This window comes from Coregonus clupeaformis, chromosome 1 (assembly GCF_020615455.1).
Source record: "Coregonus clupeaformis isolate EN_2021a chromosome 1, ASM2061545v1, whole genome shotgun sequence".
Taxonomy (NCBI): Eukaryota; Metazoa; Chordata; class Actinopteri; order Salmoniformes; family Salmonidae; genus Coregonus; species Coregonus clupeaformis.
The window spans coordinates 21,289,364-21,534,795 of record NC_059192.1 but is presented as its reverse complement, the minus strand read 5'-3'; the positions used below and the strand labels follow the sequence as shown (position 1 = coordinate 21,534,795).

The window sequence follows — 245,432 nt, the reverse complement described above, 5'->3', positions numbered from 1 at the left end:
ACATTGATGCAGTGGGAAGGAGACTAAGGACTTTTGTCATTGCTTCACGATATGGCATATCTTTAGTTCAATAAGCGGCCGCATATTCGAACCTGTCATCACCCTCTTCAATCTCACACAGCTCATATCTGTCAAACGTCTAGAATTCCCTCACACATGGAAATATTTTCTTCTTCTTCAAAACATGTCATAACACAGATCTGTCTGTGTATGTCAGCATGTCATACACCAAGCTGTCCCTCTTTCATCACAAAAGTTTTAACACACACAATTTTTTTTTTTTTAAACCAAGCCATATCTAACTATTTGCTGAACAAAATGCTTTCAGTTAAGCAACACCTGCTGTCAAACTATCAGAAGTTTCCCACCATGTTACTCTGAGAAGCTGCATAGAAAGAAAGAGGACAATGAACTCAAGAGGAAGAGGGTAGCTAAGAGTGACAGATTGGAGTTAGGACTTGCCTTATGCTAACAGTAGGAGAAAGAGTGTGCATGTGTGGGGCTCAAATAGGACTTGACAGAATGAAGGGAATGTGTTTAAGACTTGGCATGTCACACACACAAACGCACGCACAAGAACGCAGAAATGCAAGCACGTAGGTGCACACACACACACACACACACACACACACACACACACACACACACACACACACACACACATAATTTTCCAAAGACTACTCTTCTATCCCTCTAACTGCTTATCCCCCTTCTCTGACCCCTACCTCTCTCCACATGCCTTTTGGGTAGTGTAATTTTGGCATAAAAAACTATTTTTTTCACCTACTTTTAACATTATGTCATAAAGAGCACATGTTCAACTTCATAACAAACATATTTTCCTAACAGGGTTGACAATAAGATGGTTGATAATTTCAACTTAAATCAGCCATAACTCCCCTTGTGACAGGAGGAATGGAAGCTTGTTGTGCGCAACAAGGAGGGACAATTTAATACAATCCTAACAAAACATTTCAACTTGTCAAAACATTTCTAGCCTATCTATCTATAGGTAACAGCATTGATGTGTTATGCTCGACCCACTCAGTTTTCAACCACAAAACACCAGGAAATGTCCAAAAAGAGTAGAAGCAGCTCACCTGCTTTTACACTATGATTTGACAAGCCTATTAGTTTTTCAATGTTTCTTTTGAAAAAATAATTTTAAAAGGAATAGTTTTACCATATTAAAACGAGAGTCCAGTTCATGTAACAGGGTTGACCTTAAACCTTGGGTACAAATGTAAATGAATCACTAATCACATTAAGTAAATCATCATCTTCAGAAATGACTTTGTCAAAGCCACAAAATGACTAAGGCTTCACAATAATGGTTAAAACTTCACAATAATGGTTAAAACCCACTTAACCAATAATGGTTAAGTGGGTCGGACAGACATGACGTGGGACAAGCCAAAACTTGGATTTTCAGAGAAAACAACTAAATTATTTTAATGAAAACACACTACTTTTGGAATTTTAGTTTAGTTAGTTAGTTTCGTTAGAGTGTAGATGTATGTGATCCAACTGTTAAATTTAGTGTTTTATCTCATAATAAAATTTGACTCACATAATGTCTCAAGAACATAAAATGCACTCTATTCGTGGAATGACCCATCACACCTTCCTTCAGTGGAGCTAGCGCCAACTCACAGGCAACATAGACACCTTAATGAGGCTTTTATACCATTTGTTACAGTAGTTTTACACTAGTGGGCCCCGTGGGGTCTCCCGAGTGGCGCAGCGGTCTAAGGAACTGCATCTCAGTGCTAGAGGCATCACTACAGTCCCTGATTCGATTCCAGGCTGTATCACAATCCGGCAGTGATTGGGAGTCCCATAGGGCGGCGCACAATTAGCCCAGTGTCATCCGGGTTTGACCAGGGTAGGCCGTCATTGTAAATAAGAATTTGTTCTTAACTGACTTGCCAAGTTAAATAAAGGTTAAATAAAAACATAAAAATGGGGTCTCATTGTCTAAATGGTGTCAAGAGGAAGATAATCTCCTTAACCAGTGTCATAAAAGTGACAGCCACTCCTGTTCCTGGCAGCAATTATCTCACCTCAGAGAGCTACTGGCTGATAAACCACAACTATCAGTTATGTTTGTAGCTATCAGGCCATCAGCTGAAAGACGACACCGGGCCGTATTCATTTTGGAAAGAGGCTGATGAGCCTCAACTATCCATCACAACGTCGGCCCAGACAGGAGTGAGGGAGAAAAAGAAAGAAAGAGACAGAGGAAGAGAAGATGAAAAATCTGTCTAAACGAGAGGGAGAGAGAAAGTGGCAGAAAGAAAGACTGAAAGTAGCCTGCGGTAACGGAATTACATAGGGCTTAGGTAAACAAAACTACACGACCAGCACCCAGACGCTGTGGAACAGAGTTAAGGGACATATTGTCCTCCTCCTTGTCTATCCTTAGTACCGGTGGTATACATGCTGCAGTGCCACCCTTGAATGCCCTGCTCACTGAGAGTTGGCCAAGTTGGCATGCAGGCTGGCGGGATATGGGCGCTATCCAGTCACAAACACACGCACACTCGTCTGCCGCGCCAAGAGTCACAATGGAGCGAGATCATTACCACTCGCCACCTGCCATGTGGTTACTGATTTACTGTTGACTTGGACTTCAAGGAAAAGTTGTATTAACTTGAATTACATGGAAAAATTGTAGTAACTTGAATTTCAATTAAGTTATGTTAACTTGAATTTCAAGGAAGTTATATTAACTTGAACTTCTAACACATGTAATTACTGTGACTTATATAATATAATCAGATATAAGATGAGAATGCCATGGTCAAATCAGATGTAAGTCAGAAACTCCTGAATCTTATCAGAGATAGTAATTGTCTGATGTCCTTGCGTTGTATGGATTTCTCCTCTATTTCTGCTCTCCATGACAACCCAAGGAGCCTCTCCATTCATGGCTCTATGAGGCTTGTTATAGAAGGACAGACACAAAGGACAGACACCAGGCGAATTTGACACCCCTCCAGCAATCAGTGCAAGGGGGCTCAGGGTGTGTGTGTGCGTATGTGTGTGTTTGAGTCAAATCACACAGACAATTAAACCCCAGTGAGCACAGAACGCTAATATTAGTCTGCAGGGATACGACGGTGTGAGCATGCTAATATTAGCCACAAGCCTGCTTGCTGACTGTCTTAAGCAGGCAGCTATGATTTCAGCAGCATGACAGCAGGCTTCGCAGTGTTGTGATGCCTCAAAGCCAGGAGAGAAGAAAAGATTTGTAGACACTTGTGTGAGGAATACGTCCATAGCAAAGACATGACTCTGTCAACTCTATCTATACCCTCCTACTCTCATTGACTGAATGTTGACAGTATGGATTCCTTGGGATAGTTTGACTGTCGTCATGGTTCACAGTTACTGTATATCGCACACATTCTGAAGCAGATGCTTAGTAAGGAGCTGTCGTTCCTACAATCCACTACAAACTCAATGAACCTCCAATATGCTGTACTGAATTAATAGTGCTGAGAAGCTTACTAACACGGCTGATGTAATATGAGAGTTGTACCGTACGTAGCTGCCCTTAACATTTAAAAATATGACTCTGGTTGGAACAGATACAAAGCCATCTCACTCTCTCTCTCTCACTCAACTTTCTTCCAAGAGGGAACGAGACAGAGACAAAGATGAAGGTTCTCTGACTCATACAGGCGGCACAAAGAGAGAGAGAGAGAGCGAGAGAGAGAGAGAGAGAGAGAGAGAGAGAGAGAGAGAGAGAGAGAGAGAGAGAGAGAGAGAGAGAGAGGAGAGAGAGAGAGAGGAGAAAATAAGTGTTTTCCATCAGTACTCACTAGTGGAATGGTTTAAAGTTGTACATGACCTTGTGGCAGTTAAAGATCTATTCTTCGCTGCTTTTGTGACTTTTCAAAGATACAATGAAGAATGACATAGCAAAGCATTTCAGGACAAAAACAGCATGATGGGTAAAAATGTGATCAAGACACACCACAGCACAAATACAATATTTTGTTTTCTAGTAAACATCCCTTTAACTCAAGCTCTTTCTGGGCCAGCACCACATTGTTCAGTTTAAAACAAGGAGGATTATGTGTCCATCCATTTATTGATTAATGGAGCATCAGTGTTATTAACAAGAGGGTCACATTTATTTTATGAGTGGCTGTAGGGTGGAGGTAGGAGTGAAAACGTACATTTGAATCTACTTCACAACTATGATCAAATGTGCTCAATTGTTCTCCCTTTCTTTGAACTACAGAGACAGTCTCTAAGTCAGCTCATGCTTGAGAAAGAAAACCCAGTCCTTGGAGACTTACCAACACAGGAGAAAAAACATCTCAGTGCTAAATCCTAAACAGTCCTAAACATAAGCATTTTTCAGGACTCGATAAGAACTAATTAATACGAGGGCTATTTTGTTTTCAATTAGCACTGTTTTCCAGTGAGGTATCTGGTTGGCCCCACTATCTGAGAGAACAGAGTTAACATTTGCTACATTGATGAAGGGACTTCAGCTACTGGCTCTGATAAAGGGAAGGAAACTGTCAGCGTCTGGTCACTATTTTCCTACTGAGAGCCAAAGGGAAAGATTCCAGATGCCTCATTTAGATAAACCACATAGGGCTACAGTTAGTTCTCCAATACTGACCTATATACTTTTAACCATCATGCACGCACTCACACACACTACTATCAGTAGTAGTGGGTTTTCAATTACGATGCACTGATGAAAGAAATACCAAGTGTTTGATGCATTGCACTTTTGCTAATTCCTCCTCAGTTCTTCTGTAAAGTCCATATATGTGGGACGGAAAAACTACTTGAAAGTGCATTGACATGCCCTCATTTTCTAAGTATACACTAACATACACACCCCCATGCATACACATTCACTCACAAATGCTCTCTCTCATGCACGCACGCACACACGCACACCCCTAAGATACACCCCTCACACGCACACCACACACACACACACACACACACACACACACACACACACACACACACACACACACACACACACACACACACACACACACACACACACACACACACACACACACACACACACACACACACACAGGCTTACTTTCCCATGCTCTGACTAATCCTCATCTCTTCAGTTAGTCATTATAATTACACCCAAACATTAGATACAGTACACACCTTCATCCTCTGTCAAAGCTTTCTGTTATCCTGGTAGAGCTTTATCGTGATCGACCACACACACAGTGCAGAAGCAGCAGATGGAGAAGCAGCAACTGCAGCCTCACACATACAGCCAGCCGAATCTCCTCTCCTCCCTCCCTCCCTCCTTCTCTTCTCTTAACCTCCTTCTCTATCACACACTCACCTCTTCTTCTCCTCTCAGCACGCTCACCCACAGTGGATTTACACCTCCCACATGACTTCTTAGCCCGTCTTCTCTCCTTCCTTCTTGCCCTATTTCCTTCCTTCCTTACACGGCTGCAGCATGCAGTAGATCCATGGACCTGCCCAACTACTCCAGGCTTCTGCTACACTGGCCAGCCTCCCCCTGCAGGCAATGCTGCCTCAGACCACACCCACCAGCCACACCACCAACCAATCAGCACACTCAAACCGGCTGGCCCTCCTACTCCGCCTCGCACACGATATGTAGTTTGTGGGAGTGTAAAGGGTCGAAGTGAGCATGGTGGTGGGTACAGTAGTTTTAGGGTTGATTTCTAGGCAAAAAGGGCACCGGGACAGAAGGGAAGTGTGACATGATAGAGTTCAGGAGGGACTTGGCAGATGGGATAGGAACAACAATATATAGCCAGACCATGACCAATGCTGCTACTGTAGTATATAATACTCACTATACACACACACACACACACACACACACACACACGTCTGCACATGTACCTGAATAAACAACTCAGAACTAACCTTCAGCATGATTTGTAGGTTTAGGGTTAATATAGCCATATTTACAATGCATAGGCAACATGAATAATGTAAACGTATTGCGCAATGAATATGGGTGGCTTTAATAATTCAAGGAAATATTCAATCTTGTTCCTCTTATACTTATAACCAGAAATCAACGTGTTATGAAACCTTCTGTGTTTGGCAAAGTGGTACTGATAAACCCCTATGGACCACACGTGCCTATCAAACTATGGCCTATTAGATAACCAGAAATATTCTCATCCATGAGATCCAAGATGAAACTGTAGGAAGATCTGAGTAGTATGAAGGAACTATTATCTAATGCCTTATAATCAGGCAGAGATCAACCAGATGTCCTACAAAAGTTTATGAAAAAGTTAAGCCTTGCCCTGAGCGCCTTTGTGACTCAAAGTTCCATTGAAACTGATATCGTTTGAAATTGAGATGAAGTCCTAAAGATCTTTTAATTATATCCTTATAATTGTGATATTGAGAGAGATATCCCAAAGATGACAAAATCAGGTTTTGAGATCTAAAAGCATTCTCAGATGCTCAGATCATCACAGAAAGAAAGATTATGGCACATTTTTCAGTCTTGTGAAATATTAATGAGCATCGCTGGTAGCTTTAAATAAAAGAGCAAACCTATCTTTTTCTGTACCTTTCCATCCCTGTCCATCCTGTGTGAAGTGTGCCAATACATTTCCTGTCATGTGGTGTGACAAACTCTAATTTACACCACATGACACAACAGAACAGTGACGATCAATGAAAATCCCAATGTATTGCTCTTCTTCTATAAAAGACTGATGCTCAGTGGTGTAGTGGTGCCTGGAGAAGTGGGTATACTCTAATTTAGCCAAATACTTTCCATACGGCACGCCCAGCAAAGGAAAGGTAGCCTGTGTGAAAAATTCTATGAAAAATAGTGACATACACTCTGAATGACCTAAAAAGATAAATCCCATATTGGTCTTTCACAGTCAGGCCAACCCAAGCTGTACTGTGCAAGTAATAGTAGCCCTACTATTGAGACAGATAAATGAGTCTGTCAACTGAGTCAGAAATTCACAGATTTCAGATTTTTCAAAAAAGTTTTCAGGTCTTTGTTCTCAAAGTCAAATGTTTTTATATAGAAAAACAACACAATGTTTTAAGTCCATAACAATGCTTAAAACACCAGGAGACCACTTTTGAGGTCTGGTAAAGACATTTAGATTTTTGAGTGTGGTTACCCTTAATTCACAGGTGCCTAGCACTGTTGTTTGGATAGCAGTGTTTCTGTAGCACATGAGATGGAGTTTGCAAAACAAATGGCCACTGGATTGATACAAATAATCATGATATCATTCTGCCAGGTAGGTATAGGCTACTTTGTAGCTAGTTAACATTTAATTGAGAAGACGGTTAGGCCTACCAGAAGGTTATTTTCATCTCTATATTTTTCCTGTTCTTTAACCTGGACGTTTTCCTTCAGATTATGAGGCATGCACTCTAAAAATGTGCGGTTCAACAAGGGTTCTTCAAAGATCCTCAAAGTTCTTTGAAGAACCTTAGGGATCTTGGCACTGAAAATTGCTCCCCAAAAGGTTATTCCAAGAAGCCCATAGGAGGTGAGGTTAATTGAGGAACCTCCTTAGTTGGTGGGGGTTGCCCAACTGAAACATTTTGATTTTAATTTGAAAGGACAGCAGGTGCAGGCACTTAAAGGACAAATGTAAAGATCTCCTCAATTTAAGGTAAGGTTTGTCCCTTGTATGATCTAAATTGATATTGTTTTATGATGATACCATCTATCTTTTCATATTTGTGCAAATCTTTCTAAAACAGAAAATGGACACAATTCAATGGATATCAATCAACAAAGAGGTAAGAATATGTTGGCTATAAGAATATGTTGAAGGCTAGCTGTATTGGGTGCAGATGACTGAACTGCTCACTTTTGTGTCTGTGTCTGCAGGCATACAGACAAGGAGGCATACAAAGGTATGTCAATTGTTTTTTGTATGTTATGCAGATCACATTTACCATCCTCCTCCCTTGCCTCTTCCATAGGCCTCTACATTATGGACAAGGTATGTGTATGAAAACCATTATCAAAACAGTTTTTTTATTCACATTTACCACAAAAAGGTATGAATACTGTCGTGTGCATGTTTTGTTAATCATCTGTATAATAAAACATTTTTGGATTCACAGACTTCACCCTCCCTACACCTTTGATGAATATAACAGGAAACCTGTTAGATCACCATGCACTGCTAAATCATTCTGGCTATGGATACGGAGAACATCAACACATTAACATCAACACACCAGAGGATATACCTATTATACTTGGGGCTCTGCTGGGAGTTAACCTCATATTTTGATTTTTTAAATCTGCTTTAACACTAAAATCATAATAAACACTGACAACTAAAATATTGTGTTATTGTTGTTATTGTTATGCGTATTATTATTAATAATAATAATAGGGGAGGGGGGGGGTAGTTAAAAAATTTACCCCAAAAGGTTCTTCAAAAGGTTATTTGAGGATCCATTAAAAGGGGTTCTTTGAAGAACCCTTTTAAAGGGTTCTTCGAATAACTTATAGGGGTTCCTCCACAGTTTAAATTTAAAGAACCCCTAAAGGATACTCCAGGAACCTTTTCTTTTTAAAGTAGCCTATAGCCAAAATCCCACCATAGAAACGTGGATGCAATTATTTTATAAAGACTTCCTCATATGTGTTCTCCTGTTCTATTGTTTTTTTTCAACATCCTTTTATTGTCTAGCAGCCAAAGGCATTATACTAGTCATATTAGCACCCTTGATAATTGTTGCATCTTTAGATCTCCCCTCTTTCGAACTTTCTAATGGATATTTTCCATCTCTGTCCATGTGTAGTGCACAGTTTAGAATGGTGTTTTCCCGCAAATTGCATTTTGGAACATTCACACGTAGGCCTGCCGCCGTGTGCACATTGCTGCGCCTAAAATTTTAAGAAATAATAGTTTATCAACATTTTTAAGCTAAACATTCTGATCTGTTCCATCTGCCTTATTAATTGATATGACGTATACCTGCGTATACCCTCCACTACACCACTGCTGATGCTCCTGTCTGCTTGTATGCTGGAGTTCACAGTGTGGGCCAAAGGCAAAGTTAACAAAGACAGACACATTAATTGTCTGGTTAGAGATAAACAGATGGACGGACGGATGGGCAGGTAGGCAGGTAGTAGGCAGACAGACAGACAGGACTGGACAAACAGACATAACATCAGACAGACAGACGTAACAACAACAACAGACAGACAGACAGACAGACACAAAGGACTGTCTAGGAAGGTTGTCTGTCTGACAGGACGAGCCACCAGCAGCAAACACTGTCGAGCCTGATAACACGAGACAGCCCTGATAAACAATAGATGGGTGAAGAGAAGAAGCAGTAACTTTCCTCTCCTCTAACAGCCTTGGACAATCCCAAAACATGGCCTTCCCTTCTGTCAACACAGCCACCCCCTCAGAACACACCTTTAGTGTGATGACACTGGGACTGCCAGGGAAAGCCTTTGCCCGCAGTCAAGTGAAAACTATTACCAGTCACAATAGGGTAGTGCTGCAGGGCAGCTGGCCACCTCTCTACCCATGACCTCCAATGGAACCTTGGAGCTGCCAGCTCATTTATTCCAATGTACCTGTAGTCACATCTGTAGCCCTACTCCTGTGTCACTGTCTGCAGCCATGTGTTCCACTGGACACTGTTGGATATGGGGGATATTTTGCGACAAAAAGTATGATAGTCAACTAATCCTGTCCTCTCAGAAGACAGGAAATGGAACTTGAAAACATAAACCTAAGCTTTCTATTTATGAATAAGCAGCTTGCTGGATTTGAAGACATGTACCTCTGCCTGATTCATGACACTCTGAATGTCAGACGTTTTGCGTCCAGGATTCTCATCTTGCAACAGATTGGTGTCGCCTGTCTTGGCAACAGACAACCGCAAAAGGATAAACATGATGACATTAGTTGCACAATCACACGGCGTCACTCAAAGCAGGGCATCCTCATAACAGACATCAGAATTCATAGGGTCCTATCAACTATCACAACAACAACCCTAGCTATCTCTGCAGACTGCACCAAAACACACCACTGAAGCCAGCTTTTACCTTTGAGCAGTGTCAGCACTCCAGAAGGCAGATGCATGCGGACGGGGTTTAAATACATTGAAGCTTAAGCTGTCTTGCTATAGCCCACTGTAAAAAACAAACCACAGCCACTACCAACCATGTACAGTGTTTCAAACAAATAATGTTAAGGCCATTCAAATTATAGGATTATCTTGATTGCTTCCACCGCTTTGGCAATTTTGCTCGTCTTCCACAGTCCCCTTTACAAAGACAAAAATGTCACTGTTGTTGTGGGGGTACTTAAATAAACTTTGGTGAATGTCATAATGGGACAAGTACGGTTGCAAAGGGAGGGTATATTACTGGAAACTTTCGAAATTGACCAGTAAACTACCATAATTTTGGTATCTTTCAAGGATTTTATGTAATCTATCACGATACATCTAGTGGCCCTTTTCAAGTTTCAAGTTTTAATGTCACATACACAAGTACAGTGATATGCCTTTCTTGGGTACTTCAGATTATCAATGGTGTCTGTAATAATTTCTGGCCCTCTGTGTGGCCTTATCACATGTAAAATATATGAAATAATTACAAAATATGATTTTAAAACAAAAAATAGAATGACAAAGCTGTAAAACATTATCCTAAATATAAACCATCAACTTAGTGAATACCATTGGTGTTTAATATGAGGGTTTCAGCATGAAATATCCTTTATATATTGTTTTTTACAAACTTTTATTTACTTTACTATGTCAATATGTATTTGTTATCAATGTTTTGGCGTCAAAGTGGTGGTAGTTGTGAACAAAGTCAATAGTTGGAAGAGTTGCAGAGTTAATTGAAAATAATGCCATTGTTGATTAGATGCTTTTTTCATTAATTAGGCTATTTTCTCTTGAACCATATGGTCTATCTACTAGAAACTCTTGGACAATATGGACACAGATATACTAAATTAATACTATATATGAATTTTTTAAAACAAAGTTATTCAAGTGTAAATTACCAAAATTACTGAAGATTCCGGTAACTTTGGTAAATTACCGGTAGCTTTGGAACCCTAGGGACAAGTGACAAGTTAGTAATGCCCGAACACTTGTCATTCTTTCAAAAATGTTTTGAAGAAGTATACTATTTGGCTTACCTTGTGTAAGATCCAAGAATGGATTTAATTGATGATGATCAAAGCTGGACAGACTGTGGCTAAAAGGGGATGCTTAAGAGGTAAAAATACTTTTGGACATCAATACCTCAATTGGCATTGGAAGCATGAGCCAACTAGGTGAAAAATCTGTTGATGTGCCCTTGAGCAAGGCACTTATCCTTAATTGCTCCTGTAAGTTGCTCTGGATAAGAGTGTCTGCTAAATGACTAAAATGTAATGTGGGTGACATAAATTTGGCTATTACGCAGGACTCTCCAAAGGACAGTCCTGCGTGACTATCAAAGAACAGATTACAAAATAAATTACTGGCAATGAAATAGCTCTTAGCAAATATCTCACACATACCAAGAATGCAAGCTAAAACCGTTTGACTCTCTCAGGCCAAAACACAGCTCTAAACAAAGCAGCAGAGGCATTTTGGCTCTAACAACAACAGAGTGGCTCTTTAACAGGTTTTAGTTTCATTAATCACACAGGGAAAACAGGCTACTGCAAAGCCCTGCATCTGCAGCAAAGCCAAGACAGCTCCACAGATTGTGCTAATTCTGTCCCTCATGATGGGGAAGCAGCAGGAATGTGAAATGCTAATGCTTGCCATAATCGCAGTCTCCAAATGGTAACCACCCTCTTTAGTTCCAACAGCAACACCCCCATACAATGTGCTATTGCTTGTTTGGTTTAACTATATTGTCCATGGTTTTGATTGTATTTTGATTGTATTTGAATGTATTTTGTATGTATTCTTTAAATGTAACGACTATCTGAAGATTAGCCTGATGATAGGCTAAAAGCAATCCAAATAAACAACAACAACAATACTGACCTGCTCACTAACTCTTATTTCCAACTGTTTAAAATTAGCAGCACCGTCGGGAACCTCTTTGTGGGATGAACATGAATGCACAATCTATGAGCTCCTTAGCCATCCAATGAGTTCAAATGGAAGAACACAATAACACAAAGTGATGAAAAAGACAAAGGGATAAGGGTTAGTGAGAAGGAGTGAGAAACAGTGGGTGTTTCTCAATATGCATACTACCGCGCTGCACACTCTCATGCTCCAAGTACAGTGGGGAAAAAAAGTATTTAGTCAGCCACCAATTGTGCAAGTTCTCCTACTTAAAAAGATGAGAGAGGCCTGTAATTTTCATCATAGGTACACGTCAACTATGACAGACAAATTGAGAATTTCTTTTCCAGAAAATCACATTGTAGGATTTTTTATTAATTTATTTGCAAATTATGGTGGAAAATAAGTATTTGGTCACCTACAAACAAGCAAGATTTCTGGCTCTCACAGACCTGTAACGTTTTCTTTAAGAGGCTCCTCTGTCCTCCACTCGTTACCTGTATTAATGGCACCTGTTTGAACTTGTTATCAGTATAAAAGACACCTGTCCACAACCTCAAACAGTCACACTCCAAACTCCACTATGGCCAAGACCAAAGAGCTGTCAAAGGACACCAGAAACAAAATTGTAGACCTGCACCAGGCTGGGAAGACTGAATCTGCAATAGGTAAGCAGCTTGGTTTGAAGAAATCAACTGTGGGAGCAATTATTAGGAAATGGAAGACATACAAGACCACTGATAATCTCCCCTCGATCTGGGGCTCCACGCAAGATCTCACCCCGTGGGGTCAAAATGATCACAAGAATGGTGAGCAAAAATCCCAGAACCACACGGGGGGACCTAGTGAATGACCTGCAGAGAGCTGGGACCAAAGTAACAAAGCCTACCATCAGTAACACACTACGCCGCCAGGGACTCAAATCCTGCAGTGCGAGACGTGTCCCCCTGCTTAAGCCAGTACATGTCCAGGCCCATCTGAAGTTTGCTAAAATGCATTTGGATGATCCAGAAGAGGATTGGGAGAATGTCAGATGAAACCAAAATATAACTTTTTGGTAAAAACTCAACTCGTCGTGTTTGGAGGACAAAGAATGCTGAGTTGCATCCAAAGAACACCATACCTACTGTGAAGCATGGGGGTGGAAACATCATGCTTTGGAGCTGTTTTTTCTGCAAAGGGACCAGGATGACTGATCCGTGTAAAGGAAAGAATGAATGGGGCCAAGTATCGTGAGATTTTGAGTGAAAACCTCCTTCCATCAGCAAGGGCATTGAAGATGAAACGTGGCTGGGTCTTTCAGCATGACAATGATCCCAAACACACCGCCCGGGCAACGAAGGAGTGGCTTCGTAAGAAGCATTTCAAGGTCCTGGAGTGGCCTAGCCAGTCTCCAGATCTCAACCCCATAGAAAATCTTTGGAGGGAGTTGAAAGTCTGTGTTGCCCAGCGACAGCCCCAAAACATCACTGCTCTAGAGGAGATCTGCATGGAGGAATGGGCCAAAATACCAGCAACAGTGTGTGAAAACCTTGTGAAGACTTACAGAAAACGTTTGACCTGTGTCATTGCCAACAAAGGGTATATAACAAAGTATTGAGAAACTTTTGTTATTGACCAAATACTTATTTTCCACCATAATTTGCAAATAAATTCATTAAAAATCCTACAATGTGATTTTTCAGGATTTTTTTTCTCATTTTGTCTGTCATAGTTGACGTGTACCTATGATGAAAATTACAGGCCTCTCTCATCTTTTTAAGTGGGAGAACTTGCACAATTGGTGGCTGACTAAATACTTTTTTTCCCCACTGTACATTATACGAGGACGGTCTCTTGAGTACGTTCTTGTGAGGATTAGAGTGTGGAGAATGCATAAAATATTACATTTGAGATGCACTTGCACTCCCCCTACTGTATTACCTCACGCTGCATCTCCCCATTCACTGAACCTTCTTCCAGCCAGGACAATGGCAACAATAGAGACGAAACAAGATATACACAAAGCAAACGTTTTACATCACAATTATCAGCTAGATATATGTGAATCGTTGTAACCTAGCTAGCCAGCTAGCAGTTAAACGGGCAAAAATGACCTAAAACAAATATTATGCAAGGTACAGCAGATGTCAATTCTTAATGGGTAGCTAGCTAACAATTCTCCGTGGCTATCTGGCTAGCTAACAGTAGCAGCTAGCCAGCTAGCTCTTTTGACTTACTATGGGCTTCCGACCTATGCACACTACAGTGGGTATGTGCAGGTAACCATGCCAAAATTAACACAGCATGTATTTATTAACTTATCTAGATAAAATATTGTAGTCAGGCAACATATGAGATGTGAATAGGCAACATTTAATTCCAAAGTCGGAGTGTATATTCTCTCGCTTCACCTCAAATAACGGCCGCAATTGATTTCAAGACAATTGGAGTCATTTATTTTACGTGGTTGAGTCATATTTCTTTGCATACTTTCTGTTGAAGCTTGCATCGATGCATGCTTCAAAATATGTACAAACGAAGTGCGCATTCGAGAAGTGCCCTCCGTGCTCCGTTTCACATACTTTGATTTGGACTCATACTCCGACCCTCCCGTGCTCCAAATTGCGTGTTCAGAGCACAGTAGTATGCATTTTGTGTGTGGGAAGAAACAAATTGAAAACGTGGGAGGAAGATGAAATAATCTCTCAAGCTTGATCAGTCACCAATGGTCTGTTTTCTCAGCCTGGCTAACAATGTGAGATAGAGAGGTCAGCAGACAATCACATCCGCTGTTACACCGAGAATCGATTGGGTTCCTGGAGACGGTTAGTGCTGCAAACCACTTCATCCCAGCTCTAGAATACAACATGTTATCAGGGCATGATAGTTGGATGCAATCTGTGGTGGATCATTTTTCACAGCTATTATGTTCCTGCATTGTTTGCAAATCAAACCCCCAATACACAATAGACAAATAATTATAAGATATACATTGCAACCGCCTGGGGCTTACCCTATAGAGATCTTTTCCAATTTGTGTTCAATTTGATTGAAATTGAAATTGATTTTATCCTGTCAGATATTAGTTTGTCTACATAAGAGTGTTAACGCATTCATAATGAGGTATAACCATTCAACTTACGTTTTTGCTGCAGGTTTGCAGGGATAACATGAGAGGACACATGTACATCTGAAATATATGGATACTGGTTAACTGCTGTGGTGTTACTAGAGCAATTTATTCTGTGGGGAAATGCAATGGCAAGCAGAACTGCAAAGGTAACGAAGAAGGTCTTTGTTTGTGTGTGTGTGTGTGTGTGTGTGTGTGTGCGTGTGCGTCTGCGTGTGTGTGTGTGTGTACACGGTACTGTGTCTGTAGGTGGGTCATTCCACGAAATAAGTGCCTTTTTCGTTGTTTTTTTAAAGTAGAATTTGTGAACAAATATTGAATTTTAAAAGCCTGTATTATTAAATGAAGTGCCCTTTAATATAGACCACATGGACATTTCAATACATTTGATTTGTAATATGAATAAAGACTTGCTAAAGTGCCAAAATTCAGCATTTTGACATGTCCCTCTGTGCATCCTCTGTGACTTCTAGGAAGATTTTAACCCACTTAACCCCACATTTCTCCAAGTTTTCACCATAATTGTAAAGCTTTTTTTCTTTGACCATGTCATTTCTGAAGATTATCATTTATTTCATGTTATTAGTGATTAATTTTATCGTCAAAAAACCTTGTCCATAATTTTGAGGTCAACCCTGTTATTCGAACTGAACTCTCATTTTAATATGGTGAAACTATTCCTTTAAAACAAATCAAAAGAGACATTGAACAACTTATAGTCAAAAAAGCTGGTGAGCTGGTTCTACTATCTTTTGCCATTTTATGGTGGAAAACTGAGCTGGTAGAACATAACACATCAACCCTATTACCTATAGATAGACAGGCTAGAAATGTTTTAACAATTTAAATGTTTTAGTGAAGCTTGCATTCAATTGCCCCTCCCTGTTGCACACAACAAGCTTCCATTCCCCCTGTCACGAGGGGATTTATGGCTGATGAAGTCGTTAACCCTGTTACGGTCAACCCTGTTACTTTATTTGGCACTTACTATAGTAAACATTTTATTTAACCTCCTGAGATGGGAAAATGTGTGTTTTAGTTGATTATGAAAGAATGTTAAAATTAGCTTAAATAAAAGAAAATGTTTTGCCAAGTTACACTACTCAAAAGGCACCTAATTGGTGGAACAACCCAGGTATGTCTGTGTGTAGGAGGTGGGGAGGACAGTAGCATTGGGAATACAGTGATACAGTTGTCATCTCATGACAGAGCTTATAGCAAGAGAGAGGAGCCTGGTGGAAGACCTCAGGGAAAGCTACAACCTGGTCTTAGAGCATTTCGTATCATTCTGTACGTAATGCCAAGACACTCCATTTAGTTTGATATGTTATGTTTCGTATGGTATGTATTCATTTGAGGATCTCCATCATCCATTTCGTATGATATGTTATGAATACAATTTGTATGATATGTTACGAATCGCAATTTGTACAATATGTTACAAATAACAATTCATACAATATGTTACGAATTTGCAAAAGTACAATATGTTACGGATTTGCAAAACTTATGATATGTTACAAATTCCAATTTGTTGTTGCTAACGTTAGCTAGGTGCATAGCCGCGGGAAGTAGGGGTGCTGACAGCGCTGCATCCTGAAAAATCTTAATTAAAAATATATATTATATATATATTATTTATTTTTTCAGAAAAGTAGTGCACTGGGCCTTTACTTGTATTAGCGAACCAATATACACATCTGTAGCGCAGGCAAAACAATTTTTTCAACATCTCAGCTTTGGCAAAAAAGGTACTTGTATAATTAAGAACAGTATCTTGCAGAATTCAATAGTTGGAATTGTAAGAGTTGTTGCCCTGTCCCTTTCTCCGCGATTGCCATTATACTGGAATCCAGAAAGAACAAAACCCTGTCCTCAAACATTTACATAAAAAGGTGCAAAGTTATGGGCAAAGACACAAAACATCCACATTAAATAACATGGAAAACAGACACTTTTTGTGCAGTATTAATTTGCTTATCCTTACAACCCACTTAATGTAAATGTACATTACTGTATTGTACATTACTGTATTGTACATAGGCTGTTCATCTAGGTTTGTACCTGTAGACTTTCCATCACCATTAAAAAAGCAATGCACAATACAGTAATTGAGTACATTGAGACATCAAGTGGTTTGTGATGATATGATGTGATGATGTGGCTCAGTTGGTAGAGCATGGTGCTTGCAATACTAGGGTTGTGGGTTTGATTCCCACAGGAGACCAGTACGAAAATGTATGCACTCAATACTGTAAGTTGCTCTTGGTAAGAGTGTCTACTAAAATGGAAAAGGAATGAATAGTCCATTTCAGTTTTCACATAGAAATAAGTTGCATTTGCAAAGTATTTCAAGAAACTGGAAAATATATATCAAGCAAGTATTTTTATATTCCACAAGTATTATCAGATTAACTGTTTTGTACAGATAATTATCAGACTCAAGTTACAAATGCTGGTAAACACTCAAATACATTTAGTTTTTTTTAAATCACAAAAGTATTGCACTGGGCCTTTACTAGTCCTGCATTAACGGACCAATAGAGATGCCTTCAGCGTGGGCAATTTTTTATTCTGCAAAATTGCAGCACCCCCACCCCCAAACTACTTCCTGCGGGATGGCTACGTGGCTAGGTGGCTAACGCTAACGTTAGCTAGGCTAGGGGTTAGGTTAGGGGTTAGGGTTAAGGTTAGGAGTTAGGTTAAAGGGTTAAGGTTAGGGAAAGGGTTAGCTAAAAGGGTTAAGGTTAGCATTAGTGTTAGGGGAAGGGTTAGCTAACATGCTAAATAGTTGCAAAGTAGCTCAAAAGTAGTAAGTAGTTGCAAAGTTGTTCATGATGAGATTCGAACACACAACCTAAGGGTTGCTAGACATTCGCATTATATGCCCACCCATCCCCTCCTTTCGTTTTTGCCTAAAGTAACCTTCTCTCTTATGTAACCATACCAAACCTAACATATCATACTAATTTGAGTGTCCCGGATTTACATTTACTATATTACGTCTAGTCTATGAGACCAGGCTGGGGGAAAGCACTTCATAAAGTGCAACAAATGAAGACAGATACTTTCAGCTGACTGTAGTAGTAGGGGAGATAGCTCTTCCTAGGAGGCATTTGACAGTGGTCCTGGAATGGTCACGTAGCCTTCTCCCCTGAGGAAGCTGCAGTAGTGAGCAGTCTCTGCAGTATATTTCATCATCATTAGCATACATCATATATTATGGGAAATATTGTATCTCTACTAGGCCTCTCTATATGCTAAATTATATCAAGACCTAATCTGATTCAATATTCAATGTAGGCTAGTAATGTTATGTATGTTGACAATGGCAACTTGACAATCTCAGAAACTCACTGCCACTCGCTGTGGCAATTGCTGAAAATGCAGTTGTCAAATGTTACAGAGGCATTACTCACTAAATTAAACAATTATGTGTATTTACACAGATTTAATACAACATATTTTATGTAAATATTTTCTGCTTCAAAACACACTATTATATTGAGTAGATATATACTTTAAATTAGCCTGGCCTGACTGATACAGACATCCTGATGGTCAAGTCTCATTTACATTCATCTCACGTAGCTCACAATCAATATGCCACAGTCGTCAATCACACATAACTTTTCCACTTAAGACCAAAACTTAATACCGATGTGTATGACTAAAATATGCAATGCGGTAAAACAAATATTGGTGAAAGATAGATACAGTTAAATTACAGAAACGTCGACGACACTTCACGACCTTTTTAGAGGTTGCACATTGTACAGGTACACCACGAAAACATGGTGCAATGAATTTCCAGAGCATCAAGTTATTCTTATTGATATTAGTCATTGATATGTCTGAGTAGAAGGCTACTTTTCCCATTTCATATTTCGCCTATTATCTATAACAATGACCTGCACAGGAACGTGACGTCCTGTTGATTAATCACATGCGAAGGTGTAAAACGTGACACTTGCTGGAGACTTACCGGGACATTTGGAAGGCTAAACGTTGCAAAAGGACAGCACGGTATCGTTGAGTCGGTCTAACGGCATGTTACTATAGCATAGCCCACTGATGAGCGATGGGTTAGTCTATTACACCAGCGTACTGCAGGCAACACGCTGTTATTGGCACTGCAGTCCGCATACAGACGAGCTGATCGAGCTTCCCAAGTCAGCTTCGAGTCCCATCAGGTATGGGGTCGTCAAGTTGAAATAGACATTACCTGAAATAGATACGCCAAGGCATGTATGTGGTTCTGAAATGGACAGCTCCTTCAGGGTTTTTTATGGGAAGGAAAGATGCTGGTAGAGCAGGGTTCCCCAACTGGCGGCCCACATGCCGAATTTGGCCCAATGGTGAAAGAAATGTTGGACATAACCCAGCTAGCACATTTGGTTCCTTGGAAGTTTTTGGTGTCCCATTGGTCCTGGGAACGAATACGTTTCCTGACCAGTAAAATGTTATGTTTTTTAAAAGTTCTGAGAATGGATGTGAAAATTCCGCCTCTTCTAGGAAAATACATTTTTAGGTTGCAGGGAGGTTCTGAAAACGTTTTACTATGGTTCCCCGAAAGTTTTCCTTTTATTAAAGATGCAGAAATCGCCTTGCCATTTCCAGGTTGCTAAAATTCTCATAGTTCGCATGATTTCAGTTTGTGATAAAACAAGCAAGTATAGTATAGAGAATCATTGTACCATTCAAACCGCTGTGAAATATATTTTCCATCACCAAAAATATTGTATTTTCAGCTGTTTGAAGCTGGTGTACAAAACCGAAATGACAGATCTATAACATACATTTCTTTGTGGATTTGGTTGGATCGCCCAAAAAGTTACATATTGCAGCTTTAACATTCTGAGAATGGATATTATAGGTTATTTGGAGTTAATTTGATAACTTTCACTGAACGTTTCAATAATACTTTTAATAACACTGCTAGCTTAGTTTGGGTTAACTGTTTTGAACTACAGTTGAAGTCGGAAGTTTACATACACCTTAGCCAACTACATTTAAACTCAGTTTTTCACAATTCCTGACATTTAATCCTAGTAAAAATTACCTGTCTTAGGTCACCACTTTATTTTAAGAATGTGAAATGTCAGAATAATAGTAGAGAGAATGATTTTTCAGCTTTTATTTATTTCATCACATTCCCAGTGGGTCAAAAGTTTACATACACTCAATTAGTATTTGGTAGCATTGCCTTTAAATTGTTTAACTTCGGTCAAACGTTTCGGGTAGCCTTCCACAAGCTTCCCACAATAAGTTGGGTACATTTTGGCCCATTCCTCCTGACAGAGCTGGTATAACTGAGTCAGGTTTGTAGGCCTCCTTGCTCGCACACGCTTTTTCAGTTCTGCCAACAAATGTTCTATAGGATTGAGGTCAGGGTTTTGTGATGGCCCCTCCAATACCTAGACTTTGTTGTCCTTAAGCCATTTTGCCACAACTTTGGAAGTATGCTTGGAGTCATTGTCCATTTGGAAGACCCATTTGCGACCAAGGTTTAACTTCCTGACTGATGTCTTGAGATGTTGCTTCAATATATCCACATAATTTTCCTTCCTCATGATGCCATCTATTTTGTGAAGTCCACCAGTCCCTCCTGCAGCAAAGCACCCCCACAGCATGATGCTGCCACCCCCGTGCTACACGGTTGTGATGGTGTTCTTCGGCTTGCAAGCAACCCCCTTTTTCCTCCAAACATAACGATGGTCATTATGGCCAAACAGTTCTATTTTTGTTTCATCAGACCAGAGGACATTTCTCCAAAAAGTACGATCGTTGTCCCCATGTGCAGTTGCAAACCGTAGTCTGTCTTTTTTGTGGTGGTTTTGGAGCAGTGGCTTCTTCCTTGCTGAGCGGCCTTTCAGGTTATGTCGATATAGGACTCGTTTTACTGTGGATATAGATACTTTTGTACCTGTTTCCTCCAGCATCTTCACAAGGTCCTTTGCTGTTGTTCTGGGATTGATTTGCACTTTTCGCACCGAAGTACGTTCATCTCTAGGAGACAGAACGCGTCTCCTTCCTGAGCGGTATGACGGCTGCGTGGTCCCATGGTGTTTAGACTTGCGTACTATTGTTTGTACAGATGAACGTGGTACCCTCAGGCGTTTGGAAATTGCTCAAAAGGATGAACCAGACTTGTGGAGGTCTACAATTTTTTTTCTGAGGTCTTGGCTGATTTATTTTGATTTTCCCATGATGTCAAGCAAAGAGGCACTGAGTTTGAAGGTAGGCCTTGAAATACATCCACAGGTACACCTCCAATTGACTCAAATGATGTCAATTAGCCTATCAGAAGCTTCTAAAGCCATGACATCATTTTCTGGAATTTTCCAAGCTGTTTAAAGGCACAGTCAACTTAGTGTATGTAAACTTCTGACCCACTGGAATTGTGATACAGTGAATTATAAGTGAAACAATCTGTCTGTAAACAATTGTTGGAAAATTACTTGTGTCATGGACAAAGTATATGTCCTAACCGGCTTGCCAAATCTATAGTTTGTTAACAAGACATTTGTGGAGTGGTTGAAAAACAAGTTTTAATGTATTTGCTTACGCATGAATCATGCAATCACATTTCTTTTTTTATTGTGGCATGGCATCAGTGAGATTTGAAGCTATGATCTTCTTTATCCATGGAATTAGTCCAGTGCACCACCAGGATGGAGCTAGCATACTATGTTGTTTTCTTAAACTCATACAAAGCTGTTCATTTTAGTCTATTCAAACAGATCCCATTTCAAAGGAAACAAACACTAATTAAGATCAGGTGTTGCCAATTAGTGGGTGCGGCCAACACACTTGAACACTTAACAAGATAGAGGATAGAGAAAGTTTTGTTGAAGCTGAGAACGGAATGTATATGTTTTTCAATAACATTCTTAGAATGTTCTTTGAACGTTACTAAAGTTTTCTTGTGGTTTTTATGAAACGTTTTCTTAATGTTCTGAGAGCATGACTTTAAATAGAACCATGAGGAAACATGCAGAAAACATTATGCTGAAGTACTGAATTCCCACAGAAGAACTTTGTTTCTTAACGTTCTCTGAAAATTCTGAGAACATGACTTTAAATAGAACCATAAGGAAACCAGTAGGAAACATTATGCTGAAGTATTGAAATTCCCCACAGAAGAACGTTGTTTCTTAACGTTCTCGGAACTATATGAGAACCTTCCCAATGTCAAACCAGTTGGAGAACGTTCCTAGAACATTACCAAAAATGTAATTAAATGTAACCATGTTTTAACTTTACGAAATGAAATACCAAGAACATAATGTTATTTTGTCAAGTTCCTTAAATGTGCTGAGAATGTTCCAAAGCCAAGCAACTATCCTGCACCATTCCCAGAACGTTGTGGGAAGGTTGTATGCAAAATAACCACAGGACGACAAGGCTCTCACCAAGCTCTAAGAAACATATGATTCTCAGAACATTATGTGCTAGCTGGGAAATGACTGTAATAACACCAGCAAATCAGCTCCAAGTGATTTTAAGTAGTCCCAAGCATAATAAAGAGATATACAGTACCAGTTAAAAGTTTGGACACACCTACTCATTCAAGGGTTTTTCTTAATTTTTTACTTTTTTCTACATTGCAGAATAATAGTGAAGGCATCAAAACTATGAAATAACACATATGGAATCATGTAGTAACCAAAAAAGTGTTAAACAAATCAAAATATATTTGAGATTTTTCAAAGTAGCCACCCTTTGCCTTGATTACAGCTTTGCACACTCTTGGCATTCTCTCAACCAGCTTCACCTGGAATGCTTTTCCAACAGTCTTGAAGGAATTCCCACATATGCTGAGCACTTGTTGGCTGCTTTTCCTTCACTCTGCGGTCCGACTCATCCCAAAACATCTCAATTGGGTTGAGGTCGGGGGATTGTGGATTGTCCTGTTGAAAAACAAATGATAGTCCCACTAAGCGTAAACCAGATGGGATGGCGTATCGCTGCAGAATGCTGTGGTAGCCATGCTGGTTAAGTGTGCCTTTAATTCTAAATAAATCACAGACAGTGTCACCAGCAAAGCACCCCCACACCATCACACCTCCTCCTCCATGCTTTACGGTGGGAACTACACATGCGGAGATCATCCGTTCACCTAATCTGCATCTCACAAGTTTGAACTAATCAGACCAAAGCACAGATTTCCACCGGTCTAATGTCCATTGCTCGTGTTTCTTGGCCAAGCAAGTCTCTTCTTCTTATTGGTGTCCTTTAGTAGTGGTTTCTTTGCAGCAATTCGACCATGAAGGCCTGATTCACGCAGTCTCCTCTGAGCAGTTGATGTTGAGATGTGTCTGTTACTTGAACTCTGTGAAGCATTTATTTGGGCTGCAATTTCTGAGGCTGGTAACTCTAATGAACTTACCCTCTGCAGCAGAGGTAACTCTGGGTCTTGCTTTCCTGTGGTGGTCCTCATGAGAGCTAGTTTCATCATAGCGCTTGATGGTTTTTGCGACTGCACTTTAAGAAACTTTAAAAGTTCTTGAAATGTTCCGTATTGACTGACCTTCATGTCTTAAAGTAATGATGGACTGTCATTTCTCTTTGCTTATTAGAGCTGTTCTTGCCATAATATGGACTTGGTCTTTTACCAAATAGGGCTATCTTCTGTATACCACCCCTACCTTGTCACAACACAACTGATTGGCTCAAATGCATTAAGAAGGAAAGAAATTCCACAAATTAGCTTTTAACAAGGCACACCTGCTAATTGAAATGCATTTCAGCTGACTACTTCATGAAGCTGGTTGAGAGCATGCCAAGAGTGTGCAAAGCTGTCATCAAGGCAAAGGGTGGCTACTTTGAAGAATCTCAAATGTAAAATATATTTTGATTTGTTTAACACTTTTTTGGTTACTACATGATTCCATATGTGTTATTTCATAGTTTTGATGTCTTCACTATTATTCTACAATGTAGGAAATAGTAAAAATAAAGAAAAACCCTGGAATGAGTAGGTGTGTCCAAACTTTTGACTGGTACTGTATGTGATCGTATACAAATGTAAGCAAGGTTTGAAATGATAATGTTTTAGTCAAATATTATATCTGTTTGGGCTTCTTGCGGTCAATTTGCAGTCTTTAATTAAGTTCCGGCTCCCTGACCATCCGCTCAAGAAAAAATGGCCCACTGTTGAATCTAGTTGATGATCTCTGCAGTAGAGCATCTACTGCAACATGACAGTAGGATAATCTATCCTTCCAGACATCACAACACACTAGATCACGCTCACACCATATCACACCCTCCCTACCAGCTCAAGTCTATGCTCAGTCACTGCAGCCCAGACTGTTAATAGTTTTCAGGTATGACAAGTTATTCAGGTGTTGTGGGGAGGGGATCAGTGAGCAATAGGCTCACTAGACTACAGAATGATGTCATTCGATGGCAATGCTGTTGGCAAAGACTTGTCTGACAGTGAGAGACTGGGGATATTCTGAGGATATACTGGAACTCACAGGCTTTATCCAAACCACAGATATGGGGATGACAGATAGATGTACAGATATAGGATCTTAATTTGATTACTCTTTTGTTGCTGAGAATTGTTTTCCTGCACAATAAGAAATGCAAAATTGTAGTGTATTCGAGGTTTAACAAGGCTTGTAATTTCCACTTTAAAATGTCAGACTTGATTTGCCCTAATGAAAAATGTATAAACCACTACAAAAAATTTACATTAATTATAATCCACACAATAATTCACATTTCATGTTGCTGCAGGATTATTTTCCTGCTGTAGCAAACTGGCTCAAATTAAGATCCTACATCTGTATGACATGATTTTGCTTATAGGTAGGTGTTACTCATACAGTGAGGGAAAAAATTATTTGATCCCCTGCTGATGTTGTACGTTTGCCCACTGACAAAGAAATTATCAGTCTATAATTTTAATGGTAGGTTTATTTGAACAGTGAGAGACAGAATAACAACAAAAAAATCCAGAAATACGCATGTCAAAAATGTTATAAATTGATTTGCATTTTAATGAGGGAAATAAATATTTGACCCCTCTGCAAAACATGACTTAGTACTTGGTGGCAAAACCCTTGTTGGCAATCACAGAGGTCAGACATTTCTTGTAGTTGGCCACCAGGTTTGCACACATCTCAGGAGGGATTTTGTCCCACTCCTCTTCTCCAAGTCATTAAGGTTTCGAGGCTGACGTTTGGCAACTCGAACCTTCAGCTCCCTCCAGAGATTTTCTATGGGATTAAGGTCTGGAGACTGGCTAGACCACTCCAGGACCTTAATGTGCTTCTTCTTGAGCCACTCCTTTGTTGCATTGGCCGTGTGTTTTGGGTCATTGTCATGCTGGAATACCCATCCACGACCCATTTTCAATGCCCTGGCTGAGGGAAGGAGGTTCTCACCCAAGATTTGACAGTACATGGCCCTGTCCATCGTCCCTTTGATGCAGTGAAGTTGTCCTGTCCCCTTAGCAGAAAAACATCCCCAAAGCATAATATTTCCACCTCCATGTTTGACGGTGGGGATGGTGTTCTTGGGGTCATAGGCAGCATTCCTCCTCCTCCAAACACGGCGAGTTGAGTTGATGCCAAAGAGCTCGATTTTGGTCTCATCTGACCACAACACTTTCACCCAGTTCTCCTCTGAATCCTTCAGATGTTCATTGGCAAACTTCAGACAGGCATGTATATGTGCTTTCTTGAGCAGGGGGACCTTGCGGGCGCTGCAGGATTTCAGTCCTTCACGGCGTAGTGTGTTACCAATTGTTTTCTTGGTGACTATGGTCCCAGCTGCCTTGAAATCATTGACAAGATCCTCCCGTGTAGTTCTGGGCTGATTCCTCACCGTTCTCATGATCATTGCAACTCCACGAGGTGAGATCTTGCATGGAGCCCCAGGCCGAGGGAGATTGACAGTTATTTTGTGTTTCTTTCATTTGCGAATAAACTTTTGCAACTTCTCCCAACCATCCAAGAACAGCTTGGTGACGACCAATGCCTTTTCCAGCATGATAGAGCACCTTGCCATAAGGCAAAAGTGATAACTAAGTGGCTCGGGGAACATGGCCAGGAAACTCCCCAGACCGTAATCCCATTGAGAACTTGTGGTCGATCCTCAAGAGGCGGGTGGACATACAAAACCCCACAAATTCTGACAAACTCCAAGCATTGATTATGCAAGAATGGGCTGCCATCAGTCAGGATGTGGCCCAGAAGTTAATTGACAGCATGCCAGGGCGGATTGCAGAGGTCTTGAAAAAGAAGGGTCAACACTGCAAATATTGACTCTTTGCATAAACTTCATGTAATTGTCAATAAAAGCCTTTGACACTTATGGAATTCTTGTAATTATACTTCAGTATACCATAGTAACATCTGACAAAAATATCTCATAACACTGAAGCAGCGAACTTTGTGAAGACCAATACTGTCATTCTCAAAACTTTCGACCACGACTGTAGTACAGGCAAGAGGCTATGATTTAAGTCAGGTGCAGAATACATAAGGGTTTCATTGGAAAATTTAACAGAAAGTCAAGATACTGTATTATTTTATTTTAAATACTTAATTTGAACCCCCAAATCACATTACAGTCGAGAAGGACTCCAACATTTCAAAGGACACACCTTCTTCATACAGGTAGGCTGCCCTTGACCGCTGACACTGAGCAGTTCCTTGCTAGCTGCTTTACCTTTGTCCTATGCAGGCCAGCAATCTGAAGGCTACATACTGTCAGCCTATGTACATGGCCGAGACTCCCAAATATCAGCACCACATGTTTGCACTGATAACCAAGGCTATTCATGCGTGACACAAGAGGCTGGTATTTTAGCAACTTGGCAGCAAAGGTCTGCTCCATGTAGGAGTCAAAAGAGCAACCCACTTCCAAAATGAGCACCTCCCTTCGGCCTCCCCCCACAATAACAATATCTGGCATATTTGGTATACAAGAAAACAAATCATCATCAACATAAAACCAGCCTCCTCTGACAACTAAATGTTGGTGAATATGCACTGATGGTGGTACTGCCTGTCTCACCTATCTCTCTTGCACACACACACACACACACACACACACACACACACACACACACACACACACACACACACACACACACACACACACACACACACACACACACACACACACACACACACACACACACACACACACACACACACACACAGACCTCGATACAGGTCTTTTTGAAATTATGGACATGACAGGCAACTGCAAAGAATGGAATGCTGCTTCACTGGTTTCCCTGTTGTAATGAGTGACCGACCCATCTTTGCGAGGCGATGCACTGAACAATGCACTCTTTTATACTGCATACTATAGGCCTACAATAAAAAACGTAAAGTTATTTCAGGGAGCTTGAAGATAAGGCATTGGTAAAACCTTTGTACTTACAGTAATACATTCCACTGAAAAATTAAATAATTGACACCAAGTTGAAACTGGTGTGTTAGTGCTGGGCTAGAAGAAATTGTGCACCTCCTGGGGGGTCTGAGAAACACGGCACTGGTGGATCATCATGTCCCCAGGTAACTGAGCAGTAACTCCCACTGTCTCTGTCAGTGTTGCACTGCTCTCGAGATCTTCTTCTGCTCTCTACCGCCACCTGTTGACTTCAGGGGATGATGTAATAAGTAAACGAAAGGGCAGGGATGTTGGTTGAGAGCAGAGAGACTCATGCCAGCAGCCCTGGCATCATGCCTGGTAAAAGGCACACCATGAGGCCTTGTTCTAACTTTCACAGCCTGTTCTTCACTTTGTCCTCAAATGAACAATATTCTTTCTATTCCATGAGAACTCCTCTGTGGAATGTGCATCTAGGTTACTTCTAGAATGTTTTTAATTAATTTGGGATGACATCTATCTGCTGTTGTCTTATCCCAAGTGCATTTATTATGTATTGTTTTATGTGTTTAAGTCTTGAGTTATTACATACTGTATCTGCAGACACAGTATCCCACACTATGACACCCTAGCACAATGGATCCCAATCAGGGCTACTTGGCCTATCCACAGGGGGTACTTGAGAAGACTCATGAGACCATAGTCTTACTGGTAAAATGCACATGAGGGGATACTTCAGGGGTACTCCGGGCAGAAATAAATTCAGTTGGTGGTACAGTAACCGAAAAAGGTTGGGAACCACTGCTCTAGCACATCTTAGCTTCGTCCAGAAGATGGCATCATTCTCCTACCAGTAGGTTATTAGCCAGGCTTCCAAACATCGGGTGAATGAGACTGTATTGAAATTCCCACAGCATTATCTGATAAACTGTTGGCCACATCTTCTGGCTACATCGTTCTGGGTAAACATGTATTATGCCAAATGTGTGGGAATACTTTAAAGCTTTTACATTTACAATTTTAGTCATTTAGCAGATGCTCTTATCCAGAGCGATTTACAGTTAGTGCATTCATCTTAAGATAGCTAGGTGGGACACCCACATATCACGGTCATAGTTAGTACATTTTTCTTCAATAAAGTAGCTATCAGCAAAGTCAGAGCTAATAAGGGAGAAAAAAGTGTGGGGGTGGGGGGGGAGTTGCTGTGGGATTATTTAAGATACTCTTTGAAGAGGTAGGGTTTCAGATGTTTTCGGGAGATGGGCAGGGACTCTGCTGTCCTAGCTTCAGGTGGAAGCTTGTTCCACCATTGGGGTGCCAGGACAGAGAAGAGCTTGGACTGGGCTGAGTGGGAGCTGGGCCAAGAGACCTGAGGTGGCAGAACGGAGTGCTTGGGTTGGGGTGTTGGGTTTGAGCATAGCCTGATGGTAGGGAGGGGCAGTTCCTCTTGCTGCTCCGTTGTAGTGGATGCAAGCTTCAACTGGAAATAATTATTCAGTAATCCCTATCAGTGGTGAACTGGGACAAGAATTCGGCCCTGCCATTTTATCTTCACCTGCCCACATCACTGCACGCGCCACCAACTCATCCCAAAAAACGAAAATCCTAATATATACTGAACAAAAATATAAACGCAACATGCAACAATTTCAACGATTTACTGAGATACAGTTCATATAAGGAAATCTGTCAATTTAAATAAATTCATTAGGCCCTAATCTATGGATTTCACATGACTGGGCAGGGGTGCAGCCATGGGTGGGCCTGGGAGGGCATAGGCCCACCCACTTGGGAGACTGGCCCACCCACTGGGGAGCAAGACCCAGCCAATCAGAATTAGTTTTTCCCCACAAAAGGCTTTATTAGAAACAGAAAAACTCATCTGTTTCATCAGCTGTCTGGGTGGCTGGTCTCAGACGATCCCACAGGTGAAGAAGCCAGATGTGGAGGTCCTGGGCTGGCGTGGTTACACGTGGTCTGCGTTTGTGAGGCTGGTTGGACATACTGTCAAATTCATGCTGTTTAATCAGCTTCTTGATATGCCACACCTGTCAGGGGGACTAATTATTTTGGCAAAGGAGAAATGCTCACTAACAGGGATGTAAACAAATCTGTGCAAAAAACTTGAGAGAAATAAGCTTTTTGTGCATATGGAACATTTCTGGGATCTTTTGTTTCAGCTCATGAAACATGGGACCAACACTTTGGCATTTGATAAAGTTCGACTGGGGTTTATATATAAATGCCTGGAGCATTTCAATTTTGGAGAATCTCTTATAAAATGGGTCAAAATCATGTATAGTAACCCTAGGTGTAAAATAGTTGTCAAGGGCTGATGTGGATGCGGTGTTGGAGTCAGGCGCAGGACACAGAAGCTTAGTCGAACCGACTTTAATTGTCACAAAGACAAATACACAATAACGGGCCTCAAAACACAGGAGGCGAGCGATTACGCAAACGGTGCGTAAAACACTAAACACTAGAAAACAATCAACATACACCAACGGACAGGCGTTCAACAACACACAACTGCAAACAAAACCAAAGGAAACTTATAGGTGACCTAATCAATACATAATACGAAACAGGTGCACCAACAAGACAAAACCAAACAAACATAGAGAACACCAAGCGGTAGCAGCTAGTACTCCGGGGACGACGAACGCCGAAGCCTGCCCGAACAAGGAGGAGGAGCAGTCTCGGCGGAATTCGTGACAGTACCCCCCCCTTGACGCGCGGCTCCAGCTGTGCGCCGACCCCGGCCTCGGGGACGGCCAGGAGGACGTGGAGCAGGGCGCGTAGGATGACTCCGGTGGAACTCAGTCAGGAGGGATGGATCTAAAATGTCCCTCCTAGGCACCCAGCACCGTTCCTCCGGACCGTACCCCTCCCACTACACGAGATATTGTAGACCCCCATCCGACGTCTCGAATCCACGATGGACCGGACTGAGTACGCCGGAGCCCCTCGATGTCCAGTGGGGCGGAGGGGTCTCTCTTATCTCACTCTCCTGGAGTGGACCAGCTACCACCGGCCTGAGGAGAGACACATGGAACGAGGGGTTAATGTGATAGTCATTAGGCAGTTGCAACTTGTAACACACCTCGTTCAATCTCCTCAGGACTTTAAATGGCCCCACAAACCGCCGGCCAAGCTTCCGGCAGGGCAGGCGAAGGGGCAGGTTTCGAGTCGAGAGCCAGACTCGATCTCCAGGGGCGTATACTGGACCCTCACTGCGGTGGAGATCGGCGCTCGCCTTCTGCCTGCGGATGGCCCGCTGCAGATGTACGTGTGCAGCGTTCCACGTCTCCTCCGAGCGCCGAAACCACTCATCCACCGCAGGAGCCTCGATCTGGCTCTGATGCCATGGTGCCAGAACCGGCTGATACCCTAACACGCACTGAAAAGGGGTCAGGTTAGTAGAGGAGTGGCGAAGAGAGTTCTGAGCCATCTCTGCCCAGGGGATATACCCCGACCACTCCTCCTGCCGGCCCTGGCAATATGATCTCAGAAACCTACCCACATCCTGGTTCACTCTCTCCACCTGCCCATTACTCTCAGGGTGGTAACCCGAGGTAAGGCTAACCGAGACCCCCAAGCGTTCCATGAACGCCCTCCAGACTCTAGAGGTGAATTGGGGACCCCGATATGACACTATATCCTCGGGAACCCCGTAGTGCCGGAAGACGTGGGTGAACAAAGCCTCAGCGGTCTGTAGGGCAGTAGGGAGACCCGGCATTGGAATGAGATGACAGGCCTTAGAGAACCGATCCTCAACGACCAGAGTAGTGGTATTCCCCTGAGAGGGGGGAAGGTCCGTGACAAAGTCCACCGAGAGGTGAGACCACGGCCGTTGTGGAACGGGCAGGGGTTGTAACTTCCCCCTGGGCAGGTGTCTAGGCGCCTTACACTGAGCGCACACCGAGCAGGAGACATAAACCCTCACGTCCCTAGCCAATGTTGGCCACCAGTACTTAACACTAAGGCAGTGCACTGTCCGGCCAATACCTGGATGTCCAGAGGAGGGTGACGTATAAGCCCAATAGATGAGACGATCACGGACCTCGAGCGGCACGTACGTCCGACCCACTGGACACTCTGGGGGAGTAGGGTTGGTGCGTAACGCCCGCTCAATTTCCGCATCGACCTCCCATACCACCGGTGCCACCAGACAAGACTCCGGCAGTATGGGAGTGGGCTCAATGGACCTCTCCTCTGTGTCATACCGCCGGGACAGGGCGTCTGCCTTACCGTTCTGGGACCCTGGGATGTAAGTGATCTTAAAAACGAACCGGGTCAGAAACATGTTCCACCTAGCCTGACGAGGGTTCAATCTCCTAGCTGCCCGGATGTACTCCAGGTTACGATGGTCAGTCAGAATGAGAAAAGGGTGTTGAGCCCCCTCAAGCCAATGCCTCCACACCTTTAGGGCTTGAACCACGGCTAACAGCTCCCTGTCCCCTACGTCATAATTACGTTCCGCCGGGCTGAGCTTTTTAGAATAAAAAGCGCAGGGACGGAGCTTAGGAGGCGTGCCGGAGCGTTGCGACAGTACTGCCCCAATACCGGCATCTGACGCGTCCACCTCTACCTGGAACGCTAAAGCGGGGTCCGGGTGCGTCAGCACCGGAGCCGAAGTGAACAGGTGCTTCAGTTTACAAAACGCCCTGTCCGCTTCAGCCGACCACTGCAAACGCACCGGGCCCCCCTTCAGCAGGGAAGTAATGGGAGCTGCTACCTGTCCAAAACCCCGGATAAACCTCCGGTAGTAATTGGCAAAACCCAAAAACTGCTGCACCTCTTTAACAGTGGTTGGGGTTTTCCAGTTACGCACGGCTGACACACGGTCAATCTCCATCTTCACCCCTGAGGCTGACAACCGATGACCCAAGAAGGAGATGGACTCCTGGAAAAACAGACATTTCTCTGCCTTGACATACAAGTCATGCTCCAACAGCCTCCCCAACACTCGGCGCACCAGGGCTACATGCTCAGCTCGTGTAGCAGAGTACACTAGGATGTCGTCAATGTACACTACCACTCCCTGCCCATGCAGGTCCCGGAAGATCTCATCCACAAATGATTGGAAGACTGAAGGAGCATTCATTAACCCGTATGGCATGACAAGATACTCATAATGACCTGAGGTGGTACTAAATGCCGTCTTCCATTCGTCTCCCTCCCTAATGCGCACCAAGTTATAAGTGCTCCTGAGATCCAGTTTTGTGAAGAAACGCGCTCCGCGTAATGATTCAGTCATACTCGCAATCAGAGGAAGAGGGTAACTGTATTTCACAGTGATCTAATTTAGACTACGGTAATCAATACACGGGCGCAACCCTCCATCCTTCTTCTTCACAAAAAAGAAACTAGAGGACGCAGGGGAAGTGGAGGACCGTATGTATCCCTGTCTCAGGGACTCAGCTATGTATGTCTCCATAGCTGCCGTCTCCTAATTGAGACAGAGGATACACATGGCTCCGCGGGAGTGCCGCACCTGTCTGGAGGTTTATCGCACAATCTCCCTGTCTATGAGGTGGCAATCGCGTCGCCCTCGTCTTGCTGAACACGAGTGCCAAATTCTCATACTCAGGGGGAATGTGCATTGCGGGCACTTGGTTCGGACTCTCCACCGTGGTCGCCCCAACGGAAACACCTAAACATCGCCCAACACACTGGCCAGACCATTCCTTGAGAGCCCTCTGTTGCCACGAAATGGTGGGGTCATGGGTGATTAACCAAGGAAGCCCCAGCACCACGGGATACGCAGGGGAGTCAATTAGGTACAACTGAATAATCTCCTCATGACCCCCCTGCGTCTTCATCTTTAGTGGCGCTCTGACCTCCCTAATCAACCCAGATCCCAACGGGCGGCTATCTAGGGCATGGACAGGAAAGGGTGCATCAACGGGCAGGAGGGGAATCCCTAACTTAGAACAAAATGTCCGATCAATAAAATTCCCAGCTGCGCCTGAATCGACTAGCGCCTTATGCTGGGAATGAGATGCAACCTAAGGAAATACCACAGGTATACACAAGTGAACAACAGAGAGCTCTGGGTGAGTGGGGCACCTACTCACCTGAAATGACTCCCCAGTGCGCGACCTGTTGCCCCGATTCCCTGGAGACCCTCCCCAGCACCTAGCCGCAGTGTGTCCTCCACGGCCACAGCTGGTGCAGGGGACGGCCCCCTCGGGTTCTCTCTCCTTCTCTCTCTAGCGCCAGCACCCCCGAGCTCCATAGGGCTCGGCTCGGAGGTGCTGGGGGATGGAATGGACGGCCCCAACTCGGGACGTCCGCGGGTGGCCAGCAGGGTATCCAGACGAATGGACATGTCCACTAGCTGGTCGAAGGACAGGTTGGTGTCCCTGCAGGCCAGCTCTTGACGAATGTCCTCACGCAGGCTACACCGATAGTGGTCGATGAGGGCCCTCTCATTCCACCCCGCATCCGCCGCTAGAGTCCGGAAATCCAGGGCGAACTCCTGTGCACTCCTCTTCCCCTGTCGGAGGTGGAACAGACGCTCCCCCGCCGCTTTACCCTCAGGAGGGTGATCGAAAACAGCCCTGAAGCGGCGGGAGAACTCCGCGTAGCTGATGGTGGCGGCGTCTATTCCCCTCCATTCGGCGTTGGCCCACTCCAACGCCTTGCCGGAGAGACAGGAGATGAGGGCGGAAACGCTCTCGTATCCCGAGGGTGCCGGGTGTATGGTGGCCAGGTAGAGTTCCACCTGAAGGAGGAACCCCTGACACCCGGCTGCGGTGCCATCATACGCCCTCGGGAGCGAGAGCCGAATCCCACTGGATTCCGGAGCTGGTCTGGTGGGGCTGGCCGATGGTGGTGGTAATGGAGGAGGAGGTGTGGGCACGCCTCCCCTTTCCCATCGGCGCAGGGTGTTCATAACCTCCTGCATGGCAGAGCTGAGTTGCTGGATCCTGGCGTCCTGGCAGCTGACCCGATCCTCCAGCGACTCGGTCGCCGCCACTGCTCCTGCTGACTCCATATTCTGGTGTGTTGTTCTGTCAAGGGATGATGTGGATGCGGTGTTGGAGTCAGGCGCAGGACACAGAAGCTTAGTCGAACCGACTTTAATTGTCACAAAGACAAATACACAATAGCGGGCCTCAAAACACAGGAGGCGAGCGATTACGCAAACGGTGCGTAAAACACTAAACACTAGAAAACAATCAACATACACCAACGGACAGGTGTTCAACAACACACAACTGCAAACAAAACCAAAGGAAACTTATAGGTGACCTAATCAATCCATAATACGAAACAGGTGCACCAACAAGACAAAACCAAACAAACATAGAGAACATCAAGCGGTAGCAGCTAGTACTCCGGGGACGACGAACGCCGAAGCCTGCCCGAACAAGGAGGAGGAGCAGTCTCGGCGGAATTCGTGACAATAGTAAATAATGGCTATTTCTCCGAAAGTTTTAAACTGTCAAGAGGAGTGAAACAAGGTTGTCCACTATCGGCATATCTATTTATTGTGGCCATCGATATGTTAGCTATTAAAATCAGATCCAATAATAATATCAGAGGATTAGAAATACAGGACTTAAAAACAAAGGTGTCATTGTATGCTGATGATTCATGTTTTCTTTTAAATCCACAACTAGAATCCCTCCACAGCCTCATAGAGGATCTAGATACATTTTCTAACCTCTCTGGATTACAACCAAATTATGACAAATGTACTATATTACGTATTGGATCACAAAAAAATACAATTTTTACATTACCATGTAGTTTACCAATAAAATGGTCTGATGGTGATGTGGATATACTCGGAATACATATCCCAAAGGAAATAAATGATCTCACTTCAATACATTTTAATAGAAAGTTAGCAAAAATAGATAAGATCTTACTACCATGGAAAGGAAAATACCTGTCAATTTGTGGAAAAATCACCCTGATTATCTCTTTAGTATTATCCCAGTTTACCTATTTGCTTATGGTCTTGCCGACGCCTAGCGAACAGTTTTTTAAATTATATGAGAAAAAAATATTCAATTTTATTTGGAACGGCAAGCCAGACAAAATTAAAATAGCATATTTATATAATTAATATGAATTCGGAGGACAGAAATTATTAAATATTAAAGCATTAGACCTATCACTAAAAGCTTCAGTCATACAAAAGTTATACTTAAATCCGAACTGGTTCTCAAGCAAATTAGTAAGATTGTCTCACCCAATGTTCAAGAAAGGCCTTTTTCCCTTTATTCAGATTACAACCTCTCACTTTCAGTTATTTGAAAAGGAAATAATCTCCCAAATGTCACTATTTCTAAAACAAGCCATAGAAAGTTGGTTGCAATTTCAATTTAATCCTCCAGAAACGACAGAACAAATAATGCAACAAATATTGTGGTTAAATTCAAATATACTAATTGACAAAAAACCTTTATTTTTTGACAGAATGTTTAAAAAAGGTATAATCTTCATAAATGATATCATCGGTAGGACTGGTGGAGTTATGTCGCACATAATGAATGATCGGGCCCTTTCCACCGCGTCACCCTATCAGCCCGGAGGCTTTCCAACGATTCAGGGAGGAGACGCCTCAGGAGGAGGCTATGCAGCTGGGTGCGATGCGCTTGTCCAGGATGGAGATGCAGAGGCGTCTGCGCCAGGGACGTTGCCTGTGCTGCGGCCAGGCAGAAGAGGCGACTCCGGGATGCTGACCTTCTAGGCAGAGTTGCAAAGAAAAAGCCATATCTCAGACTTCCCATCTTCATCTTTTATTTTTATTGGCCAGTAGGAGATATGGCGTTTTCTTTGCAACTCTGCCTAGAAGGTCAGCATCCCGGAGTCGCCTCTTCACTGTTGACGTTGAGACTGGTGTTTTGCGGGTACTATTTAATGAAGCTGCCAGTTGAGGACCTGTGAGGCGTCTGTTTCTCAAACTAGAGAAATGTATTTGTCCTCTTGCTCAGTTGTGCACCTGGGCCTCCCACTCCTCTTTCTATTCTGGTTAGAGCCAGTTTGCGCTGTTCTGTGAAGGGAGGAGTACACAGCGTTGTATGAGATCTTCAGTTTCTTGGCAATTTCTCACATGGAATAGCCTTCATTTCTCAGAACAAGAATAGACTGACGAGTTTCAGAAGAAAGTTATTTGTTTCTGGCCATTTTGATTCTGTAATCGAACCCACAATTGCTGATGCTCCAGATACTCAACTAGTCTCAAGAATGCCAGTTTTATTGCTTCTTTAATCAGCACAACAGTTTTCAACTGTGCTAACATAATTGTAAAAGGGTTATCTAATGATCAATTAGCCTTTTAAAATGATAGACTTGGATTAGCAAACACAACGTGCCATTGGAACACAGGACTGATGGTTGCTGATAATGGGCCTCTGTACGCCTATGTACAGTTGAAGTCAGAAGTTTACATACACTTAGGTTGGAGTCATTAAAACTCGTTTTTCAACCACTCCACAAATTTCTTTTTAGCTAACTATAGTTTTGGCATGTCGGTTAGGACATCTACTTTGTGCATGACACAAGTAATTTTTCCAACAATTCTTTATAGACAGATTATTTCACTTATAATTCACTGTATCACAATTCCAGTGGGTCAGAAGTTTACATACACTACGTTGACTGTGCCTTTAAACAGCTTGGAAAATTCCAGAAAATGATGTCATGGCTTTAGAAGCTTCTGATAGGCTAATTGACATCATTTGTGTCAATTGGAGGTGTACCTGTGGATGTATTTCAAGGCCTACAATTCAGTGCCTCTTTGCTTGACATCATGGAAAAATCAAAAGAAATCAGCTAAGACCTCAGAAAATAGATTGTAGACCTCCACAAGTCTGGTTCATCCTTGGGAGCAATTTCCAAACGCCTGAAGGTACCACGTTCATCTGTACAAACAATAGTACGCAAGTATAAACACCATGGGACCACGCAGCCGTCATACCGCTCAGGAAGGAGACGCGTTCTGTCTCCTAGAGATGAACGTACTTTGGTGCGAAAAGTGCAAATCAATCCCAGAACAACAGCAAAGGACCTTGTGAAGATGCTGGAGGAAACAGGTACAAAAGTATCTATATCCACAGTAAAACGAGTCATATATCGACATAACCTGAAAGGCCGCTCAGCAAGGAAGAAGCCACTACTCCAAAACCGCCATAAAAAAGCCAGACTACGGTTTGCAACTGCACATGGGGACAAAGATCGTACTTTTTGGAGAAATGTCCTCTGGTCTGATGAAACAAAAATAGAACTGTTTGGCCATAATGACCATCGTTATGTTAGGAGGAAAAAGGGGGACGCTTGCAAGCCGAAGAACACCATCCCAACCGTGAAGCACGGGGTGTCACGCCCTGGCTCTGGGGACACTTGTATGTTGAGCCAGGGTGTGAGTTTCATTTGTATTCTATGTGTTCCATTTCTATGTTGGCCAGTGTGGTTCTCAATCAGAGGCAACGAGTGTCAGCTGTGGCTGGTTGTCTCTGATTGGGAACCACATTTAAACAAGCTGTTTGCCCACAGTGGTTGTGGGATCTTGTTCGAGTTGGTTTGTGTTTGACCGTTGACTGTCACGTTATCGTTTTTTGTTGTTTTGGTCGTGTTTCACAAATAAAGAGTATGTTCGTCTGCAACGCTGTGCCTTGGTCCTCATCTGTTCCCGACGATCGTGACAGAAGATCCCACCAAAACTGGACCAAGCAGCGTGTCCAGGAGCCATCGCCAGGGGAGTCGCTAGCAGATCTCCGTGGCAACCTCGACTGGGTCAAGCCTAATGAAGAGCAGAGAGGGTGGACTTGGGAACAGTGGAGGAAGAGTCTCGACTGGGTCAAGCCAAATGAGGAGCAGAATGGCTGGAGTTGGAAGCAGAAGAGCGAGAGTTGGGCGAGAACTATAGAGGCCTGGCCCACGGGGAAGAGAGACCCCCAGAATTTTTTTAGGGGGGCTCACGACGTGGACGTCGGGGCAGCAGGAGGCCGCGATAGAGCGGTCCAGCGGGTTGGCAGAGGAGGCCGCCAGGTTACGGGGGCCACTGGTCAAAGAAGGGAAGGAAGGTGTAGAGGCACGGCGAGAGGTACTGGGGTGTGTTACCAGTCCGGTCCGGCCCGTTCCAGATCCCGGTGTAGGGCCAGTGGTGTGTGTCCCCAGTACGGTCCGGTCTGTTCCTGCCCCTCGCACCAAGCCTACGGTGCGCGTCGCCAGCCCAGCCCGGCCTGTTCCTGCTCTCCGCACCAAGCCTATGGTGCGCGTCGCCAGCCCAGCCCGGCCTGTTCCTGCCACTCGCACCAAGCCTACGGTGCGCGTTGCCAGCTCGGCCTGGCCTGTTCCTGCTCCCCGCACCAAGCCTATGGTGCGCGTCGCCAGCCCGGTCCGGCCTGTTCCTGCTCCTCGCACCAAGCCAGGGGTGCGAGTCGTCAGCCCGGTCCAGCCCGTTCCTGCTCCACGCACCAAGCCAGGGGTGCGTATTGTCAGCCCGGCCCGCCCGTTGCTGCTCCACGCACTAAGCCAGGGGTGCGCATCGTCAGCCCGGTCCGGTCCGTTCCTGCTCCACGCACCAAGCCAGGGGTGCGCATCGTCAGCCCGGTCCGGCCCGCTCCTGCTTCCCGCACCAAGCCAATGGTGCGCGTCGCCAGCCCGGTTCGGCCCGCTCCTGCTGCTCACACCAAGCCAGTGGTGTGCGTCGCCAGTCCAGCACGGCCCGTGCCTGTTCTCCACACCAAGCCAGTGGTGGGCGTCGTCAGTCCGGCACGGCCCGTGCCTGTTCCACTGGTGCCTGGTCCGGCACCGGTCAGATGCGTTACGCCGGAGCTAGAGCAATCCGCTCCATCAGTGTGCAGTCCAGCTCCGGCCAGCGGGGCCAGACCGGACCAGGGGTACTTTGGGGGGTTGGAGAGGGAGTGGGGATCAGGCCCGTAGCCGGATCCGCCGCCAAGGCGGAGTGCCCACCCGGTCCCTCCCCTGTGGTATTTAGTTGGCGCGGTCGGAGTCCGCGCCTTTAGGGGGGGGGGTACTGTCACGCCCTGGCTCTGGGGACACTTGTATGTTGAGCCAGAGTGTGAGTTTCATTTGTATTCTATGTGTTCCATTTCTATGTTGGCCAGTGTGGTTCTCAATCAGAGGCAACGAGTGTCAGCTGTGGCTGGTTGTCTCTGATTGGGAACCACATTTAAACAAGCTGTTTGCCCACAGTGGTTGTGGGATCTTGTTCGAGTTGGTTTGTGTTTGACCGTTGACTGTCACGTTATCGTTTTTTGTTGTTTTGGTCGTGTTTCACAAATAAAGAGTATGTTCGTCTGCAACGCTGCGCCTTGGTCCTCATCTGTTCCCGACGATCGTGACAGAAGATCCCACCAAAACTGGACCAAGCAGCGTGTCCAGGAGCCATCGCCAGGGGAGTCGCTAGCAGATCTCCGTGGCAACCTCGACTGGGTCAAGCCTAATGAAGAGCAGAGAGGGTGGACTTGGGAACAGTGGAGGAAGAGTCTCGACTGGGTCAAGCCAAATGAGGAGCAGAATGGCTGGAGTTGGAAGCAGAAGAGCGAGAGTTGGGCGAGAACTATAGAGGCCTGGCCCACGGGGAAGAGAGACCCCCAGAATTTTTTTTGGGGGGGGCTCACGACGTGGACGTCGGGGCAGCAGGAGGCCGCGATAGAGCGGTCCAGCGGGTTGGCAGAGGAGGCCGCCAGGTTACGGGGGCCACTGGTCAAAGAAGGGAAGGAAGGTGTAGAGGCACGGCGAGAGGTACTGGGGTGTGTTACCAGTCCGGTCCGGCCCGTTCCAGATCCCGGTGTAGGGCCAGTGGTGTGTGTCCCCAGTACGGTCCGGTCTGTTCCTGCCCCTCGCACCAAGCCTACGGTGCGCGTCGCCAGCCCAGCCCGGCCTGTTCCTGCTCTCCGCACCAAGCCTATGGTGCGCGTCGCCAGCCCAGCCCGGCCTGTTCCTGCCACTCGCACCAAGCCTACGGTGCGCGTTGCCAGCTCGGCCTGGCCTGTTCCTGCTCCCCGCACCAAGCCTATGGTGCGCGTCGCCAGCCCGGTCCGGCCTGTTCCTGCTCCTCGCACCAAGCCAGGGGTGCGAGTCGTCAGCCCGGTCCAGCCCGTTCCTGCTCCACGCACCAAGCCAGGGGTGCGTATTGTCAGCCCGGCCCGCCCGTTGCTGCTCCACGCACTAAGCCAGGGGTGCGCATCGTCAGCCCGGTCCGGTCCGTTCCTGCTCCACGCACCAAGCCAGGGGTGCGCATCGTCAGCCCGGTCCGGCCCGCTCCTGCTTCCCGCACCAAGCCAATGGTGCGCGTCGCCAGCCCGGTTCGGCCCGCTCCTGCTGCTCACACCAAGCCAGTGGTGTGCGTCGCCAGTCCAGCACGGCCCGTGCCTGTTCTCCACACCAAGCCAGTGGTGGGCGTCGTCAGTCCGGCACGGCCCGTGCCTGTTCCACTGGTGCCTGGTCCGGCACCGGTCAGATGCGTTACGCCGGAGCTAGAGCAATCCGCTCCATCAGTGTGCAGTCCAGCTCCGGCCAGCGGGGCCAGACCGGACCAGGGGTACTTTGGGGGGTTGGAGAGGAGTGGGGATCAGGCCCGTAGCCGGATCCGCCGCCAAGGCGGAGTGCCCACCCGGTCCCTCCCCTGTGGTATTTAGTTGGCGCGGTCGGAGTCCGCGCCTTTAGGGGGGGGGGTACTGTCACGCCCTGGCTCTGGGGACACTTGTATGTTGAGCCAGAGTGTGAGTTTCATTTGTATTCTATGTGTTCCATTTCTATGTTGGCCAGTGTGGTTCTCAATCAGAGGCAACGAGTGTCAGCTGTGGCTGGTTGTCTCTGATTGGGAACCACATTTAAACAAGCTGTTTGCCCACAGTGGTTGTGGGATCTTGTTCGAGTTGGTTTGTGTTTGACCGTTGACTGTCACGTTATCGTTTTTTGTTGTTTTGGTCGTGTTTCACAAATAAAGAGTATGTTCGTCTGCAACGCTGCGCCTTGGTCCTCATCTGTTCCCGACGATCGTGACACGGGGGTGGCAGCATCATGCTGTGGGGGTGCTTTGCTGCAGGAGGGACTGGTGCACTTCACAAAATAGATGGCATCATGAGGAAGGAAAATTATGTGGATATATTGAAGCAACATCTCAAGACATCAGTCAGGAAGTTAAAGCTTGGTCGCAAATTGATCTTCCAAATGGACAATGACCTCAAGCATACTTCCAAAGTTGTGGCAAAATGGCTTAAGGACAACAAAGTCAAGGTATTGGAGTGGCCATCACAAAGCCCTGACCTCAATCCTATAGAAAATGTGTGGGTAGAACTGAAAAGGTGTGTGGGAGCAAGGAGGCCTACAAACCTGACTCTGTTACACTAGCTCTGTCAGGAGGAATGGGCCAAAATTCACCCAACTTATTGTGGGAAGCTTGTGGAAGGCTACCCGAAATGTTTGACCCAAGTTAAACAATTTAAAGGCAATGCTACCAAATACTAATTGAGTGTATGTAAACTTCTGACCCACTGGGAATGTGATGAAAGAAATAAAAGCTGAAATAAATCATTCTCTCTACTATTATTCTGACATTTCACATTCTTAAAATAAAGTGGTGATCCTAACTGACCTAAGACAGGGAATTTTTATTAGGATTAAATGTCAAGAATTGTGAAAAACTGAGTTTAAATGTATTTGGCTAAGGTGTATGTAAACTTCCGACTTCAACTGTAGATATTCCATAAAAAATCAGCTGTTTCCAGCTACAATAGCCATTTACAACATTAACAATGTCTACACTGTATTTCTGATCAATTTGATGTTATTTTAATGGCCACATTTTTTTTTTTCTTTCGAAAACAAGGACATTTCTAAGTGACCCCAAACTTTTGAACGGTAGTGTATATCGACGAGGCACTTGCCGAGGGTCACATACGCCTCACCCGCGGCCACAGGCTTCTTCTTCGTGGGGAAAAAGGATGGTGGGCCATGGCCGTGCATTGATTACCGGGCCCTCAACAACATCACGGTTAAGAACCGCATTCGAGTCGTTGCAGGGAGCCTGGATCTTCACCAAGCTGGACTTACAAAATGCCTACAACCTGGTGAGGATTCCGGAGGGGGACGAGTTCATTGACACCCAGGGGGACCTACGGATGGACCCAGCCAAGGTCAGCGCGGTACTGGATTGTCCCCAGCCCTCCTCCCTCAAGCAACTACAATGGTTTTTAGGGATGGCAAATTTTTCTAGGCGTTCGCATTCGATGCGCTTAAGCGGCGCTTTACATCGGCCCCGGTCCTAGGGCATCCTGATCCTTCCCTACCGTTCATTGTGGAGGTGGATGCTTCAGACGTTTTGGTGATGGCAATCCTGTCCCAACGGTTCTTCACGGATGGTAAGACTCACTCCTGCGTGTTTTTTTCTCCCGTCGGACGTGGGGAACCGTGAGCTGCTAGCAGTCAAGCTCGCCCTGGGGGAGTGGAGGCATTGGCTAGAGGGGGCCACCCATCCATTCGTCGTATGAACTGACCATAAGAACTTAGCCTACATTCAGGGGGCCAAGAGGGGGGGTAGGGCGGAAAAGGCGTCGGTCCCGTCGGTCCAGGCCTACCTGTTCACCTGTGTATTTATGCCCTCACTTCCCTGTGTTCTCTTGCTCAGTTTTCTCTGCTAGTTTCTCTATGCTCAGCAGTACTAAGTCCGTTGTTTTGCATCCTGGCTTCGGGACCACCAGTAAAGATCCTTGTTTCACCATCTCTGCCCACTGCCTACTGTCTATACCGCACCGCACCTGGGTCACACCTCACACCAACCCTTACACTAGTCCATGATTTGGTGATTTAGTTGGACCCAAATCATGTGTAATCATCTTATAAAGTCATTCATAGTGCTTTATTAAGAAGTGTAATACATACTCTACTGAGGTATTAAAGAAATAAGTTGTTTCATCTAACACTTCCAAGCAGGAATGCATGACTCAAGATATATTTGGATGTGCAACCTAATCCAGTGCTTGACCTGAATTTTGGGTTGACAATTCAACTATAGTTGCTATATTTTACTGTCAAAATAGGACTGCTGAAATTTTCAATACAGATTACATACATCTTTATATGCACTAACTAATATCAAAGCCTAATTAATTTGGGGTTCAAAACCGGAGGAAGTGGAAACTCAAAACCCATTAACTAGATTGCGAACTCTAAATATAATACCCACCGCTAGTAGCCATGTAGTCAACCAACAATAAATGTAAAACTTTGCAGTTGTAGGCTACTACCCATGAGACCTATAGGCCTATGCCCTCGCAATGGCCGGTTCGCATTTCACTCGTGTTCCGCTCCATATCGCAAAGCCATATCAAATAGCTTGGTTGTAAAATAGTTGCTATTAAGCTGAATATTGAGAGTTGGGAAATAAACATTTTACCAACAGAAAGCTGTGACCCTCCTCTCTTCAACAGGGACAAGGGGACGAAGCTTCCAAAGCTGTGTTTTTCTTCCAAAGCTGTGCAATTGCATTTTGAAATGTTATATGTTCAGAATGCATTTCTGCTCTCTCATCACAGCAGCAGGCCCCCCAAAATAGGACATTTTGAGTGAGGTGACAATGTAGAGGTCTACTTTTATTGTGTCACGGTTTCGGCCGAGGCTGCTCCTCCTCCTTGTTCGGGCAGGTTTCGGCGGTCGTCGTCCCCGGAGTACTAGCTGCCACCGATCTATGTTTCATGTTCGTTTGGTTTTGTCTTGATGTTGTACACCTGTGTCTAGTTAGTCCTCATTAGTGTCCTATTTAGTTCTCGTTGTGTGTGTCAGGTGTTGTGTGTGATTGCTCTTCTGTTTGGTGTTCTGAGCTACGTGTTTCCCTCCGTTGTTTTGGAGAGGTTTTCGCACATGTTAGTGCGCCTATTGTTTGACGCCTGTGTGTGCCTTTATTTCGCCTCCGGGCTTGTTGTGCTCGTGTACTACGTGAATATTTCACTAAAGTCTTTTGGACTTAGTTTCTGCGTCCTGCGCTTGATTCCTGCACCACACCGACCTTCAGCAACCCTGACATATTGGCACCCTTTCAGTTTTTTACGATCCATGATCGTGGCGGTCTAACTGATGACAGCAGTGGAGGCTGCTGAGGGGAGGATGGCTCATAATAATGGCTGGAACGGAGCGAATGGAATGGCCTCAAACCCATGGAAACTATGTGTTTGATGTAATTGATACCATTCCACTCACTCTCTCCAGCCATTACCACGAGCCCATTCTCCCCAATTAAAGGTGCCACCAACCTCCTGTGGATGACGGAGTTGGAGCAGGTCTCTTTGCTAATGCCGCGTTTGACTTTGAATGTGAGTTTACTTGACCTCCGCTCAGCCTATCAGAAAACCGGGCCGGTCCATCTTGGTAGAGGTGCCGGCCGTTGCCCACTGATCAGCCAAAGGCTCTTTATACGTAGATTAGTATAACAAAGAATTTGAACAAAAAAAATGGAAAACAAATTACCGGCCCCAAATATTTTAGGGTGTGTCAATTTCGACCATCCCACCCAACAAAAAAAATTGTACAGCCCATCTGGCATTTGCCAGAATTGCCAGATGGCCAATCTGCCCCTGATCCCTATGCTGATTTTAGTTTTCTACTCATATTTAAAAATGACTCAGCACCCTTTTACTCAAATCAGGGAGTGCATACAGATTGGGATATGTGGGACATGTTTGACTACACAAACCTTGCAGGTGCTCCTGATAAGACACCATTGTATTCAATGGTTTATTTGTCTGCGATTAGGTTTTAACATAATTGTACATGCAATTTTGATATGCAACAGAATTTCAATTAGGTGCATAGGTGCAAATTATCAACAGATGGCATGGCAAACGACCCCACATTTGAATGTGTATTTATGTTATATTAAGCAGTGATAAAATGACAGGCCTGGGCATATTGATTTTGTAATAATTATTCAGCAATCCCTATGCTGATCTTTGTTGCCTACTTATATATATAAAAAAACGACTCAGCACCATTTTACTCAAATCAGGGAGTAAATAGAAACATTGGGATATGTGGGACATAGTTTGATTACACAAACCCTGCAGGTGCCGCTGATAAGACACCATTGTAATGCATTGGTCTCTGTGGGCAATTAGTAGGCAGTGTAATTTCTATAGGACTACCTTTGACCATAGTTGCCAAGTGTATGCAGTTCTTGACAGTTCATTCATTATTTATTAATAGTGCATAACTGATAATATAACTATTCCCTGTCTGACTGGCCAACGCATCCCTAGAGGGGACTCAATATGTTTGGCATAGGGTAGCCTACTCTCAGACAGGTGTTTGCATGTGTTGAATCAGTCAAATTGAATGAAACATGCGAACAATTTGGCCTTTGTTTCAATCATGAGCCAAATCCTAGTCATTGATTGACCATCCAGTTGAGACCACCATGAGAGCACGATTAGACGTCCGATTCAAGCTCTGCCTTCTCTCCCTCCATCACTTTAACTTTGAATCCGTGAGACAGAGGGGACGTGCCATACACATAAACATTAAAACCAGGCTCTACCGTCATTGGGACGTGCTCGCGCTCGGCCACCATGCGTGAGTGACAGCCGGAAAGTGCATCTCTACCGCATCCTCCCATTTGCTCCGAAACACAGAGAATGCAATTGGTATCTGTTGGTTTGATAGATTAATCGTGGGCTTTTTAAGCAGTTTTAAATGTTAAAAGTGTGTAAACATAGACCAGGAGTTTTAACGGGAAGAAACTGAAATTGTTACGAAAATGAACGAGACAGAGAACATCCCTCTTGCAGAATACGATTTCGAAAGAAAATTCGATGAAAAGGGGGCTCTCGAATGGATGCAAGAAAACTGGTAAGTAGACTACCAATTCACCCAAACACATCTGGATAAATAAGTAGCCTAGCCTACGTGGTCTAAAGCCGGCGAATTCTCACCTTGTCGCCGCCAATGTTGGCTGAGCTCTCATCCACACACAATGTCATTATTTAGCCTACACGCCATGCAGGCAAAACATTTTATTGGCCACATTCGTCAATTTGATTCCTAACTGTCGCGCGCTTTTTCCATTTGTACGCTACCGAAGAGTGGATACAATGTGTTGTGTGGGTTTTGATTATGCTACAAAGTAACGTTTAGTCAATAATTGATACATAAGGCTACAACAGATATAATTGTCTTTGAGGCTACTGTACAGGGGAAGACTGGGACAATAATTCGGCCCCGGCATTTTACTAGACCACACCACTGGGTGTGCCACCAACTCACCACCAACCATACACACACAACCCATCACCACAAATACACCTTACTACACCCTGACCCTACAAACCCTACTTAGACATTTACATTTTAGTCATTTAGCAGACGCTCTTATCCAGCGCAACTTACAGTTAGTGAGTGCATACATTATTATTATTATTATAATCTATTTTATTTTTATTAATTTTTCATACTGGCCCCCCACGGGAAAAAAAAAACCACAACCCTGGCGTTGCAAACACCATGCTCTACCAACATCCCTGCCGGCCATTCCCTCCCCTACCCTGGACGACGCTGGGCCAATTGTGCGCCGCCCCATGGGTCTCCCGGTCGCGGCCGGCTACGACAGAGCCTTGATTCGAACCAGGATCTCTAGTGGCACAGCTAGCACTGCGATACAGTGCCTTAGACCACTGCGCCACTCGGGAGTGGACACAGGCAGTAGTGCTAACGCATAACATTGGCAGTGCAGTACAGCGTTGCCCAAATATTTATGTACCAGTGACTGGCGGGACATGGTCCTCCTCCTCTTTTTTAATCAGCTCATGTTTAAAACAAATACAATATGTAAAAATACCTTTGGAGATACAACTCACCGCTATAACTATGCCTCTAGCCATTTTGTTTGCCTCCCTGTTGTGCTGTCAATCTGTCTCAGCATCTTCTCTGCTGTCACTCTGTGCTTCTTCATGTTCTCTGTCTGTCTGTGTCTGTCTGTCTGTCTGTCTGCCTGTCTGCTTAACACTTATACGTTATGAAAGCCAAGCTAGTGACTTAGGCTATAGTTGCTATATTTTACTGTCAAATTAGGACTCCTTTCCTGATTTTTTGGGGGTCAATAGAGATGACCTACATCTTTATGTGCACTAACTAATATCATAGGCTAATTAACTTGGGTTCAACACCTGAGGAAGTTGAAACTCAAAACACATGAATTAGATCGCTAACTCTAAATATGATACCCACTGCTAATAGCCATGTATTCATCCAACAGAAATAACAATGATACTTACAGAATGCTGAGGCCCTCCTCTCTTTGACAGGGACAAGGGGATGAAGCTTCCGAAGCTGTGTTTTTCCCGCAATTGCGTTTTGAAATGTTATACGATCAGAACACATTTTTCTCTCTAGCGCACTGGGAAGAGGAGAGTGGCTCACTCATAACACCAGCAGGCCTTGGCGAAACAGGCACAGGGGCAAGGCAGACACTTTCATTACAGGAAACATGAGGGTAACTTTGCTGTTTGACCAAATCATGGTTTTGCCACACTTTCAAATGACATTTTGAGTGAGGTGACATTGTAGAATGTGCTCTTTTTACATTTATAGGCAGCCTTGCCATTTTTTACAATCCATGAGCTTGGCTATTACATTTACATTTTAGTCATTTAGCAGACGCTCTTATCCAGAGCGACTTACAGTTAGTGAGTACATACATATTTGTATTTATTTTTCATACTGGCCTCCCGCGGGAATCGAAACCACAACCCTGGCGTTGCAAACACCATGCTCTACCAACATCCCTGCCGGCCATTCCCTCCCCTACCCTGGGCCAATTGTGCGCCGCCCCATGGGTCTCCCGGTCACGGCCGGCTACGACAGAGCCTGGATTCGAACCAGGATCTCTAGTGGCACAGCTAGCACTGCGATGCAGTGCCTTAGACCACTGCGCCACTCGGGAGACGGCTATCTAACTGATGAGTTGGAGCAGGTCTCTTTGCTGATGCCACGTTTGACTTTGAATGTGAGTTTGCGTGACCTCAGCTCAGCCTGTCAGAAAAATGGGCTGGCCCATCTGGGTAGGGGGGTGGCCATTGTCCACTGATCAGCCAAAGGCTCATTATAGATTAATATAATAGAGAAATTGCTCAATCTTTTAAAAAATTACAGGCCCATGGGCTGCAGGCCATGACCCCAAAAATTATAATATATGTATGTATTATTTTGTGTGTGTGTGTCAATTTCGACCAGGCCACCCAACAAAAAAATGGTCCAGCCCATCTGGCATTTGCCAGAATTGCCAGATGGCCCTGCTACTGTAAATTGAAATACTTATTATTGTTGTTCTCCCGCCCCTTTTCAGATGTCATTGAGGATGCCACCTTCTGAACTTACCTTCAGTTTTCATGTGCATGGTTTGTTGATAACTGGCTATGTTTTATGAATGTTAAAACAACCTTTGATCCATCACATGATGCAGAAGCCATCCCTTTCACTGCTTACAGTACATTGGACGCATTCCTCTGCCCAGGTGTTGCTGATGCATGCCTAACCTAACGTAGCAGACATAAAATAAACTAGATCCCCTACATACTGGTCTTGACGAGAAGAAGGTTCTCTCCTGCACTGTTCAACCAATCCAGTAAATGTGGAGGAGGAGTTAAGATGGAGTGCCTTGTTAACGTCCAAAAGCGGAAGTCATGTTACAGGCTCTCTTTCCATTTCCCCTGAAAACCGGAACAACCGGTTGTTGGGGACTCGTCAGGGCTAACACATGCCAGATCTTACAATGCCTGGATAGGTATCAGCTAAGCACATCATATGTTATAGCAATCTGGGGCCCGAAAGCAATGGGCGAGTTCCACAGCTAAGGCGAGGTGACGCAACAACCAATGGTTCTGGCCACGTCATCGACTGAGAAATTGCTATAACATATCATGTGGTCAGATGATGCTTTAGAGTAACTGTCCAGGCGTTGTTAGATCTGTCAGGCGTCAGCAAAGTCTAAGCATAGGAACGCAACCATTGTTACTACAATATGACGTGAAACTCAACGTATAGCCTGTCATACTGCTGTTCACTTCAGTTTGTGTAACATGCACATGCAGTCACAAGCAATGAATGATTACTAAATATCTAATGTGATGATTACTGTTAAATACATAGGGGTAGATACATTATAGGATATCAATAGGCCTACATTTTGTAACTGTTTTAATATCAACCCAAAGGCATGTCACTTCTCCCCATCAAATTAGTATTGAGCACACAAACCAAAATGGTCTCAAGTGTTTCTCTTTGTGTCCAATGGAAATGTGTGGGGAAGTAATTTTTGTCCTCTGTTAACATATCACTAAGGAAACGTTGAGACCCAGTAAGACCACATTCTTGCACAGACTTACTTTGGCTCCTTGTTTGCATTTTCTGACTGAGAGACAGTGTTGTGTTTCAGTCTCAGTGGCAAGCAAGCTGTCAAATGTGGATTGTAAAAGTCCAGGGGTATATTCATTCCGCCAACGCTGTTGTTTCTTAAACGGAACGAAACGGGGAGGGACCTACCTGAATTTGTCCAATAGAAACTCTTGTTTTGCTCTGTTTGCTTCCGTTTGGTTCTTAAACGGTAAATGGTTTCCGTAATGAATACACTCCTGTAAATGTGCAGTGCTAGCCAAGTAAATTCACCCTGCCCATGCATTCCTCAGATCGAGCTGATGTGTGTAGGCTACAGCAAAGCATCAAAAGGGGAGGAGCCGGAGTAGCTGAAAACCACATCTAGTGCAGCATGTGACATCCTGGCCTACGACGGTGTAATTAATGGGCTAGACTTGTTTCAGCATGTATTCTGCTGATTAGTCAAACAAGATACTGTAGCTATCTAAAAAGGCAGGTATTTCTGCTTTCTGGGAACATTTGCTCCCACAGGACCCTCCCTTTCTCTCTTTCAAGGAGTAAAAGATGGTGGCCCACACATTGTATTTGTCCTGACTCCTTCACCACACAAGGATACAATGACTGCTTCTTGTCGCTTCATTATCTCTCTCTCCCTCTGTATTGCCCATCACACATTCCCTCTCTGTAATGCATAGACACAGTGATGTTATTGCTCTTAATGCTTCCCTATAGAATCCTTCATCAGTCTAATGAAAGTTTCATCCTCCCTTTCGGACAGACAGAGAATGACCATTGAAGTCCTACTGTATTTAGCCCTGTATATAGCCCTACTAAACTGGGTCAAGCAACAACATCTTCTCAGTTTAATATACTCTGTCAATCTGGATTAGTCATCTGGTCTGTCCTCAAAGTAAACCCCCTCTGCAGCACACACGTCATTGCTTTTTAGTATTCAGCCCTTTTCGCCTCAATTTAACTTTTTGGTAAACATTTGGTCCAGTCCGTGATCTATCTAGTATTCTCACTGCAACCTGCTCCCAGCTGTTTTCACATAGCATCACAGTTGATTTTAGACCGGAGCGATGTTTACTCAATCTAATTGCCTCCTCATTACCCACGGGCTGCAGTAGTAGAAGTTCTGGTCAGTATGTCAACATCTAAACTTGGTTAGTCCTTGGCTCCATGACTATGAATGGGGATGGGGACTGTAAAATAGAGCCTTGACATGGATGGACAGAAGTCGGGGTGGTCTAGAGGCCATGTCACTGCCCTGTGCCCAGTGGACCAGCCCAATCCTGATCTCTGTTGATCTCTGTAATCTGTTTAATAGTAGGAATTTATATAGATGATTGGGTTTAGCTTAGCTCGCCTTGTAGCTTGCTGTGTACATTCAGCGTACTGCCACCAAGCAAAAGGAACTAGAAATGTCAACTGCAGTGCCAATCACAAAAGTCTGCTAAAGACTGGCTCATCCATTCACAGTGATCATTGATCACATACATGCATTGTTGGAGTTTAAACTAGATTAAAGCTTGTTTGCATTTCCACCCTGCTCTCATCTAAATCATGACCTAGGGCACAGGTAATTACAGTAATCACTTAAGAACTGGTTTGGTGACATGTTTTTTTTTTTTTTTTTCTGAATAGGAGCAAGTCGTTTATGTTCTGTGGGCTGTATGCTGCGATCATCTTCGGGGGCCAACACTTCATGAGAGAGAGGCCCAAGCTAAACCTGCGCCGACCCCTCGTCCTCTGGTCACTCAGTCTGGCCATCTTCAGGTGAGTGACACACACTGACCACTGTGTTTCAGTAAAATGGCTTTATGTGTTTTTCTAAGCATCATCAAACCAATCAATCAATCAATCAATCAACCAATCAGTCTGATTGAAGCTCTTACTGAGCGCTGGTGGTGGTTAGCTTCATTATCCTCCCTCATCCTTGCTAACCTCAGCAAGGTAAATGTTGTCCACATAAATGTTTGTATATAGAACTAGATCTCTCTCATAATTAACCAAAACAGTGTTTAAACTGACTTGATTTAGGGGTGACATTTTCCTCTTCTAAACACACATGAACTACGTAAAAATTGGGATTTCTAGAGCGATATCTCAAAACTTCTCCTTTATAATGACTCTTCTTTAAGGACATCCACGAGAAGGAGATTCTTTGTGCAGATTTAAAATAAACGGTGCCAAAACGAGATCTACATTTATGTTCAGAAGATTAGAAACATTTTGTGAGTAATGGAGGGTTAATAATGTACTGTATAAATGTGTCTATGTGAGAGAATGTTCAGGCCAATTCAAGGTCTGTCAACTGTCAACACATTCTTTAGCGGATTTGTTGGCTATGCTATCTGTACACACTTACTACACAAAGTAGAATTAGTGTCTGATAATGCAGTTTTAGGATGATTACAGGTACACTCTTAGAAAAAAGGGTTCCAAAAGGGTTCTGCGGCTGTCCCCATAGGAGAACCCTTTTTAGTCCCAGGTAGAACCCTTTTTGATTCCAGGTAGAACTCTTTTAGGTTCCATGTAGAACCCTCTGTGGAAAGGGTTATACATGGAACCCAAAAGGGTTCTACCTGGAACCAAAAGGGTTTTAACTTTAACCAAAAGGGGTTCTTCAAAAGGTTATTCAATGGGGACAGCAGAAGAACCCTTTTTGGTTCTAGATAGCACCTTTTTTCTAAGAGTGTATACTATTGCAACACTGCTGTGTTGCTAGGAAATCTTTGACTTTAATTTACATATAATTGGTTGCGAACCTATATTAATACCCAACCAACATATGTCATCAAGGTGATGTCCCTTTCCTCCCCAAATCCTTAGAAGACACACAACCATTCTGACTGACACTAGCTGATGTTTGGTGAGCTTTCTTAGAGCAGTGGTTTTCAACCGGTGTGGCGCAGCACACTGGTGTGCCTTGAGGAACTCTCAGGTGTGCCGCAAAACTTTTCCTAATCTTTATTATTTTTTGGAACTCTCACTTATAAATGTGGCCTGTGGAATCCACATGGAATTTTGACATGGGAGCACTAGTCTGCTCAGATAATAAATGGCACATGGTTACATCTGTATCGTTGTTTCAAGACCAGTGCGCACAGGCTGTTGTTACATTGATTATCATTTGAGGGGCGCGCATCACAAGCACATTATCATTTGTATCATTTTACTTTGCCTGTGAGATCCCTTAGCACAGAAACAAACGGAGCAGGGCTTTGTGTCCCTGGTTGCACCTTCCAATGCAGAAAACCGCTCATCTCTAGCCCAAACGGTTTAAAACTAAAGACATATTTTACCGGAGAAAATATCATAATCCAGTTTTGCAGGACACTCTTAAAGGGGCACATACAAATGAATCATCATGAGTAAGGAACTATGAAAATATTCCAATAAATCCTATTTAATCTATAAAAAATGTTTGTCATAGAAAATATATGATTTGCAGTATGCGTCAGATGAGATGGAGGTCATTTGCTACTAAAAAAATATATAGAAAAAAATACAAATGATCTCATCAAGGTGTGCCACGGTAAAACTTTTTTTGGGAACCACAGTTCTAGAGCAAAATGGCTCTTACCCAGGTGAGGTGAGTTTTGGTCAAACAATGTACTGTATAATGCTGTAAAAGTGCTATATTAAATCCAATCTGTTATCCTTATCATTAAAGTGGCAAACAGCATTTGAAACAATAACAGAGTCCCCGCCCCTGTTTTGGTAAAAAGCTGAGGGATGGGGCTGGAGAAATGTAACCACTGAAATTCATAGACAGTGCTATTGATGCTAGGACTGACCATCCATGATATAAAAATGATAGTTTTAACCATTTTTGAGGCTATATAGTGTATGTTTACATTTACTTTGTTTACAAACATTGGAGTAAAACAATATTATATTTGGGGTTCTGATGGGGTATTACAGTCGAACTAAGCTCATGAGGCATTTATAAATTATATTCTTCAAGAATCAATGGGTACATATCATTCATTTATAAGTAAAAAAAATGATGTAGCAATTGCAGATGGCCCCTTTAAGGAGGAGTCAGGGCTGTTTTGGAGTGCCACAGTTTTGGTATGTCACAGCGGTGCATCATCACCGTGCCCATGCCACCTGCTGTGCCAGCTGTTAATCCTAATCACAGAGCCGTGGGCATAACCTGCCCACTCATCCCGCTGCTGCTAGCTGGACAGGATAGCGTGTCCTCGGCATATGAAACACTTGATATACTCATTACTGCACCACCACTGCAACATTCTACCACATGGGGTTTTTAAGAGTAGACTACTGGTCTGTAATAGATAGGTAGTTACCAATGATGATGTTGGTGTTAGGTAGTTACCATAGATAATGTATAGATAGGTAGTTACCATTGATAAAGTTGTTATATGTAGGAAGTTACTATAGATAATGTTGTTACATATAGTTAATGTTGATAATGGTGTTATTGATATGTAGTTACCATTGATAACATAGTTATAGGTAATTAGTTACCAAGTCTGACACCAACTGACTCAAACAGGCACCAACACGCTCTTGAACAGCTTCTATCCCCAAGCAATACAGCTGATAAATAGCTAACAAAATAGCTACACGGACCGAGTTTACCTTGTATCTTTATTGACCTTTTATTTCAGTATTTGCACTCTATGCACACTCACAGGGCCCTACACACTCACACCCACTGTCACTCCAACATACACACAAACACTCACTCCATCATTTTCTCACTCACACATAATATGCACATACATTTATACTGACTCTACACACCCGCACATCCACTCACATGCAAGCTGCTGCTACTCTGTTTATCTTATATCCTGTTGCCTAGTCACCTTACCCCTATACATATCTACCTCCATCACTCCAGTATGCACATGTACTGTAAATATGGTATTGGAGCTGACTTTTTAAATATTTCCTGAATATAGTATGCTTACTTACGTACTTACTTTATTGTGTATTTCATATTTCTTATTATTATTTCTCGTGTAATAAAAAAAAAAAAGTTATACATTGTTATTGATTATTGCATTGCTGGGTTTTGCGTTTGCAAGAAAGGCATTTCACTGTACTTGTGCATGTGAAACTAGATAATTGATAACGTTGATACATTAATCGCCCATGACTGTGCAGTTTTCAGAGCAGCTTCAATAGTTCTGCACCAGTGGAGGCTGCTGAGGGGAGGATGGCTCATACTAATGGCTGGAATGGAGTGAATGGAATGGTATCAAACACGTGTGTTTGATACCATTCCATTCACTCCATTCCAGCCATTCCACTCCAGCAGCCTCCACTGTTCTGCACCCTCAAAATGTCAACTGTGTCTCTTGGGTGTCTCTTCTAGTGTTGTTCCCACTGTTTGACTGAGGTGTTTAGTTACATGGGTTTGGGGATGGCTTCCTGGAATATCACTGGATCATTGTTACATTACAGGCCTTGTGGTCTACAATTGATCTTTAAGGAGAGGTGATATGTTTTCATAGGGTGTCCCAACTGAAATGACCTCACGCTGTAAGTAGCCACAGTGTTCTTTCAGATGAGAAGGAAAGCTACAAATCGATACAGTGTTTACTAAGCATACGCATCCTGTTTACAAAGTAAGAGCATGTGTGTCTAAGTCTTGGTTGGACTTAATGGAGGTCTAAAATAGTTGGAGACGGGGAAGCACAGCCAACTGGAGATGTGACCCACTGATATGTCTTATCTCGTTTATCTTGGTTTCAGGTTTAGAACGCCATGGCAACCGCAACAGTGACAGTTCATATATTTGAGAGGTATTTCACATTGCATCATGGCAACGCATAGCTGACAGTATAAAATATAGTTGAGCGATGTATAGCGCATTACGTTATGACAACCACAAAGCTGACAGTTCAGGTGTATCGAATAGCAGCAAGATAGAAATATGAACTGAATTCGTGTACAAAATACTTACTTACAGTCAACTGTGATCGATCATGGGCATTATACTTGTGTTGACGTTTTTTCCTATACCAAATACTTGTATTTAACTGTGAATTCCCTATAGTTAGACTGGGCAAATCAAATCAAATCAAATGTTATTTGTCACATGCGCCGAATACAACAGGTGTAGACTTTACCGTGAAATGCTTACTTACAAGCCCTTAACCAACAATACAGTTCAAGAAATAAAGTTAAGAAAATATTTACTAAATAAACTAAAGTAAAAAATTAAATAAAAAGTAACACAATAAAAGAACAATACCGAGGCTATATACAGGGGGTACCGGTACCGAGTCAATGTGCGGGGGTACAGGTTAGTCTATGACTTGGGTGACTGGAGTCTTTGAAACATTTTTGGGCCTTCCTCTGACACCGCCTAGTATATAGGTCCTGGATGGCAGGAAGCTTGGCCCCAGTGATGTACTGGGCCTGTCACGCCCTGGCTCTGGGACTCTGTTATGTTGAGCCAGGGTGTGTAGTTTCTATGATTTTGTGTTCTAGGTTCATTATCTAGCTGATGTGTTTTCTATGTTGGCCGGTGTGGTTCTCAATCAGAGGCAACGTGAATCAGCTGTTGATTGTTGTCTCTGATTGGGAACCATACTTAGGCAGCATGTTTTCCACAGTGTTTTGTGGGATCTTGTTCCGTGTATGGTTAGTGTCTGTTACCTAGGACTTCACGTATCGTTTTGTTTCGTGTGGTGAATTAAATAAAGTATGTTCACTCATCACGCTGCGCATTGGTCCACTGGACCAAGCAGTGTGTCCAGGAGCCAACGCCAGAGGTAACTCTAGCGGATATCCACTTCGACTGGGTCAAGCAGCGTGTCCAGGAGCCAACGCCTGAGGTAACTCTAGCGGATATCCACCTCGACTGGGTCAAGCCGCGTGAGGAGGAGAGAGGTTGGACTTGGGAGCAGAGGCTGGAGAGTCTGGCGAGAGCCATGGAGGCCATAGCCACGGGGGAGAGACGAACCCAATACATTTTTAGGGGGGCTCACACCGTGGGACAACGGGACTGCTGGAGGCAGATAAGGGGCGAGTTAGTGGACGAGGAGAGAAGGCCACCGGGTTACGGGAGCCATTGGCGAGTAGAGGGAAGGAGAATGTAGAGGCACGGCGAGAGGTACTGAGGTGTGTTGCCAGTCCGGTCCGGCCCGTTCCTGATCCCCGGGTAAGGCCAGTGGTGTGTGTTCCCAGTGCGGTCCGGCCTGTTCCTGTCCCTCGCACCAAGCCTGTGATGCGCGTCGCCAGCCCGGTCCGGCCTGTTCCTGCCTCTCGCACCAAGCCTATGGTGCGCGTCGCCAGCCCGGCCCGGCCTGTTCCTGCTCCCCGCACCAAGCCAATGGTGCGCGTCGCCAGTCCGGCCCGGCCTGTTCCTGCTCCCCGCACCAAGCCAATGGTGCGCGTCGCCAGCCCGGCCCGGCCTGTTCCTGCTCCCCGCACCAAGCCAATGGTGCGCGTCGCCAGCCCGGCCCGGCCTGTTCCTGCTCCCCGCACCAAGCCTGTAGTGCGCTTCGTCAGCCCGGTTCGGCCCGTCCCTGCTCCCCGCACCAAGCCTGTGGTGTGCGTCGCCAGCCCGGCCCGGCCTGTTCCTGCTCCCCACACCAAGCCAATGGTGCGCGTCGCCAGCCCGGCCCGGCCTGTTCCTGCTCCCCGCACCAAGCCTGTAATGCGCTTCGTCAGCCCGGTTCGGCCCGTCCCTGCTCCCCGCACCAAGCCTGTGGTGTGCGTCGTCAGCCCGGTCCGGCCCGTTCCTGCTCCCCGCACCAAGCCTGTGGTGCGCGTCGTCAGTCCGGCACAGCCCGTGCCTGGGTCAGGTACCGGTCAGCTGCTCCACATCGGAGCCTAAGCAATCCGCTCCACCGATGTCCAGTCCAGCTCCAGCCAGCGGGGCCAGACCAGACCAGGGGCGCTACGGGGGGATTGTTGGAGGGTGGTGGTCAAGCCCGGAGCCGGAACCGCCTCCGAGGAGGAATGCCCACCCGGCCCTCCCCTGTTCAGTTTATGTTTGGCGCGGTCGCAGTCCGCGCCTTTGGGGGGTACTGTCACGCCCTGGCTCTGGGACTCTGTTATGTTGAGCCAGGGTGTGTAGTTTCTATGATTTTGTGTTCTAGGTTCATTATCTAGCTGATGTGTTTTCTATGTTGGCCGGTGTGGTTCTCAATCAGAGGCAACGTGAATCAGCTGTTGATTGTTGTCTCTGATTGGGAACCATACTTAGGCAGCCTGTTTTCCACAGTGTTTTGTGGGATCTTGTTGCGTGTATGGTTAGTGTCTGTTACCTAGGACTTCACGTATCGTTTTGTTTCGTGTGGTGAATTAAATAAAGTATGTTCACTCATCACGCTGCGCATTGGTCCACTTCCTCCAACGATCGTGACAGGGCCGTACGCACTACCCTGTGTAGTGCCTTACTGTCGGAGGCCGAGCAGTTGCCATACCAGGCGGTGATGCAACCGGTCAGGATGCTCTCGATGGTGCAGCTGTAGAACTTTTTGAGGATCTGGGGACCCATGACAAATCTTTTCAGTCTCCTGAGGGGGAAAAGGTCTTGTCGTGCCCTCTTCACGACTGTCTTGGTGTGTTTGGACCATGATAGTTTGTTGGTGATGTGGACACCAAGGAACTTGAAACAGATACACACAACACTTGACACTATCTCTTTAGTAAATCTATGTGTTTCATTCCACAGTATCATCGGAGCGGTCAGAACCGGTTGGTACATGTTCCATGTCCTCAACAAAAGCGGTTTTAAGCAGTCGGTGTGTGACACCAGCTTCTACAGCGCCCCTGTCAGCAAGTTCTGGGCCTACGCCTTCGTCCTGAGCAAGGCCCCTGAGCTAGGTAAGGAATGTCCCAAATAGGGTCCCGTTCTGAATGCTTCAGATAGAAATATGTAATGTAGAACAGACATACTTCTCTGTCATGCAGTGTAGAATAGTCAGCTCGCCTCGAGCTGATCTATACAAGACATTTCTATATACCCAATGTGACCCTGACCAACGAGTGGGAGAGATAGAGGGGGTTGTAATTGGTCAATTACGTCAGAGGGCCAATCAGAGAGAAGGAGGCTGGTGCAGGACAAAAAACCCAACTTGAAACAATTTGTCTATTTATGTGATTCCGGAAGCACTTGGAAGTTTCTAGTGCACTTACATTGATCAGTGGAGGCCTATTACCTCAAGAGCTGTGTGGCTGCAACGTGATGCCATCTCCACTCCCAGAGCAGTAATCTAGTCACTTCTACCTATCTGTCAGTCAGACAGTGAATGCAATAGTGCTGGTAAATGGACAGAGATGCTGATTGACTGTGCTATGTCTCTTCCTGAGCAAGAGACAGTAAGGGCACGCTCGTGTTCTAGAATGGGACAGATGTTCAATATATTAGGCCTGTTTAGTTTGTACTGTACAGGGTGTGCAGTTTGAGTTTATTGGAGTGTGTTAGGATGTTGTTGTATGCTTCCTAATATGGTGTGTGTGTGTGTGTGTGTGTGTGAGAGTGTGTGTGTGTGTGTGTGTGTGTGTGTGTGCAAGTGTGCAAGTGTGTTTGTGTGTAGCGCTTTACATCCCATCTTTCCTGGTTATTTTTGGAAGTGAGGTCCAAATATCCAGTCCTCACAATGTTTTTATTATACTGTGTGTGTTCACTAGTGTTTGAGAGAGAGAGAAAGTGATCAAACATCAGAGTATAACTAAGTGATTTTCGGTTCCCTCCCTCCCTACCTCCCTCCTCAGGCGACACGGTCTTCATCGTGCTCCGTAAGCAGCGCCTCATCTTCCTCCACTGGTACCACCACATCACAGTGCTGGTCTACTCCTGGTACTCCTACAAGGACCAGGTGGCCGGCGGCGGCTGGTTCATGACCATGAACTACCTGGTCCACTCCTTCATGTACACCTACTACGCTGCCCGGGCGGCAGGTTACCGGGTGCCCCGACCCTGTGCCATGGTCATCACGGCCACCCAGATCATGCAGATGATGATGGGGCTTGCTGTCTTAGGCTTGGTCTACCACTGGATGCACGAAGTGCGCTGTCCCTCCTACATGCCCAACATCGCCTGGGGCTCTCTCATGTACCTCAGCTACCTGGTCCTGTTCGCCTCGTTCTTCTACAAGTCCTACCTCAGGGGCGCCGCTGACAAGGTTGGCAAGGAATCCAAGGCCGAGTAGGGTCTGGATTCGTCAGAGGCAAGTTGTACACTGGGAAAGTCATATTAGAGTGTGTGCCTAGTCGAGAAGAATATCGCGTTGTGCCATGATGTGAGTCACAACTGGTTTTAATGGTTGCTGGGTCAGTGCCAGTTGTGACAAGCCATCTCCCCCGAACCCCCCCCCCCCGCCTTTGTATAGCTGTAGCTCATCTAATCAACTAGAACCATGGATTACACAATAATAGAACGGTCGCTGAGAGTGGACCGAGGAACCAGTGCATGGTCAGCACACTTTAATATACTATGGTCAATTAATGAAAAAAAGGGAGTAGACAGAGATTGAAAAAGGCGATAGACAGAGAGCAGGTCAGTTTATTTGACTAATGCACTACTCGCTTCATTTTGATTTCTTGGCTTCGTTAATCAATCTCTTTGACCAGCTGCTTCAGTCAGAGTCCAGTGAAAAACAGCCATATGTGGCCTGAGGCGTCTCCAAGGGCAGTTTACAACTGCATTTGCAGTCTGCACGTTCAATGAATTTGACAGTCACAAGACATCATTCATACAGAAAGACTGACTTCTAGTGAAATCTGGTGCTCTTTAGACCAGCGCTGAAAATTGTCTCACTAACTTATAGTAAGTATATTGAAGTGACGATCAAAAGGCATTAATGAAGGATAGTTTCTTTGTTTTAGTTGTTGGGAATTTTCTGGGAATGGGTGAGAGGAGAGGAGCGCACTGAAGGGAGTGACACTCGGAACAATGTGTCCATTGTAAATAATATATCTTAAGAATGTATTTATTTTCTTAAAATCTCAAGTCTCTGGTGGTACTTAAAGTGTACCAGGAAATAGTGGGACTCACTAAGGTTCTGCCTGTCTTAAATTGTGCAGTTTGAGTTGTGCACTTTTGTATTTTAAACAGTTTTCTTTACATCACAACAATTAGTTTTGTAAGTCTTTCTACATCTGTTCATTAAAGAAAGGGAAGTCCCCTGGCACCACGTTGCTTCTTAAAGGGAAAGGTAATTAAGGTTATCTTTGCTTCTTAAAGTGAAGGTCATGAAGGTTATCTTGGCTTCTTAAAGGGAATGTCATGAAGGTTATCATAATGTCTGTGTGGTAAGAGTTGCATTGTCATATAAGAACTATTTGAGTCTAGGAGGTAAACTTTTTAGATTTTCACATTTGACAGATATTCCTTTTCTACATGGTAGAAGCAAATATCCACATTCTAATATACCAGTATGAAAACCCAGCATAGCAAGATAGATTATGACGTTACACAAAGAGGCACATTCCATTTTATTTCCTCCTATTTTAAATATGACCACCAGTGTACATTGGATACATTGTGTAAGTAGGGGCTTAGGTCAAGACAGCAAAATAGTTTTTGTTGTTGTCTAGAAATCTAGTAGATGCAGAAAGTAGTGTCTTGTAAGCACACTTAACCACTAGTGAGTTTTAACCCTTGGCAGCTTGTGTTTGTCTTCCTTTATGTTTGTAATAGAGCTGTACTGTACTATCTCCCTCCTAACTATCCTTCTAGAGCCATACTGGTGTGAGCACATGTTCTTTAATGTATGTTTGTATCACACTGAGAGTAGTTACCATGGCTTAAAGTACGGGACTCTTTTGAAGGGTAATGGTAACTACTAACACTTGCCTAACACCTGCCTTCATAAGCACTACTTAGAACCCCCATATCACAAGCTGTGACTTCAAGTGTCATAGATCTCATACTCTTATCTGTAGGTTTATTAGCTTCCAACACAAAGTGAGACGGTCTAGCCTGTACAGGACTGGTAGTCGGCAAATGTCTTAAATGGAATTTTCAAAATTGTTCAACTTCTTATTCATCTCCAGCACTACTCCAACATCATGCATCATCTTGGTGTGCATCATGTGATTTTAACCAATTAGTAGGCAATGCCTACTCATCATTGGTTGAAATCACACCAGATGATGCCATTGGTAAAACGTATCTTCCTTCATCTATTTGACTACAAAACATAGAAACTCGCCATTTTCACATAAGTTGATGTTGGGGTAGTGCTGAAGTGCTGAATATGAAGTAGACATTTTTTTTTCTCAATGTCCTTTAAGTCATGCTTATAATCCTATTATAATGTTGTGTTTATGAAGGAGTTACACTGCCCTTATGTAATACCCTTCATATGACTCAGCTGTAACACCTGATGCTGGGGCAGGCACATACTGTATTACCATTATTATAGACTAGTCCAATGAGTTTAGCAGTGTTTAGATATGTGAATATGTTTTAAGGCCATACTAAATGTGTACATCTTCAAAATATATGTATTTCACTTGGCTGTTGTTGTGTCAATAATGCTGATATTATGATCATGATGTGACATTATAAGTGTTGTCCACCCTCTACCTTGAAACCGACGGTTGCATTTTAGTTGTAAAATGTCATAATGATAATACGCAGGTTTTGAACTCAGTTTATAATACATTCATTTGTGTGCCAAATGATGCTTCTGCAGTTTTCTACTCTGTTAGGTAAATGTGAGCAGAGTTATTGTTTGTGTATTACCTTTGCTGATATAGAGTGTAAAAAAACATGCTTATGCATCCCTGTGAGTATGCTGTCTAGTACGTAACTGATATGAAAGGGCAAAAAACTGTCTTAAGGGCTTTAATGTTTAAATGTGCAGATTTTAAATGTCGAAACAATAAATTAATGTCTGTTTTGAAAGACTTATTAATTGTTTCATTCTTGCTGAAATCTGAAATACATCTGTGCCTCTTTGTTAGATGCACATGCACATGTACAGTCAGGTCCAAAATGATTGGCACCCTTGATAAAGATGAGCAAAAAAGACTGTATAAAATTAATTATACAAATACTGAGCTACAGGTAAAAGGAAACACTTGAGTAAATGAGGGATACAAAGTATATTGAAAGCAGGTGCTTCCACATAGGTGTGGTTCCTGAGTTAATTAAGCAATTAACATCCCATCATGCTTAGGGTCATGTATAAAAATGCCCAGTTGCCCATTCTTTTGGCTACCATGAAGGGTCTCTAAGGAGCTAAGGGTTGATTAAAGTGTGTGTGTGTGTGTGTGTGTGTGTGTGTGTGTGTGTGTGTGTGTGTGTGTGTGTGTGTGTGTGTGTGTGTGTGTGTGTGTGTGTGTGTGTGTGTGTGTGTGTGTGTGTGTGTGTGTGTGTGTGTGTGTGTGTGTGTGTGTGTGTGTGAGATCTCAACCCAATTGAAGACTTATGGGAGATTCTGGAGTGTCCCCTGAGACAGCTTTTTCGACCACCATTAAACAAAACACCAAATGCTGGAATTTCATGTGGAAGAATGGTGTTGCATCCATCCAATAGAGTTCCAGACACTTCTATGCCAAGGTGCATTGAAGTAGTTCTGGCTCGTTGTGGCCTAACATCCTATTAAGACACTTTATGTTGGTTGTTTCTTTTATTTTGGCAGTTACCTGTATATTGTATGCTCAAAAACATGGGGAAATTATATTTTATACTAATACAATTTAAAAAAAGAAAGAGATTTTGTTTAACAAGTAACATTTTTTATCTCAAAAAGATAGGTTCAAAAATTGTCTGCACCCCTGTTTTCAATACCTTTCAATACCTCACCTTGCGAGGATAATGGCACTGAGCCTTTTTCTAAAATGTTTTATGAGATTGGAGAACACATGGGGAGAGATCTTAGACCATTCCACCATACAGAATCTTTCCAGATCCTTGATATCCTTTGTCTGAGCTTATGGACTGCCCTCTTCAATTCAAACCACAGGTTTTCAAGTCCGGAGACTACAAAATGTTGATTTTGTGGTCAATTAACCATTTATTTTTGGATTTTAATGTGTGCTTGGAGTTATTGTCTTGCTGGAAGATCTACTTGCGGCTAAGTTTCAGCCTCCTGGCAGAGGCAACCAAGTTTTTGGCTAAAATGTCCTGGTACTGGGTAAAGTTCATGATGCAGTTGACCTTAACAAGGGCCCCAAGACCAGTGGAAGCATCAAAGATCCACCAGCATATTTTACAGTAAGTATGGGATTATTTTCTCCAAAGCTCATGACGCACTCTTGGGAGTAAACAAGATAGTGGCCAAGCTTGCAGATGCTTACATCTGCTGCTACCAAAACAGAAAATGCAAAGTAAGTCGGTCCAAATCCCTGACATAGAGGGAACAGATCACTCAGATACGATTCCTGAGTGAGATTCCTGATTCAGTGGTTTCTTACTGTGGAATTCTCACAATGGCTTACCTAACAACATTCCGTATGACACCCCAAAACTCAACACAATGCACAAAACTGCAAGGGCTGCTGCTCTCAAAAACTTCAGGGAAGCTTGCTACTACCAGATCCTCTGTGTGTGTGTGTGTGTGTGTGTGTGTGTGTGTGTGTGTGTGTGTGTGTGTGTGTGTGTGTGTGTGTGTGTGTGTGTGTGCCTGTGTTTACTGTGACATTTCCTACAGCATTTTCAGTCTGTTGCCTTCTGGCTTCTTCTTCCATGTAATCCAAACCGTCTGTAATTCCTCATCACCCTTGGATTTTAGTTGCTTTACAGGAAGATGGGATTCATGATGCCATTAAAGTCCAGCTGAGTAGTTACTGCCCTCATGTGGAAACAATATGATTAGTCTTCCGTTATAATAGTCTGGTCTATGCCATGGAGGGGGCCAAAAGGTGACTTAGAATGTGGGATGAATCGGATGATACTATATGAAAGGGAGACGATACATTATGTGGATACATAATGCGATTATGAGATTCTATATATGACTTTCAGTACAAATAATAGCAGCTTTCCATTCTAGTCATTTCATTTCAGTCCACACAAGCTTGTTGAGGATTGAAACTGTGTAGAATCCTTACCATACAGTAAGTTTAGCAAGTATGCTAGTAGGCCTATTGCTGCACAGAGTCAGAGTGACATACTCTATTGTAGGCCTACACTATATCAACAATGACATTCATCATGGATTTATTTCAGTTCATTTTAATAATCATTTAGGCCTACATTACTAAGCAGTGCACAAAAAAAGTATTAATAAAAATGAATCAATATTCATTTAAATCAAACATAGATGCCTATGTTGTGTTTTTGCATTGCGGCCGACACTCCTTTGTCTTCCAGTTTGTGGCAGCACTGCGCGTACACCCTTTTTGTGGGGCTCCTTAGCTAACGAAAGACAGGTGTCAACCACAGACAGGTGTGCATGCAAAGTGAGAACACAACATTGGTATCCCAATAAAAAAATGTATATATATTTTATTTTTTTACTATACTGAACAAAAATATAAACGCAACATGTAGAGTGTTGGTCCCATGTTTCATGAGCTGAAATAAAAGATCCCAGAAATGTTCCATACGCACAAAAACGTATTTCTCTCCAATTTTGTGCCAAAATGTGTTTACATTTACATTTACGTCATTTAGCAGACGCTCTTATCCAGAGCGACTTACAGTTAGTGAGTGCATACATTTTCATACTGGCCCCCCGTGGGAAACAAACCCACAACCCTGGCGTTGCAAGCGCCATGCTCTACCAACTGAGCTACAGGGGACTTCCAAAGTTGTGGCAAAATGGCTGAAGGACAACAAAGTCAAGGTATTGGAGTGGCCATCACAAAGCCCTGACCTCAATCCTATAGAAAATGTGTGGGCAGAACTGAAAAAGCATGTGCGAGCAAGGAGGCCTACAAACCTGACTCAGTTACACCAGCTCTGTCAGGAGGAATGGGCCAAAATTCACCCAACTTATTGTGGGAAGCTTGTGGAAGGCTACCCGAAACGTTTGACCCAAGTTAAACAATTTAAAGGCAATGCTACCAAATACTAATTGAGTGTACATAAACTTCTGACCCACTGGGAATGTGATGAAATAAATAAAAGCTGAAATAAATCATTCTCTCTACTATTATTCTGACATTTCACATTCTTAAAATAAAGTGGTGATCCTAACTGACCTAAGACAGGGAATTTTTACTAGGATTAAATGTCAGGAATTTAAAGTTTAAATGTATTTGTTTACATCCCTGTTAGTGAGCATTTCTCCTTTGCCAAAATAATCCATCCACCTGACAGGTGTGGTATATCTAGAAGCTGATTAAACAGCATGATCATTACACAGGTGCACCTTGTGCTGGGGACAAAAGGCCACTCTAAAATGTGCAGTTTTGTCACACAACACAATGCCACAGATGTCTCAAGTTTTGAGGGAGCGTGCAATTGGCATGCTGACTGCAGGAATGTCCACCTGAGCAGTTACCAGATAATTGAATGTTCATTTCTCTACCATAAGCCGCCGCCAATGTCATTTTAGAGAGGTTGGCAGTATGTCCAACCGGCCTCACAAACACAGACCACGAGTAACCACGCCAGCCCAGGACCTCCACATCCGGCTTCTTCACCTGCGGCATCGTCTGAGACCAGCCACCCGGACAGCTGATGAACCTGAGGAGTATTTATGTCTGTAATAAAGCCCTTTTGTGGGGTAAAACTCATTCTGATTTGCTGGGCATGACTCCCCAGTGGATGGGCCTTCCCAGGCCCACCCATGGCTGCACCCCTGCCCAGTCATGTGAAATTCATAGCTTAGGGCCTAATGAATTTATTTCAATTGACTGATTTCCTTATATGAACTGTAACTCAGTAAAATCGTTTAAATTGTTGCATGTTGAGTTTATATTTTTGTTCAGTATGCATTGGCATCCATGTTTGAGTTTGATTTAGGTAGAAGGTTTTAGGCCTAATACATTCTTCTTGTGCACTGTTTGGAACTGTCCACCGATTATGGATAGCCCCCCAGGGCTAGGGCCTAGGCTTCCTTCTGACATGGGAAAGTGTGCTGAACAGGTAGGCCTAGCCAGTAATTTCAGCGTGATTTATCTCTCGAACGGCGACGAGGTCTAAAGTTTGGGTAAGGGATAGCTTCAGGACCGCAACTAAGGGATTCTGTTGGGCATTACATTAATTTGGCCTGATACAGATCATTAAAATGTCCAAACATAATCCCATAGTTGTGGTGGTCCTGATGCTAGGCAATGGGCATATGGACTAAAAGTTACATAAAACATGTCTTAGGCCTACACACCTAGAAAAAAGGGTTCCAAAAGGGTTCTTCGGTGGTCCCCATAGGAGAACCCTTTTTGGTTCCAGGTAGAACCCTTTTGGGGTCCATGTAGAAACCTCTGTAGAAAGTGTTCTAATTGGGCTCTACCTGCAACCAAAAAGGGTTATTCAAAGGGTTCTCCTATGGGGACAGCCGAATAACCTTTTAAGGTTCTATATATCACCTTTTTGTTCTAAGAGTGTAGCTACACCAAACGTTCTGTAAGATTTGTAACCTTCTTCAGACTCTTCAGTCATCTCTCTTTCATGGCTCCATAGCCCTAGGCCAAGGCTAGACTACTCTGAATTTAGTGTTCTGTCTTCTGTTCTTTAATTTCTTTAAAACTAGGACGTTTTTAAAAGCAGCTCTGGGGCCACGCGGCCACATTCAATCAAACGTGTTAGTTAACCACAGGGCACGTGAGTTACCGCGGCTGCCGCGTGAGCCCGCATAGACCCACTGTATTTTATTTTCACGAGAAACACCACTGCACCAAACTCATTCAAGAAAAATAAATAGAAAATAAAACAGCCTAAGCCGCAATTCTCAGGTGGCAGGTCTGTTTTAGTGCTCTGCGGACTAAGTAAATGCCTTGAATGCAGTTGTGACAACGATTTCCAGAACCAGAGGTGATCCAAGAACTTCACCTCATCTCACAGCAGCAACGAGTCATCTGCAGATGTGCTTATAAACAATGCCACATATCAGTGACTTATGAAGAGCATGTACAGAGCTGTTAATGATGAACATACATGTTGCATCTTTACTACACGCAAGTAGGTAGGCTACAACTCTCTGACGTCCGAGAATGATGATAGTCTCACACACACCACACGCACGCATACTCTTGTTTATTTTTCTTATCAAACTTTTTTTGATAAGTTTGAATAACGGCATCTGTTTGAACAATGACATATGGGGAGATTGCATTGGAGAGATATACTTTATTGTAGTGAGTACAGCACATTTCGAAATAAAGAAGAAAACAAACATGATTTCGCAGATCAGTGATAGGCTACTGTGGTGTATTGTCTTGTAATTTTCTTAAACAAAAAGCTCCCCTTGGTGGGAGGAGTTAGGTACAACAGCTGGCTTCCTTTACATACTTTTTTCGCGGCAGAGACTGACACAGATCCTGATGCAAAAAAATAGAGGACGAATGAACATCAGCAACAAACCTGTTCTCGCCTCTCTTTAACACAGGAATTGTATAGAATTTGCTTCAAAACACGTTTAGCTAACGACCAGAGAAGATATCTACATTGCTGGAAAATGTTCAGGGACTTTGCTTTTTCCAAGGATTCCACTTTTTCCGTATTTGGGAAAACTACCTACAGATGTTGAACGATTTCCTAGAAAGGTGCAAAGGTATGATGGAAACCCCGTCTGCCCTTGCTCTCCTACAGTAGGCTACCTTTATCCATACATCTATGTTATTACATTATAATGCAATAACCATAATACACATTTTTAATTATAGATTCTTAATCAGTCCTGATGTTTGCTATGGATGTCATGCATGTTATGGACTGCCTGAATGACTTTAATCACTGAAGTTGAAGAGGGAGAGAGAAGTAGATTTATCCCTTTTTTTCCTCTGGAGGCACAGGTCGCTAGTGGACCACAGAGACCAAAGTGATCAACATGTCTATTTGGGTGATCATACCCATCAGCCTACCTGTCTTCACCATCACTGGAATATGGGTTGTGTAAGTATAGTCTAACTAAGAAGTACAAGTAAAAGTGTTCTGTTTTTTTTCTTCGGATCGCAACAAGACAAGTATTGTATTGTGTATTCTTGAGGAACCCCAGTCAGATTTCCCTATTGTGTTGTGAGTATATATAGAGGGTAGGGTATGCTGTCCCAAGGTCTTCTAAAATGTGCATAATTGCTGATTGTACCTAATTGTCACTTTTGATCAAGTTAGATTCCTATAAGACTGAAATCTTAGTGATCTGTCTGTAAAGACAAAGAAAAAACAGACAAAGAAAAAACATGTAACAACACGCGAGACTGTTTGAAAGACTGTGTTGAAAAATTAGGAACTTCATTGAGTTCAAGATGCCTTAAGTTAAATTAAGTTAAGTTAAGCTTAAAAGTAAGGTGATGGAAAGCCAACATTTCTCTCTATGGCCATGGATTACTTGTAGGCTGACTGATATGCATCAAACATCTAAATTCAAGCAAATTCTGTTGGGCCTCCTCATCCCTCTATTCAGCTAGTGTCTTAATTGCAGTCCTGCCACAAAAGTGTTAATTACCCTTTACATTGAAACAACTGGCAATAAAGGCAGCCTTTATGGATGAAATGAGCTAGAAAAGCTGTTATTATGGGTTGATGTACCCTTTGGCATCTGTCTGTAAGGTTGGATTGAGGTGATCAGATGGTATCAGGTTCCTTTGGCTGTAATTCTAGAGATGGTTATTGCAAAATCTTCATTGTGGATTTAGCAGGTCTCTTGAGATGTTACAAATGTAGTTTGTGAGAAAAGGCAATGGAAAAGCCTAAGGAGATGGCCGAAAAAGGGTGAGAGGAACGGTTGAATGGGAAGTTGAGTTGGAGATTGAGTGAAAGAGTAAGTAAAGGGGTAATAAATTAAAGAAAGGGAGGTGAATAAATAGAAAGGTTGTGTACCGTCTCACGTGTTAGCGCCAGCTGTGTGTGACTGGTGTACAGACGGAGGGGATGCCTGGGCTTGCTGTGATCACTGCTGCAGTGGAATGCACTGCCAGAGGGCCAGAGCAGTACAGACCCATACCTCTTATTTAAACTTTATTTTACCAGGTTAGTGTCATTGAGACTATAAATCTATTTTACAAGAGAGACCTCCTGAACTCTTGAACATAATATTAGTTCCAGAGTAGTCTCAGAACAGTCATGAGTCAAGCACACCAGGGGCAGACTGGCCATCTGGCAAATGCCATTTTTAATCCAGTGGGCCTGTCTGCCCACAATTCTGGTCCCAGTCCGCCCCTGAAGCACACTCTGGTAGAGAGACTAACCTAGTTCTAATCTAGAGGCTCTTTCTTGAATATTCTCTTTTAATTGTACTGTACAGTAGTAACCCCAAATCTCACTTTATCTATCACATTATTGAGCAGAGCTGAAAGGCTTGATGTTATACAATAGTTTTTTTTATCACAAAGATAGTAGTACTCTACCTGTAAGATACAGCACCAGGCCCGCTCTTCAAGCTAAACTGGAACTGATCCTCTGCAGGACTGAGCTTTTCCGCTGCAGCGCCATCCCAGCTATGGTTTGCCTGCTGAACAGTTGACGATGGACATGTATTTATGTTTGTGTTGCCATTTTTTTGATTGAAATGTAAGTTGTACTCACAATTCAGCACGTTGCTGCCATTTGTACAATGTTCTGTTGAAAAAACAGTAAAACATTCTCTCTCTCTTGATGGGGCTTAGCACCTATCAAGAAAGTGGAAGAGATTTAGATTTGTGCTGTGTATCCTCACACACAGGAGTTGTCACACCTCAGTTGTCTACTCAGAGAGCTTCTGGGATAGATAGGATTTATTATGTTTGTCTGCTACCTTATCTTGCACAGCCACCAAGCTTGGGAAGATAATGTGTTTAGACATCTCCTCTCACCTGCCTGTGTTTCTTAAGATAATAATTTGTTCACCTTGAAAAGTGCTGAGTGACTGGTTACACTCGATGGAATCCCCCCAAAAACATACAAACACACACACGAACACACACACACTTGCACAGTAGACACAAATATTTACACTGTAGGCCATAGATAAAATTGTTTTGAACAATTAAATGATCAATCGATACTTTTCAGAATGTCCTAGTTATTTTTCCCAGGGACCCAGTGTAGTATCAGGTTATACTTGTGAGGTGTGTCGCTTGGTCAGCAGTGCTCTAGTGCTCCTTGAAATGAAAGAGTGTTTTTGTTGAGGTCATTAAACTCTGGGAATTTCACAGAAGCGCTATAGACCACAACTCTCTAGCTAACTGTTGACTTCAGGTCATTGCTAATGAGAGAGAGGCTCTACAGTAAACCCCTGGATATGGCCAAGGTCCACAGGCACATTAAATCGAATGGACATTGCAACCCAGCCAAGTCAAGAATGTCACTTCTCAGATCTAGGATCAGATAACCCAAGCCCAAATCCTAACAGTAAGTATTGGAGGACAAATAATATCTGACCCTGTACCAGCAGTTAGGTGCAACTTCCATCAACTCAGAATTGGGGACTGTGTGTTGCACACTCTTAGAAAAAAAAAGGTTCCAAAAGGGTTATTCGGCTGTCACCATAGGATAACTATTTTTTGTTTCAGCTAGAACCGTTTTTGGTTTCAGATTGAACCCTTTTGGGTTCCATGGAGAACCCTCCGTGGAAAGGGTTCTTCATGGAACCCAAAAGGGTTATTCTACCTGGAACCAATGTCACGCCCTGGCTCTGGGGACTCTCGTATGTTGAGCCAGGGTGTTAGGTTCTAGTTTTGTGTTTCTATGTTGGCCAGGGTGGCTCCCAATCAGAGACGGCTGTTGCTCGTTGTCTCTGATTGGGAGCCATACTTAGGTAGCTGTAAGGCATTCGTTTGGTGTGGTTTCTTGTTCCTTTTGATTTGTGTTTGTATCGAAGGACTTCACGTTTCGTTTGTTGTTTTGTTCGCTGTGGTGTACAAGAAAATAAATATGTACGCATCTCACGCTGCGCCTTGGCCCGCTCCTTTTCAAGACGATCGTGACAACCAAAAGGGTTCTACCTGGAACCTTTTAGTTTCTAGATACTGTAGGACATTTATTTCTAAGAGTGCAGCATGAAGGCTTCCTTGTATTCCAAAGGGTGCAGAGAGGTCTCAGGTATGCAGGCTGTAAGGAGTTTCCATGAGAGATGAGGCACACCCCTTTTTTCATATGCACTTTGGATTTGTTACTGTTTATGACCACCCTCAACCCCCGCCTCTCTTTCTCTCTCTCTCTCTCTCTCTCTCTCTCTCTCTCTCTCTCTCTCTCTCTCTCTCTCTCTCTCTCTCTCTCTCTCTCTCTCTCTCGCGCTCTCTGTCCAGTGTGACAAGACACAGTACCTTCTACTGTACTGTACCTTATGGAACCCCTAGATCGTGGGCGCTCGATTTTTCTTCACACCCATTTTCACACAAAAGCTTCCCTGTCTCTCCTGTCTGAGACTGCGATAGTAACCCTGCTTGGCAACCCCTGGCCAGGCTGTTTCCAGACCTGCTGTTTCATAGACACTTAACGCCTGCCTGTCTGTGGGTTTATGGGTCTACTAGTGCCTTATGTAACCCAGAGACATACACTATATTATGTTTAGCTTGGGCACAGCATGAGTCCTTTGTCAAAAATGGTTGTGTATTTACTGTAGGAGAGATGTCTTCAGAGAAGATCTTATTAAAATGGATTTAATCTGAGTAACTAAGTTAAGCACAACAGAAGTATGCTATCCAATTTTATGTAATGTGTGATCATTAGGATCCCAAGTTTTCCTAACCAATTATATAGGGAGTTATTACTGGTTAGGCCACATGGTCTCAGCCAATGAGTTGCATTCATTTTAGATGTATAGAAGATGGTGCCCCTCAGGTCTGACAGGATTTCTGTCAGGATTTCTGCTTTTCCCCAGAAGGTCAAACCCCCCTATATTTATTTGCTCACCTAAGTGAAGGGGAGATCAATAGGCATGACCTAAGCATTGCCACATTATCATCCCCTGCAATCAATAGATATTGAATAGAGGTTCTCAAACCGTATGGTGAAACTTTAAACGTCTCTTCATGTTCTTCTGTCAGCATGTTTTTTGTGTGATCCTCTTCTGATCTTATCAGACCATGCAGAACCCAGTGCCCCATCAGTGTCAGTGTATTATGCAATACTGTTTTGCTTACATAATGATATTGTCACGATCGTCGTAGAGAGTAGACCAAGGCGCAGCGTGATGAACGAACATATTTATTATCTTTAGTGATAATACAAAAACAACAAACAACAAACGATACGTGCAGTCCTAAGGTTAACTCAAACACGGAACAAACCAAACGGAAACAAGATCCCACAAACACTATGGGAAAACAGACTGTTTAAATATGGTTCCCAATCAGAGACAACCAGCCACAGCTGACACTCGTTGCCTCTGATTGAGAACCACACTGGCCAACATAGAAATACAATACTAGAACACGACATAGAAACACAAACCCATAGAAACTACACACCCTGGCTCAAAATATAGAGTCCCCAGAGCCAGGGTGTGACAGTACCCCCCCCCCCAAAGGCGCGGACTGCGACCGCGCCTCAACAAAACCCAAACAGGGGAGGGCTGGTTGGGCATTCCTCCTCGGAGGCGGTTCCGGCTCCGGGCTTGCCCACCACCCTCCAATAATCCCCGTGCACGCCCCTGGTCCGGTCTGGCCCCGCTGGCTGGAGCTGGACTGGACATCGAAGGAGCGGATTGCTTAAGCTCCGGTGTGGAGCAGCTGACCGGTACCTGATCAGGCACCGGTGACCCAGGCACGGGTTGTGCCGGACTGACGACGCGCACCCCTGGCTTGGTGCGTAGAGCAGCAACGGGCCGGACCGGGCTGACGATGCGCACCCCTGGCTTGGTGCGTGGAGCAGGAACGGGCCGGACCGGGCTGACGATGCGCACCCCTGGTTTGGTGCGTGGAGCAGCAACGGACCGGACCGGGCTGACGATACGCACCCCTGGCTTGGTGCGTGGAGCAGGAACGGGCCTTACCAGGCTGACGACTCGCACCCCTGGCTTGGTGCGAGTGGCAGTAACAGGAACGGGCCGGACCGGGCTGACGATGCGCACCCCTGGCTTGGTGCGTGGAGCAGCAACGGGCCGGACCGGGCTGACGATGCGCACCCCTGGCTTGGTGCGTGGAGCAGGAACGGGCCGGACCGGGCTGACGATGCGCACCCCTGGCTTGGTGCGTGGAGCAGGAACGGGCTGGACCGGGCTGACGACTCGCACCCCTGGCTTGGTGCGAGTGGCAGGAACAGGCCGGGCCGGGCTGGCGACGCGCACCGTAGCTTTGGTGCGAGTGGCAGGAACAGGCCGGGCCGGGCTGGCGACGCGCACCGTAGCTTTGGTGCGCAGTGGCAGGAACAGGCCGGGCCGGGCTGGCGACGCGCACCGTAGGCTTGGTGCGAGTGGCAGGAACAGGCCGGGCCGGGCTGGCGACGCGCACCGTAGACTTGGTGCGAGTGGCAGGAACAGGCCGGGCCAGGCTGGCGACGCGCACCGTAGGCTTGGTGCGAGGGGCAGGAACAGGCCGGGCCGGGCTGGCGACGCGCACCGTAGGCTTGGTGCGAGTGGCAGGAACAGGCCGGGCCGGGCTGGCGACGCGCACCGTAGGCTTGGTGCGAGTGGCAGGAACAGGCCGGGCCGGGCTGGCGACGCGCACCGTAGGCTTGGTGCGAGGAGCAGGAACAGGCCGGGCTGGGCTGGCGATGCGCACCGTAGGCTTGGTGCGAGGGGCAGGAACAGGCCGGGCCGGGCTGGCGACGCGCACCGTAGGCTTGGTGCGAGTGGCAGGAACAGGCCGGGCCGGGCTGGCGACGCGCACCGTAGGCTTGGTGCGAGGAGCAGGAACAGGCCGGGCTGGGCTGGCGACGCGCACCGTAGGCTTGGTGCGAGGGGCAGGAACAGGCCGGGCCGGGCTGGCGACGCACACCGTAGGCTTGGTGCGGGGAGCAGGAACAGGCCGGGCTGGGCTGGCGACGCGCACCGTAGGCTTGGTGCGAGGGGCAGGAACAGGCCGGGCCGGGCTGGCGACGCACACCGTAGGCTTGGTGCGAGGAGCAGGAACAGGCCGGGCCGGGCTGGCGACGCGCACCATCCACTTAGTGCGGGGAGCAGGAACGGGCCGGACCGGACTGGTGACGCACACCACTTGCTTGGTGTGAGGAGCGGGACTGGGTTTCGTCATAACCCTCCGCTCCCTCAGCTGCCTACCGAGTTCCTCTCGCCGTGCCTCAATTCTCACCTTCTCCCTTATCGCCTCCAATAGCTCCACCCTCTGCACCACTAACTCCTGCTCCCTCTGCGCCAATAGCCCCCTTAACCTGGTGGCCTCCTTACCTAACATCCTACTACGCCCTGTAGCTGCCTCCTGCTGCCCCGTCGCCCATGCCGTATGCCCCCCCCCCTAAAAATTTTTTGGGGTTGCCTCTCGTCCGTCCGACGACGACACTGTTGACGCCGTTGCTCCTCTCTCCGTCGCGCCTCTACCGTCTCACTCCATGGACGGCGGTCCATCCCGGCCTGGATTTCCTCCCAGGTCCAGGACCCCTGCCCGTCCAATATTTGCTCCCACGTCCAGGCTGCCTGCTCCTGGACACGCTGCTTGGTCCTGGTATGGTGGGATCTTCTGTCACGATCGTCGTAGAGAGTAGACCAAGGCGCAGCGTGATGAACGAACATATTTATTATCTTTAGTGATAATACAAAAACAACAAACAACAAACGATACGTGCAGTCCTAAGGTTAACTCAAACACGGAACAAACCAAACGGAAACAAGATCCCACAAACACTATGGGAAAACAGACTGTTTAAATATGGTTCCCAATCAGAGACAACCAGCCACAGCTGACACTCGTTGCCTCTGATTGAGAACCACACTGGCCAACATAGAAAAACAGTACTAGAACACGACATAGAAACACAAACCCATAGAAACTACACACCCTGGCTCAAAATATAGAGTCCCCAGAGCCAGGGTGTGACAGATATCTAGTGAGTGTGCACATGAACACCTCGTGATCTGATCCTGATATTTAGTGGTTGAAACCCAATGTTCTCTCTTTAGTAGCCTATTTTCAACCGTCAGATAAGAGACTGCTGCCCTGAGAGCTGAACTCTCTGGAGTCGTGGTCATGTTGTGTTTGGAGTCGGTTAGCGGTTGACAGATAGCCTTCAGAGAAAGAGGTACGCATAGTGCAGACCCAGTTTGCTACAGTCAAAGGATGTCCACATGACACGTACAAGAGACCACTGGCTATGGAGGTGACTGTACACTAATTCATGAGGACATCTTTTGACTGCAGCAAACTGGGTCTGGAAACTTGAAACTATGACCCTTATTAATATGTTAAGTGACAAAGGCATCGGAACCACCAACTGATGAGTCAGCAGAACCATTGTGTGGTTCATAACGTTGGGATGTAGCTATTGCATGATCTGTATAGACTATTGCGCTTGTAAAGGGGACACAATCCCATTATATTGTAGGCTAGCAGAAACAAAGATTAAAATCTGGTGATGTATTAAGGATAGTGCAATACACCCCTATAATTTTCCCCAGCTAGTGTATTTTACTCTCTCTGAGCACTCTTAGCTTGTATCTTGTCGTTCTATTGACTATGTAACACTTTGATCAAAACTCTCTATTTTGTTTTCAGATATGCCATGGCCCTCTACAACCAGCATGTATGCCCCGTAGATAACTGGTACAGTACTTTATAATCAATTCTCTAACGTTAATGTTGACTCACCCATAATCACTGTGTCATTATCTATAACGGAATTAACTCACCACATGTCATTATCCATAACAAAGAGAACTGGTACTCTTTCAGTTTATGTCCATTTTTTGGGATCAGAGATAGAGTATCCCAGTGGGCACACCATGTCATTTCAACGTGGAGAATTGGGGAATATTTGGTTGAGACGTTGATCAATGAGATTAAAATCTATTCACCCACTCAAAGAGACAGCTAAAAGTCAGTGGAATTTCCAGTGTGTTATCGCTATGCTTTCAACCATCTAAAAGCACAACCAAATTTCAATAAATAAATAAAAATCTGATTTTTGGTTTAGTTGTCACCCAAATGTCTATCTCTGCGCTTTCAACCATTTAAAAGCACAGCAAAGTTCAAATGGGAATACATTGTCAGATATTTTGTTTATTTGGTTGAATTGGAGACGTGAATCCAACATATCATTTGTTAACTTGTCGACAAGTTAATAGGCTATTTATTGTATTTCAAAAGTGATATTGAATTGTGTTTGGTTGTCAACGCAAACAAATATCAACATTTGAAGGAGATGTATCTTCTGCTTGGATAGTTCCACTGTGCCACTGACTTAGTCTGGCTTTAATTCCAGTTTGTCTAAAAATGTATAATTGATATGTTGGATTCACGTCTCCATTTCAACCAAACATCTAAGTTAAAGAATAGGACTAAATCAAATACAACTTGAAATGCACTTTAAATAAAGTTTGATTTGAATTAGTCCTATTCTTTAACTTGTATTATTTTTGGTTGAGATGGAGACGTGAATACAACATATCAATTATTAATTTGTAGACAAACTGGAATTAAAGCCAGACTCAGTGGCACAGATGGAATTATCCAAGCAGAAGATCCTCCTTCAAATGTTGATATTTGGTTGTGTTGACAACCAAACAGAATTCAATATCACTAAATATCATTACATTTGAAATCAACCAGAGCTTTAAACCCTAGGCCTATGTATTGTCTATTTCCTGGGTTGAATTGAAACAATAGTTGTTGATGACTTTGAAAATGCTATATAGGCCTAAATAGCATAATTTATATGATATGTGATAAAGTATGGTCACATTTCATTTGTTCTGCTAAACCTATCTTTTGTAATCAACAGTGAATCTATTTACTTTTTAAGTGGAGATCTCTCAACAATCAATCTCACGATAGCACAATGGTAATATTCAGTGACAAATATCATACAGTAGCTAAGCAGTGCTTGGTTAAAACCCTGGATGGGAGACCAAAACGTAGCTGTAGATAGATCAATTATCCAGTAGGATGTGCTGCACAGCCTATTTTAATTTTTTCTAATAGTGGAAATGACGTTGAAGATCTGACATTTCTTTTAGGTTTGTCTATGTTGAAATTTGGTTACCATTATGACATAATCCTGTGGTTGAAATTTCACCCTCAAAACAACAGTTGATGACTTTCTTTCAAATTCAATGTATTTCCAAGTAGATTCTAAGTCACAATACGTTGACAAATTACTTTGAAACAATGTTGATTCAAACAGTTTGTGCCCAGTGAGATAACGGTTGCCCGAACCTTCACTGTTGTGTAATCACTGATTTGGTTTGTTATTGAAAATTGATTAATTTCTAAAGGTGATAACCCCAGAAAATGTATTATTGTTATCCTCGTAGGCTCGTAGGGGATGATGTTACGGCATAGTGTGTATCTACGTGGATAAACATCACACTAGGTACTTGTGAAACTGAAATGAGGGGGATTCAGTATTCCAATGTCAGCCGGTCCTAAACACACCATTAATCAAATCAAAATCAAATTGTATTCCTCAAATGCGCCGAATACAACGGGTGTAGACTTTACCTTGAAATGCTAGTTTACGAGCCCTTCCCAACGATGCAGAGTTAAAAATGAATAATTCAATAAAAAGAAAAATAGTAACATGAGGAATAAAATACAAAAGAATGGCAGTATATACAGGGATGCAGGGGTATGAGATATTTGAGGTAGATATGTACATGAAGGCAGGGTAAAGTGACTAGACATATAGATAGATAATAATAAGAGTAAACTAAAAAACAGAGTAGCAGTATATGATGAGTGTAAAAGTGTGTGCGTGCGTGTGTAGGTCTGTTTGGGTTTTGTTGGTATGCGTGTGTGTGTTATATGTGTGCATATGTAGTGAATGTGTGTGGGTTTGTGTGAGAGTGTCAGTGTAGTATGTGTGAGTGAGTGTGTATATAGTGTGTAAATAATCTTGTGAGTGTGCATAGAGTCAGTGAGAGATAAGGTCAGTGGAGATAGTCCGGGTAACCATTTAATTAACTATTTAGCAGTATTATGGCTATTTAGCAGTCTTATGGCTTGGGGGTAGAAGCTATCTCAGAGAGAGAGCCGTCTTGGTCCGAGAGCCGATGCTCCGGTACCATTTTCCGGACGGTAGCAGAGTGAACAGTTTATGGCTTGGGTGGCTGGAGTCTTTGGCAGTTTTTCGGGCCTTCCTCTGACACCGCCTGATATAGAGGTCATGGATGGCAGGGAGCTCGGCCCCAGTGATGTACTGGGCTGTCCTCACCACCCTCTGTAGAATTTTGCGGTCGAGGGCGGTGCATTTGCAATACCAAGCGGTGATGCAGCCAGTCAAGATGCTCTCGATGGTGCAGCTGTAGAACTTTTGAGGATCCGAAGACCCATGACAAATCTTGGTGGAAGAGGCGCTGTCGTGCCCTCTTCATGACTGTGCGTGTGGACAAGATATAATGGCACCGGAAGGGATGGCCACCGTTTTATGGGCTATTTTGTGTGTTTTTTTGTGCTGTTTTGAACTTTTTTTGTAGATAATGTTTCCGCCATTGTTTCCTATGAGCGAAAAGAGCTTCTGGGCATCAGAACAGCGATTACTCACCTCGAACTGGACGAGGATTTTTTATTTAATGAGTCAACAGGAAGGATATACTACTCTTCCCGGACCAGTTCCAAATCCCTGTCATTCGTATGAAGAGGAGACGCCATTACAGAGGTCAAAGAGCTTGATGCCTAGCGAGACTGCGTTGGCGAGTGGATAATCTGCCTTTACCCTCTGTTCTACTGGTGAACGTGCAATCACTGGAGAATAAACTGGATGAGCTCCGTTCAAGACTATCCTATCAAAGGGACATTAAAAACTGTAATATTGTCATGCGTCAGTGTGTAGCGGTAGGACGGAGTCAGGCGCAGGACACAGAACTTAGTAAACGACGTACTTTACTTAACAAAAGTAACAGAGCATATCTTCCACGCAGGGAAGAAAAATACCAGCTCACAAGAAAGACAGCAAAACAATGAACAATCATGCACAACACCATGAGGAAACCAGAGGGTAAAATAGGGAAACAAATTAACGTGATGGGAATCAGGTGTGTGCAATCAAGACAAAACAAGTGGAACACAGAAACATAGATCGGTGGCAGCTAGTACTCCGGTGATGACGAACGCCGAAAGCCTGCCCGAGCAAGGAGGAGGGGCAGCCTCGGCTGAATTCGTGACAGTACCCCCCCCGACACCGGCCTCGGGGACGGCCAGGAGGATGCGGAGCAGGGCGAGTCGGATGACGACGGTGGAAATCCCTCAACAGGGAGGGATCGAGGATGTCCCTCCTAGGAACCCAGCATCGTTCCTCCAGACCGTACCCCTCCCACTCCACGAGATACTGCAGGCCTCCCACCCGACGCCTCGAAACCAGGATGGCCTGGACCGAGTACGCCGGTGCCCCCTCGATGTCCAGTGGGGGCGGAGGAACCTCCCGCACCTCAGACTCCTGGAGCGGACCCGCTACCACCGGTCTGAGGAGATACACATGGTACGAGGGGTTAATACGGTAATCAGGAGGGAGCTGTAACCTATAACATACCTTGTTCAATCTCCTCAGGACTTTAAATGGCCCCACAAACCGCCGACCCAACTTCCGGCAGGGCAGGCGAAGGGGCAGGTTTTGGGTAGAGAGACAGACCCGGTCCCCCGGTGCATACACTGGGGCCTCACTGCAGTGGCGGTCGGCGCTCGCCTTCTGTCGCCTGATAGCCCGTTGCAGGCATAAATGGGCAGCGTTCCAGGTCTCCTCCGAGCGCCGAAACCATTCATCCACCACAGGTGCCTCGATCTGGCTCTGATGCCATGGTGCCAGGACCGGCTGATAACCTAGGATACACTGAAATGGAGACAGGTCAGTAGAGGAGTGGCGGAGGGAGTTTTGGGCCATCTCTGCCCAGGGGATGTACATCGACCAATCCCCCGGCCGGTCCTGGCAATATGACCTAAGACACCTACCCACATCCTGGTTTACTCTCTCCACCTGCCCATTACTCTCGTGGTGAAACCCTGAGGTCAGGCTGATCGAGACCCCCAGATGGTCCATGAACGCCCTCCAGACCCTTGATGTGAACTGACCCCGATCAGACACTATATCCTCAGGTACCCCGTAGTGCCGGAAGACGTGTGTGAACAGGGCCTCAGCAGTCTGTAGGGCCGTAGGGAGACCGGGCAAAGGAATGAGACGGCAGGACTTAGAAAACTGATCCACGGCGACTAAGAACGTGGCATTCCCCTGTGATGGGGGGAGGTCCGTAACAAAATCCACCGATAGGTGTGACCACGGCCGTTGTGGAACGGGTAGAGGTTGTAATTTCCCTCTGGGCAGGTGTCTAGGTGCCTTGCACTGGCCGCACACTGAGCAGGAGGTAACATAAACCCTCACGTCCTTAGCTAAAGTAGGCCACCAGTACTTCCCACTAAGACAGCGCACTGTCCGACCGATGCCAGGATGACCAGAAGAGGGTGACGTATGAGCCCAATAGATAAATCGATCGCGGACATCAGACGGAACGTACACACGACCCACTGGACACTGGGGGGGGGAGTGGGCTCCGTGCGTAACGCCCGCTCGATGTCCGCGTCAACCTCCCATACCACCGGTGCCACCAGACAAGAAGCCGGAAGTATAGGAGTGGGCTCCCTGGACCGCTCCTCTGTGTCATACAGTCCGGACAGAGCATCTGCCTTAGCATTCTAGGAACCTGGTCTGTACGAGAGGGTGAAAACAAAGCGTGTGAAAAACATGGCCCACCTTGCCTGGCGAGGGTTCAGTCTCCTCGCCGGCCGGATGGACTCCAGATTGCGGTGGTCAGTCCAAATGAGAAAAGGGTGTTTAGCCCCCTCAAGCCAATGTCTCCACGCCTTCAGAGCCTTAACAACAGCTAACAGCTCCCGGTCCCCCACATCATAGTTTCGCTCCGCCGGGCTGAGCTTCTTCGGAAATAAAAGCAAAGGGGCGGAGCTTTGGTGGCGTACCCGAGTGCTGAGACAGTACAGCTCCTATCCCAGCCTCGGACGCGTCCACCTCGACTATGGATGCCAAGGAAGGATCCGGATGAGCCAGCACGGAATGTGCATAGTGGAGACCTGGTTTGGACTCTCCAACGTCGTTGCACCTACGGAAACACCTACACACCTCCCCGAGCACTGACGTGACCATCCCTTGAGAGCCCTCTGTTGCCATGAAATATTGGGGTCATGAGAGGCTAACCAGGGAAGCCCCAACACCACGGGAAACGCAGAAGAATCGATCAGGAAGAGACTGATTCTCTCCTCATGACCCTCCTTCGTTTCCATCCAGAGTGGAGCTGTGACCTCCCTAATCAGGCCTGACCCTAAAGGGCGACTATCTAAGGCATGTATAGGGAAGGGCACATCAACAGGACAAATAGGAATCCCTAATCTATGTGCAAATAGACAGTCTATAAAATTCCCAGCTGCGCCTGAATCTACGAGCGCCTTATGCTGGGAAAGCGGGGAAAACTCAGGAAATTCGATGTGAACACACGTGAGCAACAGGGAGCTCTGGATGAGTCGGGTGCCTACTCACCTTGGATGGACCTCCAGTGCCTTGCCTCGATTCCCCGACCAGCAGTGTGTCCTCTGCGGCCACAGTTGGTGCAGGAAACAGCCCCCCTTCCGTTAACCCTTAAATCAGCACCTCCGAGCTCCATTGGTGTAGGGTCGGAAGTGCTGGGAGATGGACTGGACGGACCCTGATCTGAACGTCCGCGGGTGGCCAACAGGTTATCCAGCCGTATAGATAAGTCCACCAGCTGGTCCAGGTTAAGGGTGGTGTCTCTGCAGGCCAGCTCTCGACGAACGTCCTCCCGTAGGCTGAATCTCTAATGGTCGATCAGGGCCCTCTCATTCCATCCCGCGCTGGCTGCCAAGGTCCTGAAATCCAGTGCGAAGTCCTGTGCGCTCCTCCTCCCCTGTCTGAGGTGGAACAACCGTTCCCCCGCCGCTCTCCCCTCTGGTGGATGATCAAATACCGCCCGGAAGCGGCGGGTGAAATCCTCATAGCGCACCGATGCTGCGTCTATACCTCCCCACTCAGTGTTGGCCCACTCGAGCGCTTTCCCCGACAGACAGGAGATGAGGGCGGACACGCTCTCGTATCCCGAGGGAGCCGGGTGGATGGTTGCCAGGTAAAGCTCTACCTGGAGCAGAAACAACGAACAATCACGTACAACACCATGAGGAAACCAGAGGGTAAAATAGGGAAAGAAATTAACGTGATGGGAATCAGGTGTGTGCAATCAAGACAAAACAAGTGGAACACAGAAACATAGATCGGTGGCAGCTAGTACTCCGGTGACGACGAACGCCGAAGCCTGCCCGAGCAAGGAGGAGGGGCAGCCTCGGCTGAATTCGTGACAAATATCCTATGTTTCACCGAGTCGTGGCTGAACAAGGACATAGATAATATACAGTTAGCTGGGTTTCCGTGCCTTCGGCAAGACAGAACAGCAGCCTCCGGTAAGATCAGGGGGGGTGATGTGTGTCTCTTTGTCAACAACACCTGGTGCGCGATCTTTAATATTAAGATTTTGCTCGCCTAAGTTAGTGTACCTCATGATAAGCTATAGACCATACTTTTTACCAAGAGAGTTTTCATCTATATTCTTCGTAGCTGTCTATTTACCACCACAACCCGATGCTGGCACTAAGACCACACTCAACGAGCTGTATAAGGCCATAAGCAAACAAGAAGATGCTCATCCAGTGGCCGGGGACTTTAATGCAGGAAAACTTAAATCCGTTTTTACCCTCCATTTGGCAAATCTGACAATAACTCTATCCTCCTGATTCCTGCTTACAAGCGAAAACTCAAACAGGAAGTACCAATGACGCGCTCAATAAGGAAGGGAGAGCGGATGCTAAGCTACAGGACTGTTTCGCTAGCACAGACTGGAATATGTTGCGGGATTCCTCCAATGGCATTGAGGAGTATACTCCATCAGTCACCGGCTTCATTAATAAGTGCATCGACGACATCGTCCCCACAGTGAACGTAAGTACATATCCCAACCAGAAGCCATGGATTATAGGCAACATCCGCACTGAGCTAAAGGCTAGAGCTGCTGCTTTCAAGGAGCGGGACACTAATCCGGACACTTATAAGAAATCCTGCTACGCCCTACGACGAACTACCAAACAGGCAAAGAGTCAATACAGGACTAAGATCGAATCCTACTACACCGGCAGGGCTTGCAAACTATAGTGTTGAACGCTGAGCTGTAGTCTATGAACAGCATTCTCACATAGTTATTTCCCCTCTTGTCCAGGCGGGAGAGAGCAGTGTAAAGTGCAATTGAGATTTCATCATCTGTGGACCTGTTGGCGCGGTATGCGAATTGGAGTGGTTCCAGGGTGTCTGGGATGATGGTATTTATGTGTGTCATGACCAGCCTTTCAAAGCACTTCATAATTACAGATGTGAGTGCTACAGGGCGATAGTCATTTAGGCAGGTTAGCTTGGAGTTCTTGGGAACAGGGACAATGGTGGTGAGCTTGAAACATGTTGGGATTACAGACGGGGACAAGGAGATACATTTGAGTCTAGACACTTGCCAGTTGATCTGTGCATGCTTTGAGAATGCGCCCTGGTATTCCATCTGGCCCAGCGTCCTTGCGAGTGTGAACCTGTTTAAACGTTTTACTCACATCGGCCATGGAGAGCGAGAACACACAGTCATCCGGACCAACAGGGGCTTTCACGCAAGACTCAGTGTTGTATTCCTTGAATTGGGCATAAAAGGCATTTAGCTCGTTGGGGAGTTTTTCATCACTGGGCATCTCACGTCTGGGTTTCCCTTTGTAATCCATTATCGTCTGCAAGCCCTGCAACATAAGACGAGCGTTGGAGCCGGTGTAATAGGATTCCACCTTTCTCCTATATTGTCCTTTTGCATGTCTGAAGTCTCGTCGGAGGTCGTAGCTGGCTTACTTGTATGTATCCATGTCCGTGTCCCGTTCCTTGTAAACAGAGCGTGGATATTGCCCAGCATGGATATTGCCTGTAATCCATGGTTTTTGGTTTGGATACGTTCGATGAAGCCCGTGACTGATGTGATAAACTCCTCAATGTTATCGGATGAATCCCGGAACATATTTTATTAGCGAAACAGTCTTGTAGCCTCGCATCTGCTTCATCGGAAGCAGGAGTATAGTGTCGTTGTTAGATTTGCCAAAGGGAGGACGAGGGAGGGCCTTGAATGTGTTTCTGTGTGTAGAATAAAAGTAAACTACAGTTTTAGCGCCCCTAGTGGCACAGGAGTTGTGATGATAAAAGGAAGGTAGAACGGTTTTAAGTCTGCCCATGGGGACCCAGGGGACCATTTTGTTATTTTGGCCTCACATTGCTTTTACCTAGAAAATGCCAGACACAGTTGTAGACTTCCACTCAAGAAAATCAGAAGCAATTTCAGTGATTCTATAATCTTTGTCAAAACCCCAAAATTCCTGCTGACGTCCATGCTTTAAATGTCAAACCAGAAAACTGATTATGAACGGTTATTCATCTCCACACTGTGAGCTAGAGTGATAATATGAACTGCAAAAGGGCGAGAGAAACTGTACCTTCTCAACAAGTCTGTTTATTCAACATTCATTCGGGAGAAATGTGTTAATTTATGGCCGACTCTTTTCAGAAGAGGGAATAGTCCATATTTTCTCAGCCTACATCAACAGGGATTAAAAATGCCTGGGTGCTACATTAGTTCCAAGCTTTTCCCACAAGCAGCAGACCTGCCCAAGCAAAAACAAACAACTATTCCAAACCCATTCATTACTGTACCTGCAGGTTTGACTGTACTGACACTCCTTAAACAGGGAATTCAAATCAATCAATAAATCAAATTGTATTTATAAAGCCCTTTTTACATCAGCAGATGTCACAAAGTGCTATACAGAAACCCAGCCTAAAATGGCATGGATCCTCAGATCCTCAAAAAGTTCTACAGCTGCACCATCGAGAGCATCCTGACTGGTTGCATCACTGCCTGGTATGGCAACTGCTCAGCCGCCGACTGCAAGGCACTACAGAGGGTAGTGCGTACGGCCCAGTACATCACTGGGGCCAAGCTTCCTGCCATCCAGGACCTCTATACCAGGCGGTGTCAGAGGAAGGCCCTAAAAATTGTCAAAGACTCCAGCCACCCTAGTCATAGACTGTTCACTCTGCTACGGCACAGCAAGCAGTAGCGGAGCGCCAAGTCTAGGTCCAAAAGGCTTCTTAACAGCTTCTACCCCCAAGCCATAAGAATTCTGAACAGCTAATCATGGCTACCCGAACTATTTGCATTGCTATTTTAATTTTTTACTTACCTATTTTATACTTAACACTTTTTTAAATTTTCTTAAAACTGCATTGTTGGTTAAAGGGCTTGTAAGTAAGCATTTCACTGTAAGGTTGTATTCGGCGCATGTGGCAAATAAAAATTGATTTGATTTGAAACCCCAAACAGCAAGCAATGCAGAGTTTATTGGTCGCGTACACAGTTTAGCGGATGTTATAGCGGGTGCAGTGAAATGCTTAAGTTACTAGTTCTTAACAATGCAGTAAAATGCCAAACAAGTGCACAAATAATCACTTTTTTTATTTTTTTATCATACAAGATAAAGTGGACTCTCTGATCTGTAGACAGACACATGCAATACAACAGTACCTGCCTCAGTACCTGTGTCAATGTTCTGCAAAGCACCCATCAACACATGCAATCAACCATCAAGTGTGTGGTCCTCTGTAGCTCAGCTGGTAGAGCACGGCGCTTGTAACGCCAAGGTAGTGGGTTCAATCCCCGGGACCACCCATACACAAAAATGTATGCATGCGTGACTGTAAGTCGCTTTGGATAAAAGCGTCTGCTAAATGGCTTATTATTATTAAGTGGGAACTTTAACCTATAGGCCTAACTATTTTGAGTTAAAGTTGTGGCATCATTTGGGCATAATAATAGCCCTGATGTGTGGATCGGTTGTGTGGTTTGATGCTGAGACATTACCAGAGTGTTTTGCGAGATGTGTTTACTTTAGTAGTGGTGTGTGTTCGGTGGGGACGCATTCTGATCAAGACTTTGCGTGTGTCGAAGCATTACTAATAGGTGACTTTATGAACTCATCTCACCTCACAAAGTTCACACAGTCCATTCAGGATAGCCACCTGTCTTAGGTGCATTATACAATAATTCCATCTGCAAATATGCCTTAATATACAATTCCATCCGAAAAGTTATCCACTGGGCACAGATGTCAGTTCAACATCTAGTTTTGATAAAAATTTGGTTGAGTTGTCAACTAACGTGAATTCAACGTGAAATCAACAACAAAAAATCACCATGTCATTGGATTTAGGTAAAAGTTGGGTGAAAAAAAGAAAAAATTCCCTTACGTTGATGACTTTTTGCAAATCCAATCAGTTTGCAACGTCATCAAATTGAATTATTTTGTTGAAATGACATGGAAACAACGTTGATTCAACCAGTTTTTGCCCAGTAGGTAAAGTGTGTACAATTTGATAGCAAAATTGTAAAGTAAAGGTCTATGTTGTGTGTTTTCATCCAGGCTGTATAATCAGTCGTGTGAGGAAAAGCTGTCTCTACAGAGGGGTCCTGTGCTGTGCTGTACCCTGGACAATGTCCCACTCATCAGGTCAGTACTGTATTACACTGTCTGTACCATGCTGTACTTTACTGTTTCATTCATATTTACCTCCGCACACTAACAGTAGCCAACAGTGCATATGTACACCATACCAGTAAACAACTACAGTTGAAATCGGAAGTTTACATACACTTAGGTTGGAGTCATTAAAACTTGTTTTTCAACCACTCCACAAATGTCTTGTTAACAAACTATAGTTTTGGCAAGTCGGTTAGGACATCTACTTTGTGCATGACACAAGTAATTTTTCCAACAATTGTTTACAGACAGATTATTTCACTTATAATTCACTGTATCACAATTCCAGTGGGTCAGAAGTTTACATACACTAAGTTGACTGTGCCTTTAAACAGCTTGGAAAATTCCAGAAATGATGTCATGGCTTTAGAAGCTTCTGATAGACTAATTGACATAATTTGAGTCAGTTGGAGGTGTACCTGTGGATTTATTTCAAGGCCTACCTTCAAACTCAGTGCCTCTTTGCTTGACATCATGGGAAAATCAAAAGAAATCAGCCAAAAATTGTAGACCTCCACAAGTCTCGTTCATCCTTGGGAGCAATTTCCAAACGCCTGAAGGTACCATGTTCATCTGTACAAATAATAGTACGCAAGTATAAACACCATGGGACCACGCAGCCGTCATACCATTCAGGAAGGAGACGCGTTCTGTCTCCTAGAGATGAACGTACTTTGGTGCGAAAAGTGCAAATCAATCCCAGAACAACAGCAAAGGACCTTGTGAAGATGCTGGAGGAAACAGGTACAAAAGTATCTATATCCACAGTAAACCGAGTCCTATATTGACATAACCTGAAAGGCTGCTCAGCAAGGAAGAAGCCACTGCTCCAAAACCGCCATAAAAAAGCCAGACTACAGTTTGCAACTGCACATGGGGACAAAGATTGTACTTTTTGGAGAAATGTCCTCTGGTCTGATGAAACAAAAATAGAACTGTTTGGCCATAATGACCATTGTTATGTTTGGAGAAAAAGGGGGTGGCTTGCAAGCCGAAGAACACCATCCCAACCGTGAAGCACGGGGGTGGCACCATCATGCTGTGGGGGTGCTTTGCTGCAGGAGGGACTGGTGCACTTCACAAAATAGATGGCATCACGAGGAAGGAAAATTATGTGGATATATTGAAGCAACATCTCATGACATCAGTCAGGAAGTTAAAGCTTGGTCGCAAATGGGTCTTCCAAATGGACAATGACCCCAAGCATACTTCCAAAGTTGTGGCAAAATGGCTTAAGGACAACAAAGTCAAGGTATTGGAGTGGCCATTACAAATCCCTGACCTCAATCCTATAGAACATTTGTGGGCAGAACTGAAAAAGCGTGTGTGAGCAAGGAGGCCTACAAACCTGACTCAGTTACACCAGCTCTGTCAGGAGGAATGGGCCAAAATGTACCCAACTTATTGTGGGAAGCTTGTGGAAGGCTACCCGAAACGTTTGACCGAAGTTAAACAATTTAAAGGCAATGCTACCAAATACTAATTGAGTGTATGTAAACTTTTGACCCACTGGGAATGTGATGAAAGAAATATAAGCTGAAATAAATCATTCTCTCTACTATTATTCTGACATTTCACATTCTTAAAATAAAGTGGTGATCCTAACTGACCTAAAACAGGGAATTTTTACTAGGATTAAATGTCAGGAATTGTGAAAAACTGAGTTTAAATGTATTTGGCTAAGGTGTATGTAAACTTCCAACTTCAACTGTATGCTACACTATATACAACTTGCCCTGTGAGTTGAGCTGCATGTTGTTTGGTTGAGGTCGAGGTCATCCATTGTGTTAAATAAATTATCAATGCCTCTGCCATTTACCATTACAGAAAGAAAGCACATGGTGTACATGAAGTGAATATACATAACAGGCAGAAAGGAGAGCAAGGTCTTCATGGCCTGTGGTTGCTATCATTAAAGATCTCCTATTGTCTTTTTTTGTCTTTCATTTTTTCAGCTCTCTCTTTTCCTTCTTAAGTAGCCTGGGTTTCACTAGTCTGGCTAACACCTAACTCTCCTGACTTCAGAGTCTGGGATGGCTCTTTGATATTGTCGGCACAATGCATCGATAATGAAGGGGGCTGTGCTTTTACTGGTTGGTTCTCCTCTGTGTCTTTCTCACTCAAACACCCACAGCAAAACACAGCCCCTGAGCGCCGCCCCCTTCCATTACAACTGTTGGATTTTCAAATCCAAACGAGAGGTCTAAACTCCCGAGGAAAAAAAACATTTGAGAAAGCCAATCTAACCTGTCGCACAATTTCTGAGTGAATATTGCATTAACAAATGGCCTCCTTTCCAGACCAGTGTGGTCACAGCTCTCCCTGCTCCGTGAGTCACGTGGGTCTCGTCAGTCAGGCTAAGTTTTCACCCCCTTCAGGTACAGAATAACAGGAATATGTCTACACAAACACAGCTTGTCCTTGGCTGTGGTGTGTGTGTGTGTGTGTGTGTGTGTGTGTGTGTGTGTGTGTGTGTGTGTGTGTGAGAGAGCGAGATATGCCCACACTTGCTGGCCTGGCACAGAAATCCTCTGCTCTCTGGCAGGAAGTGAAACATTTTGTTTTGTTTAGTGGATCCTCTGTGAACCTTTGAAGCGTCACAATGCTGACTTGAAAAATGTCAACAAGAAGTGTTATGCTCGATGTCGACTAGTCACTTTGTATGGGTGACCTTTTACGGAGGCTTTAGTCTGTGGGTGGGTGACTGGGATTCCGTGCACTGGTCACTGTTTTGTGCTGTGAAAAGTTTTTCTAAGTGAGATAGGGTTTTCCCCATGTTTGGATTCTCTCAATGATCTACACATGCTCCTTGATCCATGGATGTTTTCCTCAATAACCTCTTCAAGTCTCCTTCCCCTCATCTGCACTGATCTGAAAACACAGGATAGGTGAATGAAATGCGGTGGAGACCTACGGGGACTTTTACATATGAGTGCAAACTACGGAAAGAAGAGATGGAAAGGAAGCCTCTTGAGAGTTTGATTTTATTTGATTTATTAGGCTCCCCATTCGCCAACGCCAATGGCAACAGCTAGTCTTACTGGTGTCCGACACATAACGAAAAAGACATTACAGACAAAATAATTTACAATTTACATACATTTAAAAACATTAACATGTAGTGTGTGTGTGTGTGTGTATCTATCAGTTACATGTACATGTCAGTACATACACACAACAAGTAGGTCACATGGGGGAGAGGCGTTGTGCCGTGATGTGTTGCTTTATTTATTTTTTTGAAACTAGGTTTGCTGTTCACCTGCGCTATATAAGATGGAAGGGAGCCACACTTACTGCAATGAAAACAGAGGGAGGGAGGAATCAGTTGAGAATACTGAAATGCAGCCAATATTCCCAGCTGTGTGGTCGAGCTTGGCTTCCAAAGAATCTGCTCACCATGTTTCCCATCTACATGAGGCGGTCTGTTGTCTCTGCCAGGGGAAACATGGCCGGGTCTATTTCAGTACCACAGAGTTCAGACACTAACTGATCCCTCCCTCCCTCTGTTTTCATTGCAGTAAGTGTGGCACCCTGCCCCCTGAGAGTTGCTTCTTCAGCCTCATCTGCAGTACCGGATCCTTCCTGGGTATGTACCAGTAAAACTCATGTTTATTTTGAATAGTAACAATGATGCATCATAGGTCCATTATCAGCTTGCAGTGTCATCATTGTTAATGCACTGACTGCTCTGAGGCCAGCTAAAATGATTTGTAGGGCGGCGGCAAATTGTTAGAGTTTGGATTACGATGCAGATCGATGACTACTTCTCTGTTAGCAATCCACTCACTCATATGCATACCCAGTACGCTGTACGTAACTGTCAGAGATGTCTGTAGTTCTGTCATCCTCTTATACTTTCATTGTAAAAGTAAAAGAGTTTGCCTCAATGGGAATCCCTAAATGTAGTAGTTAAAGCTAGATAGTTTGTGTGTATGTATTGATATGTAGGCTATGTGTGCCTTTTTAAAACAAATTGATGTAGTTCTGTCCTTGAGCTGTTCTTGTCTATTAATGTTCTGTATTATGTCATGTTTCATGTTTTGTGTGGACCCCAGGAAGAGTAGCTGCTGCTTTTGCAACAGCTAATGGGGATCCTAATAAAATAACAAAAATACCAAAAGCTCCAGGTCGATGTTTTTAAAGCTGTGACTAACCAGGTCTCTGTTCCACAAACATAAGTCTAAGCCCCCCCCATCATTTGTACTGTAGATCCATACAAAACGAGTTTCTCCCATTCCCAGTTGGAAGTTAGAACAAAGTTAGAATGGGCTGGTTTTGAAGTGATTATTACATTCTTATCAAACAGTTCATTTAATACCCCCCACGGTTCAGTTTGTTTGAACAGGGCTCTCTAATGTCGAGTAGCGGTTAGAGGCACTGCTGGGGGGTTGAATGCAACACAAAGTGCTAGCGATCACGTACTCAAACACATGAACAAAGCACACCACCAAAAGCCACAAAGGGATGGTTTGTTTTTGTTTGAGCACACACACTGTGAGAGCGTTTACTTAACTCTGACACATGGTGTGGCGTTGCAATGAGAAGAACGGTAACGTCTGAAACCCCGGCCACAAAGTAGATCCCTCACTGTGTCCTAACTAGTGAATTTCCCAAAGAATCACTTGCAAATAGGGATTTTTAACGCATTATCCGCTTTATTATCACTGTATTAAAGACAGACGTCTAAACACTCGCTTAGTGGTGAGATGGACACCAGATGTGAACGCTACCTATTTCCATCCAATGGATTTTTGCGAAAACAGTTTGCTGCTCTTGAAAGTGTTGTACGGCTGCAGCGAAGCCTTTACTGGCCAGTTTGGTACAGAGCCATTAGGAATCTGCACACAATGTGATTTCCAGTTCTTAACAACTCAGCAGAGACGGCACATCTTGGCCTAGTGTTGTGCACATTCTATCTGCTTTTCCATCTTGCAACTCAACGTCCAAGAGTGTACTACTCCCTACTCTGCAAGAGGTACATGTAGAGTGTTGTTTGTTGTCGCTTCCATGCTCTAGCAGATTTGTTAGTGAACCGTCACCAGATGAGTGGTTCTCTCTGCTTGATAGATAGGTGAAAATGTAAATGTTTGTTTTGTTTCTCCTCCCTCCCCCAGTGATGTTGATAGGGCTGCTGCGGTATGCCCACGTCATAGAGAAGCACCAGAACTGTGTCCTTAATACGGCCGGCCTGTCCACTTGCTGGATCTGTGCTGCAGGACTCATTATGGTGGGCAACTTCCAGGTAAGAACAGAACTGACGTCAGTCCCACAGTGGAGCATCTCTCTCACTAAATGGCTCTTGTGAAGTGTTTGAGGAAGGTGGAATGTGCTCAACTGTTAGAGGCCTGTGTTCAGGTTTGACCACTGTATAGGCTGTGTAGGCTACTGGTGTGGTCGATAGTAACAAGATGCAACTCCACATTTCTTAACTAAGACAGTATGTCCATTGTTTGTATGATTGCATAAGATTTTACTACAGTATTACATACATTTAAAATAACTGTTCACTGTCTTTAGCCTGTGGGATTTTCACTACATCCGGGCATTGTAAATCACAATGACTTTGAAGCCGTGCAAGGTGTTTGATGTTCCCAGTAAGGTGGAGTTCCCTCAGATGTGGCCTAGTAACTCTGAGGTGGGCATTTGTCATTTAAATTACACTATAGGGGCTTGGGAATAAGATGACATTGCTAAAGTAGGCACATAGTTAGTAGGAAACAACTTTGCCATCATCATCATGTTGTCAAATTCTATTTAGACATGGCAATGTTGTCATTAGCTGGCAAAGTTAATTCAAAATAGCTAGCAATGCTAATGTTAGCTAGCTAAAATCTGGAGGTCTCCCCTCAATCTTAGCAGCTAGCTAACGTTATACTGCATCTAAAGTCAATCTGGCGACATCAAAATGATGACAAAAGTTTTCCCTACTAATTATTTGCCTTTTCTAGAAATGTCATCGTGTTTTCAAGCCACAGTAATACACTTTAGACTAAATCTTCATCAGCCCCCAATGAGGATGCATTAAGTAGAATGCTCAGTTGGGCATCAGTCCTAAAACAAACCTTCAAAAAAATATTGTGACACAACATGCAATCCATGAATAGAGGACTGCTTCTTCTGGGGAGAGCCAATATGGCTGACCAGTGGCTTCAATGCCTCTCATTGGCCAATGCATAGCATCAGTAAACCAGGGTTTGTATACATCATTGGTATCGTCCCTACTGCCTGGAGCTCCAGCTCTGTGAACTCTGGGTGCTCCACAGTCTGGCTTAGGGTGTGGTCTCGTTCAGTAACACATTGTCCTGGTGTGGTCTTTCAGCGTGTCTGATCTCAATCTCCCCCACAGGCACTCATCTCTTTGTAGGACTTCCAAACACATCCCTATTGATATTCTTAGATATTGTCAGTTTTAGGCAGGCTTCTGGAAAGGCCTCTGGTAAGGTCTTGCAAATAGGAGGTTTTGGCAAGCTGCTGTGTTCCTGTACTCAGTAGGATTCTGGAGGTCAATCTCAGGACTTGGGCTCTTTTGACGGGAGGGAGCTGTCCTTATTCTGCCTAGTGCCCTGAAGAAGAGGACCATTCCTTGGAAAATGAGACCCATCCCACGTGGCTATGGCAACCAAACATGGGAGCATATATTGCAGTGAACATAGTCTTCTGGAGTTTTCTTGCTCCTCAAACTACTTGCCAATAGCCAGACAGTGTACACTACTGTACCTTCTTTTAAGCCACAATGTCTGCCTTTTGTAGCCATGAAGTAATACAGACATTCTGAATGCAGATTTAGATAGGAGAGTTTATTTTGATCACAATCACACTCTGTTCCCAGGGTTCTGAGATGTTGTACATGTGCTGAATGTGATGGATAGGAGAGTGACTGGTCGACAGTGTTCGTGATGTACAAATCTCATAGAGCGGTGACTCCAGTCACACACACACACACACACACACACACACACACACACACACACACACACACACACACACACACACACACACACACACACACACACACACACACACATGTGATAAAGATATTTTTACAGCATGTGAGCAGACTTCGGTCTCCTAATTGTGGTAGAGTGAGATGAGCATCTGTGTTTAGTCTATAGTATTGTACAGTGGTTTGTTAACTTTGGCTCCTAGCCAGGAATATTTAAAGACCCTTTGCAGTCAAAAACTTTATTTTCCCGCATTTTATATATATTCCCACAATATGAGGTTGGAATAATACTGTGAAATTGTGAAAATGATGATAATGCCCTTTTAGTGTAAGAGCTGTTTGACAGCACCATGCAGTAAATTAGTTGATAGACCAATAAGAAAGGGAATTCCAAACCGCAACGCCAATAACAGATAGTTTTAAGTTTTCTCCTCCCCACTCAGACCACTCCCAGACAGTAATAGCAAAATTCTTGCTTGAAAAATTGCTCTTTGCAAAGAAGCTATATATTATTTTATTTTTTAAATTGAAAACAATCACAGTAAGGAACTTCATTGTTACCCAGAAATTATTTGATGTTGAGATAAAAACAGCTGCATTGCACCTTTAAGTGACAGTATTTTTGTGTGGGCATGTGCAGAGACAGGTCAGCAACAACAGCTCTCACAAAATCTGGTCGTAAAATCCTCACCTTTTCACCACACTTGGGGTGCACCTGGTCAGTCTATGTCATGGAAAGAGCAGGTGTTCTTAATGTTTTGTGCGTACCCATGAGGGTTGAAATTGTTTGAACACCACTGTTTGTCCCAGTGCAAACAAGGCTAAAGCCATAGTGGATGTGAGGAACTACTTCAGCACTTTGACATATCACCCAGTGTTTGTGGATGGGATACACATACACAGGAAGTTTAAGTATAGCAGGAATCCCTTCACAAGAGTGACTGTTATCCAGTTCAGAAACAACTCCCAGCTCCTTCTGCCCTAGGCACATTTGAGAGGATTAGATACACTTAATGTCATACAGTAGGAGCTAGGAGTCTGTTTGGTACTGGACATAGGCTACTGTAGAATCTATAAAGTAGCTCACGTCACAAAAATGTGGACAACCCTACTGTAGATCTTTTTCCAGGTGGTTAGTGAAGGCAGACTGTTCCCAAGCTAAAGGAAACTCATGAACTCTAGAATGTCATGAACTCTAGACCTGGTGCATGTTCCCCACCCTGTGATTATGGAGTCTGAACATCTCTACCACCTCGGCCTATCATACAGTTGACCTTACTGTGTTTGTGTAATCATAATACTAAAGAGGATTCTCATAGGTCAATACAGGGGAATACTGTACAATGTATTTTGTCCTGATCTTTAGGGGTAACAATGAAGCAGTGAAACTATTACTATTCTCTGTATTCTTATTTAATTTTTTTCCTTGACATGGTCAAATAACAAGCATAGATTGGTCACTTTTTTTCTAATTTAGCACACAGAAACTTTAATTTGGTCAAAAAATAATGGCACCAAGTGGCCTATAGGTGGTGCTGTTATAAGCAGTCTTACTTAAACACTCATATCTGTTACATTTTTACATTTGAGTCATTTAGCAGATGCTCTTATCCAGAGCGACTTACAGTTAGTGAGTGCATACATTTTTTCATACTGGAGCTAGGAGTTACCCCTAGGGACTTGAACTTTGCATGTAGGTGCTTTTCCTCATGCTGAACAAATTTGCCTCAAGGACCCATAAGGTCTGTCAGGATAGATTTTCCTCCATCTTGTAGCCCATGGTACATCTCTTAACTTAGTTTGAGAAAGGCTAAGGGATTGTTTAAGAGATGGCTGAGTTATTGATAAATCAGGAATTCAGATTTTATGTGTCCATTTAAATCCTTCGTAAATCCACTCCACAATGGCCTAACAGGTTCATCAAAGTTATTACCATGATGAACCATGTTAAGTTTGACATTGATATCTTAAAAAATAAGGAAACTAGTAACAATTCACTTTTTTGACTATGTAATGCTAATGCTTAAAATAATAATAATACATCTTCTCATGGACTAAAAGTCAGATTCACTCCAAATTTAGTCTTTGGACACATTACATTTTAATTTTTTTTACATTTTAGTCATTTAGCAGACGCTCTTATCCAGAGCGACTTACAGGAGCAATTAGGGTTAAGTGCCTTGCTCAAGGGTCGCTAAATAGTCGCTAAATAGTTAAATAGTTTAACTAAATAGTTTGAGAAAATAACATTGATGCATTCAAAGATGGCCACACTATACCAGTAAATGCCAAGTAGCACATGGCTGAGTTATTGACACGTAAAAAAAACTGATTTTATGTGTCCATTTAAACCACTGTAAATCCACTCCATATTGGCCTATTAACTTTAAACTTGTCATCGCTATCAGGGACGTCACTAAGATGAACCACACTAAATTTGGTATTGATATAAAAAAAAAAATCAAAGAAACTGTTAACAACTCATTCTTTGCATATGTAACGCTAATGCTCAAGAAAAAAAAATCATCAAAATCATCTGCAATCATCTTCTCCTTATGAACCATACATCAGATTCACTCCATATTTTGTATTTAGACTCATTACATCAGTCTTTAATGGTTTTGAGATTGTTGCTGCATTCAATATATAGAAACTCAATAGATTAAGTAATGACTTTAAGAATGATTACCTGCTGCATTCAAATATAACAACCTACAGCACTTGCGTCATCCTTGTGGTATTGAGAGATAAACATGGTAATGCTTTCACTGATTGCACATAAAGGAAGATAGTTCCTACATGATAGAGTACTTGCTTTGTTATCCAACTGATCTTGTCCTTTCTGTCATCATGTGAACCCCGTTCATTGCTGCTATTTTTGTATGGTTATACTGAAGCTCCTCTGTTTTAGAGTGTTATTCTGATCCTCCATTGTTCTCTTTTCCTGGAAACGAGTCATTTTGTGTTAGGATCTCAGATAGAGTAACACTGTTAACAGTGACTATACTCTCCGCGTAGGAGAACCCTTTGAATAACCCTTTTTGGTTCCAGGTAGAACCCTTGTGATTCCAGGTAGAACCCTTTGGGGTTTCATGTAGAACCTGTTCTACAGCCAAAAGGATTCTCCCTGGAACCAAAAAGGGTTCTCCAATAGGGACAGTCGAAGAACTGTTTTGGAACCCTCTTTTCTAAGAGTGTAGTGTTGTTGGGTCATGCTCACCTATGCGTGTGTCCGTACGTGCGTTGGAAGTACACGTGCGTCCATCTATGTGTCATAAATAAACATTTATGTATTTGTGTTGCAGGTGGATTATGCCAAAGTGCTTCACTACGTGGGTGCAGGGGTGGCTTTTCCCACCAGTATACTGTTTGTGTGTCTGCAGTCAGCCCTGACCTACCGGCTGGCGAAGACCCAGAGGGAGTACAACGTGGGCCACCTTCGACTGGGGATGAGCCTGCTAGCCTTCATCACCCTGGTCCTCAGTATCCTTTACACTGGTCGTCACTGTAAGAGAGAGACAGTCAGAGAGACATGAAGGAAGTACTTATGTGTTACATGGCCCCCTGCTGGATAAAGACATATTTTGCATACATGCTGTTGATATGAGTATGCATGTGTGTGTGTGTGTGTGTGTGTGTGTGTGCGCGTCTGTGTGTTTCCACATGCTATCTCTCAGTACTCCCTCTGTCTAGATAGAAGCTGTTGTTCTCCTTAACCCTCTGTCCCTCCCAGGCGGTGTCTTCTTCATCCAGGAGAGCTTTGCCCTGCAGCACGCCTCCGCCATCTTTGAGTGGCTCTTCTGCATCATCATCATGCTCTTCTTTGGGACCTTTGCCTTTGAGTTTGGGGACATGTCCGGGGACACCCTGGTGGTGCTGGCCAGAGGAGGGGGTGTCCAGGGCTTCTCCAGCAGTGACCACAAGGCTGAGGAGGCAGGAGGGCCCAACCACCACTACCAACCAGATGGCATAGCCATGCTGTAGGCCTATCAAAGGGAGGCTTCTGTGCCCACTGACCAATCACAAACAGGGTGGGAGTGGGAAGAGTGGATGCCTGACCAATTATAGACCACCAAAGGGCATGAGGACGACAGACCCTGCAAATGGACCTGCTCGGTATTGCACATAGCTAAAGCACCGAAAGCTTTTCTAACCAATGACCAAAGACTAATATCATGTTATTGCCATATTTGTACTACGTTGCAGTAGACAGTACAGGGTGGATTGCAAAACATATTATGTTACAAGTGCCATTTGGAAGGAACACAGGCAGGCGCACACACACACACACACCTTCCCTGTCCTTTCATCATTATGTAATCACTCTTGATTACGAGAACGTGTGCGCTTGCCGTGTATCAGATCCATTGTCTTGACTGAGTGCCTGAAAAATCTTTGATGACTAAGCAGAATATGGCTGGGTCAGTGCCTGTGTTATTATGCTTGGCCATTCAGACACTGAACTCTGCATTGCATTGTTTCTACTCAGGAAAATCTGTTACATCACCAGCTGTTGTTCAGTACCTTTTAACAGGACCTTAAAGGGAAGCAGACTTAAAGTCAAACAAAAGAGGTATTGTTGTTTTCTGTGCTCAGAGATATTTGTTTTATATCAGAGGTTTAATTGTTGTATTGTATGAAATAAAAGGCAAATAGGGTGAAGGGAGGTTCTGTCCAGGTGCAGTGTCCCTTGTTGCTTCATTTTGTGAGGGACTATGTGAAAGGTGTCTGATAACCTTTATTTGGTGATGTGTGTTATGCATTGAAACCAGTAGAGGGCACCCTGATCAATGGTTTTGTTGCTGTGTCATCTGATGCAGAGGAGAAAGTGTTACAGTGGAAAAGAAAGTCCTAAGGGAAGCAAACCAGAGAAATTAATCACTTTGCCATATTTGAAAGTGTATCCTTGTACCAAATTGATGACAAGAATAAGAAATATTAATACAAACATGTTATTTTATGTATGCTGTCCAATATTTCATGTATTAATGCAAATATAGACTTATTTTTTACTTGATCTAAAATCTGTCTATTTATCGCCTAGAACCTGTTTTTGTAATTCATAATTTTCCAATTGCTTTTGTATCTTAAAAGGAAAGATTCACCCATTTTGAATGTTATATTGTTTTTGTTAATCTCTGAGCTATGTTCTATTGATTCCCGGGGTCATTTCATGTTTTCATGCGTATCTGAGCAATTGCTGTTCAAGCAGGCAGAAATACAACATGTATCATACCAATCAGTGTTTTGAAAGTTCTATATCTTGAAAACCTGATTTCTGACATGCAAAACATTTTGGGTTTGAGTGGATTATTACTTTAAGGTGAGCATTAGCAATGCACCAGCAAAGAATAAAACCATTTTCTGAGAATTAACTCTTATAGAGACTAATGAAAAGACATATACATTTAATGTTTTATTGTTCAAAACCCTATTTACATTTTCCTGTGTTATCTATTGACAAACTGTATGAAGGATCTGAGTTCACCTGGTTTTAGAGCAGTTACAGTAATGCGAGAGAGATGGTTATGTAGATGACGAGGCAAGCGGCACAAGGTAACAGCACTGACACAACATTCTCAGTAGTTTTTTCTAGATTGAAACTAAATGTGGCTACAAACCATTACTCTAAAGTTTAGAGTCTAAACCCTTCACACTCAGAAAAAGCTAGCCCTGCCTCTGCTAATCTTTCTACAATAAAAGCTTTCTAACATAAAAGCATGTAGAAGTCGTGTATCTTTCAAAGAGATTTGCAGCTTGATTTGAATTAGTTTCACAAAGCAGGGGGTGGAGTTTTGGCTTGCCTGGTGACATCACCAGGCGGTAAAATTAATAGACCAATAACAAAGAGAGTTCCAAATCTCTCTGCCAATAATAGCTATTTTTCAGGTTACATATCCTTCCCATTAGGCGCCTCCAATTAGGTCGCTCACTCACGCTGTTGTTTTTTGCAAAAATGCTATTTGCTAAAAAGCCATGACCATTTTAATGGAAAATTACTACAGTAAGGTGTTTAATTGTTACCCCAATTATTTTGATATTGAGATAAAAAACGGCTGCATTGGGCCTTAAAGAATATAGAACTGCTATGTAAAGTATGGCTATTCTACCTTTAGATTTGGTCAATTTCTTTTTTATCCATCTTAATATTTTAGGCATTACTGAAAACAAACAAAAAAACGAAAACTGCACCAAAAAGGAAGTTATGTTTGTGAGACAAGCCACATGTATGGGGGTGTGTAGTGTATGCTAAAAATACTTTGAAAATACTAAACAGCCATCTCACATATCTAATGACCATTGAGGTCATAGCCACCCCTCATCAAATGACCGAGATGTTTGGGTTTTCAGTTTTCAGCCAAAGAGAGAGCGAGAGAGAGTACACTCCCCCCTACTCCACCCTTGCCCACCCTCCCCTGCACCCCTAACAGCTACCAGCATGGCTGTCGTGCACTGGTCAACAGCAGAACATAGAAAGCTGCCCATGTCACCGCTGCCCGTTTCCTGCTGCTCCACACACTAGAAGTTGAGGTTCTTGGCCACCTCCCAGGGAAACTCCTTCCTGCCAAAGTGGCCATAGCAGGCTGTCTTCTGGTAGATGGGCCTTTTCAAGTCCAGGTCTCTGTGGACAAATATCCAACAAGGTATTCCAGTCAAATCCCATTGCTGCCACTTAGTGTTGACGACAGGGAATATTTACATACACACAAACACACACGTTTTCTTAGCATGTGACCTGATCAGGAAAAACTCTGGGTCCTATTTGGTGCTTATAACTAAGGCCCAGAATTTCTCATGGCCTGGTTGCGTGATCAGGAAAAACTCTATGTATGAAATAGATAAGAATATTGTCCCACCTGACAATGACCCCAGGCCGGAGGTCAAAGTTCTTGTTGACGATATGCAGCAGCTCCTTCTCACTCTTCTGGGAGGAACCATAGGTGAACAGGGAAATAGACAATGGGGCTGCCACTCCGATGGCATAGGACACCTGGATCACAAACACACACAGGATATCAACTCATCAGTTCCAATAGAAATGACTGGCATTGTTTACTTCGGTCTGTTTAACAGTGTCCAAAGGTTAAAGAAGTATACGGTTGAATCTCTCACCTGCACCAGCACCCTCCTGCACAGATTGGACTTGACCAGGGACTTGGCGACCCAGCGTGCGGCGTAAGCGGCAGACCGGTCCACCTTGGTGTAGTCCTTACCAGAGAAGGCCCCGCCACCGTGGGCACCCCAGCCACCATACGTGTCCACAATGATCTTCCTACCGGTTACCCCAGCATCACCCTTTCATAAACAGAGATGTGTGAATGTATGAAAGCGGACAAAGACTACAGGTTGTATCTCACTCATATGAAATGGTGAACTTGTCATCAATCAAATTAATCACCACCCAGACACTACAAAGACTCAGCCATCCTTTGTAACTGAGCTACTGGAGAGGAAGGAACTCTTACTGATAACTTGAAGTGAACTGGAAGTAGATAAAGTAAGGTCAGGAAGATCTCCTCAGTGGAGGGAGGAACAGTCACCTTGCCTTAAAGAGATGAGGGGGTGGCAGGTAACCTAGCGGTTGAGAGCGTTGGGCCAGTAACAGGAAGGTCGTTGGTTCGAATCCCTGAGCTGACTAGGTGAAACATTTGCCGATGTGCCCTTGAGCAAGGCACTAACCCCTAAATTGGATAAGAGCGTCTGCTAAATGACTAAAATGTAAAAAACCTTGTGACAATCCCGGTTGAGCGAACAAATGGGACAATGACAATGGTTACCTGGGGCCCGCCAATGACAAAGCGTCCGCTGGGCTGCAGGTGATAGATGGTGTTGTCGTCCAGGTATCTGGCCGGCACAACGGCCTTGATGACCTTCTCCTTCAGGATCTCCTTCTGCTCCTCCAGGCTCACGTAGTCGTCGTGCTGCACTGAGATGACCACTGTGTGAACTCTACGAGGGATCACCGCCCCGTTCTCCTGGGTGTAGTGAACTGTCACCTGGAGAGAAGGGGAGTGAGGGGGGAGTTCTCCAACACAGCTTTTGTTCCAGCCCAGTACTAACACACTTTTAATAGAATATCTAATCACATTACTAATCTTCATTCTGAACCATGCTTAGTTGCATCAGGTGTTACTGTTGGGCTGGAACAAAAGCCGTCAGACCCTATAGTTCTCCAGGACCCCTGTGTTGTGTATTGTGAAGGTGTCATGGGTTGAGGGGTGTGATCCGGACGCTTAGAAGAAATCCAGCTACAGTGTCTTGCAAAAGTATTCATCCCCCTTGGAGTTTTTCCTATTTTGTTGCATTACAACCTGTAATTTAACTGTATTTTTATTTGGATTTCATGTAATGGACATACACAAAATAGTACAAATTGGTGAAGTGAAATGAAAAAAATTACTTGTTTCAAAAAATGCTAAAAAATAAATAACGGAAAAGTGGTGCATGCATATGTATTCACCCCCTTTGCTATGAAGCCCCTAAATAAGATCTGGTGCAACCAATTACCTTCAGAAGTCACATAATTAGTTAAATAAAGTCCACCTGTGTGCAATCTAAGTGTCACATGATCTGTCACATGATCTCAGTATATATACACACCTGTTCTGAAAGGCCCCTGTGTTAGGCCTACTGCTGCTAGGTAGCTCTCTCTCTGCTCTCCCCCTCCCCTCTGTCTGTCCTTGATTGCAGGAGTGAAGTCTGGTGTGCGGGAGTCAGGGTTCCAGCTGCAGCTCATTCACCATAATCACCTCAGCCTTTAAGACCCGGTCAAACTTTCCACTCATCGTCAGATCATAGTCAAGACAACCATGTTAGTCTCGCTGCCGACTCAACCTGTCTGTTTTCGCTCTTGTGTTTTTTGGACTGTTTATTTACTTTTTCTCCTGTGCCACAGATATTTGGAACCTGACTCCTGCCTCCGCTTCACTCCTGCCACCACCATCCTGCTCTCCACTATCGGGCCTCTCCTTTGGACTCACCACGGACACTAGGACATTACGGTACCACACCTGCCCTGACCTGGATCTGTACCCTCCCTGTAACCTGGACTTGCTCTTCCCCATTTATTGGAAACCTGGACTATTGAACATTATAATAAACCTGTTAAAACTTCTCTGGCTTGGTGTACTTGTCTGCATTTGGGTTCTATCCAGTTAAATCATAACACCCTGAGTCTGCAACACCACTAAGAAAGGGGCACTACCAAGCAAGCGCCACCATGAAGAGCAAGGAGCTCTCCAAACTGGTCAGGGACAAAGTTGTGGAGAAGTACAGATCAGGGTTGGGTTATAAAAAAATATCAGAAACTATGAACATCCCACGGAGCACCATTAAATCCATTATTAAAAAATGGAAAGAATATGGCACCACAACAAACCTGCCAAGAGAGGGCCGCCCACCAAAACTCACGGACCAGGCAAGGAGGGCATTAATCAGAGAGGCAACAAAGAGACCAAGGATAACCCTGAAAGCTCCACAGCGGAGATTGGAGTATCTGTCCATAGGACCACTTTAAGCCGTACACTCCACAGAGTTGGGCTTTACGGAAGAGTGGCCAGAAAAAAGCCATTGCTTAAAGAAAAAAATTACCAAACACATTTGGTGTTCGCCAAAAGGCATGTGGGAGACTCCCCAAACATATGGAAGAAGGTACTCTGGTCAGATGAGACTAAAATCAAGCTTTTTGGCCATCAAGGAAAACGCTATGTCTGGCACAAACCCAACACCTCTCATCCCCCCGAGAACACCATCCCCACAGTGAAGCATGGTGGTGGCAGCATCATGCTGTGGGGTTGTTTTTCATCGGCAGGGACTGGAAAACTGGTCAGAATTGAAGGAATGATGGATGGCGCTAAATACAGGGAAATTCTTGAGGGAAACCTGTTTCAGTCTTCCAGAGAATTGAGACTGGGACGGAGGTTCACCTTCCAGCAGGACAATGACCCTAAGCATACTGCTAAAGCAACACTTGAGTGGTTTAAGGGGAAACATTTAAATGTCTTGGAATGGCCTAGTCAAAGCCCAGACCTCAATCCAATTGAAAATCTGTGGTATGACTTAAAGATTGCTGTACACCAGCGGAACCCATCCAACATGAAGGAGCTGGAGCAGTTTTGCCTTGAAGAATGGGCAAAATCCCAGTGGCTAGATGTGCCAAGCTTATAGAGACATACCCCAAGAGACTTGCAGCTGTAATTGCTTCAAAAGGTGGCTCTACAAAGTATTGACTTTGGGGGGGTGAATAGTTATGCATGCTCAAGTTCAGTTTTTTTGTCTTTATTTCTTGTTTGTTTCACAATAAAAAATATTTTGCATCTTCAAAGTGGTAGGCATGTTGTGTAAATCAAAAAATCCATTTTAATTCCAGGTTGTAAGGCAACAAAATAGTAAAAATGCCAAGGGGGGTGAATACTTTCGCAAGCCACTGTACAACCTCCGACAAGTCATCACACAGGCAAAGTGTCAATACAGGACTAAGATCAAATCCTACTGCGCTCGTCGGATGTGGCAAGGGTTGCAAACTATCACGGATTACAAAGGGAAACCCAGCTGTGAGCTGCCCACTAAATACCTTCTATGCTTGCTTCGAAGCAAGCAACACTGAACCATGCATGAGAGCACCAGATGTTCCAGAGTACTGTGTGATCACGCTCTCCGTAGCCGAAGTGAGTAAGAACTTTAAACAAGTTAACATTCACAAGGCCGCAGGGTCAGGCGGATTACCAGGACATGGACTCAGAGCATGCGCTGACCAGCTGGCAAGTGTCTTCACTGACATTTTCAACCTCTCCTTGACCCAGTCTATAATACCTACATGTTTCAAGCAGATCACGATAGTCCCCGTGCCCAAGAACGCTAAGGTAACCTGTCTAAATGACTATCGCCCCGTACCATTAACATCTGTGGTCATTAAATGTCAGCCACCAGTGCTGGCCATAACATTGTATAGACTACCAAAGCACTGCCCCACTTTCTTTACTGTCCATTGTCTTTGAGAACTGTGATAAAATCATTGTGTAGTGAACTGTCACCTGGAGAGAAGGGGAGTGAGGGGAGAGTTCTCCAACCCAGCTTTTGTTCCAGCCCAGCACTAACACACTTTTAATAGAATATCTAATCAAATTACTAATCTTCATTCTGAACCATGGTTAGTTACATCAGGTGTTACTGTTGGGCTGGAACAAAAGCCATCACACCCTATAGTTCTCCAGGACCGCTGTGTTGTGTATTGTGAAGGTGTCATGGGTTGAGGGGTGTGATCCGGATGCTTAGAACCTTGGATAGACCACCAAAGCACTGCCCCACTTTCTTTACTGATTTATCTGAACTATTGTCTATTGTCTTTGGGAACTGTGATAAAATCATTGTGTTGGGTGATTTTAATATTCATGTTGACAAAGAAACTGACTCCAAGGCCATTGAATTTATGAATCTTTTGAGCTCTATGGACTTTATCCAACATGTTACTGGGCCCGCCCACAACCGCGGCCATACTCTGGACCTGGTTATTACCAAGGGGTTTTCTATTGACATATCCTCTGTTGTTGATGTTGCTTTATCTAATCTCTACGGTGTATTTTTTACTACCTTGTTGCCAATAGCACAGGGTAATACTGAACGCATTATTAAGAAATGCTATCTTACCTCTGAAGTTGCTAGAGATTTTATTGAGTGTATGAACAATACTCAACCACCTATTCTGCCTTCTTCTTGTGATGATTTAGTTGATAACTTTAATAGCAAAGTAAGGGCAACCATTGATGAACAACTTGGCATATATATATAACAAGGTAATTATAAATGCCAGATGGGCTCATTTTTCTAACTTGATCACTATTATTCAGAATCATTTGAGAGTGCTCTTTTCAACCATTGATGGCCTGATAAATCCTACCCTCGCAAACCTATGTGAACTTTCTTCCACACCTAAATGTGATGAGTTTGCGGCATATTTCAGAGATAAGACAACCAACATTAGGCTGGGTATCAGTCAAGCAAGACCTGATGAGAAGTTTGATGATATGTGCCCTAGCCTACCATGCAAAGGCACTATGGATTTATTTTCCCTGGTTGACACAGACATGCTCAGTAAAGTGATATCACAACTTAAGCCTTCTACCTGCCTTCTCGATTCTATCACCACCACCTTCTTCAAAACTGTTTTTAATTGCATATCTGAAGAAGTGCAAGCTATTGTTAATCACTCCCTGTTCACAGGCAAATTCCCCACTGCACTAAAATCTGCTATGGTGAAACACCTTCTGAAGAAAAGTAATCTAGATTCTTTAGCTCTTAGCAATTTTCGGCAAATCTCCAACCTTCCATACTTAAGCAAAATTCTGGGGAAATTGGTGTTCAAACAGCTAAATCATTTGTGGCAACTTTATTTTAGAAAAATTTCAATCTGGTTTTCGTGCCCACCATATATACAGTACCAGTCAAATGTTTGGACACACCTACTCATTCAAGGGTTTTTCTTTATTTTTTACTATTTTCTACATTGTAGAATACTAGTGAAGACATCAAAACTATGAAATAACACATATGGAATCATGTAGTAACCACAAAAGTGTTAAACAAATAAAAATATATTTTATATTTGAGATTCTTCAAATAGCCACCCTTTGCCTTTATGACATTTTTGCATACTCTTGGCATTCTCTCACCTAGCTTCACCTGGAATGCTTTTCCAACAGTCTTGAAGGAGATTCCACAAATGCTGAGCACTTGTTGGCTGCTTTTCCTTCGCTCTGCCGTCCGACTCATCCCAAACCATCTCAATTGGGTTGAGGTCGGGGGATTGTGGAGGCCAGGTCATCTGATGCAGCACTCCATCACTCTCCTTCTTGGTCAAATAGCCCTTACACAGCCTGGAGGTGTGTTGGGTCATTGTCCTGTTGAAAAACAAATGATAGTCCCACTAAGCCCAAACTAGATGGGCTGGCGTATCACTGCAGAATGCTGTGGTAGTCATGCTGGTGTGCCTTGAATTCTAAATAAATCACAGACAGTGTCACCAGCAAATCACCCCCACACCATAACACCTCCTCCTCCATGCTTTACGGTGGGAACTACACATGCAGAGATCATCCATTCAAGCAGGTCTCTTCTTCTTATTGGTGTCCTTTAGTAATGGTTTATTTGCAGCAATTCGACCATGAAGGCCTGATTCACACAGTCCTCTCTGAACAGTTGATGTTGAGATGTGTCTGTGACTTGAACTCTGAAGCATTTATTTGGGCTGCAATTTCTGAGGCTGGTAACTCTAATGAACTTATCCTCTGCAGCAGAGGTAACTCTGGGTCTTCCATTCCTGTGGCGGTCCTCATGAGAGCCAGTTTCATCATAGCGCTTGATGGTTTTTGCGACTGCACTTGAAGAAATGTTCAAAGTTCTTGAAATGTTCTGTATTGACTGACCTTCATGTGTTAAAGTAATGATGGACTGTCGTTTTTCTTTGGTTATTTGAGCTGTTCTTGCCATAATATGGACTTGGTATTTTACCAAATAGGGCTATCTTCTGTACACCCCCCACCTTGCACCTCAAACGCATTAAGAAGGAAAGAAATTCACAAATTAACTTTTAACAATGCACACCTGTTAATTGAAATGCATTCCAGGTGACTACCTCATGAAGCTGGTTGAGAGAATGCCAAGAGTGTGCAAAGCTGTCATCAAGGCAAAGGGTGGCTATTTGAAGAATCTCAAATATATTTTGATTTGTTTAACACTTTTTTGGTGCTACATGATTCCATATGTGTTATTTCATAGTTTTGATGTCTTCACTATTATTCTACAATGTAAGAAATTGTAAAAATAAAGAAAAACCCTTGAATGAGTAGGTATGTCCAAACTTTTGACTGGTAGTGTATATGTACAGTTTCTACCTCAATTACCTCATACCCCTGCATATCGACTCGGTACTTGTACCTCGTGTATATAGTCCAAGTTATTGTTACTCATTGTGTATTTATTATAACTTTTATTATAAAGTTTCTATTATTTCTCTATTTTCTCTCTGTCTAAATTTTTGGGAAGGGCCCGTAAGTAAGCATTTCACTGTTAGTCTACACCTGTTGTTTACGAAGCATGTGACAAATAAAATTAGATTTGATAGATCACCTGCGCCAAGATTAAATGTGGCACACTTCACTTTCATCGCCACTGAACCCCTGGAACTCCAAATAGCACCTTGAGAGAGTTCTCAGATTCCAAAGAGGACCAATCATTTTAGCGCTGGAGCTTTTCCCAAGGGCCCCTAAAGACCAATGAGAGTTGTCCATGGGAAGATGGGGGAGGAGAGTAAAACAGACCATGGGAAGAGTCCAGGCCTTGGAATCCATGTTCTCTATGTCATCATGGTCACGGTGTAAACCAATATCGATGACTGGGTTCAATGTAAAAACCAGAATAGCTTCCAGTCCATCCGACTTTAAAGGCAATCACCTTGACTTGTGAGGATGTTCACGTGAATGTGGACTATGTGTGTATGAGTGGAAGGGCAGAAAGTTCTTATATAAGACTGGATATTGGAAAGCAAGGGACGGTGGGTCTCCAAAAGAGGGGAGCTCCTGTTGCTTTGAGAGGGTTCATGTGCAATGGCCATTTATAAAAACATCTAACTGATGTATAATGGAATGACAACAAGGATGGGCTCCAGGCTCTTCAGTCAGAACATAACCAGGGATGGTCAAAAATTACCATAAAGATAAATGTATCAAATAAACTACAAAATACTTGTATTTTGAAATGTATTTAATGAAATACATGTATTTTGTATTTTAAAATACACAAATACATTTGTAATTAGCCGGCCAGAACAGCAACAACATTCTCAGTAACGGTTACTGAAACTTTTGACTTGCTATGACTGTGATATGTTTATCCGCCTTAGTTGAATGCACTGACTGTAAGTCACTCTGTATAATAGTGTCTGCTAAATAACCTAAATGTATATGTGAAAATGAACATATCAAAATGAACTGCAAAGCACACTGGGTACTATTATTGGCCTTATGGGTCATGTCTAGATGGGATACAGCTTAACATCATTCTCCTAGCCTGCTACGTTAATTCTCCTAACCTGCTGCGTAAGTTCTCCTAACCCTGGTACGAAAAGTCTGTTTTGACAAAAGCGCTCTCTCTCTCTCTCTCTCTCTCTCTCTCTCTCTCTCTCTCTCTCTCTCTCTCTCTCTCTCTCTCTCTCTCTCTCTCTCTCTCTCTCTCTCTCTCTCTCTCTCTCTCTCTCTCTCTCTCTCTCTCTCTCTCTCTCTCTCTCTCTCTCACACACCATAGTGCCATCAGACTTCTGATGAAAGGGGGCCACAAAATGGTGAACCTCTATAAAAAGAAATGTGTAGAAAAGTATTTTGTAAATACAAATTACAGCTCTCGAAAGTATCTTGTTACAAAATACATTGGAGTGTAGTTCAGCCCAGTGTAATACAAATGACAACATACTCAAAAGTTATTGAAATACATATTTCAAATACATGGAACCGAAATAATGCCCATCTCTGAGCGTAACGATATCGATCTTCCATCATCATACCTGTGTCTTGGAGTCAGGGCGGAGCCAGGGGACAGTGCCGTTCCGCCTCAGTTCAGCCATCTTGGCATTGAGTTTGTGGGCGAGGACGATGGTGAGAGGCATGCACTCCTCGGTCTCATCAGTGGCATAGCCAAACATCAGACCCTGCAAACCAAGAACAGGCAGTTTGGAATGACATAATCTCACACACCTGACACCTCAAACCCCAATTGTTGAAGGATCTGTTTAATCACCTGGTCTCCTGCTCCAATGTCACTCTCCATCCGGTCTATGTGAACTCCCTGGGCGATGTCAGGGGACTGCTGCTCCAGAGCCACCAGCAGGTTACAGGTCTTATAGTCAAAACCTCAGAGGAGTGAAACATGTTATAACTGCCATGCGGGCCGGGGGGGGGAAACGTATGCTGTGCACACCTGGGCTATGATAACTCATGCTGAAGAGAAAAGGGTAGTGGGAAAACAATGTCATATATGCTAGGGTAGAGGAAATTATTTATACAAGTCCAACCATACCTTTATCTGAGTTGTCATAGCCGATTTGCCTGATGGTATCCCTCACAATCGTCTGGTAGTCCACGTTGGCCCGAGATGTAATCTCCCCACAGAGCAGCACCATGCCAGTCTTACACACAGTCTCTGTTCACAACACACAATGGTTAGAATGCTGACCATATCCCTGATCATCATACACTGAGTGTACAAAACATTAGGAACGCCTTCCTTATATTGAGTTGCACCCCCTTTTGCCCTCAGAACAGTTTCAGCATGGACTCTACAAGGTGTCGAAAGCGTTCCGCAGGGATGCTGGCCCACGTTGACGCCAATGCTTCCCACAGTTGTGTCAAGTTGGCTGGATGTCCTTTGGGTGGTGGACCATTCTTGATACCACAGGAAGTTGGTGGCACATTAATTGGGGAGGACAGGCTCGTGGTAATGTCTGGAGCAGAATAAGTGGAATGGTATCAAATACATCAAACACATGGTTTCCATGTGTTTGATGCCATTCCATTAGTTCCGTTCCAGACATTATTATGTGCCGTCCTCCCCTCAGCAGCCGCCACTGCTTGATACACACGGGAAACTGTTGAGCGTGAAAAACCCAGCAGCGTTGCAGTTCTTGACACAAACCAGTGCGCCTGGCACCTACTACCATACCCCGTTCAAAGGCACTTAAACCCTTTGTCTTGCCCATTCACCCTCCGAATGGCACACATACACAATCCATGTCTCAACTGTCTCAAGGCTTAAAAATCCTTCTTTAACCTGTCTCCTCCCCTTCATCTACACTGATTTAAGTGGATTTAACATGTGACATCAATAAGAGATCATAGCTTTCACCTGGATTCACCTGGTCAGTCTATGTCATGTTCATAAGGTTTTGTACACTCAGTGTACATTTCACTGAAAAGAGTATAAAATGTTGAGAAAGACGGTATGTCGTTTCCGTAAATAATCTATGCTCAGGCCAAGACTGAAGAACTTCAACAGCATCTGGGGCTGTATGTATCAAGAGTCTCAAAATAGACGTGCTCATATTCATTGTGATAAATAGGGCAAAAGTGATCCTAGATCAGCACTCCTCCTACTCTGAGACGCTTGATACAGGTGTAGGATCTTAATTTGAGCCAGTTTTCTACAGCAGGAAAATTATGTGAATTATTATGTGGATTATATTGAAAAAAGATTGTAGGGGGTTGATACATTTTTCATAATGGAAAATCAAGTCTGACATTTCAAAGTGGGAATTACAAAATTCAGAAACATTTTAAAACCTAAAATACACTACAAGTTTTAAATGTTCTGCATTACAGGAAAGTTATCCTGCAAAAGGGTGATCAAATTCTACATATGTACATCCCTGATCAAAGGCTGAGAAGTTTGTCCTCTGCTGCTATATAGTGGTGAGATGTTCTCCTCCACTCACCACAGGCCACCTTGGCATCTGGGTCCTGCTTCAGGTGAGCATCCAGCACAGCGTCACTGATCTGGTCACATATCTTATCTAGAAAAATAATGTTGTAATGTCATTCATTTGTCAATGTCAACAATGTAGCCTTGACTCTGTTTGCATAATTGTTTGGTAATGCAATGGGATGTAGATTATTAATAAATCCAGTAGTATATTCTGGGGGTTAGCTTGACAGGAACTCAAACCTGGGTCGCTGTGACTGTCAGTCCAACACCTTAACCGTTACATCAAGAGGTGCAAAACTCTTGATCAGGTTGCTAGGTGTTGTACAGAAAGTATTCATACCCCTTGACTTACAGTGCATTCGGAAAGTATTCAGACGCCATCCCTTTTTCCACATTTTGTTAAGTTACAGCCTTATTCTAAAATTGATTACATTATTTTTTTCCCTCATCAATCTACACACAATACCCCATAATGACAAAGCAGAAACAGGTTTCTTGAAATGTTTGCTAATTTATTAAAAAATAAAAAACAGAAATACCTTATTTACATAAGAACTCCCTTTGCTATGAGACTCGAAATTGAGCTCAGGAGCATCCTGTTTCCATTGATCATCCTTGAGATCTACAACTTGATTGGAGTCCACCTGTGGTAACTGCAATTGATTGGACATGATTTGGAAAGGCACACACCTGTCAATATAAGGTCCCACAGTTGACAGTGCATGTCAGAGCAAACCATGAGGTCGAAGGAATTGTCCATCTCTGCAGTACTCCAATCAGGCCTTTATGGTAGAGTGGCCAGACGGAAGCCACTCCTCAGTAACACATTGCTATGACCATCGCTCCCCATCTAACTTAACAGAGCTTGAGAAAACCGTCGCTCCCCATCTAACTTAAGAGAGCTTGAGAAAATCTGCTAGGAAGAATGGGAGAAAATCCCCAAATCCAGATGTGCAAAGCTGATACAGACATACCCAAGACGATTCAAAGCTGTAATCAGCGCCAAAGGTGCTTCTACAAAGTATTGACTCAGGGGTGAGAATACTTATGTAAATTAGATATTTCTGTATTAGATTTTCAGTAAATTTACAAAAAAATCTAAAAACATGTTTTCACTTTGTCATTATGAGGTGTTGTGTGTAGATGGGTGAGAATAAATATATATTTCAGCAATTTTGAATTCGGCTGTAACACAACAAAATGTGGAATAAGTCAAGGGGTATGAATACTTTCTGAAGGCACTGTAACTGACCATAATGGGCCTCCTGAAGTTGATGAGGTGGTTTCCTGGTTTGACCTTTTGCTGCACATGGCAGAAGCCAAGTCAAGACCTAGATTATATTTCACCCCTTCCGTCAGAGTACTACTCTTGGTTGGCTCATATTAGGTGTTCCAACCCTCGGAATAGCTTTAGTTCTGTTGATGCATACCTCTGTAGCGTGCTTTACTCCACACTGGCAGTCAATATACACCACCATATATGTGGATACTCATTGTGTAAACTTCACAAGAAGGTTGAGTGTTCAAACTATTTCATATTCATAATCAGGACTGTGATAATTTCACATTTTTGTTATATTCTTTGATTGATGTTGATATGCCTTCATTTAAAGAGATATGAGATGTTCAGTCTTAACCCATCAATCTAAATAAATAAAAATTGTACTTGTTATGTTTGTAACCATTATGTTTCTGGTCTCTGTAGCTCAGCTGGTAGAGCACGGCGCTTGTAACGCCAAGGTAGTGGGTTCGATCCCCGGGACCACCCATACACAAAAAAATTTATGCACGCATGACTGTAAGTCGCTTTGGATAAAAGCGTCTGCTAAATGGCATATTATTATTATATTATACACTGAACAGAAATATAAACCCCATGTTTCATGAGCTGAAATAAAAGATCCCAGAAATCTTCCATACGCACAAAAAGCTTATTTCTCTCAGTGCACTAATTTGTTTACATCCCTGTTAGTGAGCATTTCTCCTTTGCTAAGATAATCCATCCACCTGACAGGTGTGGCATATCAAGAAGCTGATTAAACAGGATGAATATTACACAGGTGCACCTTGTGCTGGGGACAATAAAAGGCCACTCTAAAATGTGCAGTTTTGTCACACAACATAATGCCACAGATGTCTCAAGTTTTGAGGGAGCATGCAATTGGCATGCTGACTGCAGAAATGTCCACCAGAGCTGTTAGCAGATAATGTAATGTTAATTTCTCTACCAAAAGCCGCCTCCAACATTGTTTTAGAGAATTTGTCAGTATGTCCAACCGGCCTCACAACCGCAGGCCACGTGTATGGCGTCATGTGAGTGGGCAGTTTGCTAACGTTGTGAACAGAGTGCCCCATGATGGCGGTGGGGTTATGGTATGAGCAGGCATAAACTACGGACAACGAACACAATTGCATTTTATCTATGGCAATTTGAATGCACAGAGATACCATGACGAGATCCTGAGGCCCATTGTCGTGCCAATTCTCCGCCACCATCACCTCATGTTTCATTATGATAATGCACTGCCCCATGTCGAAAGGATCTGTACACAATTCCTGGGAGCTGAAAATGTCCCAGTTCTTCCATGGCCTGCACACTCACCAGACATGTCACCCATTGAGCATGTTTGGGACGCTCTGGATTGACGTGTACGACAGCGTGGTCCAGTTCCCGCCAATATCCAGCAACTTCACACAGCCATTGAAGAGGAGTGGGATAACATTCCACAGGCCACAATCAACAGCCTGATCAACTCTATTTGAAGGAGATGTCGCGCTGCATGAGGCAAATGGCAGTCACACCAGATACTGACTGGTTATCTGATCCACGCCCCTACCTTTTTTTTAAGGTATCTGTGACCAACAGATGCATATCTGTATTTCCAGTCATGTGAAATCCATAGATTAGGGCCTAATGAATTTATTTAAATTGACTGATTTTGTAATGATGTACTGAAATTGTTGCATGTTGCGTTTATACTGTTGTTCAGCATAGATGTAATCTGCTAACAGTTTTGTAGCTGTGAGATAAGGTGAGATGAAGGACACACAGTATAAAGTAGACAGAGAGAAACAGAGCGTGTGAGACTCAGAACGTTGAGGGAAAGGGTCAAGCAACACATCAACACAATCAAATCAAATCAAATCAAATGTCATTTGTCACATACACGTGTTTAGCAGATGTTATAGCGGGTGTAGCGAAATGCTTGTGCTTCTAGCTCCGACAGTGCAGTAATATCTAACAAGCAATATCTAACAATTTCACAACATATACCTAATACACACAAAACTAGTAAGGAATGGAATTTAAGAAAATATACATATATGGACAAGCAATGACAGAGCGGCATGGACTAAGATACAGTACAATATTATAGAATAGAATGCAGTATATACTGTACATATGAGATGAGTAGTGCAAGATATGTAAACATTATTAAAGTGACTGTAAACATTATTAAAGTGACTAGTGTTCCATTTCTTAAAGTGGCCAGTGATTTCAATAGGTAGCAGCAGCCTCTAATGTGCTAGTGATGGCTATTTAACAGTCTGATGGCCTTGAGATAGAAGCTGTTTTTCATTCTCTCGGTCCCAGCTTTGATGCACCTGTACTGACCTCGCCTTCTGGATGATAGAGGGGTGAACAGGCAGTGGCTCAGGTGGTTGATGTCCTTGATGATCTTTTTGGCCTTCCTGTGACATCGGGTGCTGTATGTGTCGAGTAGTTTGCCCCCAATAATGCGTTCGGCAGACCGCACCACCCTCTGGAGAGCCCTGCGTTTGCGGGCGGTGCAGTTGCCATACCAGGTGGTGATACAGCCCGACAGGATGCTCTCAATTGTGCATCTGTAAAAGTTTGTGAGGGTTTTAGGTGCCAAGACAAATTTCTTCAGCCTCCTGAGGTTGAAGAGGCTCTGTTGTGCCTTCTTCACCACACTGTCTGTGTGGGTGGACCATTTCAGTTTGTCTGTGATGTGTACGCCAAGGAACTTGAAGCTTTCCACCTTCTCCACTATGGTCCCGTCGATGTGGATAGGGGGGTGCACCCTCTGCTGTTTCCTGAAGTCCACGATCATCTCCCTTGTTTTGTTGACGTTGAGTGAGAGGTTATTTTCCTGGCACCACACTCCCAGAGCCCTCACCTCCTCCCTGTAGACGGTCTCGTCATTGTTGGTAATCAAGCCTACTACTGTTGTGTCGTCTGCAAACTTGATGATTGAGTTGGAGGTGTGCTTGGCCACGCAGTCATGGGTGAACAGGGAGTACAGGAGTGGGCTAAGCATGCACCCTTGTGGGGCCCACTGTTGAGGATCAGCAAAGTGGAGATGTTGTTTCCTACCTTCACCACCTGGGGGCGGCCCGTCACGAAGTCCAGGACCCAGTTGCACAGGGTGGGGTTCAGACCCAGGGCCTCGAGCTTGATGATGAGCTTGGAGGGTACTATGGTGTTGAATGCTGAGCGATAGTCAATGAACAGCATTCTTACATAGGTATTCCTCTTGTCCAGATGGGATAGGGCAGTGTGCAGTGTGATGGTGATTGCATCGTCTGTGGATCTATTGGGGCGGTAAGCAAATTGAGGTGGGTCTAGGGTGACAGGTAAGGTAGAAGTGATATGATCCTTGACTAGTCTCTCAAAGCACTTCATGATGACAGAGGTGAGTGCTACAGGGCGATAGTCATTTAGTTCAGTTAACTTTGCTTTCTTGGGTACCGGAACAATGGTGGCCATCTTGAAGCATGTGGGAACAGCAGACTGGGAAAGGGAGAGATTGAATATGTCCATAAACACACCAGCCAGCTGGTCTGCGCATGCTCTGAGGACGCGGCTAGGGATGCCGTCTGGGCCGGCAGCCTTGCTGGGATTAACATGCTTAAATGTCTTAATCACGTCGGCCACAGAGAAGGAGAGGCCTTGGTAGTGGGCCTCGTCAGTGGCACTGTGTTATCCTCAAAGCAGGCGAAGAAGGTGTTTAGCTTGTCTGGAAGCGAGACGTCGGTGTCGGCGACGTGGCTGGTTTTCCTTTTGTAGTCTGTGATTGTCTGTAGACCCTGCCACATACGTCTCGTGTCTGAGCCGTTGAATTGCGACTCCACTTTGTCTCTATACTGATGTTTTTCCAGTTTAATTGCCTTGCGGAGTGAGTAGCTACACTGTTGGTAGAGCATGGCGCTTGCAACGCCAGGGTTGTGGGTTCGTTTCCCACGTTTCCCACGGGGGGCCAGTATGAAAATGTATGCACTCACTAACTGTAAGTCGCTCTGGATAAGAGCGTCTGCTAAATGACTAAAATGTAATGTAACCTTGCCATGGTTGAATGAGGTGGTTCGCGCTTTCAGATTGGCGCGAATGCTGCCATCTATCCACGGTTTCTGGTTAGGGTAGGTTTTAATAGTCACAGTGGGCACAACATCACCTATACACTTCCTGATAAACTCAGTCACCGTTTCAGTGTGCCCTAACACTGGACATTGGACAGTGACATTTACACACAGTAACATGTCCAGTACAGCCACGCCTCCTCACACCATGTATCTGACCATTCAAAACATTTATTAACCATGCAATGCATGGAGTGTTTTTAACGTGAGACGACATGAGAGCATACCATAATTAGTGAGGGAAAGTGTGGTACAGTAATTGATATATATATTTTGGTAACATCGCTAATAGACCAGACACTAACTGGAGGTAAGAGTCAGAACTAGTCTGTTTGGTAACATCGCTAATAGACCAGACACTAACTAGAGGCATGAGACAGAACTAGTCTGTTTGGTAACATCGCTAACAGACCAGACACTAACTAGAGGCAAGAGACAGAACTAGTCTGTTTGGTAACATCGCTAACAGACCAGACACTAACTGGAGGTAAGAGTCAGAACTAGTCTGTTTGGTAACATCGCTAATAGACCAGACACTAACTAGAGGCATGAGACAGAACTAGTCTGTTTGGTAACATCGCTAACAGACCAGACACTAACTAGAGGTAAGAGACAGAACTAGTCTGTTTCGTAACATCGCTAATAGACTAGACACTAACTAGAGGCAAGAGTCAGAACTAGTCTGTTTGGTAACATCGCTAATAGACCAGACACTAACTAGAGGTAAGAGACAGAACTAGTCTGTTTGGTAACATCGCTAATAGACCAGACACTAACTAGAGGTAAGAGACAGAACTAGCCTGTTTGGTAACATCGCTAATAGACCAGACACTAACTAGAGGTAAGAGACAGAACTAGTCTGTTTGGTAACATCGCTAACAGACCAGACACTAACTAGAGGTAAGAGACAGAACTAGTCTGTTTGGTAACATCGCTAATAGACCAGACACTAACTAGAGGTAAGAGACAGAACTAGCCTGTTTGGTAACATCGCTAATAGACCAGACACTAACTAGAGGTAAGAGACAGAACTAGTCTGTTTGGTAACATCGCTAACAGACCAGACACTAACTAGAGGTAAGAGACAGAACTAGTCTGTTTGGTAACATCGCTAATAGACCAGACGCTAACTAGAGGTAAGAGACAGAACTAGTCTGTTTGGTAACATCGCTAACAGACCAGACACTAACTAAAGTCTATTAATCTAAAGTGGAAGTTGGGAGAGTTATATTTGAGTGTTTCAGTGAAACGTGAGGGAGGCCCCGCTCTCTCGCTTTCCCAGATGCTTAGTTAATTTCATTCCGATCTCCTTTGCATTATTGTAGCCTTTTCTGTAGCCTGTCAACTATGTGTCTGTCTATCCTTGTTCTCTCCTCTCCGCACAGGCCATACAAACGCTTCACACGGCATGGCTGCTGCCACTCTAATCTGGTGGTCCCTGCGTGCACGACCCACGTGGAGTTCCAGGTCTCCGGTAGTCTCTGGAACTGCCGTTCTGCGGCCAACAAGGCAGAGTTCATCTCAGACTATGCCACCCTCCAGTCCCTCGACTTCTTGGCGCTGACGGAAACATGGATTACCCCAAAAAACACTGCTACTCCTACTGCTCTTTCCTCGTCTGATCATGTGTTCTCGCATAACCCGAGAGCATCTGGTCAGCGCGGCGGTGGCACAGGAATCCTCATCTCTCCCAAGTGGACATTCTCTCTTTTCCCCCTGACCCATCTGTCTATCTCCTCATTTGAATTCCATGCTGTCACAGTCACTAGCCCATTCAAGCTTAACATCCTTGTCATTTTTCGCCCTCCAGGTTCCCTTGGAGAGTTCATCAATGAGCTTGACGCCTTGATAAGTTCCTTTCCTGGGTGACTTTAACTTCCCTACGTCTGCCTTTGACTCATTTCTCTCTGCCTTCTTTCCACTCCTTTCCTCTTTTGACCTCACTCTCACACCGTCCCCCCCTACTCACAAGGCAGGCAATACGCTTGACCTCATCTTTACTAGATGCTGTTCTTCTACTAATCTCACTGCAACTCCCCTCCAAGTCTCCAACCACTACATTCGTATCCTTTTCTCTCTCGCACTCCTCCAACACTACTCACTCTGCCCCTACTCAGATGGTAATGTGCCTTCGCAATCTTCGCACTCTCTCTCCCGCTACTCTCTCCTCTTCCATCCTATCATCTCTTCCCTCTGCTAAATCCTTCTCCCTTCAATCTCCTGATTCTGCCTCCTCAACCCTCCTCTCCTCCCTCTCTGAATCTTTTGACTCTCTATGTCCCCAATCCTCCCGGCTGGCTCGGTCCTCCCGTCCTGCTCCGTGGCTTGACGATTCATTGTGAGCTCAGAGAACAGTGCTCCGGGCAGCCGAGCGGAAATGGAGGAAAACTAGACTCCCTGCGGACCTGTCATCTTTCCACTCCCTCCTCTCTACATTCTCTTCCTCCGTTTCTGCTTCTAAAGCCACTTTCTACCGCTCTAAATTTCAAGCCTCTACCTCTAACCCTAGGAAGGTCTTTGCCACTTTCTCCTCCCTGCTGAATCCTCCTCCTCCTCCTCCCCCTCCCTCCTCCCTCTCTGTGGATGACTTCGTCAACCATTTTGAAAAGAAGGTTGACAACATCCGATCCTCATTTATTAAGTCAAATGACAACGCTGGTCCTGCTCACACTGCCCTACTCTATGCTTTGACTTCTTTCTCCCCTCTCTCTCCAGATGAAATCTTGCGACTGGTGATGGCTGGCCGCCCAACAACCTGCCCGCTTGACCCTATCCCCTCCTCTTTTCTCCAGACCATTTCCGGAGACCTTCTCCCTTACCTCACCTCGCTCATCAACTCATCCTTGTCTACTGGCTATGTCCCTTCCATCTTCAAGAAAGCGAGAGTTGCACCCCTCCTTAAAAAACCTACACTCGATCCCTCCGATGTCAACAACTACAGACCAGTATCCCTTCTTTCTTTTCTCTCCAAAACTATAGCCAACTCTCCTGCTATCTCTCTCAGAATGACCTTCTTGATCCAAACCAGTCAGATTTCAAGACTGGTCATTCAACTGAGACTGCTCTTCTCTGTGTCACGGAGGCTCTCCGCACTGCTAAAGCTAACTCTCTCCTCTGCTCTCATCCTTCTAGACCTATTTGCTGCCTTTGATACTGTGAACCATCAGATCCTCCTCTTCACCCTCTCCGAGTTGGGCATCTCCGGCGCGGCTCACTCTTGGATTGCGTCCTACCTGACAGGTTGCTCCTACCAGGTGGTGTGGCGAGAATCTGTCTCCGCACCACCTGCTCTCACCACTGGTGTCCCCCAGGGCTCAGTTCTAGGCCCTCTCCTATTCTCTCTATACACAAAGTCACTTGGCTCTGTCATATCCTCACATGGCCTCTCCTATCACTGCTACGCAGACGACACACAATTAATCTTCTCCTTTCCCCCTTCTGATAACCAGGTGGCGAATCGCATCTCTGCATGTCTGGCAGACATATCAGTGTGGATGTCAGATCACCACCTCAAGCTGAACCTCGGCAAGACGGAGCTGCTCTTCCTCCCGGGGAAGGACTGCCCGCTCCATGATCTCGCCATCACGGTTGACAACTCTGTTGTGTCCTCCTCCCAGAGTGCAAAGAACCTTGGCGTGACCCTGGACAACACCCTGTCGTTCTCCGCTAACATCAAAGCGGTGACCCGATCCTGTAGGTTCATGCTCTACAACATTCGCAGAGTACGGCCCTACCTTACACAGGAAGCGGCACAGGTCCTAATCCAGGCACTTGTCATCTCCCGTCTGGATTACTGCAACTCGCTGTTGGCTGGGCTCCCTGCCTGTGCTATTAAACCCCTACAACTCATCCAGAACGCTGCAGCCCGTCTGGTGTTCAACCTTCCCAAGTTCTCTCACGTCACCCCGCTCCTCCGCACACTCCACTGGCTTCCAGTTGAAGCTTGCATCTTCTACAAGACAATGGTGCTTGCCTACGGAGCTGTGAGGGGAACGGCACGTCCTTACCTTCAGGCTCTGATCAGTCCCTACACCCAAACGAGGGCATTGCGTTCTTCCACCTCTGGCCTGCTGGTCCCCTACCTCTGCGGAAGCACAGTTCCCGCTCAGCCCAGTCAAAACTGTTCGCTGCTCTGGCACCCCAATGGTGGAACAAGCTCCCTCACGACACCAGGACAGCGGTAGGTAGCGGGGCGGCAGGTAGCTTAGTGGTTAAGAGCATTGTGCCAGTAACCGAAAGGTCGCTGGTTCTAATCCCCGAGCCGACTAGGTGAAAAATCTGTCGATGTGTCCTTGAGCAAGGCACTTAACCCTAATTGCTCCTGTAAGTCGCTCTGGATAAGAGCGTCTGCTAAATGGCGTAAATGTGAACAGCGGAGTCACTGACCATCTTCCGGAGACACTTGAAACCCTACCTCTTTAAGGAATACCTGGGATAGTATAAAAGTAATCCCCTACCCCACCCCCACCAAAAAATATATATATACAGTGGGGGAAAAAAGTATTTAGTCAGCCACCAATTGTGCAAGTTCTCCCACTTAAAAAGATGAGAGAGGCCTGTAATTTTCATCATAGGTACATGTCAACTATGACAGACAAATTGAGGGGAAAAAATCCAGAAAATCACATTGTAGGATTTTTTTATGAATTTATTTGCAAATTATGGTGGAAAATAAGTATTTGGTCACCTACAAACAAGCAAGATTTCTGGCTCTCACAGACCTGTAACTTCTTCTTTAAGAGGCTCCTCTGTCCTCCACTTGTTACCTGTATTAATGGCACCTGTTTGAACTTGTTATCAGTATAAAAGACACCTGTCCACAACCTCAAACAGTCATACTCCAAACTCCACTATGGCCAAGACCAAAGAGCTGTCAAAGGACACCAGAAACAAAATTGTAGACGTGCACCAGGCTGGGAAGACTGAATCTGCAATAGGTAAGCAGCTTGGTTTGAAGAAATCAACTGTGGGAGCAATTATTAGGAAATGGAAGACGTTCGATAAAATAATGTATGCGCTAACTGTAAGTCGCTCTGGATAAGAGCGTCTGCTAAATGACTAAAATGTAAATGTAAATGTAAATACAAGACCACTGATAATCTCCCTCGATCTGGGGCTCCACGCAAGATCTCACCCTGTGGGGTCAAAATGATCACAAGAACGGTGAGCAAAAATCCCAGAACCACACGGGGGGACCTAGTGAATGACCTGCAGAGAGCTGGGACCAAAGTAACAAAGCCTACCATCAGTAACACACTACGCCGCCAGGGACTCAAATCCTGCAGTGCGAGACGTGTCCCCTGCTTAAGCCAGTACATGTCCAGGCCCGTCTGAAGTTTGCTAGAGTGCATTTGGATGATCCAGAAGAGGATTGGGAGAATGTCATATGGTCAGATGAAACCAAAATAGAACTTTTTGGTAAAAACTCAACTCGTCGTGTTTGGAGGACAAAGAATTCTGAGTTGCATCCAAAGAACACCATACCTACTGTGAAGCATGGGGGTGGAAACATCATGCTTTGGGGCTGTTTTTCTGCAAAGGGACCAGGACGACTGATCCGTGTAAAGGAAAGAATGAATGGGGCCATGTATCATGAGATTTTGAGTGAAAACCTCCTTCCATCAGCAAGGGCATTGAAGATGAAACGTGGCTGGGTCTTTCAGCATGACAATGATCCCAAACACACCGCCCGGGCAACGAAGGAGTGGCTTCATAAGAAGCATTTCAAGGTCCTGGAGTGGCCTAGCCAGTCTCCAGATCTCAACCCCATAGAAAATCTTTGGAGGGAGTTGAAAGTCCGTGTTGCCCAGCGACAGCCCCAAAACATCACTGCTCTAGAGGAGATCTGCATGGAGGAATGGGCCAAAATACCAGCAACAGTGTGTGAAAACCTTGTGAAGACTTACAGAAAACGTTTGACCTGTGTCATTGCCAACAAAGGGTATATAACAAAGTATTGAGAAACTTTTGTTATTGACCAAATACTTATTTTCCACCATAATTTGCAAATAAATTCATTAAAAATCCTACAATGTGATTTTCTGGAGAAAAAAAATCTCATTTTGTCTGTCATAGTTGACGTGTACCTATGATGAAAATTACAGGCCTCTCTCATCTTTTTAAGTGGGAGAACTTGCACAATTGGTGGCTGACTAAATACTTTTTTCCCCCACTGTATATATATAGATATAAATAAAAAACGATTTGGAAAAAATTATAAATATACTCTAAAAATTAAGAATAAAAAAATATATATATAATAATAATAATAATAATTGTAAAGTGGTTGTCCCACTGGCTATCATAAGGTGAATGCACCAATTTGTAAGTCGCTCTGGATAAGAGTGTCTGCTAAATGACGTAAATGTAAATGTAAATATATCAGCAGATCAAGTTGTCTCTGAAGACCTAGTGACATTAAATGCAGAGAAGGTACTTGGTCATCATGAAGCAGGTGTTAGGGCATATGTTGCCTAAGTTTCATGGCACTGCTCCAGGTGTATGTGTAAGCATGTGTGGAGCACAGGAGGTTGGTGGTTTCTATGTGTTTGATACCATTCCATTCTCTCCGTTCCAGTCATTATTATGAGCCATCCTTCCCTCGGCAGCCTCCACTGGTTTGGAGTATACATCACATATTTAAGGGAGCAAGAAAGAGAGAGGGCGCTTTGGTAAGTATATATCAACATTTATATTCATAATTACACATTCACAGTAGCAGTTACAGCCATGTGTTAATGTGCTACTGATTAGTACTGTACTGTAAGTACTGTCAGGAGTTTAGTAGGCCTACTGTATGTCAATAGAGGTTAAAGTAAATGATACCCCCTTCCCCTGCCATTTGCTTGACCCATCCTACTCGAGTAACTGGGGAGTAACAGCAACACATGCATCCATAAATTGTCAATGGTATGTCTCTACAGCACCTCTGCAGCATGTTTTGATTGAATTGTGCAGGCATCCAACTCTACTACCAATTTCTGTACTCTCTCAATCTGTTTTCTCTCAGTTTACATGGTGCAAACTCTTTGTAAATCATCTCCTTCGTGTCTCCTCCTTACGCTTCTTCCTGCATGGCATAAGCAACTATTCACACACAGTACAACTAATTCATAAAACCCATTGGTGTCAGCGGTGGGATAAAAAAAAAAACACACTTTCTAATGATGCAGTGCATGACATTCTATGGTTTTGTTCTGTTGCATGGGGACCATGCTGTCTACTAGAGCTGTCTACTCACCTGGGTGTCCTTCTCCCACAGACTCAGAGGTAAACATGAATGACCCATAGTGCTCAGCGTCATACAATCCGTCCACTGGCCCGTTCATTGTGGTCTGAGCAGCTCAACGACGCAGAGAAAGTTGGAGTAGGCTAAAAAGCCTAAATAGAGAGATAACTATAGGAAATGACAAGTAGAGCAGAGAGGCTGCTGTACCAGCTACTGCGTCCTTCTACGCAAGAGGCTAAGAGAGAAAGAGGGAGGAGAGAGGGAATGTGAGAGACTTTACTGGAGCCACAACACTCCTCTATATAAGGCAAGGACAACATACACACTCATGCACACACACTCATGTGAACCGGCGGGTTAGACCATTCAGAAGAGAGAAAAGGAAGAGAGGGATTACAATTTCCTGGATAAACTTGTTTTTAACTCCTCGTGTGCTGAACAGTGGACCCTTCCATTCAACCACTGTCTTCCTTGAGGTTTATTCAACAAATGCCCTGTTCATAGAAAGTCACCAGATGGGGTGGTGTATTATATTACCGTGAAAAATGAAAATTAATTTTATGGAGCGGCTTCTCTTGTCTATTCCCCACCTATTCTCTCTCTCTTTGTCACAAGGGGCCCCTCACTTTCCTGGCGGGATCACTGTGCCTGTGTACACAGAGGCAGACCGTTAGAGTTATAAGCCCAGCACTGGCAGTAGCTGCTGGAATCCAGGCTTTCTAATGAAGACATGCCTGATTGAAACGAGAAGGCACTATCCCGCATGATGCAATGCATTCAGTTGAGCATTAAACGATGAACCATCAAATTATTTACAGGTATTTTTTAGAATGGACAAGAAGTGTTATGGATAAAGCATTGCTTGTTTCTTAAAAAATGTAACAAGTCTGAGTTAATTTTCTTGTCATCCTGTCTACTACAAGACATCGCTGACCCTGGCCCCATACTGTAACGACAACACAGAGTGGGGTCAGAGTTCAGACAGAGGTCAAACCAAAGGACAATGACTCTCGCTCTAGGTGTATATAATCAACTTTCCTGCCAAGTTATCCAACAGCCCAATTAAAGTGGGACTTGATTTTACACTATACCGTGGACCTAAATGGTATAGGCCTATATTAATATTTTAGCCTCCAAGGGCTTCCAAAGTGTGAAAAGTAAGACATACTTGAACATGAGCTTCTCAAATATGAACTGTCCCATGGTATCCATCCTGTGTGGACTACACTAGAAATATAATCATGGATGCAACAGTCTTATTGAAGTGGTGTTGCAATATTAATAAAGTGTTCAATAGCCTACAATTTCCTGTTATTAGTGCTAACCTTTCCAATTAAAATGTCCTCATCCAGACGTACTCTTTGGTATGTGGTGGTGCTTGGGGATCTGTGTCAGGTGTTGGTGAGATGATTGCTGGTGTGACCGCTAAGCAGCGGCAGCGTGCGTAGGGCTGAGATCCCCTTTCCTCCCCAGCAATTATGGGGGAATGTGCAGGGTGTGTTGGTGGATCCCGGTATATCTCACCGATGTGTGTGACCCTGACAATCTCTAGTTTCATGAACCCTAAACCCTAAAATATGTCACAACCAAAACAAAAGCATCGGATTATTGATAAACATCACAAACCCTATCTCTGCTGAGTGCAGTGAAAAATGTGTTTGTGTGTGTGTTTCAAACTTAATGACCCCAGACGAGCAACTGAAACATCATAGCAACCCAAATCACTGACTTCCAGATCTTATTAAATTACTAATTATTATTCAATAATTATTCTAATTCCTAATTCTATGGATTCCCTGCCCTAATTTACAGCTGTATGGTCATAGCTGAGTGGGTAAATACTGTAGCATGCGCCCTAACTCCATATAGAACAAAATGTATAAGATACCTAGCAAACCTTTTTCTATTTCAATTAGTTATGGAATTATTTAGTTCACACAGGCCTATAAAAACCATAATGGAAGTGTAAATGGGTTGAAATACAGACGTATTATCTGGTACACATTTTATGTAATTTCAATGAAATTATAGTCTATATTTAAAAAACAGAAATAAAATGCACGTGGTACATCTTTGCATGCTCTACTTCTTAGCACAAAACGGAACCTTCTCAGCAAAAATGGAGGGAAGATTTATGAAGTAGCACCGTTACCATGGAGATAAAAGACATATCCGGACGCTCTGAACGAAAAAGACAGGTGGGTCTGGTTTCAAAATAATTATATTTAGAGTCAGTTTATCCTATTATAAAATAGTAACATTTAAGTAACAATGGTCTTTTCTGTCGACACATTTTGTTTGCAAAGTATTTACAAACAAATAGGAACGTTTTACACTGGAAACCTTGTTTTATTGTTCATAGGTTTGATAGCTAGCGTAACGACGTAACAAGTAACGCTTGAGCTAAATGTAAAAAATAAAGTAGAAAATATGTTGTACCCCTGTTGTCTTAGCTGTAAGACATGTGTAGCTATTGTGTTCATACATTATGGCATTTTCTTGCATACAGGAAAATGGACTCAGAATACTTGAAAAGGGGTATGGGAAAATGTCTTATAGAAGGATTAGCCGAGGTGGCCGAGCTTCGCCCCATGGACCCGATCGAATTTCTTGTACAGTGGATTTACAAGTATAAAGAAAACATGGACAATGAGGAGAGAGTGAGTAATGATGTTCAGCCTATTGCCAATGTGGGGCAGCCTATACCCAAATGTTGTCTAGGCAATCTCATCCAGACGTGATCTTTGGTATGTGGTGGTGCTTTAGTTTATTTAGTAAATATTTTTCTGAACTCTTATTTTTCTTAAAACTGCATTGTTGGTTAAGGGCTTGTAAATAAGCATTTCACGGTAAATCCACAATGTCAATAAACTGGATAAGTGTTGTATTCGCCGCATGTGACAAATACAATTTGATTTGATTAACTATGTCAATGTATACTTTTCTGAGCCTATACTGTCATCCAATGTTGGTAGATAACCGGACTATAAAACACTTGAATATACTATTATTAGGCTAGTATTGTGATATTATTGGAATATCTCCGATCATTTCAGAAAAAGGCCCTCCAGCACCAACTGGAGCAGGAGCAGCAGAAAGCCATAGATGATGCAGTGCACATGAGGCAGATGAAGGAGGAAGAATATAAAATCACAGGGGAAGTCCCAGAAGAACCCAAAGAAACAAAAGTATGTATTGTGTGTGTGTGCACGGCCGGCCCGTTCATTAGACAGGATTGGGCGGATCAAGACGCACCTCCAACAACAACACATAAAACCTCACATAATTCTGCCCAAAGACAATTACAATTTCTCTCAACCAGTGACATATGGGCTTTTTAGGTGAGTGCTGATGCTGCCCTGATAAGCAGTGCCCACTTTGTCAAAGGCAGGGGCGCAAAATATTTTGCTTGTCCATTCCAAGCGCGTCTCTACAGGCTGGAGATAAAATGTATGACAATGTAATGAGATGGACACATTTTACATCATGCAGGTTTCTCCGATCAAATAGCTGAACCTAAATGGCGCTCAATCAAATAAAAAATGACCTGTCATGTTAACAAACAACATATCCTAAAAACAGGACAGGTCAAAGTAAAATGGACAATATTGAATAGACAATCACAACTGTTGTCCAGGAGTTTCACCCCATTGTCATGATCAGTGGTTTCAAGTTTGTATCCATACATTTTTGAAAAGCTGATCATAGCGAAATAGAAAATACTTCTGCATTTTCCGCTGTGTAAACACATTGCAAATAGGCTCACGATAACTCCTGATAAAGTTGGGTAGCTGATATTCAGAGCTTAAATAGCCTAATGTATTAGTCACACGAATCAGGACTAATAAAGCCAATGCTACGGCCTGTTTTACAAACGGTGGGCCTACCACATGGATGGGCATTCATACAATTCCATTGCAGACCGACATGGTAGGCTACACCCCAGTGAGCCGATGTCATTTGGACTTAATTTTTTGGTCCTGTCCGCACCGGATGTCTTTTTTTTGTGTTTTACAAACGGTAGACTTACCACATAGATGGGCATTCATAAAATTAAATTTCAGTCAACACTGTAGGCTACACCTCAGTAAGCACGGACTGACGCTGATGCCTTTTGGACATCTTTTTTTGGTGCAGTCCGGACTGGCCTTGATTTCCACATCCACAGACATTGGTTTTTGGTCCGGTCTGAACCAATCATAAACGTCTATGTTTGGTTCAGATTTGGTGCGATCTGGACCAGCCTTGATTTGGCCCAAACGTAGACGTCTATAAATTACTTATTTTAAACTTTCATTCACAACCAAAAATGTACCTGATTTCAACATCCGGAAAATACATATTTTCAACGTCTGGAAAATATGTATTTTCAACATCCGGAAAATAAGTATTTTCAACTTTCATTCAGAACCGAAAATGAACCTGATTTCAACGTCTGGAAAATACGTATTTTTTAACATCCGGAAAAGATGCCTTTTCAACGTCCTGGAAAATATGTATTTGAAACATATGGAAAATACCTTTTCAACTTTCATTCAGAACCTAAATTGAACCTAACTTCAACATCTGGAAAATACGTATTTTAGACATCTTTTCAATGTCATTTTGCTTACTGGGACACAGGGCTGCATTTTTGGGTCTCGCACAGGGCGGCAGCACGGCAAGGACCAGCCCTGTGTGTGTGTGTGTGTACGATTTAAAGCCCATGAGGATTTAAATTGTGTTGTTATCTTTTCAGAAAGCTGAGGGACTACCTGCAACCCCTCCACCAGCTCCAGTTTCAGAAAGGGCCAAGAAATTAAACCCTCCAACACTTGCTGCAGTGGAGGAGGGCGATGATTGGGTATGGTTTTTGTAGAATTTTAAGACTTCCTCATTTATAACATTTTCATATTTTGTTTTCAAAACAAATTGTATGTTTTTGTGTATGCTTAATATCAGGGAATCTGTGATGTCTTATAAATGTTGGTAGTCTTATATTAGATTTAACATAATAAGCCCAGTGTAATCTCAAAATGGTAAGGAAACAAACCAAATTAGTAATATCTGCTTAGAATATCCATGTTTTGACTAGATGTTCACAAGTGGGAGGAGCCTACTGTAGCACACAGAGAGCTTCAACTGCATTTTGAAATATAGATTATTATCAGCCATCAGTAGAGAGAGTTGAGAATTTTATCGTCCAGGGTTTAATCTCATCAACACATCATCAGATATTTCAAGAGGAGCCTACAGGGTCTGGTCAGAGTCAGACCACCAGGGTCATATCGCAAGGTGTCATGGAGAATGAGCCATTGAAATCAGAAGTACCCACCACCTCCACCTCTGAAAATGAGCAGGCCACTGAAGACATTCAAGACAAAGATAACACCAAACAGGAGGTGACATCAGTCCCAGATCTCAAGAATACTCCGCTAAAATCTGTGTGCCTTTGGTGGTTGCTACACTATCCTCTCTAGGTCACCATTTATTTCGCACCTCTCTGTATCATTGTTACGTGAATTATTTAACAAACTATTTCAGTGTCTCTGTGCATCTCCCAAAAGGTTGTAAGTCTTTTGGGATTTAAGAAACGGACAGAGTCCCGGTCTGCATAGTCAGAGATTTATTCATTGAGAATTCAGCCACCAAATGGTGGTACAATATTTTTATACGCACAGGTCATATGAAGATCCCTCCCCTCTTTAGGCGGGCTGTAGTTTTCCACTTTAAAACTGCTCTCCTGACCATCAGTTCACACACACACATACATACACTCTTCCAAGCCTAACAGTATCTCTCCTCCCTAAATTCCTCAGTTATCTTGGTTTCTCAGTTGCCTGTAGACAGTTCTCCTTGTCCTTTGTTGTCTGGTCTAACTCTTACTCACATTGCTAAATAGTAGCTCAATGTCATAGTCTTTACTGGTCCTATACTCACACATTCTAACACATTTCACACTGTTTCAGGGTGTAATAATTAGTCATTAATAATTAATCTATCAATCATCCGAGGGCTTTTCCAGTTCTGTCCTTTGGCTGATGGTGACTGCTTCTGCACATTCTTTGCATGGCTTGCCCTCTCCCTGAGGTTAATAAATTAGATTCAGAAAGGCTAGACGTGCAGGCTAGAGCTGAAGGACTAGAAATCTACATTTACATTTTAGTCATTTAGCAGACACTCTTATCCAGAGCGACTTACAGTTAGTGAATACATATTTTTTTTATACTGGCCCCCCGTGGGAATCGAACCCACAACCCTGGTGTTGCAAACACCATGCTCTATCAACTGAGCTACATCCCTGCCGGCCATTCCCTCCCCTACCCTGGACGACTTGTGCGCCGCCCATGAGTCTCCCGGTCGCGGCCGGCTGCGACAGAGCCTGGATTCGAGCCAGGATCTCTAGTGGCACAGTTAGCACTGCGATGCAGTGCCTTAGACCACTGCGCCACTCAGGAACTACAGATGTGGATGAATGGCTGCAATGATTCTAATATTGTTTTGTCTCACAAACTGGTCACCAGTTGACTGATCAACCTGAAACCAGTGAACCTGATGAGTGTACACAAATAGAGGCAGAGTCAATCTCAGCACCAGAGAATGATGAGGGGGGACAAACTGAGGATCCACAAGACAAACACAAACCTCTTCATCAAGACCAAGAAAAGTTGATGGCTTATACCAAACAAAGATTGAAACAAGGGACATGAGAAATAACAAACTAGAAAAAGAGATGGTAAAGAACATGGTGAAATATGTGCCAGACAAGAGAGGGAAGAATGTCTAGACAAGACAGAAGGGATACATTGGACAAGTTCACAGTAAAGATGATAGATTATTGAAAATAAGACAAGTCATTGGGACTTGGGAAACAGTCAGTGTTGTTTTCTTGACTGAATGATAGAAAAGATAGTAGGAGCAAGAATAAAAAAAGCAGGAAAGCAGAATAATCAACCCGAAAAAAAGATCTTCCTTTGAGATGCAGTGAGGACATTTTTAACCAGACAGTCACACTAGTATCGCACATTTAGGGGACTGCCATCAGCAAAGAAACACCAGAAGACGAGGGAGAATAAGTACATTGTGAACTGAACCCAGCCATTTTTCTTCCTAAAACATTTTCACCAGGTGACTGATGAACCTGATAAACCTGAAACTAGTGAACCTGCTGATTCTACACAAGTAGAGCCAACCTCAGGACCAGAGAATGATGATGTCAAACCAGACGAGACTCTGTCTGAGGAGGGACAGGAACATCAGGACCAAGAGAAGGTGATGGCTTCATGTGACACACCCAAGACATATTAAAATGATTATGTATTTGTATTTTTAGAGATATGCTGAGGATGTCTATCTTCTGTTTTTACCCAAAGACATAGCAATTGACAAAATATAATTCATTCAGAGAAGGAAAGACAAAAGGAAGGGATGACAAACCAGGAAAGGAGAGAGGAAAGATCATGGTGAAATGAGTGCCAGAGAAGAAAATAAAATATGTCTAGACAAGACAGAATGAGGAGTCAAGTCTGAAGGAGGAAGGTGTTGTGAGGTGTTCAGTCAGCCAAGAGTTAACAGATAGGGATCAGAATATCAGAGGAGAAGGAGGTATTGCATGTGATGTCAGAGGAGGGATACCCACAAAATGAGAGAGGCAGGCTTAAAACATGTTTTATTACTCAACCAGTTTCCCTTTGACAAACTCAACATAGGAGACCGATAACCCTGTCACAAGTGACGCTATTGATCTCACACAAGAAGTGGCAGCCTCAGAGAGTGATGATGTCAGACCCGATGTGACGCAATCTGAGGAGGGAGTGGAGGAGGGAGCGGAGGAGGGAGTGGAGACGTCATGGGGGGCACTTGAACATACAACTCCTGATGACCAAGCCAAGGAGAAGGTTAACACAGAGAAGGCTTTTGTTTCGAGAGACATTTAAACTGTTCAACTACAATGATATCATGCATAATATAAGAAGACATTATACTCAAGAGTGAATGACCAAGGAATACAGGTTTAAACAGGTTTATAGTAATTTAACAAATCTGTAGCCTATCAGTTACATCTAAACCCAGTTCTGTTTTTCAGGAGGAAGAGGAGGAAGAGGAGGACGACTAAGATGTGGAATGATAATTTTCCTACATGACATTATCTGGACAAAGAAGTTTGTTCAAATGCAACAATAGCCTAAAGATATATATGTTATAACATTCTACATCTGAGAAATCAGTAGAGAAGCTTGACTAACGCCTAATTAAATGCATGATGTCTCCAAGAGGGGGATATATCTCAATTTGTGTAATATGTCTATTCAGTTTGCTATGAATACATCTGTGCAATACATTTGTACGTTGTGCTTCCAATTGTATTTTATTATGAATGGCATTTTTTAAGCAGTCAAATGTTTAATTGTTGTGATGATTATTTTTCTGGTTCCTGTAGTTAGAAAAACTATGGCAATAGGCAGGATACTGTAGATATTATCAGCTTCTCATGTGCTCTTTGAACGCTACAGATTGATGTGCAACATGGTTGATAGTGAGGGCGCCACTCTGAGGCTGCATTTAGACAGGCAGCCCAATTCTGAACATTTTCCACTAATTGGTATTTTACCAATCACATCAGATATTTTCACGTCAGCTATTTTTCAGAGCTGATCTGATTGGGCAAAAGACGAATAAGTGAAAAAAATGATCAGTATTGGGCTGCCTGTCGAATTGCAGCTTTAACGCAACATCTGTGCGGCATCAATCCAATCACTTTGCTGGCGAGACAGCGACAGGATAGCTCAAGCTCACATAACATTTATCTAGGTACTTTCGAAATCACTTGTGAAATATCAAAACAATGTTTGGTTAACTATTGGGCTGGATTTAATTCTTCGGGGATTTAAACCCAGCCTGCAACGTGTGAGTCATAAGTGGCCAATCTATGCCAAGGGTTGACCGCGTGCCTCCACAGTTTGTGGCGTACTACCATTGTTGAGCGTGTTCACTTCAATATGGGCCAAGAGTGAATTGTTTTCCTTCCCAATTTCGATACAAAGTTAACTTTTGTGATGGATGTTGTGGTCCAATCATTGGGCGCAGTTGTTGCCTTAATCGCTACCGGTTTGCGCTCTTTCAGCGACTTGTTTTTGACTCAGCCATCGAGGGCCACCCTCAAATATTTAGAGGAGACTGACCTCAAACCATTGAAAGGAGGTAGGTTTGTAAAGTACTTTCTAAACGTATTGTTATCTAATGTATTGGTGTCCAATGGATGGTTATAGACCGTATTGGTGAAAATTGCAGTTTTCCCCCTAGGCCTATCTGGACTGAAGCAGCCTTGACGTTGCCTCGAAACCTGATGTTGAATCGGGCAGTAAATGGCATTTTTTAAATCAGGAAAATGTCCCATCATGGACTCTACAAGCCAGAATATTGAATACAATTATATTTTAACTTACTTTACCGGTTGTCTGTGCAGTTGGTCCTTTTGGCGGTTGATTTAATTATACTTTACTGATTTTAATTATACTCTCCCATTCCTACCGCCAAAAGGACCAACTGCACGGACAACCGGTGAAGTATGTTCAAATATCATTTTATTCAACATTCTGGCTTGTAGAGTTCTTCAGAGGAAACATTCCTGACTCAAATGCTAAATTCTGCCCGGTAACATCAGGTTTCCAGGCAACCCGTGACCTATATTTGCTTAATTTTAACCTTACAACTTTTTTCTTTTCTTGATTTAGAGCGTAAGCCTTTGAAGGCCAAAAGACTATGGGAGAAGTCTGGAGCAGTTATCATGGCTGTAAGGCGGCCTGGATGATTTTTGTGCAGAGAGGTATAGCTTTGAGTCACTATTTACCTTTGCCCTTATAAACATTTTATTTGAGAAGTAACACATGTTGCTGTGTAAAGCCTTATTTGCGTATTTATTTCCCAGGATGTCTTTTGAGTGAATTTGAGGTACCAGTACCACCATAACTGTTTGCTAGTGACAGACATGATTGTTGCGTTTGATGGCTTTCAGTCCTGTAGCCTTCACCAAGTGGGTACATAATTGAATATTTTATCATAAACATTTAATTATTTATGCATTTGTTTAAGTGGTTTGTAGGCCACATTGGCAAATCACATTATGTTGGCTTGCAAAGTGTTATACAATTCCTATTGGAATCCAGCCAGAGTTAGGAGATCCAACAATTTGAACTTTTAATCACCTGCAATATGCAGTTAGTGACTGCCAAGGTAAGGAAGATTGATAAATGAGATTAACCTTAACCATCTAAACTGAAACAACCATCTCAATAACAGGTGAAATTAGTATAACCCCTTACAGATTGGATTAGTTTAGAGAATTGTTTTATATTTAAGATCAATTAATGTGTGCAGAAACATGGATATTAAAACAAACTATTCTAAAAATCAACCTACAACCGAGTATGCTAGGATATGAGACACCTCCCATGTCTTTCACTCTGAGTTAACGGAAATTAACTCAACAGTCGTAAAAACACTGGTGTTGATGCCTCTGACTCAAATAATACTTCATTTGTTTTGTCACATACACCGGATAGCTGCAGTGAAATGTGGTGTTTTACAGGGCCACAGTAGTATGGTGCCCCCTGGTGCAAATTATGGTTAAGTGCCCTAGAATCAACACTCAGCTGTAACTCAAATCTTTTGACCTGTGGTCTGATCTAGGCCCTATGTCTGTCATTTGGCAAACTGCATATGTTGTCATCCTCCAGGAGGCCGCTGAGCTGTCCTCTCTGAAGCCCCAGCTGGAGGAGCTCGGGGTCCCTTTGTACGCCGTGGTGAAGGAGGACATTGGCACAGAGATCCAGAACTTCAGACCCTACTTCAATGGGGCGATCTTCATGGATGCGAAGGTGCATAGGCTGGGTTTCCCAGTCTAATTTATAGGAAATTAATCCTCTTGTTCAATGAGCACCATTGTGGTTCACGTCTCAAAACTAGTAATTTATGCAACACCCTATCTAATCGGTCATGATTATTGCAATATGAATAGAGCAATTTGTTGAAATGCCAAAGCCTTCTGTTCTGTCTTTCAGAGATGTTTCTACGGGCCCCGTGAGCGGAAGATGGGTCTGTTGGCGTTCCTCCGTCTGGGCGTGTGGATGAATGGCCTGCGTGCCTTCAAGAATGGCTTCTTAGGAAATGTGTTTGGAGAGGGCTTAGTGCTAGGTGGGGTGTTCGTCATTGGAGCAGGCCAGCAGGTAGGTCTTTTCAGGAAATACTCACTCCGCCATCTCACTTACTGATAGCATGGATGGTAAAATAAGAGTTTTCGGGGAAATGCTGGCTAAATGAATCAAATGGCACAACCAAAGCGAATATCTATATATATTTTTTTTTGCTGTCATCTGCAGGGTATACTGCTGGAGCACCGGGAGATGGAGTTCGGGGATAAGGTCAACATTATGGATGTCCTGAAAGCTGCCAGAAAAGTACAAACTGAACTTGTGTCTTTGGAGAAGTAATGTGCCTTTGATAGAAACTGAAACCACAAATTCCACCCAATTTTAGGATGTAGAAAGGGTGGGTAGATGACGTCTTGTTCGTAGTTGCAGTGTTCTCTCTGGGATCTCCTGGGTCTCGTCCTGCTGATTTGTTGGGCTGTGTGAGTGTGCTTATGATGGTCTGTGTCTAAACTCTGTGGAGGGACCAGACTTGATGCATTACACTCATCTCCCATTTACAGTCGATAGACAGGCTACCCGAGGACCTGAAAGACCTCTATTTGACAATAAAGAGCTCATTATGCATCAGTACCCCTCTGCTCTCTTTTCTCTGGTGAGGTTAATGATTGACTTGACAGGTTTTCAAATGTCCACTTCATAATTTGTATCTCTAATTCTACCATATTGACTACTCACGAAGTCTGTTTTCATTGTGTGTTGTTAAACCGACACGTTTGGTTTTATTGGCAAACTACAATTAAATAAAGTTAAGTTTCCAGTGTTTGTGTTTCTTAATGTCTTGACTGTTTTAGTAAGACCTTGGATAGCTCTAGGCACCAAAGTCAGTTATATTTTATGTGTGAGGGCTGTGATTGGCTGAATCCTCTATCATTCAAATGACCCCCTCTGGCAACCTCCTGTTTTTAAGTGGTGAGTATAGGGTGTGTGTAACATCCAGACTTTACACTGTTGGACAGACGACGGGAACTGACTCAATGGGAGCAACACTGCATGTCCTATCTATTGTTCTATGTCCTGGGAAAACTACAGCAACAAGTTGGTATTCTTTTGTCTCTTAGGACTTAACAATGTTATACTTAATGCATGTAAACTTATTTTCAATACTATTGAGAGGTAAACAAGTTGACTCAGTGACTGTCCATACAGGGATTTTTATACATTGTAAATGGTGGAATCAATCATCACTCAACTTTTGACCTTGAGTCTGCAACTTGTACATCAGATGCCACACTGAATTGTATATGGTTAGTGAGTAGGGTCTATTACTAGTGGCAAACACATGTAACTGTTTTTGTTTGACTTTGACCCACCTCCCAAAATAACCTTGCTCTGTTTTGCTATTGCCCAAAGAACATCTGTGATAAGCAGAAATGTTAACTGCCTTTATAATAAACTCATCTGGTTTGATCTAAATATTGTTTAACATCCCTGTCCTGAAGCAGGCTGTTTTTAGTATCTATTAAATGTGCAATGTTACACTTAGTCATAAGATTGTTTCTACAGCTTACAAAATGTAGCAGTGAGTGTCCGCCAATATCGAGGGGGATTGTGAAACAGGTCTTATCAGAAATGTTCACATTATCCGTGACCCCGTCTGAGACGACTGAATGTGATGTGATAATACAATTGGAGCCTTATCAGAACTGAGTCATGGCTGGGACACAATGTGCCCTTGAATCAACCACTGCAAAGGCTACACCGTGGCTCCTCATAGTTAGGAATAAAATGTACTGTTGCAGAATGAAGGGGGAGGGGTCTTCAGGAGTTTTACCGGAGCTAGTCAGGCTTTAAGTATCAGAACATTACCTTTGACATGAAACCGCCGTTCATTTCCACACTTGATCTTGTTCCCCAAAAAATGTTTGGTCTATCTACTGAAGATACCCCTTTTTTTGTCACATGCGCCGAATTCAACAGGTGTATTGAAATGCTCACAAAAAAAAGGTTGTATCCCGGCTATGAGAAACCCAGATAAGATACCTGGGATATGCTGATCTTAGACTTCAAAAAGTGATTTGGCTACTTTCACCCCTACATTTCTGCATATAATTTCCAACTTTTGGTAGGCCATTTGTCAACTATAGGTAGATGCATGCATAATTTTTTTGTCATAGCCTAACTTGTTGCCCCAGAATACTAAATACAGTAGGAAGCAACAAGCACGAACTGTTTGGCGGGAGCTTCATGAAATGACCGAGCAGCCACACACAAGCCTAAGATCACCATGCGCAATACCAAGCGTCGGCTGGAGTGGTGTAAAGCTCGCCGCCTTTGGACTCTGGAGCAGTGGAAACGCATTCTCTGGAGGGAAGAATTATGCTTCACCATCTGGTAGTCCGACGGACTAATCTGGGTTTGGCTATCTGCCCCAATGCATAGTGCCAACTGTAAAGTTTGGTGGAGGAGTAATGGTCTGGGGCTGTTTTTCATGGTTCGGGCAAGGCCCCTTAGCTCCAGTGAAGGGAGATCTTAACGCTTCCAACATTGTGGCAACAGTTTGGGGAAGGCCCTTTCCTGTTTCAGCATGACAATGCCCCCGTGCACAAAGCGAGATCCATACATAAATTGTTAGTTGCGATCGGTGTGGAAGAACTTGACTGGCCTGCACAGAGCCCTGACCTCAACCCCATCGAACACCTTTGGGATGAATTGGAACGCCGACTGCGAGCCAGGCCTAATCGCCCAACATCACTGCGAGCCAGGCCTAATCGCCTAACATCATTGCCCAAGCTCACTAATGCTCTTGTGGCTGAATGGAAACAAGTCCCCGCAGCAATGTTCCAACATCTAGTGGAAAGCCTTCCCAGAACAGTGGAGGCTGTTTTAGCAGTAAAGGGGGGGACCAACTCCATATTAATGCCCATGATTTTGGAATGAGATGTTTGACGAGCAGATGTCCACATACTTTTGGTCATGTAGTGTAAGACCTAACTTTGTCTTGGGTGCATATTTTATGTGTATATAGTTGAGAAAAAATATATACAAATTAATAAAAATAAGTGTAAAAGATAACATATTACACACACATTCTCATTTTCTCAAGAGATGCTGAAAGAAAGAAATCATGTTTTTCCAGTTGTATCATTTTACTGCAAGAAATGCATAATACTGCAGGAGTTAATATTATATCACGCTACATGTGCGAGGTTATAGGCCTACAGTCAGTGTCCATATTTCAGTTACTATTCCATTTAACCCCTATGAACTTAAATGAGGAATATTCTGTTTATTCATGGCTACAGGGATACACGTGAGCGGGATATCAAAGTTGCATGTAAACAGCTTATTCCGAATAGGACCTTAAGTGGGATATGAGCTACTATCCGTAATACTATGTGCATGTAAATGTGGTCAATGACAAGGCAGAGAAAATTAATGGGGCTTTGGTGTGTTAAAGGCCCAGTGCAGTCAAAAACATGATTTTCCTGTGTGTTTTATATATCCAGACTGAGGTTTGAATAAACTGTGACATTGTGAAAATTATAATGCTATTTTAGTGTACGAGCTGTTTGAAAAGACTGCCTGAAATTTCAGCCTGTTTTGGTGGGATTGAGTTTTGGCTTTCCATGGTGACATCACCATGCAGTACATTAGTTAATAGACAAATAAGAAAGAGTTCTAATCCTCTCTGCCAATGATAGCTAATTTTCTGTTTTCCACTCAGACCACTCCCAGACAGTCCTAGCAAAAATCTTGTTTGAGAAATTGTCCTTTGCTAAGAAGCTATTTTTGTTTCTTTTTGACCTTTTTCATTGAAAACAATCACAGTAAGGTACTTAAAAGTCACCCAGAAATTATTTGTTGTAGAGATAAAAACGGCTGCATTGGACCTTTTTTAATCAGTTTTGTCTCTCCCTACAGTGCTGCCTTTCCTCCTGGAGGGGGAGCTCCTGTCCCTCAGTGTATGGTCTGTGGGCCTCTGGCTGCTGGTTGCCTGGCTGGCTGGCCTTATCTTGGCCAACACTGACCTGTTCCTGACCAAGTCAGCCCCGTCCACTCTGGAGCACTTGGAGAACATGGAGCTCCAATCAACACCCGCAGCCGGTGAGACCAAAACAAAAACTGTACTGATTCATTTTCATTAGCTGATCTTGCTTTCAATGGAAAAGCACTTCTAGAATAATCACCCAGCAGGATAGTGGTCTTTGATTCAGTGCCGGTGTCAATTTAATTATGTAACGTCTATACACCTGAAATCTTCTTACTATTGTATGCAAAATTGTTGGTTGTGTCTCTGCAGATAAGACTGTTAAAGCCAGGAGTCTGTGGGAAAAGACTGGTGCAGTACTCATGGCTGTGAGGCGCCCCGGATGATCCTTATGCAGAGAGGTACAGTATATTTGTAGGGGTATGAGTGTGTATGCATGCTGTATATGTGGCTGTGTATACTCATGAATTGTGCACATATACTCATCCTCCAGGAGGCCTCTGAGCTGTCCTCTCTGAAGCCCCAGCTGGAGGAGCTTGGGGTCCCTCTGTATGCCGTAGTGAAGGAGGACATCGGCACAGAGATCCAGAACTTCAGACCCTACTTCAATGGGGAGATTTTTGTGGATGAGAAGGTCAGATTTTTTTTTGAAATGTTTTTTTAAAGTTCAGTTATATTCGCTGAACTTTTCTCCAGTCAGGTAATGTGAGAAAGACTAATGATAGGAAGTTGTCTTTTACAGCAATGTTTCTATGGTCCCAAGCCGAGGAGGATGGGACTGGGTCTTGGTCTGGCTCGTCTGGGGGTGTGGCAGAACCTCCTTCAAGCCAGGAAGAAGGGTTACCAGGGTAACAAGAAGGGGGAGGGTTTCATCCTCGGTGGTGTTTATGTGATTGGAGCAGGGAAACAGGTAAGTTCCTCATTTCCCCTACTGGTTTCATCATATGAGTTTACATTTTGTTTTTAGTGAATCATATACATTTTAAATGGCGTGTGTGTTATTCTGAAGGGTATTCTGCTGGAGCACCGGGAGAAGGAGTTTGGGGACAAAGCTGACCTTCCCGCTGTCCTGCAGGCGGCAAAGAAGATCAAGAAGGGGAAATAGATTGGATATTGAAAGATGGTGGTGAAGTGAAGGCCTCAGAAGTGGTGTACATGTACTGTATGTCACAAACTAATTGTATACTGAACAAAAATATAAATGCAACATGCAACAATTTCAAAGATTTAACTGTTCATATGACGAAATCAATCAATTTAAATAAATTCATTAGACACTAATCTAGGGATTTCACATGACTGTGGCATTGTGTTGTGACAAAACTACACATTTTAGTGACCTTTTATTGTCCCCAGCACAAGGTGAACCTGTGTAATGATCATGCTGTTTAATCAGCTTCTTGATATGCCACACCTGTCAGGTGATGGATTATCTTGACAAAGGATAAATGCTCACTAACAGGTATGTAAACAAATTTGTGCACAACATTTGAGAGAAATAAGCTTTTTGTGCAAATCTTTTATTTCAGCTCATGAAACCTGGGACCAACACTTTACATGTTGCGTTAAAAAATGTGTTCAGTGTATGTATGGTAGGCAAAGCAAAGACTTCAACAATACACAGAATCTAAGAAAACCGTCTACTTCTTATACTAAGAAAACATAATTGAAGTATATAGATCTATTTTGACCTCAGTGTTCAGTAAGGGTGTGTGGCACAAGCCCAAGTCATTTCGCTATGTTCAGATATGTCTAGTGCTGATGGTGTTGTGGTTCTGTGAGTGTGTTAATGATGGTCTGTGTCTAAATTGTTGAGGGATCAGACCTGATGCATTACACTCAGTTTCATCACTCCAACCAGCTCATAACAGACAGGCTGATACAATTGTGTTGCATTGTACTGTATACCCTCACAGACAATAAACTGAGCCCTTTGTGTAATGTCTCCACTGGAGTATCATTTAGACAATGTAAAAAAAAGGCACAATGAAGACTGCTGTTATGTCAAGACAGTGGATTTGATCAAATACCTTTATTTGATATCTAAATGGATCATTATGGCTTATATAAAAATATGGCTCATAAAAGTAGGCTATAGTATGCCCATTTGCCATGAGTAGCCTACCTGTATTTTCTACTCAGAGGAACGATGAGCAGGTTCAGCAGCCAATCTGAAAGCAGTTTTGTGTCCCAGTCAAAATAAAGACATCCAATCACATTGCTGTAGAGGGCGGGACTTCGTTAGCTTACTGCATTTCCCAGGTGAGCGAGGTCATTCAACACAACATGAACAAAGGTAATGTTAAAACTTTAAAATACGGTTAAAACAATAGCTTGTTTCTCCTAGAATATCTATATGCAGTCCAATTTTCCTTGCGAATTAATGTTTCACCTTCCAGTAACTTAGTAGTCAGTCATTGTTGTCTTCATACCCGTTGGTGCAATGGTGCTGTAATGTGAATATCTGCACATTATCAAGGCTTTAGTTTTTATAAATGTATTTATTAGCCGTACCATTCAGTTTGTCGGAGCGGTTTATTTATTTAATTTATGTATTTTAATTAGACTATATAGAAATGGCAAGACATGCCACGGTAGGCTATTGTACAGCTCCCAGGCTGTTGCTGTTGTTGACGAACTACGCAGATAAGGTACGCATTAGTTCTAATAAAAAATATAATAATAAGGAAAGTGTGCTTTAAAGCCGGCCTACTTTACATGCCAGTAGTTTGGATGCTTTACTAACATAATGTTGGCAACAGTGCATTCTATTTAGGCAAAGTTAGTTCAACGTCGCTGTCCAAGGTCCTGACAAGCCTTACTAGGCGCATGGGGGAAATCCTCCTTCATGACGACACCGGGCTTATCACGCATTGGGTTAAGTTTAGTCCAAGGTATCCATGGCATCGAAAGCATGTGACATCGTGTCTGTAATTGGGTCAGGCAGGTTGATGAAAGTAAGCTCAAGAAACTGTTATCAAAAAGAACTCAGCCGTTCATCATTGCCCAAAGTGCTATGATTGAGGAAATTGCAGCATGTTTGGAAATAATTGAGTGACATGTATCCTTATCAGTTTGCACATAACATTTGGTTGGTTATTCAATTGGATGAGGTATCTGACCCTGCATGATATCTGACTTACTGCATGCACTGGACAGGTCTGTGTTTCTCATGGTGTTAGGTGGGGGAGTGAGATTCACCATGGCCAGGAATGGACCAGAGTGTGAGTCCAGGGAGGCAGAGGGTCTGCCAACATGTCACAAACCACCCATCTGCACTGGTGAGTTACCATGCTACTCAATCATGCCAAGATATTCTGTTACATCGTTTTTGGGCCAAATTATGGTAGTTTATGCTCTGGCTTCGTGCATGCATTTATGAAAATTCCAAGCCATTGAATTGCACTGCTATCTGGTTTCATCAATCCTGAGCCTACATCTCCTTCTGTTCTAGGCTTCTCCATCCAGCGCTGAGCCCCTGAAGGAGTGTGTGAAAGAGGACCCCGCTCCTGGCCATGGCTCACTCGTCAAACCCCTCCCGCAGGGACGCAACCCCCGGGTCAGGCACGGCTACGCGCCACCTCCTTCGGAAGCAGCAGCAGCGCCGTGGAATCCGATCCTCCTCCCCCATGGGCCGGGTCATCCTCATCAACTCTCCTGTGGACGGTGAGGAGGGCCCTCTGATACACCACACCAGAGATTGGCTCAGATCAGATCAGCGTGCCCTCTAAGGCATGACCGGTGTCTGGCATACAGTGGCTTGCGAAAGTATTCACCCCCCTTGGCATTTTTCCTATTTTGTTGCCTTACAACCTGGAATTAAAATATACTTTTTTTAGGTTTGTATAATTTGATTTACACAACATGCCTACCACTTTGAAGATGCAAAATATTTTTTATTGTGAAACAAATAAGAAATAAGACAAAAAAAATGAAAACTTGAGTGTGCATAGCTATTCACCCCCCAAAGTCAATACTTTGTAGAGCCACTTTTTGCGGGAATTACAGCTGCAAGTCTCTTGGGGTATGTCTCTATAAGCTTGGCACATCTAGCCACTGGGATTTTTGCCCATTCTTCAAGGCAAAACTGCTCCAGCTCCTTCAAGTTGGATGGGTTCCGCTGGTGTACAGCAATCTTTAAGTCATGCCACAGATTCTCAATTGGATTGAGGTCTGAGCTTTGACTAGGCCATTCTAAGACATTCAAATGTTTCCCCTTAAAACACTCCAGTGTTGCTTTAGCAGTATGCTTAGGGTCATTGTCCTGCTGGAAGGTGAACCTCCGTCCCAGTCTCAAATCTCTGGAAGACTGAATTTCCCTGTATTTAGCACCATCCATCATTCCTTCAATTCTGACCAGTTTCCCAGTCCCTGCCGATGAAAAAACATCCCCACAGCATGATGCTGCCACCACCAGAATTCACTGTGGGGATGGTGTTCTCAGGGTGATGAGAGGTGTTGGGTTTGCGCCAGACATAGCGTTTTCCTTGATGGCCTAAAAGCTCAATTTTAGTCTCATCTGACCAGAGTACCTTCTTCCATATGTTTGGGGAGTCTCCCACATGCCTTTTGGCGAACACCAAACGTGTTTGCTTATTTTTTTCTTTAAGCAATGGCTTTTTTCTGGCCACTCTTCCATAAAGCCCAGCTCTGTGGAGTGTACGGCTTAAAGTGGTCCTATGGACAGATACTCCAATCTCCGCTGTGGAGCTTTGCAGCTCCTTCAGGGTTATCTTTGGTCTCTTTGATGCCTCTCTGATTAATACCCTCCTTGCCTGGTCCGTGAGTTTTGGTGGGCGGCCCTCTCTTGGCAGGTTTGTTGTGAAGCCATATTCTTTCCATTTTTTAATAATGGATTTAATGGTGCTCCATGGGATGTTCAAAGTTTCTGATATTTTTTTATAACCCAACCCTGATCTGTACTTCTCTACAACTTTGTCCCTGACCTGTTTGGAGAGCTCTTTGGTCTTCATGGTGCCGCTTGCTTGGTGGTGCCCCTTGCTTTGTGGTGTTGCAGACTCTGGGGCCTTTCAGAACAGGTGTATATATACTGAGATCATGTGACAGATCATGTGACACTTAGATTGCACACAGGTGGACTTTATTTAACTAATTATGTGTGATGAGTGTGATGGAAGGAGTCAGGCGCAGGAGGGTAATCACTGAATACAGAGTTTATTCCTTCGTTACACAAAATACGCTGGAATAGCGACAAACGAAACAGGCACAGGGGAAACTATCTACCCTGGCAATACACTGTAACGGTATCTCCATACAATACATAGGCACAGGGGAAATGTCTACCCTGGCAACAAAATGGTATGAGTAGCTCCACCGAGCTACACTACTCTCACATTCAAACAATCACCCACAAGGACAAGGGGGCAGAGGGAACACTTATACACGGACTAATGAGGGGATTAGAACCAGGTGTGTGTGATTGACAAGACAAGACAAATGTGATGATGATAATTGGGGCGGCAGTGGTTAGTAAGCCGGTGACGACGAACGCCGAAGCCTGCCCGAACAAGGAGGGGAGGCAGCCTCTGCGGAAGTCGTGACATTATGTGACTTCTGAAGGTAATTGGTTGCACCAGATCTTATTTAGGGGCTTTATAGCAAAGGGGGTGAATACATATGCACGCACCACTTTTCCGTTATTTATTTTTTAGAATATTTTGAAACAAGTTATTTTTTTCATTTCACTTCACCAACATGAAATCCAAATAAAAATGTCTTTAAATTACAGGTTGTAATGCAACAAAATAGGAAAAACGCCAAGGGGGATGAATATTTTTGCAAGGCACTGTATAGGCCTCCCCTCATCACAATCCATATACTGCTACACAGCCAAGTTAAGCACAATTCATTTTCTTATTTAATGTGTTCAGCTCTGGAAAAATTACTTTGTTGATGTAATGGATATTCTTTGAAGAACGATTATAAATTGTGGCATAAAATTAACCCCGTATGACTCTGTTATATGACATATAGGCTAAAGGTACCTTTTTGTGATCCCTGATATTATCAAAGTATCACTCATCAAACTTACAACAGAATTTCCACTCTGGGTTTAGCTGGCAGTATTTGTATCGATTATGACGTGTTTCTCAGGTGGAGATGACAGTGAGGACATCCATACGGTCACAGTGGATAAGAGTGTGGACGGCAGGCTGGGCTTCAGCGTGCGTGGAGGCTCAGAGCACGGCCTCAGCATCTTTGTCAGCAAGGTAGAGGACAACAGCTCCGCAGGTAAACAATACATCCAGACAACTATATATCTGTGTTACACATTTAGTCTACACATGACAGTTGTGACATAACATGAGTGACACTGTTCTACCTTGACTGTTTTTTAATTGAGTGACCGACTGTGTGTGTGTGTGTGTGTGTGTGTGAGAGAGAGCGTCTCCATCTGCATGTCTGTGTCCATGCATGTACAGTGCATTCGGAAAGTATTCAGACCCCTTGACTTTGTTACGTTACAGCCTTATTCTAAAATTGATTAAATATTTTTTCCCCTCATCAATCTACACACAATACCCCATAATGACAAAGCGAAAACAGGTTTTTAGAAATGTTTAGAAAGAAAATACAGCAATACCTTATTTACATAAGTATTCAGACCCTTTGCTATGAGACTCGAAATTGAGCTCAGATGCATCCTGTTTCCATTGATCATTCTTGAGATGTCCACCTGTGGTAAATTGAATTGATTGGACATGATTTGGAAAGGCACACACCTGTCTATATAAGGTCCCACAGTTGACAGTGAACGTCAGAGCAAAAACCAAGCCATGAGGTTGAAGGAATTGTCCGTAGAGCTTCGAGACAGGATTGTGTGGAGGCACAGATCTGGGGAATGGTACGAAACATTTCTGCAGCATTAAAGGTCCCGAAGAACACAGTGGCCTCCATCATTCTCAAATGTAAGATGTTTGGAACCACCAAGACTCTTCCTAGAGCTGGCTGCCTGGGCAAACGGAGCAATCAGGGGAGAAGGACCTTGGTCAGGGAGGTGACCCGATGGTCACTCTGACAGAGCTCCAGAGTTCCATTGTGGAGATGGGAGAACCTTCCAGAAGGACAACCATCTCTGCAGCACTCCACCAATCAGGCCTTTATGATAGAGTGGCCAGAAGGAAGCCACTCCTCAGTAAAAGGCATATGACAGCCCGCTTGGAGTTTGCCAAAAGGCACCTAAAGGAATCTCAGACCTTGAGAAACAAGATTCTCTGGTCTGTTGAGACCAAGATTTAACTCTTTGGCCTGAATCCCAAGCGTCACGTCTGGAAGAAACCTGGAACCATCCCTATGGTGAAGCATGGTGGTGGCAGCATCATGCTGTGGGGATGTTTTTCAACGGCAGGGACAGGGAGACTAGTCAGGATCGAGGGAAAGATGAACGGAGCAAAGTACATTGAGATCCTTGATGAAAACCTGCTCCAGAGCGCCCAGGACCTCAGACTGGGGTGAAGGTTCACCTTCCAACAGGACAACAACCCTAAGCACACAGCCAAGACAACGCAAGAGTAGCTTCGGGATAAGTCTCTGAATGTCCTTGAGTGGCCCAGCCAGAGCCGGGACTTGAACCCAATCGAACATCTCTGGAAAGACCTGAAAATAGCTGTGCAGCGACGCTTCCCATCCAACCTGACAGAGCTTGAGAGGATCTGCAGAGAAGATTGGGAGAAACTCCCCAAATACAGATGTGCCAAGCTTGTAGCATCATACCCAAGAAGTCTTGAGGCTGTAATCGCTGCCAAAGGTGCTTCAACAAAGTACTGAGTAAAGGGTCTGAATACTTATGTAAATGTAATATTTCCGTTTTGTATATTTAATAAATTAGCAAACATTTCTACAAACCATTTTTAGCTTTGCCATTATGGGGTATTATGTGTAGATTGATGAGGGAAAATAACTATTTAATCAATTTTGGAATAAGGCTGTAACATAACAAAATGTGGAAAAAGTCAAGGGGTCTGAATACTTTACGAATGCACTGTATATGTCCACAGAGCAGGCAGGCCTGTGTGTGGGGGACAAGCTGGTGGAGGTGAATGGGGTGAGCCTGGAGAGCATCACTATGGGCAGTGCAGTTAAAGTCCTGACAGGGAACAACAGACTGAGGATGGTGGTGAGACGCGTGGGCAAAGTACCCGGCATCCGCTACTCCAAGGAGAAGACAACCTGGTAAGCACAGACCTCCTATTAGAAATGACACATTTTCTCTGTCACTTCATAGGCACGGTTTGGAATTGTGAGTCACTTTTACCACTTGAATTGTCTACCTGATTTGATTGTGTTTAGTTAGAATCCTGTCAATAAAGCTTTATCTAATTAGCAACTTAACTTCCATAGTTTATCTTTAAGTACTTATACAGGTCTGTTCATGTGTCTTTACATGTGTACAGTATATATCAATTGTTCGATTACTCATAGCCTAAATGTAAGTGAGTATAACTCTATTACAGTGTGTATCCTTATGTACCAGTATACACTGTGTGTACAAAACATTAGGAACATCTTCCTAATATTGAGTTCCACCCCCTTTTGCCCTCAGAACAGCCTCAATTCGTTGGGGCATGGACTCTACAAGGTGTCGAAAGCATTCCACAGGGATGCTGGCCCATGTTGACTCCAATACTTCCCACAGATGTCAAGTTAGCTGGTTGTCCATTCTTGATACACACAGGAAATGGTTGAGCGTGAAAAACCCAGCAGCGTTGCAGTTCTTGACACACTCAAACCGGTGTGCCTGGCACCTACTACCATACCCCGCTCAAAGGCACTTGTCTTGCCCATTCACCCTCTGAATGACAAATACACAATCCATGTCTCAGTTGTCTTAAGGCTTAAAAATCCTTCTTTAACATGTCTCCTCACCTTAATCTACACTGACTGAAGTGGATTTAACAAGTGACATAAATAAGGGATCACAGATTTCACCTGGATTCACCTGGTCAGTCTATGTCATGGAAAGAGCATAATGTTCGTAATGTTTTGTACACTCAGTATATATCAATGGTTCGATTACTCAAAATGGAGTATAACTCTATTACAGTGTGTATCCATATGTACCAGTATACTTCACAAAAACGCTCAACCCTATAACATATCTCCATTGCAGGGTGGATCTGATTCAACGTAGGATGGTGGTGGAGGAGAGTGGGCGTACGCCCTCCGCCTCGGTGGCCAGCTCAGATGGGGCACTGCGGAGGATCGTCCACCTCTACACCACCTCAGACGACTACTGCCTGGGCTTCAACATCCGAGGGGGCAAGGAGTTCGGCCTGGGCATCTACGTCTCCAAGTAGGCACATACTGTAACATCTCAGGCTAGAGAAACAAAGAAATCATTAGAAATAAAGTTGAACCGCTTTTTGAATTCATCATTTAAATCTCTGCTTAGTTTGCAGTGTCTGTATTTCCTGTGCTGTGTGCTGTGCCGGACTATATTATATATATGATATATTATATGTATTACCTGTGCTGTATAGTGATATTATTATGCTGTGCTGTGTCAGACTGGATCCTGGAGGTCTGGGTGAACAGAACGGCATTAAGATGGGCGACCAGATCCTTGCGGCCAACGGTGTAAGCTTTGAGGACATCAGCCACAGCAGTGCTGTGGAGGTGCTGAAGAGCCACACACACATCATGCTGACCATCAAGGTGAGTGAGGGGGCCCTCCTTTGACCTTTGTCCTTCTACCACTTCCTGTATACAGTGAGGGAAAAAAGTATTTGATCCCCTGCTGAATTTGTACTTTTGCCCACTGACAAAGAAATTATCAGTCTATAATTTTAATGGTAGGTTTATTTGAATAACAACAACAAAATCCAGAAAAACGCATTTCAAAAATGTTATAAATTGATTTGCATTTTAATTAGGGAAATAAGTATTTGACCCCCTCTCAATCAGAAAGATTTCTGGCTCCCAGGTGTCTTTTATACAGGTAACGAGCTGAGATTAGGAGCACACTCTTAAAGGGAGGGCTCCTAATCTCAGTTTGTTACCTGTATAAAAGACACCTGTCCACAGAAGCATTCAATCAATCAGATTCCAAACTCTCCACCATGGCCAAGACCAAAGAGCTCTCCAAGGATGTCAGGGACAAGATTGTAGACCTACACAAGGCTGGAATGGGCTACAAGACCATCGCCAAGCAGCTTGGTGAGAAGGTGACAACAGTTGGTGCGATTATTCGCAAATGGAAGAAACACAAAATAACTGTCAATCTCCCTCGGCCTGGGGCTCCATGCAAGATCTCACCTAGTGGAGTTGCAATGATCATGAGAACGGTGAGGAATCAGCCCAGAACTACATGGGAGGATCTTGTCAATGATCTCAAGGCAGCTGGGACCATAGTCACCAAGAAAACAATTGGTAACACACTATGCCGTGAAGGACTGAAACCCTGCAGCGCCCGCAAGGTCCCCCTGCTCAAGAAAGCACATATACATGCCCGTCTGAAGTTTGCCAATGAACATCTGAATGATTCAGAGGAGAACTGGGTGAAAGTGTTGTGATCAGATGAGACCAAAATGGAGCTCTTTGGCATCAACTCAACTCGCCGTGTTTGGAGGAGGAGGAATGCTGCCTATGACCCCAAGAACACCATCCCCCACCGTCAAACATGGAGGTGGAAACATTATGCTTTGGGGGTGTTTTTCTGCTAAGGGGACAGGACAACTTCACCGCATCAAAGGGACGATGGACGGGGCCATGTACCGTCAAATCTTGGGTGAGAATCTCCTTCCCTCAGCCAGGGCATTGAAAATGGGTCGTGGATGGGTATTCCAGCATGACAATGACCCAAAACACACGGCCAAGGCAACAAAGGAGTGGCTCAAGAAGAAGCACATTAAGGTCCTGGAGTGACCTAGCCAGTCTCCAGACCTTAATCCCATAGAAAATCTGTGGATGGAGCTGAAGGCTCGAGTTGCCAAACGTCAGCCTCGAAACCTTAATGACTTGGAGAAGATCTGCAAAGAGGAGTGGGACAAAATCCCTCCTGAGATGTGTGCAAACCTGGTGGCCAACTACAAGAAACTTCTGACCTCTGTGATTGCCAACAAGGGTTTTGCCACCAAGTACTAAGTCATGTTTTGCAGAGGGGTCAAATACTTATTTCCCTCATTAAAATGCAAATCAATTTATAACATTTTTGACATGCGTTTTTCTGGATTTCTTTGTTGTTATTCTTTCTCTCACTGTTCAAATAAACCTACCATTAAAATTATAGACTGATCATGTCTTTGTCAGTGGTCTCTCTCTCTCTCTCTCTCTCTCTCTCTCTCTCTCTCTCACTCACTCACTCACTCACTCACTCACTCACTCACTCACTCACTCACTCACTCACTCACTCACTCACTCACTCACTCACTCACAAACACACTGACACTGTTGCTACAGTACACACTCCCAAAAGAGCAGGTTGCGTGGCAGGGCAGACAGCTGGCATGCAGTCGTAATATTGCTTGCTCACTTTACTTGTGGTGGGTTGGGTTTCACCCTGTGAAAAACAGCCAGGCCGTATGCATTATTCACCAGGCAGATCGGCCAGGATCAGGTGGTGATCAAAGCATACAGATGCATTTTGTACGTTTTTGTTCTCTGATTCTTTACCTCGCCTTGCCCCCTCTTTAACAGGGAAACACTATACCAGCACTAGGAAAATAACAGTACAAAGCATGTCAAAGGTAGAATATGTGTTAGGAAGAAAACGATTTCCATTGCTTGTTGTAGACGTGTGGACCTTTACTGCTCTCTCTCTAAGGTATATATGACTCTGTCTTTGTGTTTCTAGAGTTACTCTTTATCAAATATAAGGATCCTGTGAATGTGTCAAGAACTCTACTGTAACCTATTTGCATATCTCTGGCCATATCTTTGCAGGAAGTGGGACGATACCCTGCCTATAAGGAGATGGTGGCAGAATACAGGTGGCTTAACAAGTGTATGTAACCATCTCCTTATCTCATGTAGCCTATATTATGTTTCAGTGGTGTTTTTGAATTATTTAAGAAAGCAACTTGCCACTGGTGACTTTTGCTAACTTGTATTTTTTTTTAAATATATCTTCCACACAAACAATTCAAAACAAACACTATATCTGTAACTTTAATATTTTTTATAGATCTTCCACACAAACAATTCAAAACAAACACTACAGTGGCTTGTGAAAGTATTCACCCCCCTTGGCATTTTTCCTATTTTGTTGCCTTACAACCTGGAATTAAAATGAATTTTTTGGGGGTTTGTATCATTTGATTTACACAACATGCCTACCACTTTGAAGATGCAAAATATTTTTTTTGTGAAACAAACAAGAAATAAGACAAAAAACCTGAAAGCTTGAGCGTGCGTAACTATTCATTCCCCCCAAAGTCAATACTTTGTAGAGCCACCTTTTGCAGCAATTACAGCTGCAAGTCTCTTGGGGTATGTCTCTATAAGCTTGGCACATGTAGCCACTGGGATTTTTGCCCATTCTTCAAGGCAAAACTGCTCCAGCTCCTTCAAGTTGGATGGGTTCCGCTGGTGTACGGCAATTTTTAAGTCATACCACAGATTCTCAATTGGATTGAGGTCTGGGCTTTGACTAGGCCATTCCAAGACATTTAAATGTTTCCTCTTAAACCACTCATGTGTTGCTTTAGCAGTATGTTTAGGGTCATTGTCCTGCTGGAAGGTGAACCTCTGTCCCAGTCTCAAATCTCTGGAAGACTGAAACAGGTTTCCCTCATGAATTTCCCTGTATTTAGCGCCATCCATCATTCCTTCAATTCTGACCAGTTTCCCAGTCCCTGCCAATGAAAAACTTCCCCACAGCATGGTGGTGGGATGGTGTTCTCGGGTTGATGAGAGGTGTTGGGTTTGCGCCAGACATAGCGTTTTCCTTGATGGCCAAAAAGCTCAATTTTCGTCTCATCTGACCAGAATACCTTCTTCCATATGTTTGGGGAGTCTCCCACATGCCTTTTGGCGAACACCAAACGTGTTTGCTTATTTTTTTCTTTAAGCAATGGCTTTTTTCTGGACACTCTTCCGTAAAGCCCAGCTCTGTGGAGTGTACGGCTTAAAGTGGTCCTATGGACAGATACTCCAATCTCCGCTGTGGCGCTTTGCAGCTCCTTCAGGGTTATCTTTGGTCTCTTTGTTGCCTCTCTGATTAATGCCCTCCTTGCCTGGTCCGTGAGTTTTGGTGGGCGGCCCTCTCTTGGCAGGTTTGTTGTGGTGCCATATTCTTTCCATTTTTTAATAATGGATTTAATGGTGCTCTGTGGGATGTTCATAGTTTCTGATATTTTTTTATAACCCAACCCTGATCTGTACTTCTCCACAACTTTGTCCCTGAACTGTTTGGAAAGCTCCTTGGTCTTCATGGTGCCGCTTGCTTGGTGGTGCCCCTTGCTTAGTGGTGTTGCAGACTCTGGGGCCTTTCAGAACAGGTGTATATATGCTGAGATCTTGTGACACTTAGATTGCACACAGGTGGACTTTATTTAACTAATTTTGTGACTTCTGAAGGTAATTGGTTGCACCAGATCTTATTTAGGGGCTTCATAGCAAAGGGGGTGAATACATATGCACGCACCACTGTTCCGTTACTTATTTTTTCGAATTTTTTGAAACAAGTAATTTTTTTCATTTCACTTCACCAATTTGGACTATTTTGTGTATGTCCATTACATGATATCCAAATAAAAATCAATTTAAATTTCAGGTTGTAATGCAACAAAATAGGAAAAATGCCAAGGTGGATGAATACTTTTGCAAGGCACTGTATCTGTAAAGAAAAAATATATATAGATCTTCCACACAAACAATTCAAAACAAACACTATATCTGTAGCTTTTTTTTATATAGATCTTCTACACAAACAATTCAAAACAAACACTATATCTGTACTGATGTGTGTGTCTCCTCTCTCTCAGTGGCCAGTGGCAATGAGACTCGGCAGTCTTCCTCCCAGGGCTCAGACTCCAACTCCTCTGCCTCATCCTTGTCCTCTGGGACTCCTATCTCCTCTCTGAGCGGACTGTCTCAGGTCATGTTCCCCCCCAGCCTGCCCTTCGGCATGGACATGGTGGACGTCTGTATCTCTACTGAGGACCAGAGGTCTGGGTCTGGCCAGTGTACTGACACCGCCATCCAGACCGACCCCTCACCTCACAGGATGGGGGCGGACACTAGCCACAGCCTGGGGGCCACTACCCTCCTACAGGACTCAGCCATCCGGGGGGAGGGAGGGGAGGGAGGTAGGGGGAGAGGAGAGTCCCCCAAAACGGCCGTCCTCATGGCCCTCAGTAGACCCAGCCAGCCCATCCACCGTTCCCAGAGCCAGGTCACTGTAGCAGGTGAGGCCAGAGGGGTGGAGAGGTTTAGATAGAAAGGGAGTTTACTGAAACGATTGGACAACTCAGAAGAACCTATTGTTGTAAAATGACTGAGTATAGTCTTGTTTTGTTGAGACCCCGTCTCCTTCCTGTCCTGCCATAGAGGTGAAGCAGACGAAGCAGAAGAAACAACAGCAGAAAGGAGGGAAGAATCCTGAGAGGAGCACCCTACAGCGCTCCAAGACCTTTGTCAACCTGCTGTTCAGGGGTCGCAGGAGAGACACCTCCAAGGGGCGCTCCAAGTCCCCCCCCAATTCCGAGGCAGGCAGAGGTTAGTAGTACCTTCAATGATCCTGTATACTATAAGAGAATCAATTTAGTCAATGGTGCAACTAGCTGTTATTTCAAAAGAGTTTTACTCTGTAATTGTGAGTCGTCATGTCTGTGAATATACACTACCGTTCAAAAGTTTGGGGTCACTTGAAAACATACATGAAATGAGTTTGAATAGGAAATATAGCAAAATGAATATGAAATGTAGTCATTGACAAGGTTAGAAATAATGATTTTTAATTGAAATAATAATTGTGTCCTTCAAACTTAGCTTTCGTCAAAGAATCCTCCATTTGCAGCAATTACAGTCTTGCATACCTTTGGCATTCTAGTTGTCAATTTGTTGAGGTAATCTGAAGAGATTTCACCCCATGCTTCCTGAAGCACCTCCCACAAGTTGGATTGGCTTGATGGGCACTTCTTACGTACCATATGGTCAAGCTGCTCCCACAACAGCTCAATAGGATTGAGATCCGGTGACTGTGCTGGCCACTCCATTATAGACAGAATACCAGCTGACTGCTTCTTCCCTAAATAGTTATTGCATAGTTTGGAGCTGTGCTTTGGGTCATTGTCCTGTTGTAGGAGGAAATTGGCTCCAATCAAGCGCCGTCCACAGGGTATGGCATGGCGTTGCAAAATGGAGTGATAGCCTTCCTTCTTCAAGATCCCTTTTACCCTGTACAAATCTCTCACTTTACCACCAACAAAGCACCCCCAGACCATAACATTGCCTCCACCATGCTTGACAGATGGCATCAAGCACTCCTCCAGCATCTTTTCATTTGGTCTGCGTCTCACAAATGTTCTTCTTTGTGATCCGAACACCTCAAATTTCGAATCGTCTGTCCATAACACCTTTTTCCAATCTTCCTCTGTCCAGTGTCTGTGTTCTTTTGCCCATCTTAATCTTTTCTTTTTATTGGCCAGTCTGAGATATGGCTTTTTCTTTGCAACTCTGCCTAGAAGGTCAGCATCCCGGAGTAGCCTCTTCACTGTTGACGTTGAGACTGGTGTTTTGCGGGTACTATTTAATGAAGCTGCCAGTTGAGGACCTGTGAGGCGTCTGTTTCTCAAACTAGACACTCTAATGTATTTGTCCTCTTGCTCAGTTGTGCACCGGGGCCTCCCACTCCTCTTTCTATTCTGGTTAGAGCCAGTTTGCACTGTTCTGTGAAGGGAGTAGTACACAGCGTTGTATGAGATCTTCCGTTTCTTGGCAATTTCTCGCATGGAATAGCTAGCCTTCATTTCTCAGAACAAGAACAGACTGACGAGTTTCAGAAGAAAGTTCTTTGTTCTGGCCATTTTGAGCCTGTAATCGAACCCAGATACTCAACTAGTCTCAAGAAGGCCAGTTTTATTGCTTCTTTAATCAGCACAGCAGTTTTCAACTGTGCTAACATAATTGCAAAAGGGTTTTCTAATGATCAATTAGCCTTTTTAAATGATAAACTTGGATTAGCAAACACAACATGCCATTGGAACAGAGGACTGATGGTTGCTGATAATGGGACTCTGTACGCCTATGTAGATATTCCATAAAAAATCAGCCGTTTCCAGCTACAATAGCCATTTACAACATTAACAATGTCTACACTGTATTTCTGATCAATTTTATGTTATTTTAATGGACCAAAAAAATCATTTTCTTTCAAAAACAAGGACATTTCTAAGTGACCCCAAACTTTTGAACGGTAGTGTAAGTATGGCTAAAAGCAGAGTTATTTTGTTATAGAGTTGAGTTGGTATACTACTATCAACTGGGTGTTGGTTATGTCCTTAGATGGGGAGCGCAGGCGCAGACCCAGTGGGCCGGACCCAGAGATGCTGGGGGTGGTGGAGGGCATGGCCCGCAGGCTGCTGAGTGAGGACGACGTGGCCTCTGTCATGAAGACCTGCCGACGGGTATGGAGCCTGGGGCCTGGGCAGGAGAGGCAGCGAAAATATGAACTGTTATCATCCTTATTCCATGGATTTTGCATTGATAGTGTTATAATCACTATTCTCTTGCAGTACATAACAGAGCGTGTGGTGGAGAACCTGGTGCACCACCTGCTGGCCGTGCTGGACCGGCCTGAGAAGCTGCTGCTACTGAGAGAGATCAGGTACATAGAGAGGCAAAACAATAATAACAACATTCACTTTAAGGATTTAGATTGGAGGGGGAGCGACCAGTTGAAGGATTTAGGATTCGGCTCATACTCACAAATCCAATTATTTGATGACTGGACAATGAAAACAACCGTGTTCTTTTATAAGTTAATAACTCTCTCTCTCTTCCGCTTTAGAATGTTGCTGCCTCCAGCTGACCTAGGGCTTTTCAACAATATGGTGGTCCCGTTCGAAGTGGAGGCCTATGATATCTTGAAGTACCGTTCTGGTGAGGAAAGACGAATATACATAGAGTAATGTACACTACACATACATTCAATAATACATTTGAAGGAAAGAGTTTCCATTCTTTAAATTACCCCTTTTCTCCTCTCCTTTATTATGTAGTCAGATCCCCACTTCTGCGCTCCCCCCAGTCTGGACGAGCCCCCAGACGACACCTCATCACCCCCATCCCAGGTCAGTACGGTCCCATCTACAGTACAGCAGTGTTTCTTTCATTCATTCATGGGGGAGGAAGTGCAGGCTTTTGTTCCAGCCCGGCACTATCACACCTGATTCAACTAATTGTGGTTCAGGTTGAACACCATGATTATTGGAAACAGGTTTTAAAGTTGTGTTGCGCTGGAACATAAGTCTGCTCTCCAGGATCTTGGTTGTTACACTGACTCCTGCGGTCCCATGTAGACTTCCAGGGGGGCTTTGAGCTTCACAGTGCCCAGGAGGTGGAGAGGGAGAGCCAGCTGCTGGAGGAGCTAGAGCGGCTGCGTCTGTCTGGGTCCCAGAGCCCCCGGGAGCAGCCCACCCATACCTCCAGAGCATTCCCCCCCCTACTGGATGTCCCAGTGGATGGCTACGCCTTCTCAGACTCCCTCCGTCCTCCCTCCGTCAGCCCCCTGCTCCCCAACTGGCTGCTGGCCCACAGCAACACCACCGACCCCCGTTCCCCCCTACGAGGAGACAGTGGTACGGTCCGCTCGGTCCACTTTGATGATGTGTCAATGGACCAGGGAGATACCATCTCAGAGCGGGGGAGGTCTCCGTTCAGGAATGGGACTTCCAAGGGTAAAAAGGAGAAAACTGATAAAAGGGAGAAAGAAACTGTGTTCACTCTGCAGAGCGCTCCTCGACGCAGCAGGCCCCTGTTGTCCCGGGTGTTTGGCTCTGGCCTGGACGCTGACTTCACAGCAGAGGGGGTGGTAGGGTTGGGAAGGGAGCGGGTGAACGGTCATCCCAGCTCCTCTGAGAATGGCCTCAATGGCAATGCTCCTGTCATAGAGTACGAGCTCAAAATCGTCAGCATCTCCAAGACTAAGCAGTCACTGGGTGAGTTCATGTAATATATAATATATGTACAGTGGATATAAAAGTCTACACACCCCTGTTAAAATGCCAGGTTTTTGTGATAAAAAAGAATGAGACAAAGATAAATCATGTCAGAACTTTTTCCACTGTTAATGTGACCTATAATGTGAACAATTAAATTGAAAAACAAACTGAAATCTTCAAGGGGGAAAAATGAAAAATAAAAACCTTACAATAACCTGGTTGCATAAGTGTGCACACCCTCTTATAACTGGGGATGTGGCTGTGTTCAGAATTAACCAATCACATTCAAACTCATGTTAAATAGAAGTCATTACACACCTGCTATCATTTAAAGTGACTCTGATTAATCACAAATAAAGTTCAAATGTATTTTCTTAGTTGCATCTCAGAGCAAAAGCCATGGTCCGCAGAGAGCTTCCAAGGCATCAGAGGGATCTCATTGTTGAAAGATATCAGTCAGGAGAAGGGTAAAAAATTATTTCCAAAGCATGTGACCTATTACATAGACTATGGAACACAGTGAAGACAGTCATCATCAAGTGGAGAAAATATGGCACAACAGAGACATTACCAAGAACTGGACGTCCCTCCAAAATTTATGAAAATACGAGAAAAAAACTGGTCAGGGAGGCTTCCAAGAGGCCTACAGCAACATTAAATGAACTGCAGGAATTTCTGGCAAGTACTGGCTGTGTGCTACATGTGACAACAATCTCCCGTATTGTTCATATGAATGGGCTATGGGGTAGGGTGGCAAGACGGAAGCCTTTTCTTACAAAGAAAAACATCCAATCCCGGCTGAAGTTTGCAAAAACAAACATCAAGTCCCCCAAAAGCACGTGGGAAAATGTGTTATGGTCTGATGAAACCAAGGTTGAACTTTTTGGCCATAATTCCAAAAGGTATGTTTGGCGCAAAAACAACACTGCACATCACCCAAAGAACACCATACCCACAGTGAAGCATGGTGGTGGCAGCATCACTGTTTTTCATCAGCTGGAACCGGGGCCTTAGTCAGGGTGGAGGGAATTATGAACAGTTCCAAATACCAGGCAATTTTGGCACAAAACCTTCAGGCGTCCGTTAGAAAGCTGAAGATGAAGTTCACCTTTCAGCACGACAACGACCCAAAGCACACATCCAAATCCACAAAAGCAAGGCTCCACCAGAAGAAGATTAACATTTTGGAATGGCCCAGCCAGAGCCCAGACCTGAATCCAATTGAACATCTCTGAGGTGATCTGAAGAGGGCTGTGCACAGGAGATGTCCTCACAATCTGACAGATTTGGAGCGCTTTTGCTAAAAAGAGTGGGCAAATATTGCCACGTCAAGATGTGCCATGCTAATAGACTCCTACCCAAAAAGACTGAGTGCTGTAATAAAATCAAAAGGTGCTTCAACAAAGTATTAGTTTGAGGGTGTGCACACTTATGCAACCAGGTTATTGTGAGTTTTTAATTTAAAATTTTTCCCCCTCAAAGATTTCAGTTTGTTTTTCAATTGAATTGTTCACGTTATAGGTCACATTAAAGGTGGAAAAAGTTGACATGATTTATCTTTGTCTCATTCTTTTACATCACAAAAACTTGGGGTGTGTAGACTTTTTATATCCTTATGTGTATGTGTTGAGTCAGGGAAATCAACAGTTTGCCATCCTCATGGTTTACCAAACAGTTGCACCTCCAGTACCTCTCTGTAATATTTATTCACTATTATAGAAGGGATCAGCAAAGTAGCTCTTACAACAGAGACAATACAAAGTTTCACTCATACAATTCAATAGATTTTTTATTGTTTGTGTATGTAATAATGCCTGTGTTTTACTGGTCCAGGGATCAGTATTTCTGGTGGGATGGAGTCCAAGGTGCAGCCGGTGGTGAAGATAGAGAAGATCTTCCCAGGAGGAGCCGCCTCCACGTGTGAAGTCCTGAAGGTATACCTGTTATAACCTGTGATATGACCTGTTATAACCACTAAGGCTATAACCAGTCTCAGTACAACATGACCCATAAACCACCATTCAGATAAGCATTTCACCTTATGAACATCACGCCACATATTCCATTCAGATCTTTTCCAACTAATTTGAATTGACTTACCTGATTAATGGAAATATGAATGTAGCTAGTGATGAAATCAAACATAGTGATGAGATAGAGGCCCAAGGTAATCTCAAGGGATCCTTGTTATAATAAGCCTTTTGAAGGAGCTCTTTTATTTGAAGCCAGAGTACTGATATGAGGGGGGGAATTATTTGAGTAACTCATGCTTTGAACCGAGGCATTTAGACTCTTTGGCACCACATTATAGAAAGAGAACATAGGACAATACAATCAAAATGAGGTTTTTGAGCCCAAAGGACAAAGTAACGTGATGTTGTTGAATTGAAAGATGGCTAGGTGTGTGTGTGAGTGCAAAATAGAGCAACTGAGAGCATGCACAAGGCAAATGCATTATCTCTAACCTTCCTTCCTCTGCTTGCATCCCCAGGCTGGATTTGAGCTGGTGTCAGTGGATGGAGTGTCCCTGCAGGGCGTGACTCACCCCCACGCTGTGGAGATCATCCGCAGGGCTTTCAGCAACAAGGCCAAAGACCCCATGGTGTTTATAGTCAAAGTCCCCAAAAGCCCTTGACTTAAGACTGACTCACTGCACAGAAAAATTGAGCTTTGGCCTGGAGGCCCAATACCTAAACCCTAGAAGCAACACAAACAGAGCTGCAGTATGTTGGAAGAAGGGGAGAAGAGTGAGGAGTGAAAAGTGACGGTCTGAAGGAATTATGTGGGTTACTAGGAAACTCCTGTTCCCTCAATGGTGAACCAGGAGGATCTGGCCAATCAAACGAGGGGACTAAGAGACCTGCCGCCACGGGAACCAGCAGCCAGTGATGTGTGTTCTTACCTAAAGCGTCAAGCCACTCAGAGCCAATAGTAGGCCAGTTCACACAATCCTTCACTTTTCATTATTTGTTATAGTGTATTAATTTTCACATCACTTTCACAAATGATGCAAAATAAATATACACATTTATATACAGACATTTCTATGGACAATACTTTACTTAAATCATTAAATACACCGGCTAATGTATGCAAACTGTAATCCGAGTGCCTTCCAGGACCCCTGTGAACTGAACTAATGGTTGTCTGTCTGAGCCATAGAGAAAAATAGAGGGCTCATCTTTGTATATGTGCCATTAATAGCGTCTGTGACAGCATGGGCAGCGCCATTGAGGCAATCTCCATTTTGAAGTAGTCCATTTTTTCTTCTTCACGATTGGCAGATCCCTCCTGATGACCCGGCTGAACATGACTCCAACAGAGTCACAAGGAGGGATCAGCCCATGCTAATTACAGCCTTTTGGCCACTAGAGGCCTCTATAATTCACTATGGTCTGAGCAGTGTGCAGCGGAGACCAGAAGATGGCAGGCTTGGATCAGATCCACCTGTCAGTTGATGGTAATGTTAAAACCATGTATAGACACACCGAGCCAATAACTATAGTGATCATCTTGATTGGAAATTCACATGTTATTATCAGGTGTAAACATGCCCTAAGTTTCTCCAATTCTTGGTGAAGTGTCTACAGGCCAGACAATCGGGATACAGGGGAGTGACATGTTAGCACAACGTACATGTATAAACGGGACTTAACATAATAAAATAAAGAGCAACTGACCATTTTTCTTTTACTGCTGTGGCTTGATGTTCCTTGTCTGACCTACTAATAGAATCAACCACTCAATACATGCTTTTTGATAATTACATTGTTTGATCAAACAATTATATAACAGAAATGTCATAAAATGACATTTAGAACAAACAATCAGTTAGCCATTTAAAAATCAGCTATGCGTTTTTATCAATCGTTTTATTAAAAACATAGTCAGTTGGTACAATAAATGTACAGCATGAAAATATACATTTAATGTCTTCATACAAATACTGTGGATAATTTTCTTTAGAATATATGAAGGGGCATTCACTCAAACATCAATATGCAGACATGGTACTGTAAGGACCCAACAGAACATGTGACATTGCTTTGGTCTATTCACAGTGGCTATGTTTATTTTGAAATAGATAATATCTATATTTCACCATATATGATTTGTCAGTATTAGGGATATCTACAATGAAGGGTTAACAGCGATATGGGGACATGTAAGTGTCTTCCTCTTGTGGATGGGTGTGCTTCTTTATACAGAAGTTTATGAAAAGATAACAGTCATAGCTTGGCCAGTCTAATTTAACTTTATAAAAGACTAAACATCTCTCACTTAGTGCATGTCCTCTCACCTGTACAAAAAGCACTTTCACAAATAGCCAGAGCGGCATATAAATATTGGCAGAGAAACACAACGATCCATAGAGATTAATCCATCCATGCTATTGTACTTCTACGGAAGTGAGATCACAAAGGTAAAGTTGATTCTCTTCACAACAATAGAAAGCATATCTGTTGTCTGAGTGTGCTTTAGTGACATGTTTCCTTAGAATTTCCACGGTTTCCGTTTTGCTAGCTAAAGATACTGTGCAGATACGGAATAAAATGACATCCTGTGTGTGTAAAAGGAAAATTCATATTTAGATACTCAAATGTGTCATGGAAAGAGGAGACTTTTGGTAATGGTAACATTGAAGCGTTTCCCTTCTTTTTGCCAATTAACCTGTTGTATTCGAGAACAACATGCCGAAGAAATCGAGTGTCATCAGGCTCTACCTACCAAGAACACCCACAGTGAACAAGGAGGAAGTCCACATTTGGAGGAGAGTTACATGATGTTCAGTGAATACCACAGAAAGAAAGGATGTATTCCCGCCACGCTGTACGAGACTCATCTGACTTCACCATCACTCTCCCTGTCAGTGCACTCTTATATTGTCACATCAGATCACACTGTGTTTGTGTGTGTACGATTTAAAGCCCATAAGGGTTGAAATTGTGTTATCTTTTCAGAAATCTGAGGGACTACCTGCAACCCCTCCACCAGCTCCAGTTTCAGAAAGGCCCAATAAATTCAACCCTCCAAAAATGCTTGCCACAGTGGTATGTTTTTTGTCGAATTTTAAGACTTCCTCAGTTCCTCAGATATAGCATTTAAATGTTTTGTTTAAATTCATATTTTTTGTTTGTGTGCTTAATATCAAGGTCTTATAAATGTTGGCAGTCTTATATTACATTGAACATAAGCCCAGCGTAATCTAAAAAAGGTAAGGGAAACAAACCAAATTAGTAATATCTGCTTAGAATATCCATGTTTTGACTAGATGTTCACAAGTGGGAGGAGCCTACTGTAGCACACAGAGCTTCAACTCCTTTTTGAAATATAGATTAGAAACAGCCGCTGTGTGTGTGTTTGTCGACATTAGCCAGTGGGAGTCAACCATAATAATAAGACATTTGTGAGACGGAGTGGAAGCGCAGGAACATAGGGAGAGTAGACCAACTATAGAAAGACTACTACATACTGTAGAGACCCTGATGGAGACCTACTGAAGGATTCTGAAGTGACCTAAGTAATTATAGAGGCTATCCGGCTTCCTATAGACGCTCCTAGTGGATCACATGCATATGGCAGATAGAGAGACAGAAGGAGACACAGAGAGAAAAGGTGGTGGTGTCAGATCTCAGTAGCGGTGATCTCGTCAAAGTTGATCTCGTTGCCGCTGCCTTCGTCCAGCTCCTCCAGCTCGTCCCGAGTCTCCAGTTCTAGACTGAGCTCCCGCAGCATACCCTCCAGCTCCCGGTTCCTCTGGTACATCCCCACGTAGTTCTGCTGCAGCTGCTTCTGGTACTGGATCACCTTGTCCTTTTCCTCCTGCCAGACCCTATGCTCCTCCTCAAAGCTGCACGCCTGCTCCTCCCCCCGCTGGCGTTCTGTGGCTAATTCCGCCCTCAGACTCTCCATCTGCACCCGGAGGCTCTGGAGGGCCTCGCTCTCATAGGCCAGCTTGGCCTTGGCTTCGTCGCTCTCATAGGTCAACAAATGTGGCTCCTCCGGGAAGGCCTGGCACTGCCTGCCTCCACTACCATTGTGGGCGGGGCCCTGGAGGCTTGTCTGATTGGCTGCGGCGTCTGCACGGAAGCGGGCCGTCTCCTCCTCCAGGCGGCCCACCTTCTGACGGAGGAGTTGGGCCTCACTCATGCGGCGCTGCAGCTCGTTCTGGCAAACTTCCAGCTCCAGGGTGCGCAGTCGGCCGGCGGAGGTGGCCTCCTGCAGCAGGGCCTGGCTGGTGGTGAGCTCACCACGGGAGTCCCGGAGCTGGCCACGCAGAGAGACAATCTCCCCCACGCGCTGAGCCAGCTCCCCCTGGACATCCTTCAGCTGCTGCTTCAGCAGGGAGATCTCCCCAGACTTCTGACACACCTGGAGGAAACACAACTAGTGTCATATACACAGTGCACAAAACATTAGGAACACCTAATGCACCCCCTTTTGCCCTCAGAACAGCCTCAATTTGTCGGGGCATGGACAACAAGGTGTTGAAAGCGTTCCACAGGGATGCTGGCCCATGTTGACTCCAATGCTGGTGTCAAGTTGGCTGGATGTCCTTTGGGTGATGGACCATTCTTGATACACAGCGTGAAAAACCCAGCTGCGTTGCAGTTATTGACACACTCAAACTGGTGCGCCTGGCTCCTACTATCATACCCCGTTCAAAGGCACTTAAATAGTTTGTCTTGCCCATTCACCCTCTGAATGGCATATACACAATCTAGGTCTCAAGGATTTAAAATCCTTTAACCTGTCTCCTCCCCTTCATCTACACTAATTTAAGTGGATTTAACAGGTGACATCAATAAGGGATCATAGGTTTCACCTGCATTCACTTGGTCAGTTTATGTCAGGGATGGGCAACTCCAGTCCTCGTTGGCCTGATTGGTATCATACTTTTGCTCCAGCTAACACACCTGACTTCAATTATCAACTAATCATGATCTTCAGTTTAGAATGCAATTAGTTTAAATCAGCTGTGTTTTCTAGGGATGGGGAAAAAGTGTGACACCACCCCAGCCCCTGAGGACTGGAGTTGCCCATCCCTGGTCTATGTCATGGAAAGAGCAGGTGTTCCTAATGTTTTCTACACTCAGTAGTAGTGACGGGCATTCCGAGTCTTTTCGGTGAGCCGGATCATTTGGCTCCGTTCAGCTAAAAGAGCTGTTCATTTGGCTCCCAAACGGCTCTTCGTTCAGTAGTGCTTAAAAATGTACCATGACATGTCCAAACCATGACAAAAATAGCAAATCTCTTATGTTAAACCTATAAAGTTGCCTGCCATTATGTCAGATCCCGACATGAGAGTTCAAATACATTTTTACCTGACCAAATTATTAGATGGCCAACAAATGTTTTTTAAGAAAACATTTTTACGCACTGCAAAAACATGTGTGGACCAGAATGAGGCTCTCTCTCTCCTCACTTTCTATTGTTCCTGCGGTGAGGAATTACCATCTTCACAGAATGTTTTTATAATTTATCCGCAGATAATCGTGAGCTTAAAAGCAATAGTAACAGTATGCAAATCAGGGAGCCAAATGAACGGCTCTTTTACAAATGCGATTCGGTTCCCGACGTTCACCAAAAAGATCTGTTCAAAAAGAGATGTTCATTCGCGAACAACCCATCATTAATATATAGAGGAGTCACACCACAAACTAAGTCCTATGAATATATGAGGGAATATGACAATATACAGTGCATTCGGAAAGGATTCAGACCCCTTGACTTTTTCCACATTTTGTTACGTTACAGTCTTATTCTAAAATGGATTCAATTGTTTTTTCCCCTCATCAATCTACACACAATACCCCATATTGACAAAGCAAAAACAGGTTTTTAGACATTTATGCAAAGTTTTAATAAAAAAAAAACGGAAATATCACATTTACATAAGTATTCAGACCCTTTACTCAGTACTTTGTTGAAGCACATTTAGCAGCGATTACAGCCTCGAGTCTTCTTGGGTATGACGCTACAAGCTTGTCACACCTGTATTTGGGGAGTTTCTCCCATTCTTCTCTGCAGATCCTCTCAAGCTCTGTCAGGTTGGATGGGGAGCGTCGCTGCACAGCTATTTTCAGGTCTCTCCAGAGATGTTTGATCGGGTTCAAGTCCGGGCTCTGGCTGGGCCACTCAAGGACATCAGAGACTTGTCCCAAAGCCACTCCTGCGTTGTCTTGGCTGTGTGCTTAGGGTCGTTGTCCTGTTGGAAGGTGAACCTTCGTCCCAGTCGGAGGTCCTGAGCTCTCTGGAGCAGGTATTCATCAAGGATCTCTCTGTACTTTGCTCCGTTCATCGTTCCCTCGATCCTGACTAGTCTCCCAGTCCTTGCCACTGAAAAACATCCCCACAGCATGAGCTCTGTCAGAGTGACCATCGGGTTCTTGGTCACCTCCTTTGCCAAGGCCATTCTGCCCCAATTGCTCAGTTTTGGTGGTTCCAAACTTGTTCCATTTAAGAATGATGGAGGCCACTGTGTTCTTGGGGACCTTCAATGCTGCAGAAATGTTTTGGTACCCTTCCCCAGATCTGTGCCTCGACTCAATCCTGTCTCGGAGCGCACGTGTGTGCCTTTCCAAATCATGTCCAATCAATTGAATTGACCACAGGTGGACTCCAATCAAGTTGTAGAAACATCTCAAGGATGATCAATGGAAACAGGATGCACCTGAGCTCAATTTCTAGTCTCATAGCAAAGGGTCTGAATACTTATGTAAATAAGGTATCTGTTTTTTATTTTAATACATTTTCTAAAAACCTGTTTTCACTTTGTCATTATGGGGTATAGTGTGTAGATCGATGAGAAAATACAAATATTTAATCTATTTTAGAATAAGGCTGTAACGTAACAAAATGTGGAAAAATTGAAGGAGTCTGAATACTTTCCGAATGCACTGTATGAGAGAGAGAGAGAGAGAGAGAGAGAGAGAGAGAGAGAGAGAGAGAGAGAGAGAGAGAGAGAGAGAGAGAGAGAGAGAGTGACTGAGTGAGAGAGAGAGAGAGAGAGAGAGAGAGAGAGAGAGAGAGTGACTGAGTGAGAGAGAGAGAGAGAGAGAGAGAGAGAGAGAGAGAGAGAGAGAGAGAGAGAGAGCGAGAGAGAGAGAAGAGATAGAGACAGGAAGGCAGCCAGCTTGGTGTCTTTGTTATAATGTGATTGATGATGATGCGACACCGTGCCAGACTCTTGCCCGCCAGCATCTTACAGAGCGGACCGTTTGTACTAGACTACAGCAATTACTCAAAAGGGTTTACAGTGGTATTTAAAATCCACTGTCTCTACCTGAGTAGTACACATACTGCTAGTGTTGGGACAGACCTCCATCCGCTTTGTCTACAATATATACTGAAGTGCCAAGGCCTAGGAGGTAGGGGGCCGCCACAGACAGTATTATGGCCCATCTCACCTCCCACTTGGTCTCCTCCAGCCGGGGCCCTAGCTCGATCTTCTCGTGCTCGTAGGAGGTGCAGCGCTCCTCCAGCTGCTCCCTCTCCTGCAGCAGCTGGCTGAAGTCCTCCTGGAGCTTCTTCTTCTCCTGCTGCAGCTGGAAGACCTGCAGCTGGAGCACCTGCTGGGCGCGCTGGGCCTTCTGTGAGTGGGTCTGCATCCGTGTGGCACAGGTCTGACGCAGCTCCTCCAGCTCCAGCTCACAGCGCTTTTGCTTCTCCTCATAAACCTGGGGGGAGAGGGGAGACAGGGAAGGAAGTTGGGTGGGGGGGGGGGTTAGGTGAGGGTGGCATTGTGTGAGGGTTGCATCGTATGTGTGCATGCATGCCTGCGTGTGTGTACAGTGATTGTAATGGTTTGAGTGTGATGGTAAATGGTGTGTGTGCCAGGTGTATGTACGTTTGCATGCCTTCATGTGTTTTAGAATATGTGAAGGAAGATGATTGTGTCTTCCATTTATACCACCACGTACCTGACAAATGGCCATCTCGTTCTCGTCCAGGTTGTTTCGGAGCTGCTGCAGCTCCACATCTCTCTCCCTCAGCTTTTCCTCCAGGTCCCTCACCACCCCCTCGTACCCACCCTCCACGGGGGCTGGCGACCGCCCGCCTGACCCACTGTCCGACAGGGGCTGGACGCGCCCGCTCAGCGACCCCGACCCTGTGCTCTTACTGGACGAGGAGAGCCCGCTGTCCGAGTTGGAGTGCCCGTGCACATTGGCAGGCGCCGTCTTCATGGGCTCCAGGTGGCCACTGCCAAGCGGGGTGTCTGCGGGCGCCAGATTGTAGGGGACGCTGCCATAGGGTGGCAGGCTCGACAGGGAGTTCCGGCCCGAGTCAGACATGGAGCAGGTCTGGCTGCCACCGCCCGTGTGGCGCCCACTGCTGTAGGAGGTGCGTTTCTCCAAGCAGGGCGACAAAGTGTCCGTCTGGCTACCAGGTGACAACAGGTTGAGATTGTTCTGGCTGTCTGATAGGCTGGCCCGGTCGTGGCGAGGGGAGAGGTACTGCATGGAGTTGCGGCTCTTGGGGATGACGGGTTTGAAGGCGGTGGGCCGGATCACTGTTTTCTCCATGTTCTGAGGGGTGAGAGGATTGTTGGGTAAGAGGTTGTAAATAATGTATATTCAGTGAATGTTTAATTTATTTGCTCTAATCGTGTTACTGTGAGAGTAGATTGATCTACTGTACATTTCGAGGAGACTGAATGACTACCATATAGCCTGGACAGGGCCATACTCACCTTCTCCAGCTTCCCCGACACGAGGACCAGTTTGGGCGGGGCTCCTCCTACGTTCCCGTTGAGGCTCTCCAGCTGCCCCTCCTTGGCCTCCTCTGTGTCAATCCCGGTCCTGGGGCTTCCATGAGCCACATGGTTGTCATTCCAGTCCCCCTCATAGTGCTGGTTCAGATATGAGTAATTCCCATTGGTCCTGCTGTCCTTACTGGAGCCAATCACCATCAAGGGCTTCCTGTTGCCAGGCGGAGTGAGGCTACTAAGCAGCTGATCCTGGGATGTGTCAGAGGAGCCCAGGCAGGAAGTGGCGCCCAATGTGGTTCTGTGGAGCCTGGAGGTGCCCGGCTCGGGGCCTATATCAACGGGCCGGTATTGATGCGCCAGGTGGGCCGGGCCGGGGCGGTGGGCGATGAGGCTGCTGACGGAGCCCATGGCCTCCTGGGAGTTGGAGGCGGGTGAGGTGGAGGGGAGGTTGGGGGGCGTGTAGGGGGCAGAGGGGCGACGGCGGGGGGTTCCGTTGAGGCCGGGGGTGTGGTGGCGCTCAGCCGGCATGGGCAGAGCCTGAATCAGGGCCATGGTGGCTGCTGCTCAGTGGGACACCCACACGATCTGGGGGACAGAGGGAGAAACAGAGGGACACAGTCAGTCAGATGAATGGGAACTAGCAAAGTAGCAAAGCAATTACAAAGCGTTACAGTAGGAATATTAGGAATATACAGCTTGTTTGGACTATCAAACCATCCAGGGTCGTGTTCAGGAGGGCTCAGTGTTCTGAATATTGCAGATAGAAATGATATCGCACACACGAGCCTGACGCACACACACACACGTGCACACCATGGCAACCATCTCCTCCCAACCGGTGATCTCATCCAAACTGCAACACTACACAGATAGACTGTGACATCATCAGTCCCAAGGCACAGCGTCTGGTGGTGAGGGGAGAACAATGGTAGACAGGACATGGCGCATGATGATGAGGTCTCGCTTCGTGTTTGCAGGCACCCAGCTGTGCCAGGGTTCACCCCAAAGAATGTAAGAGGGCTACTGCCCCACCTTGTGGACTGGCTGCGCCCCTATGTAATCATTTAAGCCTTTTGCAGGATTGCAGGAAATGGCACCACCTTGTTTAAAAAAATCATTTGTGCATTTTAAATACATCATCACTACTGTAGGAGTCATCCAGAGCATAATGAGGTCCCAGGGACAGGTGTGTCCTGTTGGAGACAGTTCGGTGTCAGAGCTCTGTGAAGTCAGGATCTAAATCCAGATACGGCACTAGCCCTAAACTATGTAAATCATTTTCCACACACACACACACACACACACACACACACACACACACACACACACAAACAAACCCAGTGTGTCAAGACCAGGACAGTGATTAATGGGACTGTGGCGTGTCTATCAACCAGCCAGCTCCTCATTAATTACAGCCAGCCAGCTAGGCACCAGAAGGGCACTGCTGGCAATGCCCACACAGTGTGCCACCCTGCCAAGACAAACAGCCTACCACTAAGGTTTAACTGTGATTATGACATTCTAATTAGAGTGGAGGGGTAATAAGTGATCCCTACTTATTTTATCGGATCATAACTGATGGATAAAGAAAGTTGGGGCAGTTGTATGACAAACAGAAATACTACATACAGTAAAGTAAACAGTATACTGTAGAGTCTCATAGCAAAGGGTTTGAATACTTTTGTAAATAAGATATTTCATTTTTTTTTTTTTTTTTATACATTTGCAAAAATGACTAAAAACCTGTTTTGCTTTGTCATTATGGGGTATTGTGTGTAGATTGATGAGGAAAAACATTTATTTAATCAATTTTAGAATAAGGTTGTAGCGTAACAAAATGTGGAAAAAGTCAAGGGGTCTGAATACTTTCTGTATGTACATTGTTAAAAAACCCATTCACTCTCTCACACATATTTGTGCTTGCAGTAGTGCACTAAACCTTCAACACACTATTTGTTAGGATATATGTCTGCAGGTTGACTGCTATGCTCTTTCCCATGCATTCTACCCATAGCAGCTTGGGGCTCAGTTTCCTATGGCTGAGACTGTCCAGACTAGACTAGATCAGTGTTTCTCAACGCATTCCTAGGAAACCGTATTAAAATAATCAAGTAGTCTCCTATACAGCTTTGATAGCCCCCATACATGTCCTGTTTTTCTTTCCGCCGGTTGCAATAGGGATTGGGGCCTACGGCTATACCATTTGCAGGGGGAGGGGCGGGGGTTCAGAGTGGTTCAGAGGGCGGACTCCTTAGGGTGCATTTGTAAATTCACTCTGGCAATCTACTCCGATATCAGAGCACTCTGGTTTGAGAGTGCCAGAGCGCAGAATAATTAATGCATTTTCAAACGACCTAGCACACAGTTGTTATGACAGGCCACATTAGCCAGTTAGCTTGGGTGCTTGACTGCCGTTGTGAGGTCAGAATGCTCGGATCAACCTAGTCACGAAACGTGGCGATGCCTTCAATTGTCTGTCACAAATGTTGATTACAATTATATTTGAACTTACTCTGCCGATTGTCCGTGGTGTTGGTCCTTCACCTGGTCAAAATTTGAGACAAAATATCCACAGGAAAGTACTTTTAAACTAGCTTCAAAACATTGGTCTATATGTGTGGTAATCAAGATGTGTTTGCTCATGATGGCACATGCACAAGACAGAAGTACATGCACGCGATGCATGCATACTAATAGGTGTTTAAATGGTTTCGCACATGTGCCAGGTGATAGACATTTTTACTTCAGTACCGGCACTCTAAAAAGTATGGTCAACAAATTGCACAGAGATACCATGATGATATCCTAAGGCCCATTGTTGAGCAATTCATCCGCCGCCATCACGTCATGTTTCAGCATGATAATGCACGACCCCATGTCGCAAGGATCTGTACACAATTCCTGGAAGCTGAAAATATCCCAGTTCTTCCATGGCCTGCATACTCACCAGACATGTCACCCATTGAGCATGTTTGGGATGCTCTGGATCGATGTGTACGACAGCGTGTTCCATTTCCCACCAATATCCAGCAACTTCGCACAGCCATTGAAGAGGTGGGACATTCCACAGGCCACAATCAACAGCCTGATCAACTCTATGCGAAGGAGATGGGTCGCGCTGCATGAGACAAATGGTGGTAACACCAGATACTGACTGGTTTTCTGATCCACGCCCCTACCTTTTTTTAAAGGCATCCAACAGATGCATATCTGTATTCCCAGTCATGTGAAATCCATAGATTAGGGCCTAATGAATTTATTTCAATTGACTGATTTCCTTATATGAACTGTAACTCAGTAACATCTTTGAAATTGTTGCATGTTGCGTTTATATTTTTGTTTAGTATAATTTCATTAAACATTCTGGCTTGTAAGGAAAATGTCCATGATTTTGCAGTGCTTTGTTTCAGACTGTATACCAAGAATTGGTATCAAAGTCTGATTTATTAGGCAAGGAAGAAACCCTACTTCTCGGCCAGAGGTCCAGTGTGGCGCTCTGAACACTCCAAGAGCTAAGCGCTCTGAATTTACGAACGGACAATCTGACAGCGCTCTGAATTTACGAATGGCCCAGAGCGCACTCTGACACTCCAGATTGAATTTACAAACACACCCTTAGCATCTCAAAGCCTCTGAAGGAGACCAGATAGACAGATCACTATAACAACTTGTTTCCCTGGGTTCAGTTCAGTATCACTGGTAGGTAGAAGAGCTCCAGTCCACCATGATTTAATAACCACTGCATGGCAACGCTCACAGTCACATGACATGGCTATAGGGGCGCTCAGTAATGGGCAATAAAGTAAATGGCAGCTTACCCCTTAGGTATTTTTAGACAGCATACTAAGTAATCAAATGAACATGCCATTGGCAGATTTGGTAAAAAGTGAAAAATATCTTTATCTTCTCCAGATGCAGCGGGTTATAGAATGCTGGACTGATAGGTGCAGGCCACACCCCAGAACAGCAGCATTTAGCTTATTCGATACTTTCGTAAGTCGTCTCTTTGAATGCCAAAAATGCCATGAAATAAACATGCATGGCCTACACTGTGCGCAGGGACAGGCACAGAGAAGACCAAACATGAAAGCATCTCATTTATGGGTGTTACACACAGAAACGCATGGACACAAACATATAGGCCTAGCAGACCCTGCTTGGCTTGTATGCATCATCACACAAACATGCTTTGATACAAACCAAGAGGTTTCAGTAAATCTCTCTTTGAGAGTCAGTTGTACACACACACAAACACCAACACAGCCAGAGGGATCTGGGTCCAAAACTACAGTGCACACGAGGGGGTGTCAGGACCAGTAAAAAGGGCTGCTCTGTTTTACTGGCTGGTTTGGAGCCAGAGGCACCAGGAGCAGCACCTCTGACTTGGGATATATGAGAGAGTGAGAGAGTACAATAGAAAATAATAGAAAGTGAGAAAAATAAAGAGAGCGTGTGCATGAGCAGTTGGGAACAAACAGTCTGGAAATCCCATCCTCCACTCTACATCTCCCTCCCAATCTAATCCACACTCTCTCTCTCCCTCTCCCCCCCTTCCCTCTTGATTCAGAGTGTCCAACATTGAAAGTAGACCACGGAGGAAAAGTGTGACATTGCTATTTTGGTCCAACAGACAACCTACCTATCCAAGAAAATGGACCCGTTTATCTCAGCCCCGGTTTGTATGCTAAATCCCACATTGTGAGGCCATCATCATGATACTGCTTCTATGGATAATGAGGTGAGTCTTACACGTATACTTAATGCCATTCTCTCCCTTTGAGGGCTAACAAATTGAGACCAGTGAGAAAAGAGGCCTCTTCTCCCATGCAAGCGCACACACAACACACTTTTCTCTGCCTGTCACTGTCTTTGTTTCAGTGAGCAGAAAGAGCTCTCTCACGCTAATAGTCATCTATAGTATAGATACGATGTTGCTTTACGGTAACTTGCTACTATCCCATTTTAGATGACTCTGGTCATTGGAATGATCACTTACATCACATTACATTTTAGTAATTTAGCAGACTCTTATCCCAACTGACTTAAAATAAATGCATTCAACTAATGTAGGTGAGACTAAACAAAAATCTAAGAAAGAGACTTTTTAAAAACATTCAACTCTAGGAGAGGTTTATTACACCACCAGGTGTCAAGGCTAACAGCTAACCCTCATGGCTCACACTTTATCAACAAATGTTCTACGTCTACAGTTCGTTTTGGAAACCCCATCTCTCCTGTTTCTACTTTACATCAAACTACCTTTTTCCCAGTGCTCTATTCACAAAGCCTCCAACTTTCCCCGTCACAAAGTTACTACTCACACGTACCCCAAGCTGACCCCTGCATAACTGCCTCTGCACTGGGCCTCCTCTCATTCACTTCAAAGTCTTTCAACTCCCAGATAACTTGCATCCACTTTCAATGTGTTCCAATCCTCCCGCAGCTCTGTGTCGGTCTCTCTACTCTCTTCTCCTGAGGGAAACTTCTCTCCGAGTCCAAACGCGGCTCATTGCTCAGGCCAAATGCCACCAAATGCCTCTTCCTTTTCTCCTCTACCCCTCCTTCTCCCTCTCTCACACACTCCCCCACACCACCTCCCCTCTCTCCACTCTCTCCCTGGCTCTGGCTTGCTCTCTCTCCACCTCTCTCCTGTGCGGCTTTGACCAAACAGGCTCCACCGGGCATAGTGTGCCTTGCTGCCTTTGTCAAGTAGTAAAAATGGGGGAAATGAAAAGAAAAAGAGAGAGAGAGAGGCCAGTCAAAGGGGAATTCTGCCCTCCTCCAGTCTGTAAATAGGGATGGAAAGAAAGAAAGAAATTGGACCAGCATGCTGATATTGGATCATTTTCCAAGTTTTATGGCTCCACTGATGTTGCTGCAGACATGCTTTCCTAACTAATCAGATAACTGGCTGTACAGATGTGCTATCTTAATTTGATCACTCTGTTCTTGCAGATAATACGCAGGAAAAGCAAACTTGTAATGTATTTTTTTGTAATGTTTTAAAAAAGCTTTTAAAAGTTTGTGATTTCCACTTAAAAATGTCAGACTTGATTCCCCCTACCAAGAAATGTATCAACCCCTACAAAAATCTCCATTAATTATAATCCGCATAATAATTCACATCCTGTTGCTGCAGGATTATTTTCCTGCTGTAAGAAACTGGTTAAATTAAAGTTCAACTGCTCTTGAAAACCAACTTCTTCTTTTGAAAACGGCCTATGTGTCATCGATATCAGTCAGAAACATTTATTCTAGTGTCAAAATGTACTACAACGTGTAAATAGGATAATGTTGGTCATAAAGTCAATCTCGTCCAAAGCGGAGTTTGGTAAGTGACTGAGTCATGACTAACTTCAGGGTTTGGTTTGGATTACAATTATGTCAACAATTCATGCCCCCTTTTGCCTAAAAACACATGGTCGCATCGTGTTTTCTGAGAAAAGACTGGGTGAGTTCGCTTTGCATGGCCCGGTGCCTCAGGCGGGCGGAGACCTCTCCTTAGGAGGACCAATGGAATGGCTGAAAATGAGCAAACCCCGCCTACCCGGCGCACCTGGCCATGCAAAACGAATTCCCCAGACAACACGGTGTATCTTTGGCAGTAGCTTGATATGCAATGCACATATTGATCGGGAAATAGCTAAGTCTAGTGAAAATGGGCTTCTGTAAAGTTTTTCAAGAATCAGATGGCCAGGATATAGATTACATCCAATGCTAGCTACAAGTTCAGCGGGCTGCCAACTGTCAAACGTGAGACTGTGCCTGGTGTTGTTGCTGACGGTGAGTTGGTTACACTAGCTAGCTACATTATTTGATAATGCTAGCGAGTAGCAAGGTGTTGTGTCTCATGAAACACATTCCAGACACTGGTTCTTGCTATCTTGACATAACTGTGATTTGACAGAGAAAAATCAGCTAGCTAACATTAGATAGGCTAGCCAGCTGCCGCTAGCTATCCCCCAAGCTATGCCAACTAGCTACTGTCAGCTTGGCTAAACACAAGGTCAGCGCTGGCTTTACATTCTATTAACCTCTTCCTCTCTACTCTAGCTCACACATAGAACTGTATTAGGCCTTGTTTGTTGTGGTTGAATGGCAAAGACAAAAAAACACCCATATGAAACCACTCCCAGAAGACAACTCTCGTTTGCCTCCAGTCATGGCCGCTAGCATTTCTTAATGAGCATTGATGAAAAACGAGGCTAAATCAGGAAGTGCAGTTCTCCTTTAAGATAGTACATCTGTATCTACAGTGTGTGCACCCATGCATGCATGTGTAAAATATATAAGGTCTGTTCAACTCATAAGATAAATACGTTTCCTTTTTATTAAAGGGATTATTCGGGATTTTGGCAATGAGGCCCTTTATCTACTTCCCCAGAGTCAGATGAACTGGTTGATACCATTTTTATGACTGCGTGCAGTTTGAAGGAAGTTGCTAACTAGCGCTAGTGCAATTGCTAACTAACGTTCGCATAATGACTGGAAGTCTATGGTATCTGCTACAAGACCATGGTGCTGGCCTACGGAGCTGTGAGGGGAATGGCACCTCCGTACCTTCAGGCTCTGATCAGTCCCTACACCCAAACGAGGGCATTGCGTTCATCCACCTCTGGCCTGCTAGCCCCCCTACCTCTGCGGAAGCACAGTTCCCGCTCAGCCCAGTCAAAACTGTTCGCTGCTCTGGCACCCCAATGGTGGAACAAGCTCCCTCACGACGCCAGGACAGCGGAGTCACTCACCACCTTCCGGAGACACTTGAAACCCCACCTCTTTAAGGAATACCTGGGATAGGATAAAGTAATCCTTCTACCCCCCCTTACCCCACCCCACCCCCAAAAAATAAAAATTATAATAATAATAATATTGTAAAGTGGTTATCCCACTGGCTATAAGGTGAATGGACCAATTTGTAAGTCGCTCTGGATAAGAGCGTCTGCTAAATGACGTAAATGTAAATGTATCTGCTAGCACTCTAGCAGATACCCATAGACTTCCAGTCATTGTGCTAACGCTAGTTAGCATTGGCTCATGAAACTACCTCTAACTTCCTTCATACTGGACACAGAGACATAAAAATGTTATCCACGAGTTTATCTGACTCTGGGGAAGTAGATAAAGGGTATCATCACGTGCCACAGACAAGCAACAGAACCCTTTACAGTTCATAGGGAGGTCCCACTTCAATCAGTCACTGAGTGTGTTACAGTTTCCTAATGAAGCCTCGACAGACAGTGAGATCCTAGATATGAGTCCAAATACCTACTGACAGTCCCTGTTTTCAGCCTGTCTGTTTCCAGAGGAGTTATACTATACTCCAGACAGACACACCATTCAGCCTCAGCCCTGACCTGCAAATCCTCCATCTGGCCACAATCAATGAAAAACTGCTTCAATCAGTTTTAAGCTGTCTGACAGAGTAGACTAAAGTAGGGTAGCTAGAGAAGTAGGCTACAGCACATACATCTCTCTCTCGAAGGTCCTACAAGTGGGTCACACACTGCCCAGTGTTCCGCTTGTGTCCTTCATACAGCGAGGTGTTGAATAGGTAGAGCTCTCCACTCACCTTGAGGGAAACCAAAGTGAGGCTGAGAGAGGGGTGTAAAGCAAGGTGACCCCTGGTATTGGTCCAATCCAGTAATATAAAAGAGCTCTAAAGTTGTCTGCAGGAGACTGGACAACAAGACTCCCCCCACCCCCTGTGAGTGACCAGACCGGGTGACAAACAATTAATCATGGGCCCAGTCGCTCACCCATACAAGGCCACCAGCAGTCAGAGAAAGAGCCTATAGCAGCAAATCATTCCAGATCCCACCGCTGCCACCATTAACACAGCAGCCTCTTTATGGGCCAGTGGGGAGGAGGGAAGGGGGGACAACCTAACATGACTCAGCCCTTTGAAGGGTCACTGCTGATTTACAGAGGCAGCATTTAGCTGTGGCACTAATTGCCACCACGCCAAAAAAATATGGAACATGAAAAAATATTTCTACTGAGGCGCACTTTGTAGATGCTGGAACAGTCCACAATTACTTTTCCTCTGCAAACAAAACGGGTAAATCGTGTTGCATTCAGCTGCAGATTATGCGCCCTGACACCGCATGGTCTGCGAATAGCAAAGCGCATGCGTCTCAAATGGTATTTTGGCGTCTCAGTTGGTATGTTGGCATCAGTGTGCTGTGCACATACCAGTCGACACACTAGCTCTGGTCCAGGGCGTTATGTTAGTGTGTTAGTATCGTAGTGTTCGAAGTTGGGAGAGTTAGCTAGAATTTAGTTTTTATATTTTTTTTATACAATGTTAATGCCAAAAATTACTACTACCAAACAACCACTGTTGCTTGTGCTTTAGCTGTCACCTGATAGCTAGCTAGTACTACTATCAAAGATACTGATAACTAACCCCTTTTGTCTGTTCTACTAGCTAGTGCTACTAGCTAACCGCTAGCTAGTGGCTTCTAATTCTAAATGTAATTTCACCACCCGTGCTGTTGGTGGCGATAACGCACCAACCTCTCTGGCAACACTCAACATCCTGTCTCATCGTGTCTCACGGCGTCTGTGTGTGAGAAGGTATCTGCTGGAGCCAGACCCTATTGGAAAAATCAGACAACCCCATAGTAGAATATTTTATCTATTTACCTAGTCAGCTTGTTGTTGTGTGTTCTATGCGAGAAAAATATTACGAGTGCCATAGGGAGGGAATTCCCAGAATATAGTATAGCTAACTAGCCAGCTAGCTTTGTAGCCATGGATTGTGCACCTCCCATTGTTTAGCTAAGTAGCTAGCTGGTTGATGTTTTCCTTTTGTAACAAGAGCAGATGAAAGCAACATTCACCTCCACAAATGCTGTTTAACATTGATATCCATACTGAATGAAGCAGTTAAGGGACCTCATGGGCACCCTTAACTTTTACACTTAATTCACCTTAAAATGTTTTGTGCAACTGACTTAAAGTTAAGGAAACTTTAAGGGAAAAGATAAGGGGAAAATTAAACATAAGGTGTTTTATGCAACCGGGCCCAGTTCCCGTCTCCACACACTCTCAATCTGTGCGTGGCTGGTAGCCTTATGTCTGCCTCGCTGCGCACATAATTAAATGTTGAAACTGTGGGTATCCAACCTGTTGCAGGACTCAACTAATGATTAGCCCAATAGAGTAAATGCAGATTGGCAACCCCATATGTCAGCCTATTTATGTATAGCCACTATACATTTACATTTTAGTCATTTAGCAGACGCTCTTATCCAGAGCGACTTACAGGAGCAATTAGGGTTAAGTGCCTTGCTCAAGGGCACATTTACGTCATTTAGCAGACGCTCTTATCCAGAGCGACTCACAAATTGGTGCATTCACCCTATAGCCAGTGGGATAACCACTTTACAAAATTTTTTTTGGGGGGGTAGAAGGATTACTTTATCCTATCCCAGGTATTCCTTAAAGAGGTGGGGTTTCAAATGTCTCCGGAAGGTGGTGAGTGACTCCGCTGTCCTGGCGTCGTGAGGGAGCTTGTTCCACCATTGGGGTGCCAGAGCAGCGAACAGTTTTGACTGGGCTGAGCGGGAACTATGCTTCAGCAGAGGAAGGGAGCCAGCAGGCCAGAGGTGGATGAACGCAATGCCCTCGTTTGGGTGTAGGGACTGATCAGAGCCCGAAGGTACAGAGGTGCCGTTCCCCTCACTGCTCCATAGGCAAGCACCATGGTCTTGTAACGGATGCGAGCTTCAACTGGAAGCCAGTGGAGTGTGCGGAGGAGGGGGGTGACGTGAGAGAACTTGGGAAGGTTGAACACCAGACGGGCTGCGGCGTTCTGGATGAGTTGTAGGGGTTTAATGGCACAGGCAGGGAGGCCAGCCAACAGCGAGTTGCAGTAATCCAGACGGGAGATGACAAGTGCCTGGATTAGGACCTGTGCCGCTTCCTGTGTAAGGCAGGGTCGTACTCTCCGAATGTTGTAGAGCATGAACCTGCAGGAGCGGGTCACCGCCTTGATGTTAGCGGAGAACGACAGGGTGTTGTCCAGGGTCAAGCCAAGGCTCTTCGCACTCTGGGAGGAGGACACAACGGAGTTGTCAACCGTGATGGCGAGATCATGGAACGGGCAGTCCTTCCCCAACTACGTCAGTTGGGATACAGGTGAGAATGCTTATTGCTAATAGCATACCTGATACAATAATAAGTTGGGATACAATAATTATAACAAATCATTTTACCATTGTTATTTGGCTCATTTCTAGAGGTGGAAATTATACTTTAGATGGTGTCAGCATAATTTCATCCAACAGGTTAAACAAACAACTCCATCATGACTTAGTTGGGAGGAGATTTTCAATGTACAGATTCCATGGCACATGGTTTATGAACTGATACACAAAACGACGCCGGATTCAAAACTTCAAATTATTATACAAAATTGTTGCAACCAATAGAATGTTATATATATGTATATGGGGGATAAACCATCCCACCTCTGCAGATTTTGCTGTGAAGAGAGAATCATAAGATCACTTGTTTTGGTACTGCCCATATGTAGCTTGTTTTTGGTCACAGGTTCAGGAATGGCTGAAAACTTTCAACATTTACTTTTTTATTTTTATTTTTTTATTTCACCTTTATTTAACCAGGTAAGCCAGTTGAGAACAGGTTCTCATTTACAACTGCGACCTGGCCAAGATAAAGCAAAGTAGTGCAATAAAAACAACACAGAGTTACATATGGGGTAAAAAACATAAAGTCAGAAATACAACAGAAAATATATATACAGTGTGTGCAAATGTAGCAAGTTATGGAGGTAAGGCAATAAATAGGCTATAGTGCAGAATAATTACAATAGTATTAACACTGGAATGCTAGATGTGCAAGAGATTATGTGCAAATAGAGATACTGGGGTGCAAAAGAGCAAAATAAATAACAATATAGGGATGAGGTAGTTGGGTGGGCTAATTTCAGATGGGCTGTGTACAGGTGCAGTGATCGGTAAGGTGCTCTGACAACTGATGCTTAAAGTTATTGAGGGAGATAAGAGTCTCCAGCTTCAGAGATTTTTGCAATTCGTTCCAGTCATTGGCAGCAGAGAACTGGAAGGAATGGCGGCCAAAGGAGGTGTTGGCTTTGGGAATGACCAGTGAGATATACCTGCTGGAGCGCAGACTACGGGTGGGTGCTGCTATGGTGACCAATGAGCTAAGATAAGGCGGGGATTTGCCTAGCAGTGATTTATAGATGGCCTGGAGCCAGTGGGTTTGACGACGAACATGTAGTGAGGACCAGCCAACAAGAGCGTACAGGTCACAGTGGTGGGTAGTGTATGGGGCTTTGGAGACAAAACGGATGGCACTGTGATAGACTACATCCAATTTGCTGAGTAGAGTGTTGGAGGCTATTTTGTAAATGACATCGCCGAAGTCAAGGATCGGTAGGATAGTCAGTTTTACGAGGGCATGTTTGGCAGCATGAGTGAAGGAGGCTTTGTTGCGAAATAGGGAAGCCGATTCTAGATTTAACTTTGGATTGGAGATTCTTTATGTGAGTCTGGAAGTTGAGTTTACAGTCTAACCAGACACCTAGGTATTTGTAGTTGTCCACATACTCTAGGTCAGACCCGTCGAGAGTGGTGATTCTAGTCGGGTGGGCGGGTGCCAGCAGCGTTCGATTGAAAAGCATGCATTTAGTTTTACTAGTGTTTAAGAGCAGTTGGAGGCTACTGAAGGATTGTTGTATGGCATTGAAGCTCGTTTGGAGGTTTGTTAACACAGTGTCCAATGAAGGGCCAGATGTATACAAAATGGTGTCGTCTGCGTAGAGGTGGATCTGAGAGTCACCAGCAGCAAGAGCGACATCATTGATATACACGGAGAAAAGTGTCGGCCCAAGAATTGAACCCTGTGGCACCCCCATAGAGACTGCCATAGGTCCAGACAACAGGCCCTCCGATTTGACACACTGAACTCTATCTGAGAAGTAGTTGGTGAACCAGGCGAGGCAGTCATTTGAGAAACCAAGGCTATTTAGTCTGCCAATATGACAGAGTCGAAAGCCTTGGCCAGGTCGATGAAGACGGCTGCACAGTACTGTCTATTATCAATCGCGGTTATAATATCGTTTAGGACCTTGAGCGTGGCTGAAGTGCACCCGTGACCAGCTCGGAAACCGGATTGCATAGCGGAGAAGGTACGGTGGTATTCGAAATGGTCGATGATCTGTTTGTTAACTTGGCTTTCGAATACTTTCGAAAGGCAGGGCAGGATGGATATAGGTCTGTAGCAGTTTGGATCTAGAGTGTCACCCCCTTTGAAGAGGGGGATGACCGCGGCAGCTTTCCAATCTCTGGGGATCTCAGACGTTATGAAAGAGAGGTTGAACAGACTAGTAATAGGGGTTGCGACAATTTCGGCGGCTAGTTTTAGAAAGAAAGGGTCCAGATTGTCTAGCCCAGCTGATTTGTAGGGGTCCAGATTTTGCAGCGCTTTCAAAACATCAGCTGTCTGAATTTGTGTGAAGGAGAAGCGGGGGGGGGGGCATGGGCAAGTTGCAGCAGAGGGTGCAGAGTTGGTGGCCGGGTTAGTGGTAGCCAGATGGAAAGCATGGCCAGCTGTAGCAATACTTGGAGCTAACTCTGCAAATAGCACTGCTGGGTGATTTGAAAAGTCATAGTCAATCGATCAATAGTATAATAATACTCCTAGCAAAATTTTGTATCTTTAATTTACAATCTGTAGAAACTAAGAGAATAGAAAGGTTCAGAACTTTTGTGAAACATCACAGCGGAAAAACATATGGCAGCTAGATGGGAGGGGTTGAGGGTAATGAAATGATGCAGACAATTACATTGATAGAAGCCACAATCTGCAATATTAAATCTGATCTACCCCCTCCCCGGTGTGTACTTGGGACATTAGGGTATTACCCAGGACAAACCAAAACATTTAGTCTTATCCCCAAATGTGACCAACCGGCTCGATTTGGTCTTATGTTATAACATTTGAAATTGTGTTTTTTTACATTGGATAAAAGTAGAAACTTGTAACCTCACTTTTGAGAAAATGTCCCTTGAATGTTTTGGTAAACCTACTGGAGACCCCTTCTTTGTCTACACCCATTCAGCATCGTTCACACCCTCTTAAGCCTTAGCCCCACCCATCTCTTTAAGGATTCACATGTGAGGCCATGTACTAAACAACCAAAGATTTCAAGACTAAAGGCTGGTTTATAAATTAAATCTGGAGTGCCAGAGTGCGCTCTGGGCGTTCGTAAACTCAGAGCGTTGTCAGATTGTCCGTTCGTAAATTCAGAGCGTTTCGCTCTCGGAGCGTTCAGAGCGCACACTGGACGCTCTGGCTGAGGAGTAGGGTTGATCCGAGCGTTCTGACCTAACAACAGCAGTCAAGCACCCAAGCTAACTGGCAAACGTTGGCTAGCTTGCTAGCTACTTCCAGAAACAAATGAGAGAACAGCTCACTGACCATTTTACTCGCCCTAGCAGAGCTGGTTAGGCTGTTTTTATGTTATCCAGAGTGTTGGTGACTGTAACTGTGAGGCTGGCAACAATTTCATTACGCTTTTTTGCCAACGTTTACTGACACCGGCCATATTCAACGGGTGTTGAGCGTTCGTAAATTTGTCAGTTATTCTGCGCTCTGGCACACAGACGAGAGTACTCTGAAATTGGAGTAGATAGCCAGAGCGAATTTACCAGCTACGTCTATCGACAGTTGTCGCAGTGACATCATGAAAATTCTATTGAAATGGTTACTTGCATAGTGGAGTCTTTTGTTTAGACATGCAGCTAGCTAGCTAAACAATTAACCATAATCCCAACGTTACTACCCTGCATGAATCTGCAGGTAACTAACCAACCAGGTTTAGTGTTAGCTAGCTAGCTAACATTAGGCTATAACTATCAATGCAAATGGCTCTGAGATACGAATAATATTACTACACAGATCATACACGTAACGTTAGCTAGCGAGCCAGCCAGCTAACGTTAGCTGGCTAGCTAACTGTATGCTTTAACTTGAAATGAAAACAACTTTGAGAAAATTTGAAAGGTGTAATATCTGAAAATGTCGCTTCCTCCTCTCTGTCAAAGATGCCATGGTTGACCTTAGTTTGAAGATGTAATCCGGAGACAGGTTTTTCATACAACAGCCTTCTGTGTGTTCTCTTTTCGACTCTGTCTGCATATTTGCAATCAAACGGCAGAATTTTCTCCATCTCCTTAGCTATCATACTCTAATTCCACTGGGCATTCCACTGATTTCAAAACTCGGTCCTCCAGAAAGTGGAGAGCAACACTTTTGCAGTTCTACTATGTGATATCTTTAAAAAAAGCAGAGTTAGAAAGGATTACCTACACATACTGACCAGCTCATGTTATAGACATAAGTGTGCTACATGGCAGACCAATCCAAACTCATCTCTCGGCATGTCCAGCCAATCATGGCTAGCGGGAAGGTTCCTTTCTTTTTCGGTGGCTAAACCAATTAGGCACGTAATTTAACAATTTTATTCGTATTTACAGATGGCATACAGGTTTGTTATTAAGGCACATGAAAGTTCACATATTCCAGAAGGCATTTCTGCCAAAAAACGCATTATGATAAAAAATATAAAAAAGTTTACGTTCAAATGGCTCTCCTGTGAAGTAGTGACGCGCGACACCTAGTTTCCTGAAACGAGTCACAAATGCGACCTGCCATCTCAGTGTACTCGTATGGCTGTTCCTCTATTATATTTTCATAACAAGGGCTCCTGTCTGTGGCCAACAGAAAGCTAGGTCATCCATCAGTGACTGGTCTGCTATCGCTGCATGGGGACATCACTCCCAGGGGGAACCAGAGCTAAACTTGCCTCAAAACTTCCTCATACAACCTCTCAACCAACCCTCTCCCAAAAATCCCTCTCTATGGCACCAATCACTTAGGCTCGAAATCCAAACTAGTAAAAGTAAACAACATGATTCAGTTTGGATTCCAAGGCTAGTACCATAGAAATATCATTCTAATTCTAAGGCTTGTACCAATCAGTCCAAATGCTCCAACAAATAAACCCAGCCAGATGTTTACCGCTTTGCACTTCCTTTTAATCGCTTTACACTAAAGTTGATGAGAAAAAGCTATTGGCATTAACCGGAGTTGCCTTTGTGGATATAAAATCAGCAAATTACTATTGTAAGAGCTCTAATACATCTGTACAGTATTCACTTGGCAGACACCTTAGTTACTCACACACACTCTGACTTACAGTATTGTGTGCCAAAGAGATTAGGGGTTACGCCTCAATCTTAAGAGTTACAGCAGTTACAGGGTGGTTAAGTGACTTAATGCTTACTTCACACACAGCTGGAATTAGGTCAAGTATGAGGATAAAATTGCTCGACTTCAAAATGGACTTGGTAACACTTTACTCTAAGCCCACAGGCATAATGCATTCTACAAAAATATCATAAGAACATACACTACCGGTCATAAGTTTTAGAACACCTACTCATTCAAGGGTTTTTCTTTATTTTTACTATGTTCTATATTGTAGAATAATAGTGAAGACATCAAAACTATGAAATAACACATATGGAATCATGTAGTAACCAAAAAAGTGTTAAACAAATCAAAATATATTTTATATTTGAGATTCTTCAAATAGCCAGCCTTTGCCTTGATGACAGCTTTGGACTCCAGACCAAAGGACACATTTCCACCGGTCTAATGTCCATTGCTCGTGTTTCTTGGCCCAAGCAAGTCTCTTCTTCTTATTGGTGTCCTTTAGTAGTGGTTTCTTTGCAACAATTCGACCATGAAGGCCTGATTCACACAGTCTCCTCTGAACAGTTGATGTTGAGATGTGTCTGTTATTTGAAACATTTATTTGGGCTGCAATTTCTGAGGCTGGTAACTCTAACGAACTTATCCTCTGCAGCAGAGGTAACTCTGGGTCTTCCATTCCTGTGGCGGTCGTCATGAGAGCCAGTTTCATCATAGCGCTTGATGGTTTTTGCGACTGCACTTGAAGAAACTTCAAAGTTCTTGAAATGTTCCATATTGACTGACCTTCATGTCTTAAAGTAATGATGAACTGTCGTTTCTCTTTGCTTATTTGAGCTGTTCTTGCCATAATATGGACTAGGTCTTTTACCAAATAGGGCTATCTTCTGTATACCCCCCTTATCTTGTCACAACACAACTGATTGGCTCAAACGCATTAAGAAGGAAAGAAATTCCACAAATTAACTTTTAAGAAGGCACACTTGTTAATTAAAATGCATTCCAGGTGACTACCTCATGAAGCTGGTTGAGAGAATGCCAAGAGTGTGCAAAGCTGTCATCAAGGCAAAGGGTGGCTTTTTGAAGAATCTCAAATATAAAATATATTTAGATTTTTTTAACACTTGTTTGGTTACTACATGATTGCATATGTGTTATTTCTTAGTTTGTATGTCTTCACTATTATTCTACAATGTAGAAAAGAGTAAAAATAAAGTAAAACCCTTGAATGAGTAGGTGTTCTAAAACCTTTGACCGGTAGTGTATAACACCCTTAAATTGTCTTAGTATGGTTCACATAGGTCCGCAATTGCCCCAACGCTGCTGTATCTTCTATAAGACTTCTATCCGAGAGCACCCTTAGAAACAGAATGGTTCCAAACTGTTTCTGTTATGAAAGCATAAAGACAATTCAAAGCAGCTGTGAGCTCTTAAGTAACATTGCCATAGAGAGTCAATCTCAGTAGTAATTTGAGAATGTTTCCACAGAGTCTACCTTCAAGGTAGAGGACAAAATGAAGATATGTGAAAGCCAGAAAGCCATCGCTTTCTAGGAGAACCAGCTGAGCGATGGAATGGTACGTTGACAGTATAATCAGAAGCAGATTGGGTTCTCCAGCTCACTCACCTCTCAATGGCACCCTGTCTTCAGCTTCTGGAGGCCTGAGAGAATTAGGGGGAACGGGTCGGCTGTGCATCCCAGGGACTCACTGCCGCTGTTGGGCTCTACTCCCTCTCTGCTCCTGAACTACAGAAACAACCAGAAAGAAAAATGAAGTTAGCAAAAAACAGTAACAAAGGACCTTAACTACAACTACTACAGTAGCAACACAGAGCTGGAAGACCTAAAGGGTCACAAATGAGTGTGTATACTACACTAGCATGTAAGGTGGAAGTAGCCTTTGTAAGGAAAATCTGAGTGATCATGCCAATACTTAAAGGGTAGGAAGCATGAGTTTTTACTCACCAATGTAACCAGTGTGGTCAAAGACTTAGTAACTGAGTTGTTGTCACAATCTGGTTACCTATAAGTACAAACATAGTTATGTTTTTGGGTTACTACATATTTATTAACTCATTCCCGGATATCTTCTAAACTATCCACAATGCACTATATCTCAATGTCATATTAAGCATCTACTCTGTGTTTCGAGTTGCTAGCTCGGTAGCTAGCTCAAGCTGGCTAACGTTAGCCACTAGCCATGCTAGAATATAATTAAATTCCAGACCACCAAGTGTTGGTGAGCTACAATCCACCAATCACAGGAAGTGTGATGCAAACACCTTGCAAGTTGATTTGTAACAATAAAGTATTTGCTTGTAAGTTGGCTGAAAATGTTATTGAAACCTGTAGTCATGAGTGCAAACGATTTGGTTTAATTTGAAGTTATACATTTGAAGTTAATTCTGTTAGAGTTTACATTATAGGGAATAGGGCTGGCCTCCATATTACATCACCGCCCTGAAAAACCTTTTCCGACATGACTTCGGCATTCTGATCGGTCTTATGTATTAACTTGAAAGATAGAAAAGTGAGGTGTAACTTTGCATTGGGACTTTTGACGTGTATAGTAATGCAAATCCATATGTAACATGTGGTTACGTTTTGCTACCTACCCTGATTCAGAGGGGTTGGGTTAAATGCGGAAGACACATTTCGGTTGAATGCATTCAGTTGTGCAACTGACTAAATATCCCCTTTCCCCTTCCCATAAAGGAGGAACGCAGAGGGGAATTCCATGCAAACTTAAGAGAACACTTCTTATGTTTGCCCTCATTTACAACGACGCTGAATGAATACTTCACCTTTGACCTCTCCACTATGTTCATTAGTCATCTCTAAAGCACCTTTGTCCCCTCCTCTTTTGTCTCCTCTGAGTGCCAGAGTAAATCAAATCACATTTTATTTGCGCCAAATACAACAGGTTCACCTTACAGTGAAATGCTTACGAGCCCTTAACCAACAATGCAGTTAAGAAAAATAAGTGTTAAGTAAAAAATAATAAATAACAAATAATGAAAATAAAATAAAATAAAATAACAGTAGGGAGGCTATATACAGGGGGTACCTGTACAGAGTCAATGTGCGGGGGCACCGGTTAGTCGAGGTAATTGAGGTAATATGTACATGTGGGTAGAGTTAAAGTGACTATGCATAGATAATAAACATAGTAGAGGCAGCGTAAAATAGGGGGTGGGGTGGGGGGGGACAACGCAAATAGTCTGGGTAGCCATGATTAGCTGTTCAGGAGTCTTATGGCTTGGGGTAGAAGCTGTTAAGAAGCCTTTTGGACCTAGACTTGGCGCTCCTGTACCGCTTGCCGTGCGGTAGCAGAGAGAACAGTCTATGACTAGTGTGGCAGGAGTCTTTGACAATTTTGAGGGCCTTTCTCTGACACCGCCTGGTATAGAGGTCCTGGATGGCAGGAAGCTTGGCCCCATTGATGTACTGGGCCGTACGCACTACCCTCTGTAGTGCCTTGCGGTCGGAGGCCGAGCAGTTGCCATACCAGGCGGTGATGCAACCAGTCAGGATGCTCTCGATGTTGCAGCTGTAGAACATTTTGTGGATCTGAGGACCCATGCCAAATATTTTCAGTCTCCTGAGGGGGAATAGGCTTTGTCGTGCCCTCTTCACGAATGTCATGGTGTGTTTGGACCATGATAGTTTGTTGGTGATGTGGACACCAAGGAACTTGAAGCTCTCAACCTGTTCCACTACAGCCCTGTCAATGAGAATGGGGGCGTGTTCAGTCCTCTTTCTTTTCCTGTAGTCCACAATCATCTCCTTTGTCTTGATCACGTTGAGGGAGAGGTTGTTATCCTGGCACCACACGGCCAGGACTCTGACCTCCTCCCTATAGGCTGTCTCATCGTTGTCGGTGATCAGGCCTACCACTGTTGTGACGTCGGCAAACTTAATGATGGTGTTGGAGTCGTGCCTGGCCATGCAGTCATGGGTGAACAGGGAGTACAGGAGGGGAATGAGCACGCACCCCTGAGGGGCCCCCGTGTTGAGGATCAGCGTGGCAGATGTGTTGTTACCTACCCTTACCACCTGGGGGCGGCCCGTCAGGAAGTCCAGGATCCAGTTGCAGAGGGAGGTGTTAGTCCCAGGGTCCTTAGCTTAGTGATGAGCTTTGAGGGCACTATGGTGTTGAACGCAGAGCTGTAGTCAATGAATAGCATTCTCACGTAGGTGTTCCTCTTGTCCAGGTGGGAAACGGCAGTGTGGAGTGCAATAGAGATTGCATAATCTGTGGATCTGTTGGGGCGGTATGCAAATTGGAGTGAGTCTAGGATTTCTGGGATAATGGTGTTGATGTGAGCCATGACCAGCCTTTCAAAGCACTTCATGGCTACAGACGTGAGTGCTACGGGTCGGTAGTCATTTAGGAATGTTATCTTAGTGTTCTTCGGCACAGGGACTATGGTGGTCTGCTTGAAACATGTTGGTATTACAGACTCAGTCAGGGACATGTTGAAAATGTCAGTGAAGACACTTGCCAGTTGGTCAGCGCATGCTCGGAGTACACGTCCTGGTAATCCGTCTGGCCCTGCGGCCTTGTGAATGTTGACCTGCTTAAAAGTCTTACTAACATTGGCTACGGAGCGCGTGATCACATAGTCATCCGGAACAGCTGATGCTCTCATGCATGCTTCAGAGTTGCTTGCCTCGAAGCGAGCATAGAAGTGATTTAGCTCGTCTGGTAGGCTAGTGTCACTGGGCAGCTCGCGGCTGTGCTTCCCTTTGTAGTCTGTAATAGTTTGCAAGCCCTTTCACATCCGACGAGAGTCGGAGCCGGTGTAGTAGGATTCAATCTTAGTCCTGTATTGACTCTTTGCCTGTTTGATGGTTCGTCGGAGGGCATAGCGGGATTTCTTATAAGCGTCCGGGTTAGAGTCCCGGTCCTTGAAAGCGGCAGCTCTACCCTTTAGCTCAGTGCGGATGTTGCCTGTAATCCATGGCTTCTGGTTGGGGTATGTACGTACGGTCACTGTGGGGAAGACGTCATCGATGCACTTATTGATGAAGCCAGTGACTGATGTGGTGTACTCCTCAATGCCATCGGAAGAATCCCGGAACATATTCCAGTCTGTGCTAGCAAAACAGTCCTGTAGCTTAGAATCTGCGTCATCTGACCACTTCCTTATTAACCGAGTCACTGGTGCTTCCTGCTTTAGTTTTTGCTCATAAGCAGGAATCAGGAGGATAGAATCATGGTCAGATTTGCCTAATGGAGGGCGAGGGAGAGCTTTGTATGCGTCTCTGTGTGTGGACTAAAGGTGGTCTAGTGTTTTTTTCCCTCTGATTGCACATTTAACACGCTGGTAGAAATTATGTAGAACGGATTTAAGTTTCCCTGCATTAAAGTCCCCGGCCACTAGGAGTGCCGCCTCTGGATGAGCATTTTCCTGTTTGCCTATGGCCTTATACAGCTCATTGAATGTAATCTTAGTGCCAGCATCAGTTTGTGGTGGTAAATAGACAGCTACGAAAAATATAGAAGAAAACTCGCTTGGTAAATAGTGTGGTCTACAGCTTATCATGAGATACTCTACCTCAGGCGAGCAAAACCTTGAGACTTCCTTAGTATTAGATTTCGTGCACCAGCTGTTGTTTACAAATATACACAGACCGCCACCCCTTGTCTTACCGAAGCCAGCCGTTCTATCCTGCCGATGTAGCGTATATCCCGCCAGCTGTATGTTATCCATGTCGTCGTTCAGCCACGACTCGGTGAAACATAAGATATTGCAGTTTTTAATGTCCCGTTGGTAGGATATCCTTGATCTTAGGTCGTCCATTTGTTTTCCAATGATTGTACGTTGGCTAATAGGACTGATGCAAGAGGCAGATTACTCGCTCGCCGTCGGATCCTTACAAGGCACCCCGACCTACGTCCACGATATCTCTGTCTCTTTCTCATGCGAATGACGGGGATTTGGGCCTTGTCAGGTGTCTGTAAAATATCCTTTGCGTCTGACTCGTTGAAGAAAAAATCTTTGTCCAATACGAGGTGAGTAATCACTGTCCTGATATCCAGAAGCTCTTTTTGGTCATAAGAGAAGAGGCAGAAACATTATGTACAGAATAAATTACAAATAACGCGAAAAAACAAACATAATAGCACAATTGGTTAAGGGGCCGTAAAACGGCAGCCATCTCCTCCGGCGCCATTCTAGTATGGGTGAAACTCAAGACAGTCCGGCAAACAGAGAGCTCCCAAGGGGAAATAAAGCCCTCTGGTTGCCATGGCAGCCTGCTCATGAAGCAGATTCCTTCCAGCAGCCTCTTGGACTGGGGCCCCGTTCCAATACTTTAATAATGCATCCTTTATTCCTTCATTTCTTTATGCGGCAACATGGGACAAATGTATGGTGCAAACTTATGCTGGACAAAGCATTCATATGTGAAAGCAGCCATGTGCGACCACACTGCTCTGGCTAACTGTCTGTGCTAACCAGAGCCGGGTTCATTATAGGGAGGGCATTTTAAATTATTTTACTATTAGAATAATATCATAAACTTTTTTCGGATATACCCCAAAGAATATTGTAAAAAATGCTCTTGACCAATCAAAATGACGCAAATGCAAATGGCAGAGGTAAACAGCAGACATACTTTTTTTCTCCAGTAGTTTTGGCTTACAGCTACATTGTTCTCTAAGAGTTCTCTCCTCTCTGCACAGGCCATACAAACGCTTCACACCACGTGGCTGTTACCACTCTAATCTGGTGGTCCCTGCGCGCACGACCCACGTGGAGTTCCAGGTCTCTGGCAGCGTCTGGAACTGCCGTTCTGCGGCCAACAAGGCAGAGTTCATCTCAGCCTATGCTACCCTCCAGTCCCTCGACTTCTTGGCGCTGACGGAAACATGGATTACCACAGAAAACACTGCTACTCCTACTGCTCTTTCCTCGTCTAACCATGTGTTCTCGCATACCCTGAGAGCATCTGGTCAGCGCGGCAGTGGCACAGGAATCCTCATCTCTCCAAAGTGGACATTCTCTCTTTTTCCCCTGACCCATCTGTCTCTGTCCTCATTTGAATTCCATGCTGTCACAGTCACTAGCCCATTCAAGCTTAACATCCTTGTAATTTATCGCCCTCCAGGTTCCCTTGGAGAGTTCATCAATGAGCTTGACGCCTTGATAAGTTCCTTTCCTGAGGATGGCTCACCCCTCACAGTTCTGGGTGACTTTAACCTCCATACGTCTGCCTTTGACTCATTTCTCTCTGCCTCCTTCTTTCCACTCCTTTCCTCTTTTGACCTCACCCTCTCACCGTCCCCCCCCTACTCACAAGGCAGGCAATACGCTTGACCTCATCTTTACTAGATGCTGTTCTTCTACTAATCTCACTGCAACTCCCCTCCAAGTCTCCGACCACTACTTTGTATCCTTTTCTCTCTCGCTCTCCTCCAACACTACTCACTCTGCCCCTACTCAGATGGTAATGTGCCGTCGCAACCTTCGCTCTCTCTCTCCCGCTACTCTCTCCTCTTCCATCCTATCATCTCTTCCCTCTGCTAAATCCTTCTCCCTCCGATCTCCTGATTCTGCCTCCTCAACCCTCCTCTCCTCCCCTTCTGCATCTTTTGACTCTCTATGTCCCCTATCCTTCCGGCCGGCTCGGTCCTCCCCTCCTGCTCCGTGGCTTGACGACTCATTGCGAGCTCACAGAAGAGGGCTCCGGGCAGCCGAGCGGAAATGGAGGAAAACTAGACTCCATGCGGACCTGTCATCTTTTCACTCCCTCCTCTCTACATTCTCTTCCTCTGTTTCCGCTGCTAAAGCCACTTTCTACCACTCTAAATTTCAAGCCTCTGCCTCTAACCCTAGGAAGCTCTTTGCCACCTTCTCCTCCCTGCTGAATCCTCCTCCTCCTCCCCCTCCCTCCTCCCTCTCTGTGGATGACTTCGTCAACCATTTTGAAAAGAAGGTTGACGACATCCGATCCTCATTTATTAAGTCAAATGACACCACTGGTCCTGCTCATAATGCCCTACCCTATGCTTTGACTTCTTTCTCCCCTCTCTCTCCAGATGAAATCTTGCAACTTGTGACGGCCGGCCGCCCAACAACCTGCCCGCTTGACCCTATCCCCTCCTCTCTTCTCCAGACCATTTCCGGAGACCTTCTCCCTTACCTCACCTCGCTCATCAACTCATCCTTGACCGCTGGCCATGTCCCTTCCGTCTTCAAGAGAGCGAGAGTTGCACCCCTCCTCAAAAAACCTACACTCGATCCCTCCGATGTCAACAACTACAGACCAGTATCCCTTCTTTCTTTTCTCTCCAAAACTCTTGAGCGTGCCGTCTCTAGCCAACTCTCCTGCTATCTCTCTCAAAATGACCTTCTTGATCCAAACCAGTCAGATTTCAAGACTGGTCATTCAACTGAGACTGCTCTTCTCTGTGTCACGGAGGCTCTCCGCACTGCTAAAGCTAACTCTCTCTCCTCTGCTCTTATCCTTCTAGACCTATCCGCTGCCTTTGATACTGTGAACCATCAGATCCTCCTCTCCACCCTCTCCGAGTTGGGCATCTCCGGCGCTGCTCACTCTTGGATTGTGTCCTACCTGACAGGTCGCTCCTACCAGGTGGCGTGGCGAGAATCTATCTCCGCACCACCTGCTCTCACCACTGGTGTCCCCCAGGGCTCAGTTCTAGGCCCTCTCCTATTCTCTCTATACACCAAGTCACTTGGCTCTGTCATATCCTCACATGGTCTCTCCTATCATTGCTACGCAGACGACACCCCTTCTGATAACCAGGTGGCGAATCGCATCTCTGCATGTCTGGCAGACATATCAGTGTGGATGTCGGATCACCACCTCAAGCTGAACCTCGGCAAGACGGAGCTGCTCTTCCTCCCTGGGAAGGACTGCCCGCTCTATGATCTCGCCATCACGGTTGACAACTCCATTGTGTCCTCCTCCCAGAGTGCAAAGAGCCTTGGCGTGACCCTGGACAACACCCTGTCGTTCTCTGCTAACATCAAAGCGGTGACCAGATCCTGCAGGTTCATGCTCTACAAATTCGCAGAGTACGACCCTACCTTACACAGAAAGCAGCACAGGTCCTAATCCAGGCATTTGTCATCTCCCGTCTGGATTACTGCAACTCGCTGTTGGCTGGGCTCCCTGCCTGTGCCATTAAACCCCTACAACTTATCCAGAACGTCGCAGCCCGTCTGGTGTTCGACCTTCCCAAGTTCTCTCATGTCAACCCACTCCTCCGCACACTCCACTGGCTTCCAGTTGAGGCTTGCATCTACTACAAAACCATGGTGCTTGCCTACGGAGCTCTGAGGGGAACGGCACCTCCTTACCTTCAGGCTCTGATCAGACCCTACACTCAAACGAGGGCACTACGTTCATCCACCTCTGGCCTGCAAGCTCCCCTACCTCTACAGAAGCACAGTTCCCGCTCAGCCCAGTCAAAGCTATTTGCTGCTCTGGCACCCCAATGGTGGAACAAGCTCCCCCACGACGCCAGGACAGCGGAGTCACTGACCACCTTCCAGAGACACTTGAAACCCTACCTCTTTAAGGAATACCTGGAATAGTATAAAGCAATCCTTCTAACCCCCCTCCCCCACCCCCCCATAAGAAAAAAGAATAAAAAAAGTGGTTGTCCCACTTGCTATCATAAGTTGAATGCACCAATTTGTAAGTCGCTCTGGATAAGAGCGTCTGCTAAATGATGTAAATGTAAAGAGAATTTCGCCAAGATAGAACGGATTCTGATACAAAAAGGTTTTCTGGTGAGTGTTTTGGATTGAACTGTGTCAGGTATTGTGGAAACTCTGTTATGTGCGTGCCAGTAATTGCTATTTTAAGAGGGGAAAACAGCATACCGATGTCAGGGCAGACTGGAGGGCTAAATGCCCAGCTGTCATCAAGGCAAAGGGTGGCTATTTGAAGAATCATAAATATAAAATATATGTTGATTTGTTTAACACTTTTCTGGTTACTACATGATTCCATATGTGTTATTTCATAGTGTTGATGTCTTCACTATTATTCTACAATGTAGAAAATAGTAAAAATAAAGAAAACCCTTGAATGAGTAGGTGTTCTAAAACTTTTGACCGGTAGTGTATAAATGCCAGTGGGGTGAATAAACTGGGTTTAAGCTTTTTCTAGTTGTCCGTTGGAGTTTTTACTCTGTTCAGAACCTAACATAACAATGTCACAAGGATAATTTAAATGTCATTTAGACATAAAATTTTTTAAGCCTATTTTAACAATAAAAAAGCTATCTCCAAAAATGAACACTCACTCAAGTAATCGAATACTAACATCCGTTCGGATATTCTATTAATCAATTTACAGTATCCATCCCTAGTTCATTATAGGGCATAACGTTGAGGAATGTTAGGATATCAACATGCCTATCTGACATCATGTCAGCGCCATTCATGGCATTTCTATCTGCGACATACAGTACCTTGCACTCTCCTCAACGTGACCCAGGCCAGGACCAATGCCACCCCATTCTCCACGCTGACTCAACTCCCTCCCTTATTTTTCTGTTTACAATCTATCCATGCTCCCTTCAACTGCCTCCAGTGCACTCGAGTCAGTCTGGTGACATATTTCCACTGACCAAATAGCTCATATTCACACAAACACCTTAGACATTGTTAATCCCATAGGGTCAGTTAGTGCCTAAATAGACTATATAAAAACGGAAGTTCCTCAAATGATCTTTGTACTTAATTTCAGGGGAACATAGTAAATGTGTGGTGAAACTGAAGCTGCAATTACATAACAGTAGCTAACTGGTTAATATACACAGAGTGTATAAAAACATTAAGAACACCTTCCTAATATTGAGCTGCCGACCCCCCCCCCCCAAGTTGGCTGGATGTCCTTCAGGTGGTGGACTCAGCAGTGTTGCAGTTCTTCACACAAACTGGTGCGCCTGGCACCTACTACCATACCCCATTCAAAGGCACTTAAATATTTTGTCTTGCCCATTCACCCTTTGAATGGCACACATACACAATCCATGTCTCAATTGTCTCAAGGCTTAAAAATCATTCTTTAACCTGTCTCCTTCCCGTCATCTACACTGATTGAAGTTGATTTAACAAGTGACATCAATAACAGATCATAGCTGTCACCTGGATTCACCTGGTCAGTCTGTCAGGTGTTCTTAATGTTCTGTACACTCAGTGTACAGTGTATATCCTGGATATTTGCCAGATCAGAGATGTTCGCTAAGCCCTCGATTCTTCTATTACAAGCAGAGGAATATTGCAATTTGTTCTTCGGCCTATTTATTGACTTTTTCCTTAAGCCATACAGAGTAAATATGTTGGTAACAGATGGAAGTGTTAAGAGGACTGTGGCTTCCCACAAGTAATGCAGCTCAAGCCACATGACAATAAACTGGCTTCATAAATATCACACTGTGGCAATATAATGCCAGTGTTGGATAACACCACATTGGCTATACAGTGTGTGGGAGAGAGGTGCTACAAGACATATCAGATGATATGACAACATAATAGTAACTCCTGGAGGTTGATAGTTGGCCCACACAGACCTTTAACAGGTGCTTAGCTGTGCCAGCCCTCTCTCACCTCCTACTCTGAATCGATTGGCAGCAGTAATCCACTTTATTGCCCCACCCGCTGCCAGATAGAGGGGGATTAAACTCCATGCAGGGAGAGAGAGAGAGAGAGAGAGAGGGGGAGAGAGAGATAGAGAGAGCGAAAAGAGACTGCAAACCCTCCGATTACCATTTCATTACATTATTCGTCTGCTGAACAGGCACCCTCAAGGACAGCCATCGATAACACTAACCTCTCAATGACCTGTTCAGTGAGACGTTACCATCGACAGGGCTTTATAGCAGGCTACCTTGGGGTGGCAGGTAGCTTTGAGGTTAAAGAGTCAGGCTAGTAAACAAAGGGTTACCTGTTCGAATCCCAGATCTGACAGGAGTGTAGGATGGAGGATAGCTGGAGATCGCTCTCACTATCTCTAATCTGTTAAAATCTCTTATTGAAGGGAGAGGTTTACAGGTTCATATCCAAGGGTGCACTTGGATACCTAACCTGTATTGATTGATTTGTGATACACTAAGGGTGTTTGCAAGGCCTTATAAACCTAAACTAAAAGGGGAAGTATTTGGTTAATGCTCTGTTTTGCAAAGTCATTGGCTGTGAATAATATGGTACCCAATTGCGCCTTATGTGTGAATAAGTAGCTTTGTTTCAACAAATAATCTCTCTTCCCCCCCACCCCCCTCCAGTCGGCTGCCTTTGTACAAAGCATGCATAAAACATGACCCTTGGCTGAGTATCACAGACCCTTGGCTGAGCCATAAACATGTACATATTGAATGAACCCTGAAACACTGGGTTATATAGTATTTACGACCAGTAACTGATAAGATATTGAGGATGTGATGTACAGCAAAGGGAAAAAAGAGAAGTGTACAACTTTACTACCTTAAAATTACTAGTTCTTATCAGGCAGGTGGTTCAGATGGTCTTGCCACAAAAAGCAGGTCCATGATGTCCTGATTCTATTACATTACTACAACCTATTGAATAGACCTTTTGTGTACGTGAGAGTTAGGGCTGTGACGGTAATTGAATAACCGTGTAACTGACAGTTATGGATGAAGATCCTCATAAAATAAAATAACTTAGTTTGTCATTATTTTTTTTTAAAATACAGTGAGGGAAAAAAGTATTTGATCCCCTGCTGATTTTGTATGTTTGCCCACTGACAAAGACATGATCAGTCTATAATTTTAATGGTAGGTTTATTTGAACAGTGAGAGACAGAATAACAAAAAAAAAATCCTGAAAAACGCATGTCAAAAATGTTATAAATTGATTTGCATTTTAATGAGAGAAATAAGTATTTGACCCCTCTGCAAAATATAACTTAGTACTTGGTGGCACAACCCTTGTTGGCAATCACAGAGGTCAGACGTTTCTTGTAGTTGGCCACCAGGTTTGCACACATCTCAGGAGGGATTTTGTTCCACTCTGTAGTGTATTAAGATTATGACGTTGTTAATGTTTTTAAGTGGAACCGGAGAGGATGTTTATTTTAGTGTCAGAGGGAATGGTTTTAATGTGACACCCCGGATAGGACAGAGAAGTCTGTGTGTTGTAGACAGGGGATTGGACAGTAGAGGGAGCCACCCCTATCTTGGGAAGATTATATATACTGGGTAAAAACGACGAAGAGGTTAGAGCGGCCATTGCAATCTGGGAAGTCGCTCTCCGGGTGGTCATGACATCCGTCACTTATGCTGGAATCTTGTGATATTAATAAACTTATGATCAAAGGTTCAGTATGAGCGGACTCCTTTGTTTATCAGCAATAATTGCCAGCATTTACTCGATACTACAACTCCTCTTTGCAGATCTTCTCCAAGTCATTAAGGTTTCGAGGCTGACGTTTGGCAACTCGAACCTTCAGCTCCCTCCACAGATTTTCTATGGGATTAAGGTCTGGAGGCTGGCTATGCCACTCCAGGACCTTAATGTGCTTCTTCTTGAGCCACTCCTTTGTTGCCTTGGCCATGTGTTTTGGGTCATTGTCATGCTGGAATACCCATCCACGACCCATTTTCAATGCCCTGGCTGAGGGAAGGAGGTTCTCACCCAAGATTTGACGGTACATGGCCCCGTCCATCGTCCCTTTGATGCGGTAAAGTTGTCCTGTCCCCTTAGCAGAAAAACACCCCCAAAGCATAATGTTTCCACCTCCCTGTTTGACGGTGGGGATGGTGTTCTTGGGGTCATAGGCAGCATTCCTCCTCCTCCAAACACGGCGAGTTGAGTTGATGCCAAAGAGCTCGATTTTGGTCTCATCTGACCACAACACTTTCACCCAGTTCTCCTCTGAATCATTCAGATGTTCATTGGCAAACTTCAGACGGCCCTGTATATGTGCTTTCTTGAGCAGGGGGACCTTGCGGGCGCTGCAGGGTTTCAGTCCTTCACGGCATAGTGTGTTACCAATTGTTTTCTTGGTGACTATGGTCCCAGCTGCCTTGAGATCATTGACAAGATCCTCCCGTGTAGTTCTGGGCTGATTCCTCACCGTTCTAATGATCATTGCAACTCCACGAGGTGAGATCTTGCATGGAGCCCCAGGCCGAGGGAGATTGACAGTTATTTTGTGTTTCTTCCATTTGCGAATAATCGCACCAACTGTTGTCACCTTCTCACCAAGCTGCTTGGCGATGGTCTTGTAGCCCATTCCAGCCTTGTGTAGGTCTACAATCTTGTCCCTGACATCCTTGGAGAGCTCTTTGGTCTTGGCCATGGTGGAGAGTTTGGAATCTGATTGATTGCTTCTGTGGACAGGTGTCTTTTATAAAGGTAACAAACTGAGATTAGGAGCACTCCCTTTAAGAGTGTGCTCCTAATCTCAGCTCGTTACCTATATAAAAGACACCTGGAGGCCAGAAATCTTTCTGATTGAGAGGGGGTCAAATACTTATTTCCCTCATTAAAATGCAAATCAATTTATAACATTTTTGAAATGCGTTTTTCTGGATTCCTTTGTTGTTATTCTGTCTCTCACTGTTCAAATAAACCTGCCATTACAATTATAGACAGATCATTTATTTGTCAGTGGGCAAATGTACAAAATCAGCAGGGGATCAAATACTTTTTTCCCTCACTGTATATATATATATATATATATATATATATATATATATATATATATATATATATATATATATATATATATATATATATATATATATATATATATATATCACAGTGAGGGAAAAAAGTATTTGATACACTGCCGATTTTGCAGGTTTTCCTACTTACAAAGCATGTAGAGGTCTGTAATTTTTATCATAGGTACACTTCAACTGTGAGAGATGAAATCTAAAACAAAGATCCAGAAAATCACATTGTATGATTTATAAGTAATTAATTTGCATTTTATTGCATGTATTTGATACATCAGAAAAGCAGAACTTAATATTTGGTACAGAAACCTTTGTTTGCAATTACAGAGATCATACGTTTCCTGTAGGTCTTGACCAGGATTGCACACACTGCAGCAGGGATTTTGGCCCACTCCTCCATACAGACCTTCTCCAGATCCTTTAGGTTTCGGGGCTGTCGCTGGGCAATACGGACTTTCAGCTCCCTCTAAAGATTTGGGGACTGGCTGGGGCTCCATGCAAGGATGTTCTGGCTCTGAGGCCTATAATGCGCTAATGTTGTGTGGTCCTCTGTAGCTCAGCTGGGAGAGCACGGCGCTTGTAACGCCAGGGTAGTGGGTTCGATCCCCGGGACCACCCATACACAAAAATGTATGCACGCATGACTAAGTCGCTTTGGATAAAAGCGTTTGCTAAATGGCATATTATTATTAAATGGACAATGCGCCAATCCTCTCCAACCTGGCATGGTATAATTTGATGCGGAATCTTTTCTTAATTTATAGACTAATCAACGCTGATCAGGCCCAGTCCTGACTGATATGCCGCCCTAGGCGAGACAAAAAAAATGTACGCCCTCTTATCCCCACCAAGTAGAATAGTAGGCTATACAGTGTCGGCCCGCAATGCACTTTTATGAATGCCCATGTTGTAGCCTACTGTTTGTAAAACAGGCAATTTACTGTTAATCCCTGTCATTTGGTTATATAAATAGCTGTTAATGCATGTATTAATTACAGTAAATTACCGTTCTCATTATCGGAGTGAAAACGTTGTTTGCAGAGTTCACAACCTGCTACACTTGTGAGAAACAAGTTTTGATGTATTTTATTCCATCATTTACGTGCTCCGTGTGAGCAACGAGCATGTGTCTGGTTTCTCTGTCCTGTTAATGTTGACGGAGCATGCACGCATAGAAGTATCTGGCCTGCTTCTGCCAAATGTAAGAAAGTGCCCAGCTGGGCTTCTTAGTCATTTTTTCTTCACCTCACACAGTAATAAGTAAACGAAGTCCGTGTTTTTTTTAACATTCATTCAAATTATAATAGTTCCTGACAGTATTTGAACAATCTTTCCAACACTCTCCCCCACGATAATCAGCATCATGTTGCTTGTATTTGTTACTATTTTAATGCTAGTCAATTTCATCTTCATACTATAGCATAGCTGTCCCCTTCATACTTTCCTTGCCAATTCATTAACTTATAGCCTTCTTTCGGAAAGGCTAAAGTAGGCCTAGTTTATTTTTATTTTTTTAAGGAAAGGATAAATATTTGCTGGTGTCTGACATACGCGGGTGCTTTTACGGGGGTGTGCGTGTGTGAGTTCGCTGATTCTCTCTATAGGCCTATACAGTGGGGGAAAAAAGTATTTAGTCAGCCACCAATTGTGCAAGTTCTCCCACTTAAAAAGATGAGAGAGGCCTGTAATTTTCATCATAGGTACACGTCAACTATGACAGACAAATTGAGAGACTTTTTGGTAAAAACTCAACTCGTCGTGTTTGGAGGACAAAGAATGCTGAGTTGCATCCAAAGAACACCATACCTACTGTGAAGCATGGGGGTGGAAACATCATGCTTTGGGGCTGTTTTTCTGCAAAGGGACCAGGACGACTGATCCGTGTAAAGGAAAGAATGAATGGGGCCATGTATCGTGAGATTTTGAGTGAAAACCTCCTTCCATCAGCAAGGGCATTGAAGATGAAACGTGGCTGGGTCTTTCAGCATGACAATGATCCCAAACACACCGCCCGGGCAACGAAGGAGTGGCTTCGTAAGAAGCATTTCAAGGTCCTGGAGTGGCCTAGCCAGTCTCCAGATCTCAACCCCATAGAAAATCTTTGGAGGGGAGTTGAAAGTCTGTGTTGCCCAGCGACAGCCCCAAAACATCACTGCTCTAGAGGAGATCTGCATGGAGGAATGGTCCAAAATACCAGCAACAGTGTGTGAAAACCTTGTGAAGACTTACAGAAAACGTTTGACCTGTGTCATTGCCAATAAAGGGTATATAACAAAGTATTGAGAAACTTTTGTTATTGACCAAATACTTATTTTCCACCATAATTTGCAAATAAATTCATTAAAAATCCTACAATGTGATTTTCTGGATTTTTTTTCCTCATTTTGTCTGTCATAGTTGACGTGTACCTATGATGAAAATTACAGGCCTCTCTCATCTTTTTAAGTGGGAGAACTTGCACAATTGGTGGCTGACTAAATACTTTTTTTCCCCCACTGTATGTCCATTCAGAAAGTTTCCTAAAGTAGCTTGTCTGGACTCCATCTCTTTCGTAAGAATCAAACGCTCCTGTCATGATTTAAATCTTGTAAAAGGCCTATTTTCAGTAGCTTAGGCTACATTATTTCTCTCATTAAGGCGTCCTCTCTTTGAAAAACAAATGCCAATGCCACTGCCATTGAATGACCGCAGCAGCAGGGTTTGTGATGTAATGCGAATATTTCAGGAAAAGTGGGAGAAAACCCATCGGACTTCGTTTGAATGTTTTTGTGCGTCGAAATAGAATCGGAATAAAAAAATAATATGTGAAGAAAAGCCAACAGACAAGGACAAGGTAGGCATATCTTTATTTTGACTCTGTTAATGTTGTGTCAATACAAAAATGTGACAGATCCTCTCCAACCTGGCATTTCTTAATTTGTTAATTAATATTTATAAGTAATAGCCTGAATAATAATAATGAAAAAGTGTAATGACTTGTTTCAAATAGGTTATATTAAAAAGCATATCTATGTAAACAAGTGTACAAACAGAATTGTGACCTCCCCTTTTTTGACCTCCCCCTGAACGGTTATGTCGGTGACCGTGTACATTGGCCTGGCCAATTACCGCATACTCAAATTCAAGACCGTCACAGACCTAGTGAGAGTAGAATGTTTATATATGAAATCTAGGCCTATCCGATTATTTTAGTATGCCTAAAATGCCAGAATGTGGGACACAGCCATGGTGTTCCATCCTGCCGGACCCAGGTCAGGTCAGACCCCCATGGCAGGCTGTTGCATAGTCATTAGGGGGAGGTTGAATGGACAGTCCAAGAGGAAGATGAAACCCTGAGTGAAGCTACCACACTGTGCCTGGGATGTGGAGTCTAAGCCTGCTGTTCAAAGCTGGGGCTTGTATTTGGATGGCCAGAGGACAGGGAAAGGACACATCTAAATATGTATTAAACTATATATACAAAAGTATGTGGACATTCCTTCAAATTAGTGGATTTGGCTATTTCAGCCACACCTTACGTTTGACATTTTAGTCATTTAGCAGACGCTCTTATCCAGAGCAACTTACCGGAGCAATTAGGGTTAAGTGCCTTGCTCAAGGGCACAGACAGATTTTTCACCTAGTCGGCTCGGGGATTAGAACCAGCGACCTTTCGGTTACTGGCACAACGCTCTTAACCACTAAGCTACCTGCCGCTCCTACACCCATTGCTGACAGGTGTATATAATCGAGCCCACAGCCTTGCAATCTCCATAGACAGACATCGGCAGTAGAATGGCCTTACTGAAGAGCTCAGTGACTTTCAACGTGGCACCGTCATAGGATGCCACCTTTCCAACAAGTCCGTTTCTTAAAATCTCTGCCCTACTAGAGCTGCCCCGGTCAACTGTAAGTGCTGTTATTGTGAAATGGAAATGTCTAGGAGCAAGAACGGCTCAGCCGCGAAGTGGTAGGCCCCACAAACTCACAGAACGAGACCGCTGAGTGCTGATGCGCGTAGAAATAGTCTGTCCTCGGTGCAACACTCAATTGCCTCTGGAAGCAACGTCAGCACAAGAACTGTTCGTCGGGCGCGTCAAGCCTAAGATCACCATGCGCAATGCCAAGCGTTGGCTGGAGTGGTGTAAAGTTAGCCGCCAATGGACTCTGGAGCAGTGGAAACGCGTTCTCTGGAGTGATGAATCACGCTTCACCATCTGGCAGTCCGACGTACAAATCTGGGTTTGGCGGATGCCAGGAGAACGCTACCTGCCCGAAGGCATAGTGCCAACTGTAAAGTTTGGTGGAGCAGGAATAATGGTCTGTGGCTGTTTTTCATGGTTTGGGCTAGGCCCCTTAGTTCCAGTGAAGGGACATCTTAACGCTACAGCATACAATGACATTCTAGACGATTCTGTGCTTCCAAGTTTGTGGCAACAGTTTGGGGAAGGCCCTTTCCTGTTTCAGAATGACAATGTCCCCGTGCACAAAGTGAGGTCCATACATAAATTGTTTGTCGAGATCAGTGTGGAAGAAGAGTCCTGACCTCAAGCCCATCGAACACCTTTGGGATGAATTGGAACGCCGACTGCGAGCCAGGCCTAATCGGCCAACATCAGTGCCAGACCTCACTAATGCTCGTGGCTGAATGGAAACAAGTCCCCGCAGCAATGTTCCAACATCTTGTGGAAATCCTTCCCAGAAGAGTGGAGGCTGTTATAGCAGCAAAGGGGGGACCAACTCCATAATTAATGCCCATGATTTTGGAATGAGATGTTCGACGAGCAGGTGTCCACATACTTTTGGTCATGTAGTGTATGTAATCATTCCATTCTAGGTCAAAAGTTTACGCTGCTCAGTTAATAAAATATTGGATGAACATATTTTTTGAAAACCATAAATTACCAAGATTGTGTGTGTGTGTGTGTGTGTGTGTGTAAATGTGTGTATGTGTGTGTGTGCTGTTTGGGTATGCGTGACAAGATAAAGAGCCCTCCAAAAAACAGATGTCAAGATCTTCTAAAAACAGACTGCGTTGATTGACAGCTTGGGGTTGAGAGGAACGGAGAGAAAAAGTGAGGACAGATTAAGCCCTATAATCTGCAGACAGGACAGCCAGCAATCTATCATCCAAATTTGACCAGAAACTGAGCCTTCAGAGTCAGATTATACCTTGTATCTCAGTTCCCCATGTACTCTGTTCCACACTATACATAAGCTACAAATCCTTTTTAGATCAAGGTCATCGTTCTAAACACCCTTAAAAGTCTAGAGAGACGGGCCTCCTGAGTGGCGCAGCAGTTTAAGGCACTGCCAGGCTGTGTCACAGCCAGCCGTGACCGGGAGACCCATGAGGTGGCGCACAATTGGCCCATCGTCGTCCAGGTTAGGGGAGGGTTTGGCCGGCCGGGATTTCCTTGTCCCATCGCGCTCTAGCGACTCCTTGTGGCAGGCCGGGCACCTGCAAGCTGACTTCGGTCGCCAGCTGGACGGTGTTTCCTCTGACACATTAGTGCGGCTGGCTTACGGGGTTAAGCGAGCAGTGTGTCAAGAAGCAGGGTCGTGTTTCGGAGGACGCATGGCTCTCGACCTTCGCCTCTCCCGAATCCGTAGGGGAGTTGCAGCGATGGGACAAGACTGTAACTACCAATTGGGGAGAAAAAGGGATATAAAAAATTAAAAGTCTAGAGAGACAAAGTGGGCTATGAATGTCCTGTTGAATAGTTTTTTTTATTTTTATATATACAGTGAGGGAAAAAAGTATTTGATCCCCTGCTGATTTTGTACGTTTGCCCACTGACAAAGAAATGATCAGTCTATAATTTTAATGGTAGGTTTATTTGAACAGGGAGAGACATAATAACAACAACAAAAATGTCCAAAATGTTATAAAATTGATTTGCATTTTAATGAGGGAAATAAGTATTTGACCCCCTCTCAATCAGAAAGATTTCTGGCTCCCAGGTGTCTTTTATACAGGTAACGAGCTTAGGAGCACACTCTTAAAGGGAGTGCTCCTAATCTCAGTTTGTTACCTGTATAAAAGACACCTGTCCACAGAAGCAATCAATCAAATCAGATTCCAAACTCTCCACCATGGCCAAGACCAAAGAGCTCTCCAAGGATGTCAGGGACAAGATTGTAGACCTACACAAGGCTGGAATGGGCTACAAGACCATCGCCAAGCAGCTTGGTGAGAAAGCACATATACATGCCCGTCTGAAGTTTGCCAATGAACATCTGAATGATTCAGAGGAGAAATGGGTGAAAGTGTTGTGGTCAGATGAGACCAAAATGGAGCTCTTTGGCATCAACTCAACTCACCGTGTTTGGAGGAGGAGGAACGCTGCCTATGACCCCAAGAACACCATCCCCCACCGTCAAACATGGAGGTGGAAACATTATGCTTTGGGGATGTTTTTCTGCTAAGGGGACAGGACAACTTCACCGCATCAAAGGGACGATGGACGGGGCCATGTACCGTCAAATCTTGGGTGAGAACCTCCTTCCCTCAGCCAGGGCATTGAAAATGGGTCGTGGATGGCTATTCCAGCATGACAATGACCCAAAACACACGGCCAAGGCAACAAAGGAGTGGCTCAAGAAGAAGCACATTAAGGTCCTGGAGTGGCCTAGCCAGTCTCCAGGCCTTAATCCCATAGAAAATCTGTGGAGGGAGCTGAAGGTTCGAGTTGCCAAACGTCAGCCTCAAAACCTTAATGACTTGGAGAAGATCTGCAAAGAGGAGTGGGTGTCACAGTCGTTGAGAGACGGGTCAGACCAAGGTGTAGCGTGGTATGCGTACATGTTTATTAGAACGAATAAACACTCGACAAAACAACAAAAGCAACGTAACCGTGAAGTCCTAAGGGCTATAACACCACAAGCCTAACAGGAACAAGATCCCGCAATAAAGGTAGGCAACCAGGCTACCTAAGTATGATCCCCAATCAGAGACAACGAGCGACAGCTGCCTCTGATTGGGAATCACACCCGGCCAAACATAGACATACAAATACTAGATCTCAAACATAAGACTATAATCACATAGATCTCAAACGACACTCACACCCTGACCCAACCAACAAGAGTTCTCTAGGTCAGGGCGTGACAGTACCCCCCCCCCCCCAAAGGTGCGGACTCCGGCCGCAAAACCTAACATAACAAGGGAGGGTCCGGGTGGGCATTAGCCTCGGAGGCAGCTCCGGCTCCGGGCGTGACGACCTCTCCCTCGCTGCCTCCCCGTTGCACCCCTGGTCTGGTCTAGACCTCGGCACGATGCTTCCCCTCTCAGTCCTCCCACGATGCACCAAGCCCTGTCTGGACCCTGGTGTGGGAGGCCCCGACTCTGGAAAGGGGCTGACGTCTGGGTCTGGACCGGCAATCCTCCCGCGATGCACCAAGCCCTGTCTGGACCCTGGTGTGGGAGGCCCCGACCCTGGAGAGGGGCTGACGTCTGGGATTGGACCGGCAATCCCCCTGCGATGCACCAAGCCCTGTCTGGACCCTGGTGTGGGAGGCCCCGACCCTGGAGAGAGGTTTACGTTTGGTTCTGGAGTGGAGCCGCTGACCAGAGCTGAACTGGATCCCGGTGGAGCGGACCGCTCTGGCTCTGGACTGGAGCAGCCGACCGGGCTAGACTAAGCACCGGTGGAGCGGACTGCTCTGGCACTGGAGTAGAGCCACTGACCGGAGCTGAACTGGACCCCGGTGAAGCGGACTGCTCTGGCTCTGGACTGGAGCAGCTGACCGGAGCTGGACTAGGCACCGGTGGAGCGGACTGCTCTGGCACTGGAGTGGAGCAGCTGACCGGAGCTGGACTAGGCACCGGTGGAGCGGACTACTCTAGCGCCTGAGTGGAGCCGCTGACCGGAGCTGGACTTGGCACCGGTGGAGCGGACTGCTCTGGCTCCGGAGTGGAGCTGCTGACCGGAGCTGGACTGGGCACCGGTGGAGCGGACTGCTCCGGATCCGGAGTGGAGCCGCTGACCGGAGCTGGACTAGGCACCGGTAGAGTAGACTGCTCTGACTCCGGAATGGAGCAAACTTCCGGACCCGTATCCATCCCCATCTCTGGAGCAGGACTGAACGGCGTGCCCAACCTGGGCACTGACACAGAGGAAAATTCCAGCCCTGTAGTAGGACTGGTTGCCCGCCCCAGACTGGGCACCGACACGTTTAGGAGCTCCTGCTCCAAAACGGGGCTGTACGTCGTGCCCAACCTGGGCACCGACGCAGAGGTGGTTTCCAACCCTGTAGTTGGGCTGGTTGCCGGTCCCAGACTGGGCACCGACACGCTAAGATGCTCCCTGCAGGGGACCGTCGCTGGAGGTCGGGTGAGTTGTGTGGTTGGAGGAGGTGTAGAAACGCCACCTCTCTCCCATCGCTCCAATGTACTCATCACGCGCTCCATTGCGCTGCCGAGAGCCTGGATCCTGCTCGCCTACCGTTGGATACGTTCCTCCAAAGATCCGGACGGACCGACTGTACCTGCTGACTCCATTTTAGGTGCGTGTTTCTGTCCTGGAACGGGCCGTACCGGGCTGGAGACACGCACCACAGGGCTGGTGCGAGGAGTAGGCATGGGCCGTGCCGGACTGGGAACACACACCACTGGCTTGGTGCGAGGAGCAGGCACGGGCCGTGCTGGACTGGGAACACGCACCACTGGCTTGGTCGTCTTCCTCCGACTCCTCTGTGTAAAACTGCTCCCATTCCTGCTCCCATGGTTGTAGGGACTCCACCTGGAACCCCCACGGGTGCAATGGTCGGGGCTCTTCTCGCTCGATCCCCGAGCACTCCTTTAGCCCCACCCAAAAAATGTATTGGGGCTGCCTCTCGGGCTTCCTCTTCGGCCAGCACCGTTGATGTAGCCGTTGATCCTCTCCTACCCGGGCCTCTTCCTTCGCCCAGGGTCCATTATCGGCTACACTCTCCTTCATTGCCTCCCGGTAACGGACGGCCTCCTCCTCAGTAATTCTCCCCCAACCGAGAAGGACATCTACCAAGGTTACCTCCCGTTGAGTCCCAGGCGTTTGCTCCTTCTGGGCACGCTGCTTGGTCCTTTTGCGGTGGGATCTTCTGTCACGGTCGTTGAGAGACGGGTCAGACCAAGGTGCAGCGTGGTATGCGTACATATTTATTAGAACTAATAAACACTTGACAAAACAACAAAAGCAACGTAACTGTGAAGTCCTAAGGGCTATAACACCACAAGCCTAACAGGAACACGATCCCACAATAAAGGTAGGCAACCAGGCTACCTAAGTATGATCCCCAATCAGAGACAACGAGCGACAGCTGCCTCTGATTGGAAATCACACCCGGCCAAACATAGACATACAAATACTAGATCTCAAACAGACTATAATCACATAGATCTCAAACGACACTCACACCCTGACCCAACCAACAAGAGTTCTCTAGGTCAGGGTGTGACAGTGGGACAAAATCCCTCCTGAGATGTGTGCAAACCTGGTGGCCAACTACAAGAAACGTCTGACCTCTGTGATTGCCAACAAGGGTTTTGCCACCAAGTACTAAGTCATATTTTGCAGAGGGGTCAAATACTTATTTCCCTCATTAAAATGCAAATCAATTTATAACATTTTTTACATGCATTTTTCTGGATTTTTTTTGTGTTATTCTGTCTCTCACTGTTCAAATAAACCTACCATTAAAATTATAGACTGATCATTTCTTTGTCAGTGGGCAAACGTACAACATCAGCAGGGGATCAAATACTTTTTTCCCTCACTGTATTTATAGGTAATTGTGTCTAAGCATCTTCAGATGTCTAAATCCATTTTTCTTTCAATTAAGTTTGATTGAAAGTTTGATGTAGCACATGAAGATAAGTAATTAGGGTGTGGGGGTTTTCTTTGCCAGGGTTCTCCACTGAGTGGAGGTCTACATTCTACAACAGGATAAGATGCGGTGGCCCACCACTTCCTCTGAGTCTAAACACTGCCGTCACACTCCCCACATGGGTTTGTTATTGTACAGCCGTGTGCCAAGGAGTTGGTTGGCTATACAGCACAAACAGATCTGGGATCTGGCTAATGGCTTCAGACAAGCAGTGATGGGACCACACCCTGACCACAGGCCACAGAGGGGGAATAAGGAAGTGATGAAACAACAGTTGGTACATGATTGTAATGTAAACACACCAATCTAGGATCAGTTTAATTCACCCAAAATTCTAACCTTAACCATTAGGATAATTTTGTGATTTACATAAATTCCCTGAAAACCCACGGTTATATTAACAGTATTCCAATTTTCACGTAGCCTCATTTTGACCAGATAATAGCCTAACCACAGATCAAGCAACATTATGGACTAAATGTTCAAATCCTGTTGCTGCAGGAATATTTTGCTCAAAATAAGATCCTACATCTGTACATTTGTCATTCTGTCCAATAGAGAGCATTTGTTTATGGAAGGAATGGCACACAGATTATTTGGGAATCTGCCCAGGAGAACACTGGCATGCTTATCCTATATGAACGAAAAGAGGGATGTCTAAATGAGAAGAAACACATTCTGCACCAAGATGTCCCAATCTTGGTTTATTTTTCTCTCTCTGTGATCCTTTCTCATTGAGGATCATTACAGCCAAAACCTCAGTAATTTCCCCTGTCCTGAAAACACACAGAGGAAAGAGGAAAATTCCAATAAATTCCAATGTACAGTAAAGTGGCTGGCGGGGAGGGAATATCATTAGACACAAGGACTGTGTTTCGAATTGCATAGATACTCCCATAGACATAACACATGCTCATTTTAATGTACTTGAATAACTAGGATGTCTACTACATTAGCCATAAATGGAATATGAGACCACTGCACATTATGCATCAAGGATCATGTGAAGCGTAGGATTCCCTTCCTTGGTGATTTGAAAAGAACACAGAGATTAGAAGAATGCAGGGAGGTAGTCAGCAACTTAAGCCGACTTTCTGTTTCCCCCCCAACCTGGCACAGTGGGCTACTGAAAATGTGTGTGTGTGTGTGTATGTGTGTGTGTGTGTGGCAGCAGTATAGGCAGACTGCCTCTCCAAACTAATTACTTCAGACCCAGTTCCCCTAGGTATGACACGTCTGCGCCCCACGTAGCCCTCCGCTCCGACAGGCCCTGTGCATCACCCTCTGCCTCCCACTTACAACATGACTTGCTTCAATTCATCCATCAAACCTAATCACTTAAACAGCTTCTTCCTATAGGACAACTGCTATTATGTTCTGCTTATCAAACGGTCACTTACACCTGACCAGTGTCTGTTTTTCACTGTGTGTGTGCGCGCGCACGCATGTGTTTTTTTGTTTAACTATCCTTGTGCGTAACAGAAGTCCTCACAAGGATAGTAAAACAAGGGAAATTCGGACAAGTGGGGACATTTTGCCAGTCCCCACGAGGAAAAATGCTATTTTAGGCTTAGGGGTTAGATTTAGGGATTTTGTGTGTGTGTGTGTGTGTGTGTGTGTATGGGCATGAGTGTGTGTGTGTGTGTGTGTATATACACTACCGTTCAAAAGTTTGGACACACCTACTCATTCAAGGGTTTTTCTTTATTTTTTTTTATTTTACTGGCAGCTTCATTAAATAGTACCCGCAAAACACCAGTCTCAACGTCAACAGTGAAGAGGTGACTCCAGAATGCTGACCTTCTAGGCAGAGTTGCAAAGAAAAAGCCATATCTCAGACTGCCCATCTTAATCTTTTCTTTTTATTGGCCAGTCTGAGATATGGCTTTTTCTTTGCAACTCTGCCTAGAAGGTCAGCATCCCGGAGTCGCCTCCTCACTCTTTTTACTAATTAAAAAACATTTGATCACAAAAAGACATGTAAACAATTTCGTTTTTTAAACTCAACAGTTTGTATCCAGAGCATTTATCTGAATTGACAGTAAACAGAACATACGTGAAAATTCCTCAGACCAGGATATTAAGTATTAAGTAGTGTAAAAACTCATTGACTGAAATCTGCAGACCTCATTCCTTTGATTTTGGAAATATATGAAAAAAAGGCAAAGACAGGGCGCTAGTCCAAAGAAGAAGAAAAAAACTGTCCCCTACAAACAGCCCTTGAGTCCTAGACTTCTAGTTAATTCTGTAAAAATACAGCAATATCAGCAAAACTGTACTGCACTGACCATCACTAAATTGTATTTTACTGTCATTGAATCAACTAATTCAATCACTACAGATTATAAGACTGGTGACAAATGCAATAAGGTAGCAAATTCCAGTAGTTGCCTAGTCTGACGTCTTATCTAATTTCCAGGTCCAGCGCAGCAGTTACTGGGCCACTTGTCAAAGTGCTTACATGAATGCAGGGTTAAAGTCGAGTCTGAAAAGAGAATGGGGAGAGAAAGCATTGGAGGAAGATAAAGAGGGTAATGCAGTTACAGTGGTGGTGGAGCACAGATTGTGTACAGTCAGGAGATATTGGGGTTTGTATTCCGGCTATCTGTCTGTCTATGACACCCAGGGAGATGACTTAGACCCAAAGGTTGAGGGTGAGAGAGCTCCTTACAACATGAGGCAGAGAGGCACTGTTTATGATCCGGCTCAAAGGACCACTTCATTGGGATACACTATACAACCCAGACATCAAATCAAATCAAATGTTATTTGTCACATGCGCCGAATACAACAGGTTTAGACCTTACTTACGAGCCCTTAACCAACAATGCAGTTTTAAGAAAAGATAAGTAAAAAATAACAAATAATTAAAGAGCAGCAGTAAAATAAAATAACAGTAGGGAGGCTATATACAGGGGGTACCGGTACAGAGTCAATGTGCAGGGCACAGGTTAGTCAAGGTAATTGAGGTAATATGTACATGTGGGTAGAGTTAAAGTGACTATGCATAGATAATAAACAGAGAGTAGCAGCAGCGTAAAAGAGGGGGTGGGGGGACAAAGCAAATAGTCTGGGTAGCCATGATTAGCTGTTCTGGAGTCTTATGGCTTGGGGGTAGAAGCTGTTAAGAAGCCTAGACTTGGCGCTCTGGTACCGCTTGCCGTGCGGTAGCAGAGAGAACAGTCTATGACTAGGGTGGCTGGAGTCTTTGACAATTTTTAGGGCCTTCCTCTGACACGGCCTGGTATAGAGGTCCTGGATGGCAGGAAGCTTGGCCCCAGTGATGTACTGGGCCGTACACACTACCCTCTGTAGTGCCTTGCGGTCGGAGGCTGAGCAGTTGCAATACCACAGGCAGTGATGGATCTAACATTTCAGATGGACTTTTTTTTCAAGCCCCTTAGTTAATCCTAACCCCATTGTGACCTGACCAGGAAAAACTCCTGTCTCTGAAGATGATACATGACAGACAGTATTGAGCCTTCAATGAAAATAATCTCCATCTTATCTGGATCTTATACCAACATTTTGTCTCAGAATACCGTCATTAACCTTTCCCAGGGAGTGAGAACCGTCATTAACCGGACCCCTTGACTGTCCCCTGTCCCAGTGCCCTTCAGACAGCTGTGTGGCCCAGCTGTTCACTGAGCTTAATGCTGAGAACATCACTAAAGCCTTGGGGTAAGACAGTGGCCCAGATCTGTCTGTGTCATCAGGCAGTGAAAAGGATCCATTGTAAAGGAGGAAGTAGTACTGTTGACAGATCTTTTACAGACACAGACAGATAAAAGTAGATAGGCGGTAGGCACACACGTATGCAAGCATCGCCTACACACACAGAACCTTTTATTAGCCTTTAGGTTAGGGGCCGAGCCTCCCTGAAATGCTGGTCTCTTCAGTCTGATAAAGTCCTCAAAGCTCAGCTCAGACCTCCCTTCACTCGTAAACGATTGAGGAATTTCATAGACTTCTCCCTACCCAAATATATACGAAGAACAAGACGTTTCCTCCATGGCATTGTTGTTGTTACAAACTGTTTAACATACTGTGGTGAAGTGAGGGGGAAGGAAACTAAGCAACGTCACTAATTACAATGAGAAACAGGAGGTGGATTCGGCAGCGGGACAGAAACATAAACAAGGCAACCCACAGATCCTGAAGACAGAGAAAATGACCTGTGTAAGCACTTTACAAGATTCTCCTTTGAAATTAACTACAGTAAACCTAGAAATACAATGGCACTGTATTCTCCTTCCCTGTTATACAAACAGACAATACTGGCAAGTCTAGAGGGACATGACCTTCAGTTTCAATGTCTTTCAAGGGCAAAACCAAAGTATCCCTTACACAAGCAGTTCATCCACTGAACACGGAACTGGACAAGGCCCTGGTTAAAATAAACAACACAAACCCTCTTCCTCATATTTCCCAAGCATCTTCCAGGCCCACAAGGGGAATTCCTCCATGACACAGCAAAATGCTCACAGACAAACACTGCTTTGTATTATTGACAATGCCCTCTACCTCACCCTTTGTTCTGGTCCCTATTCTAAGCAAGTCAAATGTTCAAACAGATTCTACATACAGCACATTATTACAGGTTACCCAAATCAACTTGATCATTGAACAAAAAATTACAGTAGTTCTCTCAGATCCGGTCTTAAATTCCCTTTGGTCCTTGAGCCCGAATTAGTTATTATATATTTTTGCATCATTAATTACAAGACATGCAGCCTCTTTTGCATGATGATTAGCTCAGTGAAGCACATCTAAAGCCTGCTCCCTGGTGTCTCGTACATAACAAAGCAGAACAGATACTGCACATCCATTTAAAAAACGCACCAAAACAAATCAATGATTGCGCTGAGAAATAAACACAGGAGAGGAGAGGGGAGGTACTGGAAGGACACTTTTTCAAAGTATTGAAACACTGTTCCTCTCACTGTAGCGAGGAGAATGGGAAAAAGGGAAAGATTTCAGATCAATTATTGTATTTCCCAGAGGTTGTACATATCTACTGAACATGCTGATAAGAATTATGAACTTGTCAACACCTAGTGTCCCAAACCTGAGACTGCAGTTGGTAAAGACCTGGAGGAGGCACTGTATCTGCTTACAACATCTCGAGATAAATCTTCTATAAAAATAACCCATGGCTCTCCAATTGTCTGAAGCCCCATTCTGTTTGCTAAAGTATGCACTTGACTTCACTGTTCAAACACTGGAATTCAAATGTTAACATATTTCCCTAGTTAGCTAAGTGCTCTGTCTTTGTTTACAGAGGATTCATTTGGGAGGACAGGCAGCAGCCACACAGACACACACACACACACAGACAGGTACAGCATCAGTAGGGGTGGAAACAGAAAGTGGGCTTGAGTTGCTGACTACCTCCCAAACAGGATATGTTTTTTTTATGTTTTATTTTATTTACACATACAAGCACTCAGGCCTAAAAAAAATAATACTGTCCTCCTGTTGCTCTATCAATCTTTTTTAAAAGTAAATTCCAAAAAGTGGTGGTTTGACTTGACAAGCACACTTTAGAGTGTACCAACATAAAACTTTAGTTTGAAATAGATTGGGGGGTGACATATGACTAGACATTATGGAGATGTAGCCAAGCTGGCAATCTTGTGAGTGTGGTATTCAGTCAATATCGCAACATCATTCCAAACCAGAGCTGGGGAAGTGGGTCAGATGTCAAACCACACTGCTAAGGAACGATAGAGCCGTCTGCCGTCAAACACTCTGAATCACAACTGGTTTGAATAATATAGCAAAAAATATAGAAATCCTTTTTGTAATGGGGGTTGTGGTATCCACATACACAGTGCAGTTTAAGATGAGGGAGGACAATTTTTTTTATGATCATGGCCTTATTTCTATTACAGCATATTGGTTGACTGTCATTCATTTCCATTCACCCAACTCAATGTAACATGGATAGGTTTAGGCTACTACATGATACTCACATTTTCCCTATACCCATCATGAGAATGCGTAGAACAGGTAGAGAGAAAAATGTGAGTAATCCAGACAGTCACAAATTCAATACCACCTTGCACACTCTTGCCTGCATCTAGCTGATCTAGGGTGTAATCATTAGTCCAAACAGTTGCAAACGAGAGTTTCCATTGGCCAAATTCAGGTATGTTTATCCCAGTTTCGTTGCGTTTGCTTCCGTTTCCATTTTTAAGAAACATTTTCCAACAGAATCAGCGGAATGAATACACCACGATCAGCACAAACACAGTTCACTTTCATAGCAGCCATATACAAACTGCATGATCATTTGCTCGTTGTATAATTCCTTCTCGTATCTACACGCTCTCCTTCTCTCAACTTTTCCCTTGATTGTGGACTTCAGTGCACAATACAACAGCTATCTGTGACCAGGCGAAAAAACCTTTCCAAGCCAAACCTTCATACTATAACTGCTAACCGCTACACAATGCCTACATCATTGTCACCTAACGTCATAGTCAACATAGCTAGCTACTAGAACTATCGCGTTAATGAACCCACTACAATCATGCAGTACAGTGTACAGCAAGCAGTTTAGCAGTTACACCAGCAGGCCCCAGTGGCAATACATTAATAAAACCCAAAAGCTTACCTTGACTTGGTAGAGTTCCAGTCTTGGATAGCCATAGCCAGCTAGCTAACATAGCATTCCTCTCTGTTTGCGCCGGGTGTTTGGGTAGGCTAAACTAGCTAGCTGCATTCGCTAGCTAGGTAAGTAAAAAAAAAAGTAAAATATATATCTCCTCACCAGATTTTATCCAATGCAGTGCAAGGTAGCTGTAGCTTATGCTTTCAGTAATAGATTAATTATCTGATTCTTAGATTGGGTCCACAACATGTCAGTTCACACTGCAAGAGCTCTGATAGGTTGGATGACATCCTCTGGAAGTAGTCATAATTACTGTGTAAGTCTATGGAAGGGGGTGAGAACCATGAGCCTCCTAGGTTTTGTATTGAAGTCAATGTACTCAGAGGAGGATGAAACCTAACTGTCCTCCGGCTATACCATGGTGCTAACCCAGAGAGTGCTGTTGAGGCTACTGTAGAACAGTAGTAGGTTTAAATCAATTATTTGATGACGTGAATATATTTAGTATAGTTTTATCTAAAAAGGATAACTTTCTTTTATTGTTTCACTATTTAAATTTGTCTGAAATACACTGAGGATGGTCTCCCCTTCCTCCTCTGAAGAGCCTCCACTGACACACACACACACTCAGATTGAGCAGAGTCTTATCCACATAACACACATACACACGCTGATGATTGGTTGTAAGAAATGGATAATAAGAAGATTGTGGGAGCTGTACTATTAGATTTCAGTGCAGCCTTTGATATGATTGACCATAACCTGTTGTTGAGAAAACGTATGTGTTATGGCTTTTCAACCTCTGCCATATCGTGGATTCAGAGTTATCTAGTAGAACTCAGAGGATTTTCTTTAATGGAAGCTTCTCTAATGTTAAACATGTCAATTGTGGTGTACCGCAGGGCAGCTCTCTAGGCCCTCTACTCTTTTCTAATTTTACCAATGACCTGCCACTGGCATTATACAAAGCATGTGTGTCCATGTATGCTGATGATTCAACCATATATGCATCAGCAACCACAGCTAATGAAGTCACTGAAACCCTTAACAAAGAGTTGCAGTCTGTCTCTAAAACTAAGAGCATTGTATTTGGTACAAATCATTCCCTAAGTTCTAGACCTCAGCTGAATCTGGTAATGAATGGTGTGGCTGTTGAGGAGACTAAATTACTTGGTGTTACCTTAGATTGTAAACTGTCATGGTCAAAACATATAGATTCAATGGTTGTAAAAATGGGGAGAGGTCTGTCCATAATCAAATCAAATCTTATTTACCGAATACAACAGGTGTAGACCTTACCGTGAAATGCTTACTTACGAGCCCTTAACCAACAATGCAGTTCAAGAAATAGAGTTAAGAAAATATTTACAAAATAAACTAAAGTAAAAATAAATAAAAAAGTAACACAATAAAATAACAATAACGAGGCTATATACAGAGGGTACCGGTACCGAGTCAATGTGCAGGGGTACAGGTTAGTCGAGGTAATTTGTACATGTAGGTAGGGGTAAAGTGACTATGCATAGATAATAAACAGCGAGTAGCAGCAGTGTAAAAACAAAAGGTGGAGGGGGAGGGGGGGGGGTCAATGTAAATAGTCAGGGTGGCCGTTTGATTACTTGTTCAGCAGTCTTATGGCTTGGGGGTAGAAGCTGTTAAGGAGCCTTTTGGATCTAGACTTGGTGCTCCGGTACCGCTTGCTGTGCGGTAGCAAGGAGAACAGTCTATGACTTGGGTGACTGGAGTCTTTGACAATTTTTTGGGCCTTCCTCTGACACCGCCTAGTATATAATAAAGAGATGCTCTACTTTTTTTGACACCATACTCCGCAAAGCAAGTCCTGCAGGCTCTAGTTTTATCTTATCTTGATTATTGTCCAGTCATATGGTCAAGTGCTGCAAAGAAAGACCTAGTTAAGCTGCAGCTGGCCCAGAACAGAGCGGCATGTCTTGTAATCAGAGGGCTAATATTAACACTATGCATGCCAGTCTCTCTTGGCTAAGATTTGAGGAAAGACTGACTGCGTCACTTCTTGTTTTTATTACAAGATGAATGTGTTGGAAATTTTAAATTGTTTGCATAGTCAACTTACACACAGCACTGACACACACACAGCACTGACACACACACTTACCCCACCAGACATGCCACCAGGGTCTTTTCACAGTCCCCAGGTCCAGAACAAATTCAAGGAAATGTACAGTATTATACAAAGCCATGAGTGCATGGAACTCCCTTCCATCTTATATAGCGCAAGTGAACAGCAAACCTGGTTTCAAAAAACAAATGAAGCAACACCTCACGGCACAACGCCTCTCCCCTATGTGACCTACTTGTTGTGTGTATGTACTGACATGTATGTGTAACTGATATATGCATGCATTCGCACACACACACTACATGTTCATGTTTAAAATGTATGTAAATTGTAGTCTTTTGTCTGTAATGTCTTTTCGTTATGTGTCAGAAAACTAACTGTCGCCATTGGCCTCGGCTAATGGGAATCCTAAATAGAACAGTTGTTTTGTTTAACGGAGAACAAAGTCTGACACACTACAACAATAGAGTACCCAAAACCCCTGTATAGATGAATTACAAAGGAACTATATTCAGTTCAGATCCAAGATAAGATAAAGATGGTTAAACGCCATATCATTGCGGTTTCTCCGGGTACAGTAAGGAAATAGGTGATGCCTTGGATTAAAAATCTAGCCCTTTTTTCACAAGATATGCCTACACAGGCAACATGGGATCAGGATGTTGCTTTGTCTAAAACTCACCCAACCAGTAAAGTCTGATAAACACAATGATAAAAATAAACTCTTGAATAGTGAAAAACAAAAGGACCAAAATAAATAGGCTATTAATCTACCTTTAAGGTATGTCTACTGCAGATTCTAACCTACCTGTCAACCCACACTGTGCCACACAAGGCATTCCAAACTTGACTGACACAACATTATGCATTCCTGTCCCGAGCCAGTTATTGACTGTGAACTTTGACAATTTACTTTGCATTATTGACCTATCTGCACAATAATATTATTTGACCCTGCTGGCCATCTATGAACGTTTGAACATCGAATAACAATCTGGCCTTAATGACCATGTACTCATATAATCTCCACCCGGCACAGCCAGAAGATGACTGGCCACAACACAGAGCCTGGTTCCTCTGTTTCTTCCTAGGTTCCTGCCTTTCTAGGCAGTTTTTCCTAGCCACCGTGCTTCTACATCTATCTACATTTTTTTGGCCCGGTTTCTGTGTAAGCACTTAGTGACAACTGCTGATGTAAAAAGGGCTTTCTAAATACATTTGATTGATAAAGACAATAGGTCAGTCAAACCTGCCATGATGACAATAACATGCATGAAAGTATAAACGTAAGTTTATCAGAGAAGCGAAGTTATTTTTTTAAAGAAATTGACAGCCTACACCTGCGTCAAATAAAATAGAAAGGAATTGGACTGAGCCTACGCTGCTTTCTTTCAACGTTTCTACTATTCCCATATGGGACTCTGTCTTTTGTGAACAAAAACTACGATAAACGTACATTATTACACAACATATTTGGTGTGTTATAACAAAGTCACTGTAGCTCGTTATTTTCACAAGCTCGAGAAAGAAGAGCAACAGTGGCTGCAGCATTGTACCAGTCATTTAAAAAAAACTTACCATGAAAAGCCTCGCTGCACAGCTCAGGAAGAGGTTGAAAGGACAGTTCGGTAAATTCTTTATAAACTGTTTGACGTGGGTGTTCTTCTTTTAATCTATCATTTGTAGCTGAAAACGTTTTTTTCCAGCGTACAATTTCTGTCTCTTCCTCCTTGTGTTATCGATGGCGCGTGTTTTTGATGTGAGCGCTCGTGCACACTGTTCAGGTCAGATGCTTGTAGAAAAATTCCCGTTCCGTCTCCGTCTGACTCTGAGCCCAGCCCCCAATAGGCTGCCAACCATAGCTTCACCACCAAGAATGGAAAGTGGAAATAATATGATTTCCTGACAATAACAACAGCCTCTCAGAACCATCGACAGTGACCTTCAAGGTAAGATATTACACATCTAGCACATCACTCTAACTTTCATAGGCTACTATAAATCACAAGTTAACAGATGACATCATTAGCACAAATATGTAAAACCAGAGGGGTAAACTAACCCTAGCCAGCTAACTTTGATAAGCAACCAGAAATAGTAAAAAAAAAACGAAACTCAGATACAGGTATGTGTTTTCGTTTGCTGAATCAATTAGACATGCCCATTTCAAGTTTATCCTAAAAAATATATACACTACCGTCAAAAGTTTGGGGTCACTTAGACATTTTAGGCATACAGAGGCCCATTATCAGCAACCATCAGTCCTGTGTTCCAATGGCTAGTTGGGTTTGCTAATCCAAGTTTATCATTTTAAAAGGCTAATTGATCATTAGAAAACCCTTTTGCAATTATGTTAGCACAGCTGAAAACTGTTGTGCTTATTAAAGAAGCAATAAAACGGGCCTTCTTGAGACTAGTTGAGTATCTGGAGCATCAGCAATTATGGGTTCGATTACAGAATCAAAATGTCCAGAAACAAATAACTTTCTTCTGAAACTCGTCAGTCTATTCTTGTTCTGAGAAATGAAGGCTATTCCATGCGAGAAATTGCCAAGAAACTGAAGATCTCGTACAACGCTGTGTACTACTCCCTTCACAGAACAGCTCAAATTTGCTCTAACCAGAATAGAAAGAGGAGTGGGAGGCCCCGGTGCACAACTGAGCAAGAGGACAAATATATTAGAGTGTCTAGTTTGAGAAACAGACGCCTCACAGGTCCTCAACTGGCAGCTTCATTAAATAGTACCCGCAAAACACCAGTCTCAATGTCAACAGTGAAGAGGCGACTCCGGGATGCTGACCTTCTAGGCAGAGTTGCAAAGAAAAAGCCATATCTCAGACTGGCCAATAAAAAAGAAAAGATTAAGATGGGCAAAAGAACACTGGACAGGGGAAGATTGGAAAAAAGTGTTATGGACAGACGATTCGAAGTTTGAGGTGTTCGGATCACAAAGAAGAACAACTAGACAAATTGACAACTAGAATGCCAAAGGTCTACAAGGCTGTAATTGCTGCAAATGGAGGATTCTTTAACGAAAGCAAAGTTTGAAGGACACAATTATTATTTATATTAAAAATCATTATTTCTAACCTTGTCAATGACTACATTTCCTATGCATTTTGCTGTATTTCCTATTCAAACTCATTTCATGTATGTTTTCATGGAAAACAAGGAAATGTCTAAGTGACGCCAAACTTTTGAACGGTAGTGTATATATATATCAAGTTTATCCCCCCAAAAATATATAGATATATATATCAGAATATTTAAGCTAGTTTGTTGGGTAACTCCTTAGTGCTGCTTTGTAGTATACCACTCTGGTCGTACCTGACACCCCCATCCTCAAGGACAATCCATTATTCACTCAAATGGAACAAGGCCACAATATACTGTAGTAGTTGAATTCAATGCAAGCAATGTTATTTTTCTTCAACAGATGGAAGTTTTTATTGTTGAACTTGGCATGACCCCTTACTGGGTCCAAATTACAGTATCCTACCACACCCCATGTATACACACACACACACACACACACAATTGTAAAACTGTTCACACACTGTTTATGAGCATGCCAGATTTATCAAGCTTGCTTTTATTTGAACAGAGTCGAATACCATTCTCACAGCAATTGGATTTACCAATAGGCTCCATTGTCTTCCAGACAGCATGTAAGTTGAGCCAAAGGGGTAAGTTGAGCCACCCTTGCCTAATCACTTTGTGTATGGTTCTGTGAAGATGTCACGACTTCCTCCGAAGCTGCCTCCTCTCCTTGTTCGGGCAGCTTCGGCGTTCATCGTCACCGGCCTTCTAGACACTGCCGCTCCTCATCTCATCATTCCATTCCATTTGTTTTGTCTTGTTTATTACACACACCTGGTTCATATTCCCTCATTAGTACCTGTATAAGTATTCCCTCTGCCCCCCTGTCTTTGTGTGTGATTAGTTATTGTGGAGGTAACTCTAGCTCGGTGGAGCTACTTTGTATTTTGTATCGCCGAGATATTCACCCGTGTGCCTTGTTTTTCTCCAGTGCACTGTATTTACCGCACTGGAGTGTTTTACGCATTACTGCGTACCGCTGTGTTCCTGAATAAACCATATATTCTGTGATTTACCCTCCTGCACATTTACATTTTACATTTACGCCATTTAGCAGACGCTCTTATCCAGAGCGACTTACAGTTAGTGCATACATTATTCTTTTTTATTTTCATACTGGCCCCCCGTGGGAATCGAACCCACAACCCTGGCGTTGCAAACGCCATGCTCTACCAACTGAGCTACCTCCCTGCCGGCCATTCCCTCCCCTACCCTTGACGACGCTGGGCCAATTGTGCGCCGCCCCATTGGTCTCCCGGTTGCGGCCGGCTACAGCAGAGCCTGGATGCGAACCAGGATCTCTAGTGGCACAGCTAGCACTGCGATGCAGTGCCTTAGACCACTGCGCCACTCGGGAGGACCTGACTCTGTCCAAAATCACCCACTACAGAATCACACACCAATATCATGGAGTCAGCATGAACGAAGAACATGCCTGGAGTTGTGGAGCGGGTCCGGGAGCACTCCAACATGCTAGCCAGCTTGGGAGAAGCGATGGATCGGGTTCTCCAGGTCGTCCAACGCCTGGAGAGGAGAGGACCCGACCCTTCGGGACCAGCTGAGCGACCGGATCCAGCCACCCACACCCCAGGGCTCAGAGGGATTCACCTATCATGACCGAGGGAGTACGACGGGACAGCGGCCCGTTGCCAGGGATTCCTCCTGCAGCTGGACCTCTATTTTTCAACCATCAGCCCGGCTCCATCAGAGCGGGAGAAGGTGTCCGCCCTCGTCTCCTGCCTCTTGGGGAAAGCCCTGGAGTGGGCCAACGCGATCTGTGGTGAAGGAGGAGACGCGTTGGACAACTACGGGTCATTCGCTCGCCTCTTCCGGGGAGTCTTCGATCACCCCCCGAAGGAAGAGAGGCGGGCAAGCGGCTGATCCACCTGAGGCAGGGGACGAGGACCGTGCAGGTCTTTGCCCTGGAGTTTAGAACTCTAGCGGCTGGGTCCGGGTGGACGAGCGGGCCCTAATCGACCACTTCCGGTACAGCCTGCGAGAGGACGTCCGAAGGGAGCTAGCCTGCCGGGATACCACGTTGACTTTCGACCAGTTGGTGGACATGGCCATCCGATTGGACAACCTGCTAGCTTCAAGAGGACGTCCTAGAAGGGGCCTGCCCGTTTCACCCCCCTTCAACCCGGATTCCGTTCCGATGGAGCTGGGTGGTGTAGCGATCCGGGAGAATGGAGGACGACAGCTCCAGTGTCACTCTTGTGGCAGGAGAGGACATTCTGCTGCACGCTGTCGTCAGGGTTCTTCCGGGTCTGGAGGCGGCAGGCAGGGCACTCTCGCTTCACCCCAGGTAGCGCAAACCCACACTCGTTCAGAGCCCTCTGCTGCGCACTGCAGCATACACGTCAACTTCCCTGATTACCCGGTAGTTCCCCAGTGTAAGGCGCTGGTCAATTCAGGCACAGCTGGGAACTTTATGGACAGAGCTTTAGCTAATAGTCTCTGTATTACATTGGTTCCCCATTCCATTGCCCATCAAAGCACTTGACAGTCGACCATTAGGGTCAAGTTTTGTTAGGGAAGTTACAGCACCAGTCACGATGATCATGCAGGATACCCATAGGGAGCAAGTCACCTTCTATATTATTGAGTCCCCTGACTTCCCTGTTGTGTTGGGTCTTCCCTGGCTCGCACTACACGACCCCACCTTTTCATGGCCGCAGAAGGTTCTCATAGGGTGGTCGCGAGAGTGTCAGGGTAGGTGTCTAGCTGTTTCCGTTGGTGCAACCACAGTGGAAAGTCCAGACACTACATCCCTTGCCAGTTCCACAACGGCCATGGTCCCACTTGTCAATTGACTTCCTCACGGATCTTCCCCTCTCTCAGGGTAACACTACCATCCTGGTTGTTGTGAACCGCTTTTCTAAAGCCTGCCGCCTCCTTCCTCTGCCCGGTCTCCCCACGGCCCTGCAAACTGCGGAAGCCATGTTTACTCAAGTCTTCCAGCACTACGGGGTGCCAGAGGACATAGTGTCTGATCGGGGTCCCCAGTTGACGTCCAGGGTCTAGAAGGCTTTCATGGAATGTCTGGGGGTCTCGGTCAGCCTGACCTCTGGGTTCCACCTCGAGTCTAATGGGCAGGTGGAACAGGTGAATCAGGATGTGGGTAGGTTCCTGCAGTCCTACTGCCAGGACCGGCCGGGGGAGTGGTCGGTGTTCTTGCCATGGGCCGAATATGCCCAGAACTCTCTCCGCCACTCCTCCACTAACCTACCTCCCTTTCAATGTGTTTTAGGTTATCAGCCGTTCCTGGCACCGTGGCATCAGAGCCAGACCGAAGCTCCAGCGGTGGATGACTGGTTTCGGCACGCGGAGGAGACGTGGAACGCTGCACACGTCCACCTCCAGCGCGCCGTGCGTCGCCAGAAGGCCAACGCTGACCGCCACCGCAGTGAGGCCCCGGTCTTTGTACCGGGTGATCGGGTCTGGCTCTCGACCCGGAACCTGCCCCTCCGCCTGCCCTGCTGGAAGCTGAGCCCGCGGTTTGTGGGGCCGTTCAAAGTCCTGAGGAGAATAAACGATGTCACATATAGGTTACTACTCCCTCCTGATTACCGTATTAACCCCTCGTTTCATGTGTCTCTCCTCAGGCCGGTGGTGGCTGGTCCGCTCCAGGAGTCTGAGGTGCGGGAGGTCCCTCTGCCCCCTCCATCCGTTCCATCCTGTATTCGAGGTGTTGGGTGGGGGGCCTTCAGTACCTCGTGAAGTGGGAGGGGTACGGTCCTGAGGAGCTGTGCTGGGTCCTGGTGAGGGATGTCCTCGATCCCTCCCTGTTGCGGGATTTCCGCGTCACGGCTTCCTCCGAAGCTGCCTCCTCTCCTTGTTCGGGCAGGCTTCGGCGTTCGTCGTCACCGGCCTTCTAGACACTGCCGCTCCTCATCTCATCATTCCATTTGTTTTGTCTTGTTTATTACACACACCTGGTTCATATCCCCTAATTAGTACCTGTATAAGTATTCCCTCTGCCCCCCTGTCTTTGTGTGTGATTAGTTATTGTGGAGGTGACTCTAGCTCGGTGGAGCTACTTTGTATTTTGTATCGCCGGGATATTCACCCGTGTGCCTTGTTTTTCTCCAGTGCGCCGTATTTACCGCACTGGAGTGTTTTACGCATTGTTACGTACCGCTGTGTTCCTGAATAAACCATATATTCTGTGATTTACCCTCAAAAATCACCCGCTACAGAAGAAACTACATGGAAAAAGTGGTAAGCAAATGAGGTCCAAAAAACTTCAAATTAATTTATTGTGTTAGAGGTTTCATGATGTGTGTATCTAAACCAAAGTATATAATTTAAAGATTGTTCTATACAGTTGGGGCCTCTATAAGCTTCAATGTGAGGTCCTAAACTTAGCATGAAAGTGCATCCTTGTAGCTGTGTGGGCTAATATAGTCAACATTTTTGACTTGGGGTAAGTTGAGCCAATGGCCATGGGGTAAATTGAGCCAATGGCAAGATAAGCAAATTGAAGTGTTTTCTTCCCAGGCGTAATGCAAGGCATTATTACTGGGATACGAGGTAACAACAGAGCCTGGCCTATGATAAAAGTGTTAAAAAAAGTACAAAGTGTTTGTTAGGTGTTAAGCCTCTGTTAAAATATGCTTACAATTATTTTTTTAGGCAATTGTGATCGTGTTGAATTGTGTTTGGGAAATAAAGATAGACATGGTTTTAAAAAGGTAGTGGTAATATTTCATTCAGTACTGAAAATTGTAGGCGGCAGCTGAACTTACACTGTCCCGTGGCTCAACTTACCCCAAACCCGGGGTAAATTGTGCCAAGAGCACTTTTTTTTGGACACGCTATTTTTTCAGAACTGTAATATTTCCACGAATTCAGATCATTTCCAGGGATACACAACATCTTGAAATATATGTAGATATATTTCTTAGAAAGAATACTGAATTTCATTTGATGGAGTGATGCTGAATGTAAAAAATTTCTCAGCTTACCCCACTCTCCCCTACAGATCATTGTTAAAAACAACATCTGCCATACAAAGAATGAGGGTCATTCAACCATAGGCCTACTTATTTGACCACAGGACAATTTGAGGAGCCTTTTTGTTATAGTAATTGATAATTGTGTAGATTGTATGCAAGTGTATCTATTAACAATGAGGCCCTGCAATCCGCTGGATGTTCTCTCTCTGGCTTGCAGTATGAGCAATGAGACTTTTTGTGTTTTTGTCTTTCCACTGCTCTCTTTACTTTAGACAAGGCTGCATGCTCAAGATGTTTATCATTGCAAGACAGCCTGCTTAGCTGTAATTTGAGTGATAATGGTTTCCACTGTGTCCAGTGGGTTTTTTCGTCTCAAAAATAGCTGAATGGAAATAATCATCCAAAAGTAATTGGCCAATGAACATAACTCATTTAACTCAAAATGGTCGCTCTGTGGTTTCTGCATTAATAACTCACACAGATTGCCAATTTTTACACATGGATATGATCAGTTGAATAGGGTAAACACACCATACCAGAGATGTTCTATAATGTTGATACAGGCTTTGACCATACACCCTCTTCCTGCTCTTGTTTATCACATGACATGACATGTGTAGAACACTTAGGATGGCCACTCGGTTCACCCAACCTGGTCCCAGATCTGTTTGTGCCGTCTTGACAACTCCTATGGTTATTGTCAAACATGCCATGACAACAACCATAGCAGTTAGCTATACAGCACAAACAGATCTGGGACCAGGTTACATCAGTGACCTTTCCCCTCAATGCATTCAACCCTGTTTCTCTGCTGACCCCCTGTAACTTGAACCCAAAGCCTGCCTACCCTTTCTACCTTGCTCAGCCAGTCTGACACAATGCTAGGAACTCAGGACAGCATAAAATCACCTATCATGTGATCTACTCTCCTACCAGCTTAACAGCCTTTTTTGTCTGGCCCTGCAAGTCACAGCCCTAGTGATACATGCTAGTGTGTAATGCTCATGTAATGCTCATGTAGTTAATTGGAGCATGTGTTGTGGGTTCCATTCCCACATGGACCAGATACTATTATGAATGTGCTAACTGTAAGTGGTTTTGGATGTTTATTATTAGCTTATTATTATTATCATGCATTATATGATTAGAGAGACTGTTTCCAACAGCATGCAAATTGTTTTTTACGTGGCTTTACTTACCAGCCTGATCTCTGAAATGGATAGGGAAAATCTTACTACGTTGGAGATCATATTTTTAGTATTTTCAGCTCAGGTGGCAAATATGTAGTAACCTAAAGGTATTTACAAGCAGGCATGGTGAATTCAGGTGATGAATTCTCGATTCATCACCTCAAAAATAGAAAGTCCAAACTTTATAACCAAACCAGGAATGAAGCTCAAGCTATTGTTCTGTTTATTCAAAATAAACAGAGCAAACAACATTACATAAACCCATCTCGAACCATTGGAATGTTATGACAGTGGGGTTTCTCTAGCGCTCCTTAATTCTTCCCTTATGTACTACTCTATTCAAAGTAAACAGAGCAACAAGATTACATAAACCCATCTCAAACCATTAGAATGTTATGACAGTGGGGTTTCTTTAGCCCTTACATACACTGAGTATACAAAACATTAATCACAAGACTCGTCTGAAGGTCCCCCAGTACCAGTTGAAAACATTTATGGAAGTATATATGGAGACTGTTTAGTTCCAAAAATAAGGGGTTAGATACAATTTTAAAAAATAACAAATGTTTCCTGATCTTTCTTGTGTCTCTCAGATATAGGACAGACACTTCAGAACAAGCTTCCTTTTTATTTTTTGGGGGACTATCTGTTGTTCCATGTAGTGAAACTGTTATTCAATGCATTTGTATGGGCTAATAGCAGCAAGGCCCAAACAGGGCTTAGACAGGGCTTCGACTCTTATGGGTTAAGGACACCTTCCTAATATTGAGTTGTAACCCCGCTTTTGCCCTCAGAACAGCTTCAATCCGTCGGGGCATTGACTCTAAAAGGTGTCGAAAGAGTTCCACAGGGATGCTGGGCCTTGTTTACTTCAATGCTTCCCACAGTTATGTCAAGTTGGCTGGATGTCCTTTGGGTGGTGGACCATTCTTGATACACACGGGAAACTGTTGAGCGTGGAAAAACCCAGCAGCTTTGCAGTTCTTGACACAAACCAGTGCGCCTGGCACCTACTACCATACCGCCTTCAAAGGCAATTACATCTTTTGTCTTGCCCATATGTGGCAGGGACTCCAGACAATCATGGATTACAAAGGGAAAACCAGCCACGTCACAGACACCGACGTCTTGCTCCCGGACAACCTAAACACCTTCTTCGCCTGCTTTGAGGAAAACACAGTGTCAACGATGCAGGCTGCTCCCGAGGACTGTGGGCTCTCGTTCTCCGTGGCCGACGTGTGTAAGACATTTAAGCGTGTTAACCCTCGCAATGCTGCCGGCCCAGACGGCATTCCTAGCCGCGTCCTCAGAGCATGCGCATACCAGCTGTCTGGAGTGTCTGCTGTCCCCAATTGCTTCAAGATGTCCACCATTGTTCCTGTACCCAGGAAAGCAAAGGTAACTGAACTAAATGACTATCGCCCCGTAGCGCTCACTTCTGTCATCATGAGGTGCTTTGAAAGGCTAGTTAAGGATCATATCACCTCCACCTTACCTGACACCCTAGACCCACTTCAATTTGTATACCGCCCCAATAGATCCACAGACGATGCAATCGCCGTCGCACTGCACACTGCCCTATCCCATCTGGACAAGAGGAATACCTATGTAAGAATGCTGTTCATTGACTACAGCTCAGCCTTCAACACCATAGTTCTCTCCAAGCTCATCATTAAGCTCGGGGCCCTGGGTTGGAACCCTGACGGGCCGCCCCCAGGTGGTGAAGGTAGGAAACAACACCTCCACTACGCTGATCCTCAACACAGGGGCCCCACAAGAGTACGTGCTCAGCCCCCTCCTGTACTCCCTGTTCACCCATGACTGTGTGGCAACGCTCGCCTCCAACTCAATCATCAAATTTGCAGACAACACAACAGTAGTAGGCCTGATTACCAACAATGACGAGACAGCCTACTGGGAGGAGGTGAGGGCCCTGGCGGAGTGGTGCCAGGAAAATAACCTCTCCCTCAACGTCAACAAAATGAAGGAGCTGATCGTGGACTTTAGGAGACAGCAAAGGGAGCATGCCCCCATCCCCATCCAGCGGAGAAGGTGAAAAGCTTCAAGGTCCTAGGCGTACACATCACTGACTATCTGTAATGGCCACCCACACAGACAGGAGGCTGAAGAAATTCGGCTTGGCCCCTAAGACCCTTACAAACTTTTATAGATGCACTATTGAAAGCATCCTGTCGGGCTATATCAACGCCTGGTACGACAACTGCACCGCCCAAAACCTCAGGGCTCTCCAGAGGGTGGTGCGTTCTGCCCAACGCATCACCGGGGGCACACTGCCTGCCCTCCAGGACACCTACAGCACCCAATGTCACAGGAAGGCCAACAAGATCATCAAGGACATCAACCACCCGAGCCACGGCCTGTTCACCTCGTTATCATCCAGATGGCGAGGTCAGTACAGGTGCATCAAAGCTGGGACCGAGAGACTGAAAAACAGCTTCTATCTCAAGGCCATCAGACTGTTAAATAGCCATCACTAGCCGGCCTCCACCCAGTACCCTGCCCTGAACTTAGTCACTGTCACTAGCCGGCTACCCCCCGGTTACTCAACCCTGCACCTTAGAGGCCGCTGCCCAATGTACATAGACATGGAATCACTGGTCACTTTAATAATGGAACTCCGGTCACTTTAATAATGTTTACATACTGTTTTACTCATTTCAATATACTGTATTCTAGTCAATGCCATCCTACTCAAGTATTGCTGTATATATAATATTCTATCCTACAGATATACTAAATATTCTATCCACATACTGTCCATAATGTCTATACATCCCATCATATATACAGTACCAGTCAAAAGTTTGGACACACCTCATTCAAGGGTTTTTCTTTATTTTTACTATTTTCTACATGGTATAATAATAGTGAAGACATCAAAACTATGAAATCACACATATGGAATCATGTAGTAACCAAAAAAGTGTTCAAATCAAAATATGTTTTATATTTGAGATTCTTCAAAATAGCCATCCTTTGCCTTGATGACAGCTTTGCACACTCTTGGCATTCTCTCAACCAGCTTCATGAGGTAGTCACCTGGAATGCATTTCAATTAACAGGTGTGCCTTGTTAAAAGTTAATTTGTGGAATTTCTTTCCTTCTGAATGTGTTTGAGCCAATCAGTTGTGTTGAGACAAGGTAGGGGTGGTATACAGAAGATAGCCCTACAGAAGATAGCCCTATTATGGCAAGAACAGCTCAAATTAGCAAAGAGAAACAACAGTCCATCATTACTTTAAGACATGAAGGTCAGTCAATACGGAAAATGTCAAGAACTTTTAAAGTTTCTTCAAGTACAGTCGCAAAAAAACATCAAGTGCTATGATGAAACTGGCTCTCATGAGGACCGCCACAGTAAAGGAAGACCCAGAGTTACCTCTGCTGCAGAGGATAAGTTCATTAGAGTTAACAGCCTAATGCTGTTAAGTAAGTAACAGACACATCTCAACATCAACTGTTCAGAGGAGACTGCGTGAATCAGGCCTTCATGGTCGAATTGCTGCAAAGAAACTACTACTAAAGGACACCAATAAGAAGAAGAGACTTGCTTGGGCCAAGAAACACGAGCAATGGACATTAGACTGGTGGAAATCTGTCCTTTGGTCTGATGAGTCCAAATTTGAGATTTTTGGTTCCAACCAGCATGTCTTTATGAGACGCAGAGTAGGTGAACGGATGATCTCCGCATGTGTGGTTCCCACCGTGAAACATGGAGGAGGAGGTGTGATGGTGTGGGGGTGCTTTGCTGTTGACACTGTCAGTGATTTATTTAGAATTCAAGGCACACTTAACCAGCATGGCTACCACAGCATTCTGCAGCGATACACCATCCCATCTGGTTTGCGCTTAGTGGGACTATCATTTGTTTTTCAACAGGACAATGACCCAAAACACACCTCCAGGCTGTGTAAGGGCTATTTGACCAATAATGAGAGTGATGGAGTGCTGCATCAGATGACCTGGCCTCCACAATCACCTGACCTCAACCCAATTGAGATGGTTTGGGAAGAGTTGGACCACAAAGTGAAGGAAAAGCAGCCAACAAGTGCTCAGCATATGTGGGAACTCCTTCAAGACTGTTGGAAAATAATTCCAGGTGACTACCTCATGAAGCTGGTTGAGAGAATGCAAAGCTGTCATCAAGGCAAAGGGTGGCTACTTTGAAGAATATAAAATATATTTTGATTTGTTTAACACTTTTTTGTTACTACATGATTCCATATGTGTTTTACATAGTTTTGATGTCTTCACTGTTATTCTACAATGTAGAAAATAGTAAAAATAAAGAAAAACCCTTGAATGAGTAGGTGTGTCCAAACTTTTGACTGGTACTGTACTCCAGACTCTGACATTGCTTGTCCTTTTTAGATTTGTGTGTGTTGTTGTGAATTAGATATTACTGCAGTGTTGGAGCTAGGAACACAAGCATTTCGCTACACCCGCAATAACATCTGCTAAATATGTGTATGCGACCAATAAACTTTGATTTCACCCTTTTAATGGCACACATAGACAATCTATAGGGCTTAAAAATCCTTCTTTAGCCTGTCCCCTCCCCTTCATCTACACTGAGTGAGGCGGATTTATCAAGTGACATCACTAAGGTATCATAGCTTTCACCTGGATTCACCTGGTCAGTTTATGTCATGGAAATACCAGGTGTCCTTAATGTTTTGTACACTCAATGTACTTCCCTATTCATTCATTTAAAAGACGTCAATGAACTCATATGAAAATAACCACTCTAAGGGCGGATTTAACTGATGTTGCCATTATTCTGGTTCAATGCAATGTCTCACATGAGAGGCTAGTCTATATAACACTGAGCCACAAGGGAAATAACTACTCCAAGTTGCTTTGTCAACACTTCCAGGGAGCTTTAATGAAATGGTATTCAAATGTTTCATAGTTTGTCCTACATATGAATTTGTAAATGCCCTGTACCAAAATAATACAAATGTTAATCAGCATGTGACTGTGACGTTACAGAAATTGGCATGCCTATTTATTTTTGCCATCACGTTATGAACAGAGAAATTAGAAGGAAAGCAGTTCCCTACACTGTGAATAAACATGGCAACATTTTTGCGAAATTGTTGTTATTATGGTGGTTATATCGTATAATTCATTTTAGAGGTATGTAGGGCATATGGCATGGATCATGTCGCTAATCAGAACAAGTTGATTATAAATGAAATTTCCATCTGTTTTCCATGGAGTAAAAGCAAGCTCAGTTGTGTCATCATCCATAATCCTGCATTTTAATCAATAAAGCATTGAATAACTGTGTTTTATTTGGTATTCGCTGATGTGCTTGTAAATGAACAATTGGGACAACAACTGGGAAATGGGGATAGCAAGGGGTTATTTTCAAAGTCATTGCACAGTCAGAATGTGCCATTCGATATGATAATTAACATTTTTGGTCTGGTTCCAATCCGTCTCCCTGGTTGCTATCTGTTGTGATTCTACAGGCATCAGTCTTGTGATTACTGCTTGGAGCTGGAAACTTGAACGGCTTGGAGACAAAGGTGATCCAACCGAGCCAACTATCCTGCGTAGCCAATCAGAGGGCCAGAGGAATTGCTTTGTCATCTAGTGAATGGCGCACTTACTTTGATAACAGGTTAATTAGTCTTTTGGTAACTGAACTACAACATCATATGGATTTTTCTAATGTAATGTTTCATTTTTGTACTGTATTTCAGATAAAATGACCTGAGGATGTGGGTCATTTATCCAATACAGAATTACACATTATTTCAAAACTAAAAGAAAAAACACCACTTTTGATGCACAGTAATACTCCATGCATACCACTATCTACAGTACAGCTCTCTACCTTAACAAGTCATTCTACACAGTCATCACTTTATGAGACATAATGGACTGAAAGATTGCAAAATTACCCTCACTCATGCATAATAGACAGGTTGGCATATTTTGTGGGTATATTTATGGGGACCATTGGGGTTGGACACTGTACAGTTAGGTAATCGGCTTATGGGACATGGCTTATGCTGATAATGTTGCAATTAACTGCTGGGCCGAGAGATCATTGGCTCTGTACATATGCTGCACACTGGCTTTCATGGTGATGCAGACAGACATTGCATGTGTTTAGTAATAGTGGATTAGGTTTACTAGGGCCCACTTTGAAGGTGCCTGTACAGATGCCTAATTTGAGCGTGAATTCAATTAGCTTTTTTTGGAGGGGGGGTTGGGGGCCCTGGAGTATTATCTACTCTTGCTTAGCTGAGTACAGCTCTCTTTCTCTCTCTCTCCCCCCTCAGTCTATGAAGTCTGGTGTGAGGTAACAGAGGCCTGGCATGGGCCTCACTTATTCAACGTTCAGTAGGATGCTCATTTTGAACGCCCCCTCATTAGTAGTACGAGGCCCCCACTCCAGCCGAGAGTTTTTTAATGTGTCCTCACAGAGTTAGGTGGCCCCTTCTACTCCTTGTTAAAGCCCCACTCCACAGCTTCCAGACTCATTATCCCCTCTCTGATTCTTTTACCCTCCCTCCCTCTCGCCATACCCCAACTCCTAAGCCTCCAATGGTCTGACCGCTGCATTTAATTACCCACCTAGTATTAGCCCACTGCCAGCCCCTTTACCCTGAAATCTCCTAAACACTCCCTTTTCAACCTCCATTGAAAAGCGGTTGTGATAGGTTGTGGGGGCCACTCACACTCCCTCTTCCACAGGGCTCGGGATTGTATTGCATCCACATCCACCCTGATGGTGCACACATTAAGCCTCCCGGTCTCTCTGGGTCTCGAAACACATTACGTAAGACTGGTCCTAACCCTGCTTGGATTTCTCTCTACAAAAGGCCTCCCATTGAGGTCAAAGGCAAAATGCAGGTGGTCAACCACAGTTTGTATGTGAGACAGCAAGAGTGTACAGTACAGCGCTGTCAGTGGGAGTCCATGGCCAGGCGAACATGAAGCACTGATAACATATGACAGAAAATCATGTGAGGCTTCAGCAAACTGTGTGTACACTTCACAGAGTTGATGTAACTGTAGGTCAAGGTCTGGGATCTACACAGGCAATTAGAGTTAGGAAGGGAGGCTTTTGTGACCAGGATGTGATGTTTAACTGCAATTGAACGTGACCAAAGGAAATGTGTAGGGCAGGCAGAAGTAAGCGTCATGCGTCAGATGACCTTTTTGTCTCCAGTAACAGCTAGAGACAGACAGACAGAGAGAACACACCAGGACAGGCATCCACAGAGGGATCCAGCTCATATCAAGCTGCTTTCACTCAAGTCCAGTCCTGTGTGACACATCAAGGTCTTTACAGCTCAGACCTCAGAGCTTACTTTATTTAACCCTAAAAGCGGCAACTGGGGTCATTTCTACCTGAAATTGGTAATGATTGCAAAGAGACAGGCGCCTCACAGGTCCTCAACTGGCAGCTTCATTAAATAGTACCCACAAAACACCAGTCTCAACAGTGAAGAGGCGACTCCGTGATGCTGATCTTCTAGGCAGAGTTGCATAGAAAAAGTCCAGTGTCTGTGTTCTTTTGCCCATCTTAATCTTTTATTGGCCAGTCTGAGATATGGCTTTTTCTTTGCAACTCTGCCTAGAAGGTCAGCATCCCGGAGTCACCTCTTCACTGTTGACTTTGAGACTGGTGTTTTGCGGGTACTATTTAATGAAGCTGCCAGTTGAGGACCTGTGAGGCGTCTGTTTCTCAAACTAGACACTCTAATGTATTTGTCCTCTTGCTCAGTTGTGCACTGGGGCCTCCCACTCCTCTTTCTATTCTGGTTAGAGCCAGTTTGCGCTGTTCTGTGAAGGGAGTAGTACACAGCGCTGTACGAGATCTTCAGTTTCTTGGCAATTTCTCGCATGGAATAGCCTTCATTTCTCAGAACAAGAATAGACTGACGAGTTTCAGAAGAAAGTTATTTGTTTCTGGACATTTTGAGCCTGTAATCGAACCCACAATTGCTGATGCTCCAGATACTCAACTAGTCTCAAGAAGGCCAGTTTTATTGCTTCATTAATCAGCACAACAGTTTTCAGCTGTGCTAACATAATTGCAAAAGGGTCATCTAATGATCAATTAGCCTTTTAAAATGATAAACTTGGATTAGCAAACCCAACGTGCCATTGGAACACAGGACTGATGGTTGCTGATAATGGGCCTCTGTACGCCTATGTAGATATTCCATTTAAAAAATCAGCTGTTTCTAGCTACAATAGCCATTTACAACATTAATAATGTCTACACTGTATTTCTGATCAATTTGATGTTATTTTAATCAACAAAAAAATTGCTTTTCTTTCGAAAACAAGGACATTTCTAAGTGACCCCAAACTTTTCAACGGTAGTGTATACAGTATATATTATATAATTAACAAAAATATAAACACAACATGCAACAATTTAAAAGATTTTACTGAGTTATAGTTCATATAATGAAATCAGTCAATTGAAGTAAATTCATTAGGTCTAATCTATGGATTTCACGACTGGAAATACAGATATCCATATGTTGGTCACAGATACACTACATGACCAAAAGTATGTGGACACCTGCTCATCGAACATCTCATTACAAAATCATGGGCATTAATATGGAGTTGGTCCCCCCTTTGTTATTATAACAGCCTCCACTCTACTGGGAAGGCTTTCCACTAGATGTTGGAACATTGCTGCAGGGACTTGCTTCCATTCAGCCACAAGAGCATTAGTGAGGTCAGGTACTGATGTTGGGCGATTAGGTCTGGCTCGCAGTCAGCATTCCAATTCATCCCAAAGGTGTTCGATGGGGTTGAGGTCAGGGCTCTGTGCAGGCCAGTCAAGTTCTTCCACACTGATCTCGACAAACCATTTCTTTATGGACTTCGCTTTGTGCACTGGGGCATTGTCATGCTGATACATGAAATGGCCTTCCCCAAATTGTTGCCACAAAGTTGGAAGCACAAAATCGTCTAGAATGTCACTGTATGCTGTAGCGTTAAGATTTCCCTTCACTGGAACTAAGGGGCCTAGCCGAAACCATGGAAAAACAGCCCCAGACCATTATTCCCCTTTACAGTTGGCACTATGCATTGGGGCAGGTAGCGTTCTCCTGGCATCCGACAAAACCATTTTCGTCCGTCGGACTGTCAGATTGTGAAGCAGGATTCAGCACTCCAGAGAACGCGTTTCCACTTCAAATCAAATCAAATTGTATTGGTCACATACACATATTTAGCTGATATTATTGTGGGTGTAGCGAAATGCTTGTGTTCCTAGCTCCAACAGTGCAGTAGTATCTAACAATTCACAACAATACACAAATCTAAAAGTAAAAGAATGTCGGAGTGGCATTGACAAAAATACAGTAGAATAGAATACAGTATATACATATGAGATGAGTAAAGCAGTATGTAAACATTATTAAAGTGACTAGTGTTCCACTATTAAAGTGGCCAGTGATTCCATGTCTATGTATATAGGGCAGCAGCCTCTAAGGTGCAGGGTTGAGTAGCCGGGTGGTAGCCGGGTGGTAGCCGACTAGTGATGGCTATTTAACAGTCTGATGGCCTTGAGATAGAAGCTGTTTTTCAGTATCTCGTTCCCAGCTTTGATGCACCTGTACTGAACTCGCCTTCTGGATGATAGCGGGGTGAACAGGCCGTGGCTCGGGTGATTGAAGTCCTTGATGATCTTTTTGGCCTTCCTATGACATTGGGTGCTGTAGGTATCCTGGAGGGCAGGCAGTGTGCCCCCGGTGATTCGTTGGGCAGACCGTACCACCCTCTGGAGAGCCCTGCGGTTGCGGGTGGTGTAGTTGCCATACCAGGTGGTGATACAGCCCGACAGGATGCTCTAAATTGTGCATCTGTAAAAGTTTCTGAGGGTCTTAGGGGCCAAGCCGAATTTCTTCAGATTCCTGAGGTTGAAGAGGCGCTGTTGCACCTTATTCACCACACTCTCTGTGTGGGTGGACCATTTCAGATGTCAGTGATGTGTATGCCGAGGAACTTAAAGCTTTTCACCTTCTCTACTACGGCCCCGTCGATGTGGATAGGGGCGTGCTCCCTCTGCTGTTTCCTGAAGTCCACGATCAGCTCCTTCATTTTGTTGACATTGATGGAGAGGTTATTTTCCTGGCACCACCCCGCCAGGGCCCTCACCTCCTCCCTGTAGGCTGTCTCGTCATTGTTGGTAATCAGGCCTACTACTGTCGTGTCATCTGCAAACTTGATGATTGTGTTGGAGGTGTGCGTGGCCACGCAGTCATGGGTGAACAGGGAGTACAGGAGGGGGCTGAGCACGCACCCTTGTGGGGCCCCTGTGTTGAGGATCAGCGAAGTGGAGGTGTTGAAGGCTGCGCTATAGTCAATGAACAGCATTCTGACGTAGGTATTCCTCTTGTCCAGATGGGATAGGGCAGTGTGCAGTGCGATGGCAATTGCATCGTCTGTGGATCTATTGGGGCGGTAAGCAAATTGAAGTGGGTCTAGGGTGTCAGGTAAGGTGGAGGTGATATGATCCTTAACTAGCCTCTCAAAGCACTTCATGTGAGTGCTACGGGGCGATAGTCATTTAGTTCAGTTACCTTTGCTTTCTTGGGTACAGGAACAATGGATGACATCTTGAAGCAAGTGGGGACAGCAGACTGGGATAGGGAGAGATTGAATATGTCCGTAAACACTCTAGCCAGCATATCTGGCATGCTCTGAGGACGCGGCTAGGGATGCGCTTAAATGACTTTTATTGTCCCCAGTACAAGGTGCACCTGTGTAATGAAGATGCTGTTTAATCAGCTTCTTGATATGCCCCACCTGTCAGGTGGTAGATTATTTTAGCAAAGGAGTAATGCTCAGTACAAGGATGTAAACTAATTTGTGCACAAAATGTGAGAAAAATAAGCTTCTTTGTGCATATGGAACATTTTATTTCAGCTCATGAAACATGGGATCAGCGCTTTACATGTTGCGTTTATATTTTTGTTTAGTATGTAGAGTATTATATACAGTATTATATACAGTGCATTCGGAAAGTATTCAGACCCCTTGACTTTTTCCACATTTTGTTACGTTTCCTTATTCTAAAATGTATTAAATTGTTGTTTTTTCCCCCTCATCAATCTACACAAAATACCCCATAATGACAAAGCAAAAACAGGTTTTTAGATTTTTTTGCAAATGTATTAAAAATAAAACATGGAAATATCACATTTACGAAAGTATTCAGACCCTTTACTCAGTACTTTGTTGAAGCACCTTTGGCAGCGATTACAGCCTCAAGTCTTCTTGGGTATGATGCTACAAGCTTGTCACACCTGTATTTGGGGAGTTTCTCCCATTCTTCTCTGCAGATCCTCTCAAGCTCTGTCAGGTTGGATGGGGAGCATCGCTGCACAGCTATTTTCAGGTCTCTCTAGAGATGGTAGATTGGGTTCAAGTCCGGGCTCTGGCTGGGCCACTCAAGGACGTTCAGAGACTTGTCCCGAAGCCACTCCTGCGTTGTCTTGGCTGTGTGCTTAGGGTCATTGTCCTGTTGGAAGGTGAACCTTCGCCCAAGTCTGAGGTCCTGAGCGCTCTTGAGCAGGTTTTCATCAAGGATCTCTCTGTACTTTTCTCTGTTCATCTTTCCCTTGATCCTGACTAGTCTCCCAGTCCCTGCCGCTGAAAAACATCCCCACAGCATGATGCTGCCACCACCATGCTTCACCGTATGGAGTGAAGAGTTCAATCTTGGTTTCATCAGACCAGAGAATCTTTTTTCTCATGGTCTGAGAGTCCTTTAGGTGCATTTTGGAAAACTCCAAGCGGGCTGTCATGTGCCTTTTACTGAGGAGTGGCTTCCGTCTGGCCACTCTACCATAAAGGCCTGATTGGTGGAGTGCTACAGAGATGGTTGTCCTTCTGGATAGTTCTCCCAGCTCCACAGAGGAACTCTGGAGCTCCGTCAGAGTGACCAACGGATTCTTGGTCACCTCCCTGACCAAGGCCCTTCTCCCCTGATTGCTCAGTTTGTCCGGGTGGCCAGCTCTAGGAAGAGCTTGGTGGTTCAAAACGTATTCCATTTAAGAATGATGGAGGCCACTGTGTTCTTGGGGACCTTCAATGCTGCAGAAATGTTTTGGTGAATCTCTCACAGTATAATTCTTCTGCAACATTCAATTTACAATTTAATCTACAGATGTAGGATTTGAATACCCTGTTGCAGGAAATGTAAAAAGGCTTCTGAAGTTTGTAATTTCCACTGAAATGTCAGACTTGATTTTCCCTTACGAAAAATGTGTCAACCCCTACAAAAAAGTCAATTCATTATAATCCACATAATAATTCACATTTCCTGTTGCTGCAGGATTATTTTCATGCTGTAGCAAACTGCCTCAAATTAAGATCCTACATCTGTACATCTCACAGTCACACACACGGCCAGCAAACATGTAGGAATGTCAAGTTGACATAATGAGCAGAAACATGAGCCTTCCTGTGGTTGGGGACTGACAGGGAGTACAGAGGGGAGGATCTGCATATGGTTATTAATACATAAAGCAGACATATCCTCCTCTAAAGCACTTTTAGGATGGAGGATAATGTGGGTCAAACGTGCTGAGCACACGTGAGTTACTCAGACGGAGCGATATCCCCCTGATGTCTTCGCAACCAAAGGAGAGGAGAGAGCTTCTTCATCACCATCTAATCTGAGCCAGTAGTGGCCTGTAGTGTGGCTATGAGGGAGTTTAATCATAGATGTGTCCTGCATGCTACACGAAGCATCAGAGACGTCATGCCCATAGAGGGCACGGGCACAGATTTGTCCTGTTTAAAATTATTATTATAATAGTTGTTGTTGTTTTTTTTGTTTGTTTTTTTAATACTACTAGCCAATTTCATGAAGTTGGCTTTAGCTAGCCCAGATAGGTTCCCAATCTCCCAACTTCATAATTAGCTACCAAGACGCTATTTCAGGCTATCAGTCAAGTTAGAGTAGCTAGCTTGTCTCACTATCTTAGCTGGCATGCCTTCTGGCAAGGTTGTTAGACTTTAGAAAAGCAAGCAATGGGCCTCCCGAGTGGCGCAGCGGTCTAAGGCACTGCAGTGCTTGAGGCGTCACTACAGATCGCCCCTCCTAAGCATGAAGTACACAGAGAAATAGACTAATGTAACTATGCAAAAAAATTTGTTTCGATTATATATATTATATAGAAGGAAGCACAAAGTATGAAACAAAAACAACATTTACTGAAGTGTGAAACCAGTTTTTTTTTAATTGAAATATTAATGGCATGATGAAGAAGGGGAGAGAGAGAGAGAGAGTGGGGTAAGGAACAGGCTCCTCCACTATAAAGAGCAAGAACAGCTTCAGTGTCTGCTTCAGAAGAAATCCTCGTTTGACTTTCGAGAGTTTTCCTCCAATAAAATATTGCAAAATGAAATACAGAAATGTCTCATTTACATAAGTATTCACACCCCTGAGTCAATACATGTTAGAATCACATTTTGGCAGCGATTACAGCTGTTAGTCTTTCTGGGTAAGTCTCTAAGAGCTTTGCACACCTGGATTATTTTTTTAATTCTTCAAGTGCTGTCAAGTTGGTTGTTGATCATTGCTAGACAACCATTTTCAAGTCTTGCCATAGATATTCAAGTCAAAACTGTAACTAGGCTCTCAGGAACATTCAATGTCATTTTGGTAAGCAACTCCAGTATATTTGGCCTTGTGTTTTAGGTTCTTGTCCTGCTGAAAGGTGAATTTGTCTCCCAGTGTCTGTTGGATAGCAGACTGAACTAGGTTTATCTCTAGGATTTTGCCTTGGCTTAGATCTATTTCATTTATTTTTATCCCCCCGAAAAACTCTGTAGTCCTTGCCGATGACAAGCATACCCATAACATGATGCAGCCACTATCATGCTTGAAAATATGAAGAGTGGTACTCAGTTATGTGTTGTGTTGGATTTGCCCCAAACATAACACTTTACATTTACATTTACATTTTAGTCATTTAGCAGACGCTCTTATCCAGAGCGACTTACAGGAGCAATTAGGGTTAAGTGCCTTGCTTAAGGGCACATCGACAGATTTTTTTGGGGTCTGTTAGAACCAGCGACCTTTCGGTTACTGGCACAACGCTCTTACCCACTAAGCTACCTGCCGCCCACTTTGTATTCAGGACATGAAGTTAATTTCTTTGCCACATTATTTTGCAGTTTTACTTTACTGCCTTATTGCAAACAGGACGCATGTTTTGGAATATATTTATTCTGTACAGGCTTCCTTCTTTTCACTCTGTCATTTAGGTTAATATTATGGAGTACCTACAATGTTGTTGATCCATCTTCAGTTTTCTCCTATCAGAGCCATTAAACTCTGTAACTGTTTTAAAGTAACCATTGGCATCATGGTGAAATCCCTGAGCGGTTTCCTTCCTCTCCGGCAACTGAGTTAGGAAGGACGCCTGTATCTTTGTAGTGATAGGTTTAAAAAAAATAAAATCTACCAATAGGTGCACTGTTTCACAAGGCATTGGAAAACCTCCCTAGTCTTTGTGGTTGAATCTGTGTTTGAAATTCAGTGCTCGACTGAGGGACCTTACAGATACAGTGGGGGAAAAAAGTATTTAGTCAGCCACCAATTGTGCAAGTTCTCCCACTTAAAAAGATGAGAGAGGCCTGTAATTTTCATCATAGGTACACGTCAACTATGACAGACAAAATGACAAAAAAAATCCAGAAAATCACATCCCACTTTTCCTGAAATATTCGCATTACATCACAAACCCTGCTGCTGCGGTCATTCAATGGCAGTGGCATTGGCATTTGTTTTTCAAAGAGAGGACGCCTTAATGAGAGAAATAATGTAGCCTAAGCTACTGAAAATAGGCCTTTCACAAGATTTAAATCATGACAGGAGCGTTTGATTCTTACGAAAGAGATGGAGTCCAGACAGGCTACTTTAGGAAACTTTCTGAATGGACATACAGTGGGGGAAAAAAGTATTTAGTCAGCCACCAATTGTGCAAGTTCTCCCACTTAAAAAGATGAGAGAGGCCTGTAATTTTCATCATAGGTACACGTCAACTATGAAAGACAAAATGAGAAGAAAAAAAAAATCCAGAAAATCACATTGTAGGATTTTTAATGAATTTATTTGCAAATTATGGTGGAAAATAAGTATTTGGTCAATAACAAAAGTTTCTCAATACTTTGTTATATACCCTTTGTTGGCAATGACACAGGTCAAACATTTTCTGTAAGTCTTCACAAGGTTTTCACACACTGTTGCTGGTATTTTGGCCCATTCCTCCATGCAGATCTCCTCTAGAGCAGTGATGTTTTGGGGCTGTCGCTGGGCAACACGGACTTTCAACTCCCTCCAAAGATTTTCTATGGGGTTGAGATCTGGAGACTGGCTAGGCCACTCCAGGACCTTGAAATGCTTCTTACGAAGCCACTCCTTCGTTGCCCGGGCGGTGTGTTTGGGATCATTGTCATGCTGAAAGACCCAGCCACGTTTCATTTTCAATGCCCTTGCTGATGGAAGGAGGTTTTCACTCAAAATCTCACGATACATGGCCCCATTCATTCTTTCCTTTACACGGATCAGTCGTCCTGGTCCCTTTGCAGAAAAACTGCCCCAAAGCATGATATTTCCACCCCCATGCTTCACAGTAGGTATGGTGTTCTTTGGATGCAACTCAGCATTCTTTGTCCTCCAAACACGACGAGTTGAGTTTTTACCAAAAAGTTATATTTTGGTTTCATCTGACCATATGACATTCTCCCAATCCTCTTCTGGATCATCCAAATGCACTCTAGCAAACTTCAGACGGGCCTGGACATGTACTGGCTTAAGCAGGGGGACACGTCTGGCACTGCAGGATTTGAGTCTCTGGCGGCGTAGTGTGTTACTGATGGTAGGCTTTGTTACTTTGGTCCCAGCTCTCTGCAGGTCATTCACTAGGACCCCCGTGTGGTTCTGGGATTTTTGCTCACCGTTCTTGTGATCATTTTGACCCCACGGGGTGAGATCTTGCGTGGAGCCCCAGATCGAGGGAGATTATCAGTGGTCTTGTATGTCTTCCATTTCCTAATAATTGCTCCCACAGTTGATTTCTTCAAACCAAGCTGCTTACCTATTGCAGATTCAGTCTTCCCAGCCTGGTGCAGGTCTACAATGTTGTTTCTGGTGTCCTTTGACAACTCTTTGGTCTTGGCCATAGTGGAGTTTGGAGTGTGACTGTTTGAGGTTGTGGACAGGTGTCTTTTATACTGATAACAGGTTCAAACAGGTGCCATTAATACAGGTAACGAGTGGAGGACAGAGGAGCCTCTTAAAGAAGAAGTTACAGGTCTGTGAGAGCCAGAAATCTTGCTTGTTTGTAGGTGACCAAATACTTATTTTCCACCATAATTTGCAAATAAATTCATTAAAAATCCTACAATGTGATTTTCTGGAATTTTTTTCTCAATTTGTCTGTCATAGTTGATGTGTACCTATGAAAATTACAGGCCTCTCTCATCTTTTTAAGTGGGAGAACTTGCACAATTGGTGGCTGACTAAATACTTTTTTTCCCCACTGTAATTGTATGTATGGGGTACAGCAATGAGGTAGTCATTCAAAAATCATGTTAAACACTATTATTGCACACAACTTATTATGTGACTTTTTAAGCACATTTCTACTCCTGAATATATTTAGGCTTGCCTTAATACTAATTGTAATTATTTTGCACTATAGCCTATTTATTGCCTTACCTCCATAACTTGCTACATTTGCACACACTGTATATATATTTTCTGTTGTATGTTTTTTGACTTTATGTTTTTTTACCCCATATGTAACTCTGTGTTGTTGTTTTTATCGCACTACTATGCTTTATCTTGGCCAGGTCGCAGTTGTAAATGAGAACTTGTTCTCAACTGGCTTACCTGGTTAAATAAAGGTGAAATAAAATAAAAATAACAAAGGGGTTGAATACTTATTGATTCAATACATTTCAGCCTTTCATTTTTTTATTAATTTGTAAGAATTTCTAAAAACATAATTCCACTTTGATATTATGGGGTATTGTGTGTAGGCCAGTGACACAAAACTTCATCCATTTTAAATTCAGGCGGTAACACAACAAAATGTGGAAAAAGTCAAGGGGTGGGAATACTTTCTGAAGGCGCTGTACCTCCAGCTTTGTCCACATAGTTGCCTTGATCTCAAAATGAAGGGAAGATAATGGACCAAAGAACTATGAATATCCATCCCCACCAACCTTGTATTAGAAAAGAGCAGTAGAGGCTTCCATGGGGTAAACGAGATTGTTGAGATTCCTGCTATATCTGTATGGCTCTATGCTTGTGTTAGATAAAGTGTACAGTACATTTACATAACGTATAAGCTCTCTGAAGATAAACCTTTAAATCTGCGTGATTAGACTATGAGCTATTGCCAATTTCCCTTATATTCTGAAACTGTCAGACACTTGAGTTTGATTAAGTGAAATTCCTGTGGTTACAAAGATCTCATTCTTTGCCTCCTCCATAATTAAGTTGCTGGTCTGAAATTGTTCTATCCTACTCTCCTTCTCCAGATGTCAGTAATTTTGAATGAGCACAGAGCTCAGATCAGATTTAACAAAGCATAATACAAAAGAACAAACAAAGCTTCAGGACTTTGAGGAACTGGGGATGTCAGTAGCTGATCATAATTCCTCTTTCAAAACGGTCCTCTTATTCACTGCTTATTGTTTCCTATGTACTCAGTCCATTCAACAGCAGGTTTCTATTACATGTGATCTTGCAGAAATTGATAAACATTGTTGTTGAAACGCAATATATAACTGTTACATGAAGAAGAAAAAAAATATGTGAACCATTCAGGGTTTCATGAATGTGTGATTATCAAATAAAATCAAACGTTATTTGCCACATGTGCCGAATACAACAGGTGTAGACCTTACAGTGAAATGCTTACTTTCAAGCACTTAACCAACAATGCAGTGTTAAGTAAAAAATAGATAAGTAAAAAATAAAAATTCAAGAGCAGCAGTAAAATAAAAGACCAGTAGGGAGGCTATAT

The 245,432-nt window shown here is 44.1% G+C and overlaps 6 protein-coding genes and 2 pseudogenes across 10 annotated transcripts; 6 read left to right on the top strand and 2 right to left on the bottom strand.

Annotated features, from left to right (window-relative positions):
- The first annotated feature begins 46,067 nt into the window (after window positions 1–46,067).
- Window positions 46,068–62,729, top strand: LOC121542418 (elongation of very long chain fatty acids protein 6-like). Its single transcript, XM_041851844.2, has 4 exons — window positions 46,068–46,357; window positions 51,524–51,655; window positions 58,548–58,699; window positions 59,591–62,729. The coding sequence occupies exons 1-4, from the start codon at window positions 46,266–46,268 to the stop codon at window positions 60,025–60,027; spliced, it is 813 nt and encodes a 270-aa protein (XP_041707778.1). The 5' UTR covers window positions 46,068–46,265; the 3' UTR covers window positions 60,028–62,729.
- Window positions 62,730–68,220: 5,491 nt separating this feature from the next.
- LOC121542236 (transmembrane protein 150A) lies at window positions 68,221–100,410 on the top strand. 2 transcript variants are annotated; one of them, XM_041851759.2, is made up of 8 exons: window positions 68,221–68,487; window positions 68,729–68,828; window positions 76,520–76,567; window positions 87,518–87,604; window positions 91,153–91,220; window positions 92,749–92,876; window positions 97,883–98,060; window positions 98,311–100,410. In XM_041851759.2, the coding sequence occupies exons 2-8, from the start codon at window positions 68,764–68,766 to the stop codon at window positions 98,559–98,561; spliced, it is 825 nt and encodes a 274-aa protein (XP_041707693.1). In that variant the 5' UTR covers window positions 68,221–68,487; window positions 68,729–68,763; the 3' UTR covers window positions 98,562–100,410. The 2 variants fall into 2 exon arrangements, with proteins under 2 accessions (XP_041707693.1, XP_041707633.1); XM_041851699.2 differs by having other exon boundaries at window positions 68,723–68,828.
- On the bottom strand, window positions 99,981–124,926 carry LOC121542137 (S-adenosylmethionine synthase). The gene is made up of 9 exons (XM_041851658.1): window positions 124,666–124,926; window positions 112,054–112,131; window positions 110,643–110,765; window positions 110,364–110,476; window positions 110,131–110,274; window positions 102,356–102,574; window positions 101,691–101,873; window positions 101,435–101,568; window positions 99,981–101,199 (listed from the first exon to the last, which is right to left on the bottom strand). The coding sequence occupies exons 1-9, from the start codon at window positions 124,751–124,753 to the stop codon at window positions 101,097–101,099; spliced, it is 1,185 nt and encodes a 394-aa protein (XP_041707592.1). The 5' UTR covers window positions 124,754–124,926; the 3' UTR covers window positions 99,981–101,096.
- Window positions 124,927–126,820: 1,894 nt separating this feature from the next.
- On the top strand, window positions 126,821–132,979 carry dydc2 (DPY30 domain containing 2). The gene is made up of 7 exons (XM_041851429.2): window positions 126,821–126,851; window positions 127,163–127,313; window positions 127,710–127,841; window positions 129,392–129,496; window positions 131,761–131,904; window positions 132,342–132,530; window positions 132,719–132,979. The coding sequence occupies exons 2-7, from the start codon at window positions 127,167–127,169 to the stop codon at window positions 132,746–132,748; spliced, it is 747 nt and encodes a 248-aa protein (XP_041707363.2). The 5' UTR covers window positions 126,821–126,851; window positions 127,163–127,166; the 3' UTR covers window positions 132,749–132,979.
- A 410-nt stretch (window positions 132,980–133,389) lies between these two features.
- LOC121542065 lies at window positions 133,390–136,602 on the top strand (annotated as a pseudogene).
- Window positions 136,603–136,770: 168 nt separating this feature from the next.
- LOC121541905 lies at window positions 136,771–141,102 on the top strand (annotated as a pseudogene).
- An 89-nt stretch (window positions 141,103–141,191) lies between these two features.
- On the top strand, window positions 141,192–161,576 carry LOC121541632 (PDZ domain-containing protein 7-like). 3 transcript variants are annotated; one of them, XM_041850834.2, is made up of 17 exons: window positions 141,192–141,232; window positions 142,930–143,051; window positions 143,225–143,436; window positions 145,885–146,022; window positions 147,789–147,963; window positions 148,901–149,083; window positions 149,298–149,445; window positions 151,672–151,732; window positions 153,714–154,136; window positions 154,279–154,446; window positions 156,235–156,356; window positions 156,465–156,556; window positions 156,740–156,831; window positions 156,951–157,022; window positions 157,251–157,889; window positions 159,726–159,826; window positions 160,384–161,576. In XM_041850834.2, the coding sequence occupies exons 3-17, from the start codon at window positions 143,286–143,288 to the stop codon at window positions 160,525–160,527; spliced, it is 2,709 nt and encodes a 902-aa protein (XP_041706768.1). In that variant the 5' UTR covers window positions 141,192–141,232; window positions 142,930–143,051; window positions 143,225–143,285; the 3' UTR covers window positions 160,528–161,576. The 3 variants fall into 3 exon arrangements, with proteins under 3 accessions (XP_041706768.1, XP_041706860.1, XP_045065992.1); XM_041850926.2 differs by lacking the exon at window positions 141,192–141,232 and adding an exon at window positions 141,243–142,066; XM_045210057.1 differs by lacking the exon at window positions 141,192–141,232 and having other exon boundaries at window positions 141,243–143,051.
- An 88-nt stretch (window positions 161,577–161,664) lies between these two features.
- On the bottom strand, window positions 161,665–219,907 carry LOC121541737 (leucine zipper putative tumor suppressor 2 homolog). Of its 2 annotated transcripts, XM_041851048.2 has the most exons (6): window positions 219,701–219,907; window positions 186,497–186,616; window positions 168,586–169,188; window positions 167,816–168,421; window positions 167,303–167,572; window positions 161,665–164,264 (listed from the first exon to the last, which is right to left on the bottom strand). In XM_041851048.2, exons 3-6 carry the CDS (start codon window positions 169,153–169,155, stop codon window positions 163,518–163,520), a joined length of 2,193 nt encoding a protein of 730 aa, XP_041706982.2. In that variant the 5' UTR covers window positions 169,156–169,188; window positions 186,497–186,616; window positions 219,701–219,907; the 3' UTR covers window positions 161,665–163,517. The 2 variants fall into 2 exon arrangements, with proteins under 2 accessions (XP_041706982.2, XP_041707138.2); XM_041851204.2 differs by lacking the exons at window positions 186,497–186,616; window positions 219,701–219,907 and adding an exon at window positions 173,931–174,183.
- Between the last annotated feature and the right edge of the window lie 25,525 nt (window positions 219,908–245,432).

What these genes read in the sequence shown, in the direction of transcription:
- LOC121541737 (XM_041851048.2), bottom strand. Translation starts at nt 169,155, where the DNA reads ATGGCCCTGATTCAGGCTCTGCCCATGCCGGCTGAGCGCCACCACACC. An exon ending in TGTCGGGGAAGCTGGAGAAG is followed by an intron (nt 168,422 to 168,585) that starts GTGAGTATGGCC and finishes CTCACCCCTCAG; the next exon opens with AACATGGAGAAAACAGTGAT. An exon ending in TGGAGGAGACCAAGTGGGAG is followed by an intron (nt 164,265 to 167,302) that starts GTGAGATGGGCC and finishes TGTTTCCTCCAG; the next exon opens with GTGTGTCAGAAGTCTGGGGA.
- dydc2 (XM_041851429.2), top strand. Translation starts at nt 127,167, where the DNA reads ATGGACTCAGAATACTTGAAAAGGGGTATGGGAAAATGTCTTATAGAA. An exon ending in AAGAACCCAAAGAAACAAAA is followed by an intron (nt 127,842 to 129,391) that starts GTATGTATTGTG and finishes TTATCTTTTCAG; the next exon opens with AAAGCTGAGGGACTACCTGC. An exon ending in ATGACCAAGCCAAGGAGAAG is followed by an intron (nt 132,531 to 132,718) that starts GTTAACACAGAG and finishes TCTGTTTTTCAG; the next exon opens with GAGGAAGAGGAGGAAGAGGA.
- LOC121541632 (XM_041850834.2), top strand. Translation starts at nt 143,286, where the DNA reads ATGGCTCACTCGTCAAACCCCTCCCGCAGGGACGCAACCCCCGGGTCA. An exon ending in TCCAAGGAGAAGACAACCTG is followed by an intron (nt 147,964 to 148,900) that starts GTAAGCACAGAC and finishes TCTCCATTGCAG; the next exon opens with GGTGGATCTGATTCAACGTA. An exon ending in GAGCCAGGTCACTGTAGCAG is followed by an intron (nt 154,137 to 154,278) that starts GTGAGGCCAGAG and finishes GTCCTGCCATAG; the next exon opens with AGGTGAAGCAGACGAAGCAG.
- LOC121542236 (XM_041851759.2), top strand. Translation starts at nt 68,764, where the DNA reads ATGTCTATTTGGGTGATCATACCCATCAGCCTACCTGTCTTCACCATC. An exon ending in ATCACTGGAATATGGGTTGT is followed by an intron (nt 68,829 to 76,519) that starts GTAAGTATAGTC and finishes TTTTGTTTTCAG; the next exon opens with ATATGCCATGGCCCTCTACA. An exon ending in CAGTACCGGATCCTTCCTGG is followed by an intron (nt 91,221 to 92,748) that starts GTATGTACCAGT and finishes TCCCTCCCCCAG; the next exon opens with TGATGTTGATAGGGCTGCTG.
- LOC121542137 (XM_041851658.1), bottom strand. Translation starts at nt 124,753, where the DNA reads ATGAACGGGCCAGTGGACGGATTGTATGACGCTGAGCACTATGGGTCA. An exon ending in CTATGACAACTCAGATAAAG is followed by an intron (nt 110,477 to 110,642) that starts GTATGGTTGGAC and finishes CACTCCTCTGAG; the next exon opens with GTTTTGACTATAAGACCTGT. An exon ending in CGGCCTGGGGTCATTGTCAG is followed by an intron (nt 101,200 to 101,434) that starts GTGGGACAATAT and finishes ATTTGTCCACAG; the next exon opens with AGACCTGGACTTGAAAAGGC.
- LOC121542418 (XM_041851844.2), top strand. Translation starts at nt 46,266, where the DNA reads ATGAACGAGACAGAGAACATCCCTCTTGCAGAATACGATTTCGAAAGA. An exon ending in GAATGGATGCAAGAAAACTG is followed by an intron (nt 46,358 to 51,523) that starts GTAAGTAGACTA and finishes TTTTCTGAATAG; the next exon opens with GAGCAAGTCGTTTATGTTCT. An exon ending in CTCAGTCTGGCCATCTTCAG is followed by an intron (nt 51,656 to 58,547) that starts GTGAGTGACACA and finishes TTCATTCCACAG; the next exon opens with TATCATCGGAGCGGTCAGAA.